Here is a 288,358-nt window from a genome sequence, read left to right on the forward strand (position 1 = left end):
CACACACACACACACACGTATATGTGTGTGTATAAACGTATATATAGTGTATTTTGGTCATCTCTTCCCCCCCTCTTACTTTCTCTCATCACCCCCCTCTCTCACAGGATTCTTTCTTACCAACAAGTCACACACCCACACTTTCTTGTCTTTTTATTTGTTTTGGTGACCTACTGAACTGAATTAAAATTGCTTTCATGAGCATGGGTGGGGGGTTATTTACTAGCACATGGGTGTTTTAACATTGGGTACTGGACTGGTGCAGGTCACCATAGCCCACTGTGGATTCATGGATATGACGGTCATGTCATGTCCAGACGGTGGCATTTCATAGCACTCTTCCTCATCCTCCGGCTCTTACGTTCTTTCTGCCTCCTCTTCCACGGAGATGTTCCCTGAGTCTTGAAGCAGGTGATGTCAGCGTTCGGTTTAGGGCTGAACACTGGCCAGGCACTTATTACCAGTGCTTTGATCAGCTGTGAGTCTGCATTAACTGCCACCCGCTGCCAAGAGAAGCTTGGTGTTTGTCGAGAATCATTTTCCTGCACACATAAATGGATAAACGGATTCCTCTGGAATCCAAAACAGGGCTCCAGGAGAAACGGACATGGAAGAAACGCTTCCCACTTCTTGCACTGACTCTTGCCTCAATCCTTCACCGACTGAGACTTCTTTTTTTTTTTTTTTTTTTTTTTTTGGTTTTTCCAAGACAGGGTTTCTCTGTGTAGCTTTTGCGCCTTTTCCTGGGACTCACGTAGCCCAGGCTGGCCTTGAACTCACAGAGATCCGCCTGGCTCTGCCTCCCGAGTGCTGGGATTAAAGGCGTGCGCCACCACCGCCCGGCGAGACTTCTTTTTTTAAAACAATATTTTATTTTTAAAGGATTTATTTTATTTACGTGTATATGTGAGTGTCCAAGTGTCTGCAGTGTGTGTGTAGTTGTCTACAGAGGCCAGCAGAGGGGGTCAGACCTCCTGGAACTCTAGGTGGTTGAGAGCTACCTGATGTTGGTGTTGAGAACTGAACCTGGGTTCTCTGGAACACCTTACCAGCTCCACCTGAGGCTTCTTATCAGGAGAGAGAAGTATCTCATAACATAATTCTACCTAATTGCTGTCCAGGTTAATGTACACTCACTAGTCCCTCCAAACACACACTGAATGATGGTCACCGTGAACTGAGTGTTCACACCTGGTGGACTGGTACTGCCCAGTACACTCACATAGCCACTTGTGATCTACATGTTGTGTTTACTAAGGGTCAACTGTGTGAGCTCTCGAGCCTTTTTATGCCACTTTGCTTATAGCAGCAGTTAATTAAATCATGTAAGTGTTTCATGATCCATTTTATTCAACAGATGGAATATCTACAGATACCAGGCATAGTCGTCGTGTTCAGAATAAGTCAGTGAACAAAGAACACAGATATTCTTTCTCCATATCACTTATATTTTATCCCAAAATATGCAAACTACCTTTTAGAGAATTAAGTTGAACACTTTGGTGAGACCTAACATATGTAAGTTGCTCAAACTGTTGCTCAGTTTGGTGTGGTTGAGACAACTGTAAGAAGATTGGAAAAAATACTGCATCAGTCTGGAAGGATTCCACTTTCAGAATACTCCACAAGCATCCTTAAATTCTATTTTAGGAAAATCAAAACTAGAAAAGCACGAATACAGTTTAGACAAGAAGAGGAAGAAAAAAAAAACTCTCAAAGACATCCACTCAATAAACCCAAAAGAAGGCCTCATAAAACATTTAAGGTAAATATTTACCTTTTTCTTCTTAAAAATGCGTTTTTACTGTTCAAGGGCTTTAAAAATTGACAGCCACCAGCTAGTTCCAACGGGGTCAGATGATTTCCTCACTTGGGTTTTGAGAACCTCTTGAATAAGAACTGTTAGGGAGCAGAGGTTTTGAATTGGGAACTCTGGAAGTGGGCTCTGGGTGTGTGCAGTTAGACAGGCTTCCTTGGGACTTACTCCAGCAGACAGACAACAGGTTTCCTCGGGACCTACTCCAGCAGTTAGACAGGCTTCCTCAGACCTACTCCAGCAGATAGACAGGCTTCCTCAGGACCCAATCCAGAAGCTAGACAGGCTTCCTCAGACCTACTCCAGCAGATAGACAGGCTTCCTCGGGACCCAATCCAGAAGCTAGACAGGCTTCCTCAGACCTGCTCCAGAAGACTGTCATGGGCTCTTACACTCTGGACCTTGACTTTGAAGACCGGAGCTCCTGATGCAGACAGTGGGGATGACTCCAGCCAACATTCACAGGGCAAAGCCCTTCAGCCATCTTAGGAGAGACCTGGTATTGAAAGGAGTAAAGTGAGCATGTGATGTGTGTGTGTGTGTGTGTGTGTGTGTGTGTGCACATGCATGTGGAAAGCAGTAATCAGTGTTGGATATCTTTCTCAGTTGCTCTTTGCCTGAGACAGGGTTTCTGAGACCGTCTATCTCACTGGATCTGGAGCTCACTGGTTGGGTTAGACTGGCTGGCCAGCACGCATATGCTAAAGCACTTGGCATTTTTTTTTTAAAAAACATGGGTTCTAGAGCATCAAACTCAGGCCTCATGCTTACACAGCTAGCGCTTTACCAACTAAGCTATTTTCCCAGCCCTCAGTGTATAATTTTTGGTACCCAAATTAGGCATCCCAAGAGATTAAAGGTTGGTTAATCTTAAACCCTTTATTACCTTAAGATAAAAATCAGCCTCTGACTCACTGAGTTACACTACTATACAGCGATCCAGGATTATTATAGTTTCATAGTTGTTGCTACGGATTCATTAGGGTGTGAGCGTCCCAGGTTGTCACAGCAGTCTGGGCTGACTGGATACGGGACTTTGAGAGTTAAATCTGAGCCGGTCCTGGGCCAACTGGAAAAGTTGGTCACCATAGAGAATAATCAATTTAGGAGCAAGCGCGGCAGACGGAGGAGAGCTTTGCGGAGGAGGATATCCAAGTGGGCGTTTGGGCTAGAAGAATGGATAGCCACCCAGAGCTGGGGATGGGGAAAGAGAGAGCTCTAAATCAGATGCATGAGCAGCCTCAGAATTCCTAGCACTCTTTGCCGAAATCCAGGTATTTAAAACCCAGTGTGTTTTCAGCGATCACTTGGCTTGTTGCTACAGGAAGTGTGACAGAGCTAAGTGGTTCTGCAAGCTGAAGTGTAACAATTCCGATGTGCGCCCACCTCAGAATACAGGTTAATTAGCTGGTGTTTGCAGAAGCCCTGGAGAGTCAGCAGCACGTCCCCCCAGCCAGATATTATTAGCCGGTTAGCGCCACCTTGAAAGCATAGGACCCTATTTCTGTACTCCCATCAGCCCTTGTTCCTTCAGACTTCTTTCAAACAGTCGGGTTCTTGCAGATTTCAGCAGAAGCTTCTGGCTGGAGCTGAAGGAGCCACAGTGCCTATCACGTGTGTGACTTGGTTCCAAACCAACCCCAGGGCTGGGCTCTAGGATCATCTTCCAAACATAGCTGCTGCCTTGCTGGAAGGTGTCCCATCTTCTCTTTATGACCTAGTCCTCGATACTTTTTACATACATTTCTCATGTATCCTTTTTATACCATCGTACATGTGTAACATCATAGACCATATGATAGTTGGTCACTAGATATCATTTATTTATTTTCTCTCTGTCTCTGTCTCCTCTTTCTCTCTTTTTTTCTCCCTGACTTCTCTTACTACCTTTAATAATAGCAGATTAAATGTTCTCCCCGGGTTGAAGTTCGCTGACAGACAGCAAGGCCATAACTAATGTCCTGTGCATCTCAGGTAGATTAAAATGGGACCACCTCCCATAAACTAGAAAAATCTTGGAGAAGGGTTTGGAGACAAAATTATGAGAGAAGATAAAGCTTAATAAGCGGGGAAAGAAGGGAAGAGAGCCAAACTTTAGTAATTATTGACGCAATCACAAAGAAGGGGTCAAGAAATTGGAAGAAGGAAGACAATGCTGTGGACGGGAAGTGCTTTGAAAGCTGCATTAATTACACAGGGTAGGGAGATAGATAGTTGAGTGGTAGATTTGACGTTCTTACCTTCTGAATTCTCTCTTCAGGAAAACCCTTTCTATCCCGTTTGGACAGCCCTGTCCACTCTCAGTTTTCTCAATAGTGTGTCAACTTGTAAATAACATTCTCTTTAGGAAACAGGGCATTTTAATATGGAACAGCCTTAGCCTGCATCAATCCTGCCTTCTTCCCCAAGCCCATAGGTGCTGTTTATTACATTCAGTTCCATGAGTGCAGCGGAGGAGGGTTGCGTAGTTCTAGATCTTTCTGTTGACTGGATCCCACACCTGGAGCTTTCGGGGAGATGGAAGATGAAGGCACCGAATACCAGTGTCTTTATCCTGAGAGAAACCACTCCACCACAACAAAAGAGAAACTTCTTGAGTTAATTCACATGGAACTGTGCCTCTGCCCCAATGTCAAATGGTGACTTTGATGGCTCTGGAGAAAATGCCTTTTAGATTTTCTAACCGTTGGTAGCCATAGTCTCTAAACACTGATAATTCTGATTGGCAATGTGTCTTTTACCTATGGACAGCCAGTCACCCTCAATATGAGCTGTCCCCAAGGCTTAGTTGGCAGGCAACCGGACTTTGTGAAGTCATTGGCTCCTGGGGGATCTGACCTAATTGAGGAACGATCAATCTGTTGATGGATTTCCAATTTGATGGCATTATTAGGAAGTGGTATAAACTAGGAGGTGGGGCCTGATTGGAGGAACTAGATCACTGAGGCATGCCTTTGAAAAGTGTGTCTTGTTCCTGGTGCCTTCCTATCTCTCTCTTTAGTTTTACAGCCACCATGAGGTGAGCATGTTTGCTCTGCCATGACCTAAAATCAATGGAGCCCCATGCCGGATGGACCACGAAAGAAACCTCTGAAACTGAGCTACATCCCATCCCAGCAGACTGCAGACAACTTGGTCTTTGGCCATTGGTTTCTTTTTGCTTTAGAAGTGATGGGCCCCCTCCTGTAGCCAGGGTCTGCGTTGATATCCAAGGCTCCTGTTACCACCGAAGGCCTTGCAGTCACCTGAGGTCTGGGGTCATGTTGGTGTCCGAGGGCCACACTGTCACTGGAGCCCTGTTGATTTGAGTGGCATGCACTGCCACCTGGGGCAGTGGTGACATCCAGACCCAGCTGCTGCTGAGGACCATGTCTGTGTCTGTGGTCCTACCACAGCTGGGGTCTATGCTGAAATCCAAGCCCCGTATTGCCACCAAAGGTCGCACGGAACCCCAGGTTTGGGGCTGCAACCTGAGGCCTTGGTGATGTTCAGGGCGGGTGGGTCATGCCACTGCCAGAGCCATCCCAATCTGAGTGGCCAGTGATTCCACCCAGAGCCAAGATGTTGTCCAGCTCCAAGCTGCTGCGGAGAGTCATGTCTGGGTCCATGGTCCAGCTGCAGCTGGAGTTGTGTTGATGTCTGTGGTCCATGTCACCTCAGGAAGCCATAGGAACCATGCATGATAACATCAGAGGTCCAGCCTAAGCTGACCTCCTTTACCCCCTCGATGGCCCAGGGAAAGCTGGCCCTGACTCTCTGGACACTGCAGTAAGAGAGCTGACCTGGACCCTCACAGGAGAGCTAATCTCTGCTCTGAGGAGAGGTGGCCCCACCCCTCAACACAAGGGCATAGGGGAGCTGACTACACCCCCTCACCTGAGGCAGGTGGCCCCAGTGGCTCAGAACGACCAGCTCAGCTACCACCCAGTCCTACAGCTGGGCCTTGGGTTGAACCACCCTAATATTCATGACTTGGGATGGCAGCGGGACATCCGAGAGGAGTCTCGGTGAGGATTCAGTGATGATGGTGAACCAGAAACCAGAGGCCTTGAACCAGGCCAGTGACTCATTGCCAGAAACATTTGCTAGTAAAACTGATAAGACAAAAGGGGACACTGTGTGACACACTGAGGCCCCCAATGCTACCAGGACAAATGAAGAGGTGCTGGAGAGGTGGGAAAGGAGGAGAGATGAAGAGGGGATTTTTGTTGTTGTTTGTTTTGTTCTTGTTTTTGTTTGTTTGTTTACTTGCTTTGTTTTGTTTTGATTTTTTTTTTTTTTTTGGTTTTTCGAGACAGGGTTTCTCTGTGTAGCTTTGCGCCTTTCCTGGATCTTGCTCTGTAGAACAGGCTGGCCTCGAACTCACAGAGATCCGCCTGCCTCTGCCTCCCGAGTGCTGGGATTAAAGGCGTGCACCACCACCGCCCGGCTTTTGTTTTGATTTTTAAAAATTTTCTTGGGGGGGGCACTGCAGGGGTGAGGGGAGGATATGGGGAGACCAGGAGGTGAGTGAAATTAGGGGTGCATGATGTGAAACTCCCAAAGAATCAATGATGAAATTAAGTTAAAAAAAAGAAGTGATGGGTCCTCTTGGTTGGAGGTGACAGTCACCTGACTATTCCTGCTTTCTTCTCTGCTCTTTATGGCCTTCTTTCATTTGAGTGGATGGAGACTCTTCTAAAAATAATAATAATTATTTTAAGTATTAAAAGATTATTTTCCTCTCATGCATTCAGCAGGTCAAGTTTGTATTTCCCCAACACTCGTTTGAAGAGCAGAAACACATCTTTATATTCCTTATAATCATTAGTCACATTATGGATCATCCCGGTAGAGGTTTCTGCCATCCTGGAATTGTTCTCTGTTTCCACTGTCTACAGAAGTCACAGGCAGCCTTAGGTGTTTCAGATATGACCAGTGCCAGCAAGAAACCACATTTTAAATTGTATACAAATTAAATTTTACACTGCTCCGTGTAGCCGGTGGCTGCAGCACAGTTACAGAACATGTATGTACTGTCGGTGGTTTCTCCTCCAGTTCCTAGTCGCAATGTCTTTAGTGGTTACCCAGTCCCACTCCTTCACTGTCTCTTGGCTCCTTGACACAGAGGAAGCGAGCATTCAATTCTGTGCCCTCCCATTTCTGCCGATCTCAGACTCTTTTACATGTCCTGTAGAAGGGTGGGCAGGCCAAAACTTACTGAAATGTCAGCAATCCAGGTGAGAAAATTCCGGTTCTTTGCCACCCGCTCTCTTTAGTGACACAATATGTTTACCTGAGGAGGGCAGCAGCTAAATCCCAAAGAGAGACACTCAAGTCACAGGTGGATCACATTCCTATTTCCTTTTTATAGGTGTTTAAACTAATATCAGTCATTAGAATCGTGCACACTTGAAAACAGTATATTATCAACATTTTAGCAGAAAGCGTGTGGAAATGATAGATATGCAACCAGAAAATAATCCGAAGAGTGGAGTTCTGAGTTTGCACAGAAGAAGGCAGCTGGTGCTCCACTCAAGCATCCAGTGAGGCGCCATCTCCTGAGGATGGAAGAAGCTGACCGTGGGGATGAGGGAGGAGATTGGAAAAGGTGGTTTGTACAAAGTTGTTCCTGGGAGAACATAGGGACAAGGAATTTTCTGGGCAGAGAAAAACTTATTTCGTGAGCAATCTTCAAAGTCAAACCAGGAGCCCTGCAAGGAGGAAGTGCCTGGAGATAACGGCATGGGAGATGCTGTGTGTTGGAAAGGATCCAAGGTGGCCCAGTGGCGTTGGGGAGTAAGGTAGAGGGTCTGTCTCAGAGTGGGTCAGACAGAGATTATGTGAGGGACAATTCTCAGGCTTGAAGGAAGGTCAAGAAGCCGGCTTTGGTTGTTAAGGGCTCTTTCCTGGCTTCCTGACATCTTCTCACCACACCCTCATACCACAGAGAGAAGTTTGGTCTCTTCTTCTTCTCATAAAAACACAGTCCCGCCGGGCGGTGGTGGCGCACGCCTTTAATCCCAGTATTCGGGAGGCAGAGGCAGGTGGATCTCTGTGAGTTCAAGGCCAGTTGGTCTCCAAAGCAAGTTCCAGGAAAGGCGCAAAGCTACACAGAGAAACCCTGTCTCGAAAAACAAAAACAAAAAAACAAAAACACAGTCCCACCATGAGGATCCCACCCTCCAGACCTTACGTAAGTCTCAGCATGAACCTGGCCTGCCCATGTCTTTGTATCTCAGGGTTGCAGCATTCAGGACTGAAATACATTTCCGTTAAGCCACCTGCTCTGACACATGGCGACAGCAGCCACAGCGGAAAGATACTACACCTACTGTCCTACATCCATTAGCTTCCCACGTGGCTCTCCATGCTCTCCTTTGTAGAATGTGACAGTCCCAAAGAGGCCTAGGCTGATCCAAAGAGGGGCTTGGTGTCTCTGTGGGCTGGATGCTGTGGATTGGAATCTACTGCACCTAACAGATTTTTATCCAGCAGCAAGGAAGACCCAGGCTCCAAGAACAGGTTCTGTCTCAGGGGAAACAGGACATTGCTTTTCTAATTAGACCCCACTATGCCTTGACTGTATCTCCCCAAAAGGATGTGTTGGAAACTTATCCGATGTGACAATATTGGAAGGGAAGCCTTATAGGAGGTATCAGGTGACCAGGGCTCTGCCCTTGAGAATGAATCTGTTGTGAAATACTTTTTAAAGATGTGTTACATTTGTTTATGGTGTGGAACATTTGTTTAATGGTGCAAAGATGTGTTGCATTCTTTTATGTTGCATTTGTTTAACTCTGTGAAGCTGTGTTACTTTGTCTGTCTAAAACACCTGATGGTCTAATAAAGAGCTGATGGTCAATAGGGAGGCAGGAGAAAGGATAGGTGGGGCTGGCAGGCAAAGAGAATAAATAGAAGGAGAAATCTGGGAGGAAGAGGAAGAAGAGCAAGAGAACAAGGAAAGGAGAACATCAGGGGCCAGCCACCCAGCTACAGAACCAGCAATGGAGAGAGAAAGAAAGGAACAAAGAAAGATAAAACAGAGAAAGATAAAAGCTCAGAGGCAAAAGATAAATGGGATAATTTAAGTTAAGAAAAGCTGGTTAGAAACAAGCCAAGCTAAGGCCAGGCTTTTATAAGTAATAATAAGACTCCATGTGTGATTATTCGGGAGCTGGGTGGTGGGCCTCCAAAAGAGCAAAGAGTAAAAACCAACTAACAATACAGATCATTGCCCGTTACAGAAGGCTGGAGTCTGCCAACGTGTGCTCTGTCTCTGGTGCTCCTTTTCTCTCCTGTTCTGCTGTTTTATGATGGAGGATGCAACCCTTCCATCTTGGACCTTGTAGACTCCAGAACAATACTAAATACGGTTGTGGTTGTTGTAAGTTGCCCAGACTCCAGCATCCTGTCGTAGCAGTACAAATTGCACTAAGACCCGTCTAGCAAATTCCCCTCATTTACATATGGCTGTCTACCTGGGTAACAAAAGTGGGAGAATTGGATAGTCTGTAAATTACAACTCAAAGACGCCTTCAGAAAAGGGAAATGAGCCCTGGAAAAATAAATACAGAGTGGTGCATGCTATAGAAAATTCAGGATCCAGCACCTGTGGGGATAAGCCTGCAGAGATCTCAAAGGAATGAGTGTAGAAAAGCCAGGGTGTGCCAGCACTGTGAAGCTGGAGGGGCAATGGCTGAGGAGGGTGAAGAGAGGCATGAACAGATAACATTGGAACACATGCGTCGTCCTACTGAGCGGCGGCTCCCCACGTGCTTTCTTTGTGACAGTTGACACGGATCTTATGGATACTGTTGAATGTAGGATAGGCTTTAAAATAAGGACATCTGAGAGTAACAGCTCACGCCAGTAACCCCAGAATTCCAAAGGCTGAGGCGAGGGGAGGTTATGAATCCCAAGGCTAGCCTGGCCTACATATCAAGATAGCATTTCAAGAAATTAAAAAAACAAAAACAAAAAAAAACCCCAACTAACTAAAATAAGTAAAATCAAATGAAGGAAAATGTAGACGGGGTAAAGGGCAAATGAGAGACACCGAGGAGAGAGCAAGGTCTAGGGCTCTAGGTACTGCTTGTACCTCATGAACCTGGAGCCGAGAACAGTTGAGAGCAAGCATTTGTACAGCAGCCAGAGGACAGCATCGTGTCTGCAAGGGTACTGGTCATGCATGAAGAATTTTGGGGGCAAGAAGAGGCCCCAGGAGGGCAGAAGCCCCGGAGAGCCACAGTGGGGTCTAGGAGTCCAGCATGGCCCCCGGGGAATAAGTGTGAGAACCATTTTGCAGCATCATTCCTTCAGAGTCCTCAGAAAGTGAGAGTGGAGGATGAAGGATGGAAGGTGGTACCCTGAGGAGAGATGAGATGAGGAGAAGGGGCTGCCGTGAAGACAACAAGCCATACTGCAAGGCGTATGGGAAATGCTTTCCTTCAAAAGGAGGGAAACTCTTGGGAAAATGTAAGTTCCCAGATCATTGGGGGCTTTTCCAAACTCTTTTGGGGTGCTTGTCTGAGGATCCCACTTCCATTTGGCAATCTCATGCAGCTCAATATCCTGGGAGGATCTGCAGCATTGCCTCCTGTAATCCCCCAGAGTCAGGAGGAAAATGTAAATCCTGCTGCCTTTTCAGGGTGATCCTGGGGTCTTTGAGGTGCATGCTTGCAGGGCACTTTCTGCTTCTTTGCTCTGGAAATGCTCCCTCCTTACATTCCTCTTAGGTATTTTACTCTGAACTTCTCTCTGTCTCTCTCTCTCTCTCTCTGGGAACCTTTCTTGGCTCAGCCTGTGAGAAAGGCAGAAGTGAACTCCGAGAGAAGAGACTCCCAGGCTAAGATGGGAAAGATGAATAGATGTCATCCCTTCCAGGTGGAGGAGCAGGTCTTGGTGCCAAGATGGAAGACACCATGATTGGAACAGCAAGAGATAGACACAAGAAGTGTGTGAAGTCCAGGTGGGTTAAGCAGTTTGAACTCCGTCTTTTTCCCTGTGCTATTGAAGGTTTTGAAGTAGGTGGTGATACAACCGGTTTTGACCTGTGTCGAATGACCACTTGCTGTGTGCCAGGCGTTGGATACATCATCTTACGACCCTCCTCTGCGGTTCTGAGTTGGCATGTATGATCTTGCTTGATCCATCCAGCATTTCTTTTAAAATTCTATTTTTTTAAAATTTCATCATTTTATGAGTGTTTTGCTTACATGTATGTGGGTGCACCATGCATATGCCTGGTGCCCACAGAGGCCAGAAGTGGGCATTGAATCTCCCTGGAATTGGAGTTACAGATGGTGGTGAGCCACCACATGAGTGCTGGGAATTGAGGCCAGATCCTCTGGAAGAGCGGTCAGTGATTTTGACCACTGAAGCATCTTCCCAGCCCCATCCATCATTTCTTTAAGACTGAGAGATGCCTTTGGACCAGTCACGATGTTCATCTTTATTAGGCAGATGAGGAAATGAGACTCCTCACCCTCAGAGAGTCAAATCAATTTCTGAAAGGCTAGTCATGACCCTGATCAGCTTGGGAGACCTGGTACCTGTCATTTCTTGCCTCAAGAACTGAATTTTTGAAGAGTATGGAGAAAGACAGTAATGTGTCCAACTTTTAGAGATGAATTGTGATTGGTTGGTTCTAAACCACTCACAGGTAAGCTGATCCCATTTGTCAGATCCTCCTCAGGTTGTTGTCCCTTTTTGAATGCTGGGGGACTGTGTGACCAGGTCTTGGTCAACATTGGTGTTGGTGAAAAATATGTTTGGTCCCCCTGAGAGAAGCAGGAAAAGTAAGGGATCCAGTCAGGGAAGCAGTCGGGATTCCTAGAGCCATGGCAACCCTCTTCTGACCATGAAGCAACAAACACAGCAATAAAAAGCCAAGAAATGGAGGGCGACAAAATGGAAGGAGTGAGTCCAAGTGAATGAGCGAGACTCCGGGGGCAGCAAGGATGCCCTGCCAGGAAGAGTACACCTTCGGGAGTTCATATTCTTTCACGACCCCTGGCTGATCATGGGCCAGCTACTGTGATGAACCAGTTAGGAGGGGGCAGGAAGCAGAGGCATGCCAGTCTAGGGTGCTGGTGATGGGAAGGTAGACGGCTTTGGTTTCTAATTGTTTCCTGCGCTGTCAGTCTCCAGATTTCCATTCCTTCTTTTCCATCTGTCCCTTCCGTTTGTCCCTGACCTCTCCTTCTTAGAACCCACAGGAAGCCCACATGCTCCATCTGGCTTTTGTGAGAAAAGAAATTTCCTTCTCCTGGATTCTCATTGTTCTGTCAAAGTATGAGAAGCATCCCTCAGGGGCAGGTGTCTGAACTCCTCCATTGGGCTCATGAGGACATGGCAGACACTCGTGCCTCTGAAGGAGGGTGGTGACTTAGAAGCTGAGCCATCTAGAGCAGGAAATGCCATGACAGACTCTGGGGCGGGAAGGAGGACACTTGGGATGATAAAATAGTGGAGTCAAAGGGAGGGAAGAAGGGCGGGGTGAAAGGAAGAGTGAGCGCTTCCTGTTGGTGCTGTTCCGCTACAGGACCCATCCTCAGTAGAGCTTCCGTGACTTTCCCACCAGCAGGCTTGCTCTGCTGAATCCCAGAAGCCCTTTCTTCAGCAAAGACAACTTTCAGAAGTATTTAGGCTACTTCCCATGCAAGGGCAGACACTGTGAGTTCCTCTGAAACAGGGCTTGAGAGACGGTTCAGCTGCACAAACATGGCAAGCTGAGTTCAAGCCACAGAAGCCACGTGTGCGAGCGCGTGAAAGCACCCCTGCTCTGGGGAGGCTGATATGAGTGGCTCTCTGATGCTCACTGGGCAGCCAGGTTAGCATAATCAATAAGCCCTGAACCCCAGTGAGAAACCTTAGACCAAAAGGTGGACGGCTCCTGAGGTGCTACTGTTCAGGTTGACCTCTGGCCTTCACATGTACAAGCACATGCGTGCACACACGTATAAGTGTGCTCACGTACACACACACACACACACACACACACACACACACACACACACACACACACACACACACACACCAGTCATTACCTCTCTCATTTCATTTGAACAGAATCCCGTGTTGTTTAATTATCCCCCAGAATATGATCATGCCCTTCAGATTAGGATGAGTTTGAAGTGCCTCCAGACCCAGGATAGGGGCCCTGGTTTTCCTTTTGCTATGAGGCTGCCATGTGGATGTGGGCTGAGTTTGTCTCTCAAAGGTTCCTATGATGAAAACTTGGTTCCAGTGTAGTTGTAATGAGGTGGTGGGGACTTGCAGAAATGATGAGATCCTGGGGTACCACTGTGGAAGGGTAGCGTAGTTCTCGCAGGACCAGGTTAGTGCCTTTAAAAATGAATTGTAAAAGAGCATCCACTATGCTGTGACAGAGTCTAGGGATCCCCACAGAGGCCGCCAGCTGTGGCCACCAGATTTTGGACTTCCAGCCTCCAACTGTGAGCTAAATAACCTTTTTTCTTCCTAAGTCATTCAACCTCATTTATTTCATCTCACAGTTTGTGAGGGGTTCAGTCCCTCATGACACAAAGGGCTGGAGGTGGTGGCGGCTCAGATCTTACACTTGGAAGAAGCTGTTCACATCACAGTGGGTAAAAAAGAGGAGAGAAGCCTGGGGAAGACCTACAAAGGTTTGCTTCTGGTGACCCAGTTCTTCCAGCTAGGCCCCCCACTTCTTGAGGGTTCCACAGCACCCCCCATAGCAACCCCAGCTGGGATACAAGCATTCAGAACATGAACTCGCGGGGTACAATTTAAGAGTCAAACCATAACACGACATAGTCAGCAACACAGCATGCATTAGCGATATCTTTAGAGATTGGTTTATTGGTGCTCACGTGATTCAGTTTTGGCCAATGAGAAAAAGGGACAATGTTTGCCGAAGGGGATGTGAGCTAATGTGGTTGGGGCCCATGGGAACAGAAGTTTTAAACACAGTTATGGAGAGCGACTCGGTCATTTGGGTCCCTGTTGGCTGTGAAGGAGCAGCATGGCACTCAGGGGCTGTTCCTCCAACCTGGATGCCCTCCAAGTGAGAGGACACATGGGGCAGACTTGAAGACATTCTACCCCACTGAGCAAAGCCACAGCAGGGTTGTACCCTTCCTCTGATAAAATGAGAAATAAAGGCTTGATGGTGGAAGGCTCAGGGAGTTGGGGGTTGCTTATCCCCCAGAAAAGGCTGTCCACGTGTTATCTTATGAGATTATGAAATATCATCAGGCACGGCATAGCAGCATGGATCCTACAAAATCCTCAATTATTTAGCAGATAACGAGGGTGGCTCTGTTTTCAGAGGCCTGTGCCCACGCATGGCTGTGCTATCATTTCCCACGTATTTCTCTGTTAACCTTTGTGCTTAAGATCTGCGTTTTAAAAAGGCTTTAGTAAACTTCAACTCCACTGTATAAAAAGGTCATCAGGATCTTGTGTCTTTCTATACCATGGTGTGAAGGAGAGTCAGTGGGTCTTGGGGACCTAGGCCTGGTATTATGAAGTGGTTGGAACTGTCTCTAGAGAAGGCAAAAATGGAACTTTGGAAACGGGTTGACGGAGGTGAGTATGGGAGGGCGCGGGGGGCAGGAGTGCAGGCGTGCACAGAGCCACGGGGGGGGGGGGGGGGGTCCCAGGATGAAGACAAGGGTCAGAGGAGAGCAGGGATGTGTGAGTGCCGAGGAAGCTGATCACCTCAGCGAGATCTCTTCCCTGGTGCTTCTCTCACCTCATTTCCTTGGCCAGGAAGTAGAAAGCATTCCCCCTCCCCACCCCCACCCGTACCCCCCCCCACCCCCCACCCCCCGCCGTGGGTTTTGATGTGAGAGCTGTGGTTCCAGGTGCCCAGGAGACCACACAGCCACTGCTCTTTCTGATCCAAACTCTGTACCTTGGCTCATGTGTGTGGCGTCTTTCCTGAGCACTCTTCTCTGAAGTTTCCTGTTTTCTTGACCTGGAGGTTTCTAGCCTCGGATCTATTCTTTTCTTTTTCGTGTACATAGTTTTCCCAGGGAATACACCAGCATGTTTAGCTTTGTATACAGTCCCTCCCTCCTGCCCTCCCTCCTGCCCTGTGCCCTTCCCTTGTCACTTCCTGACCTCCCTCCTGCCCTCTCCCCTGCCCTGTGCCCTTCCCTTGTCACTTCCTACCCTGGGGATCAGTGATTTGATGTCATCAACCCAAGACATTTCACGAACATTGAAATGTAGGTGGCAAGAATTTAAGTTTATACCTAATAACTACCTCAGCTTTTAAAAAAATATTTTAAGGCTTTTTTTTTTCAAAAGAAAAAAATCTAATTATGCACAGGAGAAAAATCACTCAGAATTAATTCACTAGGAATTAAACTAAAATTAAAAGGTAAGGATGCTAACAATCCTTTAAAAATAATTCAAATTAGAAACGCTAATTATGGAACCTTTTACATAACATGGGAAACAGTTCGCCGAGGCAGGGGGAGAGGGACAGTGATGGGAAGCAGGAAGCTGGCTCACAGAGCACAGAGGTCTGATGTGGTGGCATTTGCATAAGTGAGAAATTAAATATCCTTTGATGGCTGCTGCCGGTTCTGCTTATGGTCTATCTGATTGTCTGAGGAGACTGCAGGGCATGACATGAGCTGCCTTCGGTTCTGGAGTCAGGGCCCGAACGGTCCACCCTCTTGGGTGGAGGAAGTTGGGAAGGAAGGAAGTCAGAAGCCTCCATCAGAGCTGCCAGCTAGTTTTCCACGTGACGTGGCTGAATCAACCCACAGAGCGAGAAGATGCAGTGAGTCACAAAGGGGGGGGTGTCTCTGTGGGCCTGTCCCACCCAGAGCCTTTCCTCTTTCCCGCTCATGAAGTGTCACTGAGGACAGGCAGGTCAGAATTTGAGGGCATCTGCTGGCCCTTTTTCGTGGTGCCAGATGGTGTCATGCAGGCTGCTGGGGGAGAAAAGCCATCAGCGGAGTGGTCTGAGCTCAGAATCCATCTGCCAGGCGGGATGCACCCACAGGTGCAACAATGCCATGACGGTTAGGGTGTAACCAACTGCTTTATGATTGGGTTTGAGGCTCATTCCAGAACAGGAAATTTGTGACTGGTACCATAAACCCGGTCCAAAGCCCGGGGCTTGAAGGTCAGAGGCCCTAGGGGAATCTCCTGTTTTTATTTTGCTAGATGGCTACGGTGTCAACTGCCTACTAAAAATCCCCGCGTGCCTATGAAACCGTGTGCATAGATTAGTGCTGCCCTCAGATGGGTCAGGAAGCTTCTGTTTGCAGTGGGCCGCAGTGACTGCACGGAAGAATAATCAGTTGAAGAGCTGAGGATAAGGGACCGTTGAGTGCTCAGTCATAAATGGGACAGGCATACCACCCTTTCCAAGGCTCAGGGAACATGGTAGAAAAGGAGGAGGAAAGGATTTGGAGAGCTGGAGGATGTCAGGAGCCTGAAACACTGTCTTCCAGACACGCCATGGCCATGGTATTGGTGAACTCACAGCTATCTGCACAAGAGCTGCACAAACTGGGGTCTGGGAATGCTCCACTGTCAGTAGGAGAGGGACTCAGGAAATCCTACCCCTTCCCCAGGAGCTGGCTGTTGGCGGTTAATGGTTGCTAGGGGAAGGGGAGTCATTTTCTTCAGGGACGCAGTCGCTGTGAATTTTCCCACGCTCCGGTCAGTAACCCTCAACTCATGCTCATGCAAGCAAACCCTAAATTAAACTCAGTAGGCCACCAAGACAAGACAAAAGAAATACACAAACAGAAAGTGACATGAAAATGGGAGAGGGACTAGTTGGGGAGAAGAAGGGGGGATGAGAAAGGATAAAAGAGCTAAAAATGACCAAAATGCATTATACACATGCATGACGTTATCAAAGAATAAAAAAGGTAATCTGAGAGTTGTGTTTCTTTGACTCCATATCAAGGTTCTATTTACTAATTACCGGAGGAAGCTAAGTGCTCGGCATACGCTCTTGAAGGGGTTGTTGGGACCCTGGCCCCTTCCTGTCCTCCTCACTGGCTTTCCTCACCACCTTAAGATGAACTGCTTGCTCCACCACGCACTCCTGCACAACGTCCTTGCCCCACAGTGTGACGTTAACAGGACCAAGCGAGTGTGGACTGAAGTTTGAGCCAGAACGAGCTTTTCCTTTTAAAGCTCATTCCCGGAAGGCAGCGCAGTTTGAATCCCAATGTTTGGTTTATGGAATTAAATCAGCACACTCCAAGATGTATATTTAAAAACCAGCGTATACTAAAGCCGTGTGCATGGGTGTGTGTGTGCAAAGGGCACCGAGGGCTGAATGGGGTCTCGTCTCCCACTCCTTGCTTCTCTCTCTCCTCACGCTCCCAGAAGCTGACACTGTTTACAGGCAGGTGTTCTGCTCTTCACTCTAAGTGAGGTGACCTGTGTGGGCCCTAATTCAATGTAACTGGTGTCTTCACAGGTTCGGGCTCAGATAAGCACAAGGGACTAGACCCTGTGAAGTCCAGTGGAGAAAGTAAGTCACCATCTACATGCCAAAGAAAAGCTTTGGAAGAAACCAACTTGGCTGACATAGTCATCATAGGATTTCTGCTCTCCAGAACCGTGAGATAATTAATCTCTATTTGCTTGGCCACCTAGTCTGTGCTGTTCTGTTACAGAGGCCCTGGTAAGCTAACATAAGGGGTGTTAGGTTTTGAAATTAAGTCTTTGATCACACACATTCTCTTATTCCTAAAGATATGTAGTGTGATGAGGAAACATCTGTTAAAATGAGGCCGCAGTGCTCCATACTCTCAGACTGACGGCAGAGCTCACCTGCACTTCTCCAGGTGAGAACGATGAACGCAGGAGATCCTGGCTGTCAAAGGCTGCCGGTTTCTCCTCAGTAGAGAAACAAGACTGTGGCTTGGCGTATGGACATCTATCATGTTTGTGAAATTAAATGTTTCTGTATTGCGGGGGGTGGGGGGGGAGGACGGACAAAAATAAATCAACCAACTAAGCCAAAAAGGAAAAAAAAAAACAACAACCAAGTTTGAGACAACAAAACAGCAATCTTTAAGTACAAATTATTTATATTTTTTAAGGGAGCAACTATATTAATTATATTGTAACTTAGCCATTTGGAATTCACCTAGGAGCCTGGAAGAAAGAAAGACATTTCATAAGTTAGTCAAGACTCTGCACTGGGTAGATTTTTGTCAATTTGACAGAGGTTAGAGTCATCAGAGAGGAAGGAACCTCGACTGAGAAAATGCCTCCATAGAATCGGGCTGCGGGCAGGCCTGTAGAGCATTTTCTGAATTAGTGATCAATGTGGGAGGGCCCAATCCATCGTGGGTATGGACATCCCTGGGCAAGTTGTCCCAAGTTCTATAAGAAAGCAGGCTGAGCAAGCATGGGGAGCAAGTCAGTAAGCAGCACCCCTCTACATCCAAGGCATCAGCTCCCGCCTCCAGGTTCCAGCCCTGCTTGAGTTCCTGTCCTGACTTCCTCCAGTGATGGACTATGATCTGGAAGTGTAAGCCAAACAAACCCTTTCCTCCCCAACTTGCTTTTTGGTCATGGTGTTTTGTCACAGCAACAGAAACCCTAACTGAGACAGCCTCCGTGTCCTAAAATCTGTGTCCTGAAGTCTATTTTCTGTGCTCACAGGAAAGCCTCTTTATCCCTCACACAGTCTCTCTCTTCTCACTCGAGGCTGTAATAGTGCAACATGAAGTATTCTGTGCTGTGGAATATAGTACTTTTGTACACTGGTTTAATAAAATGCTGATTATGCCAGGCGATGGTGGCATGTGCCTTTAATCCCAGCACTTGGGAGGCAGAGGCAGGCGGATCTCTGTGAGTTTGAGGCCAGCCTGGACTACAGAGTGAGTTCCAGGACAGGCTCCAAAGCTACACAGAGAAACCCTGTCTTGAAAAACCAAAATAAATAAATAAATAAATAAATAAATAAAATGCTGATTAGCCAGTAACCAGGCAGGAAGTATAGGTCAGATAAGCAGACAAGGAGAATTCTGGGAAGAGGAAGGCTGAGTCAGGAGACGCCAGCCTGCCGTCCAGGGAGCAGCATGTAACGGCACACAGGTAAAGCCATGGAACACGTGGCAAAATATAGATGAACAGAAATGGGTTAGTTTAAATGTAAGAGCTAGTCAGTGATAGGCCTGAGCTAATGGCTGAGCAGTTTTAATTAATATAAGCCTCTATGTGTTTACTGGGGTTTGAGCAGCTGCAGACTGGGCAGGACACAGGAAAAACTTTCAGCTATAATTCTGTGAATCTTTTTTTTTTTTTTTTATGTATATAGTATTCTGCCTGCATGTGTCCCTGCAGGCCAGAAGAGGGCACCAGATCTCATTACAAGTGTTTGTGAGCCACCATGTGGTTGCTGGGAATTGAACTCAGGACCTCTGGAAGAGCAGTCGGTGCTCTTAACCACTGAGCCAACTCTCCAGCCCTAACTCTGTGAATCTTAGCATGTTGTAAATGTATTTGTTGACCAAAATCAGAAGTGGACTTTCTCCATCAAGCTAATCCCTGCTTAGTGGGAGGTAAATCTCTTGGGACAACCTCAAAAAAGGCATTTTGGTTTTCCCTCTTTTGTCTTTTTAAAAATGACAACCTTTCACATATAATTACTCAGACTTCTGTACTGTTGGTGAAATCACTTACATTTTCATACCTCTAGGCAGATCAGGATCCTGCAGCTTGTGGGGGAGCCTGCGACACGTGTCTGCTCAGGAAGAGGTTGTGTTGGAATTTTTGTGGCCCCTCTTGGCACAGGTGTAATTGACAGTAATGGGATCCAATCATGTCTCTCTGACCTGACCGGGCAGGCTTTATTAGCTTTTCCTTCTAGGAGCAGATTGCTCACAAAGGCTTTGTCAGCAATGACCCACCAAATTTCTTACAGTGGGATGCAATTGATATCACAGAAGCAGGTATATGCAGTATTTGTTTGTTTTTATACTGCTAGGTATTAAATCCAGGGACTTGGGCATGCTAGGGAACCTCTCAGTGGTCTACATCCTCAAATCTTGTTTGTTTTTGTTGTTGTTGTTTGTTTTTCAGTCTCTTAGCATTAGGTTCAAGCTGGCTGACCTCAAGTTCATGACCTTCCCACTTAGGCCTCCTGAGTGCTAGAATTACAGGTGTGTATAATCATGCCCAGCCAACTTTCAGAGGTTTTTTTTTTTTTTTAAACTCATGATATTGTTTTTCTCCCACAAATAAGGAGAAGAGTTATAGATGGTGTGGATGAGTTGGACTAGACATTTAAAGGGAAATTGGCCAAGGTTTTCTAGAACAATGAACCAGGATTAGAGCATCCTCACACTACATTCTAATGTGAGATGCTCATACAGATGCAGTACTTGGAAGGACAGCTTGCTGGCAAGGACAAAGTGATGGCTAGTGGACCAACAAGAGTGACAAGCAAAATATTAGCACCGGACTTGAGAGCCTGGGACGCTGTGTCCAGGCTGCACTACAGACCTCTGTGGCCCTGGAGAGAACACAGCTTTTCAGACCTGAATGGTACAGTTGAGTAGTTGGGAAGGCAAGCCAAAGTATCTTAGAATAATGGCCAAGACTCCCTCCTGACCTCACTTTGGTCAGGCTCCTCTCGGCCCTCTTCTCGATTAGCCTTTGACCTTGGCGCTGGTCTCGTCAGGCCTGCCTTGCTTGGTTCGGACTGAGTTTCCCCCTCTTCACGGTTGATGATCTCGACCTTCCTTTAGAAAGACTCTTGTTAGGTCCGCTGGCCTCCAGTGTCTTCTCTTGGCAAACCCCCTCCTGCTGAGCCCTCCCCTGGCTGTCTGGCTTTAAGCGGTCATCATCTGTCGTATTTGGAGTTGAGCTCCTCTCTTGTGCTAGTCTCGCAATATTCCTAAAGTCTTCCTCACTATTTCAACAAGTGTCAGAACAGTGGTTTTGTTTTGACTGTAACAGCCATCAAGAAGACAGTCTGGTTGCGGCAGCTTGAATGGAGACATGGAGCCGTAAGAGTAAGTGTCAGCCGCCTAATTTCTTCTGGACAGAACAGACCTGAGAGAGGAGCAGTCTGGGGCCTGGTTCACATCAAAGGCAGGGATGCACAAGTCCCTGATCCACAGGAATGCCCAGAGGAGCCCGTTCCCATTCTGTGTGTGTCTCCTTCTGGTGTGGGGCTGCATCCTCAGAGGAAGTGGGTGGGGCTCTTTCTAATCTTCACAGAGGAACGTTCGTCTCATCAGAATGCACCTGTGGCTTATTCCCTGGAAGGCTGTGTGCAAGCACTGTTCCATGTAGCCCTGTTGGTAGTGTGCTTGCCTGGCACGCATAAAGCCTTTGGTTAGTTCCCAGCACCACACCCCTGAATTCCCAGCACTCGGGAGGTAGAGGCAGGAAAATGATTAATTTGAGGGTGGCTAGTTTTGCCCTAACAAACAAACATAAAACCACCACCACCTAAAGATGTGGCTTGGAAATACAGTGTAAATATAAGAAGAAGGGACAGGTGAGATAGAGCAAAAGATAAGTGTATGTAAAGTACACCGAATGTCAAGTCAACTGTAATAGAAAGAGAAACATTTGCAAGTTGAGTCACTTGTCTGTCAGCCAAATGGTTCTCACGGTTTTCTAGAATCATGTGTTGGAGGAGACTCCAAAGATACCCTCAGTTGAGTCCAATAGCATTGGGCTGGGGCCCAGGGGTCTGTGTTTTAAATAAGTACTTACAGTATTCATCTTTTTAGATAACAGTGTTAGGACCCACTGTCTGGAAAGAATACAGAATGTCTGCAAGGAAAAAAAAAAAAAAACAGCTGTTATTTTGATGTATGGAAATACCGCAGCAGGTAAATTTTGGTCGTGAGCAAAGATGGTATTGTGCGTTATGCAAAACCAAGGAGCAGAAATCTTGAAATGGCTGCAAGCTCCTAGAATGGTGGAAGAGGCTTATCTCGTAAGAAAGAAGGGGCCAAGAACTTGGTAGGACGTCGGGGCTCGGGGAGAAGTTGGGTTTAGAAGTGAAAGGGATGCCTGAGGGATTTTCCGAGCAGGGATGGCCGATCTAGTTTAAGCCGCTTCCTGTTTGGGCTATAAGCTCCTTCTGTGAACTGTGAGGCCTCTGTGGGGCTGCTATACACACTGCTCTTGGACCAGTCAGTGAAGTTCTCCATCTGCAGAGAGGCCAGAACAGAAAGGGAACTGGAAGCCTTTGTCACGAGCCAGAAGCAGCAAGGAAGAGGCTGTCTACGGCAGGAAGTAACGGGGGAAGCGGCAGGTCCTCTTCCTCCAAAGCACGGACTGCAGGCTGTCCTACTTTCTTTGAGGAAATGCATCTGTCAGTAAGGGGAAATTTTGTATGTGGGCATCCCCTTCCGTTTTATGGGATCTATTCGTAGACACACAGTTTGGCCGAACATGGGTGTCGCATGCTGTCCTCTCCTTGTCGGCCATTACTTTAGAGAACACTGTTATTTGTTTCTTGAAGGGCTCCTGTAACACAGTGTCTTAGTTTGCTTCTCTGTTGTTGTGATAAAATACCGTGACCAAAAGTAGCTTGGGGAGAAAGCTTACACTTCACAGTTCATCCCTGAGGGAAGTGAGCGCAGGCACTCAAGACAGGAACCTTAAGGCAGGAACTGAAGCAGGGGCTATGGAGGAAGGCTGCTTACTGGCTTGCTCTCCATGTCTTACTCAGCCTGCTTTCTTATGTAATCCATGACCACCAGCTCTAGGGATGGCACTACCCACAGCGGGCTAGGCACTCCCACGTCAGCCACGAGTCGTGAAAAGCCCCTACAGACTTGTGGGCAGGCCAATCCGATAGAGGCATTTTCTTAATTGAGTTCTCTCTTCCTAGAGTCTAGCTTGTGTCAAGTTGACAAATTAAGCAGAAGAGAAAGTGTGTCACACTATGTCAGCAGCCTCATGCATCTTGCATTTCCTGCACTCTTCATTGCAAGGAGGGCCGTGGTGAATGACTGCGCTATTCCATTTGGGCCCATGACGTTTATTTCACTATGTTCCCTGTGTTAAAAAGTATTAATCTCCAGTTTTTAAAATTGTAGCCATCTTACTGCATGTGAAGTGATATTTCACTATGGTTTTAATGCCTATTGCCCAAATAACAATAATACTGCAATCTTTCCGTGGGTTTTTTGTTGTTGTTGTTATTCATATAGCTTCTTTAGAGAGATGCCTGTTCTCACACTTTGCCCATTTAAAAAAGACTGAGCTCTTTGTTGTTGAGTCATAGGTGTTCTTTATATTGTTGTAGGGTATCCACCAGAGAAGACTGTTTGGACATGGGTTTAAGCCAATAGAAAGTCTTTATTAGCCGGCCGGTGACTACAGTAGGTGTTTGGGATCCCAGAGTAGCCCCTTTCTAGGGTGAGCTTTTAAGTACAAAAGCCAAATCCTGGGTTCACATACTTCAGTTAACAAGAACAGTTAGGCAGAAGCAGAACTGCAGAAGCCAAAAGGCAAGGTCAATACATTTAGAGACATTCCCAGAACTACGGACTTGGATGGATTAGGTCTTTGTTTTGGTTTTGGCGGGTGGTGCTGTCTATGTGCTGAGTTATGGCCCTAATGGTACTTCCTCCATGGCGGTCGGTTGTGCTGAGGTCTGGGGGCCTACTAGTTGCAATACGTCCTGAATATTACAGTCACATCAGATGTAGATTTTGGAAATGTTTTTCTCCCATTGTGTAGGTTTCTTTCTACTTTCCTGGCAATGCTCTTTGATGGACAAACATTCTGATTTTGATCAAGCCGGGTTTTTACCCGTATTTTCTCTTGTGGTCTGTGCTTTTGATGTCATATTAAAGAATCTGTTGCCAAATCTAAGACCATAAATTCAGAACATTGATCATTTTGAGTTAATATTTTCTGTGGTGTGAGGTGAAAACTGAGCTTTCTTCTTTGGTTCATGAGACCTGTTGACAGAACACCAGCTGTCAAAGACATTCATATCCCATTGAGTGATCTTGACACTCTGGAAAATGCCAGTTGGCCACGTAGAAGTGGATTTTTTTTTTGTATTTAAAATTATACTTCCCTGGCCTAAATGTTTATTTTTATATTCATTGTTTGGGTTATTTTTATTTTGCTGTAAGTAAATTGGAAAGTGCAAGTGTTCTGTTATTTCTTAAGATACTGTTTGATTACCCAGAATCTCTAACCATTCCATATAACTGTGAGAGCTTGGGTTTTTCCAAAAAATACTAAGAGAATTTCAGTAGGGCTTGTGTGTAAACTGACTCATGTCCAACTCTTTCTTCCCTGGTCTATGCTCTGCCTCTCAATAAGGCTTCTCAGCTGATCCCACAGCTATCAACCCGGAAATTCCTTCCCAGGAGGCTCGGCAACTGCTTAGCACCCCGTTAGTGTTGGGTCGGGAGCCATTAAACCAGTCAGATACTCAGTGTCCACCCTTTCTCCCAGAGCTGGCTGAGGACATCATTAAAACACACTAGCATGTCTCTGTCTTTCATTTGTTCCAGTCCAGAGGCCAAACTCCAGAGCACACTGTCTTAGGTTGATGAATCTGTACCTAACTGAGGAACTGAAATTGGACCAGCTGGGTGTTTTGAGGCTCAGCTAAAAAGCAGGCATGGAGCTAAAGCTTAGCTTTCTAGCAACCCTTCCCCTTTTATGGGTGTATTTTAGTACTTTTGTGGCTAAATACGTTTTGGAATTCATATATATGCGATTTACATATCTATAATATCCTATATTTTATATATATGGAGATGCATCCTGGGAATGCTTTCAATTGCATGTAACAGATTTATTTTTCCTCACACAGTAAAAAAGTCCGAAGGTAGGTGGTGTCTGGAATTAATTCCGTCACTCAATGATTTCAGAACTGGCATCCTTGCAATTCTCTTTGCTACTCACTGTGTCAAGATGGCTTCACTTGAAATTTCACATTTGCATTCACAACAGGGAGGGTGCAAGAGGTACCCCAGAGCTGATACCCAGAAGACATCCTTCCAGGAATTCTGGAAATGTCCAATTATATTTTAGTAGCTAGAATAACATTCCGTGGCTGTCTGTACTCGGGGAATATCTGGGTTGTCATGACTGGATTCAATTGCTCTCGATCTACTGCCTAGAGCTGGGTACACGATCTTCCTTGATAAGGTTGGGACCACGTTGTCAAGACCTAAAGGGGAGCAGCACGCCAGTGCGCTGTCACGTGTGTGACGCACACTTGTGAAGGACGCCATGATATCTCCTAATGTGCCTCCTGCCTCCTGTGAGCCTGTCTCATTCCTGATAATATAAGAGTCTCAGAAGGGAGCTTGTCTTCCGTATTTCTCTGTTGGGCCTGGAGAGTGGTTTGGCACATAGTACCCGGTAAGAACAGAAGGATTTCGCCAGCAGATAAGCATATGCCAGGGAGTACTGCAGGGGAGGGCTAGGACTGTGTCGATTAAAGCCTTGTGTGGTTAGGATAGGAAAGTCAGCTTGAGGCCCTTTGAGCCAGCCACACTCTGTGTCTGCAAGGCTCTGAGTTTACACTTCATGACGGGTCTCCTCATTACATCCCTTGAATGCTGAAAACACTTTCTTTTCTTGCCCTTTAGGGGTGTGTGTGTGTGGGGAAACGTGTTTCCAAAAGCATCTCATCAATGATCCAATCAAAGAAATGCCATTCATGAGAAAAATAAACCGAAAAAAGAAATCCCCCCATGTTGCGTTTGGGCCGATTTCAACAGCTAATTTATATTTTAGAATGTGAATGTAAATTAAAAGGCTAAATACTTGAAAGTCAAAAAATATTCCTGGTTTGACATTAAAGTCAGCGAATTGATCACATTTGCAGAATATAGCGAGTAAAAAGTGCTAATTTATGGCTAAGTAATTAAACAGGGAGACAGATGGAGAATCAAATGAGTTTTCCTCACATCCCAATCTGCATACTGTTCCTGACGGTGCGTGTTTCCACTTCTGTGGACGGTGCCCTCCAGCGCTGAAGTACACAGAGAGACATGTAAGTCGCTTTTGCTTGCACATATTCAAAGATGCCAAGGGGGAAATACACGGAGACTTAGGAAAGCAGGGGCCTCTGCTGGATGGTCTTTCCTGTTCCTCGCTTACTCAACATCTTGGTTTCCCTTTCTCAGAGGAGCAGCAGGCAGCTGTCAATCAGCACAGCTCTCTCTCTTCCACCGGGTGATAGAAAGCACAGTGCTCCAGGAAGTAGACCGCAGTGCTCCAGCTTCTCAACAGCCAACCCAGTGACAGCCAACAGCTCTCCTTCGCTACTTCCTGGTTTCTCCCTCAACTGAGCTTCGCCTTGCCCTAGATTGCCTCAAGGAAACAGGACAAAGTGGTGAGAGCAGGTTCTCCTTTTGATCTTGGATCAAACACCTATTGGCTGAGCGACCTGGGACACGTTAGTTTAACTACCATCTACTACAGTTTCTTATCGGCAAAATGGGGATGCTAGGTAATTACTCCATACGAAGCCTGGTCTATAATAATTACCACTCAAATGCTGGGTGTTTATTATCTCTAAGATTCTCCTCTGCAGTAAGAGCCTCTGAGTCTACATGTTGGAGTATGAAGGAAAGTAGTATAATTACAGTGAATCCAGCCCGTCCTTGCCTGAGCAGACTGGCAATTTCTAGAAATTGCTAGCAGGGATTATTTAACTTTCAAGATGCTATCTGTATTGCCCTTGACTCTCCACAGTACTACCTGAAGGAAGATGTTAGCCTCTTCCAGGCTGTGCTCATACCGGTGAGGGCTGGTACTGGTTAGGGCCCATCGATGACCAGCACTGTGCCCATACCTGTGAGGGCTGGTACTGGCTAGGGCCCATTGATGACCAGCACTGTGCCCATGTTGTCCCCTGTGTGGAACTCACACAGGAAAACAAAGAGTCTTCTCTGTCCCCAATGACTTCAGTCCCTAAAGTTCTGCAGAGAGGACTTGGCCGTATGTGTCGTCCTAGGGGTTAGCAGTAATCTCTGCTAGAGCTGTCACCCCCACCCTCACGGATGAGGTATCACGCTGGGGAGAGAAACCGTTCCTTTTTCATTATACTTAGAGGACTGTCTCTGGCCTTTCACGGGACTTTGAACCCAGCTGGGTGGGGCCCCCCGTGATCAAGCTTCAGTTGGTTATACATGCCACTTCATTTCTATCTCTGCCTTGCAGTCGTTGGGTTGGGGTCACAACAATACTGAAATGAAAAACAAGGCTAAGAGATGTCTCCGGTGTCTACCACCATCTGGCAACCAGGTGCTCTTGTTCCCACAAAATACCCTTACGCACACTCCTTAACGTTGTAATGCGACAAGAATCATGATGCTGTGCCCCTGGCTACTGGAAAGAGAGAATCAGTTCTGCATGAGGCAACTTGGGCTTTCCTCTGGCTGACTGGCTTTATTTATTTATTTATTTAGAGACGGGGTCTCACTAGGTGGACCAGGCTGGCCTCAAACTCACAGAGATCTGACACCTGCTTCTGCCTCCCAAGTGCGAGGATTAAACAGGTGTGTGTCACCACGCCTGGCCCTCCCCTTAAATCTCAGGCAAAATAATGTTAGATGGAATTCTGTTGTCTTGGTCAATGGCCTGTTGCTGTGAAGAGACACCGTGACCAGGAAAACATTTAACTGGGGCTGGTGTATATAGGTCTAGAAGTTTAGTCTATTATCATCATGGTGGGAAGCCTGGTAGACACGGTGCTAGAGAAGAAGTCAAGAGTTCTACATCCAGATCAGCAGGCAGCCGGAGGACAGAGTAACGCTGGGCTTGGCTTGAGCATCTGAAACCTCAAAGCCCCACCTCTCCAATGAAACACTTTCTCCAACATGGCCATTCTTCCTAATGCTATTCCCTAAGCATTCAAATATTAGTCTTTGGGGGCCATTCTTTTCTTTTCTTTTTTTTGAGACAGGGTTTCTCCATGTAGTTTTGGTGCCTGTCCTGGATCTTGCTCTGTAGACCAGGCTGGCCTCGAACTCACAGAGATCCACCTGGCTTTGCCTCCCAAGTGCTGGGATTAAAGGCGTGTACCACCACCGCCCAGCTGGGGGCCATTCTTATTCAAACCGCCATGCTGGTCTTTTTCCACTTGTGTGTCTCCATCCATTCATCCTTTGTGTCCTAAAAGGTCATCCCTCAAAAAAAAAAAAAAAAAAAGGTCATCCCTCAGACAGCAGGAGTGGATGACCTTGACTGCTGCCGTGTGCGTTGGGTTTGGCCAGTGGAAGACACTGCAGCTCAGAGCTGGAAGGTTGAACTTGGGGGAATTCTCATGTTCCTCCCTGATGCTGTGGGTTGAGTCTTTCCCTCTATCAAGGACTCTTTTCCATATGGCTGCCCAAGAAATGAGCAAAACCCTTTTCCACTTAGTGCTACCACAGTATTATTATTGCCTGGTATTACTGCTTTCTGAAAATAAAAAAAAAAATCAGAATTAATGTGAATTGAAAACTATCTAAAAGAAAAAAAAGCTTATAAATCACTTCTAAAGCAGCTGCTGTAAGAAATAAAATTAGGGTATGCAAAGTAGCTGAGTGGATAAGTGTAGATGTATCCAAACTTCCCATCAAACAATAAACACAGAACCAATGCAAAGAAGAAAGCCAAGAGGTCAGAGCCAAGAGCCAAAACCTTACCCTTCCTCCTGCAGTGGTCCTACCTCTCCGAACCAGAGCTACCCCTGTGTTAAAGTCTTTATATAGAGTTCCTGTCCTGCCTTCTCATTGGTTGTAAACCCAACCACATGACCGCCTCCTCACAGCCTGTCTGTATAGGCCTCCAGGTTTTCCATGATTGGTATTAAGATTAAAGGCATGTGTATCCAATAATGGCTGTATCCCTGAACACACAGAGACTTACCCAGCTCTGCCTACTAAGTGCTGGAATTACAAGCATACGCTACCACTGCCCTGCTTTCCTATGGCTTGCTAATAGCTCTGACCCCCGGGCAACTTTATTTATTAACATACAAATAACATTTTAATACAAATAAAATATCACCATAGATAAGGGCACTTGCCTCCAAACCATCTGGGTCTGATCCCTGGGAAGGGTGTGGTGGAAGGAGAGAATAGGCTTCCACAGGTTGCCCTCTGACCTCTACTTGAATGTTATGGCATGCAGGTGCCCATGCACACACGCACATACACATACACGTGCAAATAAAGAAGATGTCATAAAAATGAACAAAAGTAAAATTAATTTATAGCCTTACTTTTTTCTTAACATTTTAGTTTCTCTAAAAAATATTTTCAAGTTTATTGTTCAATTTCTTTTTCTTAATTGATTCTTTAAGAGTACTTCATTTGAGCCGGGCGGTGGTGGCGCACGCCTTTAATCCCAGCACTCGGGAGGCAGAGCCAGGCGGATCTCTGTAAGTTCGAGGCCAGCCTGGTCTCCAAAGCGAGTTCCAGGAAAGGCGCAAAGCTACACAGAGAAACCCTGTCTCGAAAAACCAAAAAAAAAAAAAAAAAAAAAAAAAAAAAAAAGAGTACTTCATTTGATTTTGACATTTTTGTGACTCTGTCACATTTTCTCCTCTAATTGACTTCTGATGTCATTGCACTGTAGTCAGAAAGCAAACCTCTGAACATGGCGTTGATTGGTGGCCTAACTCATGCCTTTCCTGTAGAATTCCCTCATGTATTCCAGAGAATGGTGTCTTGCTCCTCTATGGGGAACGGCGTTCTGCTAATGGTTGGACAGTCTGATTGTGCTACAGTTACAGATTTCTAAGGTTCCTTTTATTTCTAGTTGTTCAAATCTACCAATGATCCGATAGCTGTTTCCACTACCGAACGTGGAATTTGAAGCCTTCAAAATTGTTGATGATTAATTTATTTTCCCTTTATAGTTGTTTATTCCCTTCTTTTTTTGCTTCACGTATGTTAGAGCTCTGTAGTTAGATGTGCATGTGTTTATAATTGTTATGCTTTTTGATAGATTGTAGCAAACCGTGTCCTAATTTCTAGAGTTCTGAAGTAGTGGGTTTTGATCCTTTGTGCTGTGTTCTTGATACTTTTATGGAGGGGTGCCTTCTGGAGGCCCTTATCCTGCCTTTCCTGTTGACCGTTTTTAATGAGACCAAAGTCCCTGGAATTTTCAAAGAATGATATTATATATGCTGTGTGTTCTTAAAAATAGACTCAGTGGTTAAGAGCATTGGTAGCTTTTGCAGAGGATCTGAGTTTGGTTCTCAGCACCAACATGGTGACTCATCAATACACGGGGATGGGGTACGTTTCTCGTTCAAACCACCAAGTAGTTTTACATTGAAAGTGTACTTTGTGGCCAGTTGTCTCAGGCTTATTGGTTTCTTAGCATCATCCCTAGACACTGCGGTTAAATGATTGCTTTAGGACTAATTACCAGTGTGTAAATTATGAGATCTGCCCTTGTTCCTCTTGTCTTTTTATTAGTCTCTCTGCAGTGGCCGAACCACAGAAAAAGAGGTGATAGAAAGCACTTAACAGAACTGGTTAATAGCCATCATTAACGTCTCTGGTAGAACTGTGAGCAAAAGAGCAACAGAAATAACTAGTTGAAAAGGACAAGTTTGCTTCCACCCCCTTGTTTGACACACATGAATGTGACCATCACATCTGAACCCTGTAGGGACCATCCATTCATGAAAGGGAATTTGAAATTCTCCAGAGTTCCTTGGAGAGTCCTCAAAGAATTCCTGGGAATTAATATACCTGCTTATTTATTCAGCAAATAGTCACCGACTGTTGGCCAGATGTCTGGCACTGGGTTGGACGTGATCCTTGGGGAGGGCGGGCTGCCAAGTTTCTGCTGTCACTCTTTCCACCAGAGCATCTCTGTCGGTGTCTGCTTTACGGCTGAGTTCTCTGTAACAGCGCTCTGCTGCTTAAGGAAAGTTTGGAATCTGTGGAGTACAAGGGATGCCCCAATTTCAAAGAAGTCTTTTTTATTAAAGCAGACCTATTTTGAGACTATGATTTAATAGATAGATATAAGTGAATTATACACCAGCACACTGATGGCCATTTAATGACTGTGGGAGTCTGTAATAAATGATCCCCAAATTTCAGTGATGTTCTGATTAATCTCCCACTCATTGCTATGGTTTATAAATGTTTGTTAGTGCTGAAACTCAAGTTTGAATTCAGTTGCCATTGTTAAAAATGTGAGGCATCTTTTGATAAATAGCATGGCTGGCCATCAGTCACTTCCCCGACCTCTTTTAGCTTGGTTAGTGCTTGTTTATATCCTTGTGCTGTAGACAGCATGCATCTCCCTTTCCCAGACAGGCCAGGGATCTCCTGTGATAAGGAGAAAATCATGCTTTACAATTTATAGATCAGTCTGTGGAGCTGAAATGTAGCTCATTTGGGAGAGCATTAGCATGAAGAAGACCATCCTAGGACCAAAAGGTGGGAAGAAATGTGACACACTTAAAGATGAGATAAGAAAATGGGAGGAATAATCACCCCTTAATAAAGTCTGCATTAATGCACCCCCAAAGCCTCTCCCTCCATGCAGCTGCATGTGAACTCACAGCTAAGCCTGTCTGCTTTCTGAGTTCTAACTCAGACACCATAACTTTTTCTGTCTCCATCCTCCCACTCTAACCCCCTCACCAAAACCTCAGCCTGCTTGTGCGGACAATCTGGGCATGTTCACTGTCTCTAAAAAGTGCCTCATCCTACTCGAGAAATGCAGCTGCCTTTAGGGTTTCATTTCTGCCTGCTTCTTGACCCCTAGCTCAGAAAGCAGTGACACTTTTCTCCTCTTTTCCTATCTCCTTCCTCTCAGCAGCTGCTGAAATCTCAATTTGCCTGTTCTGTTATTTCCTCTCTTAAGTGCTAAAAAATTGTCCTCTTGTTAAAAAAAAAAAGGCAGTCTTTAAATAGTGATGATATGTGTGCGTGCATGTGTGTGTGCGTGTGCGTGTGCGTGTGCGCGTGCGCGTGCGTGTGTGTGTGTGTGTGTGTGTGTGTGTGTGTGTGTGTGTTCCTCCTTCATGCCATTATTGGGAAAATAAAAGTAGCTTATTAGAAAGAGAGGGGCCGGTGAGATGGCCTGGTTAAAAGTAAGGACCTGAATTCATGCAAGCATGGAGACTTGAGTTCAGTTTCCAGAGTCCTCATTAAAATGCTGCATGTGGTGGCTGAGTTCTGAAAAGCTGGAGATGGGGAATCCTGTGGCTGAGTGAAGACATCTTAGAGAAGACATCTGAGTGACTGAGGGAGGAAGACACCTAAGGTTGACCTGAGGCCTCAATGCACATATATGCATATGTGCATCTACACACACACACACACACACACACACACACACACTATGCATAAACAGATGAAGAAAGAGGAGGAAGGAGGAGGGAGGAGGAGGCGGGCGTCGTGGTGGCAAGGGCAGTGGCTGGTAAATCTGGCTCCTCATACTTTGCATGTGTTTGCCTATCCTTCCTTCTACTATGAGCTGACACAGCTCAAAGGCTTGCCCCAGTTACAGCTCCGTGATCTTGGAATTCCCATTCTCCAAACCATCTCCAGATAGCTAAAGACATTTATAACTATTATAAATTTGGTTCTAGCAACAGAAATTGGACTCAATGACTCACGTGTCCACCATGCTGCTTCTGTAGCTCCACTTCGTGTGTTGTCAACTCTGGGACTCAGTCAGGAACATCTCCAGTCCTTGGTGGGGGGGGGTGAGGGGGGGTGGGGGGATGGGGGGGGACACCACGACAATGACGACGACACATGGTGAGCCTGACATTGGCTCTTACGGTTTCTGCCCCGAAGTTACAGGTGTCTGCGATTGACTTCTCATTGGATAAACAAGATAAGTGTCCTTCCCTTATGTCACTGGCACATGGACATACCATCTTTCCATCGGGACTGACAGCAAATATTTGAGAATGATAATGTAAAGGCCAAAGTACTTAGTAAATATTTGCTGATTGAATGCTTCTATGCGGAAAGTAATCGCATCCCGATTTATTATCAGGTTGTAACCCCACAAACCACGCTCTCAGAAGCCCATGATCACGAAGAGCTAAAACACACTTGAAATAATTTCAGATTTTTATTGTCACATCTAGTCACAACTACCTGGAATGCTCTCCACCACGGGGTAAGAAGACCCCCAGCCTCCACTTTCCAACCCTATATCCAGTCTGCCTTTTGAAATGCATAACAAAACATTAGAAAGAGAAATGTCTGGATTACAAAGAAATTCACATCAGCAGAAAGTCAGCCTGCAACTCCCCCAGGACTGGAAGAGCGTTAGTTCCAGAGCCAGACTGTAGAAAACAGGGCTTTAAACGTAATCTGGAGCCATCCTATGTAAAACAAATTTGAAGCCAGCAGGAAGCCTCAAAGGGGGCTGCAGAGTAGGAAGGAATGAAATGGATTCCAGACTGCCCCGAGGATTTTCTTGATTGAAACAAGACCAACTTACAGAACCATGCTCTGTGGGAGCCCATAATCCCCCCATTTTCTGAAAAAAAAAAAAGAAAGAAAGCATGAAGGAAAACACAGAATTTTCGGAGTAGCTGGGCTGCACAGTGGAAAGATGCTCTTCAGTTAGAAAAGACATCTAAGCGGTGGACTCTGCAGTGTGAGAGGCAGAAACTCCATGCAAGGCTCGCTGCCATCATCGAAAGCACTCACTCTGGTGCTCAAGGCTGTTTCCGAGAGGCTGTGTACTGTCTCCTGGACTCTCTTGTTCTGCTTCTGTTTGGTTCATTCTACAGACTGGGTTGCAGCCATAGTTTCTCTTCACTAGAGCTGTGACTATTGTTTGATATATCTGCCTTGACTGAACTTCCAAACGTCTCTGGAGCTACCCACAACAGAACCGAGTCCTTGCCCTGTTGCTGGTGTGCGTTGTCTTGTCCCTTTGCAGGGACCGACCTTCTTGTGAGTTCCTCCCAGGTCTCCTGGCTTTGATTCTGTGCCGTGGACAGCCAGTGATGAGCCACAGATGTGTACATCCTTCTGCATCAGGTCACCGGGACAGCAGTACTCTCCTGCACTACTGTCTTTCTAGACTCTGTTACTCCAAGATTTATCAAATGCCAGCATCATCGCACCTGCCATGGAAGTCATCTCCATTGGACATCCTCCAGTCCACCACCGGTGACTGTCAGCAGGCAACAGAGTCATTACTTGTGACAGTGGCTGTCACTGCCCAACCTTCCAATCAGATCTTTTTGCCCACTAGATTGTAGGTGAGAGATAACTGAAGATAAAACATTCTCAGATCTCTCACCCTGTCTCTTCTGGCCTCTCTCAATACCATGTAAGCCTCTGGCTCTCTCCAAGGGGCAGACACTGAGCTGTGCTAGGCACACTGAGATTTTACAATGTCAAGTGACTGTGAGAAAATGGAAAAGGGCCTGAAAAGGTGGGAGAACTGTCAGGCCATAGAAGAGGGAGTGCGGAAATGTTCTTGACTAGTGTGCAGTACGAAGGTTGGTTCTTCCAAGATGCCAGGGCATCCCTGGGCCAACGCTGGCTGCCAGAAGCCTCCTGTTTCTGAGTAGGACCAACCACAGAATTTGCAAGGACCGCAAGAGAGAAACACTTAGGATTTCTTGTTAGAAAATTACTGATATTTTCAAGGCATCAACGTCAGATTGTCACTAAATAAAACTCAAGGGACCTTGTAAGTCCGGAACCTTGTGTGAGTCCTGTCAGACTCTGAGACTGACAGACAGCACGAGCCTCAATGGTACGAAGCTGAGTGTGGGCTGCTGCGTAAGTGTTGGCCTGGGCTGAGTCGTTGCCTGAGGCCACCGCTGGTGGGTAGTGTGACCTCAGTGCCACACACCGATAGAATTCAGAGCCCAGCAGTCGGGCTTGTGGACAATTAGGCTTTCTAAAGTTGGTCTCCAAAGAGCTTTCTCATGGTCCCCAGGCACGGGGGAATATTTCATGTGTGAGGTTTTTGCTGGGGTTACATGGTATTCTCTGTTTCTGGTTCACATTTTTTTTTCTGGTGTGAATGGTGTGTGTGTGTGTGTGTGTGTGTGTGTGTGTGTGTGTGTGTGTGTGTGTGAGAGAGAGAGAGAGAGAGAGAGAGAGAGAGAGAGAGAGAGAAAGAGAAAGACAGAGATAAAGAAGCCCAGAGAGATACAGAGATAGAAACAGAGAGAGAGAAAGAGACAGAGCTAATGAGGCCCAGGGAGAGACATAGAGATAGAGATAGAAACAGAGAGAGAGGGAAAGAGACAGACAGAGATAGAGGGACAGAGACAGATGAGAGTCAGGGTCTTTCTTGTTGTTCACTGCTGTATATGCCAGGCTAGTCAACCCATAACCTAGGGATGCTCTTGTCTCCGTCTCCCATGTCCATGTAGGCACGTACTGGGATTACAGATGTGGCTATGGCATTCCTCATTTGCACATGATCTGGAGAACTCAGGTGGTCAGTCTTGCTCAGAGAGTGCTTCACTTTGAACCATCCCCCAGCCCCGTCCAGTCCATTTTTTTAATGTTTGAGATTTGCCCCTCAAACATGGTAGAACTGATTTATATTAATGGTGTGGTATGGAGACTGACTCAATGTTTAGCTGTTAATTGCGTGTACCACCATCGTGTATGGATGGCTATATTTTCCTCCCAATTTACATGCCCCTTGTGTCAAAGATCCCATGTAAATAGACCCAGCAGGAAGAGATAGTGGGACTGTCCCCTAAAGAGCAGATACTGTACTTGTGTTACAGCTCGGATGGAAAGGTGTCCTGGCAGTCAGGAACCAAGGAATACCACAAAGTCACACCACACAAGAAACCGCACACAAGAGATTTATTGGGAGGGGAAAAAAACTAGGAGGGTGGCTGCCTCTGCCTGGGCAAGAATCGACAGGGAACTGAACAGAAGGAAGGGTTTATATAGAATGTGTGTGTGTGTGTGTGTGTGTGTGTGTGTGTGTGTGTGTGTGTGTGTAACTTTTCAGAGTAAAGCTTTCCAGAGTGGGGATTGCTGGGATTTTGAGTCCAGAGCTTGGGCTTTTTGCTCTGTAGGGCAAGGGCAGACTTCAGCTGTTAGGGCAGTTAGAGTGTTCTGTGGGTGACACCTGGCAGTTGGAGGTCCTCAGGGGAGGGGCCCGGTCACTTGTGTGCCTCAAGTGGTTTTCAGTGCTCACATCCGATCTGAAAGCGTTGTGAAGGATTGGAAGAGGGGTCTCAAGATGGCTTTCATGATGCCTAAACCACAAGTAAAGAAGCATCCTGGAGTCAGGAGATCTTCGGGGAGTTGTGGGTGAAAGCGTCCTGGAGTCAGGAGATCTTCGGGGAGCTGTGGGTGAAAGCGTCCTGGAGTCAGGAGATCTTCGGGGAGTTGTGGGTGAAAGCGTCCTGGAGTCAGGAGATCTTCGGGGAGTTGTGGGTGAACTCTTGATTTTTCCCACCTCACTTCCTCTCCCTCCCAGGTCTGAGGAAGGAAGTTCCACACAGGACAGAGAAGAGCTGCTCCTAGCCCACAGCTGGGGCTGCCTTGGTGTTTATCCGTGCCTGACACGTCTTAGATTTGGGACAGCGCCCCAGTGGGTAAGAGCACTTGGCTGTGCAAGCGTAAGGACCTGAGTCCAGATCCCCAGCACCCACATAAAGCACTGGATGGGCTGTGTGAATGTGCGATTACAGTTCTCGGGGTGGAGGTGGGGGTAGAGACAGGAGGGTCACTGGGGATTACTGGACAGCCAGCCAAGCTGAAACCAGCTCCAGGTTCAACAAGGGACTTCTCTCCTGGGGACTAAGGTAGATAGCAACGGAGGGAGGTACCTGGTATCCTTCTCTGAGTGCAAATACGTGGGGTCTGTGCACCTCTCTCTCTCTCTCTCTCTCTCTCTCTCTCTCTCTCTCTCTCTCTCTCTCTCTCTCACACACACACACACACACACACACACACACACACACACACACGGATCCACATACATGGGGGAACATGTAGTCTTTTCCTTTCAATGTGATACAGTTCTTACATTGGGTAAGATGCAGTGTCGTGTTCAGCTTTTATGTGGGTTCTGGAGATCCTTATTCTTGTATGGCAAGCACTTTACTCACTGAAACCCCACCCCCACCCCAGCAAGCCCTTCAGGTCTCCTCTTAGGATCTTCAAGTGCTTGGTAGTATTTTCATTGTCTATAGTGTGTTGCCTACTGAGACTCAGCAATCACTTCATTATGCCCAAACAGTCTGTGGGTGAGGAATTCAGAGAGGGCACCGTAAGTGCTGGTTGCTTTTTCGGTTGCTGTGATAAAACAGCATGATCAAAAGCAACTTAAGGAAGGACTTATTTTGGCTTAGGGTTCTGGATGGCGAGATGTCCATAATGGTGAGGAAGGCATGATTGCTGGAGCTGGAAGCCGAGAGAGATCATCTCAGCTGCACAAAGGACATACACTGGGACACACACACACACACACACACACACACACACACACACACACACACACGAGAGAGAGAGAGAGAGAGAGAGAGAGAGAGAGAGAGAGAGAGAGAGAGAGAAGAGAACAGGAAATGCAAAAGGCAATGAAGTCTGCCTCCAGCGAGGCTGCATCTCCAAAAGTTTCCACACTCTCCAACTGGGGACCAAGTGTTCAAACACATGGCCTATGGAGGTGGTTTTTCATTCAAACCACAACACTGGGATGGTATTCTCCACTCTGCACTGTCTTGCTCTCAGCTACGGAGGCAGAAGGAGCTGGAGCCGCAGGAACCATTCCTAAGGCGCACCTTGTCTGAGGCACCTGGTCCCTGGGCTGAGCAGGCTGGAGGCAGGCTGGGTGGGAACGGATGCCAGGAGTGCTTACAGGGCACTAGTGGGGCACAGACTCAGCGGGGTGACTGGTGTAGAAAGGATCGTCCTAGGTTGCAGGAGGGATTTCTTCACAGCCTGGTGCAGAGGCTATCTTTCCAGCCTCCTTTCAAAAGTCACATCACACCATCTCTCCACGGTCTACTGATTAAATTGTCACCTATCCATAATCACGAGGATGGGACACGGACTTCTCACACTCCAAACAGTCAGTTCCAGGGGTGTAACGGGACTCCACAAATGGAGTCGAGTTGAGTAGTGAACTTTGTCCAAACCCAGCAGAATAAGCAGCGTAGCTGGAAGTTTTTCCAGGTCCCGCCCGGCCCCACAGTGCCGCTTTCCTCGGGTACCCCACCCCCCAACACCCCCACCCCACTCTCCGCACTGCAGTTATTTTATACTTAACTCTTGACCACTATTTGAATATATTTGTTATATTTTAGTGAGTACAACATGCTATCTTAATTCAACGATTATTTCTAGAAAGTACTATTCACCTGATAACATTATCCACTTAGGATTACAGCTTTCAACATCCACAAAAATATTCTTGTGCTCCACAACATGGCTGTGTGGTTGCACATTCTTTGTGGCACGGTCCTGTGCTGGTCGGATCTCACAGTGGTGACAGCTGGATTCCCTACTGTCATCCCTCACCCACGGGGTCCACCTTCTGAGACGTTCAGCAGATGCCTGAAGCCACACGTAACACCCGACTCTGCATGTGCTGTGCTATTTTAGGGCCTCGGGATGGAATGGGGATGGCTCAGTGGTAGAGCACTTGGGTAACAAGTGTGAACCCAAAGGTTCAATGTCAAACCCCAACAAGATAAAATACACTAGTGTTAAAACAGGGCAATTGTAAAAAATTGCTGTAATATTATTGGAGAGTGGTCTCTATCAAATTATCTTATGCTCATGTACCCTCCTAATGGCATAAGATGACATGATACGGTCACATGCGTGACGCTGGTGACGCACGGTTAGGCTGCCTCTGACCTTTTGACAGCATGAGATGACCTGGAGCCACTTTCCATTTAACTAACATTCTCACACTGCCGTGGGCTGTGGGTGACTGTCTGAGGGTGAGTGGAACCCAGACAACAGGGGACCACTTCTTCCCCAGCCCCAACATTTAAAATCCACCATTGGTAAAATCTGTGCATGTAGAACCCCTGGCCACAGAGGTTTTAGATTAGATGTTTTTATATGTTTTATATATGTTTTAATATTTTGGGATAATTAAGATATATTTAACAAAACAATTTTCCATTTCCTCTTTTTCTTCTTTCCTTCCTCCCTCCCCCTCCTTTCCTTATTTTATTTCTTGACCAGGGTCTCATGCAGCCTAGGCTGACCTTGAACTTACTATGTAGCTCAGGTTGTCCTTGAACTCCTGTAAACGCTGGGATTACATGTGCCACCATGGCTGTCACATATCCTTTTACTTCCTTTGAGAAAAGTCTGTATTGACATATATTAATCATATATAATGATGCATTTCACCATGACATTTTCATACACATACATAACATATTTTGATCGTATCCACCCACCCTGTTACCCCCCTTGTCTCCCCATCTGTTGATCCTCCTCCTCTTCCTCTTCCCAGCCAGCTCCCCTTCTACCTTTATACTTGTTTTTATTTTGTTTTGTTCTGATGACCCAGTGTGTTTCATGGAGGTTTGGCGTTTTTAGAGTGTGGTGAGGGCTTGTTCGCAGAGGTGTGGACACTGCTAAGTGGCTGTATCACCGAAGGAAGCAGCACAGGAACTGCCTTCTGGCATCCAGAGCTTTGCTTGTTGAAAAGGAAAAAAAAAAAAAAAAAACCTATGATGTCTTTTTTATTTTGTTTCACGGTGTTAGGAATCAAACCCTACCACTGAAACCACTCTAGCCTGCTTTTTATATTTTAAAAGGAATTCTTTTGAGTATAAATTCCTAGAACTAAAGTTGCTGGGTTAAAAAAATGAGAACATTTACAAGATTTTATACACACACACACACACATATACACACACAGATGCACACACATACACACAATCATATATATATATATATATATATATATCTCACAATATGGTTTTCTCATTTCTAAAGAACCCAAACTGAACATCCTACAATGTTCTTGTTCTTCTTGTAGATCTTAAATTTAACTTCTCTTTCTTTCTTCCCTTCTTTTTTAAATCAGGCATAACTGTGTTCTTCATTCTAAATATTTACCTCTATGATTTTAGTTTTTTTTATAGTTGGTATTTCGATAAAATCAGTGGGACTGCTGAAAAGAAGTATCAGAAGGATTTCTAAAAATACCACATCATTGTGAAAGTGTTCAGATTTGAAAATGAAGTGTGCCCATAGAAACTGCATCCCGCTGCAAACCAATTCCTCTCAGTTTCGAGGAGCAGAGAACATTGCTTGGCAAGAGTCGTGACAGCAACACCTTACCCCTGACTCGCAAACTCACTTGAACAAAAACCAAGAGCCCAGAGGTCGACAGGGAGAAAATTCAAGTTTTAGTTTCGAGACAGTGATAACAAGTGTACACCTTAAAATGTGACTGTGTTCTGTAAGTTTTAATACTTAATTTTTTTTTCTGAATTCCTAACTTTCAAAAAATAATTTTATTTAAGTGTTTGGGTGTTTCGTCTGCACGTATGTTGGTGTAGCACATGCTTGCCTGGTGCTTCAGGAGGCCAGAAGAGGGTGTTGGCTCCCTGGGACTGAAGTTACAGATGGTTACGAGCCACCATGTGAGTGCTGGGAATTGAACCCATGTCCTCTGGAAGAGCAGCCAGTGCTCTTAACCATGAAGCCATCTCTCTGGTCCTGTAAGTCTTAACCTTGCAAAGGGCTACTCTGTCTGCTGTGGTTTGACTGTGGTCTAGTGAGACTCATGGGATTGAATCTTGGCGTCTACCTTAAAATGTGTGACTTTTGTATGGTCAACCTCTCCCTAAATTTGTGTTTTAAATGTTACATGCTTAAAGTCGCATATTTTGGGGCAGCGAGGTGGCCCAGTGGGTAAAAGTGCTGGTCTCCAAGTCCGACAGTCTGAGATCAACTCCTGGAATCTACGCAGTGGAAGCAGAGAGCCACACTCCAGCCAGTTGGGCGCTGACTTTCCTATGCAGGATGCAACCTGTGTGCATACCCACACTCACACACACAAAATAAATACATACAGTGTAACTAGAGAGTTGCACCTTCTGCGTGTGGTTTCATAACATCAAATATTTAGTTTGTTTGGTGTGATGTCAACAATATGAGGGCAATGACCTATAAAATATCGATTTATCTAAGACTGGCATAGTATTACATACATGTTGTCATAGCCCACAGGATGTTGAGGCAGGATCACCAGTTTGAGGCCGCCCTAGGCTATATATAAGATTCTGTCTCAGAACTCTAACCAGTCAGGGGCTAGAGACATGGCTCAGTGGTTAAGAGCCCGCATTACTCTTGTGTAGGACCCGAGTTCGGTTCCTAGCACAGTACTAGGCAGCTCAAAATTAGTTGGAATTCTAGCTCCGGGTTACAACCCTGGAGTCCAGCTCTTCTGGACTCCAAGGGCATCTGCACTAATGTGCACATACTCACACACAGGGCACACACATCTACACATAGTTACAAACAAGATAAATATAAAAAAATTTAACCAACGAAACAAAACACTCCATATACCTTTATATACCATGTTTATGCATAAGTATATTCATACTTACATATGTGTATATATGTATGTGTGTGTATGTGTGTCTACCCAACTACTCATCTTTCTTAGAGTATGACAGTGAAATAAATACCAGGGGATCCCAGTGACTGGACTGAAAGTAAGTTTATATATATATTATATATATATATATATAATATATATATATATATATTATATATATTTAGGTCCAGCAATAGTAGATTGTCATCCAAGAGCAGAGTTTATCTTCAGTGAAGTGGTCATTGTTAGTGACTAGCACTAATTAGTGAACACCTGTGGAATTCAAGCTCTTGTCCTATCAACATGACACCTTGTCTGTGCCAGTTAAGTGAGCTATCACTGTGAGAGAGCATTATTAATTCTTGGAGCAGCTATTGAGACAGAGTCCAGGCTGGTGTCTCTAGCTTGTGATCCTCCTGCCTCAGCCTCCCAAATGCTGAGATTCCAGGTGCGAGCAGCCATGCCTGGCCATGAGTCGTTCCTAAGCATGGGAGACCAGCTCCCACTTTTTTCCCCAGGTACTCTTAAGGAGTGAGGGATAAGAGATTTAGATAAAAATATAGAGAGGAGAGAGAGAGAGATAGAAACACAGGATAGCCTCGGGAGAGCCTGGATCATTATCCATCGGCCCCTTCTGTCTCTTCTAAAAGGCATTTTTTTTTAATAGAAATGCCAAGGGGTGGAGCAAAGACCTCCCCCTAGCACAGCCAAGTGAAGACCCTTCCAATCACCTGGTAACCACACACGTGGTCAAGCAAATCTCTAACGCAGCCCTGCTGGGTAAAGCAAGCTCAGATCTCACTAGGAACCTTTGTGGCCTCCACACCTGGGACTCCAGGTGTGAACAGCCGTGCCTGGCAATGAGGCATTCTTTGAGAGTCTTTCCCTCGTGCGTCATCTGTAGGACCGTCTGCTTGAGTCTGTGGCTGTGAGTTCAAACCTCGCCTCTTTATTTCCCCCACTGCTGCCTTGGAGACATCAGTATTTCCTGCTATCTGCTTCTCTGGGACCCGAGAAGAAGATGAAAATCCACACAGGAAGAGCTTTAAGATGAGCTTGAAAAGATGAAATAACTAGCAATTCAAGATCCTTTGATTCTTCCTGAATAAACATAAAATTTTTCAGATGTGAAATAGTTTATGTAAGTTCACTGAATAGATATGAGTAACATCTTTTTTTCCCTCAGACCAAACAAATTTCTGTTAGACATGGAATTTGTTGCCACCAACGAGGACTTTGCAGGCTTGAATTTGGATTCAAGGTCTGTACAGTTAGAACATGAGGTCCTGGCTGGGTGGGGTCAGCTGGCCTTCTAGGACAACAGTGGAAGCTTAGAAGTGTCTAAGCTATTTCCTTTGATCTTTTGTGTGCCAGTATCCCTTGAAAGAATCTGCCTCTTGTCACTGATGGGTTGTACTCCTGACGTATGAGGCCAGGAGACACTGTATTCAGTGAGTCTGCCATCACCTGTGATGACTTCCAGATGTCTTTACAGGTGCCACACAAAGGTACAGGTCCACCTCAGTGTTGACGGGTTCCATTTAGGATCCAAAGACACTGAGAGAAATATTTTTAGGATTTCTGAGTTCTTAGTTATAATTTTCAGGAAGTTTAGTAAGTCAGGACAGAGAAGGAAAATGGAAACAGAAGTCTTCCATTGACTCATTTCACAAATAGCCTCATCTTCCCTCCCACATTTTCCTCTTGGGTTGGATTAAACTGGTTCCTCTGAGTCTGTTTCCATGGCGTTGTTTTTATCTTGGCGCTGGGCTTTGCACCTTGGATTCTTCGGCATCACCGTGGAGGTAAATGCACCACTGGTCACCAAAGCCTTTGGTTGTACATATTTTCTGTTGCACTGTACTTCACTAAAAGCTGTCATTTTGAGTTGAATTAAAGCAGACCTCATTCAATTCTTTCATTATAATTTGGTACAAGTCTGGATTCAGCTTCAGTTGCACCGTTTTATACCTGTTTGCTTAATCTTAGATGTATACTCCCTGGCTGATTTTCTTTTCAAGTTGGGTTTGTGTTTTGTATATGATGCTGTTGATCTAGCTGGGTAGGGTTTCTGGTTTGAACATTGCTTGCTGTTCCTGTCCATGTCCTTGGGGGACTCATTATCACTGTTGTAAGCCTAGCTCTCCGCCATGCTTTTCTTTTTTAGGTTAAATTACGATATTTTTATTTTAACTATGTGTACCTGTGTGTGGGCATGTATGTGTATGAGTGCAGGTGCCCATGGAGTCCACAAGAGGGCACTGGATCCCCCTGGAGATGATGTCATAGGAAGTTGACAGCACTATCATAGGTGCTGGGAACCAAACTTGGACCCTCTACAAGATCAGTGTGTGCTCTTAACCACTGAGCTGTATCTCTCCAGCCCTCTGCCATGTCTTTCTCTCATAAATATTTTTTTTAACAATTTCTGTTTTTATAAGAGATTTATCCATGAGGGCAGGGCCTAATAAGGTCTTAATACTGTCTGTTGGAATTAAGCTTTGATGTGAATTTTGGAAGAGACAGAAACACTCAAAATTTAGTAGCAATGGTTTATATTCCACTTGAGAGACTAGAGGGCATTAAGGTTGGAAACTGACCTAATGATCATGATTTGTTCATGGGGCAGCTGCTCTGGTCATCCACCCTTGACTTCCTCAAAGTGTATAAAATGAAATAATATCCTTGTTCACTCGCTGTCTGTCTCATATAGGGATACCATATTCTTTATCAACATAGTTCTTTCTTTCTTTTTCTTTTCTTTTCTTTTTTGAGACAGGGTTTTTCTGTGTAACAGTCCTGGCTGTCCTGGAACTTGCTTTATAGACCAGGCTGGCCCTGAACTCGCAGAGACTCAGCTGCCTCTGCCTCTGCCTCCCTCTGCGGCGGAGCCCTGACTGGCTCAGCCTCTGCTGCCATCACAGTAGTTGCACCCGCCTGGCTTCTGGTGGTTAAGCACTGCCCCCTGGCCTCTGTTAGTTCAAGACCCTACCACACACACAAGTGTCGTATTAGCACCCTCTAGAACAGCAGTTCTCAACCTAGGGATCGTCCGACCCTTTCACAGGGGCCGCATATCAGATATTTATATTACAATTCATAACAGTAACAAAATTACAGTTATGAAGTAGCAATAAAAATAACTTTATGGTTGGGCGTCACCACAACATGAGGAACTGTATCAAAGGTGCGCAGTGTTAGGAAGGTTGAGAACCACTGCTCTGGAGGTGTAGAACTGATATAATGAATGTATATCAAGGGGATTTATTAGAATCCCTTACAGGCTGTGTGTGGTGGTTTGAAAGAAAATGGCCCTGAAAGGCAGTGGCACTACTAGAAGGTGTGACTTTGTTGGAATGGGTGTGGCCTTGTTGGAGGCAGTGTGTGTGTGTGTGTGTGTGTGTGTGTGTGTGTGTGTGTGTCTGTGTAGGAGGGCTTTGAGGTCTCACATATGCTCAAGTCACACCCAGTGTCTGAGTTCACTTCCTGTTGCCTGCTCAAGATGTAGAACTCCCAGCAACCTTACCAGCACCATGTCTGCCTGCATGCCACCATGTCCCACCATGAAGATAATAGATTGAACCTCTGAACTGTAAGCCACCCAATTAAATGTTTTCCTTTATAAGAGTTGCTGTGGTCATGGTGTCTCTTCACAGCAATAGAAACACTAAGATGCAGGCTGTAATCCAGTCAGTCCAACAAAGGCTGTCTACCGATGGAAAGTCCAAGAACCCTGTAGTTGTTCAGTCCATGAGGCTGGATGTCTCAGCTGGTCTTCAATATATGCCAGAATCCTGAAGAAGGGGGCTTATTAGCAAGAGCAAGAGCGAGCAGGCAAAGAGAGAGAGAGAGAAAGCATTCTTCCATGTCCTCTATATAGGTTGCTGGCAGAAGGCACAGCCCAGATTGAAGGTGGATCTTCCCACCTCAGAAGATTAAGATTAAATGTGGGTTTTCCCACTTCAAATGATTTAATTTGAATGAAATGAAATTGAACAAAATGAAAATAAAATCCCTCACAGGTGTGCCTAGCCACTTGGGTTTTAGTTAATTCCAGATGTCGTCAAGTTGACAACCAAGAATAACTCTCACAAGTATCGAGGGACCTGACTCTGCAATGGTGTCTCCTGATGCAGCTCCAGGAAGGTCAGTGCTGAGCTAGTTCAGTGTCAGACAGATAGACAGACAGACAGACATACCACTGGATGGATCCCACTGTCACCACCGTGCTCTTCAGTGTCTGAGCAGGGCCTGGGGGGCCAAGCCCGTGACGTAAGCAGCCACCCAACCTCATAAGTCCACTCTGACTGAACCTGGGGCTCTGCCTCAGCTCACACTGCACTCTGACTGAACCCGGGGCTCTGCCTCAGCTCACACTCCACTCTGACTGAACCCGGGGCTCTGCCTCAGCTCACACTGCACTCTGACTGAACCCGGGGCTCTGCCTCAGCTCACACTCCACTCTGACTGAACCCGGGGCTCTGCCTCAGCTCACACTCCACTCTGACTGAACCCGGGGCTCTGCCTCAGCTCACACTCCACTCTGACTGAACCCGGGGCTCTGCCTCAGCTCACACTCCACTCTGACTGAACCCGGGGCTCTGCCTCAGCTCACACTGCACTCTGACTGAACCCGGGGCTCTGCCTCAGCTCACACTCCACTCTGACTGAACCCGGGGCTCTGCCTCAGCTTACACTCCACTCTGACTGAACCTGGGGTTCTGCCCCAGCTCACACTGTGGCTGTGGGTAGACGAGATTCCTGATGGGAGGAAAAGCATGAACTTGGATCTTGGATGGTGTCCGAAGGTACAAGTCACAGATAGAGAGTGAGTGGATTGTCGCTGCCTTTGGGGAGGCCTTGAGGTCTGCAGGGGAGCCTTAGTGGGCAGTTTCAGTGGGTACCTGCTCATCTCCCTTGTGTGGATAGAGTTCGTCTCCTCACCTTGCCATTTGTCGATGGATCCATCATATGGCTGTTGATGAACTTTTCTACTAAGTATTGATCTAGGTATCATTTGTTTATTTACTGCTATCTACACATCATCTATTTATCTAGAGTTTATTGATCTATTCGTATCTCTGCCTACCATCTATTAGTCATCCTCTAACTACCTATTATCGATCTCTTTTTTTGAGACACAGTCTCACATATGTAGCACAGGCTGGCCAGGTTCTCACTATGTAGTTTAGGCTGGTCTTGAACTACTAGCAGTCTTCCTGCCTTAACCTGAGTACCAGGATTACAGGTGTGTGCTGCAGGCACACCTCATCTAGCTATCTGCCTCTTTCTTTATCTATCCATTGTCTACTTGGTTTTATCCACATATCGTTTGCTATCATCATCATCATCATCATCACCACCATCATTATCAGTGTATCTATTCACCGGCCATCTGTTAATTCTTTTTCAATCATTTACCTATTATTTTTTTTTTGTATACTTTCTGTCTGTCCAGTCTACCTATTGATGGACCTATCTACTGATCTATCACCGTCAATCTTTCTATATAGAGGCTCATTGGCAGCAACAAAGGCTTCAAAAGAGACAGACTGGAAGGTCAGGGTCAAGGGGGCAGGAGTGGAGGCTTGTGGGTAGGCTGCAGCAGTGAGTCCAAGGCACGAAGGTGTCTCTACCCCAGGATGCTCCCCACAGGTTTCCGTTGAAGAGGAGCCGACAGCCATATCTTTTAAACCATTCACTCTTGATTTACGTTATCATTCTCTGACTTACATCCTCAATGACTTTGATATAAAAATGCGGTGCTAAGAACAATAACAACACACAAAAATGTCCTTCCCCTTCCAGATGAAGCAAGCTGATGAGATGAGAAACCACTGTGTGGTCCTTTGGCTGCTGTGGAGGGGAAATCAGTGGTGTCTGCCAGCAGGGGGCGCCCACCTCTTCTGGTCAGCCCACCTGCCTGCTCTAGGCCGTCCTCTGCAGGACGTCCTCTGAGTCAGTCTGGGCTCAGGCCATAGAATCAATGCCACAGTGCTTTTCCTCTAGCCATCTCCACATCTCCATCTGTAACCACACAGGGCCTGCTCATCGTGTTCTCGCTAACTCCCTCACACTCTTGCTAGCGAGGGCTGTGTCCAGAAACCGGCAGGAGGCAGCACCCAGCCAGGCATGGCCAATACGGAGGGTAGCCTTTCACTTCCAGCTATAATCCACACATACAGCTTATCACGGAGGTTTATCTCTGTAGTATGAATATTGATTTTTTTCCCAATGTGCCCTTGGGATGCATACAATCTCCAGCAGGACCCAGTTTTCTTGCAATTTCTCTTTTTTCTGTCTTATTTATTATGGTGGGTTAAAAAATTCATCCAACCACCACAAATTTGTATTTGCTTCCCTCCCAGGAGTCAGGCTCCATGCACAGCACATTTAACCAAAGTCCCAGCCCTCACGGAGCCGTAGTTCCTGAAAGGAATACAAACAATAAGCAAAAATAATAAGGAAACTATGTAATTTCTCAGTCGGCAATAAGTGCTATGAAAAAAAATAGACGAGGGAAAGAATATGGAGGTGGGGCTCAGGGTCTGTTCCTATTGTAGAGAAAAGGTCACAGATTGGTGACATTTGAATAAAGACAAGACGGTGACGGAGAGTCAGCTCTGTGGGTATTTGGGGGAAAGGTACTCTAAGAACAAGGGATGCAAAGAGTCCACTGGGGAGCAGGTTTCATGTGCAATCTACTGTGACTGGAGTGGGGTGATTGTAGGGGGATGAGAAAGGTGACATGGGTATGAAGGTAGGTACCAGGGAGAGAGGCAGATCTCAGGGCCTTGTAGAGGGACAGGGATGACACTGGTGTCGGTGTGAGAGGGACCCCACTTCCACCTGATAAACTCATGCAGGAGGACTGTGCATGGTGGTGTCTTCCCTGCGGAATGTTTTAAATGTCACTCCTCCCCAGTGCCTCCATCTGGGATGCAGAATCCGAGAGTCCTGAGTTCCCTGATGGTGGAGGTGGAGGATACATTGCTCTTCTTGCAACAGCACATCCTTTGGCTTTTGGGGACTGAGGCAGGCACGTAAAAAGCACAGCTTTCCTGGAGGGGCAACCACTGACATCTTGTGTGAAAAATGTATCCCCCCACCCCCGCCCCAGGGTGTCACTGTGGTGGCTGCTAGGAAGTGCTTGTGGGGGTTTGGCTTGGTACCACCATCCACATCCTGCCACATTCGAGTTACCACGTCCATTCAAAGCCCAGAACCACCCTCGTCTCCCACACAGATAAGAGCTGAGATGAAGTTGAGCACCAGCGATGTGCCAGGCACACGGATGTGGGGAGCAATGACCTGGTAGAATCTGAGTCTCATTTTAAAAAAGAGGTTAATTTATTTTATTTACTTTATGTGTGCCTGCTTGTCTGTGGTGTATGCACCACATGTGTGCAGTGCCTAAGGAAGCCAGAAGAGGGCATCAGATACACCTGAAACTGGAGACACCCATATTGATGCTGGGAACTGAACTTGGATTTTTTTTTTTTAGAAGGATTACTGGTACTCTTAACCACTTAGCCATGTCTCTAGCTCCCCACTCCAATTATTAAGTGTAACACGAATTGCTAAATGGTCTTATTAATAAAAAAAAAAAACAGATTATTAGCACCACAATTAAGAGAGAGTTTTGGCTTGGTGTAGAAGCAAAGGGCCCCAGTTAGGAGGGGAGAGATCATGGTGGTTGCAGTAGGGTGACAGAGGTGAGAGTCGTGAGTGGTCACAGGTGGGTCATGGTTTGAGGCAGAGACCAGGATTGTCTGATGGAATAGACACAAGGGTTAAGGAGGAGAGGAAGCAAAGGATGGCTGCTTGATGTTGAACTTGGGTGAAGCCCAAGAAAAGAGAAGGGAGAGGTGTGGGTCATGGTGCCAGATGAAGTCTGAGATCCCATCAAATGAAGTCATCCCATGGGGCTTGGAATGAGGGAAAAGGTCCAATCTGGAGGTCATGTCCGTAGACATGACCTTCATTACATCAAGGAGAGGCATTTGTGGGCTTTGGGACATTCTAGACTGACTTCTCTTGGTGTATTGGTGGTATGAATGAGAACGACCCCCAAAGGCTCATGTATTTGAATGCTTGTTCTGCAGTTGGTGGAACTGTTTGGGAAGGATTAGGAGGTGTGGCCTTGTTGGAGGAAGTGTGTCACTGAGGGTGGACTCTGAGGTTTTAAAAGTCCATGCCATTCCTAGTTAGCCTCTCTCTGCCCTGGGGCTGTTGTCTCAACATGTAAGCTCTCAGCTACTGCCCCAGTGATGCCTGTCTGCTGCATGCTTACCATCACAGTGATCACAGACCCTATTCTCCTCAGGAACAGCAAGCCCCAAAGTAAATGCTTCCTTTTTCTAAGTTGCCTTGGCCATGGTGTCTCTTCACAGCAACAGAAAAGTAGATAAGACAAACGAAAGAGTGAGCAAAAATAGACAGGCTTATAACATGCCAGAGACTGAGCTAAACACTGATTTGCATGTCAATGAAGCTGAGGCAGAGAGGTGAATTGTCCCTGTTGAGAAGTCATTGTTGGGGGGGCGGGGGCGGGGGCGGGTACTGGGAATGCAAGGCTGCCCATGCACACCAGATTTTATGACTGAGGAACCCTTTATTCCTTAGCCTTGGCACTGAGCACAGTCAACAGCTGTGTGGCAGGAATCATGACAGCCATGAACTCTGGGGACACGGTTCAAATCCAGAGTCCGCTAGCTGCCAGTTGCTTTGCCTACAGAGAACGGACACACTGATTTTTCAGGCCGTCTTCCAAACGTCTTTTCTCCATGTCTCCTGCCTCTGCTCTGCTGTTTCTTCTCCAGCTACCATGCCACCCCTGCCAGTCCAGCCCTTCCCAGCCAACTCTCACTTCCTGGCAGTGCCAGGCTGATTATTTCTAATTGTCTTTGACTGCTTCCAGCTGGGTCTTCGTAGCTGGCGTACGTACTGTGGGAGCACACAGACAGTCTCTCAGCCATATGGAAGGAGGAAAAGGAGGAAGGGAAGAGCTAGAAGGAAGCAGCTGGCCCAAGCCAACCGAAACAGCTTCTCCAGGCTCGCCTGGCCACTCGCGAGCGATGACGCTTTGGAAAGGGTCAGCTCCTCCAAGTCTGAGAATGATCAATGATTAAATCTGTTGGTTCCCCAAAGGCAACAATGTAACAATAACTTTAGAAGGTCATTTGTAAAGTCTACCTGAGGGAAGGTGGGAGTCTTGCTGTCCCCAAGCAAGAAAACGTCACTGGACATTCAGTAACTGATAGCTTTCATTCACTTAGTTGACAAATACTCTTTAGACAAGTCTGTAGCTCAAACGCTGTGCAGGGTGCTTGTAGGGCAAAATCCAAACCAAGCAGGCGCAGCCCCTGTCCACTGGTTCTAAAAAAGAAGGACATCCAATAAGCAATATGGAAGACAGAAGGTGGATGTGAAGCTGGATGGTACCCAGTGAGAACAGAGGGTTCAACAGCTTATAGCAGCTCATTGGTTGGGAAGGGCTTCTTACAGAACACCTGTGATGGGTGAAAATGGGTCAGAAGCAGCAGTTCGGATGTAAGTGTGGGATAAGTGAAAGTGTGGAGTTAGAACAGCCCAGCCTGGATGAGGACAGATAACTTCTTTTTAAAAAATACTTTATTTTAAATTATGTATGTATGTATGTATGTATGGGAGCATGTGCCCCTGAGGACAAGTGCCTTTGGAGGCTAGAAGAAGGTACAAGATCCCCTGGAACTGGAGTTACAGGTGGTTGTGAGCAGATCAATTGTATGCTGGGAACCAATCTCCAGTCCTCTGGAAGGGCAATTCAGGTTCTTAACCACTGAGCCACCTCTCCAGTACAAAGGCAGCTAGTCTGTCATAGGAACCCTCCACGTTCAGGGGCTTAGAAGGGGCTCTTCAATGATGTGTGACTGCTCTGACTCAGCCACGTACTTCCAGAGTACCTAGTGTGACTCAGGCATGCACTTCCAGAGTACCTAGTGTGACTCAGGCATGTACTTCCAGAGTACCTAGTGTGACTCTGCCATGTATTTCTAGAGTACCTAGTGTGACTCTGCCATGTATTTCTAGAGTACCTAGTGTGACTCTGCTATGTACTTCCAGAGTACCTAGTGTGACTCAGGCATGCACTTCCAGAGTACCTAGTGTGACTCAGCCACGTACTTCCAGAGTACCTAGTGTGACTCAGGCATGTACTTCCAGAGTACCTAGTGTGACTCAGGCATGCACTTCCAGAGTACCTAGTGTGACTCAGCCACGTACTTCCAGAGTACCTAGTGTGACTCTGCCATGTATTTCTAGAGTACCTAGTGTGACTCTGCCATGTATTTCTAGAGTACCTAGTGTGACTCAGCCATGTATTTCCAGAGTACCTAGTGTGAGGGTGATGCAGTGTTTTGTGGGGTTGTTTGTCTTATGAAATGAACTCCGGAGTCATTCCTTATTGAGGAAAGCCACATCAGACAGCAGGAACTGTAGTTCAAAAACCAGCCACTACCCCCAGGCAGGGGTGGGATTTGAACTTCTCTTTGGCGTCCATCCCAGCCAGTAGAATTAGCAGTGAGCTTGGATCAGATCCAGGCAGCAGGCCTGAAGAAGATTTAATGGGCCCACATTTTCTCTCTTCTTCACCCCTTTCCTGACCTCTACCCTGGGAGGGCATAATCAAAACATTAAAAGGAAAGAAAGTCTTTATTTCACTGTAAGGGACTTCCACCCCTTGTGAAGTGTTTCCCCCAGAAATGACGAGTACTTTCTGGGATTTGCCTTAAATGGCAACAAACAAATCTCTTAAGTTTTCACAAAGAGCTAATTTCCTAAAATTAAATGACACAACACTGGGAAACTTTAAATCCTTTCCTGGTGGAAGATTCTCCCCAAAGTGGGCTTCATCCTCCCCACACAGTAGACCTAGCAAATCCTCTCTCCCCACCTCCAGTCTTCTCAAAATTAAATTACTGAATGGGAAACGTGAAAGCGATTGGATGCGCCCTGCAGAAACTGTAGGAGCTGAGAAGTCCCTTAAGTACAGCAAGAAAGCAGTGGAACGCTTGTCTTTATTGTGGGAAATCCAGAGCAAGGAGAGCCCAGCACTAGACTGGGTCATGAGAGCCAGGGAGGAGACTGACAGCATGTCGTGATTCAAAACAAATGATGCTCAAACTTGAAAACAGGCATTTTTTAGGTTATTTTTCAGATAGGTTAGGGACATCCCCCCCCCCCCCCACACACACACACTGGAAGGGTGACAGCTATGTCCCCTCCCCCATCTCCGAGTATTAATGTGGATCGATGATGTCATACCTGTTTACTGCGGGGTAAACAATGAAATGAACTTTGTTAGGAGGGAATCCTCCCCTTGAGCGCAGATGCTGAGTGACCACAGGTTAAATTAATTTGCATTAGACACGGCCACCTCAACAGGTCGCAATTTGGAAAGGCCTGTCTGCATCCTTTTTTTTTTTTTTTTGTAACCCTCATTTTGGTTCACGAAGATGTTGGGGATCCTGGAGATATCGGGTAGGTGTCTCAGAACAGATGTAATTGTTTATGTGAGATCAGTACAGAGCCCGCAGAACAAAAGCATCCAGGAGCGGCGAAGCTCTGGTCCGGATCACCCTGCAATCACCGACATCATCGCTATGGAAAGCAGAGAGGGTGCAAACGTACCCGCACAGGCAGCAAACGCCCTGGTTCCTATGCTGCCGCCACTACTATTAACTGTGGCGGCTGCTTCTTCAACCCAGTCATCTGGTCTGCGCGCGAATCCCGACACACAGCCTGCTACGTTCCCGGAAATCCATCCATCCATCCATCCATCCATCCATCCATCCATCCATCCATCCATCCATCCATCCATCCATCGTCCAGGGTCCCTACTGTGTGCCACTCTGGGCTGGGGACCCAACCCTCCTACAGTCCAGAGCTCCTCTTTCTCTTTCCCCTGCCCCTGCTGCGTGCTGCTAGTGCGGAAATTCACTCCCTAAAGGTCCAGAGAGCTCAAGCCCAGACAGAACCAGCGCGATCCGCGCCGCCAGAGGCGGCAGGTCTTGGCCAGCCCGGGAGCGCGCGTCTCCGCGGCCGCGCGGGGTCCCCCCTGTCTGGCGCTCAGGTGACTTCGCCGCCCACTCCGCCTCTCCCTTCCCCTCCCCTCTCCAGCAAGGGTCGAGTTCGGCTGTTGCGCGCGGGGAAAGGAAGGAGGGGCTAGGAGGGATTTGAAAGTGCTCGGGCTGCCGAGTGGAGCTCGCGTCTGTCCCCGCCGCCCGCGAGCGGATTAAATTTCTGCAAATTCAAACTGAATGAGGCTTTCTTCTGCTGCCTTCCAGAGGGCGCCTGCAGCCCGCCGCGCGCTCCTCTCCGGCGGGAGCGGCCCCGGGGCGCACCGCTGACGACCCGGCGGGCTAGAGGGCGGCGGCGCCTGGGCTTGGGGGACCCGGCTACCCGACCTCGCTCCTCTCGGACCAGCAGCTGCTCGCTCCAGCACCCGAGCAGGGCACCCGACGGGACGGCGGACGCGATCTGAGCGACCGATCCTCCGAGGAGTAACTTCTCGGGGGCGGGTCCCCGGTCGCCCCGTCGCCAGCTATTGTCTGCGCGCCGCGCTCGCACGGAGGCGCGGGGGGCGTAAGCGCGGAGACCCGGGCCGGGCGGGGCCGGGTCCAGGGCGGCGGCAGGAGGAGCCGGGGCAGCCCCGGGCAGCCGGAGGAGGAGCAGCGGCGAGCGCGGGAGCGGAGCGGGCGCGATGCCGGCAGCGGCGGGAGACGGGCTCCTGGGCGAGCCGGCGGCTCCCGGGGGCGACGGGGGCGCGGAGGACGCAGCCAGGCCGGCGGCGGCCTGCGAGGGAAGTTTCCTGCCCGCCTGGGTGAGCGGCGTGTCCCGCGAGCGGCTCCGGGACTTCCAGCACCACAAGCGCGTGGGCAACTACCTCATCGGCAGCAGGAAGCTGGGCGAGGGCTCCTTCGCCAAGGTGCGCGAGGGGCTGCACGTGCTGACCGGGGAGAAGGTGAGCCGGGGCGCGCGGGCCTGGCGGGAAGGACCTGGGAGCACTGTCCCGCGAGCACTCTGCCTGCTTGTCCAACCTGGTGTAGCTAGACGCACTCTCAGGCTCTCGCAGTGGGCCACCAGGCAGCCACTGATGGGTGATGGGGGTGGGGTGGGGGTCAGGTTCGTGGGGTGGGGGGACCCGGACAGATAGATGAACCCGCGAAACTACCCCGCACTGCCTTTCTGTTTTGTTTTGGAAGGGTGCCGCCTGGCGGACGCCAGAGAAGGGAACGGGGGGACGGGCGTAGAGGTGGCGTTGGGGATGGGGGGGGGGGGGGTCCTGCTGTCTCTGACCGTAGGGGCGGTGGAACTAGATCAAGACGTGTGTGTGTGTGTGTGTGTGTGTGTGTGTGTGTGTGTGTGTGTGTGTGAGAGAGAGAGAGAGAGAGAGAGAGAGAGAGAGAGAGAGAGAGAGAGAGAGCGAGAGAGCGAGCCTTGCGTCGTCTGGAATGTGAGGCGAGAGAACAGGGTAGCCAGGCTCTCAGACTGCTTAGAGTTTCATCCCTCCTGGGCTCTGGAGAGGACATGGAGGAGAGTTGAGGCCGGGGAAGCTACCCTCTCCAGCCGCGTGGGCTGGGCAGCTGTTGAGTCGCAGCGAAGACCCTGCTTTTGGCAGGTGCAGAGTTACGCAGCTAGGCCCCGGACTTTAGAGATTTGGAGATAACCATTCTTTTTTAAATCTTTTCTAGGGGAGGGTAAAGGAAAGGAGCTCCTCCCCAACACCGGGAGTGCCACTACCTCGACCTAATTAGAAGTTAGAGGGTGTGAACTCTTGCCAGGCCAGGTGCGGGCAGATCTCAGGTGTAACTTAGATTTGTGAGAAGAAACCTAAGAGGCTGACTTACTTTTGAGGCCGGCTTGGCCCCACGCAGGGAATTGCTCCGGGCTGCCAAACTGGTATCCTCACATAGAGGTAACACTCCAACGCTTCCCCCAGGCTGGGGGTTCCTGCAGGATAAGGAGGAGAGCTCAGGGGGTCCCAGCAGCAAATAGCCCAAGGGCAAACCCTTATGTCTGCTGCCCTAGGTTCCCCTGCCTGGCCTAAGAGTTTGTGAGAGTGATAAATTGTGAGAAGTCTGGTGACTGGGCCAAGGGGCTGCGCTCACCTTGCGGAAGCCTCCTGATACTTTGTTTCCCTTCTGGTTTCCGTTGTCCGGGAGACTCCTACATCTGAGCACTAGGCTCCATCATCCTGAGGAATTGTCCTCTTTTTCTGTAGCCGTCCCAAGTGGGGTGCCCCTGTATACTGGGTAAGGAGGGCTAGGCTGAGTCATTTTTAAAAGTGCCTCTTGCCTGGATTTCCAAGCAAAAAGCAAGAGTTCAGTATGAACTCACTTTAGCCCTTCTAAGAAGAGCAGACTCTTCAGACCTGGCGCTAGTTGACCGGGGCAAGCAAAAGTTGATTTGCTCTTTGGTATGTGGTGCGCTGCCTGCCTGCCTGCCTGACACGCGGAGGTCCATTCAGGGTGCTGGGTTGCTGGGTTCTCCTGTTTTCTGGTGGGGGGAAGGTGAAGGAGTTTGTTCTCACGCCTAACCTACAGGATTCAGCCTGGCCACCTCTCTGAAGAGGTGAGTCTTGGTGTTAGTCACACGGCATTAAGTACCTCCTTTTCTCCTGTCCTGTTGCTCACAAGTCCTTAGAGGTTCTTGCCGTGTTGGGCTGGACCTCAGCTCCTCAGTGGTGCAGTTTTGCCCCATGGCCTGACACTTTTGGCCTTGACTGAACTGCCTGGGGATGTATTCAAAGTTCAGCCCTCTACCCCTGCCCACCAACCCCCAGTGCCTCACTTTTGGTATCCTATGCTACTCCTGCCCAATGAGGATCCCTTGGAACACAAGGAATTTCTGCCCAACTGGGGTCCAGATGAAGAATCTTTCTTCCTGTCTTTATAACTGCTTCATTCATCTTTGCAATGAGGAACTGCTCGGTGGATGTAAAATTATTTCCCTGAACCAACTGATCTGGTCTAGTTAGAGACTCCAGTCCTGGATGGAGAGATAGAGGCCAGGGAGGGGTGATACTTCAAACCTTGGTCTCTCCTGCTGCGCTTTTCTCTAGCCAGGACCATCCCTGTTCTGAGGACAACAGCATCAGGAGGAACCTGGGTTTTAGCTCCTTCAGTTGTGAACTTTAAAGAAACAGCGGTGTCATACATAGCTTTTATCTCCCTAACCCTACACCATTAGTGCTTAACGAATAGATGTGGGCTTTAGCGGATCCTAGCGATGAGAAAGAGGGGGTGGGGAGGAGAGAGAGAAATATGAGTGAGTTAATGAGTCCTCAGCCCTCCTTTGTTTTGGGTTTTGCCTTATTAAAGCAGAGTTAAAAAGTGAAGGCAACCTCAAGCTCTTTGCAAACTGCAGGCCAAGGAGCTTCACCCGGGGAAAGCAGATGGTGTGGAAGCCTGCTTCAGCATCCCCACCCTCCATTACCCCTTTCTCGGGATGCGTACCTCTAGTTAAAGCCTTTCACCTTTGCATTTCACTTTCGGTGGGTACAGATTTTCTTTTTGAAAATGCAGTGATGAGTACTGCAGCGAGAACCATGTGTGGAAGCCTTCAGAAGTAGCTCGTTCTGAGAAATGGATGCGCGGACCAGGCGAGGAGGGAGACAAGGGCACATGATCTCGAGTTCCATCTGTTTCAGAGCATCTCTTATCAAAGCATGTGTTTTATTTTGGTTCATTTGTGGCCAGATTCAGACTCGTTCTAGTGGAAGGCTTTTGAAGCAGTGTGGGTGGTGGTGGGAGGAGGGTATGTTTTTTGATAAGGTGCATATTTGCAAAATGCTTTGGATAAAATCCTCCAGGGTTTGCTGGGCATTCCTGGCTGAGTCCAGATAATAAACTAGTTCCCTTTCCCCCCACTTTGATTTTGGGCTCAGCTCTATCTCATCAAGAGGCTCCTATTGACCCTGCTTCCTGCAAGGCAGGGAAGTGTTTTTACCTAAAGGGCCTCTTAAGTTGTTTGGAAGTAATCTGAATCTGGATGACCCCTTTACTGCTGGACACAAAGGATGGCTTAGGTCTGAGACCTAAATTTTACTCTCCTTTAGTGAAGACAGTCTCTGTCCGTAGAAATAAATATTCACTTGATCATGTGGGACTCTTAGTTACTATGTTCTCATTCATGGCTGAAGTGATGTTTGGACCAGGAATCATCTGTTAGATTCTGGAAAGCATCACTCATTGCGGCTTTGACCTAGAGAACGGAGTTGCCGGGCAGGAGTGTGGACTAGCACCTCTGACAGACTGGGGGAGGCTGTGCTTGTGGCCTCACAGTGGTTCTCCGTAGGTAAAGAGATGCTTGTGTTAGACCCACCAGAAGTTGCTATCACATTTGAAAACGTGAGTAGACCAAAGCTGAAGGGGCTTAGCAGTGACAGGTGTCTGCTGGCAGGCCGGGTGACCCATGCTTCCTCCCTGGTACTCCCGTGGTGGAAGAAGAGAGACAACTTGTAAGAGCTGTCCCCTGACCCTCAGACTTCCCCAGGTGCCCTTTGCTGTGCGCCACCTCTCCCCAGCAAATGTGATGAAGTTAAAAATACTTAAGAACAGCCGCGCGGTGGTGGCGCACGCCTTTAATCCCAGCACTCGGGAGGCAGAGCCAGGTGGATCTCTGTGAGTTCGAGGCCAGCCTGGGCTACCAAGTGAGTTCCAGGAGAGGCGCAAAGCTACACAGAGAAACCCTGTCTCGAAAAACAAACAACAAAAAAAAAATACTTAAGAACAAAGCAAAGCAGTTCCGTAGGGGAAAGAACAGCGATGTCGCGGGCACAGCCTGTCGCGGGCACAGCCTGTCTCGGGCACAGCCGGCCGGCGGGGTAGGCAAACTTGACTCCAGCAGGGCAAGCGGGGGCGGGGCTCCTTCACCTTCACCGCACCTGTGATTAAGAGGCCAAGGGTACACTGAACTATCTCAGATAACTCATTCTCACCTTCGGTTTTTATTTAAAGAGCCCGTTTACACATTTCATTAGAGCTATTTTGGGGCCCCAAACAAGGACTGCCTGCTTAGTAAGTTACAAGTCATCGCGCACAGAACACCACGGTACCAGATACCTGGAGTGAAGAAGTTACTAAAATTACCCTTTTACTATGTTTTGCGGAGCAGGAAATATGACTAATTTTAGAGGTGGCCTTTTGGCAGATCTGTTTTTAGCAAGTATTTCTGAAACAAACAGGTGCTAAACCCTGTATTTCTTTTGAAGTGCTAGAAATTTCAGGGGCCATGGCTCTGCGGTGCAAGGCCTGCGCGGAGGACTGGAAGTTCCTATTAACCTCCAGCAGGGGCCTGTTGGCAAGAAGAGGAGATTTGCAGAGGCACCTGCCCTGTGAGTCTCCTGTGACGGCAGTGCCTATAATTTCCTGGATTACAAGTGGTGCGGTTGTGGGCACGTTCTTTTGAACTTCCGGCCTTGCCTCATCTTTTTGAAGTACTTGGTGATGATGACGGAGATTGGCATGTAGGGCTTGTTTCTTAGTGCTCATTGATACAGGGCCAAAGGACTTCAAAGGGTGCCGGGAGCCAGCATCACCGTGCAGAATGGTGCCCACGAGGAGGAGCTTGCATTTTCTCTGCAGGTGCTGAGTCCAGACTGCACTTACTAATCTGATTCTGGTCTTTGGGCCCATCAATGTTTGCATGTTGGCGGCTACTCCAGGGAGGTGGCAATTACCCAGAGCAGTGTTTTTCTTCCTAGCAGGGGTGGGGAGTGGCAGCCACATCCATCTGAAGAGATGGGCAGGTTGGGTCGACGGCTTGGGCATGCAGTGACATTTGTACTGGAGTTTTTTGGTTTTTTTTTGCCTCTCTCTATCATTCATGTTAAGTGAGAGACTTTCGTCTTGCTTAATTGCACCCCAGTCAGTGGGCCTTACTTTATTGGTTTTGGTTTGTGTTGTTGAAATAGGGCCTCACAGGCTGGCTTTGAAACTTGCCATGTCATTGGGAAAAGAGACCTTGAGCTGTTTGGTCCGTCTGCCCCCACTTCTAGAGTCCTGGGATTGTGGGTGTCCGCCATCAGTTTATTCAGTGATGGGGTTGTCTTAGTTACTGTTCTATTGCTGTGAAGAGACACCATGACCAAGAGAACTTGTAAAAGAAGGCATTTAGCTGAAGGCTTGTTTGCAGTTTCAGAGTCCGTAACTGTCATGGTGGGGAGCATGGGGGCCAGAAGGCAGGCGTGGTGCTGGGCCAGTAGCTGAGAGCTTGCATCTGATCCATAAGCAGGAGGCAGAGAGGGAGACTGGGCTGGGCATGGACTTTTGAAACCTCAAAGCCCACCCCTAGCAATACACTTCCTCCAAGAAGGCCACACCTCCTAATCCTTCCCAAACAGTTCTACTAGTGGGAACCAAACATTCAAGTACATGACCCTATGAGGGCCATTCTTATTCAGAGCATCACGGTGATCAGCCTCAGACCTTCGTGCATGCTTAGGCCAGCATCTGCTCGTTGAGGCACTTCCGTCTCACCCTTGCTGTGCCCTGGCTCTGGCCACATCCACGGGCTGACCTGACCTCAATTCCCTCCCTGCTTTCTCACGGGAGTGCGGCTGGATGCTGCGATTGTCAGCCGCAGTTGGACACGTCCCGAGGCATTCTTTTCAGGGGCTTCAGCCCAGGTGAAGCTGGCTGGATCCTTGATGTCGACCGAACAGTTTCAGGGTAAGCAAGAAGCGGAGCTGACAGTTATTTAGAGACTTTTGGGCTGGGGAAGTGGTTCAGGAGTGGGTACAGGCACCGGCCACCCAGACTGATGACCTGAGCCCGATCTCCAAGGGTCCACACGATGGAAGAGACCAGCCAGTTCTTGCCATTTGTCCTTATGACTTCCACAGGCATGCCAGGGCACACGCCCCCACCGCCATCCCCGTAAATAAATAGGATAATTTAAAATTGTAAAAAGAGATTTTTAGGGCTGGGTAGATGGCTCAGGGTGGGAAGTACGAGCTGTGTAAATGTGAGTACCAGAGTTCGGGTCCCCGGAACCCACATAAAAGCCAGATGGGCATGGCAGTATAATACTAGTGAGTGGGGGCAGAGACAGAGAACCCACAGAGCAAGCTGGTTAGCTGGACTAGCTGAAGAGATGAGCTTATTTGTAGTGAGAGACTCTGCCTCAGTAAGACAAATGGAGACATGTGACATGGGCAGGCTTCCACATACATGTACACCCACATACATGTACACCCACATACATGTGAATGCACATGCATACACACACACACACACACACACACACACACACACACAAGAAGAAGTTTTAACAGAGATTCTTAACTAGGAGGTTACTAGAGCAGTGATTAAGGAGAGGGCTGTACACATCCAAATGTGAGTGTTGTCTCCGCAAGGGAGAGAGAGCTCTGCCTCAGTGTCTCAGCAATCCGTGCATACGGTTTTGGTGGTTTTCAAGTTATGTCTGAAAAGCTTGCTAAGAAGCCCCCCTCCTTTGTCTCCCGCTCCTTAAAAAAATGAAATTATGATTGCAGGGTGGCCCTGGAGATGCCTTGGGAGGGACTGCTGTCTGGTAGGGAAAAGCCATGCATCATAAGGGCAGTCTTTTACTATAGATGGGGTTTCTTTATGAGATTTCTAGAACATGGCTGGTTTCCAGCTTGGGGTGGGGGTGGGGGTATATGAAGAAGGGCCATCTGGGCTTAGACCTTGAGTACGGTTCATTGTTATTTTAACATTCTCACTTAAAGTATCTCTGTGAAAGGGATATTATCTCTATGCAGACAACCTTCATAGCAAATGTTAACTGTGTGCAGATCCTTGACTCTCAGCTCATAAGAGGGTTCAGTCAGACTCCTGGGTAGGGAGGGCTTCTGTTCCCCCCAGGTTCCTTCGTTTTCCCCTGTTGGTAAGTGTAGAAAATCAGGGCCTGGATATCACACACATTGGATGATGCTGGTAACTTTGAGAGTCCTTGTCTGGAGTGCCAGCATGGTGGCTGATGTTTGCTGATGGACTCAGGATCTTCTATGGATGTTCTCCTTCAGTGCTGGCAACGACCCTGAACAGGTGACCATCACCTTGCCGGCATTTTGACCTGCACCATCTCGGCAGAGGGATGCCTTGAGTAGGTTTTCGCTCTGACTTTCTCTATTAGTTTGCTGGGGTGGCTGTGAGAAATTACCAGATTAGGTGGCTTCAGCAACAGTTATTTATTGTGTTACATTTCTGGAGATCAGAGTCCAGAATGGAGGCCTGGGCAGAGCCATGCACCCTCTGGAGGCGCTTTGCTTCTTCTGATGCTTGGTGCGCATACCGTCCTCTGGATCCCGAGATTGTTGATGTGGCCCACCAACCTCTGTCTCCCTTTACACGGGGCTGTTCCTTTGTCTCCCGGCTGAGCGGCTTCCTTCTTCCGATAAAGGCTCCATCATTGCATTTAGAATCCATTCTAATCTAGTTTTGTCTTCTTTTAACTTGATTACATCTACAAAGACCCTATTTGCAAATAAGACCACATTCACGGGCACTAGAGCAGTGGTTCTCAACTGGCGGGTCTCGGCCCCTTTGGAGGCTGAACAACCCTTTCACGGGGGTCGCATAGCAGTATCCTGCGTCTCCAATATTTACATTACGATTCAAAACTGTAGCAAAATTACAGTTATGAGGTACCAATGGAAAAAGTTTTATGGTTGGGGGGTCACAAACAATGTGAAGAACTGTGTTAAAGGCTCGCAGCATTAGGAAGGTTGAGAACCACTGTGCTGGAGGTTAGGACTTAAAGCTGTCTGTGTGAGCGGGGCATAGTTCTGCTACACCTTAGGTCTTTGTATTGTATCATGAGTGATTTCCTGGCAAGCTGACCCTGAGGAAGAGAGGAATGTGTTCCAAGGCCTGGGAAGGGAGAGAGAGAATTCTGGAGGTCAGGCTTGGTGGGGTTGGTTCCTTCTGAGAGCCGTGGGAAGTCTGAGACCTGTCCCGCTGGCTTGTAGATAGCTGTCTTCCCACTGTCTTTCCATGTTTTCGTCTCTGTATCTCTGCTCACCTTTCCCCCTTGGTGAAGGCAGCAGCCGCGATAGGTCAGCATCCCCTCTAATGACCCCACCTCAACTCCATTACATCTCTAAAGACCTGGTCTCCAAATAAGGTCATACTCAGAGGTGTGGAGAGCTAGGCCTCTGAGCTGTGAGTATGGGAGGGGTGCGATGGAACTCTAATTGATGCGTTCACATCATGCATGATATATGCTTATGAGTTCACCTCTCCATTAGACCGTAAGCCCCACAAGGAGGAGACCACTGCCCTATTCCTGATGCCAGTAGTAACCTCTGGCACACATAGATGCATGCTTTGAACTTCCCGAGTGTTGTATAGCACTTTTTCTTCTGGTTATAACAAGATGCCATCTTGGACTTTGCCTGGTAGCCATGGCAACTAGAACAGAACAAGACAGTGCAAGCCAGGCCTGAGATAATGGCAACAGAATCTTTAACAGACACTCCCCAGTAGATGCAGGAGAGGAGAGAGTCGGGAATCCTCCCCTGGGATTCCAGCTACTATTCCTAGCCCCCTTCCAACAGCGGCAAAGGATCCCAGGAGATTTGGAGTGCATGGAAAAGAAAGGGTTAATTAAAAGCAGGACTCCACGCTTTTCAATCAATGAGGTCGCTATCTATGATGGAATGGGACTTTTCAGTGATGCAGCTGTCTTGGGGAGTCGCCCACATTCCCGTAAGTGGCCCCTCACTCACGCTATGTAAGATAGCCCAATGACTCCTTGGTCTCGCCAAAATGGACTTGGGTGAAATTGCACTTTGGCCTGTCATTGGTGCCCATCTAGGGTGAATGGATGTCCCCTTCTGTCTCCCTAGGGACAGTTATCACAAACCAGGATATGGGGAGGGATTTCTGAGTGGTAATATGCATGTTGTCAGACTGGGTCCACAGCAAGAACGGTCCTTCTCTCTTCCTGATGCTGCTGGGCATGTCTGGGGTTGGCCGGGTTGCTGGGCTGCCGTCCTGAAGAAAAACCCTGGCCCAGCAATAGCTGTGTTTTCTGTAGAGATTCGTTACGGTAGACAGGTAGTTATTAGAGTGACGGGATCAGACGAAGATGCCCATTCTGCAGAGTCTGAGCACCGTTCCTGGACCCTCAGCTCTTCCCAGAGAATGTGAACCAACACTGAAGCAGATGAGAGAGGTTGCTATTTGCAAACATCCATTTTTTTTTTTTTTTGGATGTCTCCCATGGAGATATACGTAGGCTTGGAGTCTGTCTCTTTGACTATAATTTTCTCCATAAGTTTATTAGTCTCCTAACCCAGATTCTTGACAAAACATTCTGTAATCCTGCAGGCTCTGCTCGCCTGTTTCCTGAGCTATTTGATGAGCTTTGGTCTCATTCCCTGTTGTTAACCTTGGCCGTCTTCATCCTCTGCTTGAGTTCTGGTTGTCTTACTGCCTGTCTTGGGGCTCTTTGGTAACTTGTCAGGGGTACATTTCTGCCATGGTTTGGACACTCTTTATTAATAGGTACGCGTGTGTTTGCTTACATGAGTTTAGGCATACCATGTGTGTGCAGGAGCCTGTGGAAGCCAGAAGAGGCCATCAGATCAGTGCTGGGGACCGAACCTTGGGCCTCTGCAGGAACAACATGTGCTTTTAACTGCGGAGCCATCTCTCCAGTTCCCTCTTTGAACTCTTTTTCCATGAGGAATGACCTCTGTTGGTCACCTGCCCTTTGCTTCTAGACTGGGCAGGAAGCGTGAGTGTCCACTGAGCACAGAGGGCCATGGAAGAGGCTGTCTTCAAGCAATGATAGGACAGAGGTCAGAGTCCTGCAACTCACTGTGTGAGACAAAATGGGGTTTCCTGGCCTCCCGGATCCCTAACGTGCTGGGAAGAAACACATGAGGATCAGGATAGTAAAGATAAAAGGGTGAACACTGGTTCATACCAGCTGCAGGCCACGTCTTGCATGTTATGTTGGAGAAGACATTTTCTGCCATGAAGCATTTTGCGGTGGGTACTCATGCCTTAATTTCCCCCTCCAGCTTTGACCACCATCCTAGGAATCTCTTAAGTTTAGCATGTAAAGACCCACATTTTGGGAAACCCATTAGAGAATGACAAAGCTGGATTCACCCAAGAAAACGTTTCGCAAGTGTTGGGGGGCTTGGCTGAGAGTCTCCAAAGGAAAGTGTTGGTAAGTAGGGAGGTAACCAGCTCACGAATCAGTGCAGAACGGAAGCTTAGCGCCCTAGGCAGAGCTGGGGTGCTTGTGGGTACTATAACCTTCCTGTGTGGTCCTGGGGAATGAGAGACACGTTCCCACATCTGTAGTATCCAGCTTCTGCCTTTTACAGGTTCACCATGAGATTAAGAATACGCACACATACACACACCCACAGCGCACACCCACAGCACACACACCCCCACACAAAGACACAAGTATACGTGGACATGTATACTGTTAAATATAAACTATATGATATTACACTGGACGTAGATATAAACAAATACAACTTTTTGGCAACACAGTCTCAGTGAAGGATGGAGGGGGTGGCAGAGACAGGACAGTTAGCAACTTTTGTAAATGCCCTAGGAGAAGAGGAGATATTCCTAAGAGAGACACCATGACTCTCCCTTCCCTTATCATTCTGTTGAAACTGTAGACCCCAAGGAATCCTGCGCTATGGGGAGGGGAAGTCTGATGCCCAGGTGCCAGCAGGAGGAGGAACCGTCTCGCAGAAAGAGCTTTCGCACCGTTCTGATAACTTGGCAGAACATCTTTCAGGAGAGACTGGAGGTGAGATAGTGATGGGTCAGCCACAGTGATGATGGGTGGGCCGCACTTCCCTAGGACTGCTTCCTTATGTATGGAAGGAATGGCCTGTATTTCAGCCTAGACCTAGTACCAGTCCCCCAAGGATGGAGTCGGGGGTTATAACGGGACCTTTTTATGTGTTCCTTTTCCTAGTGTGGCCACTGAAAGATCTTGGATTTGAGTTCAAGGGGTTCAAGGAGGAAGGTTGTCTTTTTGGGTAAGAGAAAAGTTATTAATGCCACCGACAGTTAGCAGATGGCAGGGGCTTGGAGTAGTGTCCAGGTCCATGTGGCAGAGTGGAGTCCCTTATAGATTTCCGTGGACAGCAGCTCGGCGCCACGTGGTTGATGAGTAGTCCAGAGTACAGGCCACTGCCTCTTATTGGTGGGGAGGGAAGCCCTGTATTTTGAGGAAGGAATGTATGATCTTGTGAGGATTTGTAGAGAAGTGTGGAGGAGGGTCCCATTTAGTTAATGTGTGTCCATCCCAGGGGCTAAGAGAATGGAGTCTGGTAGCCTGAGGCCTGTGTGTCTACTCAGCTATGAGAGTGGGGGGACACAGCTGCAAATTGGCATGACCTTAGCAGTGACTGGTCTGGGGTCTAACATCTCCACCCTGTTTGTTTCTATAACAGGAAAGGGAAAGGAAGGGAGGGAGGAAGGGAGGAAGACAGAAGGGGAGCAGGGGCCTTCTGGGGGTATGGGTGTCATAGTCAATTTCTAGCTGCTTCCTGCAGACTCTTGGGGTATCTTGGAGACCTCCCCATCCCCGGGTGATGATTCAGAGGCCAGGATCAGTACTCATACACCGGGAGGGTCTTGTCCATGTAAATACGTATGGCGTACTTTATGGTGATCTGCGTAAACTGGCTTAGCAGAGGGATTATAGAGAGGGCCGATGGACATAAGAATAAAAACTATTATTAAAGGGATAATCACTAAAGGGATGTCAGGATGTCCACGGAGAGTTTTGGGATCGATTTGAGTTGTATTTGTTGTGAAGTGTGGGCAGAAGTAAGGATAGACTTCCTTCCGTAGGGCTGGTGGAGCTCTCCTTAGTGTGGATATCATTACATTGTTTTTGATTTGGTTGCAAGACTGTTCAGTCACATGATACGGCAATAGATCGCCCATTTTTTGTTGTTGTGTGTTTTGTTTTAAAGGCTAAGATAGCCCAAGCTATGATGTTTGGCTTTAGGCCTGTATCATTCCAACTCTCCATACTTGTCGAAGTGCTGGCGACACACAGGCTGCTTGCTGAAGTTGTACAAACACTGGTGTAGCTTTTCCTTGGATCTGATGAAGATGAGGCTGAGTTCTCAGGAGAGAGAAATGGCTACCAGAGCCACTGAGGAAGAAACTTCTGGGTCATGATATTGTTAGCCTTCATGATCCAGCCTGATCGTTTATTGTTAGCATTATATCTAATACTAACGAGATAAAAAAGCACAGTGAGTGTCAAAGGTCTCAGATCAGCGCCCGAATGTAGATGGGGAAAGACCGGTTAAATCTTTAGGTATCCCTAACTGCAGTCAACGGCTTGGACTCTGCTACTACTTTTCTTAATAGTAAAAGGTTTTGGCACTTAGAGTTTGGATATAAAATATAGGAACTGTGCTGGCAAAATGGTGGGTCAAGGTGCTTGCTGCCAAGCCTAACAACCGGAGTTCAATCTACATGACCCACATGAAGGAAAGTGGGAGTGTGTATATATGGTGGGAGTCAGATACACACACACACACACACACACACACACACACACACACACACACACAATGGAATTTCTTTCCAGATATTTAAAATATGTTTGTCTATTTCAAATTAGATTTCTTTGTATACAAATTATACTGTGTAATCATAAAATGCTTTTACAAAGACAGTGACACATTTGAATGCTTTTGAACATGAAAACTGGGTTACAGTACAGTGGAGTCTGGGTACGTGAGCAGTTATATCAAAAACATGGTTAAAGGAAGGCAATGCCATCCTTTTCTGTAGTCTGGTTGAAAATCAAGATTAGCATCATTTTATCACTGAAGAGTAACCCAGCAAAATTGTAAACATCTTTTAAGTGTAACAGGATTGAAGAAATGTTAGAATACAGTGCCTTCCCTCTAGGCTGGCGAAGTCTTCTTCCAGTAAATGAACTCAGTCTATTTGTCTTCTCGTGGAAGGAACTTACTGTGATGAACTCATGATCTGTTAGTAACCATCACTTATTTAACCATCCATCCAGACGACTGAAGGTCCGAGGCATGATGAGGATTTTGTCTATTGGCCAAATTTATAAATAGATTGAATTATTTGTCCAGAAGATTAAGTTTTATGATCACTGTAGTTTAACCAGAATGTCTCAAGTAGGCATAATTCTTTGTAACAGAATTTTTCCCACTGTTAGTGTCTATCCAATGAGAGACAGCTTTCCCCATTGAGAGTGCATGCCAACAGGATTTGGAGAAATCTAATCACAGGTTTTACATGTCTCATTTAGTAAAAGGATAGAACACAACCATTATATTTCTAAGCCCATTTCTGTAAACATCCCTAAGAGGAAATCTGTACTTCAGAAAATTTTATTGCTGTAAACCGAGAATCAGGCATCAATTTAATCTCAGTGTAACAGAATTTTGGCCATAGGAATTATAATTAATTTGGAACTAATAAAACCATCTTTTTGTAAATTTCCCAGATAAAAATCTTTTTTTCCCAAAGCCTTTCCTTTCTTTAAACTTCTTTATCAGAAGTACTTTATATGTGCATGTCTTAATAAACCAGTGAGAACTCAGGAAGTGACAGTTCACTGCAGAAATACATTGTAGAAGAGTTTATATTTAAAATTCATTAATAGTATTGGTAAGTTCCAAGATGTCCCTGTATGTCTTAGAAAACAACAACCCTCTTTGCCCTGTGCATACCCACCCACTCAGACAACGCACACATCTTAAAATCAGGAATAGAGCACTCTATAACCTGGACGGTGGCCACAGGTCTTAGGTCTTTTTTTTTTTTTTTCTCTCAGAACACAGAATGACTCATAAAGACTGTTTACGTACAGGCTGCAAACAGCGGCAGCATGCAGACAAAGTGACAGACAATACATGGAAATGTGGTTACATCTAGCCCGTGAGAGGGGCTGAGCAGAAAATGAAGGTTTATATCTGGGTCCGCTGGGCATTTGGGAGTCCTGCTGTAGAAGGGAGGAGTGGCTAGGAGCCAGTTTGGGCGGTTGGAAACTTTAGGAAGTGTTTGCTACTTGGTATTGAAAGCTTCAGGGCAGAGGAGGGGTGTGGGTGACCTGACCTTTTTCTTTCAGGTGTGTAGCCCCAGGGAGGGGGAGAGGGAGGGAAGGAGCTGTGGCCAAAAGGATTTTGGTAGCCAAAGAAAAGCAACGTGGGGCCTTCTGATTAAGCCCAGACTATCAGGTTGTCCGGGAATCAGAACTCAACTCTGGAGCTGTTTGCAAGAACCAAGGCCCCCAAACTTACTGGGTACTGGGGTAGCATGCTCAGCCCAATTCAAGAGATTTCTTGTGAGGACTACATGTTTTGGCCAACAAGTAGCTTTGACTGCCGGGGATCAAGCTGACTAGCTTTCTCCAGTCCCTTCCATCCCCACGCCCCGCCCCCACCTCTCTTGTAACTCGAGAGTGTTTAGTGTGGGCTCCCGCGCAGGAGGGACCCCCTTGGTGGGTTCTTGTTTGACTTGGAGTTAAATCTGGTTTTACTTTGAGTCGGTGGGAAGGGAGGGGTACACTCACCCTTTGGAGGGGCTGAACAGTTGTAGATGGAGGTCTGGGGAATTTTCACCGGGAGAAACAGTGGCTGTTTCCTGTGGCGTACTGCCCTGGAGATGGATCCAGGCAGGGTGCCCGTGTAGAGGGGGAACAGCCAAGAGAGTTACCAGTGGGGGAGGGGTGAGGCTGGGGGTGGGGAGGAGTGGGGCGCAGAGACAAAAGGGAAGATTTTACCGAGAGGATCTCAGAGGGAAGGAGAGAGGCAGCCAGGAGTCAAGTGTGGGAGACACCTGGGCAGGAGAAGCTGGACGTCACCATTAGGAGAAGCTGGGCATCTTGTCATGTGATCAGAGGAGGAGATTTGGCTAGGCAGGACAGTAGCAGGAGGCAGAAGCCATGTTATCTCCCGAGGAAAGTTGCTGTGGGCCAGCTGGAGGCTCTTTTGAGCAGATTTGTAGTAACAGGATTTGGAAAGCCTCACGCAGTTGGCTGAGGGGAGGGCAGCTTTTAAGACAGAAACGGTTCCAGTGGGAAGTCTGTGCCTTCGCCACTGCGCTCTGGGAAGTCACCTGGGTCTGTATGAATCAAAGTTCCCCCGCTGTGAGGTCAGGCAAGTTAGAGGAACAAGAGGAGCTGGTGTCCTCATGTCCCTTGATTTCCTCCTGGACGTGTGAGCAGTGTTACAGCCACCGTTATCCTGGCTGGCCTGGAACTCACAGTCATCCCCAGCCTCCCCCAAGTGCTGGGATCAGAGTGCACCACCACACCTGGAGAAGTTTGAAAATCAAATTGCAAAGCTCTGAGCTGGTATCTTGGGAATCTCCGGTCAGTACCTCCCCCTGTTACATGCGCGAATAGTAGGTAGAGTCTCCCGGGTGCCACCAGGGTTTCCAGATTGTTGTGTCCTCGGGACAAGAAGCTGGGTAGGGACACTTGGAGAGTGGGAGAAGCAGAAAGAGTTTATTCAACGAGCATTTTTGCTCTCCACAAGAGCGGAGAGCAAAAGTAAAGAGCTCCGTGGTACCCCTTCCAGTGGACTGGGTCCTTCATCGGTCGTTCGGAAAGCATGGGCCTTTTCTGTACATATTCAGTTATGTGTCTCGGTGGCATGCAGGGCTTCTTGTGTGGTTCCTCTCATATGTGCTCTCTTCTCTACTTTCTTGCCACACCCCTAGAATAGTGACTATTCTAGAACGGCCCCCGTTTGCCTACTTGATCGTGTGGACCCTCCGGAGCTAGCACAGCTTTCTCGAGCATTGTGGGGCCTCCCTTAGTGGAGAAGGGACTTCCAGGCCTAAGGAATGAGGAAACGCCCCCCAAAGTGAAACTTTGAGGGAAGGCTGGCTGCAGTGTGTGTGTGTGTGTGTGTGTGTGTGTGTGTGTGTGTGTGTGTGTGTCTGTCTTGGGGTGGGGGTTGGGGTGGCATGGGCAGATGTGCTGTTGTGACAGCATTCATCAGAGCCCCATGCCAGTGAAATCACGTGGCTAAAGGTACGTGTCGTCACTTACGTAATCTGGCTTTCAGCTGGAATCACCCTGCTCCCGTGCAGAAGCGGGCTTTTCTAAGTGCATCCTTTATTCCAGGTTAAAATTTAATTACAGAAGCCAGTCTCTGACTCAGTTCTCAGTCGAACATTTACATTTAATAACACTAATAAAGAAAGCTTGTTTTGAAAACACGGCTGTGGGTTTGTGAAGTGTTGTTCCCATAGGATGACATTTTATTCTATTAAAAAGGAGCATTTGTGAGCACTAGTTGCAATTTCAAGGCCAATTTGAAGTAATAAAAACTCAAATTTCCCTCTGGAGGGCAAGTGCTACGTGGCTGTTGTGTTCCCACCTAATTCATGACTTTCTTTCCCAGCTCAGAAAGGAGTTGTCTTGTTCTCTCTCACTTCCGCCCCCTCCTCCCCTCTCTTTCCTTTCTTCTTTTCTTTCTGATCATAGAGTCATCAAAGCAGCTGATGAAGAACCCCAGAGCATGCGGAATAAAAACAGGCTATTTTTTTTTTCCCAATGAACAGATGAAGCGCAGTGGCTTCCTGCCTTCCAGGGGGTCATTACTCAACAGCATATTGATTTACACGTGGGTCTGTGTGCATGTGCGTGCGTGTGGCACGTGTTCATGTGTATGTGTAAATCACCGAATGCTAACTCTCTTTTTCTTACAATCAACTGTACACATGGTACTAGGGGATCATGCATGTTAATTTACACACTCTACCGGAGAAGTAACCCTCACCTAAATACTGTAAAAATAACATTTGAAAATCATTTTCGCAAACCCTATCCTATTTTAAAATTCAGTTGCAGGAGTGCGTTATGATTTCCGAGGTCTTTAGCACGCTCAGGTAGGTCTTGGGCCAGTGGCTGCCGAGTCTTCTTGCACGGCCTCTTAACAGAACTCTTCATCACGTCTCTCTCATGCTGTGTACTTTAAATCTCACAACCTGTTCCCCTTTCATTTTAGATTAACATTACCCCCCATTTAATTAAACATACCCCCTTTTCTTGTTGAAAATAAATACAAATGTAAGTAAAAATCGCTTTGAGTCATCAGTCCACAAAAAAATCAGTGTGAGCATTTCGTTCACATGTGCTACTTACACATAATAGGTATATGTAGTTACATGTATCACACACACATAATAGTTATGTATAGTTACATGTAGCACTCATATGCAGTAGTTATGTATAGTTACATGTAGCACATGCACCTAATAGTTATATATAGTTACATGTAGTACATGAATGTATGTTATTGCTGACCTTCTTTTCCCCTTTGATTACATAGGTTACAGCATTGATAGCCACTCTTCATACCTTTTTGTAAGTACCCCTTATTTTACTGAAAAATACAGAGAACTTTTTCCCACATTGTAAAATATTCTTTGAAAATTTGATGTTTTGAGCTTATTTCATTACTTGAAGTTATCGTAACATTGATTGTTTCAAGATTCCCCCTGTATAAACACGGCTGCTGTGACTGTCCTTGTGAATGTATTGCCGAGCCTTTCCTTAGGAACAAGGCTTTGAAGAGTTTTCACATGTTATTTATCAAATTGCAATTCAGAAGGATCCTGCTGCAGGACAACACTGTATGAAATTGGCTTTTAAAATATGCATCTTGATTTACTGTTAGTGATTTTCACCATGTTTCACCTACTTATCTTACTGGCTTTTATGAGCTCTTTACATATTAAGGATGCTCACTTTATCTTTGTTGTGTTGCAGATCTTCTGTTTACTCATTCACTTTCTGATTCATCTCATGACCCGTTTTTGGGAGAGGCATATTGAAGTTTTGATCTCTCAAGTCAACCAATTTATAACATTTTTCCTCAGTGTCCCCTCTTTTTCGAGCTTGTATCGCGGGGAGGATCTGTTGTTGGCTTTGCTTCATGCACTGTCAGTGACTAGTGTGGGTTTCTTGTTGCTTTGTGCGGGAGTGCTTGTGCTGGGTAGGGAGAGACTTGACTGCTTCATGGTGACAGGCTGCAGGCTTTGGGGGCTCACCGCTCCTGCCCCCCATCTTTCTGCTTCTCAGCAGTTGTGTGGTCTTGGACAAGGTATTGAAACCTCTTAAACTTCAGTTTCCCCATCTGTAGCATAGCGAAATGTATCTCATGAATATTCAGTGACAGTCATGCACATAGGTATATGTAAATGGTGTGTGTGTGTGTGTGTGTGTGTGTGTGTGTGTGTGGTGTTTAATTAGCTTAAAGTGTATTCATCATTGTGTTGGAGACCTCATGGCAGTCGATTATGCTTTTCATTTAGACCCTCAAACCTGCTTTTAAACTTCAAGGTATGTAGAGGTCAGACTCCTTGAACCAGCAAGGCTTAGACCGCCCACTCAGCTTATCTGGATGATGGAGTTTCCCTCTGAGGACGGAGGCGAGGGGGTGGGGAGCATCGTGGGACACCTCCGCAGCAGTCACCTCCCCAGGGCAGGAATGCTTCTGGACGTGCGTGCGGAGACACACATGTCTGCATTCCTCAGCTTCCACACCCTTCGTATCTGCCTGTGCCATGAGCCTCTTGGCAGCCTCCCTCCTCTGCCTGGGGAAGGGGCTTCTCTGTCTCCTAGCTTTCACTTCTTGCCCTTTTTAGACGTAGCGTGCGTGCGTGCGTGCGTGCGTGCGTGCGTGTGTGTGTGTGCGCGCGATTCCTTACATTTCTAGGATTCATGAGATCATGCTAGGAGTGATCACTGAACCCTTACTGGCCTTACCTCTTTGTCACTGTTGTGGCCCCTGAGACGTCTTTGCAAAATGAGATCTGGAATGAATCTGTAGGCACTTCTCCACCGGTTACCATGGGGAGGTTGGGAAAGCTTCCCTGGAAGTGGTTTTGGTTTGATGGCCTCCTCTTCTCCCAGCAGGCAGCTGAACATTTTCAGTGTGTGCTGCCATTGGCTGACCCGTGGTTAGCAACCCCTGGAGTCTTTGAGGCCTCCGTTGACAACATGGGACTGGGTAGAAGTTCCTGGAGTTCTGTTTCCAATCTCACAATGCCCCCATGTTCCCCTCCTGCGAGGCAAGGCCGTTTGTTCCCGTACCTCTTCGGCTGCATGTGGCTGCCAGTTGTCCCAGAATGGAGACGGGATATTGATCGTTTCCTGTTGCCTGTGGGACAGGAACGCTTCTCGAATTAAAGCTAATTTTGGAGTTTGAAGTATTAAATGTCAAATTTGAAAGAGAACATGTCTAAGACTTCTTTGTTGCGGACGGGAAGGTCATCCAAGGCCTAGGGGTAGGGGGAGGAAGAAAGAAATGGGAGAGAGAAAGGAGCCGACTCCTTCCACCCGGTACAATGGCTCCCCCACACTCCTGGAAAAGTCAGCATTTTTGTAAAGTCCGCTGTAGTATTGCCCCATCAAAAAGTCGTTTACAACAAGGTAGCTGGAACTCTTTCCCTTTTTTGTTTTTTAATGGAAAGTCATTTGGTAGGTAGACTGCTAAGTCAGAATGCTGAGCACCGGGGGAAATGTCCCAGTGGTAATTAGCTGAAAACGAGACCGTGATAAACACTCGACTATGAGGTGAACCCCCTTTCTGCTTTTGTGTTTGTGAGTGAGCATGTGTGTGTGTGTGTGAGTTTGTGCACATGAGTGTGTGTGCCTACAGAGGCCAGAACAAGGTATTGTGTCCCCTGGGGCTGAAGTTACAGGTGGATGTGAGCGCTCCAGCATGGGTGCTAAGAACCGAACTCTGGTCCTCTGTAAGAGCAGCAAGTGTCCTAACTGCTGGGCCATCTCCCTGGCCCCTCTTCTTTCTTTTCCTTTCTTTTTAATTTTTTTTTATTTTTTATTTTTAGGTGCATTGGTGTTTTGCCTGCATGTATGTCTGTGTGAGGGTTACAGACAGTTGTGAGCTGCCATGTGGGTGCTGGGAATTGAACCAGGGTCCTCTGAAAGAGCCACTTACCCACTGAGCCATCTCTCCAGCCACCGCGCCCCCTTTTTCTTTTTTTAATTCAAACATCTATTGGTTCCTTCTGCGTGAAAAGTTTCTGCTAATCACCTGTGTCGGCTTTTATACAAATTAGAGACAGCTCAATTAGAAATGGAGTGACAGACAATATCCCACAAGTCCAGCAACTTGTAAGTAAAAGTCGGCCAGCCGCAGTCCTGGCCCCTCTCGGCCTTGGCAAAGTCTGTTTTGTGGAGGGGAAGAGTCTGGAAGGGACTGTTCAGTGTGTGTTGCTTACTGTCCGCAGACCCCCCCCCATACCCCATCTTACGGAACAGGTAGAACCTAAAGGAAATTGCCCTGGGCCTCAAGACCTCCAGAGTCTTCACTCAGCTGGATACCGGGAGACCTGAGGGCTCAGATTTGTAGTGTGGCAGGAGCCCCAGAAAATGTTCAAGCAAGGTGAGAGAGACACGAGTCTGCACGTTTGACGACGACAAAGGAACATCTCAAAGGGCCGGCTGCTCAGCCCCTCTCACTCCTTCCCACACGGCTTGTCCCATGGATGAGTGAACAGTGTGACACTTTAATAAGAGGCTGTGACAACGGCATCCAAGTGGGGAGAAGGGAGAAGCCAGAGCCTCTGCACTGGGACTGGTTTTTTCTTTTTCTTTCTGAGAAAGGAATTCGGTGGTTTTGGGTTTCTTGGTGTGTAACCTGAGAGGCTCATCCATCTCTTCCTGACAGAACGGTTGAGCGCTGGGAGAGCAACTTCTGATTTATCACACACAGCTGGGTGGGCCGAGCCTCACTGGTGCCTCTCACTGGTGCCTCTCCGTGCCCAGGAGCAAGCCGGGTTGCTCGGCAAGGCCTCACTGCCTGCCTTCCCCAAAGGGCTTGTGAGCTGGGGCTTTGTGTGCAGCAGTGGCCGCTGGGAACTGTCACTCTGAGCACGTGTAGGGAAGCCCAGATGAAGGAGTTGTCACCTGGCCCCTGTCCAGTCCTGCCTGTGTCGAGGCTGAGTTGCCCCCACCCCCAAAATTCCTTTATTAAAGGACCTCTGAATGCGTGTGTGTTCGTCTTTAAGAAGGAAGGGGAACTGAAATCGTACCTATTGGTCCTGATCCAATACAGTGTTATCTCCTCCCCAAAGGAAGCTTGGACAGAGATGTGTGCACATGGGAAAGACCAGAGGAGGAAAAGACACGGGATGGAGATGGCCATCTGCAGGGTCGGGGGAGGACTCACCAGAACTCCACTCTGCCCATGTCTTGGACTTCTGGTCTTTATAACTGGGAGACAATACATTTCTGCCGTATAAGCTGTCCGGCTTGCGGAGCTTTGGGATGGTAGTGGCGGCAAACACGGCGTTTCCACGCTCTGCATGCCAAGGTTGCTGCAGAGTCATGGTGGAAACGGGTTAGTAAGAGCTTCTCCAACCAGACCCTCCCACCTCTTCTGGCTTCTGGAAGGAGCCTTGGCTCTCACACCCTTGGCTTCACTGAACTCTTTGCTTTATAGTGAACTCATCACATCCAGATACCACCGTGGCTGGGCCTAGACACAGCCTCCCCACAGAGTAAGGGACCGAGCTTGCTGACTGGACCCTGGTTTGCTCCTGTAGTAGAGAGAGAGCTCAGGGCTGTCTGCTTGAGTCCTGTGGGGGAGGGGAGGCATTCCTTTCTGGGAACACTTGGTCCTAATACTGGTTTCTTGATGTCCATGGCACATTTCTGTGACCAACTAAAGAATGAAAGGAGACTGAAGCAGGAGGATTGCCAGGAGTGCTAGACCGGCCTGGGTTCCGTGGTGAATCTCGGGCCTGCCTGAGCTATAATGAGACCTTGTCTCAGGGGGAAAAATATCCTCATTAAAAGAATGAAGTGTTTTAAGTTCCAGTTAGAAACTCCTCAAGGGCGTGTATATGAAATTATTAGGGTGCCCATAGAGGTGTTTAGGTTGGTTGTAGGACACTTTCATGTGGCCTGTGAGCATTGGTAATTTACCTATGAGATGTGCGAACCTGAAAGGCTGTTCTGTGTGGCTTCTAAAGTGTTGCCATTAAAACTGTGGTTCTTGCTAGTAGCGTTTCACGCGGAGCCCTTTAAAGAGGCTGTGGTGACAGAGCACCACTGACCTGGCGTCTTAAGCCACAGACATCGTCTCACAGGTGTCATGGGCAGCGAGTGCCCTCTGAGGAAGACTCTGTCAAGACTTCTCTCCCAGCTCTGGCAGTCTCAGGTGATCCCAGGTCTTTAATGGCCGGTCACACTGTTCTCTCCCTGTCTCTCTCCTGCCTAGAGTCTGACTATTGCCACATTGCATTGGCTGAGGGTCCAGCCTTGGGGCCTCATCTTAACTTGAACACCTGCCAAGATCCTACAAGGCCAGATTTACAGACCCTGGGGGGTGTGACTCCAGCTTCTTTTCGGGGAAGACACAATGCGGTCATTAAGATGACGTTCTGATTTTTCTTTTCTTCTCTATGCATGTGACGTCTGAGCTCGTGTGGGCATGTGTATGCCATGGTGCCTGTTGGGGGGTCAGAAGCAAACTCAGGTGTCTGCTCTTACCGTCTACCTTGTTTGAGACGAGATCTTGTGGTGTTTGCTGCTGTGCGCTCCAGGCTAGCTGGCCCACAAGCTTCTGGAAACTCTCCTGCCTTTGCCTCCCATCTCGACGTAGAGGCCTGGGATGACAGGTGTGCCACCGTGCCCATCTTTGTGTGGGGTTCCAGGGATGCAAACACAGGTCCCCAGGTCTGCACAGTACGCAGTTTCCCACTGAGCCATCTTCCCCTGCCCTGTTTTCCTATTGGCCTCCTGTGATGGCTAATATTAGTCAACTTGACTAGATCTGGAATCAATTAAAACCGAAGCAGCTGGGCACACTTGTGAGGGATTTTCTTGACTGGGTCATTTGCGATGAGAGGACTGCCCCAAATCTGAGTCATTTGAGGTCAGAAGACCCACTCTGCATCTGGATCACACCTTGTGGAATCCCCCATAAAAGCACTTGGAAGAAGGAAGCATTTGAGTTTTGCTTGCTTGCCCTCACTCTCACAGGCAAGTCCATCTACTCTGCTGCTGCTGAGGCATTCCTTCGCCGGGTATTACAACCTACTTTTTTTGGGTTCCATTGTGGACTGAAGACCTGCTGAGATATCCAGCCTCGGGGACTGAAAATCTTTGGGATTCTTGGCTTTTCTATCTAAAGATACTCATTGTTAGACTAGCTGGACCACAGCCTGTAATCTGCTCTAATGAGTCATATATATGTGTGTTTGTGTGTGTGTGTGTGTGTGTGTGTGTGTGTGTGTGTGTATTCTTCACATATGCACATATAGACTGTGTGTGTATGTGTGCGTGCGTGCGTGTGTGTGTGTGTGTGTGTGTGTGTGTGTGCCTGTCATTTCTATTCCTCTAAACAAACCCTGACGAATACACCTCCCAAAGGCCTTTGGCCTCACAAAGCAAAGAGCACGATACAGGCAAAGTGAAGGGTGGGGGTGAGGTAGTCGCAGCCAAGAGATACATGGTTGTTCCTAGGGGTCTGCGGAGATTTAATTCCAGGATCCCTCTCAGATACCAACAGCTTCAAGTGCTGAAGTTCCTTATGTGCAGTAAATCAATGCACTGTATCATCCAGTCTGTGTACCTGCGTACTCCCAGTCATCCCTAGATTGTTTAAGAAGATGCAAAGCCTGTATAAACCGTTGCTATACTTGTTAAAGGAACAACGACTGGGAGAAGTCAGACGATGTCCAGTACAGACCCCAGTTTCTTTCCCCAAATTCCTTCCCTCCGAGGTTGAACCGGTGGCTGCAGACCAGGACCTCCATGTTCCTTGCTCCTTAGCCTCGGCTTGGTTGCCTCTACCTGTGCTGTGGCTTTTGAAATGCTCGCATCGTTAGTTTCTTTTCTTGTTGTGAGGGGACATCTGACACAAGCAGTTGGAGGGAGGAAGGATTTAGTGTTCATGGCTGTCGGAAGCCGCCAATCCTGGGGAAGACATGGTGGTAGGAGAGGCTTCGGGCTGTAGCTGTGGGATAATGAGGTGCCTTGTTTACATCTCAGCCAGAGCAGGGATTGGAGACCCAAGATGGAAGTAGGGCTGGGGTATAATCCTCAAGGCCTGCCTCCCAAGCACCCACCTCTTCCAGCTGGGGCCTACCCCCAAAACAGCACCACTGCCTGGGGACCAAGTGTTCAAACCCATGAGCCCATGAGAGAAACCTCACATCACACTCATAGTTCTCACTGAGGCGGGAATCACTGTTGGGCTAACAGTGCGGTGTCAGAGTGTGGAGAGAGGCAGAGCCCATGTGCTGGAGAAATGCATAGTAAGAGACAAGGGTGGTCATGTGATCTGCTAAAGTGGGTCCTGGCAGCAGTCGGGACCCATGATAGCTTCAGCTGGTATGACTTCCCAGGAAAGGCAGAGGTGGGCACCACCACGCCGTATCCTCACCCTTACACTTCACCCATGTGCCCTGTGGTGAGTGAGCTCCCATCCAGCAAAGCTCCCTAGTTACTGTTAGAACGAACTTTACATTTTGTGGTTTTGAAATGAGGGCAACACCCGGTGTATTGAACGTGCTTTTTACAGCTCGTGTTTCTTCGAGATGTTGTGGGTCTTCTCTCGTCCTTGTATTGATCATTGTTCGATGCGGATAGAGCAAGGTGGGCAGGGGTTAGAAGCTTCTGGAAGCATGAAACGGGGTTGTGATGGGATGCCTGATGTCAGGCCAGCTCTTCATGGGTGCATTTGAAAGTCAGAGTGGAAAGCTAGTTTTTATTGAAACGAGGAGCTGATGTTAAGGCCAAGCCTTTGATGCCCAGGAAGACCCGATGGAGCTAATGGAGTAGTTTGGTAAGAGCCCTTTCTTGTGTTTTGTGCTTTAGTGTTGCAAGCATTTGTAACATGTCAGGGAGGTGTGTTTGCCATGGCTCCACAGTAGCCCTCACCCCCACTCTTCCCAACAGGCAGATGAGTGGGAAGGGAGGAAGCTGTCTCAGTCTTGGAACTGCAGAGGAAAGGCTTTGACGAGTTCCTGCTGTGCCAATCTAAGTCTGGGATGGCCATGAGGACACAAACTATGGGCTGAAGGCAATAGAGATTTATTGTCACCACCCTGGAGGCCGGCAGCAGGAGATGGAGAGTGTCAGCGCTTCCTCTGGGGCGGGTGGGGGTGATAGGGGGCAGGTACTTTTTACTTTGTGCTGGCTTTTAGTGGTTGCCCGTTGTTTGTGGCCTTCTTTGGCACTTAACTACATGTGGTAGTGTGAAGAGGTCCCCAGGAATCTGCGTGTTAAAACATCAGTTCAGGGATGTGGTAGGAATGTTGGGAGGTGAAGAGCTTGTGGGGCACCACCTGCTTGAATGGCTTCGTGCTGTCCTTGCAGTTCCTGTGGGTTATGATAAAGAGAGACCGTGCCTGCGTTTTGCCTTTCTGCACATGTCCTCTTGTCTTTCACCTTTTCTGACCGCTTAGGATACATCCATGAGGCCCTCGTCGGAAGCAGATGCCAGCCAGCCTCCTGCTCTTGGACTGCTCAGCTTCCAGACCGGGAATTAGATAAACTTCTTTCCTTTATAAAATTCTTCACTTGCGGTATTTTGTTATGGTGGCAGAAGATGGATTCAGGCCTGTGTTGCTCTTCATTTTGGTCTGATGTTTCATGTGACCCTTCCCCTGTATGCCTGTGTCCCCTCTTCTTGTAAGACCTCCATGACTGAGACACTACAGACTAAGAGTCCACATAAATGGCCTTATCTTAACTGATTAGACCTGTAATGACCCTGTTCCAAAGTGGGTCACATCTGGATGTACCGGGCGGGGGTATGATTTCCTATCTTTCTGGAAAACACGATTCAGACTCTAATGTGTTCCAAAGTGGCTGTCACCATGGAGGACTCTGCCTCCCCTCTGCTCCCTCAGTGTGATTTGATACTTTTCTATCTCAGTGTCTTGGCATTATCTTGGATTTTCTACCCTCTTGCATTCATTGGTTTATTTGAGTGGCTTTCAATTCTCTCTGAATGATCAGTGTCCATCATAGCCTGACTTGGTCCTCCATTACCCTCCCGTCTCCAGTGCCTCCTGGTAGAATCCATCCTGACTGTCTAGATCCGAACTCTAATCAGGCCACAGCCCTGCTAATAAAGCTTGATGATCTCAGAGAAGATTCCAGTTGGTTCTGTGTGTCCAAGACCGTCGAGTCAGTCCCCATAATCCTCAGTTCTGCTGATGAGCACCCTGTCCTCTGTGGGGATCTGCTGGCTCCCTCTGCTCTCCCCTGGTGCCATGGTGAGCAGAAATTTCTAGAGTGCTAACATTCATCCACACAGCTTGTTGTCATTTGTCTGAATCAGGCATTTTCTCCTACCTCTTTGCTGCGATTCCATGTCACTGCTCATACTGCGTGTGACATTTTCAGCATTAATGAATGTGTATTGGCTTCCTCATCAAATTCTAGGATTATTTCTGGTAGAATTGTGCACTTAGAAATTTTGAAAACATGCTCTTCTCTGCCCATCATGATTGTTCCTAAACAGTGACTGCTTAGACAAGCTCAGTGAAGCAAAGCTCTCTGGGAAGCTCTGGCTGTAGTCTAGAGGCTCTGTCAAGGCCAAAGGTTTCCTCTTTGAGCCCCGAGTGCACAGTGACACCCAAGTTCATCAGTATCTATGAGTCAGCCTTTCTCCAAAGGCGCTGGGTATATGGGGGCTTATGTTTTAAGCTCTTGATGGGTTGGGCGCCGAGTGGTTGGAAGGAATTCCCAGTGAGGCTGAAGGCTGGACTCAGTGGAGGGAGCCCCTGAGAAATGTGTTTGATTCCTTGAACTGCCTTAATAGCATGGTACATGGTAGGGGTTAGGGAAGCAGAGATACACTGTTCCATGGTTCTGAAGGCTGGAAGGCCAAGATCAGGGGGCTGAGAGGGCACATACCCTCTGGAGGTGCTAGGGAAGTCGTGTTTCTAGGTCTTACTAGAGGCTTCCCATGGCAGTGTAAAAACAGTTTTTACACAGTATTCTCCCCGTGTGCCAATTATCTTCTTCTCATACGCCCAGCATTCTAAGAAGCTCTTTCATCTATTGTGTTGATGTCCTGGGAGTAAGACTTCAAATGCTTCAGGAGACACATTTCGGAGATAGCCATTGCTAGCCTAGGCTCTCCTGCAGAGCCTGAAGCATGTCTCCTGGGGATTATTGAAGTTGATCTGGTCAGAAGGATAGAAGGGTGCACTCTGTCCCTGTTTAGTCCCTAGGAAGAGAGCTCTAGGTTGGTCCATCCGGCTCATTACTAACAGTTCTCCCCACCCTGGGACATTGGTCTGACAGCCAAGGGCAGGCACCCTGGGCTGGGCATGCTGTCCTCTCAGCCCTGCCTGCTCTGTACAGAGGCTAGGAGGCTGCGTCAGCGTGAGCTTTTGGGATCTGAGTCGAGGACCTGTGTTGGTCCCCTCTGTGTTTAGAGACTGCTTCAAGTTGCCCACCGCCCTTGTCTGGTTAGCCCTGCTCTGCCTGTATGGTCTCTTTTTCTGAGGGTCACTGATTGAGTTCTTATGGCTGACGACTGAGTTCTGACCGGTAACAGGGTTCATGTGAACTCTGACTGAGTTCTGGTGGTCTACAGTCAAGTTCTGATGATCGATGATTGAGTTCTGATGACCCGTGACTGAGTTCCAAGAGTGGGTGAAGGAGTTCTCATTGATGAATTCCGGTGAGTTCTGCTGGTTATCGAAGGAGTTCTAATGGCCAGTCACTGAGGCCTAATGGTTGGCCACTGAGTTCTAATGATCCATGACTGAGTTCTGGGGCTTGGTGAGTGATGGTCAGTGGTCAAATTCTAGTGGTCAGTAAATGAATGCTGATGGCTGGTCACCAAGTTCTGATGATCAGTGGTTGAGTGCTGAGGAGCTGAAGTCTGAATTTCTTTTCTTGTTGCTGCGATAAGATATTCTGACCAAAGCAACTTCAGGCTGAACTTCCAGTTCACTGTTCAAGGTCCGTCCACCATGATGGGGAATGAGGGTAGCGGAGCCTGAAGCAGCTGGTCACGCTGAACCTCCAGTCAAGCCGTAGAGTGATGACTGCCGCCCGCTGCTGCTGCTGCTGGGGTCACCTTCTCCATTTGTACAGACTAGAGCTCAACCAGGGAAGGTGACCACTCACAGTAGGCCGTTCCTTCTCTTTTTGTACGTGTGTATGGTCGGGTGGGTGCACGTGTGTCAGGAGGTCAGCTTTGGGAGCCCTCCACCCTGTTCGTTCGTTTGTTTGTTTGTTTGTTTGTTTTGGTAACAGAGCCTCTCACCACTTAGCCTAGACTGGCTGACCGTTAAACCCAGGGATCCGCACTCACCTCTTCCCCCCAGTGCTGGGATTGTGAACACCGCCCACACCTGAGTGTTTTGGGTTTGGGGGATGGAACTCAGATCTTGAGACTTGTGCTCCAAGCACTTTACCACTGAGCCATCTCCCCAGTCCCCTAACCTTTTCTTCGTGAACGATTAAGAAAAGGTGCATTAGTAAAATGAGGGCCCCCGCGTGACCATTTTTTGAAAATATGATAACAGTCAAAGTATCTCAGCTTTTTAAAAATTCTTACTATTTTTGATGGGTGAGAGGTTAGATTTGTAACCAGTGCGTCTTGTTTCCCCTGAAAGCAACGTTAAGATCTATCCGACCCGATTTTGACCCAGCAAAGCTCCATTAATTGCGATGAAGCAAATAGATAAGTCAGTAGTTAACCCAGATTCTCAGGATGAGGCCCAGTGGGGCGGGCACTTAAGATCTGAAAATGGTAACTCTGATCACAGCGGCCTCCACACTCAAAAAACAAGGCAGCACCTCAGAATTTAAAGTGTATTTTCAGCTAGTGATCACATTCTTTTAAGTGGAAAGCATCCCTTTGAAGTCTATGATGGTCTCCTTTCTTGAAATGGTTCTTTTATTGACTTGATTATATAAATATTCATATCCCTAGATGTTTGCCTTTCACATTTCTCCTTCTTTAATTACAATTTTTTACTTTCGTGTGTTTATTTTGTGTGTAGGGTGTGGCTTGTGTGTCGTGGCACAGTTGTGGAGGTCAGGAACTTTGGGGAGCTGGTTCTTTCAGGCTTTGCGGCAAGAACCTTTACCTGGTGAGCCGTCTCTCTAGCCTAATGGTTCACATTTCTTTATTAGTTTTGTTTTTTGTTTTGTTTTGTTTTGAAGACAGGGTTTCTCTGTGTAGTGTTGGTGCCTGTCCTGGAACTTACTCTGTAGACCCGGCTGGCTTCAAACTCAGAGATCCGCCTGCCTCTGCCTCCCGAGTGTTGGAATTAAAGACCACCACCAGGCTAGTTTTTTTTCAACTATTAGAATAGGGTTTTGTTGTTGTTGTTTGTTTTTGCTTTTTTTCCCCTGTAACTATTATTGAGCTAAAAAGAAAATTCAACATTCAGCAGGCAGAGGCAGAAGGATCTTTTTGAGTTCAAGGCCAGCCTGATCTGCATAATGAATCCCATGTCAGCCAGAGCTATACAGTGAGACCTTGTCTCAAAATGAATGAATGAATGAATGAATGAATGAATAAATAAATAAATAAATAAAATCAGTTATTTATTTCTTATCCATACAGATCAACTTACTCTTGCCAGAAAAGAAAAAAGAAAAGAAATAAATGACTTTTATAACTAAGTAGTTGAGTAAGTGATGTTGGAGGTTTTCAGCTAACATAATTCTGAAGGTTGATGTTGCAGATAGAAGAGGGATGTTCGTGCTTCAGTCTTGGGATGTCCGTCCATCGGTGTGACTCTAATTAGGTCCCCAAGCTCACCCCTCCCGTGGATGGAAGCGAGATGGAAACCCTCAGTCCTTCTCTAAAGGCTACCTTCTCAGGGCAGGTGAGGCACTTCGTATTCCCAAGATGGATCCAGAGATGGTGGAGACTGGAAGAGAAATGCTTCAAGTTAAAAAGGACTCAGGCTGAACAAGACTAGGTTCAGCCCGAGATATATGATTGGTCAAGATGCTTAGAACAAACAACAGAGTGCTCCGCCCTAAATGGGATGCCTTTGTCGTCCTCCCTCTCCCACAAGGCTCAGGGAGGGTCTCAGAAGAGGAGGCAGAGGATGGGGAAGAGAGCTGTGATGCTGTCTTCAGAATATGACGATGTGGCTGTTGGCAGAAACGCAGCAACAGCAGCTGTGCGTGCCTGCACAAGCGTCAGATCTGCACAAGGCCGACAGCAGCCATAGTTCCTGCAGAGGTGGGGCTTCCCTCCAGGCCCCACCCCTTCCCGAGGGGCTGTTGGCAGTTGATAGACTCTGGGGGGAGAAAGAATCATTCTTTTTTGAGGGTGTGGCCACCAAGAAGTTTCCAGCACTGCCTGGTTGGCCCCACACCCATGAACATATGGGCACCATTAATTAGACTCAGTGGGTTATAGAAGAGGGAGGAGGAGGGGATGACGGCATGAAGTTGGGAAGAACGATGTCTTTTGTGTCATGATACCATTCAGAGAATGAGGCAGGGACTGGGGAGATGGCTCAGCTCTTACAGGCTAGGCTCACAACCGAAAACACAAGCAAATGAAAGAGGAGCAGCTAGGAAAGACGCCTGTGGTGGAGGTGGCTGCGCATTCATCACGGGGCGGTCCCCGTTACCGTAACAGCTCAGAGTCGGTTTTCTGGGACGTGGTGTCAGCGACGGTTTCTTCCCAGCATCAGCCTGACCACCCCTGCTCTTGTAAGCTAAGCAATCCGTCGTGGTTCTTCTGTATCCAAACCGGGGCCGTTGACCACAACAGAGGACATGCCCACACATGTCACCTTTGAAGTCCTGGATGGTTTTTGACATGGGCTGACTTTAGGAAATTCTCTTTTGGGCACCGCCTTTATGGTCTCTTTCTCTGTGTTTAATATTTTGCTACCCTTTAATACTTATCTGTGTGTGCATGTGTATACAGGTGCAAATGTGTGATGTGTGTGCACCCACATGGGTGTGGAAGCCAGAGGACCACCTCAGCTGTCAGGAGCCATCCACCTCATGTTTTGAGGCAGGGTCTCCTACTGGCCCACCGCTTACCGATTGATGTTAGACTGCCTGGCCAGCTGAGACCTGTCTCAGCTTTTCCTGGCTGGGCTATTTGCCGCCTCATCCTCTCTCTGTCTGTCTGTCTGTCTGTCTGTCTGTCTCTCTCTCTCTCTCTCCGTCTCCTCTCCCTTCTGAACTTTAGCTTTAAATGATAAAGAGCAGAAAGGATATTCACCTGTTGTCCCCAAAACATCCTCACTAAAAGCTGCTGAGAAGAGAGAACTTGGGGTGATGAATGCAGATAAAGACAAGGCGACTAGCCGGGTGGTAGTGGAGTTAATCCCAGCACTCGGAAGGCAGAGCCAGGTGGATCTCTGTGAGTTCGAGGCCAGCCTGGTCTACAGAGCGAGATCCAGGACAGGCACCAAAACAACACAGAGAAACCCTGTCTCGAAAAACTAAAAAAAAAAAAAAAAAAAAAAAAAAAAAGACACGGTGACTTGGTTTTCAAAGATAAAGATCCAAAGTGAAGGTTACATTTATTTATAAGGAAGTTAATGACTTCATAGGAAGCACACTGAAGTGTCCCAGCTGGGGGAACTTGTCTGGAGATAGGTCGGGTTCAGTTTACTCAGTTGCATCCTTTCTCCTCGGGGCTGGGGCTCCTGTCCTTCAGCTCCTCCTTCCTTAGCGTTAAAGTAAGTGAAATCTGTTGACTCTTTGGACTCTCCAATTTACATGTCAAAGCTCTGACTCCCAGGACCTGGAAGACAGCTGCTGTTACAAACAGTGTTTCTAAAGGAAAATAAGCTTAAGGGTCATCCTCAGCACTGGCCCTGGTCCAGGCTGATTGGTGTCTGTAAGGAGTTTGGATTCTTTGAAGTGGTGGCCTGGCCTATGCAGTGGAAGAGGAAGACACAGAGGAGATGTGGGAGACTGCGTATCACATTCAGATGTCCTTCAAAGAGTCAGTGCATGGTGAGGAGGGGCCAGGTGGGGGGACCCAGGGGGCTGGCCCTAGGAATGCTGAGGAGAGCCGAGAGAGTGAGGCCCTTTCCTGAGCCGAGGAGATAATTCCAGAAAACGTGCAAGGGGCCTGGATGAGATGGCTCAGTGGGTAAAGGTACTTGCCACCAAACCTGATGACCTGAGTTTGACCCCTAGTACTTACATTGTAGTTGGAGAGAATTGACTCTCACAAGTTGTCCTTTGACCTCTCTGTATCCACTGTGGCACTTGCAACCAAACACACATATACATCCCTCAAGGTAAATGTAATTAAAAAAGAACAAAACCAAACCAAACCAAGAGAAGTTTGTATCCAGGCCCGGGCTCATTGAGGATAGAGCATCCGGCCCTACTGTGAGAAGAGGCCATCTGCAAACCACAGAGAAGCCTCACAAGAAACTACCCCATAAGCTCTTTGATCTTGGGCGTCTGACCTTTAGAATTACGAGGCCGCAGACTTCCGTTATTTGAGGCCGCCATTGTGTGGTAGACCTAAGGAATGATTGAATTTGTCGGGAGATCGTTACTGAGAGAGGTCGAAAGAACAACTTGTGTTAAAAAGAAAAGGAAGAGAGACCTCAGTTGAGGATCTCGGCCAGCGGCGCTCCACACAGCGCTGCCCTGTTCACAGAAGCTTGCAAACAGAGGCTGCCTCCCACGGGGTTCCCCTCTCCTCTTACGGATTCTGTGCCCTTCCTGAGCTGTTACTGGCTCCTCTCTCTGTTACTCTTCCATGGAGCGGAAAGGAGGCCAGGAGGATTTATGGAGGCCTGGCAGGAACACAAATTCTGCTTTTTTCAGACTGACACCATAATTGCGCACGGATAAATCAGAGCGGAGTCAGGGAGGGGCCTTCTTGATGACTTAGGCGAGAGACAGGAAGGAAGCCACCTGCCTGGGGTTGTTAAGGCGCTTGTGCAAATGCAGACTGGGAGACCTGCTGGAGCCATGTGTGAACTTCAGCCCTCCTCTCCTGGAGCTATCCTGTCTGTCACTCCCCTCTTGCCATTTCTGCCCCCAGTGTTGACTTCTGTGCCCTCCTGGCAGCTGTTGTCATTGTTATTTACTCGGTAGGTGACAATGGATGATGGTCCCCGAGTGCCAGGAACAGCAGGTTACACCTCAGCTACCTTTATTATGCCCACATCCCTGGAGAGGAAGTTTCCGGCCTGGGATTTCTCAGTTCCGGGACCCTGACTTAGATGTGAGGGCCAGGTATTTTCAGGCACACTTTCCATGTGAGAAGACAGAGCCTCGTCATCCCTTCATGCCTTTGCCAGACTTTTTGACTGATTTCTGGGTCTTCAGCTGGCTTAGAGAACTAATGATTCGTATAAAGCCACATGGCTAGAACTTCCCTACAGTCCACTGTGGCTGCCCCTCACCACGATGGCTTCTGAGTACTAGACATGTGCCCGAGTATAGAAGAAATATAAAATACATGTCACCGTTCCAAGGCATTAAGGATTCTGAATACAGGGGTTGGAAAAAAATGACTCAGCAGTTAAGAGCACTTGTTACTCTTGCAGGAGACCCAGGTTTGGTTCCTAGCACCTGCATAGTGGCTCACAACTCTCTGTAACTGCAATTCCAAGGGATCCCACACCCTCTTCTGCTCTCCTCAGGCACCAGTCATACACACACACACACACACACACACACACACACACACACGCACACGCACACACACACACACACACACACACACACACACACACACACACACACACACCCCATAATAAAATAGAGAATGAACAAAGTAAAGGATTCGATGTTTCACTTTGACTATTACGCAAAGACATTTAAAGAATGAAAACTTTATTTGACCAAAAGTAATGGAGCGAAACAAAAATTGATAGAATGTAAGCAGTCAAAATAAAATTTGTTCCAAGAAAAATAAAATGGAGGGGCAGGGAGCAGGGCTGGTACCAGATCATGAAGAATTTCACATTTCTGATTAAGGAATCTTATTTAAAGGTTTCCTGTCACCAACGGTCAAGGACAACTCTTCAGCCTCAGTGAGTGACGGATGGGGAAGAAGAGAGCTAAGAGTGCATGCTTTGCATTCAGTCTTGGAGGAGGCTAGCCCGGATGGAATGTTCTGGAAGAAGAAACTTGGTCGAGAGGAGGGGAAAGGAGGAAGGGATTTGGGTCACTGAAGCAGTAGATGAGGACAACAGTCTTTTCGAGCCCAGGGGACTTTTCTCAGGGAGTCTCAATTGTGGTTATGATCTCAGGGATGGTGCGTAAGGAATGTGGGGTACAGGATGCCCACCTTGGGGTGTCCTTGGACAGTGGGGTTGCTGCTGATCTCCGTGAGTTCAGTGGCCTGGGAACCTCACTGTTAAACCCACCCATCGCCTTTCGCATTTCTTGCCTCTCTTTGCTCTCAGCTCATATAATTTGAGGCTTCCCCCTGTGTTGCCAGAGTTGACTCTGGATAATATGGGGCTGAGCCAGGGGAAAAAAAAAATGGAGCAGAAATGGCTGGTGGGGAACTGACGGGGATTCGAGACAATCAGAGGGCAGCTTTTTAGCTCCAGTATTTATAGACTGGCTTCAGAAACCAAGGGTGGGAGTACCCACAAGGGTCACATGGCCTCTAGAAACTTCTGTCATGAGAGAGACATGACCTCTGCATGCCTGTCTCATTAGTACTTCATTTTCCCCCAAGAGGCCCCAGTTTTCTCAGTCCTACTTTGTGCATGCTGAGGCTGACTCGGTGTCCTTTTATCATGGCCTCCACAGGCAGCATGATCACAGCGAAGGAAGAGGCAGGCTTTTGGTAAGAATTCCAGGCGCTGCAGGCAACTGTGTCTGCAGTCCAGCCTTTACCACGGTATCTCAGAAAGCTGCGGTTTACGTTTGCTTTTTTTTTTTTTTTCCCCTCCCCAGTCCAGCAGGATCCAGTTTCTTGTTTCCCACCAGCAGGGTGTGTTTCCAGGGTGATTTGCCCAGTGAATTAGAGCCGAGTGGAGTGTGTACAGAGTAACCCCGGGAAGGCAGCTTCCGAGCTCCACAGGGTGGTGGGCGTGGGAGGGCTTCCCGGCCCTGCAGCGGCTGATCATTTTTTTTCCTCTTAAAATAGAGTCGGGGCTTTGGCTTTTGCTCAGTACTAGGCTTGTCGGTTGTCGGGGAGACCCGTTCTAATGAGCTTCGTGGTTCCATCTGGGGAAGGAAGTTTTTCCCCACTCATTTTTAATACTGAGGGAGAAGGCACTTCCTCCCCTCATTTACAAAGAGATAAATTTTAGCTTGCAGCCTGGGTGGTGGTCATGGTGGTGGTGGGAGGCCAGCAGGGAGCCAGGGGTCAGGAGCAGTTGTGTCTGGCTACATAAACAGCCGCAATTAGTGGGTCCCTGTAAAGGACAGTCATGCGTGTTTGCTGTCTGGCATCTCTTTCTCTGTGAATCAGAGCAACACTGAAATTAATTATGAAGATGGCAAAAGATATTTCCTGCTTCCTGTTAAATAAGTCTCATCCACACAGGGGCATGTTCCAGTCGGATGCATATACACACAATTTCTGGGGAAGAAGGCATGAAGCCAATTGATTTTCAGAACTTCCCACTGGGTCATGCTAATCATGCCTGTTCAGTCCTTTTGCACTGAATTCTGGCTGGCGTTGGAGAGGCAGGGCTCTAAGCCTCTTGTCCCTTTTTTTCCTGGCTTCTCTGGAGGCAGGAGCTTCTCTTTCTGCTGATTCCATGCTGCGTGGTCACCCAGATTTTATTGTGTGCAATGAGATTTACAAGTCAGTACTAGTAACTAGTTAGTTTGCTGGTAAGAAAACCCTAGGATGGGCAGGGTAAACAAGAGTCCAGGCCTCGGCAGGCCAGGCGCAGAGGTTTGCCTTCTCCTCAGGTCTCTCTTGGTCCTGCCCTCTGGCCATGTCCTCACATGGCCTTCTCTTCACTGTCCTGATAGGGACAGAGATACTCTGAAGAGACATTGGCACCCCTTCTTTGGGCGATCAAACTATTGAGACATGGTTCCCCTCAAACTAATTTCCCCAGGAGTTTCATGCTGAGAAAAGGAAAAATCTGCCACCAGGTACTGGGAGGGGCACTTGTCTCCCAAAGAGAGTCACATGGTCCTGACTACTTGTCAGACCACCTTGCAGGAGGGACTGGGGGGGTTGGGGTTGGGGATCACTACCTGACCAGGACTGCTTTGTTAAGCATATCCCTTGACTTGTATTTAAACCCAGACCTCATGTCAGGACCCCCAGTGTGGGTTTGGAGGTCACAGGACCTCTTTCTTTCTTCCTCTTGCTAATGTGGCCCAGGCCCTGACCCTAACACGGCTAACATTACCTGTGCTCATGACCCGTGTCTCCCTCTGATGAACTCCTCAGTCCCACTCTTAGGATCTCATTTAACATCGATTTCCTGTGGTAAGGTCCCCCCTTCTCTAAATAGAGTCATGCTGGGGACTTTAGGGACAAATTCAATCTAGACAACTAGTTTCCAGAATCTTCCCCCCTTTAACCGAGTATACTAGGATTCATTCATTCACTCACTCACTCACTCACTCACTCACTCACTCACTCACTCAACACTCAGCTGAGTGCCTCTGTGTATGGCAGGAGTCTAAGAACATGCCAGTAAAGAAGGGGTCCTCTTCTTTCCTAGGCTTGTGTGTCTTAGGCAGAGCCTGTCCTCAGTGACTTCCAATGGATTACAGAAGTGATAAGTGCCTTGGGGGTGGGAGGATAGGACAGAGGTAGGGGATTCTGAGTCTACAGGTGGTCTCTGTAAGAGGAAACACTTGCTCAAAGTCTCCTGAGGTATGGGAGTCAGCCTCTGGAGTAATACTCCCGTGTCACCTGAGAAACAGCAGATGGTGTCAGTCAGCATGGCAGTTGAGGGAGGCAAGGACAGGTAGGAGAGGCATCATCAGGATGGCGGCTCTTCTTGGAGAAATAGGGAGTCTGGGTGTGTTCACACGGACCTGGCTTTTAGGCAGCATTCCTATAGGCCTAAATCAGCTGATCTTGAGATGGTAGCAGATAATGCAGATAAGTCTGGGAGGTAGAAGGGGTACCTGGCTGAGATATAATCCAGACTTAATTGATGGGGAGGGAAGGACTTTGGAAGACACAAGGGGGGTGTAGGTGGAGTTTTCCTGCCCTGGCAGCTGTTCCCAAATAACCACTCAGAAACTTAATATTAATTGTAAATGCTTGGCTAATAACTCAGGCTTGTTACTAACTAACTTTTACATTTAAATTAACTCATATTTCTTATCTACCCTCTGACACAGTGGCTCATGGCTTGTAGCTTCATTTTCTACACATCCTGCTTCTTCTGTATCTCCTGGGATCTCCTCTGACTCTGCCTTTCTTCCTCCCAGCATTCTCTCTGTGTCAGGCTGTCTCGTCCAATTTCTTCTTGCCCAGCTATTGGCCAATCAGCTTTTTATTAACAATGTACCTTCCCCCTTGTACCTCAGCCTCCACTCTTAACTAGACTTTCAGGAAGCAAGACTGGTTTCTGTAGCAGGAAGGCTAGCTGGCTCTACACTGAACTTGGCAGTGGTCCTCAGTGTCTCTGGTAACACTCATCCAGTGCTGATCTGTTCCTTGATGTTCTAGAACACATGTTCTAGAATTAACATTTAGCCCTAAGCAAATTGGCTGCCATCCTTTTGGAAGTAGAGCCATGGAGCACACGCGTGATTGGGGAAGGGATCATTCCTCTCTTCCCCTTTTCCTTCCCATCTTTACTTAAGAGCATGTTTTTTGAGCTCCTTCTCTATCATTGACACAGCTGGGCTCTGGGCACATGGGGAGTGCCGCCAGGTATGGCTTCTGGAAGCATGTTCTAGGAAAAGAGTGAGCCCAGAAGAGTGAGAGGATTCAAGTAGGACTGACCCAGAGCCCGGGAGGGGGTGGAGGTGGGAGAATTGTGCTTTAAACGAGGCATCTTTACTGAAGTCCAGTGACATATGGGGAAAAGTAGACCTGATTAAGTGGACTGTGGGTGCTGGGGTGGGGAGGAAGCTGCCATTAGGCTGTAGGGAACACTCTCAGGATGGGGTGTTTCTTAGAGGGGGCTCTGTGATATCTTTGTCATAGTCATTCACCAGCTGTCCATTTCCACCAGAGTTCATGTCTGCAGGTGGTATCAACTATTCCCGTTTCCACGGATGCAGTAATTCTGCCTCTGTTACAGTTTAGGAAGTTGAGGACTCAAATGTTTAGCTTTCCCCCACATGGGGATGACCGAGAACATACTAGCTCTCTGTGGAGTATTGGTGGAATTTTCCATTCTTCCATCTACCCACCCACTATCCATTTATCCACCCATCCATTCGTCATCCATCTTATCCATCCATCTATGCATCCATCCATCCATGCACCTATCCGTCCATCCATCCATCCATCCATCCATCCATCCATCCATCCATCCATCCATCCAAGCATCCATCCATCCACCCACCCATGCACCTATCCATCCATCCATCCATTTATGCATTCATCCATCCATGCTCCTATCCATCCATGCATCCATCTATTCATCCATCCATGCATCCATGCATCCATCTGTCCATCCATCCATGCATCCATCCATCCATCCCCACCATCCACATCCACCTACCCATCCATCCATCCACCCATCCACTCATCCACTCACCCACCCACCCACCTTCCCACCCACCCATCCATCCGTCTGTCTACACCCACCTTCCATCTACCCACCACATCCATTCACCCATGCCCACCTTCCATTTTTCCCCTCATTCTTGGTTCTTGCTGACCCTAAATGCTTTACTAAGTGCTAGAAGGCCAAACAGTTTCTGTCTCTGTGGGGGCATTTCAGCCCCTCTTCCCTTCTCTCCCTTTCTCTCTCCCACCTCTCTCTGTGTGTGGTGTGACAGCGAGGGAGGAGGAGGAGCAGGGTGCTGGAAGTGGTGGGGTGGAAAGTGTAGCCTGAGTCTGAGAGAGTAGAGGGAGTGGGGTGTGCTGTATGTGGGGGAGGAGTTTCCAGGCCAGGCTGAGCGGAGACCAGAGCAGGAGACCAGGATGTTATCAGGGAAGCATGACCCAGGTCAATGTAGTGGTGAGGGGTGGGGGAAGGGAGAAGAGAGGGGAGACTTGAGGAGGTGGAGCTGACAGGCCTTGATGATTAACTAGGGATGGGGCTAGGGATGGGAGGGGGAGTGGAGGGAGAAGAGGAGGAGGCTGGGACGGCCATGGGTACCTGGAGGATACAGACAGAGGTGACAAGGTTGAGTGGCCTTTGGAAGATCCACATGCAGAGGGCTGCAGGCACGTTACGTTACAGCCCGTGTGGAGCGCTACCGCTCATGTGGAGCGGAGCAGTGCTCTCAGACGTTGCCTATGGACATCATCAGAGTCAGGGCAGGAGAGGAGGGGACATGGACTTCCCTTAGGTGAGGAAAGTGGCCTGGTCCAGAGATTTGGGGCTCCAGAGAAGCAGGAGGTGCTATGCCTGGGAGCAAGGTAACGTGGGGCCAGAGAGAATTGGGATACTGGACTAGGTCCCCCATGGCACCAAGGACTTGAGGGGGACAGTTGCAGGGGATGGGGGAGTCGGGCTGCAGGGGCTTCCTGGCTTCTGTTTTCACCTTCTCCTCTTGGGCAACACACAAAAGCCCTGACAACCACCACTCACAGGCATCTGGCAATTGTTTCACCAAGGGGTCTTCTCTTTCTCCAGCATCCTAGAAGGCAGGCGTTATAATCCCTTCTCCGTTATTCCAACGGGTGAAGAAGGCTTGAGAGGTCCGAGCCACTACCAAGTTGTCCAGTCTGCAGTCTTGTGCCCAGCTTGTGTCCTGAGCGTTGCCAGTGCTGAACTGTGGTGCTAGGTGTCCTGTGTTGCCTGTGGCAAGCAGACTGAGGGCAGGGGAGGGGCTCCGAGAACTGCCTCAGCCTTGTGACTGAGCCCTGGTCTCTTGTTCTTACTGTGAGGAGCCCTGGAGAGCTTTTAAGATGTTCGGGGGCCATTTGTCTGCTCGGGTTCTAGAGTGATATCCCATAGACAGAGTGGCTTAAATAACACACATTTTCCTCACGGCTCTAGAAGGTCAGGGATGGAGGTGCCGACAGTTCCCTCCTCAGGGTTGTCTCCCTCTTTGCAGTGTCCTCCGATGGCCTTTTCTGTAGATAACGAAGAAAGAGACAAAACTTGGCTCTCGATTCTGTTTCCGTATGAACCCAGCAGCATCCATCCCGCCCCGTGACTCCTACCTTACTTTTAATCTCCTCTTTCAAAGCCCTGTCTCCAAATACAGTCACACTGGAGTCAGGGCCTCAACTTACACATTTAAGGAAGGACAATTTGTTTTATAAGAGTCAGTAATTTCAAACCACTACAAATAACCTGAATGGTTCCTACAAATGCGTTTGAAAACTCACAAGTCAGTTATGGCGTATGGTCGTTACCTGGAAGAGTATCCAGTGGGCTGTAATGCTGAATGCCTGTTCATTAAAGTAGGAAAGATTCATTTCAGTTTAGCAGATAATATCCATTAAGAAACCAAAGTGCTCTGAAAAGAAAGCTTTTGGGGGCTCATTTCCACGTAAAGAGACATCTAGCTGTTAGGGCCTCTAGTCCCTGAGCGGGTTTGAGCCTTTAAAACATTACAATACAAAAGTGCTTTGATGAAGGCATGAGCCCCCCAAAACCCAGCATCCAGAGTGAAAAGTGTAAAACATGTGTATGCTTCGGGGATGTTAAAAGGGGTCTATTTTTCTTTCAGCCACGTGGAAGGTTCATTTTATGCCTGAGTTTCCTCTTTAGGGAGTTGGTACATCCTTCTGGATCTGGCTTCAAAATGATGAATTTTAAAGACAATGGAAAATCCAGGAGAAAGGAGTAGATTGAAAATGCTGTTAACTCTGGTCCTGTGTAGACAGTCTCAACCAAGTCAATATTTAAAGACAAGAGACTAGACTGGTAGACCTCTGCCTCGGGACTGAAAATACCATTGCGGAGAGTTTAAACCACTGAAATGCAGGTTTGGCTTCTTGTTTGTGGGCCACAACCGTAGGTCAGGGCGGTGTGTGTTTCTCCATCAGCTGACGGGAGCCAAACGCTTTCTTGCTCCCTGCTGCCTGATCTACTGGAAGTAGAGTGGTGATACTAACGGCCTCGATTTCAGGAGAACTGACGAGGTGCGGGACACAGTACTGAGTGCTCTGCGTTCTCAGGGAATCGTGGACCATTACTGTGTCCACATGTGATGCTCTCCACCATTTTATTACTCATATAATATCTCCCCCCCCCCAAATATATGACAAAGGCTCTGGGCCTCCTTTCTGTGACAGGTCCTTTTCCTCCTGGATGTGGACCCATGAGAGTCCCTTCCTTCTCCCGTCTTGTGCTGGACAGTGACACCACCATTCCATGCAGGACAAAGCATGTTCCTTTTAGGTCTGCTGTTTGATTTTTTTTTTTTTTAAAATTAATCTCAAGGGGTTTCCATTCTCTCTAGTGAGCTTATCTCATTATTTAAAGGTTGATTGGCTGATTTCAGCCATCTCGGGTGGGCTCTGGGTTTGTTTGGACAGGGAAAGAGGAAAGAAGTTGGAGGGTGACAGTCTTGTGAGGCCCACTGTTTCTTATGAGCGCGTAAGTGGATGAGTAAGCTGCTTTCAGCTGTCCACAGCCCTGCCACTTAGCGTGCTGGAAATATGTGCAATCTTTGAAAACAGATTCCTTTTTGTGTTTGGATGTTTTGTTCATGGATGCCTCTGCACCACATGCATGCCTGGAGCCTGTAGAGGCCAGAAGAAGCTGTCAGATCCCCTGGGACTGGAGTTACAGGTGGTTGTGAGCCGCCATGTGGGTGTTGGGAATCGAACCTGGGTCCTCTGGAGAGCGGCCAGTGCTCTTAATCACAGAGACACCTCTCCAGACCTTAAAGAAGACACCTTTGTAAAGTTCTCAGACTTTGCAACTCAGATCCTTGGTTTCATGGACCTCGTCGAGAATTGGTTTTCTTGATTTTCTCAGGGAGATATGTAGACCTATATTGTCCCTTACCATCTCCATACTACCCAACATGGGAAAACTAAAAACTCTACGCGCACTCTGACTGGGAGTTCGTCCACAGCATTGCTATGGCCCTGAGCGTCAGTGGCTCAGCAGCGATGGTCTTAGCCACTGGACTCTTCTCTCCTACCATCTACCCCATGCTAAACCTGCTTATTTTACGACATAGTTTTCCTCTAAAACTCTGCTGCCTGACACCGTTTTTTCTTCCCGGCAGAGACCCATGCCCACATTGGCTTTTCCCTTGATGGAGTGGGTGTTAGACATTTTCCTGCAGATCTCTGATTGCCGTCTTATGAAATCCAGGCCTCCCTGTGTCAATCATTGGTTGTTTCCCCCTTAATTCCCGTTCGGTTTGTTTCCCATTTCGGCTGTGGTCCATACAGTTGATGAAACGGTTTTGTGTAACCCGAATGACATCCCACCTCCAGCATTATCAGGGTGAAGCCTGTCAGGGTTGGGAGAGATGGAAACAAGACTTGTTCTGAAGGTGGGGAGAGCTGAGTGGGCAGCCTTCTGTCTGTGAGGTAGCTTTAACCCTTCCGGATGTTCCCACAGCGCCACTTGGGAAATAAGACATCATATGATGGTGACGTGCGATGTTAGTTTCCTGGGCTGCTGTGACAAATTGCCATCAACTTGGTGGCTTGAAACAACAGGAAATTATTCTTCAGTATCTGATATCCAATGTCCAAAATCAGCTTTATTGGTTCCAAAGCAAGATGACAACAGGGCCGTGTTTCCTCCCTGGACCCTGGGGGTGGGGTGGGGAGGGGAATGGGGAGGGGGGTCTTGACTCTGTTCTGCTTTCTGGTGGCTGTGCTCATCATTGTCTCCTTCATGTAGCCTTCTTCTCTGTGTACCTGTCTCATCGTTTTCTTCCTCCAAGGCCGTCTCAGAAGCTCTCTGGGACTCACTCCATCGGTGCAGGACAATCTCCTCATCTCAAGACCATGTCATTATGTTGACAAAGACCCCTTGCTTAGTTAGACAACATTTACAGGTTCCAAGGCTTGGGATATGAACCTGTCTTTGGGACTCTTAGTTTCCACACTGTTATTACCATGGGCCTCTGTGAGACAGCTCAAGGGCAGGGCGGAGGTGATCATTTGAGGGGAAGGGCTGTGGTGCTCCCTGCTGTGAGTCATCTGAAGTGCTTCCTGCTGTGAGTCATCTGAGGTGCTCCCTACTGAGACATCTGAGGTGCTCCCTGCTGAGTCATCTGAGGTGCTCCCTGCTGAGTTATCTGAGTTGCTCCCTGCTGTGAGTTATCCGAGGTGCTCCCTCCTGGGTCATCTGAAATGCTCCCTGCTGTGAGTCATCTGAGGTGCTCCCTGCTGTGAGTTATCTGAGGTGCTCCCTCCTGGGTCATCTGAGATGCTCCCTGCTGTGAGTCATCAGAGGTGCTCCCTGCTGTGAGTCATCTGAGGTGCTCCCTCTTGGGTCATCTGAGATGCTCCCTGCTGTGAGTCATCTGAGGTGCTCCCTGCTGTGAGTCATCTGAGGTGCTCCCTACTGGGTCATCTGAGATGCTCCCTGCTGTGAGTCATCTGAGGTGCTCCCTGCTGTGAGTCATCTGAGGTGCTCCCTGCTGTGAGTCATCTGAGGTGCTCCCTGCTGGGTCATCTGAGGTGCTCCCTGCTGAGTCATCTGAGTTGCTTCCTGCTGTGAGTCATCTGAGGTGCTCCCTGCTGGGTCATCTGAGGTTCTCCCTGCTGGGTCATCTGAGGTGCTCCCTGCTGTGAGTCATCTGAGGTGCTCCCTGCTGGGTCATCTGAGGTTCTCCCTGCTGGGTCATCTGAGGTGCTCCCTGCTGAGTCATCTGAGTTGCTTCCTGCTGTGAGTCATCTGAGGTGCTCCCTGCTGGGTCATCTGAGGTGCTCCCTGCTGGGTCATCTGAGGTGCTCCCTGCTGTGAGTCATCTGAAGTGCTTCCTGCTGTGAGTCATCTGAGGTGCTCCCTACTGAGACATCTGAGGTGCTCCCTGCTGAGTCATCTGAGGTGCTCCCTGCTGAGTTATCTGAGTTGCTCCCTGCTGTGAGTTATCCGAGGTGCTCCCTCCTGGGTCATCTGAAATGCTCCCTGCTGTGAGTCATCTGAGGTGCTCCCTGCTGTGAGTTATCTGAGGTGCTCCCTCCTGGGTCATCTGAGATGCTCCCTGCTGTGAGTCATCAGAGGTGCTCCCTGCTGTGAGTCATCTGAGGTGCTCCCTCTTGGGTCATCTGAGATGCTCCCTGCTGTGAGTCATCTGAGGTGCTCCCTGCTGTGAGTCATCTGAGGTGCTCCCTACTGGGTCATCTGAGATGCTCCCTGCTGTGAGTCATCTGAGGTGCTCCCTGCTGTGAGTCATCTGAGGTGCTCCCTGCTGTGAGTCATCTGAGGTGCTCCCTGCTGGGTCATCTGAGGTGCTCCCTGCTGAGTCATCTGAGTTGCTTCCTGCTGTGAGTCATCTGAGGTGCTCCCTGCTGGGTCATCTGAGGTTCTCCCTGCTGGGTCATCTGAGGTGCTCCCTGCTGTGAGTCATCTGAGGTGCTCCCTGCTGGGTCATCTGAGGTTCTCCCTGCTGGGTCATCTGAGGTGCTCCCTGCTGAGTCATCTGAGTTGCTTCCTGCTGTGAGTCATCTGAGGTGCTCCCTGCTGGGTCATCTGAGGTGCTCCCTGCTGGGTCATCTGAGGTTCTCCCTGCTGGGTCATCTGAGGTGCTCCCTGCTGGGTCATCTGAGGTGTTCCCTGCTGGGTCATCTGAGGTATTCCCTGCTGGATCATCTGAGGTTCTCCCTGCTGGGTCATCTGAGGTTCTCCCTGATGGGTCATCTGAGGTATTCCCTGCTGGGTCATCTGAGGTGCTCCCTGCTGGGTCATCTGAGGTGTTCCCTGCTGGGTCATCTGAGGTATTCCCTGCTGGGTCATCTGAGGTGCTCCCTGCTGGGTCATCTGAGGTGTTCCCTGCTGGGTCATCTGAGGTATTCCCTGCTGGGTCATCTGAGGTGTTCCCTGCTGGGTCATCTGAGGTATTCCCTGCTGGGTCATCTGAGGTATTCCCTGCTGGGTCATCTGAGGTGCTCCCTGCTGGGTCATCTGAGGTGTTCCCTGCTGGGTCATCTGAGGTATTCCCTGCTGGGTCATACCATTACCTTTTCCCTCTTCCCTTCTCAGGAGTTGGAGAAGGTAGAGATGGTTGGGGAATGCAGACATTCTTTGGTTTACGATGGTTCAATTTAGGATTATTTGACTACAGTAGCACAAAGGTGATCCATATTCAATAAAAGAGTATACTTCACTATTTTACATTTGAGTCATTTCCTGAGCTGGCAATATGTGGTGCAATGCCCTTTCCCGGTCACTGACCATGAGTGTGACAGTCCATTTCCGACATCGCGCTGTACTACTGAGCCAGGAGGGATGGGTGTTAAGGGTATGCTGCGTATTTTCTATGCAGGGATTCGGCTACCTTGAGTTTATCAGGACATTTATGTCATACAGAGGGGCCTGCGCTGGTTAGTGCTAATTGTCAACTTGACGGAATCCAGCGACGCGGTGGAGACTAGTCTCTGGCCACGCCTGTGGGGGATCATACGAACTGTCAGAAGTTGCTGAGATTCCAGAGGAGGCGAGTGAGATGGGTGCTGGTAGAAGGCGGCCTTTGTGTGTGGCTGGCGAGGAGGGTGGTCATGGAGCCTGGAAAATGTGCTCTTAAAAGCTTGTATCCAGGTAAAGATCCCCTGTGCTCCTCGGGGAAGTTATTAGTGCCTTGTGGCTACTATAACACATTTCCCCAAACTTGATTGCTTCAAGCTGTGAGAGATTAATTCTTTTACAGTTCTGGGTACCAGAGGTCTGAAATCTCAGTGCTGACAAGGCTTTCTGCCCCCTCCCCCCTCCCCCCGCCCCCCAGGCTCCTTCTCTCTCCCAGTTTCTAGTAGATGATAGGGTTCTTCGGTTTGGGGCCCCATCCCTCCAATCTCTGCCTCCTTCGCACGGCCTTCTCTCTTGTGCCGCGGTGTACAAAGCTCCTGATGCCGCTGTCGTAACAGAACACTTGGGAGGAGGGAGAGCCCACTCTCTTGATTCAGGTTAGTCTTGTCATGTCCCTTAACCATGTCTACAGAGTCTCTTTTCCAAAATAAAGTCACATAGATATGACCTAGGGGTTAGCACTTAATATCTTTAGATGGCCATTATTCAGCCAAGGACAAGCAATTAATGAGCTAAATAAATTATCTTAGCAGTAACTGGATGCTATGTTTTATAAAAAAAAAAAAAAAAGTCGTATTTCTGCTACCTTTTAGACTACCATCCAATCATTGTGCTTTGAAGGCTCATTGCCAAAGGGTGTCATTTTTAAGACACTCACACAGAGTCAAGCAGAGGCAGAACTCAGTTGTGGCTTTTCAGCATCCTCCCATCCCCCCAAAGGTAGACCTGTCTGTCTATGAAATAGATATACACATTTGTACGTGCGTATATGTGTGTGCATAAAGGTGCACATGTATGTATGGGTGCCCATATGTGTGTGCACATCTGCGTGGAGACCACCAGTCAGCTGTGGCTGTCATTCTTTAGATGCTGTCCCCTTTGTGGGTTCTGGGGATTAACTCAGGTCCTCAATTTGCAAGGCAAGTACTTTACGGATTAAGCCACCTCTCCAGTCCCAGAAATACATATACCTACAGACAGACAGACAAGACAGACAGACAGACACATACATATACAGACACACACACACACACACACACACACACACACACACACACACACACACACACACGGGCCAGGAATAAGTACACTCTATAAAGCTGTGAGGTTAGCATCTGGAATGAGTTTTGGACAAAGCACAGCCAGGGTGTAACTTTAGCTGGACCATAAGCCCTGACCTGGGAGGTTAGGGTGGGATGGAAGGTGACCTGCTCTGAGAGAGAAGCTGAGCATGGCTCCACCAGCCTGTCTGTCCCCTTGCTGACTGCCCTGTGTCCTTGGTTTGCTCTCCATATCTTTGGGTTAAGGGTTTGAAATTCCCTGTTAGGAGGAAGGTGGTTCTCAGGGAGCCATAGTAGACTCAGTGTTCACGCTCTCTTCAGTCATCTCGTTGGCCAGTGGCCTCTTGGCCACCACTGTTTATAATGTACTGTGAGGTGCAGAGGGGACAGGCCCTTCATTAGCAATGAGTATCTTACCATCAGACAGAAGCTCAGTGTGCAGAGATATGGAGGAGGTTCTAGCCATCTTGAGTTGGCCTGTTAGGGTGTAGGGTCACAAGGGGACAAGGAGGATGGCAGATGTACTTAGAATAGCGTAGACATGTCTCAGAGGGTTGAGGGGACCACACGCTGGAGACAGGCTGCACCCTGGGTGGTTCACGGTGGGACTGATGAGAAAATGTGCAGATGCCTCTGCATGCAGCAGTGAATGAGCCCCAAGGCACTTCATCCAGAAGCCAGGGACAGCCCCCTCCATCCAGCTTCTAGCTGAAGTGTAGACTGAATTCAGGGGAGACCTGGGCAAGGGTCATGGAACTGTTAGGATACTGATGCCATAGTCCAGACTGGCTGCTAAATGTCCAGAGTTTTGCTAATTTAAATTTGTCTTTGGCTTGTATTTTTTCTCATTTTCTTTTTATTAATAGTATTTTCATAGCTCAATTGAGGCTTAATTGACAGCCACAATGTGCACATGTTTATTGTGTGCAGTGTGACATTTTGATATGTGTGGATATTGCAAAATGATGCACACCCTCAGGCTTATTCACATTCCTGTCACCCACTGAGCATTTCCTGTGTGTGTGTGTGGTGAGTGTGTGGAAGTCCACAGTGCATTACCATTAACCGTAGTCCCCTTGACCTTGGTGAGATCTCGGGTTTTGATGGTCATGAAGGATGTCCAGGAGGTACTAACTTAGCCTCTTGCTGCAAGCCTATCTGTTGACGTACAGACCTACCTTTCATGTGTGTGTAGAGCTATGCCAGCGTTCGATCGCACTGAGCGGACTGTGCAACAGGTTCAAAATCCAGTTGTTCAAGAGAAAATAGAGAGGAGTGTGAGGCGCGCTGTGCTTCTGCTGCACCCATGGGCTTCAACCTCTATTATTCCAGAGCCTCCTTCAGAGGTGGCAGTTCTGGGCACAAGGGAGGCAGCGTGTGAGTGAACTGAGAGGAAGGACAGATGGACCACTGGCAAGATAAACTGAAGTCCTGTTCACAGCTGGCCACACTGGCAGGGGGACCCAGGGAGCCATGGAGGTGTGTCTTAGGACTTGGAGGTGAAGAGATGACTCCCCCAAAGGAAAAGGGAAAGCTGGAGGTCCTGCTGACTTGGGTGGATAATAGTCTTCCCCTTCCATCCTCCTTTCCATGTTTAGGACAAGGTCATTATGTGGAAATGGCCCAGAAGGAGCCTCTCTGGGTGGGTGATATGTAAGTTTGGATCTTGACAGCAGGGTGAGAGTTCACCTCAAGGTCATTTGCCAAGGACAAAGAGTCTCCACTGAAGATCAGAGACTGTCTGGTCTGGGGGGACTGTGCAAGTCACAGAGTGGGCAGAACTGAGCCCGGGGGAGCTGCGTCTGTGAATGATCCCTCCCCAGGCCCCCTAACTGTGCCCTCCAACTGAAGATGGGGTTATATAGGTGTAGCTGTTTCTGAAGTGGGGCCCTGGGAATCACCAGATCTGAAGGAAGCAGTGAGTCTCAGGAGCAAGTGGCAGAGTCCTTAGTTCCAGAAGAAATCAGTGTCCCACCTCAGCACCTCCCTGTGGAGAGCCAAGTTTGACGTGGACTCTTTCTGAGTTGTCAGGATTCGGGTTTACTTAAGTTACTCCTGTTTTTCTTCTTGAATAAGGAATTTTTTTTTCTGACGTTCTAGTTTTTTTCATTTGATGCTATTTGATGAACTAGCTAGTTGCTTTAATTCATGATACTGGCATGGGACACATGGCCTTGCCTATGCTAGGGAGGAGCTGTGCCGCTGAGATCTTCCCAGCCCCCACTGGGCGGCAGACCCAGGTTTCTCCTAGGCTCCGTCTTCCCTGAGGAATGAATGACCTTTGCCTACAATGTCTGGTAACAAACATGCTTTCCGGTTCACCTTAGGTAGCCATCAAGGTCATCGATAAGAAGAGGGCCAAAAAGGACACCTACGTCACCAAAAACCTGCGGCGAGAGGGCCAGATCCAGCAGATGATCCGCCATCCCAACATCACGCAGCTCCTGGACATCTTAGAGACAGAAAACAGCTACTACCTGGTCATGGAGCTGTGCCCCGGGGGTAACCTCATGCACAAGATCTATGAGAAGAAGCGCCTGGAGGAGGGGGAAGCCCGCCGATACATCCGGCAGCTCATCTCTGCGGTGGAGCACCTGCACCGGGCTGGGGTGGTCCACAGGTGAGAGCCGGGCACGCTCTGATCCCCGAGTCTGTACTGAGTCGACACTCCTGGCGAGGCTTAACAGTTGCAGCCTCTTCCAGTCTCATGGTTTGGTTTTGTGAGTTGGATAAGGGTTCAAACAGTTGAATTTAAAGCCAGAGTTCCCCAGGCCTGGGTCTTCGCTCTGCCCTTCTCTGAACTCAGCCCATCTGTAAAATGGGAGTGATGATATGTGTCTGTCCAGTGAGCCAGTGTTGGGCCGGAGCACTCACCGTGTTTGGTACACAGGAAGCGCCAGGCAAGGCTTACCGCTGTTCTTAGCATTTCCAAAGGCAGCCATCTTGGTTTCACTTCTCATTGCTGTGATAAAAAAAACCCCGACAAAGGCAACTTAAGGGAAAAAGGCCCCAAATTTTATGTTAGGGTCTGTCACTGTGGAGACATCAAAAGTGGCAGGAGCTCGAAGTGCCTAACGGTTACGTTCATGGCGGTGAACAGAGAGTGCTTGCAAACTGGTTGTTAGCTCACCTTCCCCACACTCACATAGCCCAGGGAATGGTGACGTCCACAGTGGACTGGCTCTTCCCACTAGTCAAGACAATCCCCACAGACATGTTCACAAGCAGAAAAGGTACAGAACAAAACAAACCACAAAACGCAAGGACCATCGCGAGGGGCCGGTTGATCAGATGCCTCACAGAACAGTTGGTGAGAAGATGGCGTGGATGCTTTTAGCTCAGTGATTTCGGTGTGTGTGCCGTCTGATGGCAGCAGCTCTGTAAATGCTTTATTGCATTGCATGGAATCACCGTTCAGATTGTGAACTTGCCCTTAAAATGAGGGGCATTCTCTGGAAGCCCACAAACCTTGAGAATAATTAAGAAAATCAAGCTTGCTTATACTGGCTTGTTCTTGCGGGGGAGGTAGAAAGTGAATGGAGATTGTATTCACTGAAGTATCATTGTTGCTGATGGTGTAAGTCTTTGTATGAAAATGAGTTTAAAATAGGTTACAATGCCCCCACAATGCTTAGTGCTCTTGTAGAGTACTGAAGTTTGGTTCCCAGCACCTGTGTTGGCGGGATCTTTAGCTTCAGGGGATCTGATGCCCTCTATGGGCTCTGTAGACACCACTCACATGCACATCCCCCGGACTACCTCTCACATATGCACATATGTACATCATTAAAAATAAAAATAAAATCTTAAGAAAATGCTGGGCATAGTGGCACATGGAAGCAGGTGGATTGCTCTGAGTTCAAGGCCAGCCTGATTTACATATTGAGTTCCAGGACAGCCAGGGCTACATGGTAAGATGTTGTCTTAAAAGAAAAAAACAAACAAACAAAACCCAAACCCCAACCAACCAACAAAAACCAAAAACAAAGAGGGAGGGAGGGAGAGAGGGAGGGAGGGAGGGAGGGAGAGAGAGAAAGAGGGAGGGAGGGAGGGAGGGAGAGAGAGAGAGAGAGAGAGAGAGAGAGCAGTGTGTGTGTGTGTGTGTGTGTGTGTGTGTGTGTGTGTGTGTGTGTGTGTGTGTCTCTCTCTAATAAGTGTCTGGGTATTTTTTTATTTTTATGGAATTTTATGTAATTGGCTACATTGTTGAGAAAAATTGAAAGCCATTTAACTCATTTTAAAAAGCAAAGTCAAGGCATAAAATGTGCATGTGTATATTTTTTACATGCATACATGTGCATTTAAATGCATATTGAAATGTAAAATTGAGATATAATTATAACATTCACAATACAAAGTACACGATTGGATGGTTTTAAGTATGTTCAGAGTTGTGCAACCATCACTACATCCAACTGTAAAGTAGTTCTCACCCTTACCAAGAAGCCCTGTTGCTGTTGACAGTTATTCACCATTCTTCCATCCCACCCCCTTTTGCTAACTATCCATCTGATGCCTGTCTCTGTGGATTTGCCTGTTCTAGAGAGTTCACATAAACGGAACCATAAAATCCATGGTCTCTTGTTGCTGGTGTCTTAGGCAGCATATTGCTGTTCTGATTCTTCCATATTCTATTAGTACTTCTTCCTCTGCACACTTAAGCCGTATTTCGGTGTGTGGCCACACCATGGTTTATCAGTCTCCCTATCTGCTGATGGACATTTAGGTTGCTTCCACCTTGGGCCATTGTGAATAATGCTTTGACAAGTGTTCACAGTGGAGTTTCCATGTGGCCATGTGTTTCCACTTCTGCTGCTTCTGGGCAATTCTTTTCCTACACGGGGAGTTACTGGGTCTTGTGTTACCTCTGCAGAAACACGTTCTTTCCATACAACTTTGAATGCCGCCTCTTAGCTTTCTGAAAGTCTTTTTTTTTTTTTCTGATCTGTGAAGGACTCCACTTAATAAACACCAGCACTTCTTAGTTCTACAGGGCTGTGCCCTCCCTAGTGAGGTTGGAACATGGGATGCTCTGCCCTGTCATGTCTGAACCCAGGGGCAACTTCAAGGACAAGCTGTCCCTTGTGGCTTTTCTGGGCCGGCCTTGGCTTGCCACCATCAACTCCTGTCATTCCCTCCCTGCCGAGGTGAGGACCCACTCCATAAGAGTAGCCTTGGGCACACACTCCCAGTCAGTCACGCTCCGTTAAAACTCTACTCTAGGTCAGTACGAAGGGAACATTCACACATTTGCCGTGTGTGACCCTGCTTTTGGCCTGTGTGCCCTGCCTTGTCACCCCCTGCTCGTTATAGGGGGACGATGATGGAAAGATGCCTGGCTCCATCTCTGTTTGCCAAGATGACAGAGGCAGAAACCGCAGGGCTGAGTCGGCTTGGACTCCGGACTTCATGGGTCACAGCAGAAAACAGAACCAGGGGACAGCAAGTGGCAGAGTGTTCCACGTGACTCGATGTTTTTTCCCAGGGTTCTGTGCTAAATGAGACAAGTGCCGGGCTTCTCAGGACCGGAGGACAACAGAGGAAGCTCAACTGAGTCCTGTGAGGTGCACATGGGTCTCCCCTACAGGAAGTTCTCACCAGCCCCTCTAACGTAATTTTTAACAAAAATCCAATCCCTCAGTGCACTTACTGTCAGAATGTCAAAGGGAGGAATTTAATAATGTTTTGATAGCAGAGACGGGACGCTTTTAAAAAAGCTCTCATCTCCAGCTTTCTCCCTCTTCCTCTCTCTCCTTGGAAATAGCTTTATAATCCAATACTGGCTAGGGCTCGGGCCTTTTAAAGTTGGAAGAGAACAAGCAGGAAGACAGACAAGTATAGCTTGCTTTTCTCTCTGGAAGTCACGGTGCGTGTGTGTACATGTGTGTGTGCCTGTGTGTGTGAGCGTGTATATGGATGTGTGTGTGCCTGTGTGTGTGAGTGTGTGTATGTTTTTCTGTGTGTGTGAGCGTGTATATGTATGTGTGTGCCTGTGTGTGTGAGCGTGTATGTGTATATGTGTGTGTGTGTGCATGTGTGTGAGCATGTGTGCCTGTGTGTGTGAGCATGTATATGTATATGTGTGTGTGTGTGCATGTGTGTGAGCATGTGTGAGTGTGTGTGTGTGTGTGTGTGCATGTGTGTGAGCATGTGTGCCTGTGTGTGTGAGCGTGTGTATGTGTGTGTGCCTGTGAGTGAGTGTGTATATGTGTGTGTGTGCATGCATGTGTGCAGGAGCACGTGCATGTGCAGGCGAGAGGCTCACAGTTGCTTCTCCACCTTATTTTCTGAGACACTCTCACTCAGCCCGAGCTTACTGGTTGGACTCCACTGGCAGCCCTTCTGTGTCTTCCTCCTGTGACTACAGGCATGCCCCTCCGTGCCTGGCTCTTGTGTGGGTGCTGGGGACTGGAACTCAGATTCTCATGAATATACAGTAAAAGCACGTTAGTGCCTAAGCTATCTCCCCAGGCCCCTGGAAGTCATGTTAGTGTGTGTCCCCATACATGGATGTGGGGGATGGGTTGTCACCATATATTCACATTTTATCCAAATGTCTTTCAGAAATTCCGTGCAACTGACTTTTAACGTTGTTGATTTAGGGGATATCAGCATATTTTTGACTGTCACTCTTTTGGTCCCCATTTTAACAGTTTTCTTTTTCATGTGGTCGTGGAGGAGTGAAGTTCATAAATTATTCTGAGGTTAGATTTTTCAATCGAGTAAGACGAGTTAGCATTTCAGAGAAGCCTGGAGTCTCTGGTGGGAAGACTTTTGAGTGAACAGACTGAACCAGGCAAAAGGGTGGGAAGGGATGCCTAAAAGGCTCTTGGGTCTTTTGTTGGAGGATGCTATAAGCTCTCAGGGTTCCGAGGATTCGAACTTGGTCCTCAAACTCTGTGCATCAAGCGCTTTACCCACTGAGCTCTTGCCCAGCCCTTCTGCCCCCCAGGTCGTTTTATTTTCCTTCCTCCAAAATGCTCTCCCACCAGGTTATCACCACACAATTCACCTCTTGTATGTAGAGCTTGACTCTTAACTTGAACCCACAAGAACACCGTGGTGATGAGAAACTAAGTAACAGATTCCAATCAAAGTCTAGAGACACAGCATTCCAGAGTAATATAATACCACCTGTCCCTAAGCAGGAAGAGACAAGCCACAGGCCTGCAGGGCCAGAGAAAAGGGCTCCGTGATCAAAGGGGAACTGAAGCCCGTGCTCAGACAAGTGTTAACACCTCCCTGTCCAGGGCCTTGACCCTCCTCACTCATCAGCATTGGAAGGTGTCCTCTTCCCTGGAAGGGGACAGCAAGTGGGGAAGAGGGCCCTTTGTTCTCAGGCTGACAAGAAACAGGCACTGCCTGGACAGGTTGCATAAATCCTTTTAACTTTTAGGACTTGTTTCTTAGCAAGCAGAGGCGAGGGGAAGGCAGGTGAGGGGGGAATCCTGTCTGCTCACTTCCAGGAACTGCTGGGGATCCCAGGGCCTTCTGTGGGGAGCCAACATGTCTGTAGGTACTGGCTGTAGCCAAGTTGTATGTGTGGTTGGATCTGAAAAAACAGGGTCGCAAATGGTAGATTTTGCCGTGCTGTGGTCCAGGCTCTTTGTGGATTGACATGTACGGTCAGCAACCTGGACTCAGATTAGCCAGATCACCCCTCTCTATTCTGTCTACGCTGCTTACAGGCTACGGTGGGCAAGTGGCTTCCTGTGTCTTTGGCAATCTGTTCCATCAGGATCTTGGATAATGCACTGTGTGTGGTGATGGGGATTCTGTAGGTCGACCTGTGTCAAGGGTTCTGAGTGAGCTGTTCCGTAGGGTTGAGTTTGCAGGGAGTGTCAGAGCGGCCTCGACGAGCTCCGGATGCTCATGGCTGCCACTGTCCTCTGCTCATGCCGCCGTCACCACCTTTCTCTGGTCCCACCTCAAGCTCACCTCCTCTGGGAAGCCCTTCAGGCCGGGCACCCTGGTCGTGTACACATACACCAAGCACCAGCCAGTTCTTTCCCACACTCATGATCCTGGGTGCTTTGTGCCTGCCTCCGTCTTCTGCCCAGACTCTGGGAAGGAAAATGGAATGAATTCAACTAGTGTCAGCCTCACACTGGGATAGCACTTTTCTGGGAGCAGTCCCGGGTTCCTTCTGGAATATTCCATAATCTCCATAAGATTTCAGGGGGGAGTTTCTTGGTTCACTTAGTGTGAATGTATTTATTTTTATTTGTTATTACTTTTTTTTAAACTGAGTATCGATTTGCTTGTAGAACATAATAGAATATAAAAACTTTGTTTTAGATAAGTAGATCAGGCTATGTGTGTTTTACCACCATGCCATCTTGTAAACAATCAGGTCTTAGTGTTGTGCTTTTGAAGGTAAGACTCCAGTTTCGCTACAAAGAGCCTGTTGCCCTGGGGAGCTGGAGGCTTTGCCTCACTCTTAGTCTTGACTTATTACTAAAATCCATCTGTGTCTGTCCCCACAAGAAAATCCTTCTCCCCAAAGTTCATCCTGTCTGAGTGTGGTCTAGCCTGGACTCCATCCCTCTGACCTTTCTTTGGGAGGGTCATGCCTTTAATACTAATTGTTCATTGCCAAACTGTTTATCCCTTGTAAGTCTTTTCTGGAGGTGCCCCTCTTTCCTGGTGTGGTGTGTGTGTGTGTGTGTGTGTGTGTGTGTGTGTGTGTGTGTGTGTGTAGGTGTGTAGGTATGTGCTGGGTATGGAACCCAGTCCATAGTCTCCAAATCTTCAAGATGACCCATGTAACATTAGAATCTTCAGTGTGCTCATCTTCCCCAGCGTCCCCCTTTACAACCTGCCTGTCACTGGTCGGCGCCTGTATTCTCCGAGAGGGCTCTTTCGTGATTGCCGTATTTCCAACCCAGCGAATGGCCCTGACCGAGTCCCTCCTTAGGATGCTATTGTTTTTCTTCTTTGAGATGTATTTTTTTAAACCGTGTGTGTGTGTGTGTGTGTGTGTGTGTGTGTGTGTGTGTGTGTATGTATGTGTGTGTGCCTATGCGTGTGCAGGTGCTCATGGAATCTAAGAGGTATCAGATCCTCTGGAGCTGGAATCACTTGGGTGCAAGCCTCCTCACTTGGGTGCTGGGAACCAATCTAGAGTCCTCCGCAGGAGTAGCAGGTGCTCTTAGCCTCTGAGCCATCTCTGCAGCCCTGAAGGATGCTGTTTGTTTGTAGAATTAGAAGCTCAGGGAGGTTGAATGACTTGCTTGGGGTCATTGCCAGTGGATCAGTGAGAGAGAGAGAGAGAGAGAGAGAGAGAGAGAGAGAGAGAGAGAGAGAGAGGAGGGAGGGAGGGAGGGAGGGAGGGAGGGAGGGAGGGAGGGAGGGAGGGAGGGAGAGAGAGAGAGAGAGAGAGAGAGAGAGAGAGAGAGAGAGAGAGAGAGAAGCCCTCAGTGCCTTTCTCACGAGAGAACATGGAGCCCACACTGGCTCTCATGTTCAGGACCATCATCATGCTTGTTGCCTGCTCAGCCCCCAACTGGGGAGTCACTGCTCCTCTCTGTCCCAGGTTCCCCCCACCTCTCTTAAATCCCGGCTGCCTCAGCACATTGCACTTCCATGTGTTGCTTTCACTTGAAGTGGTTCTCAACCTGTGGGTTGCGACCTCTTTGCCAAACCTTTATCTCCAAAAAATATTTACATCACGATTCACAACAATAGGAAAATTACAGTGATGAAGTAGCAGTGAAATAATTTTGTGGTTGGGGGTCACCACAACTGAGGAATTGTGTTACAGGGCCACAGCTTCAGGAAGGTTGAGAATCCCTGATTTAGGGTCTCATCCCTGAGTGTGTCCCTTTTGCTGTGGGATGTCTTTCTGTGTGCTGTGAATATCTGTTGCTCTCACTGGCTAATAAATAAAGCTGCTTTGGCCTATGGCAGGGCAGCTTAGAGGTAGGTGGGAAATCCAAGCAGAGATACAGGGAGAAGGGCGGAGTCAGGGGAGACACTGGCCCACTGCCCAAGGAGCCACATGTCAGCAGACCGGTAACACCACGGCCACCTGGCAAAACATAGATGAATAGAAATGGGTTAATTTAAGATACAAGAGCTAGCTAGCGAGGAGCCTGAGCCTTAGACCAAACAGTTTGTAATTAATATTAAGCCTCGGTGTGCTTATTTTATAAGCTGCTGTGGGCCGGGTGGGACATAGGAAAACTTTGCCTGCAGCCTTTGGCTTTCTCCTGAATCCCCAGCACTCAGTATAGGCCTCTACTTTGTCACAGGCTCGGTCTTCGAGGGTCAGGACAAAGGTCTTCCTTTCTTACTCTCCCATGATCCTGGAAACATGTGACACACACACACACAGAGTCCTATCTATTCTGTCCACACTGATATGTACACGATCTCATGTATGTGTGTGCATGTGATGCATTCATGGTTTTTGTGCACTAGGACATACATGTATGTGTGTGCATGCACATATGTGAACCCCATGCACGCTTGTTTTCTTCCACATGCATGAACACAAGTACATGTGATGCTCTCGTGTGTGAATGTGTATAGTGTGCACTCACTGATGCACACAAGCACACAGTGAACACATGCGTGCTCACATCTACACCTGCTCCCCCTTCCCAGTACTGCTCCTGTGTACCACTTCGTTCCACAGGGTTTGAGTAATTGTCCCTGCCCCATCAAGACCCAAATGTATATATGACAACAAGTGTCCCCTGGCTTTTCCTCCATCACACTCTTTTGTCTGGGAAGGCAATGGCTGGAGTTCTGTATGGCCAGTCCCCCAAATTCAAGATGCCTATCTTCAAAAACTTCAAGGAAAGTTTGGGTGGGTGAAGAGGAGAGGAGACACACGTGAGCCTTGGGTAAGCTTTTGATGGCTAGAAACGGCCTGTTCTTCGGAAAGGACAAAGGTCCATTGGCAGGCGAGGTTTCCCACGAGTCTGCTGTACCTCTCTGTGAACCCCACTAAACGTACCCACTTCAGTATCATCTGTGGCTCTTTCTCCCTAGAGCTGACCAATTGGCAGAGATGGTCCAGGGCCTTTTGTCTACCTATATCCCATGTCTGTCTAGTGACCTGCCCTTGGCTGGACTCTCTCCCTTCACCTTAACCAAAGGCAGCTCAGGCAGATCTCCTCATTGGTGCTTTGGTGATGTTTTTTGTTCTGGAGACTCCCCTCCCCTCCAGCACTGTCCCAGATCCCATCTCTGGTGCCACCTGGTAGTACAGCCTGCTCCTCACCCCCCAAACCCCTTTTAGTACAAAAAAGTTTCATTTTTCTTTCCTTTTAAACATTTTAAACTAACACATGCTTTTGCACATTTATTGGGTACAGTGTGATGTTTTAATAGGAGTATACAATGTGTGAAGGTCAAGTCAGGGTAATTAGCACATCATTTCAGACATCTTTTCCTTGTGTGAGAAGATTCCAAAGCCTGTTTTCTAGCTGTTTTTCAGTCCACACTAGAGTATTGTTAACTTTAATCACCCTGCCATGCTCTAGAACACCAGATCTGGTTTCTCTGGTTTTGCATTTGTATCCCTAACCTCTCTCTGCCCTCCCTCCCCCACCCTCCCCAGATGCTGGCAACCACTACTCTGCCTCCTATTTAGAGAAAGTCATTTTTTTGCATCCTCAAATGGTTGGGAACATTCAGTATTTATCTTCCCGTGTTCGGCTTATTTCATTTAACACACTACCTTTAGGTTGCATATCTGGAGGAAAGATAATGAGAAGTCAAACAGGCACCTGTATTGCCTAGCTGTCCATCAAAGGTGACGGACAAAATAATGTGGAGCATTTATGCAACAGCACACTATTCAGTCGTAGAGAAGAGTGACAGACTGTCACTTGTGGCAACCTGGGTGAGCCCGCCGGACACAGTATTAAATGGAATAAGCCTCACTCCTCTTTGAAGCCCTGTAGCCCAGAAGAATCGACTTCCATAAACCAACACTGAGCCTCATGTTCACCTTCAATGAGGAGGCATTATTAATATTGTAAGATGGAAGGAGTGTCCCCTCATTTCCCCTCCTGTTCAAAAAGTGATGAATCCGATCCAGGACCACTAACGTGGACCTGAGCCTTCCTTCCCCTGTGCGCCTGTCGGCTGCTGGAGCTTTCCTTCCCACGGGATAAACCTGGCAGAGAATAGAGCCCGGCATTCAAGCCTTGCGAGGAATCTAGACTAAGTGCCACGCTTGCATTTGGGCCGCAGGAGTCTGATGGAGCTGGTTTTCTGGACAACAGCAGTAATTTTTAAAAGGCACATTATAATATGAATGCAAAAACCTTATGAATAAATTTATCCTTTTTTTGCTCAAGAAGGTGCCTTAGTTTTGTGATGATTTTTTTTTTTTAAAGCATCATTTGTGGCCTTTTTGGTTATGGCTGAGTAGCTGGGCAGTATTTGAATGGTCTGTTGTGCAGAGTGGACTTGGATAATGACTTAAGGTAATGAAAGATGTACCTCAGTGAAGGCCCCAGGGAGGCCTGGCATGTTCTTAACACTGGAAGAGAAAAGCATAAAGGCTATATTGAAAAGATAATAGACTTAGTTTGCGGAGAAATTCCAGAAACTCCAGGGTCCCTATTTGCCTTCCTTCCTCTACATATTTTATCTGCTTACATATCTGGGGTAGCCACAGCGTCCTTGTTACAGTTGGTGAACTAGAACATAGACACTAACCTTAACTAAGGACTGTATTTGACATTAATCTGCACCGTACATTTCTGTGGGCCCTGACAGAACTGTGATGTCATGGATACACCAGCAGACATCCACAAAGAGCCATTCACCACCACCCCAACCCCTCACATCCCATCTTTGAGATATGAAATGACCTGTCTCGTGTTTGCATATGACCCTTCGTCTCTAGATCACTTGTAATAGCTAAACCAAGGCAAACACCGTGTTAAGTCACACTGCCGTTCAACGACAAGGAAAGTGCCCGCGTACTCGCCACATAGGAGTTTTTTTCTCCTCCTAATGTATTTTTAATCTAAGCCTGGAGAACTCGTGACTCTGGAGGACTTACCAGGTAAAAGCGACGTTAAAAAACTGGACATTAAGGCAGGGGTGGTGACACATCCTGATCCCCCACTTGGGCAGCTGAGGCAGGAGCGTTTCCACAACTTCAAGGTCAGACTGAGCTACATAACAAGACACCTTCTCATCTCTTCTCAACCCTCACTCCACCTCATCTTAAAGCAAACAAAAAAATGCCATCCCCCCCAAATTTGAACATGGGAGACCACGAGAAGCTCCCTCCTTTCAAAGCAGGAAATGGGAGTAATGTCCGTGAGAGTTATTGCTTCTGCCGCCTCAGCAATCGAGATTATTTATCACCCAAGGACTTCCTGTCTCCACTGCTAGCCATGGGCCATCCCGGTAGTGAAACTGGTTCCTGCCGGAACTGTCCAGGAAGCTGAACCAAGGTATAACCCGGTGGACACCTTGCTAACTAGGTTTGTTCTGTCCATTTCTCCTGATGACTGGAGTTGATCGCTTCAGGAGAGTAGTGCGTGGGAAGACAGAGGCTTTGATTCTTTTCTCCTTTTACCAAATAATTATATTTCATACTTCCTCTTGGTTTCCTAAGCTTTCCCTGGTTTTTGTAGTTATTTTTTTTCTTTTATAGTGTTTCTTTTCTGTGCTCGTTCTAATTATTGCTGTTTTTCTCTAGGCATTCATGGCCTCAGAATTACTCAGCTTCGATTTATTATTCTTATCAATTACTCCCTTTTTGCCTTGACTCTTTAAGCTGTTTTTTTTTTTTTTTGTACAATATTTGTTCTGAACATTTTTCCCCCCTTTAATGCCTGACTGTGACTTCCTTTAGGCAAGGAGGCTTAATTTCACTCGAAGCAAACTGTGCCTTTGCTTTAGATTGAAATAGTGCTGCTGCTGTATAATGAGCTTTCACTGAAGCACACTTTGGGCTCTTCCTGGCATGCTGTTGTGTGTTTGTGTGCGTGTTGGGATTACCGTAAATGACTGAGTAAAAGTCAGACTTTCATAAAGTCTTCATTATCTCCGGGAAAGAAACTGTCCCTCACAGAGTCTCTCCGGAAATCTCCTATCACGGGGGCGCAGTGGGAGCTGTTACGTTCTCACCCACCAAGCTGTAGTTAGAGAAGACACATTACACTTGGTCTGAGTCACGGATGACTCCAGGGCTCTTGCCATCATCCTAGGAATCTGGTAGAAGGGGAGCTGAAGACGGCGGACATGACATTCACCACAACTTCTGGAAGGACGGCTCCCAGTTGGGATGGCCTGAGAGACTACACTGGAAACCACCCTTTGAGTGGTTAGTTTATGGAGATTTTAAATGGGTGCTTATGGTTTAGGGTTTCAAGCAAGTATTAACATACACAGATAAAAATTTATACAGTGTTAGCTAATGATGTAGCTCAGTGGGAGTGTGCAAGGAACCCAGGATAAGACCCCAGCAGTGGAGGCAAGCCAAGTGTTCCATTGTAAATGTCTAGTTCAGGAAGGGTTAACTGCCACAGTGGTGACCCAAGGAACCTTTGGTTCACACTTGACAAATGGTAGTGACGCTGTTTCATGAGATGCAAGGTCGGGGTGTGTGCACATAATTCTAAAGTTAGGGCCGGGTATGATGGCGTACACCTTTACTTCCGGAACTCAGGAAGCAGAGGCAGACAGATCTCTGCAAGTTCCAGGCCAGACTGGTCTATGTAGGGAGTTCTAGGCCAGCTAGAGCTACACAGTGAACTATGTGAACATTTAAGTATATCGTCTTGTTTCTGTGGTGTCGGGGCCCGTGTCCAAGGCTTCGTGTAACTTTATAGTCTGATGTGATATTTTGACTTCAAAGCTAAATATTAGCCAGAGTGACTCGGTTAGTCCCATCACATTCCTGAAAATTGATATTATGTGTTTTCTAAAACCAATTCAAAGGGGTGAGGTCTGCCTGTTGGGAAAGTAGTTGGGGGGAGGGGCTGCCTTATATTTAGGGTGACAGTATATTTGAGTATATGGGATGGCTTTTAAAAACAGTTTCCAAGTAGACCATGCATAGTTTCACTTGAGCTGAAGGTATACTGACTTCTCCCCCAGTTATGTGTGCATCCAGAGGCCATTACATATTTACACGCTCTGACTTGGTGTTAACACATCCCTCATCCGTGTGTCAGGCCCCAAGGCTCCCAGCAGCCTCCTGGTTTTAAACCCACTGGACATTCCCCCCCACTCCCATTTGACTCCTTGAGTCTTCTCGTTCTGAAATCCACCCACGGTTGTTCCAAGGAAGCTGTCTTCCGTCTCCTTCCCGCCCAGCCCTGCCGTGAATGGCTGTACTCCTCCGGGGGCCTGTGCACACATCTGATTGGATTTTTCTTTTCCCTAGTTCTCTACCCTGTCCCCGAACAATCCCACATCTTTCCTGAGCTTCATGTCTTACTCATACTGAGTGGAGAATTGGTTACTGGCAGGCCAGGTCTTGCCTCAAGCTTGGCCTGCACAGTGTTGTTATTTTATACGCAAGTTTCTTGCCAGTGTCTAAAAATTGAGACCAAATGAAGATTTCCGGCTTTTTGCAAAGTGGACAGGCTGGTAGCATGGGGACTGGGCTGTGAGCAACTGTCCCTGTTAAGTGGGACATCACTGCTCTGTCTGGTGGTGCTCATCTTTTCACAGACATTGGTGGAAGGTGTCGGCCGCCATTTTTGTTTCATCATGATTAGACCGTTAAGTTCCCCATAATAGACATAAGAAAAAGAGGATTTATTTTCTGATTTCTCTATTCCAATGTTGGAAAATTAAATCAGGGCCAACCATAGCAGATGGAATATAAATGTGTGTATATGTACATTTATGGAAAAATGTTATTAAAAAAAGATTTTTTATTTTATGTGTATGAGTGTTTTGCCTGTCTGTATGTATGTGCACTACGTGTGTGCGCTCACAGAGCCTTAGGAGGCCAGAAGGTGTCGGATCTCTTGGAACTAGAGTTGTGGACAGTTATGAGCTACCACGTGGGTGTTGGGAACCGAACCTGGGTCCCTTGCAAGAGCAGCAAGTGCTATGAACTACTGGGCCATCTCTCCAGCCCCTAGAAATGTATTCTTAATTAATATTCAGTGTATGTCTGAGTCTGTACATTCAGTAAGCAATGTAAGATTCCAGAATTTATGTGTTGACTGAGATGTGTCTGAGATAGCTCACATATACACATTCGTACCAATACAGAGTTTGGTTCCAAAACCCAGAAGGTTCTCTTTGGTTTAATCTTGTTGTTTTTGTTTGTTTTGTGGTGATGGAGGTTGAATCTAGGGCCTTATGCACATTAGGCAGTTGCCGCAACTCCAGACCCCAAATGATCTTTTGGGTAATCTAGCTTCACTCCACGTTAGCTCCTGATGACCTGGGGTTACCAGGGTTCCATGGCCCAGTGGAGAGAAAGGCAGGCCTGTTTCCTGCCCAGGAGGAGGCTGTAGTCCTCCACCAGGGTGCTGAGGTCTCCCATCCAGAGGGCTCCCCTGGCTTTTTGTCCCTCCCTGTCACCTCCTCGTCAATGACTGGCATCACCTTCTCCTAGAGGAGTGCTCCTCAATCCATCTGCACGCCCGATTCCCTTTCACCATGCCTGATTAACATCCACACAGGCATAACACCGGGGATTCGGAGGCTGACATCTGTGGAATCCATTTTTCCACCTGCGAGAACATCTGTTTGCTAAATAGATTAGAATATTATCATCTGCTTCCGCCGCCGCCGTGCTGGGACACTTCGGCGCTAAGCGTGGAGGCCCGTGGAGCGGATTAATTAAATCAGCTTTCGTATTTATTTATTCTATACTTACTTTATTGACATGAGGCAGGGGAGGCTGGACCGTGCATGGCACAGGCGGAGGTCGAGGACAACTTGCAGGAGTTGGTTCCCTTCTTCCACCATGGCCGCAAGCGCCTTTACCTCCTTAGCCCTCTTGGCCCTGTTTTGTTTAACTGCCTCCCCCGCCCCCAAATCCGTTGGTGACTCTGATTGCTGCCGCTCACAGTGTCACAGACATCCCCCCTGCTCCGAATTCACATTCTTTGACTCCCCGGCAGCATCTGCGTGGAACGTTGTGTCCCTATTTTTATTTTTTATCTTGGTTGTGTTTAACTTTCAGATTTTGGGTCCACTTCCGGAAACTTTTCATCATCTCTCGGGCTCCCGTTCACTCTGCATTCCCTGGAATCCTTTAGCTTTTTATAGTTGATGGCAATTGACTCTATCCCATCTTATAACTATTTACTTAATGACCTGGTTTCAGCAGAGATGGTGAGGGTGGCTTCAAAGGGGCTCTAAAAGCGTTCGCTTCCTTTCAGGAGTGAAATGTCATTCTGTTCTTCCGAATGCTTGTCTGAGATGTATGTTTTTGTTTTATTTCAGAGACTTGAAGATAGAAAATTTGCTGCTAGATGAAGACAATAACATCAAGCTGATTGGTATGACTTCTTGTTTTTTTTTTTTTAAAGCAGGATTACCTCTTAAGCGTTGTGCTGTCGATTATTAACTTTGAAAGATTTCTATATTACTGTTTGTACTTCTAATGTTTAATAATCGCTTTGATGATGAAAATTAATTTGAAAAGTAATTTAATGATTTATTTAAATAATAAATTAAACATATTAGGAAGATAAAAATAGTGTCATTTGATTGTGAAATGACTTTTATAGTTCCAAGTAAACAATTATTGGTCACGTATTTCTTTGGACTTTGTCAGCTTCAACTTCTTGTACATGTCTGTGTCTGTGGTGTATGTTTGATGTGTGTGTGTGCGTGTGCATGTGTACACGGGTATGGGGGCAGAGGGCAGGCATCTTCCTCAGTCTCTTTCCACCTTATGTTTTGAGACAGGGTCTCACAGGACTCAGAACTCACCCAACTGGTTAGGCTGTGGGGTCAGGGGGCATCAGGGACCCTCCTGTCTCTGCCTCCTCAGCTGGAGCTGGAGTTATAGATGGTTGTGAGCTGCCACATAGGTGCTGGGAACTGAACCCGAATCCTCTGCAAGAGCAGCCAGACAGAGTGTTCTTAACCACTGAACCATCGTCAGTGTCTTAAATTCAGACGATCCTCAACTTTTAAAGTGTTTATTTTTAAATGTGAATTAGCAAGAAAATGTATTATTACTAGCAGAAAACAGTTGGGCTCAACAACATTGCCCATAGCTTTTTCATATCTTGTTCCATTTTGCCGTGTATCTGAGGATATCCCAGACAAGGAAGAATGAAATCGACTTTCCCTTTTAAACATAATCTCGTGCAGACTTTACAGCAGCTTTATGAAGAGGGGTGCCTGCAGAGGTATGAAAAGAGCCTGGGTCCACTGGAGGGAAGCTGCAGGGAACCGGAAGTTGTGGCTGGTGAATCCTACGTGAATTCCCCATGACTGTCCTGGAAGAACTGGGTTATTTTGCTGGTGATGCTCTCTGTGTGTAGTTGCTCTTGGCTGTCAAGTTCACACCCAGCTGTGAGGAAGCCAGGACCATCTCCCATTTCTCACTTTTCTTTCTTTTCCTACTTCACATGCAAGTAATTTCTTCTGCCTAGGTGGCTTGAAAAGACCCACTGGCAGCTTGAATCACACTTAGTTCCCAGTGAGAAATACGCTCCGGAGGCTGAGGGACTCCAGCCCACTTCCCTGGGTGATTAGGCATCCTGACAGGTGGTGATGGACTGATTTACCCATTAGTGGAAAATTAACAGTTCTGAGGAAACCAGTCTTCCCCACTCAAAAAAAAAGACCCTTTAAGGACCCTATTTTTAGCAGGTTCTTAGAGCAGACCGATGATTTTCTTTTCGTTATGTTGCTTGACTATTGCTCAGTAGCCACCCTGAGAGACGGGTACAGAAGCAGTGAGCAGAGGCCCTGCTGAAAGGCCTGTGGGATGTCTTCCGGTCCAGCTCTCTGGGATTTCTGGCCTTTAACAAAAGAGCCTCCTGGAGGGTAAGGGGTGGAGGGAAGGCGGTTCCACCATCCATGGTTAATGTGTCATGTATCTTTGGAAGATGGAGAGGTGGCAGAGCTGGAGCTGTCTGAACAGCAAAGTCAGGGAGCAAGCTTGGTAAAGGCTGGGTTGATACCACAGTAAAAGCTCGAAGTTCATTTCCAGCTTGTCAACGAGGCCACCGAATCTAGCAAGCACTGTCTGTGGAGAGTTTCCAGGTCCTGTCAGGTCACAGTTCACACTGTGTCTTTCCCTCACTCCTGCCTCGGTGCCTTTTCTCTCTCTTGTCAAGCGGCAGCCCTGGATGACCACTTACAAATCTGTCCTGTTGTACAAGCAACACTGCAAAAGACAGGCGTCTTTATTGGTGAGGCGTTTCCTCAGAGGAACCGATCATGGTTATGCTAAGCCGGCAGTCTCCCAGCTGCTGCATCCACAGCACTGAGGATTACTACTGAAATAGCAGGTGCTTTTGTAAGTAGCCAGAGACTGGCCGAGTAATAAACTCTCTGAGAGGAAACTCACACAGGCAGTGTCTTGGTTAAGGTTTCTATTGCTGTGAAGAGACCCCATGACCACAGCGCCTCTTAGAAAGGAAAACAATTTAACTGTGGTGGCTTGCTTACAGTTCTGAGGTTCAGTCCATTATCATCATGTCAGGGAGCATGGCAGCATGCAGGCAGACATGGTGCTGGAGAAGGAGCTGAGGGTTCTTACATCTTGACTCACAGGCAGCAGGAAGTGGACTGAGACACTGGGTGGTATCTTGAGCATATATGAGACCTCAAAGCCCGCCTCCACAGTGACACACTTCCTCCAACAAGACCACACCTACTCCAACAAAGCCACACCTCCTAATAGTGCCACTCCCTTTGGGAGGCCATTTTCTTTCAAACCACCACAGTCTGAAGAGATGGCATACTTAAGCTAGAGCCTAGAATTCTCTTCTCACTGAGTATGATGGGTGCTTTTTGGAGATCAGGAACTGCCCTATTCACCTTCTTTGGGTTCTCACCTTTTATCTGTAGCCCTGGGATTAACATCTAGCGAGGTATTTCGAGTCATCAAGACTGTAAAAAGACAAATTACAACTAGTTGTTTCAACCAAATTTGCCTTTGAGGTTCTAGCAGTGGGCAGAGTCCTGACCATAAACAGTTCAGAATATCCTGACCTCCTCCACATGCATGTTGTGGTTATAGCTAAAGGAAAGACGTGAGGAACAGAAAACAACAGGATCGAGGTACAGAGAACCTGATTGTTACAGTTCAGAGCGGCCTTCCGTGAGCATGGCTTCAATAGCTGACCGTCTATGATAAGACTCAGCTCCACAGTCTGCTTACCTGTCACAGTAGGTTATAGTTCTCTATGCATGGGGATGTCTTCAGTCCAAACTTAAAGTATGTAGAGACATCTTTAGTCCAAACTGAATCTGGTAGTGAGAGATGGGCCAAGCCTTCTGAAAAATGACCTGCTGTCAAAAGCCAGGATACACAGAATTGCGAGGAAGGAGGCTCTGGGCGTTGTGTTTCTCTGGGTCTCTTCCTTCTCTCACCTCCCAGTTCTCTCATGGCCTAAATGATACTATAAATGAAAGTCACGTTGTACTAGCCTAGAAGGTAACCAGTTCTTCATTCAGCCTGCTTCCCTCAAGGGGAAGGAGCCCGGTGTCTTGTGGTTCTCTTGCCCCTGGGATGGGCAGTGTGGATCAAAGGTCTTTCCTAAACCTTGTTATTACACTGTTAACTTGAAAGCCCTCCAAACCTCTTTTCTTCAAAGGATTACTTAGGTGTTTTTCAAAGAGGATTATAGCTATTATCATTTCTTCTTAATAGTTTCCCTGTTTTTGAAATCATTTGGTTTAAATAAACGTACGTCAGCCATGTTTCAAATGAGCTAGAATTATCAGGAGTCAGATTCTTGATCCAGTCATATATTTTTCTTCTTACAAGAAGGAAAGAAGAGAAAAGAAGAGGCGGCAGCCTGATGTTTGCGAGGATGCTCCCTCACCACGGGGGATAGCTGTAGCTTAGAGGAACTGTGAATAGTTGCAGGGGCCTTCTTTTGAGATTTCATTTTGCAGCTCTCAGAAAATTGAGTGATAATTAGCTTATGTATTTACCAAATCTAATTGAGGTCGACCTATCTGACATTACTGGGAGGCAAATTTCTCTCTAGTTTCACTGTTCTAATTATAGGCATATGTGTAAAATTTTAATAACCATAATTATGAATGTGAAATATTCTGCCATTTATTTCTCTACAATGTCTTTAAAATCAAGTCTTCTCAGTAGATGAGGACAACTTTAAATGCAGGTTCTGAGCCCCTCCACTTCCCAAATCCCGAGCTAATTTATCTTCTTGGAATGCTCTTGAGATAAGGCCGGGCTCTGTTCCCTAGCTTGCCTGGGACAGTGTGGGGTGATCTGGCCTCTTATCTTGCCTTTCTTGATAGACTGGATGAGGGAGAAGGGAGGAGGTGGCCTGAAAGAGGCTGCCCTTTGCTTTAACAGAGACCCTTTACCTTTAATCTCAGAAATTCGGGGATCCATTTTCCTGGGACTGCTGCAAGATCGGGCCTCTAACACAGCTTTCCTTAAAGGTTTGCCTCCTGGTAACACCGCCGTCTTTCCTCTATGGTACTGTCTCCAGACTCCATAGTAAGTGTTCTTAAGCCAAGAGGCATGGTAGTTTCCTCCTGTTAGTGCTCCCCCACCCCACCCCACCCCACCCAGCTAGTGTGCCGCAGTATATACTGGGCTCTGGGGGCAGGGCCCCTCATCATCTTTGCAACAGATACCTTCTGAGATGGGAGGCTAGCCATCCTCTGTAGTCCGGAAAGGCTTTTCTATGCCCGTCTTGTGGTGGGACAAACTGGACCAAATGGGGAGGAAATGGGCAGGTAGAGGGTAAAGGTAAGGAGACGGGAGGAGGGGGGGGGGGTCACGTGAAAAAAAATACAATCAAAAACAAAAGAGAAAGGTCGGTGTTGAAACAGTCTTCCTGTTGGCTGCTGGGCCAGACCCCTAATGCAGGCTCTTCCTCAGGAGCCTGGGCTGAGGGCTTGATGTCCTTCGGAACCTGAGAGAGTTCTTTCGGTTCTCTTTGGATGAGCTGCTCGGTTAGACGACAGTTCACTGCCGCAGGTGTTCGGGGACTCTCCAGTGTTGTCCTGGCGACCCGTGGTGTCCACGGTGTGCGGGTGGCTTCACGCCCTCCCAGGCCCCCTGTGCTGGTTGTCATTTCCTGAGCTCCTTCCTACGGCTTTTGGGGTGGGTGTGCACTTGCAGGTGGAGACAGGCTAGAGCCGAGAGGCAGGCCGTAGTGAGAGGAGACTCAAGTGGTGCCAGTGGTGCCCATGCAAACGGAGCCAATCTCTGCCTTGCCCTGCAGCTTGGGCGTCTCAGGTCTGTGGGCCCAGAGCTCAGTGTTTGCAGTGGAGTTCAAAGGAGGACCCAGGATCTCAGATCTTAATTCTGAGATCCACAAAGATTGAAGGAAGATATTAGAGGCGGGAAGAACATTAACAGCTCTCTAATTACCCTGCAGTATCTTTAAGATCAAAAGTAAATAGTTCACAAAACTCATAATAGACCCAAAGTAGCTGTGAGCACGCTGGGGCCTTCCTGCAGGCGTCCCAGATGCCTTCCTCCCCTCAGAACAAAGCAACGCCATGAGATCGCTTAGTCTAGCTGGCATCACCAGCCTGCTGGCTGTTCTTTTTCCAGCCAACATGCAGGGCTATTTGAACTGTCCTCCACCCCCACCCCCACATTACAGTCTACCTCTGGAAGGAGTCTCTTAAAGACTTGAATGAAAGAAACTGAGGTGTAGAAGTCAGCTGTAAGTGGCCAGGGATGCAGACGGCCAGCCGGAGAGCATCAGTCTCCATTCCGCTTCTCCCAGCCTGGCCACCAGGCAGCCAGGATCTCAGCACGCCAGTTCTCCGTTCTTGCCTCAGTCCTAGAAAGCTAACAGTCTCTCTTTACCCTGGATGACTCATTTACAAGGCTCGATAGAAATATGTTTTGGCTCATCACACACTGTTAGGTCTAGCTGGCTTGTGCGGTGAGGGCTGATGTAAAATGTTCCACTGAAACAAGGGAGCCGCCACCCGGCACGCCTTTGTCTTGAGGAGTCTATCAGGGGTTATGGTTTGCAGCTGGCGGGTTTCCTGTTGGATGCTAAATTATGTGTTAGCCTGAGAGAATGTTTCCTTTTCTGCTGTTTTTTTTCCCCTTCTTCTTCTTTTTTTCCCTCCTCATTTTTTTTGCAGTGTTCTAATTCAGAGTTCATGTTTGTCTTCTCTCTGCAGACTTTGGTTTGAGCAACTGTGCAGGGATCCTGGGTTACTCGGACCCATTCAGCACACAGTGTGGCAGCCCTGCCTATGCTGCCCCGGAGCTGCTTGCCAGGAAGAAATACGGCCCCAAAATTGATGTCTGGTCAATGTGAGTTATCCAGCTTGTAAAACTCGGTGTTCCCTCCTGAGGTCTCCATGTCTCCTTTTTGTGAAGTAGTCTGCCACTAACTGATGAGAATATAACCTAGTGTATGCTGTGGAGTATATCATTCATGATTCTCAGAGCCCAGCTTTCCTCTTTTCTTTCCAGACTTTTCTTCATAAACTTTCAAAATGGCATTTACAGACATTTCATTGGGGAGCTGGGTAAAGCAGAAAGCCAGCTCTGGCCTTCACAGACTTGCAAGGATGTGCCGTGAGCCACCCATGCTCTATGAAAAACCTTTTCATAAAGCCAGGCCTGGTGGTACAGGTCTAAAATCACAGCTGCCTGAGAGGCCGAGGGAAGAGGATCATGAGTTCAAGGCTTGTCTGGACTACAGGCTGAGTTTAAGGCCCCCTGGGCAACTGAGTGAGACTCTATCTCAAAATGAAAAGGAGAAAATGGGTGGAAATACAGCTAGTGGTGAAATCCTGGCTTAGTATGTGCTAGGTTCTAGGTTCAGTCACCTGTGCCACATAAACAAACCCAACAAACACATGTGCACATGTACACACACACACACACACACACACACACACATACACACACACACACACACACATACACATGCCACTACACACACACCCTAAACTGAACAAACACACAGGCATGTGTGTGTGCATACACACACACACACACACACACACACACACACACACACACACTCTACAAACCCTCAGCACACCACATACACACACACCAAACCAAACAAACACATGTGCACATGCACCCCCCCCTACACACAGACAAACAGCAAAGACCCACACACGTCACATACAGCCCTCCCTCCCCATATACACATCCTTACTAAAATAAAAATCAAACAACCAGATGTTACCATAGTTTCCTAAGCAGGAGCTTTAAATCCACTGCTGCCCACCTCTCCCGCCTCTTTGCACCTGCCTGGTCCCCCGCCCACAGCTTGGCTTCTCCCCCACCTTCCCCCCCTGTCTTTCCTTTGCTGGAATGCTGTTCCAGCTCTTCATCCAATCTCACACTCCGGCTTTGCTCCAACAGCCCGTTGTGGACGCTCCGAGTTCCCTGCTGAGGACCCCTGTGTCCCCTCACCTCCCTCACTTCCCTTTCCACCTGCCATGTGTCATCCCTCACTGTCTCCTCCTCCATCAGAAAGGACAGTCTGGGGACAGCTGGGGAATTCATCAACACTACATGGAAGCCATGAGAGGGCCGTGGAAGCCCCCGATACCAAGAGACCTTTCAAGGGTCTTGTGTCCTGTGGTGACGGGGAGATGACCAAAGGGAAGGTGGAGCTGGTAGGTTGGGGAGCGGAGATCAGTTTGCTCCTTGAGGTCAGGCTCTTGAGGGGACAGACGATGTCGTGTTGCTTCCGGTGTCCACAGATCTCCTGGGTGTGGAAGGTGTGTGGTGGAGGGCAGCAGGCTCAGGCTCTTCTGTCGCCTCCTGCTAACCCCGACACAGAAGCCAGTCGGCTGTCCCTGTGGAGATGAAAGCCCGGGCTGGGAAAGGTCGGGTTTTGTTCTTGCCCTTTCCGCCACGTTGCTCGGCCAGGGAAAGGGATTCATATTTAGCAACCGCCGACATTCCATCTCTCTGTTCTGTGACTGAGAGAAAGGGTCCTGCTCCTCAGAGAAGCCTCTTTGCCTTCCCATGGCCACCAGCTCTCTGTCTGTCTAGAAGTGATGGTGGCACTAGAGAAGGAGAAAGGAGATGATGTCCGGCCACGATGCCTGGATCCCTCAGGAGCAATTGTCTGCAGCCAGTGAACAGTTTGTGTCTGTCACTCATCCCGGCGTGGACAGGTCCCTCCACACGTCTGTGTTAGTGTTCACTTGGTGAAATTATTCTCTCCAAGAAGATAATGCACAGCTGTAGGTGCTCAGATAATCTATGGATGCCGCGTGACCCTCCTCGGGGTCTTACTGGCCAGGAGACGTGGAAGCAGGGCATGGAATGTGTAGAATTTCACGCATGCCCCAAGAGTCCCCGGGAGCAGAATGGCAAGCTGTAGCTTCCTCGACCCGAGGAGTACTTTGTTGCATGGCCCAACCCTCAGCCGGGAGAGAGCTCTTCTCCTGCTTGACGGGTGTGTAGCCAGCTCCTGTGACTCCTTTACCTACTTCTCAGAATTGTATCACCTAGTCCCCACTTAATCTTTTGAAGCCCTAGACCCCCCATGTCAAGGTGTTTGGTGATGGGACCTTTGGGAGGTATTAGTTTTAGATGAAATAAGGAAGGTGGGGCCCGTGATGCTCTTGGTGTCCTTGTAAGAGGCACAGTGAGTTTATATTGTCTGTGTGCCATGTGAGGTCTCAGGACAAGGGTGGCCCTCCCCCAGCTGGGAAGGAGGGAGGCTCTCACCAGAACCTGGCTGGTGCTTGGTCTTAGACTTTCAGCCTCAGAACTGTGAGACAATGTCTGTTGTCTGAGTTGCCCGTTCTGTGGTATTTTGTTACGATAGCCTGTGCTGGCCAGCTTTTCATTGCTGTAGCCGAATACCCGAGAGGGTGAGCTCATGAAGAATAAAGGTTTATTTTGGCGGATACCTCTGAAGGTTCCAGTCTGTGGCTGACTGGCCTCATTGACTGGGGCCTGTGGTGAGGCCCAGCACTGGGGATGGGGTATGTGGCGGGGCAGAACTGCTGAAGTTACAAACCAGGAACACAGAGAAAGAGGACGGAGTCCAAGTCCTTTCCAGAGCGTGCACCAGCTGCTTAAGGATTTCCACCAGACCCCGCTCTAAAGATCCCACATCTTCTAATAATGCCTTCCTGGGAATCAGGCCTTTAAAAACACATGAACCCAAACCACGGCATAGACCAGGCTGACTAAGACACATACCTGCCTCCAAGTCCCCTGTAAACAATGTCAGGTGGCATGGAAGCAGATAGACAGCTGGATGAAACTGAGAAGGCTGTGTGTGTGTATGGGGTGTGTGTGTGTGTGTGTTTGTGTGGTGTGTGTATGGTGTGTGTGTGTGTGTGTGTGTGTGTGTGTGTGTGTGTGTGTGTGTGTGGTGTGTGTGTGTATGGTGTGTGTGTGTGTTTGTGTGGTGTGTGTATGGTGTGTGTGTGTGTGTGTGTTTGTGTGGTGTGTGTATGGTGTGTGTGTGTGTGTGTGTTTGTGTGGTGTGTGTATGGTGTGTGTGTGTGTGTGTGTGTGTGTGTGTGTGTGTGTGTGTGTGTGTCTAACCTGCTCTTGAGAGCTGATAAAGCTGGCCAGATGGGAAAGAGGTGGGTTAAGGTTCCAGATGGGAAAGAGGTGGGTTAAGGTTCCAGATGGGAAGAGTGTATGGCGCAGGCAGTACCGACATCTGACCACTGCCGACTCTGAAGGTCTTGGCGAGAGCATGAAGCCTTAGAGCCTTCGTTAGAAGATGGATTTTCCACTACTGTGGAGTCCTCTGTCTGAGGGAGGGATTAGGTTTCTGTGTGGTACCCGGGGCTTTGTTGACAGAATTGGGAAATAGAAAACCCAAAGAGAATTTAATTCAACGCTGCTTAAGATGAGAACGGAAATGGAGACCACTGTCTCCCTGCTCCAAAACCATTATTACAAAGTGCCTTCTCTTCTTAAATTGCTGTGAAACAGCATAGTGAAGAACCAACTTCTAAAATCAAAAGCAAATGCCCCTCTCCAGAGGTTTTCAAGCCTGCTGTATGGCAGGGACTAACTCTAAGGCTTCTGAGATTGGTGAAGAGGAAGACTTGGAGAACTCTTGAGACAGCCTGGAGTGCTGGAGAATCCCTCTGGTAACGTGAGCATCAGCTATGGAAAAAGAATGGGGTCCTGTGGTGGTCATCCTTGTCAATGGTGTCGTTTTTCAGGACCACATAAATAATCCCTAAAACCATGTTCACCTCTTCCTTTCACCTCACTCAGAGGTCTTATACGCTCATTCTTTCTCTCTCTCTCTCTCTCTCTCTCTCTCTCTCTCTCTCTCTCTCTCTCTCTCTCACACACACACACACACACACACACTCATTCATTCTCTCCCTCCCTCTCCACCCTTCCCCCATTTCCCTCCAGTGAACTTTTGAGATTTTAGACACAAAACTGTAATGTTCACTCTGGTACATCAAACATTTATTATTGCTTCTCAACTTTTCCTCAGAGTGGCATATGTTCTAATTTGAAAATAACTTTAATGCGGATGTGCTTTTTAATTGAAGAGAATTTAATTCCAAGACTATTACAGCGCTTGCTTGAGAAGCTCAGTGAGCCTTTCAGGGTAAGAAAAATGGACACCAGGAGTCTTGTTCCCCAAGAGATGGTGGAAGCGACATTCTCACAGCACAGTGCTTTGCCCTTGTGGCTGTGCAGACTGGGGACCTACTGCAGAGTCATGCACATGGGTTCCCCCTCCTCCCTCAGCCTCCTGAACCCTTCTTTTACTGACTTCCCGGGAGGGACTCTGCCTTTCCCCAGGTGTCTTTGGGTAGTTAAGTTGGACAAGAGGTACCATGTTGTTTCCAGTGCTCCTGTCTCTGCAGAACAGGGTGTTCAGGAAGAGAAGGACAACATTTGGGCCAGGTCCCAGGCTCTGTGTTTACAGAATGATACCAGATGTTATTCCCTGCAGGCAGGGGTCACAGACAGAAGGATTTTCTCTGTATTCATGATAAAAGATGGCGAGGCAGGCACAGGGAGAAGAACCGTGTTCATCTGGGGAAACTGAAGGCTTTTGACCTTTAAAAGAGAAGTTCCATGCTGGCGGGGTACGGCAGTACATGCCTCTAATCTCAGTATTCAGGAGTCTGGGGCCGGAGGACGAGGCATCTGAGGCTGTCATGGGCTCCATAGAGAAACCCTGACTCAAAGGCGAAGCTTTCTTCAGCTTTGGTAGCTGAAGAAAGCTACTTTTCTTCTGCTTTTGTAGCTGGTACATTTATTGAAATAGAGCAGGTCAGGGAAAGGGACAGACACCTTGAAATCCACCAGAAAACCTTTTCCCGCCCAACGCGGACCATCTCATGGAGGAGGGTGGGGACGGAGACTTTTTTAGATGGTTGCTGGACTCTCCTTTCCTTCCGGGCCTTACATTGGTGTTGTTACTGGACATTGATGCAGAAAGGAAGACAGAACTTTGTGGTGGGGGGTTAATTTTAAGTTTTTCGAGGTAATTCCTTTCCTGTAGAACAACACAGAACCAGGTGTGCATGCGATCCCCTCACCTGCTCTCTGTGTGAGCCAGGTGGTTGCCAAGGCTCCTGGCCACATGCCCCCAGGACAAGTACCTCACTCTCCGCCTGCTGGCAGAGTTGACACTCACGTTGTTCCTTGTCCCTGGGTAAAGTTTCTGGTCCCTTCTCCAGGGAGGAGGGACTCAGTGTCTTTCTTCTCAGAGATGGCAGCTTTTCCTCCAGGGAGTATTTGAATGTGTCAGACTATCAGGACCAGCATTTGCCTTCTGACTCAGTACCGAAGATTCCACACTCTTCTCCACGGGGCCCTTTCCTTCTTCCAGCTGCCCGTCACTGTCACCGGTTCCTTCTCTTTCAACATCAGACTGTTGTGCGACATCCATTATCCCTTAGGCTTTTCCACCCTGCCGTGGCCCCCTGTGTTCCTTGTTGGTTGTGAAAACAGCACCATTGGAGTGCTGCCCTCCCTGTCCCTGTCCCTGTCATCGCTGGCTTTTCTCAAAGCTATCTTGGAGTCACAGAAGTTCCATGTCTGCCGCAGAGAACCCAGGAAACCCCTGGGCCATATTTCAAAAGGCTTTTCAGGAAATTCTGCGCATGTTTTGAAACTCTGCCTGATTCTATGGGATTACAGGGGTTTATAAACTGCATTCCACACATCTCCCTTGGTATTCTCGCATACTTGTGAAATGTCAGAGGGGCTGTGTCTCTCTTTAACCACATATTAAACATGGATGAAAACTCTAGGAGAGAGGAATTAAGGTGTTCAATCTGATTTCTCTTTTAAACTCTCCTGAGGCTATCCGACTATTAATGTGGGTTTCCATTATCATTTGCAATAGTGCCCAAATACAATTGTAATTCTTCTTGTTGTTTTGTTTTATTTAAAAAGGTGGCATTTTTGTTTGTTTGTTTGTTTTTAATGTAACGACAGAGAAGATTTATTTGGTGTTTAATTTACTTCCAACACAGAATTCCACTCCTCCTATGGTTTCAGTTATTCGGCCTTTGTATTATCTACATTGTAAAGGTAAATGTCCTGGGGATGAAGTGAGAGGGATCTCTTAGCATTTGTGAGTTTGTAATTGATCACTCCATAATAACTGGAAGCCTTTGGGTAAGGCAGTCAAGATCTTCCTGGCTGGTTGGAGTTACCTGGTGCCGTCTTGAGCACAGCATCCTTCATCCTTATCTGTGGTCGGAAATAGGTAAGAGAGAGAGAGAGAGAGAGAGAGAGAGAGAGAGACCAGTGTGCTGTGCAGGGACATGTGGTGTTTTGTTTTGTTTTGTTTGTTTTTGTCCTTTGAAGCTAACTGGTGATAAGGAGCCAGGTGATTTTCTGTCTCAGAAAACTGTCTCCCGGAAGAAACTTTCGTAGTGGTTTTAGAGTTGTTCTTCTTGGTTCAGACATTCAACCAACCCCTTCAGCCGGTTCCTTCCCCACCACACAGCATTCTGCTCCTGGAGGCTTTCTGTAGCATGCAGAGCACTCCACCTGTGACAAAGAAGCCACATGTTCCCAAAAGATAAGACCTGACGTGAAAGGTGACAGGGTTGTGTCTTAAAAGGCTTGAGTATTATATGCTGCCCTCTGAGAGGGAGAACGGTCTTGACATCCTCCCATGTTGACCTAGGTGGTTTTTTGCTTTGTTTGTTTAAGTGTTATGAGCACATAAATTCAAAATTAGGCTCAATAAATGTATGACCTTGTATAATGAAAATACCCAAACTAATTTACATACTAATATTACAAAGACTAAGGAGCCCCAGCATATTCTGATGAGGACATTGGCATAAGCAATGGAGCCAGTGCCGAAGAGGAGCCGGATTGCCATCTGTCCTCTGTATAGTCCTCCCTGCTAGTCCTCCCGTCAGGCCCACTATGATGACTGGACTCACCCACCACTTAGAATTTATCCTCCCATTAGCTTTTAAACCAGAGTGCATCCAGAGAGACGTTTTTAAAAAGTTATTATTGCACATGAGTGCATTTGTGTATGTGATGTGTGTGTGTGTGTGTGTGTGTGTGTGTGTGTGTGCGCGTGTGCGTGTGCGTGTGCGTGTGTGTGTGTGTGTGAGAGAGAGAGAGAGAGAGAGAGAGAGAGAGAGAGAGAGGGAGGGAGGTTCACATCTCAGCGGGCACACGGTAATCAGAGGACGTTGTGGAGTCATTTCTTTAACTTTTATATGCATTTCGGCACTCAAACCCAGATCACCAGGCTTGCCTGGCAAGCACCATTACCAATTGGACCATCTCACTGACCCCAGAGGGGTTGTTAAACTACGTATTACAAGGTCTGGTCTGGGAGTTTCTGACTCCAGTCTGGAGCTAGGCCTGGGAATTCGCACTTTCAAGTGTTCGGGTGGTGCTGATGCGCTAGGGTGAGGACCACAGTCGGGGAAGTGTGCACCATTGTGATTAGCAGGAGACTCTTGCAGGTGCATCACTGACGTATTAAGTCCGTGTTGGTCTCTTCCTCATGGGATGGTAATAACAATAGAGCTGGTCTTGTTCAGAAGCCATGTACAGAAGACAAAGACTCTGGCTTAGTATTTGACCGCGCTCCTCATTCAGCCCTGCACGGGACAGGCTGCCTCCAGGCTGCCGGGATCAGTTTATCTCGGAGATGACTGTTCAGTGGTCCTCAGTCACTGTGGAAGAGGCCAGAGGTCTTCCATTCATTAGAGCCCGTGTCTGAGGCCTCTCTGTAGATACAGATTGTATAGTTTTGAGACTTCTTAGTTTTCTATCAGTGCCGAAGGCTCCCCCAAAGCCAGGTGTTTGGCTCTACCTAAGACACATGAAAGATGCAACCCTGCACAATGGGTCTTTAAGGCAAGTCCCAGCTCCGGCTCTCCTGCCCTCCCCGTCCAAACTGCCTCCCTCCGCTTACTCAGGTCCATCTGTCACCATGGCTGATCTGGCTTTTTTTTTTTTCTGAGTTTTACCTTGGTGTACCCCTTCCTATGTCTCCGTCGCCCACTCGATTTCTTTGTGAAGTCTCTCATCTCATTCCAACTTAGAGCAGTACTGTGTGCTGGCACCACGGTCTCCAGCTCTCCACTCTGACCCCCTTTTGTTCACTTACATGTGAGGGTGAGTCACCGTGTAAGTAACTTGTTTGGCTGTGGAACTCTTTGTTCCTATCTATTTGTGCCCTGTGGAATGTGTTGCTGCACTGAACACACACCAGGAATCACTGCTGTCTGCGACCAAGCACCTGCCTTGTCTGTTCTTGTCCCTTGTTTCTTGGTTTATGTAATTTGTCACATGGCCATGTCCAGCCAACTGAAGATGCATAACCTCATCCATAAAACACTTCCCCGAGAGGCTTCCCAGTCTTAAAAGTCCTCGGTCTCCTTAACTGAACTCTTGTGTCCAAAGCAGTGCAGTCCAGCATTGTCTTGCTCTCCCTAATCTCATTTCACTCAGAAGGGTGGTGTTTATTTATTTTGTGTGTTTGCCCACTGCCTGTGGCTCTCTAGTTCCGAATCCAAAATGGCAGCATCGTGGTCTGGCTGACAGTACTGTCAGTCAGAGAGAGGCATCCAGCAAGAATCTGTGGAATGAATGTGTGTCCGTCTCCCTGGCTCCATTCTGAGTTCAGAGAGAGAACCGGGCCTCAGCTTACGTTTGAAATCTGAGAGTGCTTAAGACTGGAGCTGTGGACTCCAGTACCTGCCATTACATGAAATGCATAATTCAGAGGCGCTTCTGTGGAATTAGGCTTGAAGGGTCTTAATTTCAGTCAGTCTCATTGACTCTGTTTTGACTGGAAATCCTGTTGCCTGTTTTTAAAAACACATCCGCCCTGGGTGCCTTTGAACAGCAGAGACCTCTTGGCAAGCAGGCATTTCTTCCCCGTCAGGAAATCTCATCAACATGATAGTAGGTTTATACATCAAGAGAATAAAATCCTCCCAGAAAATTCGCTGTCCTCTGGGTTGGCTTTGGTTATAAGCGGTTAAGTCCACCCAGCAATAGCTCAACCATACCTGATATATTGGGCCAGGGCCTGGTGACAGATTGCACAACAAATAATCAAATGACAAATGAGCCTGGGAAGGACTTCCCTTAGTGACAATCCAGAGCAAAATTCAAGAGATGGATAAAAGACTGGCTTTGGGTGTGGAGTTTTGGTTTCAAAGGGCTGCGTGGTAAGTGGAAGCCCTCATTAACCCTGAAGGGGTGGATCTTGCCTTGTATCATTTAATCTGGCTCCTTCTAAATTCTACCTTGTATGGAGTATCTGGAAAGATTACAGGCTGGTGGGATCACTCTTGATGATCCTAACAGTGTGTTCCACATACTTCCATCTGGAATTCTCTGGTGTTGATGTCTTCTTACTACAACTGGAGTGTCCCATGTCCAAACTGCTTAGGACCAGAACTAATTTTGGTTTTGGAATCTTTGCATATATGAGTGAACTATTCTGGGTATGGGACACAGGTCAGTGTTTCACCTACGCGTTATAGACACAGCCCGAAGGTGATTTGACACAGTACCCTTGGTGCATTACAACCGGCCCCAGGAAGCCACAGGTGGAATTTTCTGCTTGTGGCTTCATTGTGGGCGTCAAGGGGTTTTGAATTTCCAGCCGATGCTCAGCCTGAATTCAGAGTGAAGGCAGTGTGGTTTCTCCTCCAGCACCAGCCCGTCCTGTTCCTGCTCATCTCCGAGCCCTCCGTTACACAGTGCTCTCACCCCAGCCTTTCCGGTATCCACACTTCAACTGTGACATGACGAGAGGGTTCTCGAAAGGTGACTCAGCCAGGGGCAGAGGCCAGGAAGCGGGCTCTGTCTGGGTGCTCTTAGTCTTCTGCACCCCGGGACCGCTTCTGACCTCACACTTTGGTGTGTCTCTTTTCAGAGGCGTGAACATGTACGCTATGTTGACCGGGACCCTGCCTTTCACAGTGGAGCCTTTCAGCCTGAGGGCTCTGTACCAGAAGATGGTGGACAAAGAAATGAACCCTCTCCCCACCCAGCTCTCCACAGGTAATGTACCTGCTGCTCTGGGTTCAGGCTTGGGGCACCTGTGCTTTGACAGGTTTGGACCGTTTTGGAAGTGGTTGTTTGAGGTGATTTCCTTCCCCATGTCTGAACGACAGAGATTGCTGGGCTTCCCACCCCTAAGGAGCTGGCCCATCTGATGCAAGTGCATTCTCCTCTGCCCTGGTAATCTGGAAGCTCTAATTCCCTCCTTCTGTCTTCGGTACAAAACGCGTATTTTAAGAGGGCCTTGCAGTCTTTGCTGGAGAAGTAGCTGCAGGCTCGCCACTTTGCAGTGTTGTCTTGGAAAGGAACATTTTCTTTAGTCAGTTTACTGTAAAGAAATATTGGTGTCATTCAAGTATTGGGTCTGTGATGTGTTTTTATCATGTGAATTTTTGAGGCTGTTCGAAAGCTTTCAGGTATATGTAGATTCGATTACTTCATTACAATAAAGCAGAGCTGTGTTTGAGAACTTCTCTCAGACATTAGCAGCTTTATATTGCAGGAAAAGGCTCAAATAAGGATTTGTCTTCAGACCCAGTAAATTAATAGGATCTGATCTTTTATTTGGTTCACAATTCACACCAAGTTCCTGGCCTAGTCCCAGCTCAGAGGGGCCATTTAAGTGTTCTGTTAGAATAAATCTAGGGTCACTGAAATAAGGCTTTTGACAAAGAAAGGATAATTATTTAATTTTTCCCTTCCTGAGACATGGATAAAATAGAGCATTTTATTTTGCTGCTAAGTATTTTTCCCTTGGGTTTCTAAGCGTCTGGAAAATTGACCTGAGGTATACTCTTGTCAGTGGATCCAACTTGAAATGAGTTCTTGGGCATAGTGATCCAATCTAGCTACACTTTGACCTTTCAAGTAATGTATAATCCCTGGAGGTTGAGTGCTAGGGAGGCACTGTGTCCTTGGAAGAGAGGTTACAGTACTGACTTCTGGGAGAAATATTTCTGCACTGGGAGCCCTCCCTCATGGAGTTAGGAAACTCACAATGTGTTGAAGGAATTGCCACACTGAGGCTTCTGGGCATTCTGAAGTGTTGGGAGGTGCCATAAATCACCGTGGGAAGCGTTCATTCATCCATCCATTTATTCATCATTTCATAGCCATTCTCTTAGCCCATGACAACCAAGCACATGGCCAGGTATGTTCCAGATACCAGAAAGAGAGTGGATGAACCACATTTAGCCTCTACTCCTGTAGAGGGTATACATCTGCGGGAGAGGCAAATATATACATAGACATAGATCTGTATATGTGTATACACACACACATATGTGGATAAGTAAACAAGTCAGATAGTTGGTGGTAGTGTTGGTGGCTTAAGCAAAGTATCATCAAGACATGCAGTTGCAGTACAGGGACCTCTCTCCTTCCCAGTGCAGCCATTGTCACCTCCCTCCCTTCCCCTCTGTGGACCCCTGCTGGCCACTGTCCTTTCTTCATCCCTCTTCATTTTTGGAAATGAAGGAATTATAGAGATGGAGACTGTGTACAAATCCCCTGACTCGCTCCAATTGTGTTAAGATCCATTGTAGCGGTTAGATACATCAGAATTCTTTTTTCATTGCTGAGTTGTATTCCCAGGTATGGACATACCACAGTTTGTTTAACCATTCACCCGTTGAAGGACCACTGGACCATTTCAAGTTTAGGACTGCTATTGAATAAAGCTGCTAGGAGCACTCACCTCCAGACGTTTGTGTGAATGTGGTTTCTGTAAGACAATGGCTAAGAGCAAAATTGTTGGGTCAAAATATTAACAGTCATTCCCAGTTCTCAGTGGCTTACTACCACAAGGGCTTGCTTCCTGTGCTTTATATTAATTGGAAGTTGGATCAAGGATAGAAGAGTTCTGAGCCCGAGTGGGATCTCAAACCCATTGCTGGTCCATGCAGGGAAGGTGAAGATGGAGGTCCCCGCCCAGCCAAAAAAAACCCCATGCCTTCTGTATTTAAGCATGGCACATGGCCTCAGTCAGGCAATAGGGGTGGAGCAATTCTCCCCCACCACCACGGGTATATGTGGACAGCACTAGTGTGAGCCGCACACAGGCTGTAGGAGAAGCAGGCCATGGCAACAAGCCAGGTCCACCTTTGCTCGTCTACGATATCATCTGTTATATCCAGAAATACTAGTTTACCAGTAACAGGAGAAGCTACCCTTTCACGGAACAGAAGAATGAAGTTCTTTTTCTTGTTACTACCTTTTCACTCAGTCAGGCAAGGTAAATGCCATTGTTCCCAATTTACCAATGGGGAAACAGAGTCTCAGAGTGACTAAGTTAGCTTGATTGAAAACCTGGATTTTCCTTGGTACTACGCTATTTTTTTCCCTTTCCTTATTTTTAAAACATGCCTGTCCATCCCCTATCTTCCCCGCTCCCCACACGTGCTCATATGTGTGCAGCACCCGCAGCGGCCAGAGAGGGTGTCTGATCCCCTGGAGCTGGAGTAATGAGCTGCCTAACATTGGTGCTGGGAACTGAACTTGGGTCCTCTGCAAGAGCATCACTCCCTCTTAACTGTTGAGCCATCCCTCTGGCCCCCTTTCCTTATTTAACTCACGGTCTATCCCCTCCATCGCCCATGAACTTGCAAGTCTTATCTCTTGTCTTCAGGTCTTGTGTTCTGAGTGATGTCATTGCAAATTGAAAATGCACCAATGTTAGAAAATGCTATATGTATATTTCTAACTGTATTACATTTAACAATGTAATACTGTAGATGTAACCAACCGTCTTATTAAATAAGAAACACAGAACCAATGCAAAGAAGAAAGCCAAGAGGTCAGAGCTAAGAGCTAAAACCTTTCCCTTCCTCCTGCGGTGGTTCTACCTCTCCACAAGAGAGCTACTTCCTGTGTTAAAGTCTATATAGACTTTCTGTTCTGCCTTCTCATTGGTTGTAAACCCAACCACATGACCTCCTCGTCACTGCCTGTCTGTACAGACCTCCAGGTCTTCTATGGTTGGTATTGAGATTAAAGGCATGTGTATCCAATGCTGACTGTATCCCTGAACACACAGAGACTTACCTAGCTCTGCCTACCAAGTGCTGGAATTAAAGGCGTGCGCCACCACTGCCCAGCTTTCCTATGGCTTGCTAATAGCTCTGACCCTTGGGCAACTTTATTAACATACAAATAACATTTTAGTACAAATAAAATATCACCATACACCAATGTTACCATCTATCAGGAGCACATATCTTCATTAATTTGATATTCTGTCAATCCTATGTGCAATGATTACATCAATTAAATCTTATTCCATTTAGATTAAATTCCAAGTTTTATTTATTTATTTTTACTTTTAGCAAATTTCAGTTGGAAAAAGTTACAGCACTCCTGCCCTTATGAACCTGGGAAATGTGCAGAGAACGCCTCCTTGTTCCCATCATAGAGTTGGAAACCTTCGGCTTTGGGGCCTTTCCAGCTCTCTTCTAGTTGGTTTCCGCCTTCTGCAAGTTGGCTCTTGCATATCACAGAGTTAGCGAATGCCTTTCGCGGCTGAGAGGTTTTTCCAACAGTTTACTCTTTCATCATGGTGCCATAGGAATAGCATTTATAATACATTCCAAACAGACACTTCCAATTAAGAGGATTTTGTCCCACGGTTACACCAAGAGAGAAGCTGAGGAAGAAACGTTGGCATTGCTGAAGGTGTTGGGACCCGTTAAGATTTCCAAGAAGGCTTAACCATCCCTCGTCAAGGGATTCTTCGCTGAGAGGTGATGAGAAGGCGGCCTCCCTCGAGGACAGGCCTCTGCTTGCATCTGGCTGTGTGCTGGAACGTCAGGTGGCTTTGTCTGTTGCCTGCAGCCCTTGCTTTTGGCAATGTCCAGTGCTCCCATAGGCCGGTTCAGACTTGAGACGTCTGAGTGCTGCTGAAAGAAAGGGTGTTGGCCCCGCAGCAGTGCCTACCCCCCATCACGTGCAGGTGACGAGTCCCCATTCAGCTGACTTCAGCTCTCTCAGCTCGAGTAGAGAGCCCAAGAGTCAGCTTGCAGCAGGGGAGGGTGGCCAGTGACCATGCTAGATTCCACTTTCTGGTTTGATGGGGAATGTGTAGTCCTCTCCTGGCCCCGGAGCCACAGATATTTCAAGATCCAAGGACAGACCTGGAAACACTCTGAGGATGTTCATAAAGTCTTTTTGGGATAGTGATGTGATGTCTGTGACGTCCAGAGGTGTATGGCTGTCAGCAGAGACTTGAACTAAAATCATGTGTGTTTATCAGCAGTTGGTGAAGGTTTAGAGCACTTGATGGGGACCATAGAGAGAAACACACATCCGGGTATCCTTAGCTCTTCTGGTTAATCATCCTTCACAGCCCAGCTCTGGCTGTGAATGGATGCCTGACTTTTAGGGGTGGGCATCAGAGATCTCAGAAGGCACCCTGACTCAGTACCTCCTCCCACCCCTTGGCCCTTGAACAATGGATGCCCCTGGTTCAGGTCCAAGTGGTGGGTTGGAGACATGGCTCAGTGAGTAAGAGAGGCTTGCTGTTCAGGCAGGAGTATCGGAGTTCAAATCCCCAGATCCCACATTAGAAAGCCCGACTTAGTTGTGCAGGTGTCTGTAAGCCCACTGTGTGGAGGGCAGAGACAGGATTTGTTGGGTCTCGATGGCCTCCAAGTTCAGTGAAGAGACATGGCCTCCAAGTTCAGTGAAGAGACCCTGCTGTGAAGGATGATAGAGCGGGACACCTGGCGCCATCTTCTGACATCTGTGCCCGCCCTCCTGTGGGTGCACACATCGTACAACAACAACAAAACCCAACTCCCCCCAAAAAATCCTCAAGTGACTCCTGTAGTTTTGGGGTGCAGAGAAGAGGGAAATACTCCTTCAAAAACTAGGAACTTCTTTTTTGGGAGATTTTAGGAAAAATTTATTTGGAGACTTAGCTATAAAACTAACAATGTTGAGGATGAAGAGATGTCTCAGCACTGTCTGTGTGTGGACTCTCACTCTGTGTGTGTGTGAGTGGACTCTCATTCTGTATGTGTATGTGTGGACTCTCTCTCTCTCTCTCTCTCTCTCTCTCTCTCTCTCTCTCTCTCTCTCTCTCTCTACTCTTACTCTGTGTGTCTATGTATGGACTCTCATTCTGTCCATGTGTGGACTCCTACTCTGTCTGTGTGTAGACTCTCACTGTGTGTGTGCGTGCGTGCGTGTGTGTGTGTGTGTGTGTGTGTGTGTGTGTGTGTGTGTGGACTCTCACTCTCTGTCCTCTCTGTGTATGTTTGGGCTCTCTGTCTGTGTGCAGACTCTCTCACTGAACAGTTCTGTACCTGAGACCTTCCAAAATACAGTTTTGCATGTTGTACAGTTGTCTCTCCTGTTGTGATCTTAAAGGATGCAGACATCCAGCTTCCTGTCTCTAGTGTTGGGGTAGATCACAGGTGTTCTGAAAGTGCTTGTTTAATGAAAGGAGACCCAGGGTATTAAAACAAATTACTTGTGCCTGGGATAGAAGTAAGAGGGGCCATGAGGCTTTTACAGTTTTGTCAATGGTTTTTACATCCTTCCTTACACTTGTGGTTCGGTGTGGCTGGCGTTACTATACCAGGTCTTTAGGCTGAAAATGAGAGCAAATGCTATTGGCATACATTCTGCTCAGGCATCCCCTTCTTTTTAAGGGATAGTATCAGATGGGCGTGGTTTTGCTATGTTCTGCTTGCTAGAAACTTGTGATAGAAGCATGCAGATTTCTTGATGTGATGTCAGCCTGATACACTTGGCTAGCTGAGCATGGGTTCAGGTAGCCTGGGCACTGTCTAATAATCTCACACAGTTTGGGGGAAGTGTGAGAGGCAGTAGAGACTAGCTTTGAAAAAACAAGAATGAACTGCTGGTTATGTACATGTGTAATCCAAGCTACTAGGGAAGCCGAGATGGGGCCTGGACTACAGAGGGAGTTTAGGGCTACCCTGGGCTACTTTGTGAGAGACTATCTCAAAATAAAAAGTCAGGTAGGGCTGAAAATGTAGCTAAGTGATGTTCCCTTGGCATGTATGATGCCTCAGGCTTAATCCCTGGGACATTAAACAAAGCAATCAATTAAGCATTCAGTCATAAAGCACCTCATTGACCTTATGAGACCTGGTGCCTATGGTAAGGATCAAACTCAAGGGTCTGATTCAGACTCATTCATTTCTTCCTTCCGATTATTCAGTCACCACCATGATATTGGACTTATTTTCCATTTCTACTCTTTTATCCTCTGCGTATAAATAGTTTTTCTCTGTGGCTGATCTCTGAGTGACTACAAGATCCCACAAATTGTTCCAGAAAGGCATGGTCCGGGGAGAGCAAACTGCTTCTTGCTGTCTCGGGTACCTGGTGTGGACCGATCCCTTAAGCTCTTTGGATATATAGCAGCTCTTTAAAAGATAAGTGTGGAGGAAATGGAATTTAAAATTCCAGGTATCCGAAGGTGGGGACTGAACTCATGATCTGTGAATTATCAGAACAACACCCTGCCGGAGACCCCACAAGCGGAGGCTCAGAGGGGCTAAGGAAGTGGAAGACTGGGGTCTGCAGCCACAGTGTCTGCCATGTTCTGTCTCTAACGCGGGCTCTTCGCTGCCTGTCTCACAGGGGCCATCAACTTCCTGCGCTCTCTCCTGGAACCAGATCCCGTGAAGAGGCCAAATATTCAGCAAGCCCTGGCGAATCGCTGGCTGAATGAGAATTACACCGGGAAAGTGCCCTGCAATGTCACCTATCCCAACAGGTAAACCAGTGCTGCCGGATGGACCACCTTCTCCAGTGAGATGGGCCCTGCCCCGTGAGCCCTCCGGACCCACCTCGGCGGCCACTCACCTGCAGACAGGCCCATCTCACTGGGCGAGAAGATGCAACCAGGGCTACCCTATGCGCTCATGCCAAGTGGGTCCTGTGGAGCCTGGTTGGAGGAATGGAAGCTGAGCTACAGGACACACCCCCTCACCAAGCCTTGCTCTGATGGGTTACATATTCCCTAAGGGACACTTCTAGTTCATTTAAAGGGTCCTTTTAAATGAACGATGTCGTGTGTGTGTGTGTGTGTGTGTGTGTGTGTGTGTGTGTGTGTGTGTGTGAGAGAGAGAGAGAGAGAGAGAGAGAGAGAGAGAGAGAGAGAGAGAATCTACCCATGAGGTCCTCTGCCAACATTAAACTTCTCGTATCCCATGGAACCGAATCTTTCAAATCACCCTTTAGACATATCTTCTGCTGCTTGAGTCTCGATGTGTCTTTCAGCTCCAAGTCCCTCGCTTGAAAGTCATGGGAATGGGCGCACACAAGGTCAGATCATTTACTTCAGCGGCCATATTGTGGGCTTGCTGTGGAGGCTTTACCTCCCAGTTTCCGTGAGAAGGGACCCCGAGGGAGGGTCACAGACGGGTGCACTGAGAGTCAGTCCCCCTGGCCCGTCTCCGCTAGGGTGCAGACTACAGATTGGAAGGCCAGCACAAGCAGCATTTCCCTGTGCTCTTGGACTCATTTCTCATACTCTTAACCCTCTGAGTGAGGGACAAGGACCCTCCCTTTGGTACATATGGAGACCGCCTGACTCCAGCCTTCTGAGATAACCCATTTCCCTTCTTCTTTTTTTTTTTTTTAAACTCTTGAGAGCCCTACAAATTCTTCCAAACTTGGATGAGGATCAGAGTACTACAGACAAAGAGACAGGGAAGGGATATTCTCTGTGGCCGTATTTTTGAAAATCCCTAAGTCTTGGGCCAAGAAGGTCTAGAAATATCCACCAAGTCCCTTAAACAAGATGGGCAACAGGACTGTCACTTTGGAGGGACTTGCTCAAAGCGCCTGGGTGGACATTCTCGGGATCTGCATCCAGGCTACTTGACCAAATTTACTCTTGCCCTGGGCGTAGAGGAGGTGACTTTATCAGTCACCATCTCTAGCATTTGGCTCATGGATGGTAATTTAGACCAAGTCTGGGTTACCAAGGTTGTCAAGGGAACCTGGAAATAGACACTGTTTTCCAATACCTGCTCCGTTTGGGCCAGGCACGGAAACAGACACCCGAAAAATTATCCCCCTGTGAGCCTGCAGACAAGCTGGGGGCCATGCAGAACAGCGTGCAGGCTGCTTTCTGGTGCAGAAGTGGCTTCGGTGATGACCCACGTCATTAGCTAATGTAGTCACTGTCTACATGAGCATAACGCATCCACACATCATCCACACATCGACACAGGGGCTGTCGAAGGCCCTGGAGCTGGCACTGGAAACAGAGAGAGCCTCTCCCTTTAACTGCCTCTTCAGTGACTTTAGAAGACTTAGAATGTGGCTTATAGTTTTGCAGCCTCTCCACAGGGGACAGGAGGCAGGCTTGGGTGAGGTAAACAGATTCAATTCCTTATCCTGGTTTAGCCAGCTTGGGTAGTGTGTGTGTGTGTGTGTGTGTGTGTGTGTGTGTGTGTGTGTGTGGTGTGTGTGTGTGTGTGTAAATGTATTGTATGTGAGTGTGTGAATGTGTAAATGTGTGTGTGGTGTGTGTGTATTATGAGGGTGCAAATGTGAGGGTGTGTGTGTATTATGAGGGTGCAAATGTGAGGGTGTGTGTGTGTGTGAATTGTGAAGGTGTGTGTGTGTGTGTGTGTGTGTGTGTGTGTGTGTGTGTGAGGAGAGAGAGAGAGAGAGCAACTAGCTAATAAATGGTAAAAGCGGTAAAGGTCTTGTTTAAAGAAAATAGAAGCTTGGTGTATTCCGTTATCTAAGGCCTGTGACTTATTGTAGACAAAAGACAAAACAGGATTCTGTTTCTAAGATAGGAGACCAGAATTCTAAATTTAGTCTAAATAAATTCTAAAATTGGGATGAGATATGTGTTATTTACAGTTTTCATTTGAAAAAGTGTTAATCTTTGAGGCAATATATATTATATATATAAATATAAATAAATATATATATATATATATATTTCTGGTAACTGTTTTTCTGGTTTTACCATCCCTTAAATAAAAGGAGAAGAAACATACAGCCAAAGACACATTTATATATAGGTTATAAACTGTCTTTTTCTAGTTTCCCAGTACTGCTGTCCTTGGGTTAATTAGTTTGAATGTTGCCAGGGTTTCTTTCCCTTTGGGAAAGTAAAGAAAATAAAGCCCCCTAGTTTCACACCATTCTTCTGCACAACTTTCTCCTGTGAAGTCATTTGGCTTCCAAGCTGATCTCCAAAGGGTAGGACGGAATAATGTTGTAAGAAATATTTTACAGTAAATACTTATCCCAGCCGGTCAACAGGTGTTGGCTGGGTGCCTAGCCAGTCTTCCTGGTGTAGACACAGACATTCTGATAGAGAAGGCCTTGCTTCCTCTTCCTGTCTCCCTGTGGGACCTGGACAGCCCACACCCACAGTCAATTCTGTAGATGGGCCGGAATGAAACCAAAATGGTATCAAAGCAATTTAATATGAATTTACTTAGCTCAATCATAATTTGCATTCTAGAACATTTGCTTTCCTCCTTCCTGTTCCTTTCTTTCCTCTCTGCTCTCTGTTACAGGGTCTTGTTATATGATCCAGGGTAGCCTGATGCTCACTATGCAACCCAGGCAAGCTAGAAGCTTATAGCTTATTGCAGGTGTTCCAGTCTCTATATCAGCCATTAATATAAAGATTCAATAACAGATATATCAGAACCAAATATATACATTACCAGAAAAGGTTCAAGACATATATGACTCTCAGTCAAAAGCCTACATTCTGGGGGGAGTCTCCTGGCTTTCAAGACAACAGATATAAAGGGCTGAGATGAAGTGTCTGCCCCTGTTCATGCCCTTCCGCTTACCTCCATCCCTCCCTCTGTTCCTGCTAGGGTGGCACACTGTACCTTCCCACACAGTCTGAGGCAGCATACAGGGAGTGGGGTCATACCAACGTGGCCATGATTTGACTGGACATGAGTGAGGGTCTCACCTGGGTTTGCTCTCATTGGAGACACCAAGAGTTCTCATACAACTGTGCCTCACGTATTCATTTTTAGTTTGGTTTTGGTTTGTGACAAGTTTGTGTAACCCAGCTTGGAATCCTCCTGCTCGAGTCTCTCCAATAGCTGGAATGACAAGCCTGTGCTACCAGGTTTGGCTGTCATTTGGTTTTAAGGGTACACACTGAAGTGTTTAGAAATGACATAGCACGCTGCCTACAATTTGAAATATTTAACAACCCAAAATGAAGCAAGCATGGCGAAGTACACCCAGGTGATGGTGCACCCATGCTAATCACAGGCGTCCCTCTGTATCAGTGGGGTAATTCTTATGATTGCACCCGGAAAAGACTAAAATTATGTAGACACTGGGTGTAGTGGCACACGCCTTTAATTCCAGTACTTAGGCAGAGGCAGAGGCAGGCAATCTCTGTCTGTTTGAGGCCAGCCTGGTCTACATAGTGAGTTCTAGGATAGCCTGGTCCTACATAGTGAGTTCTAGAATAGCCTGGTCTACATGGTGAGTTCTAGGACAGCCTGGTCTGCACAGTGAGTTCTAGGACAGTCAGGGATACATGGTGAGCTGCTTTCAAACACCCGCCCCACCCCAAAATCTACAGACACTAAAGTCTCCTGTATAAAAGGCATAGTTTGCACATGAACCATACGCATTCTTCCATACACTTTAAATCACCTCTGGGTGATTTATAATAGTTGTTATACTGTATTGCTTAGGGAATAGTGGCAATTAAAGCCTTTACGTTTAGTATCAATATGGTATTTTTCCCCTGATTAATTGAATCCTATGGGGAACCCACAGGTATATAAGATACATTATATAGTAAACCCACCACCTTTATATATACATGAAAATTTTCAAAATAAAAAGTCCAGTGGGATTGGAGATGTAGCTCAGTTTGAGACCGTGGCTGCCTGGTGTGAACAAAGCCCTGGGTTCTGTCTCAGCACCAAATAAAGCAGACATGGCAGTGTGTTACGTCCAATCAGAGAACTCAGGACGTAATCACTGGAGGCTCTGGTACCCAGGGTCATTCTTTCAGCTACTCAGCCTGGGCTGCATGTGACCCTGACTTAAAAAAAATAAAAATAAAAAAAATCAAGTGAATGAGTGACTGAGCAAACAGTCATGTCTGCCACATTTGTGAGCCACTCTGTGTAGGTGGAGAGGTGACTGGGGTCTCTGTGTCTACCCCTCACAGGATTTCTCTAGAAGACCTGAGCCCCAGTGTGGTGCTGCACATGACTGAAAAGCTGGGCTACAAGAACAGCGACGTCATCAACACGGTGCTCTCCAATCGCGCCTGCCACATCTTGGCCATCTACTTCCTGTTAAACAAGAAACTCGAGCGCTATTTGTCAGGGGTAAGTGGGACCTTGGAGGAGTTTCTTCTGTCTAGTGTGGCGCAGACATTGACACTTGATCCATGCTGTTATTTTAGCCTAAAACATGAGGCCGAGTCTCTGGAATGTGGTGTATAAAGTACTCGCAAAACCCGGTTTTGTAGACGGTGCTCCTGACCTGAGATGTGTTCCAGATTCTCCTAACATTTAGCCCTAGCTGACTCCTGAGGGGCTTGAGCTTTGTCTGTATTCCGTTCTCAGTTGTCTGTCCGTACCCTGTCAACCTGTTAGCTCTTCGGGTTCTCAGCTTTAGAGGAACTGGAGCCTTCCCTGCTATTAAAAGTTGTGGAGCCGTGCCTGCATCTATAAAGTATGGGGTGTGGAAAAGCCACTGGGCGGCCCTCTCTGATGACTTGTGTCTGCAGGATTCAACCAACCACAGATCCAAAATATTTAGAATATTGTGTTAGTGCTGAACATGTGCAGACTTCTTTCTTATTATCCCCTAAACAATAGTTGCATAGCACGGGCATTGTATTAGGTATTGTAAGTAATTCAGAGATTTAAAGTGTGTGGAAGATGTGCATAGTTATAAGCAAATATTGTATGATTTCCTGTAAATGACTTACACAAAACTGGGATTTGCAGGAGGCCCCAGAACCAGGTACTAAGAGAATATATATATATATATATATTAGGTTTACTTCTCCCGAAAATAAGAACACAATGGGCTTCACTGGGTTGACTCTGACAACTTCACAAGGCCAGATGTTAAAAAGTCCAAGTGAAAAGGTGGCTTAACAGTTAAGAGCACGGTTGCTCTTGCAGAGGCCCTGGGTTCGATTTCCAGCACCTACAAAATGGCTCATAACCATATGACACTCTAGTCCCAGGGGATCCAACACCCTCTTCTGGCCTTCTCTGACACAAGGCACACACGTGATGCACACACATATAGGCAAAACACTCATACACATTTAAAAAAAAATCTAAAAGTAAATAAATAAAAGAAAGACCTGGTGTGCCTTGTGCTGCATGTGAAGTACAGTTTGGATACCCACTTTATGGGTAGATGGTGGTACGCCAGTGTTAGCTACCTTTATCATCTTGGCCACAGTAGTTCATGTGTCAGTAATCTCCAAATGGACAGTCTCTTGAAAAGAATTCTGTAAGACAATGTATGGAGTCTATGCAAAACTGTTCCACATTAATGCAGAAGGGTAGGTATAGTACCAACCAGTTCTAACAGGAAGTCAACCAGAGAAGCTCAAGGTTGACAGAAGCCCACCTGAGATTTGATTGAACCCTCTCTCCTAAAGACGACCTCAGTCCTATGTATATAGCACCTTGAGATCTGGTGGTGTGTCTCTGTTAGGAAGACAGACCCTTGATGGTAAGATCAGAGACTTCCAGAGATAGTTCGGTGCTGTTTAAAGTCACGCAATAGCCTAATGGGTCACAAAATCCCACCAAGCAATAGGTTTAAAAACATTTTAAAGTTTCTATCTTAGAGCAAAAGATGAAAATTCGTCTGCAGCTGGAGAAATGCATCCCCTTGACAGAGCAGAAATGACCAAAATAATGTCCATGAGGCATGATGGTCCTGTGGAAGCTCTTGTTAGCAGATAAGCCGAGAGGTCGTTAGATAACATGTATATGAGGAAGCTTGACTGGAGGTCAGCCAAACATCTGGATGGAAGTGCAGGTGTTCCCAAGCTGATTCAGCTTATATTTTGCTTCCAAGAAAATACACCCAGAGCTTTCTTGGTATGTATGTGTGTGTACGTGTGTATGTATGTGTGTGTGTGTGTGTGTGTGTGTGTGTGTGTGTGTGTGTGTGTGTATGTACGTGTGATGAACGTGAAAAGAAACACTAAAATGCTTTCCCAAACAAGAAGAATGATCATGAGGAAATAAATGTTTTGTACTTCTGGTGGGGACCCGTCTTGAGCCCTGAGGCTATGAGATGGTACCTCTGTGGTGGCCGTCAGTCACAGGACAATGGCATCGGGTGACATGTTATCTTAGTCTTATTCTGGTGCTGAGATAAAATACTCTGACAGAAAGCAACTGGGGGAGAAAAAGGTTTATTTAGTTTATACTTCCACATCGCAGTCCATCATCAAGGGCAGTCAGTGTGAGAACTGGAGCCGGAAACCAATGGAGGACTGTTACTAGTGGCTTGTAATTTAGCTTGTTAGCTTTATTACACAGCCTAGAACCACCTGCCCAGGGGAGGTACTGCCCACAGTGTGCTGGGCCCTCTGCATCCACTAATAATCAAGACAGTCCTTCACAGACATGCCCACAGAGCAGCCTGGCACACAGCTGAAACTGTTTTCCAAGTGCTTCTAGGCTGTGCCAAGTTGACAGTTAACACTGACATAGAAATACAGGATCTGCAACCACAATGAAGTTTTAATATGTAATATATATTATGCAATATGTAATATATATTGTAACATATATTACTGTGTGTGTGTGTGTGTGTGTGTGTGTGTGTGTGTGTGTGTGTGTGTACACGTTTGTGTGTCTTCTGTTACTATAACAAAATACCCAAGGGGCTGGATACTCTTTTAAAAAAAGGCTTGTTTGAGCCTATGGCTTTGGAAAGTGACAGTTGAGATCACGCCCTAGCCTCTGAGGATCGTCCCCATTCTCTGTCACAACTTGCCAGAGAAGGGAAATAACTTCAGGCAGAGTGGCCAAGTGAGGATGGTGCCTCACTTTCTAACCATCACTTTTTCGGTAACTGACATACTACTGTATGAGACAGTACCGGTCCCTTCCATGAACGATGCCCCCGATGACTTGATTATCTTGTGCCAGGCCCCTTTGTGGGAGAGTGGGAAGTTAAGGCTCTCCCACTTCTTAACACTGCCACATGAGGAACCAAGCTCCAGAAGGTGAGCTTCCGGGAGCCCCACGCAAACCACAGTGGTATGTTCTCTTATTTCAGAGTGGGAAGGGAGGGGTAAGATGATCTCCATCCCACACAGTGGCTCTCTGCTCTCATCAGAAGACCCTAAGAGACAGGCAGGATTTGAGGCTGTTTTTCAATTCTCTTCTGTAAGAGACCGCATCTCCAAATCTCTTTCTCATTGTATCCTTTTAAATTCCTACTTGGTTGTATATTTTATGATGTAGATGATGTATTAGTGCAGTGATACATGATAAATTATCAATATGAGTATTCTTATAGATGCCTCTGTACAACTTTTTCATTCAGGCTCCAGGTAATATCATTTGGAGACCATGCCAGAAGCTAAAAATTAATTTTTCAAATGGTTCCCAAATAAGAGGAGGGTGCGCACACACTGATTTTGTTTTTTAAATGACAAATGCTATTCAGGATTTGAGAGTGTCTTGATGAGGCTGATGTATAGGGAAGTTCTTAGTTTTGTATGTTACTGAATAATGTTGCTCCAGGCTCAGGTGTTCTAGGTCTTTGTGTTTCTCAAAGTTAGATGGAGGGGTGCTTGTTCCAGAAGCTGTATCTCATGGCTACTTCCACATTTACATGGAGCAAGTTTGGTCATTCACGCTCTTGATTCTGTGGCATAGCTCATGTCACGCAGGAGGGACACTGTGTCGGGAACTCTTAGGCTGTGTCTTGTTTGGCGCAGGCTCCTTGCCTTCTGCTGTCTTTTCTTCTCTTCAACTTTCTCTAGCATCAGTTTTGAGTGTTGCAAAGCTGAATGTGGTTCTGTCCCCTGGGAAGCATTCCTTGGAAACCCAGACCTTGCAGCTCTGACTGGAGAAGCATTTGGATTTATTGAGTAATGACACTTAACTCTTCAATCGTAAGACGGACCCGGACTGAGAATCCAAGCTGTAGGCAAGTGGAGTGGACTGATCTCTCCGCCTACGACTGCAGCTGGTCCACTCTGTAACATCCAGATGTGGCTCCGTTAATGGCCCTGCGGGCACTGTCACAGTTAATCTTGGCCAATCACTAACGACCCGTGTGTGATTTTGAAATCCAGTGAGCTCGGATGCCCATCTCCCCCGTTTGTCTGTCTTCCCTTCTCTTCCACTTAGACTCAAGAGATGAGCAGTGTAAGCCTCCTCCTCCACTAGCTTCCTCTGTGGCTTGCCATGGCCTTCCTTTGTGTGCTGTGGTTTCACGCTGGTTTTCTTTGTTTGAGACTGGGTCTCCTGTCCCAGGCTAGCCTCACACTTTCTATATAGTCAAAGGTGACTTTGACCCCCGATCCTTCAGCACCCGCTCCCCTGGGATTGCAGGTGTATGCCCCCGTGTCTGGTTTCGCTTGGTGCTGTAGACAGAACTCAGAGCTCGTGAGTGCTAGGCAAGCACTCTCCCAGCTGAGCTACGTTCCCGCCCCTGTTTACAGTGAGCAAGGGAGCATGCCGCTTCCCACTCAGTGTGGCAAGTAGGTTGTTCTTCCAGCTTAATTATTTGGTTTCCGCTTTCTCCTCCCGCAGTAAACACTGGGCAGATGAAAGGCCCGAGTGGAGAGCGGAGACAGGCCCGGGGCTGCCTGACTCCGGGCCCGGGCTCTCCTCATGCTCAGTGCTGGGATGAGGCCTTGCACTGAAGCTTGCTGGTGTGCTGGCCTTTGACTTTTTCTTAGCTGAGCACTGGTTGAAAAATCCACGACGGTGTCGTGGATGTTTCCGTGTCCCAAGACTTAAGCTGTGCTTTTTATTTCTTCCCCCGGTAGAAATCTGACATCCAAGATAGCATCTGCTACAAGACCCAGCTCTACCAGATAGAGAAGTGCAGAGCCACCAAGGAGCCCTACGAGGTGAGTGGTCCTGAAGCAAATGCAGGGGCTCTTAGGAAAGAAAGCCAGATACCGCAGGACGCAGAAGCACCGAAGGACACACACCCTCACAGCCGAGCCCCGGAGAACTGGTTTACAGAGGAGCCAATGTTGCTCGGCCTCCAAACCACAGGCCTTATGTGCCACACGTCACCAGGAACATTTGAACACCTGTGTGCTCAGTCCGTACCCCAGACCATTGACATTCAATCTTGGGAGACTAGATGCTGTTTTTGTTTTGTTTTGTTTTATCCTAGTCTGCTCAATGAAATTTGTTAAATGTCTTTTATCTTTAAATTTCCATTCTATATATTAATTATATATAGTGTTGCTTTACATAAGGACATTTTATGCAAGTACATAAGCTACTTTAAATATATGCCCTTCCCTCTCCCTCCTTCCTCCCTCCCTCCCCCTCCTTCCTTCCTCCTTCCTCCCTCCCCCTCCTTCCTCCCTCCCTCCCCCTCCTTCCTTCCTCCCCCCTCCCTCCCTCCCCCTCCCCCTCCCTCCCTCCTCTTCCGTCCTTTCTTCCCTCCCCCTACTTCCTCCCTCCCTCCCCCTCCTTCTTCTCTCCCTCCCCCTCCTTCCTCCCTCCCTCTCCTTCCTCCCTCCCCCTCCTTCCTCTCTCCCTTTCCTTCCTCCCTCCCTCCCCCTCCTTCCTCCCTCCCCCTCCTTCCTCCCTCCCTGCTCCAGAATTAGTCCTCTGTTCCCCTAGACAGCTTTGCTTCTGTGTTCATGGCGTATACATATGTGGTTTTTGTTTCTATAAGATCTGGGGACCACACACGAGAGAAAAATGGTATTTGTCTTCTGGGGCTGGTTTGAGTCACTTAATATGATTTTTCCCAGTTTCATCCATTTTCCTGCAAAGGACATGACTTGGTTATTCTTTCTTGCTGAAAAGACACAAAACCAAGCCAAACAAACCCTTTGTGTATGTAGGATGTAGACCATACCTTCCTTACCCATCCCTCAGCGGCTGGACACCAGGGTTTGTTCCCTGGCTTGGCTATTGTGAGTAAAGCTGCAGTAACTATGATGCATGAGCATCTCTGTGATGTGCTGACTTGTTCTGAAAGCCCCGTCTGGGTGAGTCCCCTGAGCACTCACAGTTGGAAACAAAAACTGGGGTACACAAAAAGGGCTGAGAAGGAAGAAGCAAGGTAAAGGGCAGGGAAAATTCTGGATGGGAGTGAGTTTTTCCAGTCAGCTGTCCCCAGGGTCTTGAGGTGACCTGCATTGTACCTCAGAGCAAAACACTACAGTTCATGGATGCAGTCGAAACTAGTGTCCTGGGGCCGCTCAGATCGTTGCAAACTTGGACCCAAAGCGCACGTTGTACTTCCAGACCCCGCACCAGGAGTACAGGGCTTCCTGCCCACCAGGGTTGCTCTTTTAACTCAGTTCTGTTCCAAGGAGCCATACCCTTCCCTGTAGAGAATTTGTCAGAACTCCTGGGGCCCTGTCGCTGGAACTTCGTGGAGAACCCCGGAATTCATTTACTGAAGGAGACAGATCAGGAAGGGTTCCCCTTCAGACTGAGGTCAGGCCTTCTTTTCCTACATCGAGTTTTCATCCCCACCATGTGAGAAGCTCACCGGCTGCTAGCGAGGCCTCCCGTTGGGGTTCACTTGACCCAGCTCTGTCTAGGGATTTGATCACATTTGAGGGCTGAGCGGGAATGTTATGGGAGCTCAACAATGGAGCCGAGGCTGGGCTTGCTGGCTGCCTGTTTTCGACAGAGCCTGAGGGCAGGGGAGAAAAAAGCCAGAGGAACTGGGAGATCCAGGAGGGAGGGATGCTTGGTAGGCCTTGGGATCAGGGAAGATGATATGGGCACAACTCAGCAGAGCCAGCTGGGTAGTTGTCTAGGTGACTGGGACATCTCCAGTCACATCATGTCACTTCCCTTCTTGAAGCCTTCGGAGGCTCCACGCCATGTGACCACCTATGCAGAAGTTGGGTGCTATTTGCTTGGGCCCCATGTCTTGGCCTCACACCCAACTGAAGCCCAGCCTTCTTCTTGCTTTGTGCCCACTCTCCTGGGCCTTGGGGTTTGTTTATCATGCTGCCCGCCAGAGTTGTGCCTACTCTGTTACTCCTTCCTGGATCTTTTCCCTCAGTGCCCATGTATCTTCAGATCTGGAGGCTTGGCCAGCTCCTCATGGACCCTAGGCATTTCCTGACATCTGCCACTAGGTCCCCATTCTCTCTAAGGCAGCTCCCGTATAGTGGCCTACGTACAGGGCTGGTCTCAACACTTTCTCATTTGTTTAAGGGGATCAGCCAGTAAACAAATGACTCTCCCAATGTGGTCCATGAGTTCCACCAGAGCAAGGACCATGTTAACCTCCAAGGAGCCTGCATGGTCCTTGGCATGGTGGAAGTACCGTGTAATATCAGTAAATATTTGCTAAGTGAACAAATGAAAGAATGAAATGGTCCTTGTCCTAGGCCAGAAAACGGATTGAACTGAGGCAGCTGAAGAGGGTAGAGCGTTCCAAGTTCCAGCTCTTAGTTCAGTGCCCACAGCATCACGGGCAAGAGGCCTTGTTGCCAGATAGTTGGAAAAGGCCTCTCACTACCACGTGCACTGAGACTTGCCACCCTGCTGGAGTCTGGAACATGCAGAATTCACTTCTCGGTTTGCATTCGATAAAAAAAAAAAAAAAAAAAAGATGCCTGGTGCCCCGAGCGTCCTCTGTGCCTCGTTGCCTGGGCTCTGTCTTCTTGTCCTCTCTCTCACACCCCGCCTTCTGCCACTATGTCTCTAAGTGCCAGAACCCTGATGGGAAAGAGCCCCATCTCTCATTCCGATTCCCTTTCTCTGACGGTTATTTCCACTTGGCCCGAAAGCCCACGGCGGACGTTTTAAACATTTGCTGAAATATTGAACAGTTAGGATTTAAATAGGAGCACTAATGGGCAAGCTGCAGTTCAGTTTCCTATGATCCATTTGTTTCTCCAGCGTGCGGTGTTACTTCTGCTAATTGAATTACAGGCTGTGACGAGATTGCTCAACTTGTCTCGGTGGGAACCTAGGGAGTGGGGTGGGGCTGGGTAGAAAGAATTCTGGAAGGTCTCAGATGGCCCAGGCTTCCCTGGTGCGGCCACTTGGAGGTCCACTAGCTGGCATGAGAAGAGAGGGGACACAATGCAGGGGTGAAGGGGAGAGCATGGAATGGAGTGTAGGGTTGCATTTCATCAAGGATTTGTCTGGAGGGCCACAAGCTCCAAGGATGTCATGAAGTTGTGTCCTGTGCCCCAAGTGTGTGGGTGGCCTCCTTTACTTCCTCATTTCTCTTCTTTTCTGTACTAGAGGAGAAATAAGCTTAATTGAGTTTTCAAAACTTCCCTTTGGGGATTACAGTGCTAGAATATTAAGAATTATTCTGCCTCTTCCTGTGAAAAGAAAGAGACTATTTTGTAAATTTGGAACGTATAACCAACTGGGTGTGGTGGCACATACCTTTAATCCCAGCACTCGGGAGGCAGAGGCAGGGGGATCTCTGTGAGTTGGAGACCAGCCTGCTCTACATGTGAGTTTCAGGACAGTCAGGACGACTATGTAGAAGGACCCAGTCTCAAAAAAGGGGGAGAAGGGAACATCTCAGTTAGAAACACCAATGTGTGGTGTCCAGAGAACCTGAGGCCCACTGGGGTGGAGACAGGCTGGTCATCATTTTTAAAATGGCTATTGAAGATGACTTCAGATGGGCTAGATGTAATGGAGCATGCTTTTAATTACAGCACTCAGGAGGTAGTGGCCTGTAGAGCTCTGTGAGTTCAAGGCTCACAGTGAGAACCTATCTTGAAAAAATGTGGTGCAGTGCCATTTTTGTTGAAATCTCCTAAAAAATAATGTTGATTTGTAAAATGTAGGCTAGAAGCAAGAGATCTTTCCAGACAAGACCTTGGTCACGGAGCAAAGGGAACTGGCTTCTTCTGACCTGGCTGTTGTAACAAATATCACTCAGGGCCGAAATCTACTGTCTCTCAGTTCTAGAGGTCCAGGTGACTTAGGCTGGTTCTTCCCGAGGGACAGCAGAGGGAACCTGTTCCAAGCCTTCGTCTAGGCTTCTGATGGCTGCTGCTGAGCGTCCCTTTTTGGCTTCCTTCTCATGCCATCTTAGGTGCATTCCTGTGTCCAGACTCCCCTCTTGTAATGACACCAGTCACATTGCAGAAGGGTCGTCCTGATCACCTCATTTTAATTCAACTATCACTATGAAGACCTGACTCCAAACAGGGTTATATTCCATGGTTCCAGAGGTTTAAACTCCAACATAGAGAGTTTGAGATATTGCTAACCTATTGGGACTGTAAGTTTAAAGGTGAATATTCAGACGTGCAGCGTATGACTTACTTAAACATCTATATGACTTGGGCTGGAGAGATGGCTCAGCAGTTACTGTTCTGGCCAAGGACCCTGGTGCTGTTTCCCGCACCGGTGTGGAGCCACACAACAGCCTGTAACCCCAGTTTCAGAGTATCTGAAGCTATCTTCTGTCCTCTATGAGCACTTGCATATATATGGTGCACGCACGCACGCACGCACGCACGCACGCACGCACGCACACACAAAGTATGGCCAAGGAGCTATTTGCAATTGATACCTGCTGTCAAAGGGAAAATCCATTTTCTCCAATGGAGTATTACTGGGTATATTTGTCACATTCTAGGGCAGGGTTGGCCAACACAAAATAAACAGCATGTTTTTTTGTAAGCTGCTATTATTATTATTATTATTATTATTATTATTATTGTTTCGTTTGGGCCTTTTTTGTCTTATGGTTTTGTTTTAGATTTTTGTTTTTGTTGTTTGCTGTTTTTGTTTTGTTGTTTTTGCGAGAAAGATGGAAAGAACATAAAGTCAGGAGGATCTGGGAGAAACTGGGAGAGAGGGAAGCAGGATCAGACTATATCACATAGATTTTTTTTTTTAAATAAAAAGTAAAACATGGAGTCGGGTCAAGTGGTTTGCGCTGTAGGAAATTAGAACAGTAGCTACACTGGGTACAGAGAGGTTGGGAGGAGAGCCTGAGCATGGCTCACAGGTAAAGGCACTTGCTACCCGAGGACTGGGGTTTGCTCCCCAGAACCCACATGGCGAAAGGGGAGATCCAGCCCCTACAGGATGCCCTCTGACCTCCATATGCACACCGTGGTGGGCCCTCGTACACATAATTTGTTGATTAATTAATTAAAATTAAAAGTTTTATAGAGTTTGGGTTGGGAAAAAAAATCTGCGGAGAAACTCTCAGGTGCTGATGGGGTCTAGTTCCTGATGTGGGTGCTATTTCCATGGGCGTCTTCACTGTTGGAGAAACGTGTTGAGTTGCTCGTTTGTCAGGAGCCCACACCTTCCTTCTGAATCTTAGCATTTAATAACTTCGCCTAGAAGATCTGCCCTACGTGTGGATTAGGACATCTGCTCCCTCCTTACACTGCAATTCAGGGTGGTTGTTGTTCTGTGTGTGTACACACACACACACACACACACACACACACACACACACACACACACACACACGAATATATAATTATTATATAATAGAATATATAATAATATAATATATATTGAAATAATTAATTTTCCATCAGAGGTGTAGGGGGAGGCCTGGGAGTGGGGTTTTGGGATGTAGCTTCTTGAATTGATGAAAATTGGTTTCTTCCCAGGCCTCCCTGGACACCTGGACAAAAGACTTTGAATTCCATGCTGTGCAGGTAAGAGCTTGGGGGTTTCTGATGGATTAGCCAGACTCTCCAGAGAGATACATGCTCTCTCACTTGCATACACATATGAAAACAGAAATATGGTAGAAAGATAGATTGATTATAGACAGACAGATAACCATCTTTTAAATTCTTGCGTGTGTGGTTTATGTGCATGTGTGTGTGAAACTAACTATAGAGACAGGAGAGTGCATTGGGTGTACCTCTTCTATCACTTTGTACTTCATTCTTTTGAGGCAGGGTGTCTCCCTGAGCCTATAACTGTTTTTTCAGCTAGGCTGAAAAGCCTCAGAAATCCTCTTTTTCTCAGCCCCTCAAAGTGCCAGGGTTACAGATGTGCCCAAGACCACGCCAGCTTTTCATATGAGTGCTAACATCCAAACGCAGGTCCTCGTGGTTGGGTAGCAAGCACTCTGCGGCAGCTCTCCAATTCTACCTGTTCTTCTCAGCTCACTGGGTGAGACACAGCACACTGAGGAAGGTCGCCCGCACCCGCTGATGGGGCGGTTAAAGATGCCAAACGCCCTCTACATAGTAGCATATACACTGGAGTTAACCGCACACCAGATCACGTGACCTAGCCATGCTGACCCGTGGAATGAACTGCCATGTGATCCCGAGTACCAGCCAGTGTCTGTCCTGGACCAAGCCCCGCAGCCCTCTTTTCTTACCCTGAATTGAGGTGCACAGAATCCTGTCAAGAGTTGATCAGATCCTCCTCAGATGGGTTGGTGCTTGCTGTGTGGAACTGGCTCTTTTCACTGTCTTGCATTCCTGTTTCTTCTGCATGAGACACAGCGTTTGCAGCAGCCCAGGGGTCCTGGCTCTGTGGTCTGATTTATAAATTAACTCTTTTTTTAAACTCACTCATAGATTTTGTTGTTTTGTTTTCTGCGTTTTGCCAAATCTGGCTTTCTCTAATATGAGAAGCATAAAGGAACCAATGCCAGCTGTCTAATGACATCTGGGAACACTGGCCATCCAGGGTGGGAGAGGTGGCTGGCTCTGATTCTCTAAGCAGCTGGATGAAGCTCCTTAGTTATCAGTCAAGCTCCCAGTGAGCTGAACTTGATGGAATTCACCCACCGATGGAAGATCTCCAAGTGCCCTGAGCCTCCAGGGCTCTTCCTGTGCCATAGTCACCCTCTATGTGGGAGAGAAGTCAGCTTCCCAAGGGGCAGTTCTTCCAGCCTGGGATGACAGGAGGCGCTGAGTCCCTGTCCTTGTTAAATCGGAGTGTCTGCCATTCTGAATACCACGCAGATGCAGGATGGATTTTTGCTTGTGCTGCAGAGCTGGGAAGGACCACACTTGTAGTTACAGATGGGGATGCACTTCCCTGGAGGTGACAGGAGTTGCCTGTGGTCACAGCAAGTTGCAGAGAGCCAGGGATGGAGTTCACTGCCAAGCTGCTACCATGGTGGTTGTTCTTTGGTGACTGCCTTGCCTCTAGAGAGTCAGGAAGGGAGACTCTGAAAGGGACCAGCTCTCTGGAGCTCAGGGCTTAGAAGCCGAGGACTGGGCCTTCCCCTCAGGTTGGCTGCTGGAGCAGACACACACTGTCTCTAAACGTTCAGTGGATCTGTTTCTTCCATAGAATGGTACAGGATATTAAGGAGCTTAATGCAAATCATCCTTTCTGGGCCCACGTTAAAAAAATTTGTAACTGTTTGTACGTGTCTCTAGTGGGTAGAATTGGTGGCTAGAGGTCAGGTTTCTGCTTGTGGGACTGGAACAGTGGTTCAGTGGACAAGGTGCTTTTGCTCTGTGTTGAGATCTTGGGTTCAGATCCCCTGTACCCATATCAAAGCTGGATGGGTATAGTGGTCCACCTGTAACCTCAGTACTCAGGAGACAGGGGATCCCCAAGGCTAACTAGTTAGACTAGCCAAATCATCTGTGCTCTCCAAGCTCAACAAAAGACCCTGATTCTGTAAATAAGGTAGAGCAGGATTGAGAACAACAGCTAATATCAACTGATATCTGTCTGTCTGTCTGTCTCTCTCTCTGGCTGTTTCTCTCTTTCTTTCTCTCTGTCACACACGTTCTTGACCCACCTCATGTGGCCCTCTCTGGTCTGACTTGTTATAAACTGTCCTGTGGGTTATAAGGAAAAAGTGCTAAGGGTCAAGATTGTGAATTTCCTCACTAGTCCCCTAGGCCTCATGGATGCTAGTGAACCTTGACTGAGGAGAATCAGGGAACCGGGACCCTGCCAGCTCCAGAACTGGTAGGTGGGACACATGCCCTCGGAAGGAAAAGTGTAGTCTGTCTCTCTGAAGATTATTTTCTGTTATATAAGGCATTGTTAGCATCCAGCTCCTTAGGGGATTTCCTTTAGAGAAAATAGGTTAAACAAATGAAAAGGTCTAACTGGGTGATCATCGGCACGTGTTTGAGGCAGTGGGATCAGCTGGTTAAATAAACATCTCTCCTTTAGACATCTGCACTTATACATGAACTAGCCCAAGGTTCATCCCGTTCAAGGAGTGTTCAGGGGCGACTTCTTGACAGCTCCCTGGAAATAGTTTCAATGAAATCTCTGTGGAGATGCACGTTCTGATGGTTTTCATGCTGCGGCCCAAGTCCAGCAAAGATGGCCTTAGCAGGGATTCCTGGCAGGTGCAGGCCAGCAAGCAATTCCCCCTTCTCCTCGCATATCCCTCCCTTGGTCAAGGGGAAACTTGGTCTTCCAGGCCAGCCGTGGACTCCTCTGCAGCAGACTCCCACAGCTCACACACTTCTTGCTACTAAGTTCAGTCTGCCTGGGGAGACTGGCCCCAGAGCTTTTATAACCTGATTCTTAAACTATCAAGAACCCCCAAAGGGGCTGGAAAGGAGCTACAGTAGACCCCCTCCAGCTGCAGGCAGACCTCTATGCATGGGGCTGCATAGCAGCCTGAAGGAGCCTTTGCTGGTCTTTTTATTATTATTATTCTAAAATGGGGTGAATGCAATTTGATCTTTTCTATGGAGTTTTGTTTTAAAGTGCATCTTGTGTGTGTTTCTTCCTGCTGTGGTATTAACACAGATAGAAATGGTAACTTTGCATAAGAACAGAGATTATAAAAGAAAATGAACAAAAGAAGTTCTTCCAGACTTTTCAGGAAAGACCCATCATATCCTCCTTCATGCTACTCAGAAGTGTGTGTGTGTGTGTGTGTGTGTGTGTGTGTGTGTGTGTGTGTGTGCATCTGTATGTGCTTCTCTGTGTTTGTCTGTCTGTCTGTCTCTGTGTACGTGTTTATCTGCCTGCCTGTCTGTCTCTGTGTGTGGGTTTATCTGTCTATCTCTCTGTGTGTCTGTATATGTATGTATCTGTGTGTCTGTGTCTATGTGTACATCTGTGGTGTGAGTGTGTATGCTGATGCACACGCTTGTTTCTGTGTATATCTGTCTGTCTCCGTGTGTGTTTGCTATAAAAGCTTGTTTTCTTTTGAAAAAGTAGAAAGTGGACTGTTTGTGTTTCGTGAAACAGAGGAGCAGAGAACAGTGGAAACTGGTTTTTCTCCTGCTGACCTTCCCATGGTCACCTAGAACATACCTCATAGTATCCTGGATATCTTAGTGCATTTTCTGTTGTTATAACAGAATGCCTGAGACCAGATCATTTATGAACAACAGAAGTTTATTTCGTACATTTCCAAGGACTTGAGGTCAGCATCTGGGGAGGGAGGGCCTTCTTGCTGCCTCACAACGTGATGGAAGGTTCCATGTGTTGGGTAGCACAGCTGAGAGGCAGAAGTGCAGCTGAGGTCATCCTTTTATTAGGAGTCGCCTCCTGCGTGTCACCCCAGCTGCCACCTCCTGACCCTACCCCCGGCCATGTGGAGTCAACAGTCCACAGGACTGACTTGAAGGCTTGGAGATCTGTTTTCAGCCTGTTCCTGGGGTAAATCACTGGGCCGGCCCAGGCTGTTTCCTCATCACGGCTCCCTGTGCCCTTTAATGGCAGTGGCAGCTGTGGAAGGAGCCTGTAGGAGCTGGGCAGGCCTCTCCATCTATCTCACGTCCCCTCACTGGCTAAGGGTTAGATCTTCCAGAAGCTACAGCCCGTGGCAGTGGCCCTGGAGACCAGCACCCCACTTCCCGTTTCTCCACTATTGTTCTTTCCCGTCAGTGACCCTGGCATAATGAGCTCTCTACGACGGTGCTGGGCATCCTTGGTGGGTAGGGTACTTTGTAGAAGTGCAAAGCGATGCTTCCTCACAAAGCCTTTCAGCACATAAATGAAAAATTGATGAGCTCCCTCGAACTGCAAGTCCTCTTCAACTTGAAGGCAAAAAAACGTGGAAAGCTGCCTTTTCCCCTCAGCCGGGCGAGGTCAGGGATGCCTCGCCTGTGTTTAGCGGTAAACATCAGTACAGTCGTCAGGGCCAGAGAAATGATTCCTCCCTCTGCAGCTGCTTTGTGGCCTCACTGTTCCCAGAAACTTGAACTCAATTAATTTTAATTCAGTTCAGTTTCCACTGACCCTTTCTCCCTCCAAATAGCTGCTTATAATGCTGCTTCTACGGACCTGGCTTGACGCCAGAGGCTGTGGGGTTGAAGACACATCAAACAGTCATGTCCACGCCCATTAGCAGGATTATGATCTGATTCTATAAAGAGGAAATCTACAGCTAAAAAAAAATGGCAGCATACCTACGAGGTTTAGATCCATGTGCAGATGCTCCCATGCTTAGACGAGAGAAAAGGTTACAGACCTAATATGACTTCTCAGGGCTCTATGGAGTTTAGACTAAACACACTGGGTCTGAGGTTAACGAAAGCAGTTCTCTCTCTGTTGGCAAAGAGTTCATTACAGTTGGGATCTGAGGGTACCACTTGATGATGGATGGATGAGTGGGTGGATGGATGGGTGGATGGGTGGATGGGTGGATGGATGGATGGGTTTGGTGTTTTTAGACAGGGTCTGTGTTGGGCTTTTCCATTGTTGTGCTATCTGCCTGAGAAAAACAACTTATAGGACAAATTATTTTGCTTCTGATTTCAGCGGTTTCAGGCCGTAGGGGTAAGGGCATAGCAGAGCTGTTTATATCATGGCAGATGGGGAACAAATGGAGCGATAGGAAGAGGCCAAGACAAAATGTAGCTGCCAATCACACACTGTCAGTGATCTCTGTCTTCATCAAGGCCCGCCTCCCTAAGTGTCACCTCTTTCCTAACATTCTGTTCAAATTTTGAAGCCATCAACAGATGCGTAGATAGGGTCAGTGCCCTCATGAGCTAAGGGCCCCAGAAATTGCCCTCATAGACACCTCCAGGAGCAGCCTTTTTAAAGCCCCTACATGTTGCTCAATCCATTCAAGTTGAAGGTCAAGATTAACTACAGCCAGGTCTCACTGTGTAGGTCAGGCTGGCCTTGAACTTGAAATCCTCCTAGATTAATCTCAGAATAATGAAATCACAGGTCTGCACCTGCATGCCCAACTAGGGCAGTACTTCAGATGCACACAGTAGTTCTTTAGAATTCTGGGTTGTTTGCGCCTTAGTTCCTTCAGATTCTTCCAGGATACCTGGTCACGTAGGGTGGCCTTGACCACTCTGGAACATGTCGACACAGGGCAGTGCAAGCGAGCTAGAGAGAATCCACATTTATTTGCTCCCAGGCAGAGGGAGCTGGCCCCCTGGAGCATGGGCTAGACCTCAGTCCCTATCCCCTCCCCTTAATCCACACGCTGCAAAGTATACAACATGTAAAAGCTGGGGTTCCCCTCTTCTATTTGGGTTACTTTTCAGAGAAGAATCCTAAAGTATATTCTTGTGGGTGTCTGAATATGTGTGTTCACTTTCGATTCGAAGGATAAAAAGCCCAAAGAACAAGAAAAGAGGGGTGATTTTCTCCATCGTCCGTTTTCCAAGAAGTTGGACAAGAGCCTGCCCTCCCACAAACAGCCCTCAGCCTCACTCATCACACAGATCCAGAACACCAAAGCCCTGCTCAAAGACCGGAAGACTTCCAAAGCAGGCTTTCCCGACAAAGGTGGGTCAGCTCATTGTGGGTGGCTGTGTAGACTCAGGACAGAGGTGATTGTGCCTTTTGGAAGGTACCATTCACACATCTAAGGCAATGGGACTTGGGAGCCAAACGGTAGGGTGTTGACCACCTGTGCAGGATTTGAGAAGACAGAGGGGGCACATAGTATAATGGAAACAGAGACTAGGGTACATAGTGTTGCAGGAGAGGGCATTAAGATGTGGCAGCAAGTCGTCAAAGTGTGCAGGACTGTGGAAGAAGAGTTGGGGTGCATAGAACAGTAGAGGCAGAAATTAGGGTAGAAAGTGTTGTTGGAGCAGAGGCTGGGGTATGTGGTACTGAGGGAGCAGAGGCTGGGGTATGTGGTACTGAGGGAACAGAGGCTGGGGTATGTGGTACTGAGGGAACAGAGGCTGGGGTGTGTGGTACTGAGGGAACAGAGGCTGGAGTGTGTGGTACTGAGGGAACAGAGGCTGGGGTGTGTGGTACTGAGGGAACAGAGGCTGGGGTGTGTGGTACTGAGGGAACAGAGGCTAGGGTGTGTGGTACTGAGGGAACAGAGGCTGGGGTATGTGGTACTGAGGGAGCAGAGGCTGGGGTATGTGGTACTGAGGGAACAGAGGCTGGGGTATGTGGTACTGAGGGAACAGAGATCAGGTAGATAATTGTGGTATAAAGAGTCTGGGGATTCATGGCATGTAAGGCAGAGATTTGGTGGCATGGTACTGTGGGACCAGATGCAAGTATATGAGGTATCACAGAAGGAGATGAGGGCACAGGACTAGATGAAGATGTGCAGGATGAGAGGTTGGTACACACCATGTTCTGGGGCCACAGTGAGTCCATGAGATTACAGGGGTCAGTGGGATAGGTAGAGAGGAGCAGGAGCAGGAGGTGGGGGGGGGGGGCAAAAGCAAGTGCTGGGCGTGGTCTTATTGGAGCTTTTCTTAGAAACGTGGCCCCATGAGGCATTCAAGCGTGACTGCTGTGTCTGGGTTCTAGAGCGATGGTAGGGTTCTCAGACCCAAGTTCAAGTCCCAGCTCTACTGTTTGCTGGGAGCCAAAGGTCTTCACTGAGTCCCTCGGTGTCATAGGCCCTGGCTGTTAGACCTACACATTGGGTCCAACGTGTCCTGGTTCAGAATCCGGGCCGTCATTGATCACTGACACCTGTGAGGCCCCTTCCAGGAGAAACACCCCCCGCGAGGGAGGCACGGAAGCTGGGGGTGTCCTAACATGGAATCCTGAGGCAGGAGCTCCCTTTAGTGTAGTCTGGTCGCAGAGGTTTTATTATTTATTTACAGAGGTTGCTGCATCTGAGGCTCGGGGAGGGGTGTGGCCGTCTGAGGTCCACTCAGGCTTGTTGCTTTGCTTAGAGAGCCTCTGGGGCAACAGCTACTATCCCTTCATTGCCCGGTGCAGCCTGTCTCGGTGCGCTAACGCCGCAGACCTCGGAGAGGAAGCCGTGCTCCTGAGCCAGCCGGAGCACTGACAATATTAGCCACTAATGAAATCTTACTTCTTTCTGCTGTCACATCTCAGGCATCTGCTGCCCGAGGAGATTTACTTCCATGTCTGAGTATTTATTTATGTGGGCAAGGGAGATTCTCAGTGCCCTGAGCTGCTCCTGAAATCACCCCCACTGGGCAGCAGCTTGCTCCTGCAGCTGGGCCATGATGAAGCCCATAAAATGTTACACAGTGAGAAGAGCCCGAGACAGAGCTTATTCTGCATGAATTTGGCTTTCTTCTGCCCACGTGTCAAGCCTCTCGGGAGGTTTTCTCTCTCTTTCCTGGTACAGTTCACAAACCTGGATTCTGGTCTGTGCCAACTCAGGATGGAAAGTCTGGGCATTGGCTGGTTGCCTTTGCCTCATATTTCTGTTTGAAGTTGACTCGGCTGTGTTGAGTTCAAAGCCACAAGGGAGGCTTGAAATAGGAGAGACATCCACAGCCCGGGTGAACCTGTAAGCTCTTGCACTAAGGGAATGAGCCAGGCTTCAAAGTCTGGATACTGTATGAGGCTGTTTACATTCCTAGAGTGGCCAAGTTCAAGGATCTGCAGGTAGGGTGGGAATTGCCCGAGTGTAGGGGACAAGTGCACCAGCATGTAAAGGCAGCATTATTTCTATAGGGTGAAATAACTGTAAAGGCAGCATTGTTTCTATAGGGTGAAATAACTGTGTAAGAGCAGCATTGTTTCTATAGGATGAAATAACTGTGTAAAGGCAGCATTGTTTCTATAGGATGAAATAACTGTAAGGCAGCATTATTTTTATAGGATGAAATAACTGTAAGGGCAGCATTGTTTCTATAGGATGAAATAACTGTAAGGCAGCATTGTTTCTGTAGGATGAAATAACTGTAAAGGCAGCATTGTTTCTATAGGGTGAAATAACTGTGTAAGAGCAGCATTATTTCTATAGGGTGAAATAACTGTAAGGGCAGCATTATTTCTATAGGATGAAATAGCTGTGTAATGGCAGCATTGTTTCTATAGGATAAAATAACTGTAAGGCAGCATTGTTTCTGTAGGATGAAATAACTGTGTAAGGCAGCATTGTTTCTGTAGGATGAAATAACTGTAAGGCAGCATTGTTTCTATAGGATGAAATAGCTGTGTAATGGCAGCATTGTTTCTATAGGATGAAATAACTAAGGCAGCATTATTTCTATAGGGTGAAATAACTGTGTAAGGCAGCATTGTTTCTATAGGATGAAATAACTGTGTAAGGCAGCATTGTTTCTATAGGATGAAATAACTGTAAGGCAGCATTGTTTCTATAGGATGAAATAGCTGTGTAATGGCAGCATTGTTTCTATAGGATGAAATAACTAAGGCAGCATTATTTCTATAGGGTGAAATAACTGTGTAATGGCAGCATTGTTTCTATAGGATGAAATAACTGTGTAAGGCAGCATTGTTTCTATAGGATGAAATAACTGTGTAAGGCAGCATTGTTTCTATAGGATGAAATAACTGTAAGGCAGCATTGTTTCTATAGGATGAAATAACTGTGTAAGGCAGCACTATTTCTATAGGATGAAATAGCTGTATAAGGCAGCATTATTTCTATAGGATGAAATAACTGTAAGGGCAGCATTGTTTCTATAGGATGAAATAACTAGGGCAGCATTGTTTCTGTAGGATGAAATAACTGTGTAAGAGCAGCATTATTTCTATGGGATGAAATAACTGTGTAAGGCAGCATTGTTTCTATAGGATGAAATAGCTGTGTATACTTTGCCAAACTATACGCAGAAAGACACTAAATTGATCAACTTTCTGTCACTTTTTTTTTTTTACCATGATGAACTTAACAAGAAAGTTGAGGGACACAAGTCCTTCTGGGGTCAGCAGTCAAGAGACCAGATGTGTGTGGGTTCAGTAAGTCAGATTCTGTGGACCTCCAAGCTTTAAAGGATGTTCTGTTGAGCAGGTAAACCTCTTTGTTCAAAGGCCTCTTGGTAGAGTCAGGAATTTTCAGTTATCAATGGTGGATGTTAGGGCTTCTGGTCCAGCCTCTTGTCTCCTATAGCCTAGAAGGACTTCTGGAGCTCCTGCTGGGACCTCGGGAGCTTTGGTTGACGCTTCCTCTAACTATCCCGGGTCATTGGTCTCATGCTTCCTCCTGCCCTGTACCAGGTTGCTATCTCAGTTAAGCTGGGGGACAGCACAGGCAGGATGGCCATGTGAGGCTCTTTCCGAATCCCTTTTCACGGTCTTGCTTTCTTGGTGTGTAGATTCCTTCGGCTGCCGCAATCTTTTCCGCAAAACCTCTGATTCCAGTTGTGTGGCTTCTTCTTCCATGGAGTTCATCCCTGTCCCACCTCCCAGGACGCCCAGGATTGTAAAGAAACTAGAGCCACACCAGCCAGGGCCAGGAAGTGCCAGCATCCTCCCCAAGGAAGAGCCGCTGCTGCTGGACATGGTACGCTCCTTTGAGTCTGTGGATCGCGAGGACCACGTAGAACTGCTGTCCCCTTCCCACCACTATAGGATCCTGAACTCACCTGTGAGCTTGGCTCGGAGGAATTCTAGTGAGAGGACACTCTCTCCGGGGCTGCTGTCTGGAAGCACCTCACCTCTCCAAACTCCACTGCATTCCACGCTGGTCTCTTTCGGTCATGAAGATAAGAGCAGCTCCCCGAAAGAGGAGGGTGTGTGTTCCCCTCCTCCGGTTCCCAGCAATGGCCTCACACAGCCTCTGGGGAGCCCCAACTGTGTGAAAAGCAGGGGAAGGTTCCCCATGATGGGCATTGGACAGATGCTGAGGAAGCGGCACCAGAGCCTGCAGCCTTCCTCCGAGAGGTCCCTGGAGGCCAGCATATCCCCGCTGCAGCCCACGGCCCCCTCCAGCCTCTCCTTTGACCTGGCTGATGGTGTAAAGGGCCAGTGTTAACACGGGATGGCAAGATTCTGGGTCTCCGTGAGGACAGCAATGGAACAGTGCTCCTCACATACATCAGGGCATGAGCAGTCAACCTCACAAGAGCATCCTTTATTCCTTCCGCACAATGTTCCAAGCTCAGATCAGCTGCAATCCACAGACTCAAAGCCCACACGCCAAGCCTCACTTAGGAACCCTATGAGATGCTGAGAACCAGGGGGGCTGGTTATAGGAGCCATCCATTCCAGTCTGAGACCCTCTTTCCTACAACCCCTCATCCAGTCCTCTCCAGTATCCCCCGGCTGGGCTCAGAGCTGAAAACCACACCCCCATCTGCGGGACCACTCGGATTTCCAGATCGGTACCTGGCCTTCCTTCCCTCCTCCGCTCCATGTGTGCCTCTCACAGACTGTTCTGTTCAGTGGCCAGTCACAGTCTCACAGGGACCATGCCACTGCAAGGACGTTCACCCAGCCTAGGGATTCCTCCCGAGGAAAGCAACCTTTTATACCCTACCTGTGAGCCCCTGTGGGAGAGCAGAATTGGTGAGGCACAGTGCCAGACCCCAGGAACCCCAGAGGAAGATGGGATAGAGCCTCAGACAAAGATGGAACCCAACTGTGAGAGCCCAGATGGAAGATGAAGACTGAAAACACTCATTCCCATGCAATGTTTTCACAAATGGTCTTTTCTGCCTTTATTTTTCCTTTTTTTTTTTGATTGAAACTTGCTAAGATTGAATGAACTTGTCCAAAGAAATCTTTCTTTATATGATGCTATTAAATTGAAGTAACTCCCTTTTTCTTTCTTTTCTTTTTTCTTTTTTTCTTTTTTCTTTGAGTCAGGGTCTCATTGAGTAGCCCAGGTTGACTTCAAACTCATCATCCTCCTGCCTCAGCTTCCAGAGTGCTGGGATTGCAAGTGTATACCCCTTTGTCTGGCTCAAAATAACAATTTTTAAGAGCCTAGGTGGCCAGATGGGAAGTACTTCGACCAAATTCATGTTTTTCTGCGAGGCTGTAGCCCAGACGGCCAGAAAGCTGGTCTGGGTGCCGATGGTAGCAGCATTAGACCCTGGTGGCCTGCATGAGGGACAGCAGCCTAGCCATCCTGTGTTTACATTGTGGCAGCAGCTGAAGACATAGAACATAGCTCCGGAAGGTTCTGGAGAAAGAGAGAAGGGATTCTTAAGGCAGAATTGAGATGCAAGAAGGAGGCATTTGCTGTATGTTCTTCTGCTGCGGTTGGAGCTTAGCTGTGCTGGGGGCTGGGAAAAGGCTTGCCCACTGGGAGCATGTTCGTGGACAATTTCGTCCCCAAAGAAAGCAGTGTCCTCCACGTTACAGTCTGCGCCTTCCCCCTCCAGGATTGAACCAAAGATGCATTTCTGGTTTTGTGACTGTGACGCCCCTTGTGTCTTTTGTGGAATCTGGTGTTGTCTGATCATGTCCAGCTGGCACTTGATGGGGGACTGGCTCTGTGTGGATCCTGGACCCTGGTACTCAGCAGGGGACTGCTCAGTCATGAGCAGCATTGTAAGGAGAGGAAGAATCGGTACAAGTTGGGTCACAGTTGGTTTAGGAGATGAGTTATGGAAGAGCCCAGAATCTTTGATCTTTGGCTATTTCAGATGTAATCAGAGACCACACCTGTAGCCGTGAAGCCAGGTTCATTGTCTTGGTCCACTGATTCTGAAGTGGGCTAATTTCATTAAAATCACGAAGCCAGCCTTTGCCAGTGGGGGATGAGACAGCGTCACCGTCTCTCATTTACCAATGGTGGCATCCTTCGGCCTCTCACCCCTCTGACTGGGCAAGAAGAGAACACACATTTGGCCAACCCTGGAAGCAAGATGTTCTAGTCTTGGCTGAACTTGGAAAGACCTGGGCTGCTTAGTCCTAGGGAGGGACTCACCCCTCCCTAGGGCCTGTTAGGAGGAGGCCAGGCTTCAGCTCAGCTTCCAGGACTTAACATTGAAAACAGACCTCTCTAAGCAGAGGGAAGAGAAGAATCATCTACAGACGCTGTATTGGCGCAATGTGTTTGAGTTTTGATGGGTGAAGAATCCCTTTTGAAAGATGACTGCCAACTGTAACCCTCTGGCTCTGCAAGTTGGTAGGATGTATACCTGTGTGCCCTGCCCCCTTTTTTGTAGCCCCTTATGTCTTTTTCTGGCTGTCTGCTCTCCTCACGTGTGTGTGTGTGTGTATGTGTGTGTGTGTGTGTGTGTGTGTTGGTGTTCACTTATGGAGAAAGTGTTTCCCATTCTTCGAACGCTTCGAGAATGGTGTCAGATGCACCCCCAGCTGCCCGTGTTGCCACTGGTAACCGACTCGGAACTCAGGTGTGTAGTGAACCCAGCGGGAGGCAAAGGGGAGCAGGAGGGGAGACGAGCTGTGTTTGGGGGTGTGCATGCACCTGACAGACAACTCTGTGAAACCAAGGGGAAGAAGAAATGTTAAATTCTTGTTTTATTATATTTATATGGAAAACTTGACTATCCTTTTGTTAGGTATGGAGTGTCGTCTGTTGGACCCATGACCATCCTTCATGAGTCTTTGCCTGTGATTTATTTCAGTCAGCCTGTGGCTACTGATGGGAAGGGCCGAACTGTCATTGTGTGAAGTCCAGGAGGAAGAGTCCATTTTAGTTGTACGGTTTGGTCATAAGTAAGGACTATATTTATGTCACCATTATTGAATATATGTACTTTTATAATGGCTGTGAAATACACTTTTTCCTCACTATGGCTGCTTCTTTATTTATTGATACATCTTAAAACATGGAGTGTGTGCTACAGAGTACCAGTGTTTACTTAAAGCTCTTGGCACAGATACCAATGGGTATGGAGAGGTGGGGGACTTGGGGGCATTTTCTATTCTAGCAGCCCCTGGTTAATTTCACCTGCAGTGAGTGTTTCCAAAGGTTGATATGACTGATGGGCTGAATGGCAGCTCAAGACGCCTCAGCATGTTTTTCACATGATGGGTCAGGATTTCCCAGGGAGAATCACAGAAGGATGGCCATGCATCTTGCTTCTGTTCTGGTCTCTGTCCTTTATTTAGGTCCCCAGTCAGGGAAAGAGGCGGATATGTGATGGGATAGGTGTACATTAGCTGTTTGGATTGTCCTGGTTGCGACACCGTTCATATAGAATGTTTTTCAGTAGGTGCCACCGTCCTTAAGTCCGTGTGTCCCTCTCCCACAGGAACTACAGGCTCGGAGGGTGGCATGGCTACAAAGCTGGCAGGACTTGTGTTCCTGCTGCACAGCTCACCCGGAAGTTAGAGATAAAGGAGCAGTTGTGTGGTTTGGGCATTTTATTGTAAGAATCGCAGCATTTCAGAGCAGGAAGGAACCTAAGATTCTCAGGTCCAACCTTAGCCTCCTCCTCTCTCCTTCTGCTTCTACTGCCTCTTCTTTTTTCTTTTCTTCTTCTTCAAGGTCTCATGTAGTCCAGGCTTGCCATGAAGTCATAATCCTCCTGCCTCAGCCTTCTGAGAACACATACATGCACTGCCACCATACCCAACTATCTCCTTCTGTGTTTTTTTTTTAGATTAAGTTCTTATCATATACAACCTAGACTGCCCTTGAAGTCACAGTCCTCCTGCCTCAACCTTCTGAGTGCTCAGATTACAGATATGCACCACCATACTCAGTTACCCCAATCTTGTTCAAAAGGATACCCCAGAGTTCCCAGGTGAACTGGCTGCCATGTGCTTAGAGGAACATTGAGGGCAAATCAGGCTTTCACTGTGGCAGGCACTTCCGAGGTTCCTGGGAGGAACTGTCTGAGCATTCTTAAGTCATTCTCAAAACGGTGCGTTGTCTCAAGAACCTGCAGATCGTTCAGCATCGGACCTTTTCTGCTGCCCTCCACTGATTAGTGAAGCTGGACAGACCACTTCCTTTTTGGACTCTCTTGTTTTCTTCTGAATCTGATGTAGATAGAAGCCCCTTGTTCTCTACTGGGGTTTGTGAGACTAAACCAATAGAACACTTACACAGAGACCTATCACAAAGTGAGACAGATTCGGAAAGAATGCAAGATGGACTGTTTTTTCTAGCAGGACCTGGAAAGCCTCTTGGTTACTGCATTTGTTGTCTGTGTATGGTCCTCTGTGTGCCACAGACACACTGAGAATAATTCAGAGCAGTGCTGGGAGCTGGTTCAACTTAATGTCATCACTTTTCAATGAAAGGATTGTGTTTCCTGAGTGGTAAATGAGTGTATTATCTGTGGCAGCCCTTTGCTCAAGGGAGCGTCTCGGACATCTGGTTCCACAGACAAACGGGGTACATGTTTGTACTTCTTTGCTACAGACGTGTTCTCAGGGCACTGTGTTCTGGGATTGATATCTGTAGGTACGCAGGGATGGTGGGGGAATGTGGCCCGGAGGCTTGGATCTGCCACCCGCCTTCCGCAGACACCCGCATCCGAGTTGGTGTACATTCAGTGAGATATCTGAGGGAATCCCATCCGGGAATGTGGACCAGCTAGATGCGGAGCAAACTGGGACCAACTGGAGTTAATCAGCTTATGATGAAAGGTGGCACATGACTGAGAAAACACCACCAGGAAACAGATTTACCAGTGAAGACATAAATAGGGCTGGCTTCCAGACCAGAGCTACGTGCATTCCCTGCTTACAAGATGGCCTATGTTGAATGCAAAGGCCCTAACTTATATTGAAGTCTGTCACATATATTTAAGCTTCATACAATAACAACACTATTTTTGTAGATATCACACCACAGACAGCTGATATGGGGGAAGAGGGCAGTCTTGTATTGGAAACAAAGTTGTCTACCAGAATTGAGCAGAAGTTTACCGGGGTCCTCCCCTCTAGCAGCCCATGTGTGGGAGCCTTTGGATTTCGCTTGCATAACTTAGCACACCCCAAATCCTAATGGTCTCTTCAGTAAAGATTTGTCTCCCCCACAGATTTTAGCGAAACTCACAGATCACCACAGAAGATGGATGAATTATTTTAAGAGGCAGAGGTTGGGGAGGATGGCCCAAATCGATGTCTTCTCAGCATGACAGGACCACTTACTGGGGGAACATGGGTGACTCATACCACCAAAAAGTCCCCTAAGTGACTTTGGACAGCTATCCCATGGGGAATTCCTACCACGGTTGTTTACCTCTCATAGTGCAGTGATTGGGACCTTGGGGAGGGTCCTCATGAGGATTTGCAAAAGTCTTGGGAGTCTCATGACCCTACCTTCTCCTTCTAGGAGGGAATGTTGACAGGCTTGATCTCATGAGGGTCCTAGGCAGATCAGCACAGCCGATCTGCTCCAAGATGGCAGTGGTCATGTCCAACCTGGAAGAAACAGTTACCTCATGGTCCCTATGCTGAATTTGGTGGTATATGCCTGTAATCCCAGCACAGAGAGATGAAAGCAGGGAGAACTGCAAGCGTGAGGCCAGCCTGGGCTCCAGAGTGAGGAGGCTCCATCGATAAATAAATATCACTGAAATCAGACAGGCCTCACTCCACCGTTAGACAATAATGCCAGCTACCAGTAAGCGAGGGATTTTTCTTCTCTTTGTGTCCGTATGTGCAGGAGCACACGTGTGTGCCTGGAGGCCGGAGGGCGACCTAGACTGTCACTCTTACGCTGCTAGCCACCCTGTATTTTGAGACGGGATTGCTCACTGACCTGGAACTTTCCTAGTAGCTAGGCTGACTTGAGTGCCCCAGGAGCTCCCTGTTAGTGCGCCCCCAGTACTGAGATTGCAAGCGTGTGCCGTCAAGGCCAGGCTTTGTTTGTTTGTTGTTCCTGTTGTTTTCAACATGGGTTCTGGGGCATTGAACTGAGGTCTTTGTGCTTACAAGGTAGGCAGTCTACCAAAGGAGCTGTCAGGCCAGCTCAACAGTTACTTTTTCTGAAGAAAGGGACCACATTGGTAAATTCTAATCTCATTTGTGAAGAGCATGTTAGGGTGATTTGCGTCCTCTTCAAATTCCTGTGTTGAAGCCTCTAGTACCTCCGAATGTGACACCTTTAGAGACAAATTAAAATGAGGTCGTTAGGGTGAGACCTGATCTACTCCCAGCAGGGACAGCAGATGGGAAAGGTCATGTGAGGACAGGGGAGAAGAAAGCAGCTGTCTGTGGCGAGGAGCCTGGCCTTGGAGCACCTCAGACCGGGCCTGTGGGACAATAGATGCTGTTGTGGAAACCACCGAGTCCAGGGTGGGGTGTGCGTTTGTTGGTTTGTTTTTAATGGGTGTCCTACAGACCAGCATGGAGAGAGGGCCAAAGAGGAATGCTTAAAAAATAATTTTCTACAAATCTTGTGACTTTCGCCCCATCTGCTGGACTCATTTACTCTTTCCCTTACCGTGAAATGACTTCCAGAAAGTTCCCTGGTTTGGGAATAAAACTTCTACCTTTTCCATGTGTTCCCTGTGTACTCAGCTAATTAAAAAAAAAAAAAAAATCCCCCTTAAACAGCGATCTGCCAACTTTTTCTACAAAGGACCACACGGGCAATATTTTCAGTTTATTTTGTTTGTTTTGGTCTGACTTTTAAACAACAACAGCAACAAACTAACTAACAAAAATGTCATTTAATTGTTGTTTTCACAAGGATCTAAAACATTCAATCCATTTTATCTGGTAGATATACAAAACAGACCACAGCTGACTTCAGCCCTCAAGGTGTGGTTGGCTGAGCCCTGATTTTATTCCATGAGGTATATTTTCCTTTTTCTTTCTTTTTATTTTTTAAAACAGGGTTTCTCTGTGTAGCTCTGGCTATCTTGGGACTCCCTTTGTAGACAGGCTGGCCTCAAACTCACAGAGATCCACCTGCCTCTGCCTTCCAAGTGCTGGGATTAAAGGCGTGGGCCACCACCGCCCGGCAAGGTGTCACGTTTTCTGTTTCATAGATATGTTCAAGGTCCAGAGAAAGAAGGAAGGAGAGAGGAAAGAAAAGAGGGGGGCAGGGAGAGAGGAGGGAGACAGACAGGCACAGAGAGACAGGCAGACAGAGTCAGACAAAGAGACAGAGAGAGAGGGTGAGTGTTCCATTTGTGATGCTTGGGCCAGTGGGTTGTGAATTCTCAGAAAGGTCAGTGTATGCTAACTTGTCAAGTGTTTGGAAAATGATTTAACCTAAAGGGAAGCAAAGGTCAGGAGAGACCCTGACTTTGCAAACTTTATCATCCTTTCTTGTTTTGATTTTGATATTAATCTACTTTTCACGACTATCACCAAGTGCCTATGGCTGGGTAACCTAATAAAAAAAGTTTATTTAGCTCAGGGTTCTGGTCCTAGATTGAGACGACCTTACTGGCAGCTGCAAAACATCACCTGCTGAGAGATGTGGAACAGATGTGTCTGCCCATCCTCCAGCCTCTCTTTCCTATGGAGCCACTAGTATTCCATGGTTGGGCTCCGTCTTCATGACCTGGTGGAACCTCCATCAGCTCCCAGAGATGCCTCCTCTAAACATAGTGGGATTACATTCTCCTACCCTTAACACCTCACAATGGGGACCAAACGTCAATGCGTGAATCACTTAGGACACATACCCAAGCCGTATGCAAACCACAGCAGATGGGCAGGGTCCTTTGCCATCATGAATGCAGCGATGCTTGGGTGCAGCCATGCACGAATGCAGCGATGCTTGGGTGGACTGCTGCCACTGAGTACCCCACACTGGGATCCCTTCCTGGCTCCTCTGTGGACAGGGGAGCACTCCCCAGTCGTCAAGCTACTTTCCATGTCAAGCCATTTCCCATTTCCCCTTTGCAAAGGGCCCCCAGATACGGGCTCTTGTTTGCATGTCAAAAGGGGGTGCTTACTCAAAATCTAAGTGGAGGGCTGATGTGGAGCTGAATGATACTCCCTGACTAGTCACGACCGTTATTCACAACTGGATGACGCGGAGCCACGAGCTGGATAAGTATCCCTGCCACTGAAAGACAAATTGTGTCATCTGAGTCAGAGTTCCCCAATAGCCCATTCAAGTGTCCTTCCCACCCACAGCCACTTCAATTACGTGAGCCATCCTCTCTCTCTCTCTCTCTCTCTCTCTCTCTCTCTCTCTCTCTCTCTCTCTCTCGTCTTGGCCATCTCGGAGATTCACAACAACCTTGGAACTGACCCGGCTCCCAGGCTCCAATCCTTGGAAGTCTGAAGCGACACCAGGAAACACAGATTCTCAGGATGAACACAAAGCAGCTGCTTGGAGTGTAGTTTTTGTAACTCACTGCTGATTCCTCAGCAAGCTTTAATGTGTCCTGTATTCAGACTCAAAAAAATCGGAGTGAATGTTCTCGTGTGACTGTCCTTGTCCTGTCTGTTTTGAGACGCTTCAGCAAATCATGGCCGGAAGCGGAAGTCAAGCTGCGCTTCTCTCTAAGGCCAGGATGGAGAAATGATGCCTCAAAGAACACCTGGCTGGGTGGCAGCATCTGTCTCAAGCCCAGTTCTGAAACCACTAACCCAGAAAAGGAGTCTAGAATTAAAAGGTACCCAGGGGCTTCTTTGGGAGACCATGGCTTCTGGAGTCTACTCATTCCCTTTTGCAAAACTTTAGGCTTCAGAAACAATGGACATGAGGATGAGCATGATAGGAAACTGACTTCTGGGGAGGGCTTAAAGGAAAAGAGTCTGTGTGGGCTGGATTTGCCCTGTCTTCCTCTTGGTAAGTTTACATTGCAGCCTTGATATACTGAATGACAGTCATTAAGTTATGAAGAGCTTGGAATAACCTCTTACTTATTCTTGTACCTACATGCAGGGTCCAAACATGTGATTATAGGTAGGTAGGTGGGCAGATGGAGGATGTACTGGTCACCTTTATCATCACCATAGCCAAATACCTGACCCAAAACGAATATTTAAAGACTTAACGAAGTTTTGGTTCAGTTTTCATCATGGCAGAGAGGGTGTCATGGAACAGAACAGAGCTGTTCACACCCCGGCAGAGGGGACATAGAGAGAAAAGAGAACATCCACACTAGGCTGGCTTCCTCCTTCCTTTCCATCCATTCTTTCTGAGCCCCCAGCCCACAGGGTGATACTGCCCACATTCAGGGTAGGTCCTCCTTGCTCAGTTAACCCTCTTCAGGTATGTTGTCATAGACACACCCAGACATGTGCCTCACCAGTTCCCTAGATGTTTCTAAATGCAGTCAGGTTGACAGTAAGTTTAACCATCACAGATGGCGAGGTTAGTGAATGGATATTTGGATGGATGGGTGTGAATACATTTAGAGGTAGGACCTTCAAAGGGGTGATTAAGATGAGTCCTTAGGACGGGCCCTTGTCTGGTCTCACTGTTGTCCTAGTAAGAGGAAGAAATGTGGGCAGTCAGTCGCTGGGAATTCAAGGACACTGTGTGAAGGCAGCCATCTGAGAACCAAGTCCTCAGAAGAAACCCAAGCAGCGATACTTTGCTCTTGGACCTCAGTCTCCAGAACTCTAGGATGTAGGCCTGTAACGGATCTTTCTTGGACCACCAGCTCCCAAATAATGACATGGAGACTTTTTATTAAGTAGGAAAGCTTAGCCTTAGCTTAAGCTTCCTCCCAACTAGCTCTTAAAACTTAAATCAACCCATTTAATCTACATCCTGCCATGTGGCCCATTACCTCTCCTTCATACTGTACGTCCATCTTCCTCTGCATCTTGCTGGCGAATCCCTGCCCCAGAGTTTCTATCTCTGCCCAGAAGTCCTGCCTATCCTCTCCTGCCTAGCTATTGACTGTTTGGCTTTTTATTAAATTAATCAGAAGGTGCCTTAGGCGGGTGAGGAAGAGATACATCTTCACACAGTGTGTGATCAATTATCCTGTAACACAGGCTTGTTGTTTAAACCACCCAGTGTGTGGTATTTCATGATGCCTGCTCTACACCAGTCAACTACTCACAAATACCAGACACAGGGCAGTGAAGCTCACCCAAGGAAAACAGCCTGCTTATTCAAACCTGCCATAGCAAGGTAGGTGAACACCAGGCCTTATTTGTGCTTGACAGATTCACAGGCAGGCAGAGGGTGGGGAAGCTGTGAGAGAAAAGTGGAAGCTTGTGAGTGCTCTCTGGTTGGCAGTTGCTGACATGTGGAATGTGGAGGTGGCCTATCTAGATGTGCTGGCTAGTTTTATGTCAACTTGACACAAGCTAGAGTTATCTGAAGGAAAGGAGCCTCAGTTGAGAAAATGCTCCCATGAGATCCAGTTGTAAGGCATTTTCTGGATTAGTGATTATTGTGAGAGGGCCCAGCCTATTGTGGGTCCCTGGGCTGGTGGTCCTGGGTTCTATAAGAAAACAGGCTGAGCAAGCCATGAGGAGCAAGCAGCACCCCTTCATGGCCTCTGCATCAGTTCCTACCTCCAGGTTCCTGCCTGTTTGAGTTCCTGTCCTGGCTTCCTTCAGTGATGAATGAAAATGTAGAAGTAAAAATCCAATAATCCCTTTCCTCCCCAACTTGCGTTTTGGTTATGGTGTTTTGTCATAGCAAGAACAACCCTAACTAAGACATGAGATGTAGGACATCTTTTGTGTGGATTAAGGAGCTTATCTGGCTTCCTTCTGATTGGTTTGGAGTTGGAAGCAAAGTTAATACTTAGGGGAAGTATGAAGTCATTCAAAAAACCATGGCCACGTGGATCCATTGCTATAAAAGTGTGGCTTCGTGGGCCATTTACCCTAGAAGCTGAGGGTCTGAATTCCATTGTCATCTATAACCTAACCATTGCTTCATTGTATAATCAGTCTGTCATAGGTGGATAGATGCCTCCTTACCCATGTTTCCCTGGCTGTACTAATTTCCTAGGTCTTTCATAGAAAGTTGCCATGAACTCTATGGCTTGAAAGAGAAACATGTTCATCTACAAGTGTACGGAGGATGAAGCTGAGGTTCTAGCAAGGCCATGCTCTGAGCCTCCGAGCCTTGGCTCTCCCCTCCTCTCCATGCTTTGGGTTGTTATCAGTAACCTTGGGTTTGTTTGGTCCATTCTCTACCTCTAGCTTCACATGACATCTTTCTATGTGTACAGGTCTCCACACAACTTTCTAGTGAGGTTATCAGTAACTGGATTTAAGGCCCGCCTTACTCCAGTATCCCCTCAACTATTCCTGCATTGACGCTATTCCAGGGAAGATTTCTTTCTGAGGGATATGAATACTACCTAGCTGATTCTATGGGTTAAGGGCCCTTCTATTGTTACTGTGGCTTAAAGGCTCCCTGGGTCTGGATCTTGCATGTGACTTTAGTCATGGTAGGATATTTAACTGTAAAGCAATGGTTATCAAACTGTGGGTCTTGACCCCTTTAGGGGTCAAACTACCCTTTCCACAGGGGTCACCTAAGACCATTGGAAAGCACAGATATTTACATTGCAAGTCATAACAGAAGCAAAATTACAGTTATGAAGTATAACAAAAATCATTTTATGGTTGGGGTTCACCACAACATGAGGACCGCATTAAAGGGGCTCAGCATTAGAAAGGTTGAGGATCACTTCTCTAAAATCTTAATATGTCCAGATCAATGACCATTAAGAGGTAACCTTTTGGATAGAAACTGTGAGGCCTTTATAAATCGGGGGAGAGAGACCTGCATCTAACTAAGTAGAGTGATAGGCCGGCTGTCTCCAAGGCAGGTAGACCCTGGGGCCAGGCTGACTTCCACACAGACTTTTTCAAACAAACCAGAGAGACAGTTGGGACACCCAGAGGCATGAGAGCTGTGTGGAAGACTTATGGAATCTTGATATAATTTGTTATTATATTCCATCTCTGAGGCACACAGATCAGCATATCTCTGACCCCACACTCTTAGAGTTTAAACAGAGAATACTCTGTTGTATCAGCTGTGCTTGTTAAATCCCAGGCAAAGTCTACACGCCAGTCAGGATGCCCCAAATTAGCGATCTCACAGCCCCCACTCCCAGCCCAGATCCTTCTGGGTTCCCTCTTATGATGAAGGGTGTCACAGATTCCATCTTGTCTGAATCCCAAACTGAGCACTAGCCTATCTCCCACATCCAGTCCATACATAATCCCCAACATGTCTGTCTCCTTCGCTAGCTCAAATGCTCCAAAGATGAAGGACTAACAAGGGCCACACAAACCCAAGATGTGGGGATGTGATACCTACTTTCTTTACAGTCGTGGCATTTGGCATAGTGCAAGAGTTGGCACATCAAATTGGGGCCCTCTGCAAAATAGGGGCTGAAGGTAACAGCCTAAGAGTGAGGATTAAATAGTATATGTAGGTCAGTTAAACCAGGGGCAGGGCGAGTGCTCCAGAAACACAAGCAATCGTACTGTGGCTGTGTGGTTGTGTTATTGTAGAGTTCCCAGGTCTGAGTGCTCAATCTTGATCTTCATTGAAGAGCTGGAAGCAAGCTGTCTCCTTCTTAGGGAATACTTTCCACATCAAAACAACTTATAAACAAACAAAAAGAAGAAGAGGAGGAGGACGAGGAAGAAAATTACATTGAGTTCATCTTGGAAGACTGGGCACCTATTTTACTGTTACCAGTATTTTTCAAATGCTTTTGTGAGATTTCATTTTGCCCCAGCATCCACTCTACCTGAGATCTTGAGTATCCTGTTTAAAGGCTTGGTGTTCAGCCTGTGACTTTGCAAGGTGGTGGAACCTGTAAGGGGCGGTGGGAGCTAGTGAGAGCTTCAGGTCACTGGAGGATTGCCTCAGAAGGAGCCTGAGGGTCCCGGAGTCTTCCTTCTTTCTCTTTCACTTCCTGGCCATGAGAAGAGTAGTTTTGTTGTGCCACATACTCCCAAATGTGACCGGCCTCCACAGGCTCCAAACAACAGGGCCAGCTGGTCGTAGACTGAAACCTCTCCAAACTGTGAGCCAAAATAAACCTTTGCTGTTCATAGGTTGACCGTCCCAAGTGTGTGTGACAGGAACATAACACTAACGCAGAAGTCTTCTTCTTTCTTTTGGATAAAAAAAAAATCAAGTTTTTATTTTTGAATAATTTTAGATTTATAGAAAAGTTGCAAAGATGATACAAACAATTCTTCAATGCCCCTCATTCTGTATTCTCATCTGCTTCACATCTCTTTACTGGTGTACATTTGTCCAAACCCAGGCACTGGCATTGAGGCCTGTCTGTGAACAAAACTCCAAGCGTTTCTTCCTTCCAGGACTCTCTCCACTGCAGTTAGCTGTTGTGTTTTCCCCACATGCTGTGGTCTGTGACAACTGTTTCATCTTGTGCTGTTTTCGTGACCTGGAGAGTGTCGGGTGGGTGGGAGACTGGCTGGGGTCCTGCTGGGTATCCCTCACCTGAGAGTGTCTGTTTTCATCACGGTCAGATGGAGTTACAGGGTTCTCTAAAGAATGTCCTAGATGACGCCTGCCTCTCAGCACATCCTATCAGGCTGTGCGTGATCACAGACCATCCGAAGAGGTCCCTCTTCCTGAAGTACAGTTCAGCTTTCTCTATGGCGAAGTCTTGCTTCCCACCTTCTCTACTCACTAAGTCTAGTCCACTCTCAGAGTAAAAATGGACAGGATGGAGCCCACTTCCTAGAGAGGGAGTTTTTACACACATTGCATGACGTCCTCCTCTACGGAAGATGGTTTCCTTCCCCTCATTATGTTATTCGCATAATCATGTACCGTCTGTCCACATGGAGTCACAGGTATGTATTTTATACTCTGGGTTATAATGTAATACTGCATCATCTGTTTTGTTGCCCAGCTTGTCCCAGCGTTGGCTTTTGGAACCCTTCTGACTGACTCTGGATCTCTTTGCCATGCTTTTAGAGCACTGCCTTGCCTCCTGGCGCTGCCAGATGCACCAGGATCATCTAGAATATTCCTTGCCCGAAACCTAGAATCAGCGCATTTCTCAAGGAGCCCTGGCTCAGTTTATGCTCTTTTGACTGTTAGCAATGGTGGCAAACCTGACTCTCTTGTGAGTGGACTTGAAAAGCAGATTAACAGTCAAAAGTCATTTAGACGCATATGTGCTGGAGCAGACCAGTAATCAAGCGCAACACACAACCTCTTTCATCAGAAATTTCTTACAGAAAGTAAACTGCCAGACAAAGCTTTTTTCAAAGGAAAACCTGGCCAGCACTTACCTACCACCATAGTATTTGTGCATAAAAAAATCTGATCAACTCAGCCTTTCTGTGGAGAACAATGTCATTGATATTAAGGGCCCAATGCTCTTGTCTTTCTGTTTTGAATGGGTTTCCCCCTAAGTCTTGGGATAAGGTTGAAGTGTTGCTTCAGGATTATAATAGAAACACCATGTTCCACGATCAGTTACTATTTTTCTCAAAAACATGTGTGTTCCAAATCCCCCACCCCCCACCCCCCACCCCGCCTGCCTCTCAAACCTCCCTTGAAAAATCAGAGCAAATGCCAAGACTTCATAGTTTAAGTTCATGATTCAGAGTCCTTGGCAAAATTTCATAGCCGTTCCCCCTGGGTGGACAAAGTTTTCTTCCATCTGCACACAGCACGTCAGCCACTGTGCTCACGGTGCATGTCCAGCAGAAGGACTCTGTCAACGTTTGTCGGTGACAAAGCAGCCCCTTTGTGGTCCACGGCTGACTTTCGTCTTTGCCATCTGCTCTTAGCCTTTTCTCCAACTGTTCCCTGTCACACGGCAAGCGTCCCGCTTGTCTAGCGTTCTGCTTTGCACGGAATTTGGGACTCTTGATCCTGACACGCCTATCTTTCTCATGAAGTGTGAAGCTATGTGCTGTTCCAGTCTCCAGCACACGTTCCTGTTGAATTGAGTTTTTGATTTCCACAAGTCTCATAGGACAGCCTTTTAGGGCACATCGAAATCCACCTCGATGGATGGACAGAAAGTCACGGCACCAAGAGTTAGAAATGTTCATTCTGTCCATAAAGGGGCCACAAATCCCTAGGCAAAGGAGACATATCAAGAAATTCCACGTGAAGCTTTCATCCACCGTGCTCCCCCAAGTGAGGCGAGCACTCCAGCTCTGCCCTCACCTGACCCAACAGAACTGAGACTTGTATCACGCCTCGTTCTTCTCCTTCTCGTCCAACTTATAAAACCTTACTGAAAATATCAAAGCGAAACATCTTGAATCAAAAGCACTGCCTGTGTTTCTGAACATTGTTCAGTTTGTCTTGGACTGGATCCTTCTCTCTTGTACGTCAAGTCCCAAGGTGGGAGAACAAGCGCTGAGAAGTGTGTCGGCTTGTGGTTCCGGAGGCTGGAAGTCCAGCAAGCTATGGGTAGGGTTGGCTCTTCCTGGATGCTGGAGGGAGGCTCTCCCATTTCTGATGGCCCTGGACATCCCTTTGGCTTGTAGATGGCATTCTCCCTGCAGCTTCCCTTCTCCTGGGCTCTGGGTGTGTCTGTCTCTGGGTCTACCTTTCCCTGTTTCCAAGGATATCAGTTATATTGGGTCAGGTTACACTTTAAACATCTTCATCTCAACTTGGAGATGTCTGTAACAGGACACTGTTTGGGTCAGCTTGGCTTCCCGGACAAAATGTCCTCAATACAATGTAAATGTAAATAATGTAAAGAGTGCGACATTTATGATCAGGGTTCTGGCATGGTGAGCTCTGGTGAGCGGCCTCCTTGTTGACTCCTCATATGGTAAGTAGAGTGAGATTCGGCACCTTCCTCTTCTTATGAGAGCACTAATCCCACCATAAGGGGCCCCATCCTTCTCACATCTTTGGAACCTATTTCCTCCTGTATTAACCTTTTGATCACTGACAAATACCTAGTAACAAGTACCTCAGAGACCTAGTAACAAGTACCCAAGAGAAAGAATTTGAAAGGAAGAGAGATTCACGTTGGCTTATGGTTTGGGAGGTGTTAGATCCTGGCTCCGTTGCTTTTGGTTTGAGGTAAAGGAGAGATCCTGTGATAGTAGGAGCCCGGCAGAGCAAGGTAGCTCATCGCATCACAGACAGGAAGCAGAGAGAATCAGAGAGATGCTGGGACAGATTGAGTCCCCTGAAGACAACCCTCCCACCCAGTGACCTCAATAGCTCGTTCAGTTTTGAATTCATCTATGGCTTAAGTTCATCGATGTAATTAGTGTCCTCATCATCCAATCACTCCTTGATAGGGTACCACCTGGAGACAAGTCCCCAACACATAACCTTCCAGGGGAAATACTTCCATCCTAAGCATACCACCCCATAAAGGCCCCACTTCCTAATATAGTCACTTTGAGTTTGAAAATATGAATTTTGGCAGGGAGAGACACGAGGCATTCGGTCTCTAGCTCCCACGAGGTAAGGTTTCATTCTAAGGTATTGGGGGTTGGTATTCCAATATATATATTATAGTGAAGGCACAATCCAACCACAGACCACCAGGTAGCTGGGTAACGAACTTTGTGTTCAAAATACGCCATAGACACTTTTACTCTAGAGAAACCGTCTCTGCAGTTTGCGGGCAGGCTGTGGGAGAGCATGGATAGGGTGCAGGAGTCTGAGGAAAGGTACCAGAGCCCCAGTGTCGCCCAGGCTCTACGTCCTCTGCCGGCAGTTGACGGGGCTGGATTCCATCTCTGCTGACAGTATAGATGCTGATAATAATTGTTTGCATCTATAATTTTCTAGGTCCTGGGGAAGTTGTTGGAAATCTTAAGATGGTTTTGATCTTCTAATGTGCAATGGAGAGTCATAGCTCTACATCACGAGAAACGTAGCAGATGATGTCAGCAAAGCTAAGTTTTTCCCACAGTTGTTATAATAAAGCTGCATTTTGCAAACCCAGCAGAGTAGAAAAAAGAGAGAAAATCATTTACCCCTGAACTCGTGACCTAACATATTTAGAGCATCTTCATGTAATTTTTCTTATGTATTTATAAATATCTTTGTTGCCTTTTATATGATTTGTTCAGATACTTTTAATTATTTTATTTAAAATATTTACTTACACTTTCATTTATTTGTATGTGTGCATATGCACCTGTGTGTGTGTGTGTGTGTGTATGTGTGTGTGTGTACACGCACGTGCGTGCACACCGACACCTATGTATGTGTAGGGGGGTGCGTGCCACAGCACACAAATGTTGGAAACCAACGTGCAGCAGTCAGTTCTCTCCTTCCACCGTGTGGGTTCCAGGGCTGTAATTCAGGTCATCAGGCGTGGCAGCAAGTGCCATGACCCACTGAGCCGTCTCGTTGGCCCAGATATTACTTACTTTTCAATTTCCGTTTGAAATAACACTAGATGCACATATAAGTTGTAAAATGTGTATAAAACACCCCACGCCCTTCTTCCCACTTCTTCAGTGATGCTTCCTTTTGAAGTTGTTAAAATATGCATAACGTTTTTATGCGTGCAGAATTCACATTGTCCAGAGCGGCTATCACCATGCAGCAGCTTCCGCATGGGGTGTGCCAGCGATGGCCTCTTCTGAAACTAGAGTGCTTGAGAATATGTGCTTTTTACTTGATCTTTTTTTTAAATTGAGACAGGAATTCACATAACCCAGGCTGGCCTCGAACTCACAATATAGCCAAGGATAACCCTGAACTTCCAAACTTCATGCTTCTGTCTCCTGAGTGCTGAGATTGTTGGTGTGTGCTACTCTACCTAGTTTACACAGTGCTGAGGATCACCCCTGGGGCCCTGAGAATGCTAGGCAAGTGGTCTTCAGGGTGAGTCATGGTCCCAGCTCAAGAATACGCTCATTCAAAATAACATTTATCTTTAAATAATGTATTTTTATTCTGTGAGAATTTCATACGTTTTTTATTTTTTTTATCATATTCACTCTCTACTCTTCCCAACTCCTCCCAGATCCACCCCTTAAGAGATTTATTTTTTGTTTTGTATATGTATCTGCATGGCTATGTGGGAGTTGGAGTTACGGGCCGTTATGCGCTGCCTGACATGGGTGCTGGGATTCAAACTCTGCTCCTCTACAAATCACTCTTAACCACTGAGCCGTCTCCTAAGCTCCGGATGTGTGCATTTTGAATATTGTGTTTTCTTTTCTCTTTTTATGGCAATGCATCGCTGTTGGTGCCAGCTTTACTGACTTAACAAAAGCCATACACACAGGAAAAAACATCTGGCACCAGGCACCAGACTCCACGAATATCATTTTATCTGGCATCCTCCTGTTCCCTGAAGGTACCATGGCTTCCCTGCAGGAGTGGCGGACCTACAAGGAGCAGGGAGGAGGTCTGATATCAGTGGCACTCACTGTTCCTGGGCTGTCCAACGTATTACTGGGTTTGATGTGCATTCAGAGACTCTCTGAGTCCAGTGACAGGAATGGGACGCCATCTTGGGGTCATTGACTTCCTGGAATGTGCTTGGCATCCAGGTCTCCTTTTCAGCTTCTTGGAACAAGTTTTGAGACTTGAAAGTGCCAAGAAGTGAGGCCAGCAGGGAGGCTCAGAAGAGAAAGCAGCAATTAGCGGATGAGGTTGGCTCTAACAAGGCTTGATTGCAGAGTGACTCTCAGAGGACTTGGCTTGGCCTTGGCATCAGAGAACCAAGATGGGTGGACCTCAGGACCTCATCAGCTGCCCTCACTGTCCCAACTGTCCAAATCTCCAAATAGTGGCCCAGTCATCCCCACCCCAACCCCAACCTGAAGTCCATAATCACAGGTGCCTCCAGCTAGTTTCCTGTGGCTCTCACATCAAAACTCCCCACACTGAGTGGTTTAGAACATCACATGCTTTCTCTCCCATAGTCAGAGGCTAGAAACTTGGCCCCAAGGTGTTCAAACCCGAACCTCTTGAACACTGTGTGAGAGGTCTCAAATCATTTGGCACGGGTTCTCTGTGTGCCCTCAGCAACACTGGCTGGTAAGAGCCTATGGGGGTACTTGGTGCTTAGTCCAGACCTGCTGGAGTCTGTTTTCCATTCTGCAGCCCTTTTCAGAAGCCCCTGGCGGGTCTGCTTCACCTGCACGAACACGGAGGGAAACATGCTGGTGGTTCAAACATGCAGGGTGAGCCATAGCAGGAGTGACCTGAGTGACGGCCTTCCTATGGTGGTAAAGGGTCTATTTGACACGTTGGGCACTGTATGTAGTGTGCTAGAGGGCATGAGGCCTTCTGGGTAAGATAACCTCTTGGTCCCAGTGCAACCAGGACTACCCTACTTTTAGCACTGAAAGTCCGTAAGACCGTTGGTCACAGACACCTCAGCAGGACTCTGCTGCCGAGGAGGGAGCCTTCCTGGGCACCCATCCTGCCTCTGGTACTTGGGTTAGTCTCATTGTACTTGCAGGGAGAATGGGGGAAGCAGGATGCTTGGAGTGGCTGCTACCAATGATCCTGGCACTGCTGTGGAAGTGCTCTGGGGTCTCCAGGGTCCCCAGGCTTTGCAGCCAGCCCCTCTTCGATACCATAGACTGCTGATTGCAGTGAGTGTTTTGCCAGGAGTGTGGGTGGCAGGGCATCTCAGGCTTTGCCCCCCCCTCTTCAGTGTGCTGGTGTGTGTGGGGATTCCTGGAGGGCTTCACATGGGCACCACTCAGGAAGCCGTGATGAAAGGCAGCCACGGAGACATCACAACCTGCAGCTGGGAACAGGCATCTGGAGCTGGCATCCTGCCTGTCCCCATCCGTGTGGTGCCAAATAGCTCCTGGATGTACACAAAACGGCCTGTGTCTGGGGTCCTCCTTGTAGTCCATAAACCCTAGTGTTTATGTCTCAAAGGCTTGAAGCAATATATGCTTCCGCAGTCAGGCGGTTTGGTGGTGTTTCTTTTTCACAGGGTCCTGCAGTCTGGTTTAGAAGTTTTGGTGAACTTTCCCACAGGTACCGGATTGGAGGGGGGGGCAGTTAAAATCTACAGACCCTCCTGAACTCACCCCATCTAGAAAGTGATCAGAGAATGCCTGAATACAGACTACGAAACAAGATGTCCCCCCTTGACACTTGCTGCAGAGTGGCCGTGGGAACTGTCTGAGTCCCGGGGGGTGGGGGGGGCAGGGAGGGTGACCCATCCTTCAGCCTGTGCCTGACCTGTGAAGAGTTGTCATTTTCAGAGGTAGGACATGCATGGACTAGACACTAAAGTAATGTCTTAGTCTAGTTCTACAGTGCAGGAGGTTCAGGTCTCAACAAATACATGCTTCCTAACGGAATCAAAGAAGTCCAGACAGGAAGGGAAAAAGGGAAATCCCGCCTGACATGTGGGATAAAATCCGTCCTTCGACAAGCACGGGGTAAGGGGTCGCGTGAACATTCCATCTGTCATTTCCGTTCTGAGACGATGTGATGCTATTTCAGCTTCATTTCAGAGGGGTCCAGCCTTTCGGCTGCACCTCCAAATCACTGCTTTTTTTTTCTGGTGAGGGGCGAAGAGCTGCCAGTGATGAAAATACCTGGATGTGAATTTAGAGAAGTCATCATTGGTCTGGTTCAGTTGTGGGGGGCATGCTCATGGCAGGGCTGCGTGGGACCCGGGGTTTGGAGCAGGTGTCTGAGAGTGACATGGGAGTCTGGGTGACATGGGGACTGGCTAACCCCTGACGGAACTCAATGCCGTAAGAGAAGCATGTGACACGCACGTGTGGAAATGTCACGGTGAAGCCCATCGCTTTGTACAAAGAAGATGCCAATTTCACTTATAGTAAAAGGCAAATGATTTACACCGAAGGGAAACTAGAGGAGGTCTAATGTAGGATTGTAAGAGGTAATCTGGTAAGGAGATGAGGACAGAAACCTCAGTGCTGGTTGTCAGTTATGATTCTCTGAATGAAGCCTGAGGGGAAGGGAAGGCCGGCAGCCTCACGGATGGCCCTGAGTTGGGCTGTCATACGCTTCCACAGTCACTTGTCAGTGTGGAGACCAGAACCTTGGCATCTGTTCTCAGAGAGGAATAGGACTAAGTTCCCCTCTTTCTTCTTTCCCCCAAGACAGGGTTTCTCTGTGTAAGCGCCTGGATATCCTGGAACTCATGCCGTAGATCAGGTTGGCCTCGAACTCACAGAGATTCACCTGCTTCTGCCTCCTGAGTGCTGGGATTACAGGCGTGCGCCACCACCACCTGGCAAGGTCTCCTCACTTGGTGGTCCTTGAGGTCGTAACCCCCAGCCATTTAACCCCCTTTGAGGAATGACTCTGTTTCTGACTCTCATTTCTGGGGTAACTAGTGACTTTGAATATCTGATACTTACTGGTTATTGGAAAGTTTCCAAAGCCTTTAGCCCACATGGGGAATTACTAATGAAGAAAGGAGGGGTCTGTCCTAAAGAAAGGAGATTGTTTTCAAGAGCTCCCCACCCCCACCCCAGGAAGCACCCTTTGTCCCAGGGCTGGGATTCCTTCACCCCACTCCCAGCTTTCCCTCAAGGCTGTGGTGGTTTAAGTAGGAATGCCCCCCCCCCATAGACTCATGTGTGTGAGGGCTTAGCCCACAGGGATTGGCACCATTAGGAGGTGTGGCCTTGTTGGAGGAAGTGTGTCACCGTGGGGGTGGGCTTTGAGGTCTCACATGCTCAAGCCACACCCAGTGGTGCAGTCTCCTTCTGGTACCTGCAAATCAAGATGCAGAACTCTCAGCTCCTCCAGCACCATGTCTATCTACATGCTGTCATGCTTCTTGCCATGATGACAGTGGACTAAACCTCTGAACTGTAAGTGAGCCCCAATTAAATGTTTTCTTTATAAGAGTTGCGGTGGTCATGGTGTCCCTTCACAGCAATAAACCCTTAACTAAGACAAAGGCTGTGTCTTCATAGCCTCTTAGCCTTTCCCCAAGGTCCTTCTTGCTCACCCACACAGAGAGAACTCAGTCCTTATCCCACACCCCTTTCAGCTGGAATTACCCCTGAAGAAAAGGATAAATTGCTACCGTGGCCTTTGGCCACCATTTGTATTCTTATTTAATTATTTTCTTTCATTTGAAATGAAGCTAATGGAATTTTCCAGTTGCGGCATTTTGGTCTTTTCTCCTGCATGGGAATCCCGGAAGGCCGTGGTTGTGGGCAGAGCAACACTCCTGTGAGTTTTCTCTGGAGGCTGCGAGGGAGAACCCTGCTCTGGCTGGAAGGGAAGTGTCACTTGCAGCAGCTGTGTCATAGGCTAAGTTTTCGTTCTTTTTAAAAATCACGACGTGTATGTGTGTATGTGTGTATGTATGTATGTATGTATGTATGTATGCATGTATGGGAGGGGCCTGCATGCCACTGCGTGAATGTGGAGATCAGAAGACAGCTCTCGGGAGTCAGCTCTCTCCTTCCACCATGTAGGTTCCAGGGACTAAACTCAGATCTTCAGGCTCGGCAGCGAGTGCCTTCACCGGCTGAACCGTCTCCCCAGCCCTCCAGTTTTTCTTTATACCCCTTTGTGACACTCAGTCTTTGCTAGCATGTGGGAGATAGCTTGGTCCAGCCATAACCTCCAAGTTCATCCTGAAGACAATTCCAATGGTCCTGGAGCAGAAGGATGGAAGAGCAAATGAAGCTGCTCAAGTCTGGTGGCTTACGAAAGCCACTTAAAACACACAGTAAGAAGCATGTGGTGAGGAGTGGAGAAGGTAGCCGTACTCCCATAGCACCCGGGCTACGTGGAAAGACCATCCATCCACGGAGACCGAGGTGACATGACGCTCTCTCGTGCTCTCTCCACAGTGTCCCATTAGGTTAAACAGAAGCTTAGTCAGTCATGTTTCCTGACGACTCCTCCTGGTGAGGCTTTGAGCCTCAGACTAGGGCCTCTGCCCCCTGAACTTTGCCCTTAGAGTCAGAAGTCGGGTCAGCCTGTGGGTGCGTTCCAGACCTCGCGTCTTCCCAAGCCAAAAAGGAACAATCGAGGAAAATTCGGGGTTGGCAAGGCGGCTTAGCCAGAGAAAGTGCTTGCCACCCAGTCTGGTGAGGTGAGTTCCCTCGCCGGGCCCCACGTGGTGGAAGGAGAGAACCGACTCCTGTGACTTGTCACCTGGTTTCCACGGGCACATATGTACCCTCAAAATAACGATGTAACGTGAGAAAGGGTGCGCAGGACATGCAGGCTACTGCATGTGGAGGCGAGAAGCAGGGGCGAGGGTAGGGGAGAAGGTTATGCTTTGGCTCAAACTGGACAGCCAGATTCTCAGAGCCTCCCTGGGACCACCGCTTTCTGGAGGCAGGCTTTCCTCGCCTGCCTGAGCTGGACCGACTCATCATCTCCGCACATCTCGTTCAGCATGGAAACCCACCCAGCTCGGAACACCTGCACCGGGACCCGTGCCTGTGAGCGACCACGTGGTGCGGATGGGCTCGGCGAACCGGTGCTCAGGCCTCTCATCGGCTACTTTTTCTCACTGTTGCAACAAAACATCCCACAAAAGCCGTTTAAGGAAGGGCTTATTTCTGCTCATAGTTTAGACGCAGTGGCGCCCAGCCTTCCCAATGCTGTGACCCTGTAATACAGTTCCTCATGGTGTGGTGACCCCCAACCATAACATTATTTTGTTGCTACTTCATAACTGCAGTTTTGCTACTGTTACGAATCGTAATGTAAATGTCTGTATTTTCCCATAGTCTTTGGGGGTCGCAACCCACAGGTTGAGAACCACTGGTTTAGAGAGCCTGGGGAGGTAGGAATATGATGCTGTCTCCACTGTCAGGAAGCAGAGAGAGATGGGTGTTGTCAGTTCACCTTTTTTCCCTTTCACACAATCCAGGACCGCAGCCATGGGATGGTGCGGTCCGTTTAGGGTGAGTCTTCCCACTTCTGCAGGACAGCCTAGAACCTTCCTCACAAACAAGCTGAGAGGCCTGTCTCCTAGGTGGTTTGAGACCCTGTGGAGTTGACAATCAGTATTAATCATCACACCCTTTTCCAGCTATTCTTCTGAATAGCTTTTCCTCAGGGGAGCTCACTGTAGGTCCTTCTTACAGCTCACCGCAATGTCCCACTTCTTCTGTGGCCCCACTTACAAGTAGTCTCTGCTGACTTCAGGGGTGTATTTTCAAGGCCTGGGCCAAGGAGCTCCGGAGCCACATGTGGATGTTTACTTAAGTGTGGGATCCAGTCTCCACTCCCCTCTCCCCAACTCAGACTCTCTGCAAGGTAGATCCTTGGGAATCCCCATTGTAAACAAGGCTCCCTCCCCCGCACAGGTGACTAGAGATCTCAGAGCTTAAGGACTGGCTGAGATGCTCTACCAGACAGCCTGGCCACAGGGTCAGGGACTTCCCATTTCCCGAAAGTCCTGTGGTTACTCTCTGCTCAGACAGGACACACAGAGGAGACTGGGCCCAGCTCTCAGGCCGTCTTAGTGAGAGGTGAGGCCCAAACACCTCTGTTCTTGCTTTGTTCTCAGGGCATGTTTTCCAAGACCTCTAGTGGATTGCTGAGATTTTCGACAGTGCTGGAGCCTACACGGACTGTCTTTGTGTCTGTGACAAAGGTTAGTGTTTATAAATCAGGCACAGCGAGAGGGCAGAGCGGGAACTTCATGAATCGGCATCTGTCATGGAAAAAGTCAAGAAAAACTTCGACATTTTCATAGTGTGGTTGATTTGGGGTAGCTGAAATAGACAAGGGGAGCTTGACTGTATTGTCAGTTCACTCTGTCTGTCTGTCTGTCTTCCTCTTCCGTTCTTGCCCTGCCTCCAGCCATTCTCCTTCTTTCTCTCCTCCTTCCTGCTTTTTTCCTCCCTCCTTTCTCTTCCCTCCCCCCTTCCCTCTATACTGTCCCCCCTCCCCTCCCTCCCTCCTTGCTCACTAAAGCTTCTACACAATGCTGGCACTCTTCTAAACAATCAGGATGTGCAAATGAACAGCACAGCCGAACATCTTTGCCTTTGTGCACATTCCGTCCAATGAAGGAAGAAAGTATTTTTTTCCGGAAGCGATGGCATTAAGAATTGATAGGCAGATACGCTCCCTAAGAATGAAACAGATGTCTATGTGAGCATTGCCATCCTTTGTTTAAAAATCTTTCCCCTTTCTCTACAGTTGGGGAGCTGGCACAGAGGCTCCTTGCTACCCATGTGACAAGTTGGTCTCAGTCTTTTGGAGGGGACAGGGTAGGTGCTGCTGCTGTTTCTGAAATGAGTGTGGCCTGTTAGTTTTTTGAGGTCAAAATAGAACTAGTGAGAAGAGGCTTCTGGACCATTCAGTATCAGGAGAGTGGTTTCTTGAGGAGCAGAAGGTGACATTCAACCTTTAATCACAGTAATGGTTCACACCAGCCTCCACGGGCCCAGCCTGTGTCCTATGGCTTACTTGCTCTCTATACCCTGTCTAGGTTCTGGCAGGAAGCAGACAACATCACACTGGGTTGTTCAGGGGCCAATCTTTGCTGTGGATATCATTCTGTATAAATAAAACACTGATTGGACAGTGGCCAGGCAGGAAGTATAGGTGGGACAAGGAGAGAGGAGAATTCTGGGAAGTGGAAGGCTGAGTCAGGGAGACACTGCCAGCTTCTGCTATGACAAGCCGCATGTGAAGATGCTGGTAAGCTACGAGCCACGTGGCAAGGTATAGATTTATAGAAATGGATTAATTTAAGCTGTAAGAACAGTTAGCAAGAAGCCTGCCACGGCCATACAATTTGTAAGCAATATAAGTCTCTGTGTTTACTTGGTTGGGTCTGAGCTGCTGTGGGACTGGCGGGTGACAGAGATTTGTCCTGACTGTGGGCCAGGCAGGACCAGAAAAACTCTAGCTACAAATCTTTGCTAAAAGGACTACTTACAAAGGTGTGACTAAAGCTTGGAGTTAACAAGATAAAGGAGCTTTTCTCTATTACCACCTTACCTGAGAGGTAAGAGAGAGACTGACCCCAAGCCAAAGAGCGCAGTGCACGTCAAGTTCCCTCTACTGGGACCCGTGACATCTGTCTGATGGACACAGTCAACCCAAGCAACTCATCAAAATAGGAAGTGAGGAAATAAATACCCAGAAAAGCAAGCGCGCCCCTCCCCCGCTAAGAACACCAGTGCTTCCCACTGAGGTCAGACTGAGGGAGGCCGGCTTTCACTGCACAGCTGGTCTCCCCGGGTGCAGAGCCCACAGGAGGAGGACACAGACCAGATGGAAAGCATTCAGCTTGTCCTTCTATCCTGGAATATTCCAGAGGACCACATGTCCAGTGGAAGGGTTCTGAAAGCCCAAGTGTTCAGGTGCTGCCCAGGGTTTTGTGTGCATCCTCCTGCAGCTCAGGAGGATGGCAGACATCTCCTCCCAAAAATGTTCCATCTAGAGTGCCCTTAAGAGAGGGCAGCCTATGGAGCTGCACTGGCTCTTTTGAATTGTTCATGCAGGCAGCCCCTCCCCCAATCCCCTCATGGACTGTAAGCATGTGCTGTGTATTTTTGGTCCACAGTGAGTGGACAACAGCCACACAGGTCTTGCTCTCCCACCCTCTGGAGCTGATAGACCTGGGACACAGCCAGAGCTTCAGTGGCAGCAACTGGTGGCCCCTGAGTCCCACCGAGGGAATAAAGTAATTATTTTGAATTACAGAAGTGAGGCCCACTCAGGACCATGTCTAGTCAGACATCTCTTCAGAGATGTAAAAGTGAGACCTCTGTCCACCTCCCATGCAGTCTGCTGCAGATCTGACAAACAGGCACTCAGGGAAGGGAAAAGGTAAGGAAAAGACATTCCCAGGAGTGAAAACAGGCAGGCCTCCCATCTTGAGAGCATGGTCTAGAATTTCACATTCAGTCCCGTGAGAAGGAAGCTCGACATCACTAATGCTGTAGTTTGGCTGGGTTTATTAGGTGCCTTGTCTCTCAGGGGGCGGGACTTGCAGCCTGAAAGCCATAAAGCCTGAACAAAAGAGGCCTCCTCTCCTCTGGATCCCAGCTGTGGTTCCTGGAATCTTGAACTAAAGTAAGAAGTCACCACAGGGCCCAAAAGCCCCTCAAGAGTGTGGGTGATTCTTCCCAGGGGAAATTTTTGGGTTGCTGTGACTGGCCAGGGAGTGTGACCTAGCTACCTTGGGCTGGGCTTCATCACTTGGAGACTCCATCACCCTACAAGGAGCATGCTTCTGACATGGAACTTTGTGGGAAACACTCAACGCCCAACCCAGACTATGCTGCAAATGTGTGTGACAACCAACCAATCATATCCTGGAATCTGGTGGGCCGTGACTAAGGAAATCGCAAACATTCCAGAATGTAATAGACGGACCAAGAAACTGGAGAAAAGAAATACGGCTGAAATGTTGTCTTGTCCTTCAGAAGCTTGCAGCCTATGGATGGAAATGTCCTCCATGTGGCCACATAGAAGAGGGAGCCATGGTGCCTGACGGAGGCTCTTACCAAGCCCTGCTTTTGGTCTGAAATGGAATCATGTCCTCGGAAAGTCTCATGCAGGTTCTTAAGTCTCCTTGTGGCACTGGGTCACACACATTTCCGGAATAATCACTAGCTAAAGGGAAAGGGGCCAACTGTGACTCGTCTTAAGGTTTTTTTTTTTTGTTTTTTTTTTTTTAATACATGCTCACTCACACACCTGCAAAATCAACTGTTACTACTATTTTTTTACAGAAGGAAATGGAATGACTACTTATGATTCAGCCAACATTGTCTGTCACACTGTGTCTCGGGATTGGGTCCTCCCGGCTCTCATCTCTTTATTGCAGCCTACAGGATATGCCCTGTTCTTTGTAGTCACAGAAACAACCTTTTTTTTCTTCACTTTTTATGAATAAGCGAAGTCTGAGTTTCCTTTAATAATGTCATGGTAGAGTTTGGTGTATTGTGTTAAGAACAGAGTGATCAAGGGTTGAGTTGGTTCCACCTCAGGCTGTGAACAATTCATCGTGACTGCTAAGGGTTGATTCATCCCCTGACCAAAAGGCTTTACCAAAGTTTTACATCAGCCACATCTGCATTACTGTGAAAAGACACACACATACACACACGTACACACAAACACACATATACAGATACATACAGACACATACATACAGATACATGCACACACACACACACACAGACACATACACAAACACACACAGATACACACATGTACACACACAGACACAGGCACACATAAACACACACACAGACACACATGCACACAGACACCTATGCACACACACAGACTGTAGGTGGACTTTTTTGTCCAGTCAGCCAGCTCCCAAATAACCACATGGAGACTGCTTATTAATTACAAAAGCTCGGCCAATAACTTAGACTTGTTTCTAACTAGCTCTTATAACTTTAATTAACCCATTTCTATTAATTTACTTTCTGCCTCATGGCTTTATTACCTCTATCCCATTTTGTGTGTTCACCTCTTTCCAAGTCTAGCTGGCTTCTCCCTGTGTCTCCCGGTGACTCTGCCTTTCTTCATCCCCTCACTCTCTTCCTGTCTCCAAGTCCTGCCTAACCTCTTCCTGCCTAGCTATTGGCCACTTAGCTCTTTATTAAACCAGTGAGAGCAACACATATTCATATGTACAAAAGGATTATTGCACAACAACACCCCCCCCCCCCACACACACACACACACACACACACGCTGTAGAGACCCATAGAGGTTTCCTAGTGAGAACTTACTCAGGGTCCAAGAATCGGAATTTGTTTTACCCAGCAGGGCTGCATAATGGATGATTTGACCATGGGCGTGGTTACCAGGTGTTTGGAAGGGTCTACATTTGACTGTGCGGTGTGCTTTGATCTAGCAAGGGGGAGGTCTTTTGCCTCGCCCCTTTGCATTGTTATAAAGCAAGCCCTTTTGCATAAACAGAAAAGGCTGTTGGGTATTGACCCAGATTCTCCTGGAGCTATCCTGTGTTTCTGTCTTTCTCCTCTTCACTATGTTTCTATCTAATATTTTCTTATCCCCCTCTCCTCCTCATAATAACCCTTGAAAAGGTGGGAGCTGGCCTCCTACAACACACAGATACACATTCACATAGACACACACATGCACACACAGAGAGACATTAAATTTTCTATTAGTCCGTTTCTCTGTTGCTGTAACAAAATACCCAAGACTAGGAACTTTATTTTGAAAGGTTTATTTCACTCATGCTTTGAGTTTGAGAATATAGACACCAGATTCTGCTCAGCTCTGCTGAGGGCCTTTCGACTCTATTGTAACAGGGCAGATGGCATTATGGTGGAAATTCATGTAAGAGGAAGAGGTCACATGGTAAGACAAGAAGCTGGAGAGATTCAGGGTCCAGGCTGGCTCTCTTTTTTTGTAACGTACTTTCAAGGGAATAAACTGGGGTCCACTGAGATCTGCATCAATAATGTCACGGTAGAGTTTAGTGTGCTGTGTTAAGAACAGAAGAATCAAGGGTTGAGTTGGTTCCACCTCAGGCTGGAACCTGAGGTTGACACATCCTTTTGTCACCTCCCGGAGTGACAATCTTGGGCTGGGCTCTAACACTTGGAGACTCCACCACCAGACAAGGAGCACGCTTCTGACACGTGAAACTTTGTGGGACACACTCAACACCCAACCCAGACCATGCTGCCAATGTAAGAGACAAGCAGCCATGACACTCATATTAGGAGAACCACCCAGTGACAGCCACTGTCTGGGCGGCTGTGCGTTCGGCTGTTCTGCTCAGAGCTGCTGCAAGTCCAGCCATACGCACTCACAGCCACCATTTATTGTACAGTTACCATTAACCCTCACTACAGTCATATGAGGATTTGTGAATTCGGACTATCTCGTGAGGAAAGAGAGAGGGGTGTGTGTGTGTGTGTGTGTGTGTGTGTGTGTGTGTGTGTGTGTGTGTGGCGGGGGTCATTCTCAAAGGCACCTGGCCAGTATGGACAGAGCCAGGATGCCCACAGGCTGTCTAGTGCTCAGCCTGCACATCAAGCCATCACTCCAGATGTGGAATAGCCTGCACATCAAGCCATCACTCCAGATGTGGAATAGCCTGTACATCAAGCCATCGCTCCAGATGTGGAATGGCTTCTGAAGACATGGGAAAACCCTCTGGTTTTTCTGGTTCAGGAAAACCATGGGCACGGAAGAAGATGGAGGTTGTTAGGTCTGCATCGGAGAGTGGAGGACCAGTGTTCTCGTTCATCTTCTCCTGTGTCCACATGATACACAAGAATTACTGGGCTGCTTGGACCCATCCTTTTTTCCTGCTCCCATTGCCTGACAAGTCTTCTCTTTTGTTCTCTCCCCATAGACAGCTGACCCTGAGTTCCCAGCCTTGGTGGCAGAGCCTGCATCAGCATAGGTCCGCCTTTGCAGGTGGTCCCCGCCCCGCTGTCTGCCACCTTACCCTACCTGTGCGTGTTCTCACTCCCTTCAAAGGCAGAGCGTAAGAGGTCCGCCTGGACCCTCTTTTGGCTTCTAGACATTTTAAATGACATCCTTTTGTTGTTTGACTCTGTCTCACATGAGAGCTAACTGTGGCTTACTGTCTTCCTTTCCAGATTGTGAGTCACCACAGTGGAGCATCATGGGCTGCTGCTGTGGCTGACTGAGTAGGCTGAGTGAGAATCCTATCAAAGGCAGCATGATGGACTTGGAAGGAGAGAGAGAGGCATAGCCTTCACTTCTGGAGGGCAAAGAGGGCTCACAAGTCTTGTTTGTTTCCAGGTGGGTGGGCAAGCTTCATACTACATGGTCTAGTCTGGCCTAGCCTGCACGCTAGGAACTGCAAGGCAGATAAACGTAGATAAAAGTGAAGTTACTAGATAAAAGTAAAGTTGTGATTTAAGATGCTCCTTGGTTTAGGGTTCTAGGGAACAGTGCTTGGCCATGTTCACAGCTGCAAATAGGAGGTAGGGAACTTCTGTCCGAGCTGTGAGTCCTAGAACGTTCGTATTCATATTCTCTCTTTCTCCCCCTCCCTCCATCCCTCCGTGTGTGTGTGTGTGTGTGTGTGTGTGTGTGTGTGTGTGTGTAGGTTAAAGAACAGTCTTTAGGTGAGGCATCCTTCTCAACTTTCCACCATGTTTGAGAAAGGATCCCTTCAAGCCGCTGCATAACGCAGGCTGGCTGGCTCCGGAGCTTTCCAGAGTCACCCATTGTTATCCTGTGGCCCCATAGGGATCACTCTGTGATGCATCCAGCTTCTACAAGGGATCTGGGGACCTGGGGTCCGAACTCAGGCGTCGGGCTTGCATGGCAACCGCTTTACCCACTGAACCACCTTTCCAGCCGCTCACGGCACATTTTCTCCTCAGCTGTCTGGGGATGGACTGCATGGGGATCCCGTCCGGTTCCTGAGAGACAGAGAAAGGCAGCTACAGGGTCCATAACCTGAAACAAAGTGTCCTTTTTGTTTTTCCTTCTGGAGGAAAAGACCGTAAGGGGTTGGGGGGTTGTATGCAGGGGTGGGGGAATGGGGGAGCTTCCTGATAGCCAGATGAGGACAAACAAGGCTGTGCTGACGGTGACATCTGTGGTGGTGGTGGTGGTGGTGGTGGTGACATCTTCTCTTCCCTGGTCTCCTTGCACCAGAAGGTGTGTGACTTAAACTGAGGGGCCACTGTTGTGAGGGCTCTCTCTGCCCCCCCCCCCAGTTCCATCTAGTCTTTACATATTATTCTCAAATAAGACCCTTTACTTGTTGACTCCTCTCTTCATATATAATATTGACAGTAGGAGAGCAAGGCCTTCCCAGCCTGCTTCTGAGAGATGTTGTCTTGACACTCACTTCATACATGAGCTCACTTGGTCTCCAGCCTCTTCTCTGTCCCAAAGGATGAGCTCACACCGAGTGGCACTCGTTCTTTGCCCCACACAAAGGCTTCACAGGCTGGCCTTTCTCTCTGGACTCTCCACTCTTCTCCTCACATGGACCCGAGAAGGTTGTGTGCATGCACATATTTCATTTCAAGGTGCTGTTGAAACCCAAGGCATCACACAATTCAGGGGTCTGTTTGTGAGTCTGGGGATTGACAGGATGGCTATGTGGTATTTGTGCTTGTGTTTCCAGGATCACCTAAAAATTGGTCTGGGACTCATTCCCACAGAGGGGAAGATCTGTAGAGGCCAAAGGGGGCTTTGATTTTTCTGGTTTGGGGTTCTCTGACGTGGCTTGGGGGTGGGTTTTGGGAGAGGAAATTCCCACTTGGTTTCTGTAGGATCATTGTGAGAGTAAAGTCATGTGTGCGGGACTGTGGCTCTACATGCGGGCTTGCCTTCCCACCACGGAAAGCCAAAGACATAGAGGAAGTCTTGAAAGAACCTGGGGGGAGGGGGAGTGGCGTCTCAGCTGTAAAGGAAGAGGGATCAGGATTACATCTTCAGAAACCAAATGGTTTTAATCCATCCCCCAAATAGGAGACATTGACCCTCAAATTTACATAGTGATAGAATTTTGGAGGTGAGTGGGTTGATCTACTCAAGGGCTATGGGCTTAGTGGGATTATGGGATTGCTATAAAAGTGAGAACTCTGACAATCTTGGGTTTTTGTTTTGTTTCATTTTTTTTTTCATAAGATGACCTTGAACTTCTAGCCTCTAAAACTCTAAGTGTAGGAAACCTCTAATTAGGATTTGGATGTGAACTGTCTTCCTCAGGTTCATGTGTTTGCACATCTGTTCCCCAGGTGGTGATGCTGTTTGGAGAGGCTGTGGAACCTTGCTGGAGGAGGTGTGCTGTTGGGGCATGATCCTTCTGGGGTAGAGCGTATGTTTTCTCCTTCATGGTTGGCCTATAAGATGTGAACAAGCTGTGTGTCAAGTTCCTGATGCCGTGGACAGGAGTCCCTGCTACTATCATGCTTTCTCTGCCTTGAATTATGAGCCACAATGAATCCTTTCTACTTTAAGTTACTTCTTGTCTTATATTTAACTACAGAGAGGAGAAAAGTAACTCATTCCTCTGTTCTCTATAACTTACACAGTCTGTGGTATTCTGTGATAGCAACAGGAAGATATAGAGTGAGCAGGAAGAGAGAGAGGGCAGTGAAATATTTAACCTAGAATTCTCTACACAATAAAATTCTTCAAAAGTGAAGGAGAAGGCAAGACTTTCTCAGATAAACAAAAATAGAAGAAATTTGTCACCAGGAGACCTGCCTTGCAGAAATTGTTAAAAGAATGCCTTCCACATGAAGGAAAATGATGTGCGTCAGAAGCTCAGACCTGTGACCCTGAGAGCAACCTTAGGTGGAAATGACAGGTGGTTTGTAAGAACACATTCATCTCCATCAAAGTCCAGAGCTGCTGGAGCAAGAAGCTGGAGGGAAGCAGACAAGTCAAGACAAGGAGGGAAACAGAATGCTAAAACAGTTGAGCACATGGGTGACATCAGCTGGGAATGGCTTACACTATGTAAGGACCATGTATATGTGTGAGCACTATAGAGATCACTTGGATGGTGGGGACTTGGAATAAGGAAAAGGACCACCTGGTCTTTTGATCTGAAGAACCATGCTGATGGTGTCAACTTAAATGTGCCCCTATCAAAGGCCTGAAGGAAAAATAGAATTGTACAGGAAATGGGGTGAACAAAAATCAAAGGAATGAAGAGATCACAAGAACAAAAACTCTCCAAACTACACAGTGTTTTTGCAATAGAAACACTCCCAGCCGAAGCCTAAGATCTAGAACCTTCTCCTGAGGCTGATCCTTCCTCAGTTGCATCAGGAACTTGGACCATGCCTTCAGAAAGCTCAGAGCCACTGTAAGGAGGCCCAGATTGATCGATGTCCATTCTTGAGTGTGGGGTCCAGTTCCCTTCCAAGAGAACAATACTGGCTGGTTTTGTGTGTCAACTTGACACAAGCTAGAGTCATCAAAGAGGAAGGAGTCTCAGTTGAGAAAAATGCTTTATGAGATCCAGCTGTAAGGCATTTTCTCAATTAGTGATTGATGGAGTGGGTCCAGCCGACTGTGAGTGATGCCATACCTGGACTGGTGGTCCTAGGTTCTGTAAGAAAGCTGGCTGAGCAAGCATGGGAAGCACGCCAGTGAGCAGCTCCCCTCCATGGCCTCTGCATCAGCTCCTGCCTACAGGTTCCAGCCCTGCTTGAGTTCCTGTCCTGACGTTCTCCAGTGTTGGATTATGATGTGGAAGTGTAAGCCAAATAAACCCTTTCCTCCCCAACTTGCTTTTGGTCATGGGTTTTTGTCACAGCAATAGAACCCTAACAAGACAAATTGGTACCAGCATAGCTGGGTATTCCTGTGACAGACCTGACTATGCTTTGGGGAGGATTGTGGAAAGACTTTAAAACTCAGGACTACAAGGGCCATTGAGTATTGAGTTCTGTGAGACACTCTCCACCCTCAGGTTTCCATGCCTCTCCTTTACTCTCTTGTTGATATTTTTTGGTGACTGCAAGTTCTTCATTTGGTAAAAATCAGTAAGTCGAAGTTTTCCACAATGTTTATTGACTCACATGTCTTCTTTAAGAAATCTTCATTCTTAGGTCAGGAAAACATGTCCCTGCTTTTGTCTAGACGGCTGTTTTACTAATCCCATTTAGATTACAACGGGTAGGGAGCTGGTTTCTGAGTATGTCCTCGGGTGCTGGCAAGAGAAACACTTTTCAGTATGAAGAGTTCATTGGCCCAGACTCTGTCTTAATCTGTATTTCTATTACTATAACAGGATACTCCCAAAGAGTCCTTTACCATGAGGAGAGGTTTGCTTTGGCTCGTGGTTCCGGAGGCCAGGAGATTCATCATCAGGCTGCTGTGTCTGGTAAAGGTCTTGTGCTGGGTCATCTCACAAAATAGAGAGACACATGGGCTGATCTGCAAGAGGCAAAACCCGGAGAGCAACATTGCTTTGTAAAACAGCACAGCCCCATGCTATCTGTCCAGCCCCATGAGAATTTACCCAGTCCTGCAAGAAACATCACAAATCCATCTTCAAACTGTAATCATTTCTGAAAGGCCCCGCCTCCCAGCTCTGTCACCATGGCAATCAACTTCAACATGTCAGAGAGGCCCAACCACTCTCAAACAATAGCTGAATGGTTTCTTACAAATGTTGCCGTCTCTCCTCTGCTCTGTGGTGGAAGTCTTTCATACAAATCAAAACCACGTGTCAGTATGTGACTCCATGCTTGGACCCGTAATTCTGTTCCACTGGGGGGTGATTCTGTTCCACTGGCCGGTCTGTGGTTGTGTTGGTCTCACACTGTCTTGGCTGCTGGGGCTTTCTAAGTCTCAATAGCCAGCAGGGTGGGCCCCTGTCTACAGAGCTCTTCAGGTGCCTCAGCTGTACTTGAACTTGGGAATCGCCGTGCACACTTCAGGACTTCCCTGTCTTCTCAAACAGCACCTAGCTTTTTACTGTAATCACATCTACTCTATGACACAACTGCACTGATCTATTAATGGGAATAGACACCTTCACACCCTAGACCAGCACTTCTCAACCTTCCTAATGCTATGACCCTTTAATACAGTTCCTCATGCTGTGGTGACCCCAAACCATAACATTATTTTCTTGCTACTTCATAACTGTGGTTTTTTAAGTTATGAATTGTAATGTGAATATGTGATATGGAACCCCTGTGAAAAGGCCATTTGACCCTCAAAGGGGTTGTGACCCACAGGTTGAGAACCGCTGACCTAGAAGCCTCTACTTTATAAACCAATGAAAATTTCATTTTGTAATAATATTTTCTATCTTTCCATATAGAGGTCTTATGCATTTTTTTTTAACATTCATTTCTAAGATTTAGGATTCTCAGTGCTGTGAAGGTCTGACCTTCTTTCTGATTTGATCCTCTGATGAAGAATGAAGTCTGAATCCTTAAGCAAGTGCAGCCATACATGAATACTTTTGATTGTTGGTTTTAAACATATCTTGAGCTTGTCCAGAAGCCACCAAACTAAATATTGGCTCAGTTGCATCCCTCTGTAGGTTCAGGGAAGGAACCTTCTTTTATTCTTCCAGGTTCTGGAACCTCCAGGAGTCCCTCAGCCTGTGACATCACACCCACAATCTCTACATATTTGTGTAATGCCTTCCATGTGTCTGCATCTCAAATGCTCCCTCTTTTTCCTATAAAGGTACTTGTAACTGGACTTTGCCCGCCCCCTCCATCCAGGATGATCTTATTTCAAGATCCTGAATTTGCTTACATCTACAAAGACCTTATTTCTGAGTGAGGTCACATTCTCAGGTATTGGGAATTAGGAATTGGACATTAATTTTGTGAATGCTGACAGTAGCATTCAAACACATACATAGATATGTGTACATATGTTTATGTACATATTCCATTATTCACTGCTATAACTTGGATCTGGATTACTCCCAAAGGCTTAGTCCTCGGGGTGATGTTGTGAAGAGGTAGTGAAGCCTTGTGGGAAGTTCTTGGCCACCAGGGCCATGCCTTTAAAGAGGATTGTGTGACCCTAGTCTTTTTATCTACTTCTCCATTTCAAAAGATTTCTTTATTTATGCCCGTGTTACTTACTTTTCTATTGCTATGATAAAACCCCACAACTGAGGCAGACAATGAGGGTTTATTTGGGCTTACGGTTCCAGAGGGATAAGTGTCCATCACATCAACAAGCAGCAGGCATGGTTGCTAGAACAGAACCACACGAAGCAGAGACAGTGAACTGGAGGTGGCTCCAGGATTTAAGCTCTCAAATCCCATCCCAAGTGATTCACTTCCTCCCGCAAGGCCACAGTTCCTAAACCTTCCCAGTCAGTGCCACCAACTGTGAATCAAGTATTCAAAAGCCTGGGGCAATGGGGGCCATTTTTCATCCAAATCACCACAATGTGTGTGTGAGAGTGTGCATCAGTGTATACATGTGTGTATATGTGCATGTGCATGTGTTTGTGCATCTGTGTGTGTGTATATGTGTGTGTGTGTGTGTGTGTGTTGTGTGTGTGCCTGTATGTGCATGCCAAAGCAAGAAGAGAATACTGATTATTCTCTGTCTTTTTCTACCCTTCCCCTTTGAGGCAGGATCTCTCCCTGAACCTGGAGCTTATATCTGTCCAACCAGGCTAGAAACCAGTGAGTCCCAGGGATCCTGCTATTTCTGCCTCCTCAGGCTTATAGCTGGGGTTATAGACATGCATGGACGCTGGGCTCTCTCACTGGCCCCCTCCCTTCTGTTTTCTGGTTGTGTTGGTCAATGTTGTCAACTTAAGAGGATCTAGAATCTAGAAGACAAGCTTCTGGGCATGTCCGTGAAGGATTATCTTGATAAGTTAAAGACCTTTAACTGTGGTCTGCACCATTCTACAGGCTGGGATCCTGGAGTGAATAAAAAAGGAGACAATAATGGGACTTGAGAGATCAATCTTTCAGAATACCCAGGTTCCCTACCCAGAACCCACATTTCAGCTCATAATCTCCTGTAAGTCCAGTTCCAGGGAACCCAGTGCCCTCTTCTGGCTTCTGCAAACATGTGCAATGAATGCACGTGGTGCATGCACACACACTCAGGTGCACACACACATATACATATAAAGTGATTTTAAAAAAGAGAAAACTAAATGGTCACAAGCAGTCATCATTCTCTGATTCATAAATGTAGATTCAACGTGACCAGTTCCTCAAGTGTAGTGATTTCTCTTACCATTTATTATAATATAAAAGTCGGGGACAAATATAACAATAAGAACCTGAGACAATCACCACAGCTGCCACGCCACACCCGCCACACCACCGTTTGCTTCCCTGCTTAAAAAAGGGCCCATGCAACTTCCTGCCCACCTCCCCTTCTGGTGGGGGGGGGGGACACTCTTTCTTCCATCCCAACCAGCTGAATGTAAACTCTTCCCCTGAACCAACACCTGACTCTAATTGGACATCAAGCCACAGCATAGATAAGATTCCGGTAACACTCAAGCTCCTGCCTCATGACTTCCCTCCCATGATGTGAACCAGACTGTAAACCCTCCAACCCTGTACCCCCCTTAAGTTGTCTTCATCAGAGTATTTTTATCACAGCAACAGAAAAGTAGCTTCACCACACGCTCCCACCATGATGTGCCGCTACGGCTCCCCAAACAATGGGACCGGTCCTATACTGGAACCTCCTGAACTATGAGACACATCAACCTCTTTCTCTGTATAAGTGGATTGTTTCAAGTGTTCTGGTACAGTGGTGGAAAGCTGACTCCCACGTTCACCTGTAAGGTTCTGCACCTTGCTCTTATTCACTTAGCAAAATGTCTGAAATGTTTCCCTCTCAGCCCTTCAGGAGTCCCTGCACTCTGAGTGAGTGTGAAATATTGTCTAGTGGGGGAAATGCCACTGCAGAGGGTCTACCTATTGCTAGGCATTTGAGAGCCTGCTGAGTCCTGTTGAGGCAGGTGGCCCTTCTGGGTAGGCTATGTCAATGCTGGCCTTCAGCTTCTCCTCTGTAAAGTGGGTGGTAAAGAGATGATCGCAGGCCGCCTTCGGGACCTGCTGTTCTTCCATCCTTCCTGTCTGCTCTCTGAGTTCTGTGGCCATGGTGTCCCTGATTTGCTTTGCTCCTTGACCGGGTTGTAGATCAACAGTGAGATTTATGGGGGAGGAAGAGGGAAGTGATGGGAGTGACAAAGGATCCAGATTCACTTTATTGAAGCCAGAGAAGAGGGCAGAGGAAGGTTCCGGAATGAAGTCCAGATGATTGGATGCTCCTGTGAACGCCGGGGCTGTCAGAGGAGCGAGACTGCCAGATGCCCTCCGCCTGCAGCACCGAGTCCCCGTGGAAGCGAAGCAAGGCCATCCCCAGCCTTCATTGGGCCCCATTTACTTTCCCACATCTTGCTTTTGTTTTCACAATCCTCTCAGTGACCTCCACGCTTCAAATAAAAACCAGATGTTCCCCGGCTCAGTCCTGTGAGTGCTTTTCTGCAACTCCTCCGAGCCTCTCAAACCTCAGGTGGCTGGGGCGATCAGGTGGCTGCCAGCAGGGTGAAGGTGCTCAAACCCCACTGCAAAATCAAGTGTCACAATATTATGGTCCAGCATGAAGTAATCACAGTAATTTCCCTTTCCTCGAGGCAGCCGGATCATCCTCTGGCATTTTGGTATCCAGGTTGTTGGGGATCTGGGTGCATCTTCCATTCCATGCTTTGCCCTTGGTTTGGTCTTCTGGTGAGAACCTGTCTTTATTCCCTTAGGTCACTGGGCATGGATTTGTTGTGCTCTGTAAGCCAGCCAGTCCCCATCTGCTGCCCAGCTAACACATTCTGGAGCTTTAATAGGTGTCTTAGAGTTCCTATTGCTATGCTGGAACACCATGTCCAAAAGCAAGTTGGGGAGAAAAGGATTTATTTGGCTTACACTTCTACATCATAGTTCATCACTGAAGGAAGTCAGGGTAGAAAGGAACTCAAACAGGGTGGGAACCTAGAGGTAGGAGCTGATGCAGAGGCCATGGAGAGGTGCTGCTTACCGGCTTGCTCCCTATGGCTTGCTCAGCCAGCTTTCTTATAGAACCCAGGACCACCTGCCCAGGGATGGCACCACCCACAATGAGCTGGGCCCTCCCCTACCAATCACTAATTAAGAAAATGCCTTACAACCTTGTCTACAGCCCTATTTTTTTTTTGTTTGTTTGTTTGAGACAGGGTTTCTCCGTGTAGTTTTGGTGCCTGTCCTGGATCTTGCTCTGTAGACCAGGCTGGCCTTGAACCCACAGAGATCCACCTGGCTCTGCCTCTCTAGTGCTGGGATTAAAGGCATGCACCACCGCCGCCCGGTATCTACAGCCCTATCTTATGGAGGCATTTCCTTAACTGAGGTTCCCTCCTCTCAGATGACTTTAGCTTGTGTCAAGTTGACCTAAAACTATCGAGCAGAATAAGAGAACAGTGTACCTAGGACGGGGCAATGCATATCAAAACTGTGTCTCCCCCCCTGCTCACCTTCCTCTCCAGAAATGCTATTTTGTTTGTAAACTTTTTAGACAGCAGAGCAAAAATCAGGGCCAGGTACAGGTGTCAAAGGGATAACGGAGGTTTGGAGTCAGGAGACTTCCTGCTAGCTCTAGCATCTCCATCTCGAGCTGTACCTTCATAGACATTGACTTTCTGGGTCTCAGTTTGATTGCTCAGGCTATGGAAGGCATTGGGAGTAGCCTGAGTTCCCCAGAGGCTTATGGACTAACATGGACGCAGGCATGGAAGCAGTTGCAAAGGAACTTTAGGTGTTTGGATAGATCTGTAGGGGTGGTTGGGAGGGTGCCTTGGGGGAAGCTCAATTCTCCGATCACTGCGGAGACAGAGTGGGATGCACCGAGTGCTGAGAGGTGTGTGCCTATTTACTCGGTGGACAGAATGGAAGGGTGTTCTTGGAGGAAGCAAAGGACATGGAAGTCTGTCAATCTTGGTGTGCTGGGAAATGGCCAGTAATGTAATGTGACTTGAAGATGAGGAGCAGGAGGCAAGGGGAGGAGACGGGGCGGGGAGAGTGTGCTGTTTGAGCTTGGATTCTACTCCTAAGATGTTGGTTGTCCACGGACATTTTTTAAAACTGTAACCACCCAGAAGACAGAGTTATTAGTGGTACCTTTCAGGCAGAGGCCAGGCACACTGCTGAACACTGTAAGTCCACAAGATATCCTGTGTCAACGAAGAATCATCCGGTCTCGAATATCAGTAGTGCCCATTTGAGATCCCTAATTCTAAGAAAACAAGGACTGCTGGAGCGTTCTAAGTGATGGAGGGAGCAGCCACAGCTTCCTTCTGAGGAAAAGCGTGAAATGGTGCATTGAAGAGGAAGGAGGAGCTGGGGTGACGAAGGCTGCCCATTGCCCCAGGGCCTCCCACCCGAGTCCAGCTTGTCACATGCTTTCTGATGGCCTACAGGCTAAAACTATGTTTTATGTTCTTCAATAGTTGAAAAAACAAAAGAAGAACAATATCCTGTGAAGTACACAAATAACCAATAGGTAAGACTGAAATGTCAACATCCACAAATAGTCCAGTTGGAACACAGTCACATTTATTTGCAGTCTATCTAGGGCTGTTTTGAGCTATTACAGTGAAGCTGTAATTGCTACTAAGACCATATGGTTTGTAAAAATCCTAAATATTTTTTCTATTTCACCCTTTATAAAAATATTTTGCCAAACCCTAACTTAACACAAGACAATAGAAGAAGGGGTAGAAGAAAGCCATGGGCCTGTGAACTATATACAAGAATAGGATTAATTAGTCTACCAATTAATTAATTGTCTACTATCTGGGTATGGGTGAAAGGAAGAAAGTAATTCTCTAGTTCGAGGAAACTGGTGAGAGAAAAAAGAGGTGGAGTTAATGATTTGGGATCTGGACATGTATGAGTTTAAGTAGTTGAGGTGTTTAGGCCGGATTCACAGGACAGGCTGAGGATAAATATTCACACATCAGCCTGGAAAGATGAATAAAGTCAGTCCCATGATGAAATGGTCCAAGACAATGGCTTGTCATCCATTATGTGTGGCGGTATTCTGAGGGGATTCAGTAAAAGCTCTGGCGGTCCCTTTGGGAAGGCAATCTTCACATGGAGAGCAAGAGAGAAGGCTCAGGGAGTGAGAACATTTGGGCTCCTGCAGAGGATGGGGTTGGGTTTTCAGTCCTCATGCTGAGTGGCTCACAGCTCCCTATAACTCCAGATCCAGGGGCTTTGCCGCCCTCTCTGGCCTGTTTGCACACCTGCGCACACGTGTACATACACATACACACACAAACATCTTTAAAACAAACAAAAAAACCTTTATATGAGGCTGGGTGTGGTGGTGCACACCTTTAATCCCAGGACTCGGGAGGCAGCGGCAGGTGGCACTCCACAAGTGTGAGGCCAGCTTGGTCTGCACAGTGAGCTCCAGGCCAGCCAGAGCTACACAGTGAGAACCTGTCTCAAAAACAAAATTTCTCGTGGCTTCTGGGCTCCTATGCATTCCTAGAGACAGAAAAAAGCACATGACCTAGAATGGAACTCAAGAGCAAAAGCGGGACTCCGCATAGCATTGGGGCACCTCAGCCTGCCAGCATGGTTAGAAACGCGGGATCCTGTGCTCTGCAGCCAGAGAGCTGGGGTGCTTGGTGAACTGAGACCAGGTGGAGAATGCGCACGAATGGACGGGAGGTCCGACAGCACTCTGTGCTACAGGGAAGATGGCCACAGAGGTGGAAGGGGCTTCCTGGGGGTGTTGGTGGTCATTGTGAGTGAGATTTCCTGGACTTCAGGGGTGCTATGGTTTGGATAAATATCTCAAAGCCGGTGTGTGAAGGCCTTGGGTTCCAGACCATGGCATTATTGGGAGGTGGTGGAAGCTTCAGGAGGTAATGCCCAGTGGGAGAGGTTAGGGCACAGCAGACACACCCTTGAAGGGCATATTGGGACCCCAGCACCTTCCTCTTTCACGTCCTCACACTTGGCCATGGGTTGAGTGTAGCATGAATCTTAAAAGGTCTTATTAATTAAATCAAACCTAAGGCCAGTTATTGGGGTGAATGCTGAAAGATCAGAGAAGCAGAACAAGCCACAGCTACCTCGCCTCGCCAGTTCCTCAGCTGATCCTGTTTCCTCAGACTGGAAACCTCCGAGTCCTCATATCCGAATGGATCTCAGCTGAACTGCTGCTAGAAGCCTAAAAGCTTAACCAGCCAAATGTTTCTAGTTTCTGGTCTTCACGCCTTATATACCTTTCTGCTTTCTACCATCATTCCCTGGGATTAAAGGCTCACTTTCTGGGATTAAAGGTGTGTGTCACCATGCTTGGCTGTATCCTTGAACACACAGAGATCCAGGTAGATCTCTGCCTCTGGAAAGCTAGGATTAAAGGCGTGTGTCACCATGCTTGGCTGTATCCTTGAACACACAGAGATCCAGGTAGATCTCTGCCTCTGGAAAGCTAGGATTAAAGGCGTATGCTACCACTGCCTAACCTCTATGTTTAATATTGTGGCTGTTCTGTCTCTGACCCCAGATAAGTTTATTAGCATGCACAATATTTCGGGGAACACACTACCACCACAGGTGAGCAAGCTGCTTCTACCACACCTCCTACCATGCTGTCCTGTGCTGACACAGGCCAAAGCCAAAGGAAGTTATCAGTCAAGGCCTGAAATGTCCAAAACTGTGAGTCAAGTCCAACCTTCCTTCCTGTCTTAGGGTTTCTATTGCTGTGAAGAGACACCATGACCACAGCAATTCTTAGGAAGGAAAAACATTTAATTTGGGTAGCTTACAGTTTCAGAGGTTGAGTTCATTATCATCATGTTGGGATGTGTAGGCAGCATGTAGACAGACATGGGGCTGGAAAAGGATCTGAGAGTTCTACATCTTGATCCACAGGCCAGAGGAAGTGAACCGTCTACCACACTGAGTATAGCTTGAGCAAAGGAAACCTCAAAACCCACCTCCCCACCCCGTGACACACTTCCTCCAACAAGGCCACACCTATTCCAAAAAAGGCACACCTCCTAATAGTGCCTCTCCCTTTGGGGGCCATTTTCTTTCAAACCACCATACTTCCCTTAAAGCTGATAGAACTGAGGTATTTGATACAGAAAGCTGATCTACAGAAGGGGAAGGAAAAGACAGAGATACGCTGATGACTACACCCGAGTGGGAATGAGGAAGAGCAGACAGCAAGCACAGGACCTTCTTTGGAGGCATTTGGGTGCAGGAAAAAGGAAATCTCTGGCCACAGCTGTGGGGTGAGTAAACGGAGTAAGGACAGTCAGTGTGCATTGCTGGGATTGTCTCTCAGGGACAGACGAGTTCTGCAGTATGCTGGAGACACTGAAAAGAGAGAGGAGGGGAGAGGGAAAGAGCGACCAGATTCGGTACCAGGAACAACAGTGCAGAGCAGCAGGGGGCATGTGAGCAGGGCAATGGGGAGATCTGGAGCTTCCATGCCCATCCTCAACTTTCTACACCCCCTTCTCCTTAACGAACAATGCCTCATGCACTCACTACAACCCACGCCACTTCTGCCCAGTATCTATGGTTCCTCTAGCAATTCCTGCAAAGCTGTGCTAGACACTGATCCGCCTGGAAAGTGTTTTGAACTGCAGTCAAAATACTTTCACATAACTCTAGTCTCATCAGAGAAGCTTGAAGCCCGAGCAGTCTTGGAGCTGACACAGAATGATGTTACCAGCTGCGCTTAAGGGAATGGTTAGTTCAGTGTTGATATTTTAATTGGGGTCTTCTCATTGAGTGTCAGGTAGTAAAATTTTAAGGTATTTGGACAGATTGTCTATGCACTGTGTCAACTGAGAAGTATAAATTATGAACTATCCTTTCATAGGTATTGCTGAATTTAATTACTCTATAGCAGAGAAATACAAAGGTCTGTGATGACTATACAAGTTGTCAGTCTGCCTACATTTCCAGATAATTTGCTAAAATCCTCCTGCAAGTTCTGGGTATAAGAATTTTTTTTTAGTCCCCAATCAATGCACCTCCCAGCTTTCTCACCCTTTGAACCTGGGCAGTCTGTGCCTCCCTGTCAATCAAGTGTGGCTGAACCAATACTATCCCTGTTCTGAACTTGTATTGTTAAAAGGCCCAACAGTTTATGCTCTTGAGATCTTGGAGAAATCAACTGATATATTTGAAGGCCAAGTTCCCTGAAATGAACTCACTGGGAGGAAACCCAGGCTAATCATGAAAAGAAGAAGGCACAAGGACAAGAACCAAGGGCCTGCCTCATCCCTCCAACAGTGCCAGCCACAGGCCCAGGCCCATGACCCAAGTTGAACTATGCCAGCCACTCCAGCTGTTCAAGTTAGCCAAGATGACTCCTGGTGGAGGGCAGGCAGGCTGTCCCCACAGCACACATTGATGCAAACACTAACGCTGCAGCTGCTTAAAGACACTGGGCTTGGAGAGCATCGTTTTGCAGCAACAGACTGCAAAGGATGGGAATGGAGGGAACTCGCACAGAGGGAATGCTTGGGTCAGCTGGTTCACTATGGGTGGGAGACAGAGGGCAAACTTAGAGCCTTGGCTTTAATACAAAGGAAGATTAATTCTGAAGATTATTCATAGAACATTTCTGTTTGATGCAAGATGCACCATTCAAACTCTTCCATCATCGGATTTGGATCTACTGGACTGTAACAAAAGATGGAGTAGGACATAAATATTGCATTTAAATGTACATTTTACATATAGTATACATTTTAATATATAAATACTATACAATACAAAAAGAGAAAACAAAAGTTACCCACAGTCCCACCATATGGGTTACCATTTTTATTCAGATTCTTCTCGGGTGTCTGCGATATCCTATGTCTGCTGATAATCATAAAATGGGCTGATATTGTTTGATTTCTTTACAATTTTGCTTTACTCAACACTTTATGATGACTGTTTTTCATGTCTATCAAAACGCATGGATTGTGGCTGCTCAAGCTGACATGAACTGATGCATTATTATTTGTCCAACAAATTCATTATTATTAGGTACTGAGGCTGTTTCCAACATGTCAGCTCCATAATGAATGCTTCAGTGAACATCTTTGTAGCCAAATCATCATGCACATATTTAAAAAGTAGAATGTACTTATTTGAAAAGAACTGCTTGGTAAGTAAGTTCACATGTAGGCAGACTTTTTGATATGAAATTTCAAATTACTCTCAAGAAAGGAAATGAAATTCTCCTCCTCCTCAGAGGCATGAGAACATCTTCACTGTTTGTGGCTCTCTGTGACTATAGATTCTGGTTTTTGTTTTCAAAGAAGGCCCTGTTTTGTGCAGATTATTTTAAAGAACAGCTTGACTGGAGGGATGGCTTGGCAGTTAAGAACACTGGCTGCTGTTCCAGAGGACCTGGGTTCAATTCTCAGCACTCACGTGGTGTCTCACAGTCATCTGTAACTCCAGTTCCAGGGAACCGATTGCCTTCTTCTGGCCCCCATGGATGCTACACTTATACTGTGCATAAACATACATGCAGGCAAGGCACCCGTGCACATGAAACTTAAACACTGAAGGAGTGAGAGAGAAAGGGGTGGGGAAGGGAGAACATTAAGTTGGGGGGACACAGGGAAGGGCAGCTAGTAAATGTTTTAGGCTTTGGTGTACAACAGTCAAAGTCAAAAATATTGAGCACAAATGAATACAGACCTATAAGAATGTGAAAACTATTTGTAGGGGCAGGACTTGGCGCGTTAGCAGTAGGGACAGGACTTGGCACAGTAGCTGTAGGGACAGGACTTGGCACAGTAGCTATAGAGTCAGGACTTGGTACATTAGCTGTAGGGTCAGGACTTGGCACATTAGCTGTAGTTTGCTGACTCTCTGTTCTGAATCCTGGTCTGTCTGTGGGCACTTCATGGGGTCATCTCTGAGAATCCAACACGGTGAGGTCATTCTTATGGAGGAACTTTGAAAAAAAGTCCCCAGTGGGAGAATTTACTCAGATCCTAGGTTACTGTCAGTCTGTGTGATCTACTGAAAAACACTTCAATCAGAAATCATTGTGGAGAGTCTCCAAAAAGCTGGAAATAGTCTTATGGTCTACCTTATGACCCATCTAAACCATTCTGGGCATAAACCCTAAGGACTCTATATTCTGTTATAGAGAAACCTGTTTATCCATGTTAATTGCTGTTGTATTCATAATATACAGGAAATGGAAACAACCTAGATATCCATCAACTGATGAATGAATAATGAAAATGTGGTACATTTACACAATGGAATATTATACACCTGTTAAGAAAAACAAAATTATGAAAACTTCTGGTAAATGGATGGAGCTGGAAACCATCATTCTGAGTGAGGTAACACAGACCAATAAAGACAAACATCTCTGTTTTTTTTTTTTTATTTGTGGATGTTAACATTGAATCTTCAGATAGGTGTATCCCATTTGGAATGCTCATGGAGGTCAGGGAATCAGTAAGAGGCCATGGTGGGGCACAGGACTTAAAGGAAGGAAGACAGAATACAGCAATATAAGGAGAGAAAAGAGTATAATGGGACAGGAAGGGTTAAGCTGGTTGAGGGGTTGGGAGGACAGGGTAAAGGGAGGAAATAGGAGGAGGAATAAATAACACTAAAGTGCTGTGGGATGTTCTGTATGTCAAATGTGTTGCTGATTAGTCCAATAATTAAAACACTGATTGGCCATTGGCTAGGCAGGAAGTGTAGGCGGGACAAGGAGGAGAATAAAGCTGGGAAGTGGAAGGCTGAGTCAGAGAGACACTGCCAGCCACCACGATGACAAACAGCATGTGAAGATGCCGGTAAGCCACGAGCCATGTGGCAAGGTATAGATTAACGGAAATGGATTAATTTAAGCTGTAAGAACAGTTAGCAAAAAGCCTGCCACGGCCATACAGTTTGTAAGCAAAATAAGCCTCTGTGTTTACTTGGTCGGGTCTGAGCGACTGTGGGACTGGCAGGTGATAGAGATTTGTCCTGACTGTGGGCCAGGCAGGAAAACTCTAGCTAGAAATGGCGTCCAACGTGGGTGGCAAGAGTTTCCACCTAAAACCTGAGAAAAGATTCTAAAACGGAGCTAAAAACAGTTCCTAATTGTCTCTCTCAAATGAGCAGCAGCTGCTGGTTTGAGCTACTGGTGGGTTCCTAGCGTGCGTGCTCGACCTGCCTATGGCGGGAATGAGGCCTTTGCAAGTGGCACTTTGAGCTGCATGGTGGATTTAGCCTTTGCTGGTGCAGAGCAAAAGGGGAGGTTTCTGGGCTACACGCTGCTTGGCTAAAAGCATAGACCCCCAATAGCTCCCAGAGCTGGCGGTAAGCCATGGCCATGTTGGGAAGCTGAGGTGGGTGGATCCAGCAGCCACAGCTGCTGCAGTTGAAGGCAATAGATTCACAATAAGACAGATTCAGATGTAATAGTTTACAATGTGTGTAAAAGATACGTAGGCTTGAAAGAGACAAAAAAGATGATATATAGAGTTATAGAAACAAATACATAGTTTTAAAAAATAAAGTCTTTAAAGAGACAGTAAAGGTAGTATAAAAAATAAGCCACGTAAAAATGGATATTACACAAAGAATCTGCATTGTGTTGTTTTTGGGACTTTTAACTGCAGAAAAACATTTGATTGTAAAAGCTGTTGAGTTATGCCAAAATGTATATTTTAAAGGTACCTTGACTTCAAAATTTGGATATAAGGATATGTTACTTTGGAAAGGAGGCTCTGCTTTTGTTTCCACAGAAAGCCAGAGGCTATGGATTTGTTCCAGATTAAGACACATCAGGTTTGACCAGCCAAGACCCCCCTGAAAGGTCTCCGATGACACCATGGCCCAGATGATCCAACCTCCAGAATGGTTTGAAGGCAACTGGCTCAGACGATACACCCTCATGGACTATTCCATAATCCAAAAATTTTCTTTGTATCCCCATAAGCTGCAGCGCCCCCCTCCAGCAGGAAGTAGTAAGAGAAGCTACGCCCAAATTCCCAAATTATATGTAATTTTAATTTGTTAAGGTTAAAACCTTCCTTTTTGAAAAAAAAAAAAAAAGGGGAAGTGCTGTGGGATGTTCTGTATGTCAAATGTGTTGCTGATTAGTCAATAATTAAAACACTGATTGGCCATTGGCTAGGCAGGAAGTGTAGGTGGGACAAGGAGGAGAATAAAGCTGGGACGTGGAAGGCTGAGTCAGAGAGACACTGCCAGCTGCCACGATGAGAAACAGCATGTGAAGATACCGGTAAGCCACGAGCCACGTGGCAAGGTACAGATTAATAGAAATGGATTAATTTAAGCTGTAAGAACAGTTAGCAAGAAGCCTGCCACGGCCATACAGTTTGTAAGCAAAATAAGCCTCTGTGTTTACTTGGTTGGGTCTGAGCGACTGTGGGACTGGCAGGTGATAGAGATTTGTCCTGACTGTGGGCCAGGCAGGAAAACTCTAGCTAGACTAAAGACCTTTCCAAAATGTCATGTGAAAACCTACTACTGTAGAGACTTCCTAATATATATACATACACACATATAAAAAGAATTTAAATGGAGTCACCCTAGAAAGGCATGACAGTGATAACAGTGTCCCAACTAGACACCACAGACCAACACATGTCAAGAAAGGGTTACCCCTTTTGTAGTTGCTGGCCTGTGAGTCCTCATACACCCCTAAACATTACAGGCCATTGCCAATGCTTTTGGTTACCTTCCAGAACTCGACATTAAGACTGTTGAAGACACCACATTCTTGAGTCATAGAACATGGAGAAATCAAGCGGGTACTCACTTGGAAGCTTCCTGCCTACTGGATAGCTTTCACAGTGCAGGAAGGTGCTGCACATACTACCAGAGGAGGAAAGTGATCAATTTTAACCAGCTGTGAACCCTGCAAGATACAATAACAGCTGGCCTGACAACACATACCCACTGGGGCAAGAGTGGCATGGATGTCATGGGAGTAACCAACCACTTTCTGCTTGACTTTAGGGCCAACTCCACAAGATGAAACTTTTGGTTGACACAGTTATTTGGGCTGAGAATGTGTGGCTAGACAGGTCATGGGTCCCAGAGGAGAATCTCCTACTATTGTTCTTCTAACTGGGCATAGTATTAAACCACAAGTACCGATGACTTATCATTACATCCTGTCTTAGTTAGGTTTGTTTTGTTGTTGTTTTTAAAGAGACATTATGACCAAAGAAACTTATAAAAGAAAGCATTTAGTTGAGGGCTTACACTTTAAGAGGGTGAATCCATAACCATTATGGTATGGCAACAGGCAAGCATGTTATTGGAGTAGTATCTGAAAGATCCACAAGCAGGAGGTGCACACACACACACACACACACACACACACACACACACACACACAGAGAGAGAGAGAGAGAGAGAGAGAGAGAGAGAGAGAGAGAGAGAGAGAGTAGCTAGAGTTTTCCTGCCTGGCCCACAGTCAGGACAAATCTCTCTCACCCACCAGTCCCACAGCCGTCAGACCCAACCAAGTAAACACAGAGACTTATATTGGTTACAAACTGTATGGCCATGGCAGGCTTCTTGCTAACTGTTCTTACAGCTTAAATTAATCCATTTCCACTAATCTATACCTTGCCACATGGCTCGTGGCTTACCGGCATCTTCACATGCTGTTTGTCATCATGGCGGCTGGCAGTGTCTCTCTGACTCAGCCTTCCACTTCCCAGCTTTATTCTCCTCCTTGTCCCGCCTACACTTCCTGCCTAGCCAATGGCCAATCAGTGTTTTATTTATTGACCAATCAGCAACACATTTGCCATACAGAACATCCCACAGCAAGAGAGAGAGAGAGAGAGACAGAGAGAGAGAGAGAGAGAGAGAGAGAGAGAGAGAGAGAGAGAGAGAGAGAGAGAGAGAGAGAGAGAGAGAGAAACCGGGCCTGGTGTTGCATTTTGAAACCTGAAAGCTGACCCGCATTGAAGCACCTCCTCCAACAAGGCCATGCCTCCAAATCCTTCCTAAACAGTTCACCAACTGTTCCAATATGAACCAAACATTCAAGTGTGAGCCTACAGAGTTCATTCTCATTCAAACCACCACACACCCATAGATTAGTGAATGAATGCCTCAGCCCTCAGCAGAGACGATCCCTTTTGCAGTAGATGGCAATAAAACACCGAGATCCACAACTAGTCAAGGTGCAGTGAACAAGAAATTGCAGATCACTCAGCCCTAAATGGGACATCTACATCACATCCCCTCCTTCAAGGCTCACGGCTCACTGAGGGAAAGGGGGCAGAAAGATTGAGTCAGAAGTGGTGGATGGCCACACTGCAAGGTGTTTTTCTGCACCCAACAGAGTAGTTACATGTTTGAACTAACAGCAATTGTGACAAGAACAGTATGAGCCCAAGCAAAACAAAATCCCAGCATGGAGAGAGGAGGCGCGCTTAGAGTCCCACACCTAGCTGAGGAACTATGGGCAGTTGATAGACACTGAGGGAAGAAGCATGCGTCCGTGCTCCAGTGTAAGCCACACATCCAAGAGTTATGAGCCACACAAAGCAGACTTCAAGGGTTTAAAAGAAAAAGAGTTCATGAAGTGGGGTGGGTTGCGAAGCAGGAGCGGCATTGCAAGGCCTGGGCGGGGGAGGGGATGAACATGATCAAAACCCATTGTATGAGATCCTCAAAGACCTAATTAGAAAACACAACCCTGGCTCAGACTGAAGCTGGCTGTTTGCAGGAGTGTTATGTAAATTTGTTCTCAGGGCTCAGGAGAATTTTGTCAGTGGGAGCCCTGCACATGTCACCGGTCATGTTACCGGGGCTCATTCTCAGTTTATTTTATAAGACGAAGGATTTTTTTTCTCTTTCCACGTAAGTATTACATAGTCATAAAAATAATTAGAGGCACTAATATGTTCACCCAGAAGAACCACCTGTATTAATATTTTGGTTAAATTTCTTGTAGAACTTGGGGTTGGGGGAGAAGGAAGGGGAAGAAAGACCCTCCCAAACTGGGAGAAGCTGTGTATAACGGGGCGGGGCTTTCTCTCATCGTTAGTTCCAAGCGTGATTGCTGACTCTCTGGCACAAGGATGGGTGCTTTTTCAAGTCAAGTCCAGGGAATGGACATTTGAGCCTTTCTCAATTCCCCAGTGTTATAAATAACAATACGAGTGTCTGTTGGACTTTATCGATGTTTTCACATCTTTTATTACTTCCTTTCTAAGGCTCCAAGGGTGGGAGCCGCTGTTGAAAGGGCATTTCCTATCTCCCAGAGGCGTGTCTGTGTGTTTCCAGAAAGCCTGTGTCCGCTCACTGCACTGTGCTGGTGTGATTACGATCACAGCCCTAAGAAAACCCTGTTATCTAAACGTATTAGCTCATTTTGATAAGTAAAATGATATTGTTGCTTGACGCACTATGGATTTAATTTCCAGCTGTTTCCATCTTTGTATATGTGCACTTTCCACTTGATTTACTTCATGAGACACACATTTGCCCTCCCGGCTCATTTTGTTGTTAGCTCCATTTCCTTCTAAGGATTCTTTAAACATTAACAGTGTGAACTACTGCACGGATACGTACTGCCTCTGGTGCCAACCTTTGTGATCCACCTCTTAGGTGTGTCTTTCCGGCATGAAGAAGTTCTTAGTTTTATCTCTCCAGTCCCAGGAGGCTTTTCTCTGTGGCTCCTTCCCTGGCTTTCAGGTTTGGGAAGCTCGTCGGGGGGATCATCCCCTAACCCACAGCACCTTTGAAGTTTCCTTTTGAATGGCTTCCTGTTTTATGTTTAATTCTTTAAGTCATCTGGAATTAATTTTGGTCTAGGTTGAAGTCAAAGATCTGACTTGATCCCCCTGCCCCGCAAAGCCAACCATTTGATCTGGTTCTACTCACTAATTCTCCCCACACGCTTAATGTGTGTGACTTTCTCTTACTCCGAAAGCTGGAATGGAGGAGGGAGGGAGGAGGAGGGGGTTGGGGAAAGTAGGGGGAGATTGGCCAGCCACACAGCAAAGCGATACAGCAGTAGACGTTGCACAGATTGTTGCCCTTGCTGATGTTACCTACACACATGATCTCCCATGAGGCACCAAAACTCTCCATCCACACTGCCAGTCCCAGAACTGCAGTTCTCAACTAAGAACTGAAGAATTGGCCAGAGCCATTTCTGGCTCCAACTCTGAGACTTTTGACTCTGCTGACAGTAATGACCAGCTTGGAGGTGAGTGGCATGCCTCATTCTCAGGCGTTCACACAGGCTCTGAAGACTTCACTGGTGAAGAGTGCCCTCTAGCCCCCTGCCGTGGGCATGAAACACACCCACACTGGGGATGATCATGTATAGGCTTCATCATTCACGTTTCTTGTCATCTGGAGTTCAGACCCTTGGCCACCACATTAATGCAGGCTCTGACCTCTCTCAGTGGTTTTTGCTCAACTATGTTATTCATTTGTGTATCTACAGTGTGGACAGAGGAAAATCCCAGTCAGGACATGCAATAACCCTCCTAGCTGTGCAGGAATGCATAGTCAAAAACTTCTGTATAGATCCAGATGCCGCTATTGTGGTTTGCCTTTGCCGCTGTGATAAAATACGCTACCAAAAGCAACTTAGGAGAGAAAAGGGCTTGTCTTACCATGGATCCAGAGGGATAGGGTCCATCATGGCAAGGGAGGCATGGCAACTGTGAAGCATGGTGTCAAAAGCAGGGAACTAGCAGGTCATATTTTCACCCACACACAGGAAGTAGAGATAGGAAACAGGAAGTGAGGTGAGACTAAAAACTCTCAAAGCCCACACCCTAGTAATGTACTTCCTCCAGCAAGGCTCTACCCCCTAAAGGTTCCATAACCTACCCAAACAGTAACACCAACTGGGGCCCAAGCGTTCAGTACATGAGCTGATGAGCAAACATGTCTCATTCAAACCAAAACTGGCTTCCAAAGCTTGTGTTAGAGGCTTGCTTCCCAGCATGGTGCCCTTGGAAGGCTGGGGGAACTTTTCAGAGGCGGGAACTAGCAGGAGGTCTTTAGGTCATGGGGCATGCCCTCAAAGGGGACAGAGGGACCCCAGTGCCTTCCTTTCTCTTTCTAGCCATAAGGTGAGTGGCTCTGTTCTGTCACAGCCTCCTTGATCTGACTGTCAGCACCTTCCACAGAGGCCCAAAGCAGCATGGCCATAAGTGGCGAACAGAAGCTTCTAGAACTGTTAACCCTCGGAAGCCTTTTCTTCTGGTGCACTGATTACTTTATTTACTTTAGTTATTTGTTATAGTAACAGAAAGATGACAGGCCCATATGTTTCACTGTTATTCTAAACCACAAGGACCATTAGAGGGTCTGTGCTTGAGACTATGGCCTTGAACTCATTCATTTAGCCTGTGAACATTTACTAAACTAGATTTCTTTTTTTTAGGTTCCATAATATAAGTGAACATGAGGCATTGAGGTGAGGGGAATAGTTCAGACACTTTATAAATATGTGAATTTTAAATATGTTAATTTATAAAATTTGCTATAATTACACTTGTTTTTATTTTATTATAGGCAAACAGAAAAAAAATTACAAAATGTGTCTTGGCTAGGTTTCTGGTTAAACTGATAACCTGTTCTAAGTCTTACCCAAGGATGGCAGCCCTGAGAGTTCTGTCAGGCCATTGTGCCTCAGTTTCCTACCCATGTTCACAGCCCTTCACGGTCATTGCATTCTGCCCCCTTTGGTCCCATTCTCCAATGCATTGATCCATGCATCGCGAATTGACATTTCTTGTGCATGCTACTGGCATTGCCTCAGTTCATTTTGTGTGACTACAGCAGAAAGCCAGGGGCTTGTGAATTTAGAGGGGAAAGAACTTTATTCCTTACAGATTTGAAAATTGAGGAATCTGATGTCAAGGGGTTGACAGCTAATGAGGGTCTTCTTGCATCGTACTGTGGTAGTTGTGGTTTACGTGAGAGTGGCCCCATAAGCATGTGTTTGAATGCTTGATCCCCGTTGGTGGCACTGTTTGGGAAGGATTAGGAGGTGTGGCCTTGTTGGAGGAGAGGTGTCACTGTGCAGGGGTGGGGGTTGGGTGGGAGGGATTGAGCTTTCAGAAGACATTTCAGAAGCCATTCCCGGGGTGCTTCTGCCTCTTTCTTGTAGTTTGGCACACCCTCCCTCCACCATCATAGACTCCAACCCTCTGAACTTGTAAGCCCGATTAAATGCTTTCTTTCATGAGTTTCCTTGACCATGGTGTTTTATCACAGCAATAGAAAAGTAACTAAGAGGGGTAGAGGATGCTACATGATGAGGAAGAATACACAGGGGGGAAAATTAAGCCAAAATGATCCTTTTATCAAGAGCCAACACACTCCCCAGAAACCAGCTGAGGAAGACCGGCAGGGAGCTAAAGATAACCACTTAATTGGTTCACGAAGGTGGCGCATCGAGGCCGAGTCACCTCTTGATACTGTTCCAGTGCCTGATGTCAACAGGAGTTTTGGCAGAGACCATATTCAGGGGTCTCACCCTTTCAGTCACTCTCCACCTGCTCCTTCCACACTTACAGTTGCACAGTTATGAAATTGGCACAAGATGCTCTTTGCCCTCATCCCCGAGGGGCACGAGCATGCGGCGTGTATAACTGGGAGTAGGGGATATTTACCTGAAAGCAGCCTTTGATAAAGAGGCCACATCTGCAGAGAGATGACATTAGAATCATAATAAGCCATCAGAGCTCACCTGGCCCCACAGGGAAAGGCAGAGAGTCAGAGAGGGAGACAGTAGATCAGATCAGTGGGACCCAAGCCCACTAACAAGAAAACACTTTCTGAGACGTCTCGTGTTTCCCTCTGCCAACTGCCTTCCCCATAACCTTAGAGATGCAGATAGACCTTCTGGTGGTAGACATCCAGGACCCTCCTTGCACAGTCTTGAGGAAAAAATGTCTGTAGAAAGCATGGGCTTTTGGGTGGGGTTGGGTGGGGTGGTTAGGAAATAAATCTTTTGTTCAGAACATCAATAATTGTACTGAGTCTGTGGGGAGATGAGGGGAAACACAAATGGAGTCGCAAGGCTAATCTATTATACCCCCAGGCTAATCCATTACACCCCCAGGCTAATAAATCCATGACACCCCAAATCTGAGGACTCCCAACTTTGCGCTGAAGGTTGCAGGCGTTCTTCCCATGTGTTAACTCATTGAGATCTCCAAGTCCTAAGGGGCAGACACCACTATCATCCTCACTTTACAGAAATGAAAACCAGCAGAGAGGGGGTAACGGCTCTCAAGCTGCGGAGCCAGGATTTGAACCCAGGTTGAGTCGCCCCAGAATGCTCTGTCATGCCAGTGAGAGCACCTATTGTCTCAGACAGGGAAGCCTGGCCATTCTCAGGAATGGCTTTTCCACTCAGCAGGCAAAGGCATAGGTGTAAAGGAAATATCACTGCTCTCTCAGACTTGTATCACAGGGGTTCCTGGTCAGTGACCACACTGTTTTCCAAAATCCTATAAAGCAGCTTGTGTGTTGTAGGGTGGAAGGTGCTGCATGCCTGTGTGTGTCAGCACGTATGCACACGTGTGTGTACATGTGCAACTGAAGGTCAGAGGTTGACATAGAATGTCTTCCTCAATTGCGCTCCACTGTTTTCTTTTTTTGAGACAGGGTTTCCCACTGGAGAGCTCTGATTTGTCAGGATTAACTAGCCAGCACACCAGTTACTTTCCTATCTTCCCCCCATCCCAGCGCCCCACGTGTTAGGAATACAAATCTGCGCTATCACGTGTGTGGATGCTGGGGATCTGAATTCAGATCCTCATGTTGCTCTACAAGCACTTTCCTGGCTGAACCCTTCACCAAGCCCCTGAAAGAAGGTTTCTTAACCTACCTACTAGTCAGCAGTGCCTTTGAAGACCTGGTGGAGGTTACGGACTCTGTGCACAGAGCAAAATGCACTCGACATTTTACATGTAACAGCAGGAGCTCCCAGGAACCCTGTGGACGTTGAGTCAAGAATCCCAACCTACAGAACACATTCTGTCCTTAACCACACACCACCTTCTGCTTGCTTCTTTTTAAAATTCTCAGTAAGAAAGTGTACCTGGGAAAATTACTTGATTGGAGTCAGCCATTAAGGCGCAGATTTCCTGTACTTTGATAAACATCGTCTTAATTAGCGGGCTCACTGTGGAACTGGGACTCAGGGCTGCCAGGAAACAGGGGAGACAGAAAACCCTCAGGATTAGGCAAGGGCATTCATTTTTGAACCAAGGATACTTACTGATTGAGTGACCCTCTGCCTTGAGTAGCTGAAAGAATATTCCAACCAGCAGCAGATCCGAGCTTCACGGTTTTCAATGTTTCTTTGAAGTTTTGCTGTTACCTGCACAATTGACTCACTGTGAAATATTTCTCTCCCCATGATTCCGCCCTGGGAATAAGGACATTAAGTAGTTAAGAGATGGCGTGTGATGGTTAGTGTTATATGCAAACGTGGCAAGCCTAAATACTCAGTTATTTAATCAAACACAAATTTGGGGCTCCTGTGATGGCATTTTTTGGATGTCACTGACATCTATAATCAGTAGATTTAAAGCAAAGGAAACTATCTTTGATAATACGAGTAGTAGCCCTGATCCAGTCCTTTGAAGGCCTTGAGCAAATAGGTTTTCTGAACAAGAGGCAGTTCCGCCTCAAAATTGTGTCGTATTTTTGGCCGAATCCCAAGCCTCCTGGGTGGATCTACAGATTTTGGAGCTGGCATGCCCCACTATTGTACAATGATAGGTATAAACACATGATTTATATACTTAGATTGATAACTGCTAAATAAATGATTGCTGAATAGAAGAAACATGTAAAGTATAGATCTATCATTTATCTGTCATCTATCTGTCTACCTACCCATCAATCATTTGTCTATCTATCTATCTATCTATCTATCTATCTATCTATCTATCTATCTATCTATCTATCTATCTTTTGTTTATCTATTTGTGATCTATCTATCATCTATCTATCTATCTATCTATCATCTACCATCTATCTATCTATCTACCTATCTATCTATCATCTTCCTATCTATCCATCCATCTTAGTTACTTTTTCACATTGCTATGACAACATGTCTGGCAGAAGCAGCTGAAGTGGAGAGAGGCTTGCTCTAGCTCCTGGTTCATGGGACATAGTCCATCATGGTGAGCAAGGCCTGGTGGTTGGGGTGACAGAATCCATGGGAGTGGGAGCTGCAGCATGGCTTACTAAATATTGACAGGTCAGGGAGATGAGTAGGACCAGAAGCAGGACTCAAGATCCAGTGGACTGTGTCTTCCAACATGGTCATGTGTCCCAAACCAGCATCGCCAGCTGAGACCAAGTATTCAAAGACACAAGCCTATGGTGACATTTCAGAGCTAAACCACAACACTAAATCATCTTGCTGTGGTGATCTCTCTGCCTGTAGAGCTTTCCATCAAAGAGGCTCCCTTATCTTCTTACACTTTCTAGCTTGCCCTCTTTTCTCACTCCTGGCTTTCCCTGGACCTGGAAACAGACACCTGGCCTCTCAAACGAGGCTTTGCAGAGTCTGTTTAGTTTTAAAGTTCTGATCTTGCTTATAAAAGGCCATATGGAGAGAGAAGGAAAGGGGAAATGCTGGGAGCAGAGAACCTCAGGTACCACAGGTTCATTTTTTCCCCAGGTGGCATCTCTTCTGGGTCTGGGGTTTTGCTCTCAGTGGTCCTTCAGTCATAACTGCTCAGGGTCAACCTGTCTGCTTGTTTGTGAGTAAGGAATAGGCAGTGGGTAGAGGAGGAAGTTGAAACCCAGGATCGAACATCAATATTGATATTACCTCTGATTTCCTTCCCCAGCTCAGCTTCTCCCATCAATCAAAGAGAGGTCATACCTAGCCTGGACGAGGGCTTGGGAGACCTGTCGTAGCGCTGTTCCCACCGCCGCTGTGTGGCCTTGCGACACAAGGAGTCCCAGCCTTCCCTTCTGGCAAGGAGCAGCAATGCCTGCAGCAAGGCTTGTGAGGGCCAGGCAAAGAGCAAGAGCACAAAAGACCTTCGATGCCTGGTGACTCTGCACAAACGGCTTCATCTCAGAAGTCCCAGGCTTTCTTCTCCAGCGCCGATCTTACGGAGTTGCTGAAGAATTCATCGCAGTTAGGTTGTGAACACACACTGCCAGTGTGATCCACATTCCACATTAGTGCCAGGGCCACTATAATAAGGGCTTGTCTGCCCTACACTGTGCTTCTGTTCATCCCTGCTTCTTTGCCTAGAATACCCTTTCTCATAGTTTCTACTTATTTTTTTTTTTTATTCAAGTAAAAGTCACAGCCTCCAGAAGCTGTCCCCAACTTCTCAGAGCTTTGGAGATTTCCATTACAGAGTGTAGGGAGTTGTGGATACAGGTTGCCATTCTGATTTTATCTGAATGATCTGAATCTGAGTTCTTCTATGAGAGGATTTGTCATACACATTCCAGAGTTTAGGAAAATACTGTGTAGTGGTGGCCAGTGAATGAAGGCTGCCTGGCTAGATAGAGAGTAGATGGGTGGGAAATTAGTTTTAATGTGCAGTCATAGTAGCATTAGCCAATAATAATTGATGGAGAAGAGGCTGAGTGAGTGCAAGAATTTTGTAGACATGTCTTAAGAATGATTGACAGTTGATGTTTGTTTTCTCAACGTCTCAAAACACTGCCAAGATGATACCCTCGCTTTCATCTACGTGTGTCCGCGGCTGGTACAATAAGCAGAGGAAAGTGGATGGCTTCTTGGCAATAGATTAGTTCCCTTAACAGCACACCTAACACGTGTGAGATTTCAGCCTGCATTTAGTCAGCCTCAGAGGACTGGCCTGCAGCAGTTGCAAGTTCTCCTTGGTTGGAAGTCACAATATCCAGGCTACTTTGTACACTCCTAGGGAAAATGGCTGTGGTTAAAGACAGGCAACTGTACCACAGCCTCAGTGATAACAAAAGACCTCCTGGCGTCTGTGGGGAATCTCCGGAGATGCGGGAGGACTCAGTCCCTCTTGTCAGTATAGACCATGGCATTTAGCAAGGATGGCTGGGTTAGAAGGTAGGCCATCTGCTCCTGGCTTAGTTATGCTGCTAACTTGCTCTGGGGCTTGGGTAACCCTCATCACTTGACCAGATCTCACCTTCCTTGTGAGAGAAAGGGAGACGTGTGTGAAGATCAATGCCCCAGTTAGCTCTGCACGGCCAGCAGGCTCCCAGCCCTTGACTGTGTCCATTACGACTTCAGAGGCATCTCTCTTCTAGGCCTCTTGCTCTGCCTCGCTGTCTTCCCAGGGACTTCCCATGGGGAGGAGAACCCATTCTGGTGGGAGCTGTCTAGCATGGTGGTCAGCAGTAAAGAGCTTGGCTCTGGGCCAACGAGATGGCTCAGTGAGAAAAACACTTGTCACCAAGCCTGATGACCTGAGCTCCATCCCTGGGACCTACACAGTGGAATCAGAATGAAGTGACTCCTACAAGTTGTCCTCTGAACTCCATGTATGCACTATGGCGTGAACACATACACACACACACACACACACACACACACACACACACACACACACACACACAGTATATACATCTTGAACACTGATGGTTAATCCTGATTGTCACCTTGGTCGGATCGAGGTACACCAAGACATTAGTGAGGTGTACCTCTGTGTACACTGTGAATGCATTTGGAAAGATCAGCTGAGGGATGAAGACGAGCCCTGAATTCTAGTAGCACCATCTTGTAGACTGGGGACTCTGTTGGAATAAAAGGGGAAGAAGAAGCCCAGTGGTCATGAGCGTTCTCTCTCTGTTTCCTGGCTGCTGCATTGTGAGCTGCCTTGCTCTGCCACACTGTCCTTGACATGATGGACCGACAACTTTGAAACCATGATCCAAAATAAATCGTCCCTCCTTTAAGTTGTTCTCTTGGATATTTTCCTACACAGCAAAAGACACGGAACAAGAGCCTTAGCCTCCCTGGGTGTCACGTCTCTCCTGTGGGACAATGGGACAACCAAAGGACTGACTCGTTGGTCAATTAGATAAGGAAGGTGCCTCATCAGCATAAAGTGCCCGTCATGGAGTCTACTGCAGAGCAGGAGGTGGAGTCAGGACCATGGTGCTCCTGACAGGACTGCTGAGGGTGGAGGCCACTCCTTAGCTTGGCCCCTCATCCTTTATTGTCTTCCAGAGTCATTTCAGCACCAGGGACTCTTCTACCAAAGGTTCTAGATTTTAAAGGCACCTCCAGCCTCTGTGCTCCTGGCAAGTGCTCGGGGCCAGGACAGAGAGCCCAGCGTTCTGAAGTCAGCCATTGTCTGGGTGAGAGTGGACTTGTTCTCAAAGCCCACAAGAGGCTGTGGAGCAGTGGCCTTCCCAGCTTTCTGCTGGCTCATGCCTCTTCCTCTGTTTCTCCTCTTTGTCCTTAGAGTTCTGCGGACTTCTATCTGAGCAGAGGGCTCTAAGCACTCCATCACTGAAAATGATAGACGGTAGTCTAAGATCTCGGTAGAGGCTGAGCTTCCAGAGACCAGGGGTGCTGTCGGGCACAAGGAGACATGGAGTAGGTAGGTGGTGGCTCCCCATCTGAACATTCTGAAACAGCTTAGTCTCCAGCAAGCAAACCTCAGGGCGCCAAACTCCCATCTTGACTCCACCAGAAAGGCAGCGAGCGAAGTGGGCTGTCCACCCCCAGAGGAAGACAAGCAGCTGTCGTCCTGCCGTGAGCAGAGGCACTGTGAATGCCATTTCACTCTGCCGGAGCTGCCGGAGCAAAGCGCCCATGGGAGCCTCAAGCTCTGGAAGCGCGTTGCCTCAGCTCAGGAGGGTGCCTACAGGGCTGAGAGGAGAGCCTGCTCCTAATCTTGCCTGTGGCTCTGGTGATGGCCTGTGGCTTAAAGAAACATCCTCATGATCTCTGCATCCTCATCGTCACATTTGCATATCTGCATCCGTAGACATCTCCCTTTGAGAGGACACTGGTCCTGTCAGATGAGACTCATCCAACTCCGGTATGACTTTCTGCTAACTACTTACATCTACAGTAGTCGTATTGCCATGTAAGGTTGTACCATGAGGTGCTGGGGATTAGAATGTTTTATTGGGAAGGTACACAGTTTAACCCACAACAGTCAGTCCATAAGGGACTGGGCAGAAATGAGTCCACCCATGCCTGTTTTAACCCTCATGGGAGATCATCACCAAATGCCTCCAAGCCTCTGGATAACGCCTCGGAGAAGCTGATCTATTTTCTGTGGATGGTGGCATCTCCAGGATCCATGCTGGTGATTACCCACCACAAGTTTAATGTTAGCAGCAAGAGGAAACCTCTGGCTTCCTTCCACTTCTTTGGCCAGCTTATCCACAGAGCCCACGTCTTTTGGAAATCATCTCCAAGCAGGTTATTCCCACTCTTTGAGTCACAGAGAGAAAATGCAAGGCCTTTAGTCATAATCAGTGTTTTCCGGGAGCTTACCATGTGTGAGCTGCAGTTACAAACAGTTCACATGCACTTTTGCAGTGAATCCTTGTGACCCTCTGACAAAGACAGTATTATTATTATTCCCATTACACAGGCATGGAAGCTGAGTCACAGCAAGGGCCTGCCATTGGTTCTCAGTGGCACAGCTCTCAGAGAGCTGTACAAATCTAGAGATGACATTCTTACTCAACACCAGGCTGCTGTCTAAGCCCCAGGGCTGGACAGGCCCGCTCACTTTCCAGCAGGCAGGAGCAGCGACTGGCCACGTTCAGAGGGTCGCTCTGCCCAGAGGACCTTCTCCACTGTCTGTGACAATCATCAAGAGCCCCTTAGACTTCAGGAAGTTCTATGGGCAGCACATCTCACTGCACATATTCCCAGAGCATGGGCACTTCTCCTCCAGCAGGCTACAGCTGGGTACTCCTCTGCCAGGAGACGGTAGAAGGCCAGAGCTCTGCTGAGACGAAGAAAAGCAACATCAGAAAGGCGGTTGAATCAGAAGTGGGGAGGAGAGGAACAGATAAAAGAAACTGTAGAGACGAACATCTCTAGAGTGTGTTCTTCCTCGAGTTCTAATGGCCTCACCGTGTAGCATGAACCGGAGGCCAGGAGGTCTGAGCGTGGTCCACAGGGGAGGAAGATGCGTGACCTGAGTCTGTTTTTCTTTTGTTTCAGAGCTGCCCAGAGGCTTGCAAATTCTGCTACACAGCATCATGCTCTCCAGTTTTACTATAGGCTCAGAAGCAATGGGGCAAACCAGCCTGTAGATGATAACCTCCAAAACTGTGAGCCAAAATAGACCTTGTTTCTTTTTAAGCTGATTGTCTTGGGCATTTTGTTACAGCAATGGAAAGCTGACAAATGTAGTGTTCTCCATCCTCTTTTCTTTCAGTTCGCCTGTGATCATTTCAACAACAGGTACTGGAGGAATCTGCGAGATTAACCAAAGACTAAAGATATTATCAGACTTGGGAGACAAACTTGCAACCCAGCCACCTGTCCTCAATAAGTCAGTTAAAAGAGCCAAATTAAAAGTGGAAAATAGAAAGGAGGATTTATTCAATAGTCACATTGGGAAGAGGGACAAAGAGACCAGCAAACCCTCAAGTCCATCCTTGGGGTCTCGAAGTGAGATTAAAGTTTACATACAGGGGCCAAGGACATTCACATCTAAGCAACCCCACTCAGGATGTGGCCCCGCCCACCACTGACCCACCATTGTCTGGGCTTCAGTCTCATCCTGTAAGGTGGTCAGACAAGTTGTTAGAACTATTTGAAGTCTTTTTCCAGGAGACAAGTCCCCTCCACACAGACACACACACAGACACAGACACACACACACACAGAAACACACACACACACATACACACACACACACACACACACACACACACACACACACACACACACACGCTGGTGCTCTTTCCTTCTCCCAGAATGAGATTCCTGGGGGAAATTCCCATTTCTTTCGGGTTCATTGTTCTGATAGGTTGAGAGATACAAATGTCTCTTTAGAGTATCTTCATTTCTTCCGGTCCAGTTACAAAGAGACCTCTAACTCCTCCATCCATTCCCTTTTGGATAACCCCAGAGAGCTGATTTTAGTTTTCTAGCTACTTCTAAAACTTGAGTGTTTCTTCCACCTGGGTAGTCTGTGAGGCTCCAAACATGGGAGATGGTGGGGAGGTGTGTCCCCACAGTTGATGTCATCTCAGTACACACAAGGTACAAGGGACAGAATCAGGAACATGAGCACTGCACTAGGGTCAGAAGGTCGGGGTAGGATCTTATAATCCACAGCAGTATCCTGTGAGTAGAGGCCACCAAGAAGCTTGGGGACAGGGCTGTGAGAACTCCCAAGAGGCTGAAAAGACCCCTGGAAACACCTTCATGGTCCAAAGGAGCCTGCGGTCCTATTTGATCTCCAGGTCTTCCTCTCTTCCCACGTGGCTTCCTCCTTCCATCACCTTGAGGGAACCCTGGGAAACTCTCAAGGGCAATGGTCACACCCAAGGGTCTGTATTTCAGGCTGCCAGCATCTCTTTCTTAGGCATCATGACTTGTTTACCTCACCCCGTTCATGGGACTGGGCTCCTGAGGGTGGGAGTGTGTTTTCCATGACCCTCGCCACCTCGGATCAGCTATCTGTCTTACATAGATACCCCACTCCCAGCATCTATGGGTTAAAGGTTTGGTCTCCAAGGTTGTGCTACGGTGACGTGGTAAAGTTTAGCAGGCAGTCTTATGGGAAGTCCCTGGGCCCCTGGAACAACATCTTGAAGCACTGTGCAACCACAGCATCTCTGTCTTTCTCTTCATTTGTTTTTCAGTGAAGAGATGGATGGTTTTGCTCCACTAGGTGCTCCTGCTATGATATGCTGCCTCATCACAGACTCAAAGTAGCAGGGTCAACCAACTGCACTCAGGAACTCCCCCAAACTGAGCAAAAACAAACACTCTTTTCTTTATAAGTTAGCTCATGTATCTGTTAAAGCAACAGAAACCTAACACAAGGGTATTGTGAGCAGTTCAGAAAATGTGCATATGAAAAATAGGCAAGCCCTAGCCAACACTCAGAAGAGCAAGGCAAACAGAAGCAGAGCTAAGGCAGGTGGGGTACGGGGTTCCCATTAACTAGCTATGTAGTGTAAGCAGCTAGTTCATGTGAGTATGAGACTAGCGCCCACCAGAGGGATTCTGTATCAATGGTGCCTGAACTGCATGGTGGCCAGTGCTTGGAGGTGTGGGCAGTTAAGGGATGCCTACATGGGCCCTGTCCAGACTCTGCTACCTGGGAAGGTCCTCACCTCCTTCCCAGCCTCTCTTCTTCCTTGAAGTGGAGGTAAACCGAGTTGGTTCTGGTGAGGGATGTGATATGGAAGCTTTGGGAAACTGATTTCCTCCCTTTCTCTGTCAACAGTGACCGGCCTTCTCACTCTACTTCTGGGTTGTCTATAAGGAGTCAGGCATCACTGGAAGAAGCCAAGAGTCAGAGGTGGGAGGAGGTACCTTGACTGTCTCTGCTCTGACTCCTGACTCCAGTTGTGAGTTTCTGTTCTGGTTTGTCCCTCTCTGCCTGCATACTTCAAGCTCAGAGCATCACAGGGAGCCTCACCTCCTGCGTAGGGGACCTTCCTTCCTTCCCTATCCTCTGACATAGAGAATGCCTCCTGACAGCTTGCTGGCCAGCCACTAAGAGACTTCAGTGTCCAACCTTGATTTCACCCTTGAGGTTTCTGTAGTCCAACAGAGTTAAGTCAAAACAAGATGCTCCCAGGCTAGCTGAAAGGCCAAAGAGGAAAAAACAAAGGTAATATTAGCTTTACAGCCATCTCGTTGCACTAAATTTGCTTTAAACTGGATAATAAATCATTTGCAAGGTCCTTCAATAATGACATATCCTTTATTTCACTATGGAAGGTCAACAGTTGGAATGATTTTCTTTCAATCAAGAATAAAAGAACAATATCATGTGCCAGAATACAATACTATTTTTTCTATAAAGACAAAAGATAGCAGTCTATTTATAGTGTATAATGGATATGAAAATCCTCTCAGGAAAATTAATGACAATGCATCTTCCTTTGGGGTACTTGGTGCGTTCTGTAGGGGATGGAGGCTGTCACGCTTTGACTCACAGAGAGCTCCACTGGCTGACACCACCAATGCTTTCCCATAAACCTTGGAATTTTCCACAAGAGACTGTGTTTTCAGTGGTGACTGGCAATTGCTGAGCGCCTCCTGCCTTCTGGGTCTTTGATGTGATTGAGTTCATTTAGTTCTTGAAGGTTCTGCCAACAGGTGTTCGTCTCCCTGCTGTAGAGACAGAAGACAGCAAATAGTGAGGAGCCGGGGCCACGGAGCCTCGCCCTGTGTGTCTCAGCAGTTTACACATGCCAGTTAGGGCTCTAGGTGGCCACCGTCCCCTCATGGGCTGCTTGCTCCAGGAACCATGGATTCAGCCTGCCACCACCCTGTAAGACACATGCCCTGTTGAAGAGCAAGGAGCACAAATAGGCACATGAGAGAAGGGGAGAATTGGGGGTTGGGATCAGCCCCCTGGGGTATTCCAACTTCCCTGCCGTGGTCAGGAGGCTTGGGGACAATCTGTGAGTCTCCCTGGAGGAGCCGATGAGGCCACACAAAGCACTGGGCTTTGTGGTTCAAAGAATCCTCTAGATTTCCACCTCACCTGTAGCCTGCTTCCTCCATCACTTCACGCTCCCGGGGACAACCATTCCCAAATCTAAGATCTCCTCAGGCAGCGTTAAGGGTTGGTCACCTCTCCCTGGGGCACTGTGGATCCCTAGTCACCCCTCTGTTGCTTGTCGCCAGGGGTGACCTCAAATTCCCCGTGTAGCCAAGGACAACTCCTGATTCTCCCGCCTCTACCTCCCGAGTGCTGAGATTACAGGCATGCACCACCACACCCTGTTTATGAGGTTCAGGGGCTCAGTCTCAGGGTCTCGTGCATACTGGGCAAGCATTCTACCAATTGAGCTGCCCTCCCCAGCCCTGGAAACTGTTACTTCTTAGGAGAACTCCCACAGAAGGGGTTGGCTGGATTCAAGGATATGCATCTTTGCAGTCTTGTAAAGATTGATTGCCAGACTGTTGCAGAAATGACCCATCAGTTTATACTGTTGGAGGCAAACTGGTTTCCCGATTCACTCATGTGTTAAGTGAAAATCTGGCTTCTTTTTGTTTCGTGTGTTTTCTGTGAACTGGAGAGGCTGGAGACTTTTCCTCATGCATTGGTTGGCTGTTTGCACACATTAGAAGAATACCTGATTCTTACTCTGTCCCATTTGTTTTACGCTGGGCCATTTGTCTTCTAACTGCTTTTCCAATTTCTTCGTATTTTACGGAGAATGCTTGTGTTTAGAAGACATGTCACAGCCATTTCCCAGATGCAATCTACCTTTCATGTTTTTATTCACATTTTTAAAATTTACGAGTAAAACATTTTTATCATCTTAGATTCCCATATGTCACTTTATTGATTTTTCCTTTGGGGTTATACTTAGCGAATTTTTCCTTCTACAAGTTTATATAAAAATTTACCTCTCTTTCCTCTCAATGCTTTTATGTTTTTGACTATATCTAAACCATATGCACATTATTGCCATGGCTGTGATGGGAGAGACCTCAACTTCTTTTTTTCTGAACATTTTTCCAAATGTTTAGACAGTTATCTCAAAACCATAGATGGAGATAATGCTTCCCCACATCAGCACCACCATGTGAGCGTGTCTGATCGCTGAGATGCGGCTGTGGCTGGAGCTGGGCGTCTTACGCTGCACCTTCTCTCTGAGCTGGCCTTTCTTTTGTCGGAGTTTGATCCATTGAAAATGTATTTTAATACAGAGAAAAACACAGATGTCCCTCTTCTCTTAAAAAGAAAAACGCCGGGCGGTGGTGGCGCACGCCTTTAATCCCAGCACTCGGGAGGCAGAGCCAGGCGGATCTCTGTGAGTTCAAGGCCAGCCTGGTCTCCAAAGCAAGTTCCAGGAAAGGCGCAAAGCTACACAGAGAAACCCTGTCTCGAAAAACCTAAAAAAAAAAAAAAGAAAAAGAAAAACAACAAACAAAACTGACCAGTAGTTCACATTCTATGGAGCCAATTCTAAAACCATCACCCTGTTCCAAAAATAACTTCATTGGAATAAAGACTGAAAACGGACTGGGCACACATGGTCAGCTCGGGATGAGTACACGTACTTGTGGTCTTAAACTCTCTCAGCTCGGTTCTTCTGGCTTTGTAAAACAAGTTTTAAAACATTTGTTCAGTAGTGTTTGAAGGTTCTGGTTGCAGACTCCATACACATTGTTCCTCCTTTATACCTTAGTATTTTATACTTTTGTTGTCAATGTGAGAGGAATCTCTCCCAACCCACCCCCTCCACCTCCACCCCTGTCTGACACCAGCATTGTCAGTCCATCTGTCCTCTTCCATCCATCTGTCCTCCTCCGGGAGAGCAGAGATACCTGACCTGTAGGCCTCTTGGGATCACTGTCAAGTGAGGATTTTGCTAGGTTCTTCATAGACTCAACTTGGTTGGAAACTTCTGAGAATTCTGCTAACTCTTCAGACCTCTCAACATCTCTAGAAATGATGAAACCCAAGCCAGCCCTCTTGGATGTCCTTGGTGACGTTAGACACTTCCTGCCCATCGTTCCCACCGGCTCTTCCTTAGAGGAAAACATGGCCATCCCTGTCCCAGTCCACAGTGCTCAGACCTTTCAGTGGATGCTCATGGAGGGAGAGTGACACATGGAACAGACACTGAGGCTAAGACTTTCTGAATTAGAGTCAAGAAAGCGAAGGAGAATTGCATTCATTCTCGCTACAGGGTCAACCGCAGAATGTCCCCCCAGAGGTGGGGAAATAATGAACATCTCTCTCCTCGGCCTTCGACATTTCTCAGGTGGGGGTATCCTGGTTACCTGACCAAGAATGGGTTTGTGGTTTAAGATTTCTGCTCAGACAATGAGCTTCCTGTGAACACGACTACTCTAGAGAGTTTAAAAACAACAAGCAAAGCCGCCACCCCCTACTCCCCCCCCCCCCCGCATTGCATTATGGGGCACTACTTGGGGCTTCCAAATTGCAATTCCTGGTTTTCTAAATGAGTGCCATTTCTTCAGATCTTCGTGTCAGTCTGCTTCTGCATAAAGAATGGGAGCAAACGTGGAGCGTCATAAACTTACCGTCTACGTGGATTGTGTACTAACTTTCTATTACTGTGACAAAACTATCTGAGATGGTCAGCTTCACAGAGGAAATCTTACTCCGGCTAAAGGCTTTGGAGGTGTCTGGGGTCTGCTGATTTGGGGCCATGGAGGAATTTTATGGAGGGACATGGTCTTCACATTTCACAGCATCTGGGAAGTGAAAGAGAGAGGGGAAGGGGTTAGGATCCCAGCATCGTAGCAGGATCCCCCTCTAAGAATACCTCAGTAAACCCCGCTTTCTCCAAGTCGCTCTCATCTCTTTAAGATTTTGCTGCTTCCCAGTAACACTATTGGCTGGGGACTGAGCATAAAGGCCTTTGGGAGCACTGGAGATCCAAACGATAGCAGATCACCTGTGAATCAGACTCTCCAGTGACTCTTAGCCCAGTCTGAATATTAGAATTACCTGGGGATTAGATAATTGTTAGATACAAATGATGCCTAAGTCCTACCCTTGGAGATATTGGTCTTCGCTGTTTGGGATTGGATGTCAGAATATTTCAACCCTCTACCTCCTCCACTTCCTCAAGTGCACAGCTTAAATAATATTTAAGGTCTTCATCAAATTCTTGCTAATAAGCAGTAGCAGCAAACTAGGAATGATTTAAGAAGGTTAATTATAATGATATTCAAAGACATGTCTTTGGCCATTGAGGGGGCCAGCCAGCCAGGTTTGATGGCTTTGTGCCAATATCAATGGGCAGTAGACGTGGCTTCAGGATGTTACTGGCTACTCTTGGGCACTGACACTTAGAGACAGGTCTGGGTCGAAGGGGCCATTTTAAAGAAAAATAAAGAAAAATCATGGACAGAAGATTAGTAAAATTTTGAACCAGGGTGAAAAACCACAATAATTTGAGTCCTTTACAAGCTGGTAAATACCAAAAAAACACTATAAAACTTAGAAATACTCAATGCTTTACCTGACTCACTTGGGTTTTTTGTTTTTTCATTTCATTTTTGTCTCTGTCAGTCACCTTGAGCTGTGGTATTAAAAGACAACAAGCCGGGTTGCTTAAACAACAAATATTTATAGCTCACATTTCTGGAAGCTGGGCACTGAGATCAGGGTGTCAGCTTGGTTGGTCTTTATTGAAGGGTGCCCCAGATAGCTTTAATTATTGACTTGACATGGCCTAGAGTCACATGGGAAAAAGCCTCAATTGAGGAATTGCCTAGGTAAGATTGGTCTGTGGGAATGTCTGTTTCGGGGTGGGGGGAGGTTGACTATATTGATAATTCGATGTAAGAGGGCCCAGTGCATTATGGGGAGCTCCCTTTTTTCTTTTTTCCAAGACAGGGTCTCTGTGTAGCGTTGCCTGTCCTGGAATTCACTCTGTAGAGCAGGCTGGCCTCGAACTCACAGAGACCCACCTGCCTCTGCCTCCTGAGTGCAGAGATTAAAGACATGCACCCTGACTGCCTGGCAGAGTGCACCATTCTTGAGCAGGTGGACATGGTTTGTATACAAAAGCTGACTAAACAGGAACCTGTGAGGTAGGTGAGCCAGCAAACAGTGTCCACCTGTTTCCTTGCCTCAAAGTGCCTTCTTTGAATTCCTGCCCTGATTTGTCTCGTTGGGAATGGTGGGCTGGAAGTGTAAAATGAGGTAAGCCCTCCTTCTCCTCAGTTCCTTTAGGGCAGACTGGTTTATCACAGCACAGACTGGAACTAGAACAAGGGACTATTCTTGGCTTCAGGTGGCTACTTTCTGGCTATGTCCGCATACAGTAGAGAGTGTGTGTCCGCACACGATAGAGAACGTGTGTCCACACACAGTAGAGACACACAGTAGAGAGACACACAGTAGAGAGCATGTGTCTGCACACAGTAGAGAGCGTGTGTACTCTGGACTTCTTCTAAGTACACTAATCACCTTGTGGAGAACCTGGAATTGAAGTGAGGTTTGTTTCACATGGGGTGCAGGCTCCTCAGTGTCTCTGTCACCTGCCTGACCCTGGACACAGGATGTCTCAGCTTGAACCACCTCACCATGGTGTTTGGGATCAGAGGGAGGAAAGGTACTTCCCTGTTCACTCCTGAGTTTCAGCACCTTTCCACCCAAAGCCTGCAGGGGCGTTGATGGCTGAACCTATGACAGGTCTCTGCCCCCTTGGAGTGTCAGGATTATAGAAATATTTCTCTTCTTTTGAGCTTGTAGAATAGGGAGCTGTTCTTCACTGTGGTGTGGGACCCCTCAAACCAAAGAGGGGAGTTTGTTGCTTGTACTTAAATAAGGAAGAAAGAGAGGGAAGGAGGGAGGAGAGAAAAGAGAGAGAAGAAGAAAGGGCAAGGGAGAGAGATCAGAGTTCCCCATGTGAATGTTTTCTGACCATTTTTAGTTATAAATGTGTTCATGAATTATCAAACCAAAACTAAAATTTTCAAGAGAACTATAATCATATTATTGTCAAAAATACAGATAAAGTCCCTCTTTAATGAGCCTTCCCAGCAAGGATTACTAAATGTGACACCAGGGAGGGCATCATATTTAAAACTGTCATTTGATGCCGCCCCATCCATAGGCCACTCTGATTCCCCCTTTGTTGGCCTGTGTTGGCACCCTCCCAAATGACTCATATACACAATAGCGCCCTGAATGGGCAGTGATTGCGTCCTGTCCCGAGGCAGGGAAGGAGTGGTGTGGATTTCCCATACAATGCTATGCAATACAGCTGGGGTTCTGGTTGGGAGGTTTCAGAATAGTTTTCACTCACGAAGGAACCCTTTCAGGACCAAATGCCACACTGGGTCCTGGGGGCCAGAAAAACCAGAGACCTGTTCTAGAAGAGATTTACTTATTGCCCTAAGTGGACTCTTGATGCTTTTGAAGCCCCGAAGGGCTGAGGGAGGCGACTCTCCGCCAAAGAAGAGGCATGGAAGGTTCTGTTGAGTATCTTCTGAAATCATTCTCCCTCACGGGGGCAGCCAAAGGTTTCTCTTGAGAGGAAACAGCCCTCCATGGGGAAAACAAGAAACTTCCCAGGGGTGACGGTCAAAAGTTTTAACAACCTGAATGGATGGACTCGAACAACCAGCGCAGACCTCAATAGCTCCCTTAGTGTCGCAAGTGCGTCTGACTCTCTCAGCTCTGTCCCAATCACTTTTCCTGGTCACCCAGACTGCTATGGCTTCTCCAAAGTTCTGAAGGTCATGGTGTCCAAGAAGAGGAGATGGATCCCATTGCCTGCTTTTCATGGCATGACTAGACGCCACCATCACGTGATCCATATAGATCTGCATGTACAAGAGAACACGCACTTGGTGCTTGGTGGGTGTTTAATTGGAACTGGGGTCTGAATCATCACCCCCAAACTCATATGATCAAATCCTGCCATTGCAGGTGACAATGAGAAGTAGGGCTTTGGGCTGTGAGTTTTTCAGGATTAAAAACAAACTCCCTAGAAATATCTATTTTGCTATAGTGAAAGCCATCTAGGAAGTGGGCTCTCGTGAGACTCTGAATTTACTAGAACCTTGATCTTGGATGTCTCATCCCCTAGAACTGTATCTCTCTTACATCAACCTTAATGGACAATGAATACATTTTACTGGGAGTAGAATGCATGATTCTTGAGAGTGTTACAATGCTGTCTCTAGAACTTTCTCTATCATCAAGAACACATAAAGTGGAGATTAAATAAGGTCTTGGCTACAAGCATTCTCAAAACCTATGTGTAAGGGTCTTCCACCTTATTTTTCCTTAAAGACCCTCAGTATGCAGCAGCCCTACAGCTATCCTAATGTAATACGGCTCAGCTGGAGGAATGAGAGGGAGAGCAGCTTTGAATGCAGCCCTTCTCCAGGCCAGGCAGGAATGGGAACAGACCCTGTTACTCATGAACATGTGAGACATCTTCATGAGCAACATTGACTTCACCCTTGGCTGCTCCCATTTCCCACCTCAAGGAGAAGGAGAGCTTGTCCTCTCGGGATGTTATCTGCTCAAGCACCCAGCCCCTGTGAATTTCCGTCACCACAGGAAGAATATCAGTTATTCTAGATGTGATTAGCTTCTCTACAACCAGGCCAAACTATATATAACCTGGCAACTTTCAGGTGTCCCTGTTGCTCATCATAACCAATGTGACTCAAATACCAATTTTGGCTGAGTTTTTTTTTAAGTGTTTTTAGTTGGATCACGCAGACCTAGATTTGCTGTTGTTGTTGTTGTTAACCTAAGAGGAAAAGCACAGACTAAAACAAGCTCCTGGAGTCACAGGTCCTGGTCACGACATCTTTCTTCATTTGTTGCCCAACTGCTGCCCGGATTTTGGGCCCTTGTCTGTTTTTATGGTTTTAAGCCTGTTACTTGGATGTAAGAAGAGCCTCATTTCTGTGTGATCTTCCACCAAGGATTCAAACCTCTGATCTACCCTAGAGTGAGATGCCTGTGATGCAGCAGGACCCCTACGCCGGAAATGACTGACTCAGTGAAGAGTTTCGACCATTGCCCTTGGCTCATGAGAAGTTACCTCTAAGATACATGAGATAACACTGTACTTGGTTCCACAGGGGCCTTGGACTGTCTGTGCCAAAGAGTCCATGCTAGCAATGTGACTTAGGGAGGGAGCATATTGTGTAGCAGTTTCCTTCAAGATTGAAATACTCCATCCCACAGGGAAACTTCTTAAACCAGAAGATAAACACTCAAAGTAGCTTCAGGAAGTCCCTGAAACTGGCCAGATTCCCTAGGCCCCTCCCTCCCAGGAGTGAACAGTAAAAACTGCTGAGAGTCCCTCTCAGACAAGCCAAGCAACAAAGACTCTGAGAGCAGACCAATGCCCAGAAGAAGCAGACACCAGCCGAGCTGCCTGGAAGAGATTTAGATCAACTGAGTCACTTGAGAAGGACACTCTCCAATCTGTTGAGCTGCCTGCAGTCTGTGCAGGCTCCAGGTTCCCAGCTTTATGTGTTGTTGCCCATGCTGGGGTGGGCTTTGGTGATGTGGCTATTTTTGAGTCATTTCTGCTCCTATGAGTAACCCCTCACCCATATTCCTGTAAGTAACCCCCAGCAAAATGCATAGGTTCACCAAGTTGGACTTCAGTGGTAATTATACTTTGGACTGCCATGGGACCCCTATCTGGACCCCTATCACACACACACGTACGTATGTGTCTGTGTGTGAGTGTACATGTATGTGTGTGTCTGTGTGTGAGTGTACATGTATGTGTGTGTGTGTGTGTGTGTGTGTGTGTGTGTGTGTGTGTGTATTGCATCTCCTCCCTGGGAAAATTCTTGTCACACAACAGAGCCCTAGATAGCTCAAGATCAGCCTGGCCTCTGGGGACAAGGCATTCTTTCCCTTTCACAGATCATGTGGATAAGACATGTCTACATGACTGGAAAGCGTCAAGATGGCAGTGAGTTTCCTGGTTAACCACACTCTGGGACACACAATGTACCGGGGGAGAAACAGGTGTTTTCCCATCTCACACTTGAGGACATTGCGTCCCTTGCTTGATCTGTATCCTTTTGCTGTAAAAACTCTGTGACCACATTGACTTTCCTGAGCTCCATGAATCTTCTGACAAACTATGGAACCTGAGGATGATCTTGGGGATGTCTGAATTGTTTTCAGTATCAGAAGTGAAGATGGTCATGAGGATGCTGAACTTGGCCAGCTTCTAAGCAGAACCTCGACATTGACTCAGCTGATCAGTACTCCCATGAGAAACAAAAAGGAATCTCATCCCAGCCTTTTCAGGCATTTTGTTCCTGATCCTTTCCTGGTTGATGGATCTCTTCATGACCTCTGAGGCTTCAGACAACCTCTTTCACACTTTCCCTCCTGGATGCCCTGGGTAATCTTGCCTGCCTTGCTGTGGGCCGGGTGAATGTGTGCCCCTACTTTCCTATTTATCTTCTTATAGAAATGTCCACCTCGTATGTCCTCTTCTCGGGTACCTACCACAGCTCATCCCTATTCCAGGGAGCTCCTCCTTCTGCCTGTTTCTGAATCCTCAGAAATCACACCCTCCGGGCTAGCATTACCATGCCATTCCAGCCTACTGAAGCTAAGTTCTTTTACATAAACACAAGAGAATTCAGGAAACAGACCCAGAGAAACTCACTATTTACCGGAGGAGTTCAAGGGGCGTTGGGGGGTCCTGGTAGAGGCTAAGAAAGGCAGGAAGCCCTTCTACACAGGAAGAAATGATATGAGAACCAGAAAGGACAGTTCTGCAGCCTCCATGAGAATAACCAATGGAGCACAAGAAAGAAAATTAGATCCAGTTGTCATTGTGATCTACTGCTGCTTGAACTGAATACCATCTAGAATAGCATCATGTTTCTTTAAATTCCAAGTTAAATGTTAGAGAAATGCAGGGAAGGACAGCAATTTGAATCAATTGGTAAAAGGCTAAATATGGGTTAATAAAATTAGACTTGCAGAATATACTGGAAGAAATACAATTATCTGACTTTCAAATATTTATGCAGGTTTAAAAGATAAAAGAAACAAATGCAAGTCTTGTGGGCCAGTGGAAATCAGTAGACAATTTAGTACTATTTTAATCCAAATTGGTGCTACTCGATCACTTTAACAAAGAGCAAAAGAATCTCCATTATTTTTTTTAACGCCCCCACCCCAGAATCTCCATTATTAACCAGGCTAAGTGTTTTCCTTCTGAGATATCTAAGATTGTTTAATAAAATTTGTGAAAGAGTAGAGTTTGATGCTAATGAAGTCAAGATTCAGGAGAAGAAAGTTGGAAGAGAGACCTAAACTCTAATAAATTGCTCTGTTTGAGAATTACTCCATAGCATGAGTTGACATGCTGAGATCTGGAGGTTCATGATGTGACTTGTTTTCTATGCCTAAAAGTAGATAGATAATGAGAAGTACTCGGTCTAAAGAGTACTATTAATTCTAACCATTTCTTTGTGTATTTGCTCATTCGCCCATTAATTAATTAATTCATTCATTCATTCAGCAAATCTTCCTTTAAGACATTTCATTTCAGAGCTCATATTTTGTTTCAACAGTTCAAAGATTTGTAAAATGCTCCTACTGGCTACAAGAACTTTAGGATCACTGAGGGCATCCAGATTTCATGAGGTAGATGGTGTTCCAATATGTTTGGGACAAAGGTGGAGGACACTCTTGCTAATTCTGAGCATGAGGTTACTTTTTCCTCAGCTTCCCTTGAGGTCACATGTGATGCCATGACTTAGCTCCTCCAATAAAATAGAGAACATAGACATATGCCCTATGTGTTGCTGGGTCTGGATCTTGAGAGATTTGCATCTCTCTTGCCTCCTTCCAAAATCACCACACCTTCTGGGGTTAGTATTTCTGTATCATTCCAGCCTACTGAAAGTAAGTTCTCATATACAGATGCAGGAAAAGCCAGCTAAAAACCACAGGAAAACTTACTCCGTACTGCAGGACTTCAAGTGGAGGGCTGATGTAGAGTCAGAGAACCAGGAAGCCCTGGGATTACATGGGAAGAATTGTGTGACAATCGGGAAGGACAGTTTTACAGTCTTCAGGAGACCCATCTGTCAATCACAAGACAGTGGTCCAACTTTGGTTCTAGACAAAAACAAGGCCATTGAGCCTTGGGAATGATGGAGCGATGATCTCACAACCTGGAAGCAGCAGAGTCCTTGCCCACAGGCCTGGCATCCTTGAATGGACAGATGGGACAGAACTGCCCACAGGCCTGGCACAATCCCTTTGAGTTGTTTTTTCTGAGGTTAAAAAAAAACCAACTATAATTTTAAAGCCACTTTATGATGAGATCTTTTTATTCATATTTACTGTGAAAATTTTGAACATACAGTAAAGCTAAAAGAATTATACGGTGCATATCCACATATCCACAGGCGGAGTTACACTGTTCATGGTACTTCCTTTTCAAAATCACATACCCATCCATCTTTGTGCTCATCTATCCACCCATCAGTTCTTCTTCCATTTTAGGGAGAATTCCAAGAGGATGGCAGGTGTCCCTGCATCTTATCCCGAACACTTCATCATGGAATCTATTAAATGGACTCAATAATTATTTCTCATTGGGTTCATGATGCAATACACAAATCCAGGTGCGTGTTTGTTGAGTTTTGACCAATATTGTGTCCATATAACACACACGTCTATCCAAGCAGAGCTCACTCCATGTCTCCAGATCGATTAGGCTGCTTCTACTATAGAAACTTACCTTTACCCTAATTTGTATACAGAGAAATAATTTTAAGATTAGTTTTAGGAGATAAACACTTTTTTGTTTGTTTGAAACAGGGTTTCGCTATGTATGCCAATCTGGCCTCAAACTTTCTACATAGCCCAGGCCAGCCCTGAACTTAGGAACTTCCTGATTACATATATATTTACTATGGTTTGGTTATGGTCTGCCTCTAAGCAGGTCACATGCTTCTGGCTGGGCATCACTGAGGTCATGGAACCTTTAAAAAGTGGGGCCTACGTAGGGAAGGTAATTAGGTCATGGAGCAGCCACACTCGTGAAAGCATTCATATTGTCTCATGGGAGAGTGTAAGTACTGTAGGATTGGGTTGGTTCCTGAGAGAATAGATTGTGTAAGCCAGCCTGGCCCCTCCCCTGAATCTGTCTTCATCTGCTCCCCCGCGTTCTCTCGTGAGTTCTCACTGCGGCAATGACATGCTCTGGCAACCTCACCATACATGAGTTCTCATTGCTGCAGTATTGTCCACCACACAACCCTAACCAAAGCTAAGCAAATGCAGGTCCTGTGCTTTGCTTCAGAACTGCACAAACTGTGCATTAAATTATCATCCTTTCTTTTTTTGTTGTTGTTTGGTAAAACTGAGGGGAATATATTTGGTACAGCTCATATGAAAATAAAATTACTTTTATAGATTTGAGCTAAAGATATAAATTTCTATAGAGCAATCCCACTCTGAGGAGGTGTCCTAGAATACAGAAAGCATGCTTATATATAACAAATTCAAATGGAAAAGATTGCAGTATATTGTTATGATAGCGATAGAAAGATACCAGAAATGTCAGTGCTATATAGAGTAGGCATTACATAAACACTGCTTTATATCTGTATATAAGATGTGTGGTACACTGGGAAGGTGAAATGTTTGGTTTATTTATTTTTAAATTAGCATAGAAAGTAATGGGTTTCATAATGGCATTTTCATAAATATATGTAACTTTATTTTGTTCTTATCTATCACAGCTGAGTAAAATTACATTATCTGCAGTATCATAAATCCTTTATCCATTCATCTGTTGATACCTGCCTAGAGTGGTTCCAAAACTTGGATATAGTGAATGGTGTTGCAATAAACATGAATATGCAGGTATATCTGATATGTGGATTTGGAGTCCTTTGAGTTTATAGCCAGGATTGTTATAGATGGGTCATGTGGTAGCTCTGAGCTTGATTTGTCTGTCTTTGTGTGTGTGTGTGTGTGTGTGTGTGTGTGTGTGTGTGTGTGTGTGTGTGTGTGTGTGGTGTTCAAATGAACTTATCCAGGAAGAAAAAAAATGTTTTAGCTATGCCTTGAGCCTCAGTCTTTGAAGATTGAGCTATATCTACTCATAAAAGGCAAAGCCTCCCACCTCCTAAAACCATTGCTCACAAAGTCAGAGAAGTGTGATGTAGCATTTGGAGGAGCTAAGTCTTTAGAGTAGTGATGCAACAGTATGGAAGGAGTTAAATATTTCCCAAGGTTCTAAGGATTTGATAAACAGAGTAGATTTGGCTCTATAGACAATGAATCACCAACAAAGGAATGTAAGCAGGGAAGTGACATAATTAGATTTATTTTTATAATACAACTCTAAATGTTACTGTTGATATAGAAAATGGCATGAAGGAGCAATGGTTACTATAGAGGTCATTAAGTGAAATCTGGAAGAGAGTTCTCACTGTGTTTTTCACATTCCCCAGACTTCCAGCTTATGCTGTAAGTAGATCTCTATTTATTTCATGGTGGGAACTGCTATCATCTCTCACAACATCTTTCACTCTTTGCCATGGTAATAGAAAATTCGGTATCGGAGGGATTCTATGAGCAAGAGATGTTGAGACCATGATTGCAAAAAGTACAGAGACAACTAGCCAAACTAATGGAAACACATGAACTGTGAACCAATAACTGAGGAGCCCACATGGTACTGGACCAGGCCCTCTGGATAAGCGAGACAGTTGTTTAGCTTGAACTATTTAGGAGGCCCCCAGGCAGTGGGACTGGGATCTGTCCTTAGTGCATGAGCTGTCTTTTTGGAGCCTAGGGCCTATGCAGGGACACTTTGGTGAAGGGAGGAGGGGCTTGGACCTGCCTTAACTGAATGTACCAGGCTCTGCTGACTCCCCAAGGGAGACCTTGCCTTGGAGGAGGTAGGAATGGGGGGTGGGTTGGTGCGGAAGGCTGGGGAGGTGGGAGGAGGGAGGACAGGGGAATCTGTGGTTGTTATGTAAAAATGAATAGAAAATCTCTTAATAAAAAAAAAAAAGAAAATTCAGTATCATCAATTCAGTTCAAGAGTATAGCATTCAGCTTCCCTTGCAGCTATGCGTGACCACTGTCAGGTTCAGGTCACTGGGGTGTTAGCAGAAATAGTGTGTGACTCTTCTGTGGATATTTTCTTCCTTTTCCCTTTCTCATGGTCTGGAATGTAGAGGTGTCAGAGAGCTATCCTTAGCCAATCAGTTAGGAAAACTCTACAGTGGCAAAATGACAAGAAAAATATCCTTGCTCCACACACAGTTAAGCTATGACCTGGATCACTGGCCTGGACTGTGCCATGACAAAGAAAAAAGTCTTTTGTCTCATTTAAGCCATTGTATTTTGGGAAATCTTGTTATGGAAGCCCAGTGGATGATAATGAAATGTTCTAGAGAGGACTAAGGTTGATTCTCCCATGTACCCCCTGACATGTAAAACTCAAGAATGTTATCCTTAATAGTAGAAGGTTTGGGGTTTGAACATGAGCATGCCGTCTGTTACATGGACTCCAGTAAGCTTTTTGTCTTCCTTGGACCTACATTTTCATTGTCATTCTTGTTTTCTTTGTTTCCCTCCGTAGAAAAGGGGATATGGTAGTGATAGTGTGGAGGACAGGGATGGAGGCAGGAGGATCAGGAGTTCAAGGCCTCTTGTGTAACTCTATGGTTATATAGAGTTTGAGGCCGACCTATCTCAAAAGGTGGAGGCTGGATATTTGTAAATGTCTGCACTCAGTTTATCTGGCACGCGGTGGGCCTCTGTGACAGTGGTTAATGTCATCCTGAAGGACCTAGGATGAAGAAAGCTGGAGCTCCCAGCCCACTCATGTTTCCTGGAAACTGGAGCCGGCTGTATCTCTCCAGTTTGCATTATACTGTTGGATTTTTCAATGTCATTTCCCCCTCTTGAGAAACCTGGAAGAAAGGAATTCCTCCCTCCCCTCACTCTTGCCCCCCCCCCCCATCTGTCTGTCTCCTCAGGCGGCTCCTACTGAGCTGCAGATGAGGACTGTCAGACTTTCCGGATGGTACCATCAGGATGGCTGCTTGCCCACAGCTCCTGGGCCCTAGAGAGGGGGAGGAGATGGCCTGCTCCATCCGAATGTTCTTCTGCTTTGCAGGGCCTGTCTCCACTGCTGCTTTTAGCAGTGGCTGAGCTGGCAGGGACACCACCTTGGCCCTCCCGGTGTCCTCCAGACTGCAGGTGATGCTGAGGCTCTCCCTCCCCGCCACCACAGGACACTCTCTGCCCTGCTTTCCTGACATTGTAAGGAGTCTCGTTGGACTGCTAAGGACAGTGCTGCAGTTTTTTCGGAAACCTGAGTGTCTATGGGGGCCCTAAAGCAGATGCTGATTCCAATGGATAGGCCCTGCCGAGGTGTCAGGAGGGGACAGTAATCAGCCTTCTAGGATGGGTCTTGTCTGTGGCCTGAGGGACATCACTCACTCACTTCCTGGGTCTCCATCGGCTTCCCTAGCCTAGCACCGTTCTGAAATGGAGATAAGTGCACACATGAGGGCCACAAACAGCTGAACTTGGAATGGATTGTCTTACCAACTCTATGGGGGCTTTTACCACTGTGGGATATGAGAACTGGGGTGATGGAAGGCTCATGGAGGGAACAGTGCCTGCTTGAGTCCTCCACAGACAGAGGTACAGAGGGGGAGCAGAATGCTCAGTTTGGATGAGATGTATTTTAAGGTGCCCCAAGTGGCATCATGATACCACCCAGAACTAAAATAATGCAATGGATGGGAGCCTGCCTAGCTCCCACTTCCCCTTAATTCTGCCCTGGGCCACAGCACATCTCAGGACCTCTGTAGACTTTGACTTCAGAGGACTTTAGAAGCGGGCAGCATGGACAATGGGCAAGTTCTCTCTCCTTGCTGGGCTGAGTGAGTAGTTACAAACCCCTTAGAGATGTTGCACAGAGATCCCAGGACTGTGAAAAATGATTGCAATTGCAGCTATTAGCTATCCCATTTGGTTTAGAGATCTTGACCTGAGCTCTGTTTATTGATTTTGGGGAATGAAGACCACTACTGTTTGCTGAATATAGTTCCCTGATATCCTTGCTCCCTTTCCACTTCCTCCTGCTGATTATAGATCTGGTCAACCAGATACTGCATTTCCCAGTGCCCTCTGCACCCAGCCATAGACATGCTACTAAGCTAAGAAAATGGAGGAGCTATGTGAGCAGATGCCAGGGAAGCTGCTGCCCTGTACACCCCTTACCACAACTACAATAGTTGAAGTGTCTATTGCTGTGAAGAGACGCCATGACCACAGCAACTCTGATAAAGGAAAGCATTTCATTGGGGCTGGCTTACACTTCAGAGGTTTACTCCATTATCCTTCTAGTAAGAAGCATGGTGGCATGCAGGCAGACATGATGCTAGAGAGGTAGCTGGATTGGCAGGCAGTAGGAAGAGACATTGACAATAGGCTTGGCTTGAGCATCTGAGACCCCAAAGCCTGCCCCCAATGACACATCTCCTAATAGTGCCACTCCCTATGAGCCTATGGGGGCCATCTGCTTAGGTGTGAGCAAACGGTCTCTTGCTGCAACAGGACAGGAGCTCCTTCCACCCCATCCCACCCTCCTGAGAGCCAAGGAAACATTTCTTTCCTCTAGTTGCTTATTGTCCTGCATTTGGCTACATCAATGAGAAAGGTGATCAGTATAGGAATTTGGTACCAGACATGTTGTGGTTAATACGACCACATGGCTCACAGGCCCTTAGAGTTGGTTTATGGAAGAAATGTGGAAGAGTTTGACCTGTAGGCTAGAAAAGGCCTATTATGCCATAGCAGAGCTTGATATGGGCCGTTCTGGTGGGAAATGAGAAAAGCAGGAGACCAAGGGAAACGCAGACACAGTTGGGGCTCAGCTTATGATGTTTCAGAGAGGAATGAAGACCTGTTAGAAACTGGACTAGGGGCCAGGCATGCTACATTCTAGCAAAGACTGAGGCTGCGTTCTGTCCATGTCCTGAAAACCTAAATGAGGTTGAATGCAAAGGAAATGGACTAACTTGTTCTCCAGAAGTAGTTCCAAGGTAGTCAATATCCATGCAATGGTGTGATTGCTACTTCCTGTTCTTAGTCAGATCTACAGGAAGAGAGTATGAATGTACAGCATGGCAGGGAAAGGAATGAAAACAAGTTTAAAATTGCAAAGGGGGTACAAAGAGAGCAGCTACAATGGCTAGAGTGTAAACACCATCCAACAGAAACCTAGTGTTCTACCCTGGGACAATAAGAAAAGCACCCCAAGGGCAAGACACCATTCCTGGTACCCAAGTCTACATTAGACAAGGTTCTCTAATGGACTAGAACCAATAGACTATGTATATATTTGTAATAAAAGTGAGTTTATTAGATTTGCCTACACAATAGAGAATGGGTAGTCCAACAGTAGCTGTGTGCACCCTAGAAATACAGGGAACCCAGCAGCTGCTCAATTCAAGAAGAGGAACAACTCATTCAATGCTAAAGGCCTGGAAGCTTCCTGGAGAGTCACTGGTCCACACTGGAAGGCAGAAGAAGTAGGAGACTGATATCACAGAGGAGCTCAGGAGCAGTGATAGACACACCCATTCTGGAAGTAGAAGTGCAGACAAGTGTGTACATGTTGCTTTCCCCCTTGATCTCTATATCATGGCTACCTTTTGGAAGATGCCGCAGACATTGAGGGTGTGTCTTCCCATCCTTTCTAGGGGGAAATTCCCTCATAGCCATACCCAAAGGTACATCTCCCAGGTGATTTTAAACCCAACCATCATAAGGGGAATGGACTGGCTGCATGAAGGATGAAACAGCAAGGAACCACGGAACAGTGAGGAACCAAAGAACCATGGAAAGGAGCTGGATCCTTTCATGACCTGGTGGATCAGACCTGCTGAAAACCATTCCTTTCTTAAAACTGTCCTAGGTAACTCGAAGTTTAAATGACAGAAGAAAAGAAAAAGCTTTGGTTTTTGCTTAAGTCACTCACATCTTTAGCTATGTTAAAGCAACTGAACAAATATATCCAAGGCAGTCAATAACTAATCTGTGCCATGGCCTGGCTTTTTGTCATACCTGTATATCAGTATCCAAATTAAATAAATAAATAAACTCAAGACACTGAAACTTACTCTTGGCTATTCTCACAGGTTACCTGTTCCATGTCCTACCCCCCACTGCTAATTGTACTACCACCTATCACTTCTACCCCAAATATTTCTTATATTCCAACAAGTGAGTTGTGATAGTTTGCATGAAAATGGCCCCCAGAGGCTCAAAGGGAGTGGCATTATTTGAAAAGATTAGGACATGTGGCCTTATTGGAGGAAGTGTGGCCTTGTTGGAGGAAGTGTGTTATTGTGGATGAGCTTTGAGGTTTCATAAATTCAAGTCAGGCCCAATGGCTCACTCTCTCTTCCTGCTGCTTGCCAATCCAGATGTAGAACTCTTGGCTCCTTCTCCAGCACCATGTCTGCCTTCATAATGCCATGCTTCCCATCACGGCAATAATAGACTAAACTTCCAAACTTGTAAGCCAGCCTCAATGAAATGTTTTCCTTTATAAGAGTTGTCATGGCCATGGTGTCTCCTCACTGCAATAGGAACCCTAACTAAGACAGCAGTTGGTACCAGGAGTGGGACATTGCTGTGATAGGCTGGACCATGGTTTTGTTTGGAGGAATGTGGTCTTTGGGACTTTGTATTAGAAAAGCAATTGAATGCTTTAAGTAGGACTTCATGGGCCATATCGGTAGGAGTTTGGAAGACTGTGTTACTGAGGATGAGTTGAAGTGTGGAGGCCTGGCTCTAGAGGGTTCAGAGGAGAAGAATATTAGTATATAGTCTAGAGACCATTCTTATGATATTTTGGCACAAAGAGCTTTTTGGCCTTGTCCAAAAAGTCTGCCTCTGCCTGAAGCTAAGTTGAAGAGTTTTAGATTAACAACATTGGTAAAGAAGATTTTAAAATAGCCTAGTATTGACTGTGTTGTGTGGTTATTAGTGGCCAGTCTTATGCAGTTCTATAAAAAGGAGCAAACTGAGAAAGGAAAAAAACAAAATGTACAATTTGAGGAGAAAAGGGACACCAGGAAGTAGAATGGAACTAAGTCCCATGTTCAAGGAGATAAACAGATTAAAGAAAAGCCTGATCCTAAATGGAATAAAGGGAGAGGTGACCTCAGGGCAAGATCCACCCAGCTAAGCTTTCAACTTGTGAAAGGGAATTAAAGAAAAGCTTAACGCCTGGTATGGTGGTGCACACTTTTAATCCCAGCACTTGGGAGGCAGAAGCAGGCAGATTTCTGAGTTTAAGGCCAGCCTGGTTTACAGAGTAACTTCCATGACAGCCAAACTTAGGCAGTGAAGGAAACCATTGACAACAGAAAGTTGGTGAAGATGTAATTGAACGCGAGGGTCCAGCAAGAAGCAGAACTTGTCAGTTTTAGCCATGTAGGTCTGGCCATAGAGCCAAGAACACAAGAAAGGGGTTATGGAGTCTCTGAGGTTAGGCGTGTGTCAGGGGCTCCTTGCATGCAGGCCTAGAAAGGCCATTGCATGAAGCTGTGAAGGTGAAGCCTGGATTGCCTTGGAGACTCCAGAGCCATGGGATACCTGCTGAGGAGAGCTGCTGACAGGGAGTGGAACCAGCCCAAGAAAGAGAAGTACGTTGCAGTCAACAAAGCTGAAAAGAGTTGGAGATCTGAAGAGCGTTTTGATATCAGACATGGAGATGCAAAGTTTGGGGTTTGCCCAGCTGGCTTTTGGTCTTGCTTTGCTCCAGTATTTTCTCACTATGCTCCCTTTTGGAATGGTGGTGTACATTCTGTGCCATTGTATGTTGGAAGTATGTGATCTGTTTTTTTATTTTGATTTCTAGGAAGTTACAGTTAAGAGATCACCTTAAGTCTCAGAAGAGACTTGGAACTTTGGACTTTTAAACAGTTTTGAGACTGTGATAGATTATGGAGATGTTTGAAGTTTTGGACTAAATGTGTTTTGCATCATGCTATGGCCACAAGCCTAGGGAACCAGGGAATGGAATGCAGTGGTTTGAATAGGAATGGCCCCCTTAGGCTCATACACTTGAAAGCTTGGTCATCAGGGAGTGGCACTCTTAGGAGGTGTGTCTTTGTTGGAGGAAGTGTGTCACTGGGGTAGGCTTTGGGGTGGTTTGATAAGTTCAAGGCAGGCCCAGTGACTCATTCTCTCTTCTGCCTATACAGATGTAGAACTTTTAGCTACATTCCAATACCATGTCTGCCTGTATGCCACCATGCTTCCTGCCAAGATGACAATGGAGAACCCTTTAAATTTTTCTGGTTTTAAAACAGCTAATAGGAAGGTCCACTCAGGGTGAGTCATCTCCAGAGAGAGACTCTACTCAGAGAGAACTTTGGTTTAGGCAGTTGAAAGAATCCCTGTAGACTCTTTGATGTTATATCTCAGATTTTTAGTGCCAATTTACTTTAAAATATTCTGGCCCAGGTCCTGTATATATATGCCATGATTTTTGTTGAGAAATGTACTTATGACCCCATTGGACCCCTAAGCTGTATGTCATCACTGCCAGTTCCAAGTATCAACCCGGACAGGTCTAAACTCAGAGGGACCACTTCCTCTGAGCCCCTCTCTGTGGTCCGCTCACTGACTTGCTGTTTCTGGTCTGGGACATGCTCTGAACTGCATTCATCCACAGTGATGCCTCTTCATCTCCTTTTCTAAAAAAGAAATTAAGCTCCTTTGCAGATTAGAGTTTGGTTCCCCCAGCTTCCTGACAAATGTGCAGAATTAAAACTAGGTCACGGAGACATGACTGCTCCGTCTTCTAACCAGACAATAGCTTCAGGCAGTGCCAGAGTTCTGCTCATCTCTGCTCCCTCCTGGAGTCTGGGGAACTGCTGATCCAGGTGACCCTGGTGGACCTTGCATCCCCTTCCTCCCTGGGCCAAGGGCACTGGCCCTTGTCACTTTCCAGCTGGAGCTTTGCTATCCCCCTTTCCTTTCCTGGCTAATTTATGCTATCGGCCTCCAAGGGTTTCCTCTCTGCTCCCACTTCCCCCCTGCTCCTACTTCCTCCCTCCTCCCCTTAGGATGCTTCAGGATCAAGGGCAAGGACGTTTTATTAGGTCATCATGCTAGAGTCAGAACTCCTGGTCCATCCTCCAGGGCTTAGTGCTTCCAGACTGCTGGGGATGGAATTATTTGCTCAAGTATTTACTGACCCCTCCTGAAGGGAATGATAATCCCTCACTTGTCTTTACCCATAGGCACTAGATTTGACTTTGTGGCTTGCTCTGGTCAACAAATGCAAGGAAAAGTCACGTGACATGTACCACTCTCAAGTAAAGCTTTAAAAGCCAGTGTAGGGTCCTCAGCAGTTCAGCATCATACAGGGAGACGTGTTGGAACCCAAAAGCTCAGGTTCACATGCTAGCTCAGCCACTTCTCTGTCTTTTAAAAGTCAATTCAGTGCTGAGTTCTCTCTGTAAATGGACGACGACACTTTCTGTTTATTGAAGTAGTCGTTGCTGGCCTCTGAAAAGCATGAGTTGGATGCCAGGTGGCCTCTCCTTGGTGAACATCTGCTCATCTCATATCCTTTTTCTCCTGCATGGAATGAGGAGGAGTAGGAACAGAAAATCTGACTCGGACATCTCAGAGGTCATCACCATTCTTCTTGTTAGTGGAAGTCTTCATCAGATAAGCTCATGTCCCAGGTCCTGTCCCCACCAAGCTGTCACGGAGGAGGCTTTCCTTGGACCTTCCCTTGCACAGTGTCATTTTTACTATTACTTTACTTTAAAATACATGGCTCTCACAGTCCAAGAGCTTGTTTGTATACTTTGCATCCTGCCCACCCTTCTCTGGAGCCTGCCGCGATGGTCCCCCGCAATGGGAAGAGTTGGTTTCCAGGGATTACATCATGAGGGCTCCAATCTGCTATGCAGCTGCTGCTTTCCTCCCTTGCTCTGCAAGTGGCCAGATACTGGTGTGGATGAGTTCCCTCCCAGGAGAGATGTGACAATAAGTTCTCAGCATCAGTGAGCTCAAGTCAGGGCACCATCCAGACCAGGGGTATTCTCACGGCAAGGCTGTTTCTCTAAAAGGGAACTCTGATTGATGTTCTTCTAGGACAAATGGAAATTTCAGTTAACCCGGGGCAACAAAGCTTTATTTGTTAGAGCACAAAGTATCACTACAGTGTACTTCATGGTTTGGGAGACTGGGACATCCAAGAGCATGGTGCCGGCCTCTGCCTGGTACCTGCTGAAGGTTTTATGGTCCATCCTGACATGGAGGAGGGCATTACACAGTGAGAGACATCAAGTGTGCCAGTTCAGTTCACTTTTTTCCTTATAAAACCACTAATGGCATCATCAGGACCCCCCTACCTCATTTAATCCCTGACAACCTTCCAAAGGTCGCACCTCCAAACACAAGCAGGCAGAAGACCAAGCTTATAACATATTAACTTTAGGGGGTACATTCAAGCTACACCAACTTTCTAGACCAGCAGCCAACAGCATCCAAACAAATCACACCAGGCTATGCCAGGCAACCCCTCTGTTTAGCACTGTGAAACTCAGCTCCCAATAGACTGCATCCAGGAGCACTCCCCATACCCCTTAGCAAAATCCCACGGGTGTGTGAGAAGAGGAGGCTTGGCTCAACTCTGTCCTTCACTGGTCCCCAGGAGCATGTGGAGGGATGCACTCACCAGCCAAGAAACAGGCCCACCCTACACCCTGACCTACCATCCAGAGGCTGCACTCTGGATACAGGACCGAAAAGGACTGTAATCAGCTTGTTGGATCTCTCTAGTTTCTACAGATGTCTAGGGACTCCTAAAAGACCAGTGAAAATGGTCTTCTAACATCTTATGGAACAGTGCATCCAGAAAGAGGAGGGTCACTCCTCTTTCATCATTGTGTCTCTTGAGAAGTGTCCTCTCACCCTGAGTCAAATCTCCCCTCAGAAGTTGCTCTCACCCTCCTGGTCCATCCACTGGGGTCGAGGAGCAAGAGCGCACCTCCATCTTTGCGATGCCCTTTACTATCTGAGGGCGGCTGTTTGGTTCTCTTTGTTGCCGGTTCCCCTTGGGCTGAAGGCATCTTGTTCTCCCCAGCCTTTCCTTCTGGATGGTCTGAAATGCCTTGCCCTTCAAAGAACCTTGACTGCAGAACTACTGAGATGGCCCATGCCCCTCTTTAAATGTGTGCCCAGCGACTGAAGCCCCAGTTGGGGGATGGAGCGGGTCCTTCCATGGTCAGGCTCATCCAGGCGTGGGATGGTGATACTTTCTTGGGATCTGAGAAGCCGTTGGCTCCGTTGGATCTTGTCTTCCTCACACGAGCTGCTGCCGTGTATCTTCTCTCACATCCTAAACTTAGACAAGAGCTCTCTTCTCACCTAAATGTAGACTCTCACGTTGAATACTGTCCAAACCCATCGTAATCCTTTCAAAAGAAAACGTGTTCCCCCATCAATAGCAATCATAGTCATTTCAAAATATCTTCAAATCTGAAAAAGAAAAAACCTTACATGTGTACCCAAGAGAAATGCTGAAAAGAAATCCCAAGGAGGAGGAGGAGAAGGGAGGGAGGGGGAGGAGGACCTACCCTGAGAGCTTAAAAAGAATTCTCCAGAAAAACACTCACTAAAGAGATATCCTACCAAGCTGGTCAGCAATAAATTCTAAGCGGATGGTCTGAAAGCAGTTACAATAAAATAAAATGAGAGACAGCGATCATTAGTCAACAAGCTGGTTAACAGCCAGCTATAAAATGCACTAAGACTCTATCTCATTCACAAAGACTATCATGGTGGACTTTGCCAAATACTTTGTAGAAAAGAGATCAACGATTAATCTCCCGGTTTTTAAAATTAAAACTCTTAAAAGATAACAATAAATGAAGTGAGTTTGTTTTTAAGAATGTACACTGCTTCCTAGTTATCACTAAATCAAAATGTTCTTCAAAGCACAGTTTTGAAAATTAGTATTTGTGTTTGTGTGTGCTCCCATGACTGTGGCCTACATGCCAAGGTGCACATGTGGAGGTCGGAGAACAACTTTTTGAAGTCAGTTCTCTCCTTCTATCTTTACATAGGATCAAACTCAGGTCCTCAGGCTTGTGTCTTTATTCCCTGAGCCAATGACACTGGTCCCATAAACTTTATCTAGGTCAATTGAAAGAATCTCTTCCCTAAATCCATTCATTAATTCAGTGGTGGGTATGAGACCCAAGCTGGCAGAATAGGTTCAGAAAGCTTCACTGGAACACTTTAGGAAGAATTCTCTTTGCTCTGAAGTGAGTGATTGGAGGAGAGAATCCTAGAAGCTTCAGAAAGTTTCCTTGTGAGGGGACCTGCCTGAGAGTGAAGACCATAGAGAGCTTAGCAGAGAAATAGCATGGGTGACTACTCAGTCCTCTGACATTGTTTCAAAACAAAACCTCACTTGGAACTTTTAGTTATAAGAGCCAAAAATTCTCCCAGTTCTTAAGCCTCTAATTTTTGAAATTTGTCTGTATTAATTAGCTCTCTGTCACCATACAAAGTACTTAAGGCAACTAACTTACCAAGAGAAAACATTTGTCTCATGATTCTGGGGGCTCCAATGCAAGGTCAAATAGGACTATTGCTTTGGGCTTCTGTTGAGGGCAGCACATTAGGAGTCAGGAATTGAGAGAGAGGAAGACACAGTGGTCCCAGAATTCCCTTCAAAGGTAAGCTCTCCACGACTTAAGAACCCACAACAGTCAATACCCTAAAGGTCCTACTTTCCAACAGTGTCACCCTGGGAACCAAGCCTTTAAAACAAGGTCCTTTAGGGGACATTCAGTATCTAAAGTTGTCTTAGTTAGGATTTCTATTGCTGTGAAGAGACACCATGACCATGGCAACTCTTATAAAGAAAAACATTTCACTGGGGCTGGCTTACACATCAGTGGTTTAGTCCATTATTGTCATGGTGGGAAGCATGGTGGCACACAGGCAGACATGATGTTGGAGAAGGGCTGAGAGTTCTACATCTGGATCAGCAGGCAGCAGGAAGTGACTGAAACACACTTCCTCCAACAAGGTCACACCTTCTCCAACAAGGCCACACCTCCTAACAGTGCCACTCCTGTTAGCCTATGGTGGCCATTTTTATTCAAACCAACCACATCCACTCCCTGGTTCCCATAGGCTTGTAGCCATATCACAATACAAAATGCATTTAGTCCAACTTTAAAAGTCCCCACAGTCTATCACAGTCTCAAACTTGTTTCAAAGTCCAAAATTCAAAGTCTCATCTGAGACTCAAGGCAACCTCTTAACTATAACTCCTTAGAAATCAAAACAAAAAAAAACCCCACTTATTCCAATAAATAATGGCACAGGATATACATTTCTGTTCCAAAACATAAAGAAGGGAGCATAGTGAGGAAATACTGGACCAGAGCTAGACTGGAAACCAGCTGGGTAATCTCCAAACTCTGCATCTCCATGCCTGATGTCAAAACACCCTCCATAACTCCAACTTCTTTCAGCTTTGTTGAATGCAACACACTTCTTTCTCTTGGGCTGGCTCCACTCCCTGTTAGCAGCTTTCCTCTGCAGGTATCCCATGACTCTGACATCTCCAATATTCTGGAGTCTCCAAGGCAATCTAGGATTTGCCTTCACAGCTTCATGCAATTGCCTCTCTAGGCCTCCATACAGGGACACCCCTGACACATACCTAGCCTCAGCAGCTTTCCTTAGTCATGGAGGAAGATTCTATAACCCCTTTCTTCTATCCTTGGCTCTAAAGACAAAACTACCACGTGACTGAAGCTACATGGCCCACTCATTCAATTACGTCTTCATTAGCTTTCTGTTTTCAATAGTTTCCTTCACTGCCTAAGCTTGCTGTCCTTTCATAGCTTGCTGCTTTTTATTACAGATATGCGTAAGACTGGCCACTAACAACTACACAGTACAGTCAATACTAGGCTATTTTGAAATCTCCTTTGCCAATGCTGTTAATCCAAAACTATTCAATTTAGCCTCAGGCAGACTTTTTAGACAAGGCCAAAAAGCTCTTTGCCAAAATATTGTAAGAACAGTCTCTAGGCCACATACTAATATTCTTCTCCTCTGAACCCTCTAGAGCCAGGCCTCCACAGCACTACTGTCTTCCATATCCCTACTGGCATGGCCCACAAAACCCCACTTACTTAAAGCATTCATCTGATTTTTTAGTACAAAGTCCCAAAGTTCACATTCCTCCTAACAACAGTCTGGCTTATCACAGCAATGTCCCACTCCTGGTACCAACTGCTGTCTTAGTTAGGGTTCCTATTGCAGTGAGGAGACACCATGACCATGGCAACTCTTACAAAGGAAAACATTTCATTGAGGCTGGCTTACAAGTTCAGAGTTTTAGGCTATTATTGTCATGACGGGAATCATGGCAGCACGCAGGCAGACAGGGTACTGGAGAAGGAACTGAGAGTTCTACATCTAGACCAGCAGGAAATGACTGAAAAATACCTCCTCCAGCAAGGCCACACCTCCTCCAACAAGGCCACACCTCCTAACAGTGCCACTCCCTATGGAGGCCATTTTATTCAAACCATCACAAAATATAGTCATTTCTATGCCATTTTCAGCTCTTCCACCTGGTCTATGTAATTCAGGTTCTAAATGCCCCTTTAAGCATGGCTTCAGCTGCATCCTCACAAGCTTCAATACGCACCAATTTATTCAGCCTTCAGTTTAAAGTATTTTCTAACGTCTATTAATTGCTTGTTGAATTAATATATTATTTAGAAGTATGCTGCTTTGTTTTTAAGTACTTGAGGCACTTCTGGACTTTTTTTTGCCACCATCTCTGGGTCTTACTAGCAGGTAAATATGCATGAAGGATCTGGTCTCTCACAAGGTCTTTCTCAACAGATATTTTGGGAACTCTTTATAGGTGTCTCCCTAGCATGTGGTTGCTAGTTAGCTCTTCCTTTTCACCTCATGCAGTTCAAAGCATATCCCAGTGTAAAGTTTCAGTGTGGTGTGTCCTCTGCTCAGTATCTCTGATAGAGTCAGGGGTGCTGGAGTCCTCTAGACAGAAGGCTGTGTATCCTTAGCAATGGGGAGACAAGAACGTATTTCAGTAGCATATTTAGTTTGTCCCCCTGGGATCTCATGCTTCTTCTCCTCCCTCTTATGGGGCCATCAGTCACTGTCAAGTCTTCCCACAGAAATCTGTAGAAATGGACATGTGACCCAGGTTGGCCAATCTGAGACTTCCTTGGGAATTTACTATGGAGCTCTGAAAGAGGAATACCTCTTTCAACAATAAAGTTAGTGTGTGAGATTTCCTAGAACTATTTCACAGGAAAAGTAAGAATTCAGAAAAAGCAAAAAATAAAACTGAAACCAGCAAAGGTGAGAAAAAGAATAAAAGAAGACCCCTGCCAACAACATAAGCTCTTAGATCTTTGGATGTAAACTTCCTCACTAAGCATGATGGCATAGGCCTGTAATAGCACTTAGGAGACAGATGCAGGAAGATTATGAGTTTGGAGACCAATTTGAGCTACATGTGAGCTCCAGACCAGCCTAGACTACATAGTGAAACTCTGTTGAGATAGATAGATAGATAGATGATAGATAGATAGATAGATAGATAGATAGATAGATAGATTATAGATAGATGATAGGTATATTATAGATAGATGATAGGTAGATAATAGAGACATGATTGATGAATAGATAGATAGATAGATAGATAGATAGATAGATAGATAGATAGATAGATAGATAGATAGATAGGTGTTAAACTTTATTTTGCTTTTTTTTTCTATTTCAATTTGGATACTAGTCTGAGATCTGTGGCTCTGAACAGTGAGTTGAACTGTGGCCAAGCTGTGCACCTCTGACTTGACCTCCGGGTAAAGGGTCTTTTTAAACATACTCAACTTAGGACCTTGGGATGAAATCATGGGTTACTGGGTTAGCCCTAGCCTCAAGGTGACTGCCCTTGTCAAGCCACTTGGAAGAAAAGGAGAGGGTGGCCATACAAAGGAAGCCACAGAAGTTAGATCCATGCTACACAGCCCAGGGATGCCACCATCCAGCAGAAGCTGGAATGGGCAGGACTAGACCCTTCCCTGAACTCTGCAGCTCTAGCCACACCTTAACCTTTGGCCACAAGAGCTGCAAGAGGACAGATTTCCATTGTTTGGAAGTTCTGGGCTTGTGGAGGTTTGTTATGGCAGCCTTGGGGAGTGAGTACATTGCTCTGTTTTTGAGTCAATAGAACCGAGGAGTGGCATGTGGGTCCTCATGCCTTATATTATTTCAGGCAGTTGGGACTGTGCCAAGAGATGCCACCATCACAAGATGTTCCAGGTTGACTGTCCCCTCAGACAAGCATGGTTTCTAACTGGCCTAGTCCAATCATGCCTGCCTCATACTTCACTTAGAATAAATCATCTGTGTAACTTTAAAAATAGCCTTGTAAGTTCATTGTTCCTGCCACCCTCACATACAAACAAAATACGTATTTCACACACATTGTCGTAGGATAGTGCCAATAGTTCAAACACTAGTCAGTTAGACCAAGATTTTACTTCAATGTTAGCTACTTTCTGTATTCAAGTCTCAGTCTTTCTATCTTCAAATGAGGGGTTTCCAGCTCACGGTCTCTAAAGACAGAAAAACTACTTCAGCACTACTCAGTGGCAGAGTCCATAGCCTGTTTTCTCAAAAATATAAACCATGGCATGTTGCCAGAGAGGTCTAAAGTCTGACTTTGGACTTGAGTGGGATATTGAACTGTAAGACAGTGAGGGCAGGAAAGTATTAGCTACTTCTGATGTCCCTGTGACCAAATAACTGACTGCAGCTTAGTGTTCCATCAACTTGACGTGAGCTAGAGTCATCTGGGAAGAGAGAATCTCAACTGAGAAAATGCTTCCATTGGATCGGCCTTTAGGCAAGCCTGTGAGACATTTTCTTGATTTATGACCAGTGTGAGAAGGTCCAGCCCACTGTGGATGATGCCACTCCTCGAATGGTGGTCCTGGAGTCTAATAAGAAAGCAGGTTGAACAAGCCATGGAAAACAAGCCGCTAAGCAGCATTCTTCCCTGGCTTCTGCTTCAGTTCCTACCTCCAGATTCCCGCCTTGAGTTCCTGCCTTGATTTCCCTTTGTGATGGATTGTGACTGGGACATGCAGGCAGGTGAACCCTCTCCTTCCCACGTTGTTTTTGGTCATAGGGTTTCATCACAGCAAAGGAAGAAGGATTTGCTTTGCTCATGGTTTAGTAGACACTGTTCCTCATGGCAGGGAGGATACAGTGGCTGGGCTGGATTTCATCTGTGGTGACAATAGTCTTCAACTCATCAATGTAGCTTGTTACATCTATGAAAATTAGGAAGCAGAGGAAGGGGTGGCCTGAACTCTCCAGGTTTGCCCATAGCCCTACGTCCATGAGTTAGGACCCATGCCCTAAAGATGTCACAACCTCCCTAAACAAATGCCACCAACTAGAGACCAAGTGTTCAAACAAATGAACATGCAGCGAACATCTCACGCCCAAACCACAAGATCCCAGCGTAAATGTCAATGTTCAAAGAATGGCTTAGGATTAAGCATAAAACCTAATTTTGGGCCGGGCGGTGGTGGCGCACGCCTTTAATCCCAGCACTCAGGAGGCAGAGGCAGGCGGATCTTTGTGAGTTCAAGGCCAGCCTGGGCTACAGAGCAAGATCCAGGAAAGGCGCAAAGCTACACAGAGAAACCCTGTCTCGAAAAACCAAAAAAAAAAAACAAACAAACAAACAAACAAACAAACAAAAAAACCTTAATTTTGGCCAAAGGGGTGAAAGCCAAACTTACTAGTTCTTTAAGAAAGAAACCTGATAAAACTAGGCATTCAGACTCTGCTTTGGGGCTGTGTGGTGTGCCGACACAATAGAGTACTGACTACCATTATGCAACCAGCCAGCCACTGAATAGGGATGACTCCCTGATGTCAACAAGTCGCTGGAGGGACCAACTCATCAATTGCCAACCCGAGGTGACCAGTTCCAATTGTCTCTGCCACTCTTGTAGTTGGAAACATCCTTAAATGTTATCCAAACACTGTTGACTTGTCTACGGTTGTCCCTGTCAGCGATGCTGGGACTTTAAAGGTTATAAACAACATCTTAAAGTGGTTCCGAGTTAGGGAGCACCATTCACCACTCTCTTCACAAGGGCCTAAACTCAGTCAAGTTTCCACTCGAGGGTCCTGTCGTCTAGCGCGACATTCTTATGTACCTTAGGGAAAATCATTTTAACCAAATCATTCTCCCCACAAATCTCCATGCACGGGGGATCATTTTCCACCGTGGAAATAGTTTTCACATTAAATTCCAAGCACAACATATGTTCCATCTGGGGACTCAGTGAACGAGGGAGAGATTTTCTCAACTGTGTGCTGAGTCAGACACAGTTAGGGTCCTGGTTATCTGGCCCTGGAACCCTGTTCAGCTCTGGAGGGGAGCTTGTTTCTTTCCTTTTTATCCTCCCCCATATCAGTTCTTTTGAACAGGGGCCAAATTCCCCCATCTTTCTCTCTCGGCAGCCAGACAGGCCTCCCCGAAAGGAAGTCCGTGCTACAGGATGATGAATAGTCTTCAATTTAAAGTGGGCTGAGGAGAAAGCCCTGTTCTTTGGTGTATAAATACACTCTACTGTCTAATGCCATCACTACAGTATCCCTCTCTGAGATGAAGGCCAGCCCAAGAGAATATATTCTACCAGACCAGGTAGGCTATAAAGAAGGTGTGGATTACACAGATGTTCAGTTCTCATCTTTGTCCTCTGATTTCCCATCTCTCTGGCTGGTCCCTCCTCCATCCTTATCTATGGGTCTGTTGCCATGGCCTTCTAACTGGTCTCTGTATTTCCACTCTTGTCCCCCTCCAGGCCATTCTCCACACAGAAAACAGAGAAAAATCTTTAAAAATCAGAAATTATCCCAAACCAACCCTATCATTCCCTTATTCATTGTATTCTCATGGTCCTTCTCTTATCTTGAATAAAAACAAAGATAAAGTGCACGAGTCTGGCCTCTTGGAGATTCTTCAAACCCTCCAAACCCACAAGCCACGTGCAGGGCACTTGCTGTCCCAGGTAGACAGTTGGTTCTTCTGCCTCATCAGTTTGTGTAAACTGCTGACGAGCTAATTGAAGATGTACCCTTGGTCCTTTTTCTGGATCCGTCTCTTCAATTAAAAAAAAAAAAAAGACTTATTTATATTTATATGTGTCTCTGTGTGTGGATGCCACTCATGTTCAGCTGAGAACTGAGGCCAGAAGAAAGTACTGGGCACCCTCTGTCCTCCAGCTCCGGGCACCCTCCATCCTCCAGCTCCGGGCACCCTCTGTCCTCCAGCTCCGGGTACCCTCTGTCCTCCAGCTCCGGGCACCCTCTGTCCTCCAGCTCCGGGCACCCTCTGTCCTCCAGCTCCGGGCACCCTCTGTCCTCCAGCTCTGGGTACCCTCTGTCCTCCAGCTCCGGGTACCCTCTGTCCTCCAGCTCTGGGCACCCTCTGTCCTCCAGCTCCAGGTGCTTGTGAGCCTCCTGAACGGGTGTTAGGAGCTTGGGTCCTCTCTAAGAGAAGCCAGTGCTCTTACCCACTGAACCAGCTTCTTTCATGTGGCTTCACGCTTTTGAGACTTGTGGGGCTGTGCCTTTCATTAAGTCTGGCTAGTGGTCCACAGAGGGAGGTCGCACCACGGGGCTCGCCACTCCCTTATTCAAAAATGTCTCAGGGTTTTGAAATTAGGGTTTTGTTTCCAATAAACCTGTTAATGAAAAACACAGGTTTTGTGTGGTCATGCATTTTTCATTTCTTTGGCAGTCATGCCCAAACGTGCAAATGGCAGCTAACAGGGTACATCAGCTTAATTCTTTTAAAAAGAAAAAAGCCAAGTTATATTCCAGATAGTTGTACCATCTGATATGTTAATTTTGATGAAGGCAGATTTATTCATATTTTCAATAGACCATGCTTTTGACATTCTGTCTATGAGCTATACCTCACCCCAGGTTATGAGGTTTTCTTCTACATCTTCTAAAGGCTTTCCAAGTTTGAGTTTTCCACTGAAGTCTCTGATCCAGTTGGTGTTGTTTATTGTGTATGATATTATGTTCTTTTCATTCCTTCTGGTTTATTGATGTCCAGTAGCTACAACACCGTTTGTTCTCAGTTCTCCATTGAATTGTCTGTGCGTCTTTGTCAAAAATCAATTGGCCCTCCCAGCAGGCTATTCTGAGGCTATTGATAAATTGTTTCTAAAGCTTACATGGGGAGACAAAAGATGCAGAGTATCCAACCCAACACTGGAGGACAAAAAGAGAGCTGGAAGACAGAGCCAACCAACTCCTGACTTCCCATAAAGCCATGAGAATCCAGATAGTGTGGAGCTGGTGAGAAGACAGAGAAGTAGATGAATAGAACAGGACAGGGGCCCAGAAGGAAACTGTGTAGTCAACTGATCCTCCACAAAGGAGTGAAGACTTCTCAGTGAATGTACTGGAAAGTCTGGGCTTTCTTGTGCAGGGAAATTAATCTGGACACAGACTTTACACCCTCCAAAAACATTAAGTCAGTGAAGTCACAGAACTAAATATAAAATGCAGAACTGTAAGATGCTGGAGGGTGGCTACTGGATGGATCCTCCCTCTGCCACTTAGTGGTTGCATCACCTGTAACTGTTCAGCCTCTTGGGGGTGTCATTGCCTCAGCATCAGAGTGAAGGAGACAGAAGGCCTACAGGGTAGGGTAGACACAGGGGATGATGTATGCAAGGCCCTGGGAGGCGGAAGGCACATATGAGCAATGGCAGCAGGTTCTTGTCTAAATGGCTGGTAGGAGTTTCTGCAGCCATAAATGAGTTCACGTTGACGATAAAGCACAGGCTACTACAGGAAACTGGGACAAACTGCTCAGACTGCATACCTTAAAAACAAGATGCCATTCTTCAGTTGACCCCATGTAAGAGATGACACAACCTCTGTAGCAGGAATCTTAGCTGGTTAAGCATTTAGCTGGTTAAGCATTTGGCTGGTTAAGCATTTGGCTGGTTAAGCATTTGGCTGGTTAAGCTTTCAAGCTTTGGAGCAACACGGTTCAGCTGAGATTCATTCTGGATGACGACTCTGAGGTTTCCAGTCTGAGGAAACAGGACCAGCTGAGGAATTGGCAAGGTGAGATAGCTGTGGCTTGTTCTGTCTCTCTGATCTTCCAGTTCACCCCAATACCTGGCTCAGGTTTGATTTTATTAATATGACTCTTTAAGATTCAAGCCACTAGATACTTAGGCTAGAAAATGTTGGCACTCACGCCTTTAATCCTAGGATTCCAGAGGCAGAAATTCATCTGGGATCTGTGAGTTCAAGGGCACATTGGAAACAGCTAGGCATGGTGACTCACACCTTTAATCCCAGAAAGCAAGCCTTTAATCTCAGGAAGTGGTGGTAGAAAGCAGAAAGGTATATAAGGCGTGAGGACCAGAAACTAGAAGCATTTGGCTGGTTAAGCATTTGGCTGGTTAAGCATTTGGCTGGTTAAGCTTTTAGCTGGTTAAGCTTCAGGCTTTTGAGCAGCAGTTCAGCTGAGAGCCATTGGGATGAGGATACAGAAGCTTCCAGTCTGAGGAAACAGGATCAGCTGAGAAGTTGGCCAGGTGAGGTGGCTGTGGCTTGTTCTGTCTCTCTGATCTACCAGCATTGACCCCAATAACTGGCCTCAGGTTTGATTTTATTAAAAAGACTCTCTAAGATTCCTGCTACAAACCTCATCTTCTGTCAGGACCCCTCTGTGTTTGCTGAGCCGTATTCTAGCATCTTGGTCCTCTCCCAGATTTGCCTCTACACAGAGATTCAGGCAACTGCCAGATGCTCTCTGCTGCCTTCCTTCAGAAGCAGGGACTTTTAGATCTGGAGATAGGGTGCTAATTCCCATGCCCAGAGACTGTCATAATGGAGGAATGTTTCTCTCAGGGGAGACATGGAAGAAGAATTTGAAAACTGGGAAGCATGAGCCAAATACTCAATCATATGCAGCTTTGGGATTGACAGAACTACAGCGTCTGTGAGAAAAGACCAGAATATTCCAAACAGAGTGAAGGCAAGAACATTCTTCTACCCTAAGGCCTGAAATGAATGTAAATGAGAGAAGACTGTTGTCTTGGTTCCTCTCCTGTTGCTGTGATAAAAACAACTTTAGAGAGGAAGGATTTATTGGGGTTCACAGTTCAAGGGTATAGTCCATCCTGGAAGACAGGAGGGGTTTAAAACAGTCGGTCACAATGTATCCACAGCCAGAAAACAGAGATGGAGTTACTACTCAACTCCCTTTCTTCATTCACACAGGACAGGATCCCAGCTAGGAGATGGTGCCACCCACAGTGGGCAGATCTTTCCACCTCAATTAATGCTAACAAGATCATCTCCCCACAGATACATCCAAAGGTTCATCTCCCAAGTGATTCTAGATTCTGTCAAGCTGACAATCCAGACTAACCATCACTGTATTGTAGCTAGAGTTTCTCTCTCCGGGTCCCACCAAGCACCAGCAGTCCTGTAGCCCACTTATAAAATAAACATACAGACGCTTATATTATTTAAACTGCTTGGCCATTAGCTCAGGCCTACCATTGTCTAGCTCTTACTCTTATACTCAGCCCATTTCTGTTCATCTATATGTCGCCACGTGTTCTGTGGGGTTCCAATTCAATTATAAACCAAGCTGGCTTTTGAGATGGAATTGGCTCACTCCTTCTCTAAACCCAAACATATTGCTTAAAAAAAAAAGGTTAAAAAATTCTTTTGTCCCATATCAAAAGAGCCTTCTGGTGTAGGACAGGGAAAAACCAATATTTTTATTTAAATCAGGTTGATTATAAATGTTATCTCTTTCTAAATAAGAGAAGGGGATATGATAGAGATATGATAGAATGAAAGGGTAGATTATTGAATCTACTTTTAAAGAGCAACTTGTTTAAAATGTTTTACATTGCTATGGATTTTAGTTTATTGATACAAGTTTAAACTTAATTTTGTTATACTGTATATACATTTCTATTCTCGTTTGAGGTATTATGTTTATGTAACTCATTTAAATTGTAATGGATAATTGGGAAATACAGATTAATAATTAGTCTTCTATGACAATCAAACTTATAGTCACGTTGTTTTCTAGGTATACATAGATATAATTCAATTAGGTAGGTAATCTTCAAAAACTTCAAAGACATACAGAATATGGCATTTAAAATGTTTTAAAAAATTAGAGTTTCTGGACAGTGAGACATGTCTGCTCCTGGCAGCACAGATTTACTTCAGAGAGGAGGATGGGCATATGGAGTTTATCTTCACCTTGGCAAAAATAGCCATTTGGGCAAGAAACTGTTCTTGCCTGGACTGCTTGATCAACTGGACATACAGGACCCATAGGAAGGTGACCACTGAACTTTCCTTGGCAAACTGGTCCTTCAGGTTCCTGCTTCACAGAGGAAACTGCCAGACATTCTACAGGACACAGAGAGAAATGACTGAGAGACTCTAGGCATGTGGACTAAAGACAGATGCCCCAACTTTATAAAGGAACATTAGGTGACTGTCCTGGCTGCCAGCTGTCTCTGTCTACCCTGCAAGACTCCCAAAAGTTGCCTGCATCCTTCTCCTGTTTCTCAGGTAATAGTATATCCTTCTGGGGTCTTTGATGTAGTTGAAGACTAGAGTTATAATTTTCCTCAGTTATGATAAAAAATAAGTTAGATATAAAACCTTAGACTCACAAATATAAGATAGATAGGATATCTTCTTTAATATTGTAACTGTAATTCTTGCTTGATAATGGTTTTGTTATATGTAATTTTACTATGTTAAAGTTAAAACCTTCCTTTTAAAAAAAAGGGGGAAGTGCTGTGGATATTGCTCTGTATAAATAAAATGCAGATTGGCCAGTAGCCAGGCAGGAAGTATAGGCGTGACAAGCAGAGGAGAGAATTCTGGGAAGTGGAAGGCTGAGTCAGAGAGACGCTGCCAGCTGCCGTGATGAGAAGCAACATGTTAAGATACCGGTAAGCCACGAGCCACGTGGCAACTTATAGGTTAATAGAAATGAGTCGGTTTAAGATATAAGAACAGTTAGCAAGAAGCCTGCCACGGCCATACAGTTTGTGTTTACTCGGTTGGTCTGAGCGGCTGTGGGACTGGCGGGTGAGAGAGATTTGTCCTCACTGTGAGCCAGGCAGGACTGGAGAAAACTCCAGCTACACTGTGTCCTAGAGGAAGAATGTAGAGGACAAAACTCACAAATTCACCTCTTGTATAAACTTTTAAGTATGGCTGCACCTCAGTGCTGCTGCTGCTCACGGAATCCCCAGAGGCCACGCTGAGCCTTTTAACCATGCCTGCTGCCACCAGCTCTCATGGGGGGACATCTTCTTGACCCAGGTTCCCTTGGGTCTTCCTCCCAGTCTGTGGTATCAACTGTACTTGCACTTACTTGTCCTTGTCCCATCAGTATAAACAAAACCAGCTCTGGAGGAAAATGTCAGCTGGTCACCATACCTTTTGGTTGGGCAGAAACACCAAAACGACCTCTCACAATAAACTTGACCTCAGTGTGATAAACCACTCTTTCCCACACACAAAAACACACGGAAAAGTCAACCTCACGCCAGGCTCCTGTAATTTCAGAGGGTGTTTATTTTCCCTCTGAGGCTGTGCTGTACCTTTTAATTTTGTTTAATTACATATGCAGAGGAAAAAATGAGGAGCTGGAGGTAGCTAGAGACTTGGATGAGAAACAGGAGTTCTCCCATCTAAACTGCGGGTTGCATTCTGGGCTTGACATTTTGCTCTGTGAGTGTGAAACTAGCATCTTGGGAAATTACCATCCATTTGATGAAAAGCCAGGCGGCCAGGGGTTGGATGCCCTGACTGGGGCAGGCTGATTCTCTACTCACTTTCTGGAAACAGATGAGCCTACAGTTGATCTGGTTTTTTTGACAAGAATGACTCTCCTCTTTGGGCATCTCTCTTCTGACGTTTTCATGTTAGAAGGGGCTCCAGGGGCCCATCCTAACTTCTTCCTAGATGTGGCTTGCCCGTGTCACATTCTCCTTCCCTCTGTCAATACTTTGAGTGTGAGCAGGAACATCGGATTCACAGCAGGGACTGACAATAAAAGTGCTGGAAAGAATGGTTTCAGAAGACTTTGTGAGTAGAAATGTTCAGAATCCGAGTGGAGTAGCTTGTGTCAGGTCCAAACAAAAACTAAATCAGGGATGGGGAGATGGCTTGATGGTTACAGAGCCTGCTGTACAAGTATGAGGACTGGCTTTCAGACACCCAGAACCCACGTAGACGCCTGATGGGTGTGGGGGCCCCTTGTAATTCAGCCTCCTTCCCCAGAGCAAGCTGGCAGGGGAGATGGGCCATATTTGCAAGCTCTGGGCTTGTCTGAGAAACCCTGCATCAATGAATAAGGAGAGTGCTACTCTACTTATCAACCTCTGTCCTGTGCACACATGTGAGCACTCACGTGTATATACACAAATACACACCAAACCCACACACAAGAAAGAGAAAAACAAATAAGATTGGGAGCTGGAAAAGAAAGGAAGTTCAGTTACTCATGCTCAGTAGCAAGAACCGTCACAGGGGACTCTGCCATGGCCACAGCCTTGCGCGCACACACACACACACACACACACACACACACACACACACACACACACACACACACACTGTAAGGCGTGTGTCAAAAGCCATTCACTTCCACTGGAGCCGCCTTCACTACTGGCCCTCGATCATTGTTGCCTTTGATCCTTGTGGCCAAGAATTACAAGAAGCAGACTCCCCGTCATGTGGCTTCTGAAGGAGTCCCTTTACCCCGCCCCCTTGAGCGAGCTGTGCCTGGATTATTCAGTGCTCTGTTTACTTCCGACTAAATGGTTCTGTCAGAGTCTCTCTGAGGAGGACGGAATACATGTGATATAAAGGCAAAGAGGGAGACCATTTGCAGGGAAAGGGGGACCAGTAAGAGGGCAAATATGACCAAGGAATTAAGTGTACATGTATGAAATGTCACCCTGAAATCCATTTCTTTGTGTGCTAACCACAAAATTAATTACAAAGAAAGACATGGTGGCATATGTCTGTAACCCCAACATTCGAGAGATGGCTGAGGCAGGGGGATCAGGAAAGAGTTCAATATTATCCGCAGTTACCTAGCAAGTTTGAGGCCATATTGGGTTACATACTACTGTAAAATAAACAACGTGGAGCCTTCCTCTGTTATGTAGAGGTTGACGGACATGGTTTGTGTGCTTGCTTTTGTCATGGTACCATACTCCATCACATCTAAGTCTGTCATCCTCCTTCTGCCTCAGCAATAATTTTCAGACTGTTTTAAGCCATGCGACGTTTTCTCCAGTAAAGTGACAAGTACATCTCCAATGTAGAAATCACAAGAATGACACAGAGCCCCTCATAGGCCGCAGAGGAGAGGCAGAGCCTTGTATAGCTCAAACTTTGCTTCTGCTCCACTAGAGCAGGAAATGCCCATGCAAAGACAGAAGCCTTTCACTGAGCTTACTCATCACCACAATTAGATGGTTAGAAGACCAGCAAGTGAGGAGCAAAGAGGGCCGGGCAAAAGGCATTCAGTGTGTGCACAGCCACAGAACTCCCTCCATCCTTCACTGCAGAAAGCAGGCTCCCGACAGGAAGCCACATCCCACTTCCAGGCTTTGATCACCCTGCAGAGAGGTGGAGAGTCCCAGACACACATGTACATCTGGTTATGTTGACTGAAAACTCATTCAAGATGAGAGAGTGTTGAGTTTCTGTAACTGCTGCCCTTGCCTCCCCTCGAGAAGTCCTTCCCAAGGGAAAAGGCAGCAGGCCTGTGCTTTGTAGGGCATGTGTTCTCTTTTAAAGTCTGCCTGTCAGATGAAAACATCACTGGCCCCTTGGAAAGAGAGTAAGAACCATTCAGAGTGGAGCTGAGATTCTGTTAAACACGGTATTTCCTTCCCCATTTGCAGTTTGTGACCCTGGACTCACTAAGAGTAACAAGCTGTCTCATTCAGAGTCAGGGCCTCCCCCAAGTTCATGGCAGGCCTACAGCATCACATGGCTTCTCTAAGCCTAGTTCCTCAGGGCTTAGCTAGAACTTCCCAGAATTCTTCCAGGAGCAGAGCACAGGGTTCTGCAATCCAGAATGCAGCATGTCCAGGAACCATGGAACTGAGAAGAACCTGAGCTACTCCCGGGCCACACCACACACACGGTGGAGGTCTCTCTCTGGAGTCTGTTTGGCTGGGCCATCATCTGCAACATCTCAGGGTTGCTGTGAAGGTATTTTGTAGATATGGTTAACGCCCACAATCCGTTGACTTGTAAAGAAGATTATTCTTGGCTGCGTGGGTGGTCCCTCATCAAGTCTGTTGGAAAAAGTCTTCGGAGAAAAACTGAGATTTCCTAGGGAAGAAAAAATTCTGCATCAAGACTGAAACATAAGTAAGGTTCCTGCACGGTGTCCCATCCCACAGATTTCAGGCTCGGCAACACAACTGCATGGGCCAGTTTCTTAAAATCTTTTGTTTATACTTTATTTATTCATTGTATGCACACATGTATATATGTACTCACACATGTGCATGCCCAAACATACCATGGAACACATGTCAAGATGAGAAGACAAGCTGTGGAGTCAGTTTTCTCCTCTTACCATGTGAGTCCTTGAGATGGAATTCAGGCTGTCCAGCTTAAAGGCAGGTGCTCCCACCCAGTGAGCTGTCTTCCAGCAATTCCTTCAAATCTATGTATCTATGTATCTATCTATGTATCTATCGATGTATCTATGTATCTATCTATGTATCTATGTATCTATCTATGTATCTATCTATGTATCTATGTATCTATGTATCTATGTATCTATCTATCTATCTATCTATCTATCTATCTATGAGTGATGCTTTCTGTCATCTATAATCCTAGCTGTCTGATTATTTGTCTATTTATCCATCCACACATCTATTCATCATTTATCCTCTATTTATCTACCTACATACATACCTAAGTGTGTATACACATTGAAAACATATTCAATCACCCTTTACTATCTATTACTCCAGGACCACACTAAAATACAAGAATCTGAAGATGCTTGAGTTTCTTATATAAATTCATGTGCCCAGGCCACTTGGGAGGCTGCAGCAGGAGGATTACCATGATTCCTAGATCAGGCTAGAATACATGAGACTTTGTCTCAAAAACACATCCATACACACATATGTATACAAAAAGAATTTCCATGTAACCTAAGTACATTATCCTGTATAATATCAAATGTCATAGAAATGCCATCCAAATAGTCTATGTTTTGGAGGAAAAATTACAAGGGGAAAAAAGACTAAATATTATATTCAGTATAGGTATTTCTTTTTAATATTTTTGATCCATATTTAGTTGAATCCATATACATGAAACCCATGGACATGAAGGGATATCTATTTGCCTATCTTATCTTTATCTGTCTGTCTACGTTTTACCTACTTACACTTACCTGCCTATCCATCTCATTGGTTCTATTTCCACTGAGACCTTGACCAACTGCTGGGCTCTTAAAGGCACAAAGTCCTAGATCACATTATTCCTACGAAACAGAGACAAGAGTCCAGCTCCCCTTTGACTCACATTTTCTTTCCCTTGGAACGCACAGCTCTTCCTTTTACTCAGCTCCAATCTGAAAACATCTTGCAATGTACCTCCCTGTCTGAAAGAGTCAAGCAATTGCTCCAGCCAAGCATCACTCTTCACTCTGGACCATGGGAATGAACACAGCTTAGTTTCTCACCCACTGTTTACATGTGCACAGAGATAATTTAGCAAGCAACAAAACAAAACCTGTCTGAGTTGTGCTTTTCAAATGTAAAGCATTGGAAAAGTTTTATTTTGCTATACTTTATTTCAATTTAAAGCGTTATTCATCGTCATTCAATTGTCCATTTGAGCCAAAATTGCTCTTGGTACCTATAATATAACTGTATGATGTGAGCCCAAGATCACTTCATGGCTTCCTCTTCATGGCTTTGAGCTTCAAGCCCTGGGCTGTGGAGTGTCCTCATAGCTCATGTAAAAGTGTAACCTGGAAATATTGGAAAGCTAATACCTAAGGAGTAGTTCCCAACCAACAGGAGAGAAATTGATGGACAGATAGATGTGCTACTGTGATAGAATGCCTGAGCCTGGATGCCTCATAAGGAAAGAGTTCCATCTACTTCACAGCTCTGAGAGCCTGGTGCTGGTGTCTGCTCAGCTCTAGTGAGGACCTCATGTCTGCAGCATCACATGGTGGGAGCACCTGTGAAAGAGGTGAGCGGGTGGGAGAGATTTCGTGGCAAGAAGAGATGGAAAAGGAGTGACGTTGGACCAGGCTTACTCTTTATCACAGTTTGCTCTACCACTCTCCAAGATCAGATAATCCCTTCATGCCAGCCATTGCTACCCAGTCACTCCCCATGAATCCTACCTCTTAAGTCCCACCACATCTCAGTGTCATTACATTGGGGACCAAGTTTCTATAAGAGTTTTGATAGAGCAGACCACATCTATACCTCCCACTCTTTCGCTGACCATCTTGGAGAGCATTCTGTGTACTTCTCAGGGGACCTGGAGAGTCAAGCCACTTTCTTGTGGTGATGGCATTGGCAATGCACCTGTTTCCCCACAGTTGGCTGCTGGGATTGACTTCCAAATCAGTGGCCTGTCTCAAGATTATGCCTCTAGATCTACTTTGAAGAAAATCCAAACTAAGACCAATTATCCCTGTTGAGACCTTACTACAGTCCCCTCCAGATGGCTAGCCAGTGTTTTCTGGAATCTCCACAATGATAAGAGCTCTTTCTTGTGGCTTTAGATACACACTCCCATTGTTGGACAAAGCATGGCAACCGATAGAGAGTCAGTGAGATATCCAGAACCTTCTATGGGCCAAGCACTTTACTAGGTTTTCATTCTGACTAAGAATATTTCTGTTTTAAAAACTTAAAAATAGGCAAATTATCTTTATTAATGCTTTATTGAAATATTTCCATACCATACAATTTGCCCATGTAAATAAACACAATGTGTTTTTTTTAATTCAGAGCTGTACAGCCATTATCTTAGTTTATTTTAGAATATTTTCATCACCCTAAAGAGAAAATATGTTGCTATCAACAATAGCTCCTCATTTCTTTGCATACTTCCTACAAATAAAATGGACATTCAATACATTTGGAGAAGATATAACTAGGGATGGCTAGATACATATATGGTTATGTGAGTGACTAGCTAGATGGATGGATGGATGGATAGGCGTGTGTGTGTGTGTGTGTGTGTGTGTGTGTGTGTGTGTGTGTGTGTGTGTGAATGGATGGATGGGTGAGTATGTGGATGGCCATCTAGATAGGTAAAAAGCAGTTAAAAAGTGGTGTTGCTAAAAGAGTGAGTGGGTAGAGAGAGCATGCAATCCCAGGCAAGCCCTGCTCCAATTTCTGTCTCTTTAGATTTTCCTACTCCAGACACCTCATACAGATGAAAGTGTACAGTGTGTGACCTACAACTTCACAGGATGTATTTGACGGTCATCTGTATCACAGCACATATAACATTCTCTTCCTTTTTGTTGCTAAGTAACATTCCATTCCATGTTTTGTTGTCTACTTATTATTTAATAGCTGCTTCAAAAAGTAGTATCTTACGTTGAACTGAAATCTTTTTTAGAATTATCTCCCAGTTTTGACCTTTGAGGTTAGTGTGTGAAAATCTCCCTCCCTCTTCGTATGACAGCTCCTAGGGTGTGTGGAAGTTCTTTCCCTGGCTAACCATCTATAATTGTTGCCATGCTGGTCTAATAATGTCCACATGCTGTGCTGATCATTTCCCCTTCCAAACTCTAGGTCACCACAGTCACCCTGGAAGTGACAGGGCCAGAGTGAAACAGCCCAGTGACTGCCATCCCTTTAATTACAAGCTTATATAATTAATAAAAAGTAACAATGACTCTGAATAGAAACCATATTGTCAGACTACATCCAAAAGAAGGCACACCCAATTTTCATTATTTTGGTATGAATATGCTCTGGAAATGAGGGGCTATTTACCACAATGATACTCCCTGGCTGAGTAGGAAGCCTGGTTGTATAATAATAATGCCGTTCATTCTGGGAGCCTTCCTAGAGTGGCTACACAGTGTTCTTTCCCCTAGCTGTGTAGGTGTGACCACATAATTCATTTCATCTCAGGCATACAGTTCACACAGATAGACTGGTACCCAGGTGTCTAGGAAAATGAGTTGGGTAAGGAGGGGTTTAGAGGACCCCATGGCCCACTTTCACGCCTCAGCTCCAGTCACTCTAGCTTTTCTACCTTTGCTTGTTATATTTCTCTTCCCCTCCCCCCCCCATGACAAATGTTCTTCTTCAGTAGGTCTTTGTTTCTCACACGGGGCTTGCCACTGTCACCATAAATAAAGTTAAATGTAGTTTTTGAGAAAAATAAATACGGTTGGCTGGAAGCATGTGTGCATAGATAAGTGGCTGAGTGGATGGATGGATAAGTAGATGACATGTGGGCTGGGCAGAAGAATGGATGGATTGATGGATGGATGGCTATCTAGATAGGTGGGCAGATGGATGGGTAGGTGGTATGGGTAAGTGAGTGAGTGGTGAGTGAGTGGGTTCATGTATAGTTAATTGGATTGCTAGATGGGTAAGAAGGTGGCTGGCTGGCTGGCTGGATGGATGGCTGGATGGATGGATGGATGGATGGATGGATGATGGGTGGATGGGTGGATGGGTAAGAAGGTGGATGAATGGGTGGATGGATGGATGGATGGGTCGATGGGTAAGAAGGTGGATCGATGGATGATGGATGGGTGGATGGTGGATGGATGGATGATAGATGGGTGGGTGGATGGATGGATGGATGATGGATGGATGGACGGGTGGATGGATGGATGGATGGATGGATGGATGGATGGATGGATGGGTGGATGGGTAAGAAGGTGGATGGATGGGTGGATGGATGGATGGATGGGTGGATGATGGATGGATGGGTGGATGATGGATGGATGGATGATGGATGGATGGATGATGGATGGATGGATGATGGATGGATGGATGGATGGATGGATGGATGGATGGATGGGTGGATGGGTAAGAAGGTGGATGGATGGGTGGATGGATGGATGGATGGGTGGATGATGGATGAATGATAGATGGGTGGATGGGGTGGATGGATGATGGATGGATGGATGGTGGATGATGGATGGATGGATGATGGATGGATGGGTGGGTGGATGGATGGATGGATGGGTGGATGGATGGATGGATGGAAGGATGGATGGGTGGATGGGCAGGTGAATGGGTGGATTGTTATATGGGTAGGAAGATGGACATATGAGCAAGTGAGTGGATAGATGGATAGAGAGGAGAGAGAGGCTCCTGACTGCAAACAGAATCTTTTCCTTCTGGGTTCATCAGTAGTCTGAACCTAGAAGAATCTAATCTGGTCCTGAGTATGGGAAGCTTCTGGGGTTCACACCCCTCCCAGTGGGCCCCCCTTCTACACACTCGTGAACCAAACACTTATGAACCTCATGAACCAGACACATCCCAAAGTCCTTATCTCTTACTCCCATTATGTCAAGGTTGGGATTTCAGGATATGAATTTGGAGTGAGGAACACAAACATAAGTCTACAGTCTACTATGTGTAGAGGGCTCTACACTTGGATGGAAATTATGTGGAGCAGCAAAATGATTGTTTCCCTGGTGAGTTTGGGTGTGGAGAGGCAGCAAACATCCCCTGCTCAGTAGCATTAGGATTAAACATGCAAGATGGTCAGATTTCAGATACTTTAAAAAAATGAGCTTACCTTGCCAAACTAATCAAGACTAATCAAACAGGGAAACCGAGGACAAGAACAGGGAGGTAGTATCTTCAAAATCACATGAGTAGATAGAATAGATTTATAATTAGAGCCCATTCTCTTCTTATTCCAACATGTTCGCACGATCATTTCTTAAAGGGCCAGCTAGTGTCAGGCACTGCCATTGCCCTTTGCTGACATCTCTCCGATAAACTCCAGCAGAGAACAGCAGAATCTGTTTTCAGGGGCTTGGGAGATGCTCAGTGGTCAAAAGCAGTTGTTGCTCTTGCAGAGAGCCTGAGTTCTATTTTGAGCAACCACACAGTGGTTCACAGTCATGCCTGAGTCCAGTTCCAGGGAATCCAGTACCCTCTCCTAACCCCTAAGGGTACCAGGAATGGACATAATACACATGCACACACTCACTCACTTATAAAATACACACATACACAAAATAAATAAAATCTGAAAAAAATAAATTAAAAAATCTCTTTTTTGCTAAAAAATTTACTTAGCTAATATTGTCATTTTCATATTGAACATCAAGATTTTCCCCCATAACCCCTGCCTCTGTTCTCTGCCCCCCTCTGCTCCCAACGGTCTCCTTTGTCCCCCAGGCAGTTTCATTTGCACTTTCATATTCACACACCTGATTTTATGTAACTGTATAAAACCTAGGACCACAAACAAGGAAAAAGACACAGTATTTGTCTTTCTGAGTCTGGCTTAACTCATGTAGCGGGATTAGCTGCAGTTGTGTCCACTGTTCTCCTAAATGCCAAACTCTTGTTCTTCGTGGCTGAAAAGAAATTCTACAGTGTATGTATGATATATACCACATTTTCTTTACCAATTCCCCTTTTGTTGGATGCCTAGTTTGGTTCTATAATTTAGAAAAAATGATCTTTTTCTTTTCACTTCAATTCACACAAAAAAAAATCATAAAAACTTCTCATTAGTGGAGTTCCAAATCATGTTCAATGCACATAAACATTACATAATGCTCAAGTCCAACTACATATATATATATATATAATATATATATATTATATATATATACTCACATTTGTCATTTCTTCATGATGAAAACTTCTAAAAACCTTCTAGCCTTTTGAAATGTAGGGTACACAATTGTTAAAATGTAGATTTAAAGTATCCCCCTCAAGGGGCTTGTATTTTTTAAAATTATTTTATTATTTATGTGTATGGGGTGTGTACTTGTGAGTGTGAGTGCCTGCAGAGGCCAAATGAGGGTGCTGGGTCTCCAGGAGCTGGAGTTATAGGTGTTGGGGACTAAACTCTGGTCCTCTGTAAGAGGAACAAGCCCTCTCAACAACTGAGCTCTCTCTACAGCCTTGGGCTCATGTTCTCAAGGTTTGGTCCCTAGCTGATGACACTGTTGGATCGTGACACACTAACCACATTGGTGGATTCATTTGTTGTGAATTCACAGTTGTGTGGGCTATTAAGAGCTGAGACCTAACTGAAGAGGTAAATCACTGGTGAATACCTTTATCCTGGGATTGACTTCTCCCCTCCTTCCCTCCCTCCATCCCTCCCTGCCTCCCCTCGCTGTCCACTATGAGGTCAAGCTCCACCTCATGGTTCCCACCATAATCTTCCCCCTCACCGAAGCCCAGAAGCAACAGAGCTGAGTGACCATGGCCTGGGCTTACTGAGACTGAGCCAAAATAAACCTTTACTTCTTTTAAGTTAACGTGCTCAGGTAGTTTGTCATGGCAAGGAAAAACGACCTGCACAAAGGCTGATCTCTGTAGCCACCACGCCTTGCCCTGGTGGCCCCAGAGGTTCCCGCTCCTGTCCATGCTCTCCTCTGCCTCTTTTCCTCCTTTGGGGCATTTAGACCTAATGGTAGAAGCGATTGGCTCCTTCTAAATTTATCTGATACATCCAATGGCTCCTTTAAGCTGCTGGTTTGGCCTGGTAGCTGACAGGCTTGAGATGTGCTGGTGTGATGGGAGCCATAGAGGGCCATCTCCAAGAAGCAAGTGATGTCTCTGATGACGCACAGACTCACCACAGTGCCTAGTGGACTTAAAAAAGCTCATTCAAATTACTCTGATTATTTCCCCTGGTATAGATCTGGCCCAAAATATTCAGCAGAGCAGCCCGTTCCCCGTGCACTTTTCAGAGCCCAGACGCTGAAAGGATAGTGATTTTCCAGGGAAACTCAGCAGCTGTTACATAACAAGGGTTGGAAACTTCTCCCCTTAGCAGATGAAACAGCCTACCCCCACTCCAGAGTGGGACAGGGACTCAGACATTATCGAAATGACTCTTCCCCTGAGGCCCCTGACACTAAATGGTTTTGCTCTAAGAACTATTAAAAGCAGACCTGTGTCTTGCTTTTGTCCCAGGAGAAAAGCAAGATATAGTTTGGGACTCAGGAGACCTGGGTGGTGGGGACATAGTGTCATATCCAACCAGATGACTGAGCTTAATTGGGCATTCACTTCTTGATGTGGGAAACAATCATGTGATAGCGGCAATGGCAGCTGTGCCACAGTTTGATATTATAAACAGCCGAGGAATCATTCAGACATAACACAGATCTTCAATGTCTTCCAAATTGGTTTTGAGTAGAGGTTGATAGCAAAGGTGATCGAATGGAATCCATGCGCAATAGTTCATGCCTATAATATTATCACTCTAGAGGCTGAGGCAGGAGGACTGCTGTAAGTTCAAGGCAGTCAGGGAAGCGTAATAATACCCTAATTCCAAAAACAAATGTGAACAAGTGGACAAAAACTGAGGTACCCAAACCATTGTAACCAGTGTAACAACTGACTTTCCAGACAATTCCAGCTTGTTCCAGTATACACTATAGATACCATTTCTTTAAACCTCAAATACCGTGAAAATTCTCTTCAAGATGCATTCTACTCCTTCATATTTTACACAAAGGAAGTAGTAGAGCAGAGAGGAATGACTCAAAATTGCACATTAAATTAGCCAGGAAACACCTACCAGTCCTCCAGTCTCCAAGGTGCTTCCACATCTGATCCCAGGGGTTGCAGGAAGCCACAAGTCCTTTCTCAGAAGACCCCAGCTGAGTCCTCATTTCTTCCTGGGCTCAGGATCGTGTATCACTTGTGACAGACATGTCAGGGTCCTTCTGAGGGCAAGTTTGTTCAAAACTTTGCTTCTTTGAACAAGCAAGCTCCCGAACCATGGGCTTACCATGGCAGTAAGCTGAGTCCACTTGACAGATCAAAGGAACCAGGTTCCCCTTCCACCCTCAGAGCACCTGAAACATCAGACCCAAACCACAGGTCTTGCTGGGATGTGGGGAACAAGGCAATTTCACCTCATGAACTTCCTTCTCCGCATCTGTGCCTCCCCTCGAGCCCTTTTCATTTAAAACTGATGTGTGGGACTTGAGACATCACCCCAAAGAGAGGAACAGAGACAAGCAAATACAGACAAGTGGAAACTAGATTTTCAGAGGACAAATGGACAGACCGGGAAGAGCTTCACACAGGCAGAGTTGGTTCTGGACACGTGCTGGTTAATCTCACAACCTTACATGTTCAATCCTGAGTCGCTGGCTCCTCAGTGGAGAGTGAACAATGTCCTGTGGGTCTGATGGGATCTGAAGAACTCCCAATGTGTAGCCTCTACAGCCTCACTCTGGGAACAGCTAAACCTTTCAGCCTAGGAGACGCACGGTGGATTTATGGTTTGACTATGTCACCCTCAAAGGCATTGGTATAGAAATTTAATCCCCAATGTCCTATATTAATGGCATTTGGATGTGGGGGCCTTTGAAAGAGAGTTAGTGTTAGATGAGTTCAGGAGGTCATCTCTATAACAAGATGGCCTTAGTGTTTTTATAAAAGGAAGAGACCTTAGCTGCCATGCTTGTTCTGTCTGCCCTTGTGAGGTCCTCCTCTGTGTTATGATGTAACATAAAAAGCAGCAGAGCAGACCCAGTTCCATGGTCTTGGACTTTCTGGACCCGAGAACTGTGAGCTAAATAAACCTTTACTTTATATAAACTACTCAGTCTGTGGTGCTCAGAAACAAGTTAAGACTGTTGAGTCTCAAAGGAATTGATTCCAAGGCCTTGGAGAGCTAGCCCAGAGGTTGACTTGGTAGTGGGCAGTAATCTGTGGTTCAGAGGGCATTACAGGGTGAAGACCCCAAGGCTTCAGAGGATTCTCAACGATGTGGAAAGAGAGGGAAGTGAGATAAAGAGACAAGAAAGGAAGGAATAAGAAGAGAAGGAAGTGTGAAGGGTGGTGGTGGGAAGAAGTCACCTTGAGAAGTGTAAGGGAGTTGCTTTCAAGAGCCATGAAACCAAAACGACACCAACTCGCCTCCAGTTTTTATGTTCTAAAATTAACAGCATGCGCAGAAGCTGCCGCCTGGATTCCACGTGCAGCTTTAGAGGAATCTTTATTGTTTTTAACGTTTGAAAGGAATTCACACAACGGCTAACTCCCTGTCTCTCTCTGGACCCAAAGCCCCTTTCCTACTCTCCGTCTCCGTGAAGTAGGGGCTGTTTACAAATTAGGATACCTTTCCTTCTTTTTAAATCTTCAATAGCTGCTTTGGCTTCCTTGGCTTGTTTGGATTTCTCTACAGGCTCACTGGTGGATTTCTGCAGCTGCTCTAGTTTCTACTCTGGTCTGGAGTACTCCTGCAAAGTCATGGAGAGTGCTCCTGTGAAGCCATGGAGAGTGCTCCTGAGAAGCTATGGGGAGTCACAGGCTAACCCTGGGAAGGCAAAGGGTCACTGAACCAATGGTGAAGGATGAACTCCTCGCCATCCTGTGAGCATGAAAAAATAAAGCATATCCATTTCAGCCAACAGTCTAAATTCTAGTCACCGGTTCAGCAGTCCTCCCTGCTAGGATTATCTTGTATTTCAAGTATTCACTACTTTGAATGAGCTTTATGTCTTTGTCTGCAAAAGTTCTTCCAAAGGTGTAACCAGGATTAAAGGGCCACAGAAGGGCTCAAAAAGACTCTCAGTAATTCTCCACCCCCAAAGGGGCTGACATCTGATCTTTGAACAGCTTCTGCCTAAGTGCTGGGTTTAAAGACTGTGGTGAATCCTTGTAGCTGAAGGTTTCCTGTGTCCACCCAGCTCCTGCAGCCACTCAGACACAAGTAAACACACAGAGACTTATATTACTTATAAACTGTATGACCGTGGCAGGCTTCTTGCTATCTAGTTCTTATATTTTAAATTAACCCATTTCTATAAATCTATAAGTTGTCACGTGGCTTGTGGCTTACCCGTACTTTTACATCTTGCTTCCTCTGTCTCTGGCTGATGACTCCTGACTCAGCCTTCCTGTTCCCAGAATTCTCCTCTCTCTTTGTCCCGCCTATACTTCCTGCCTGGCTACTGACCAATCAGAACTTTATTTATTAACCAATCAGAGCAACACATTCACAGCATTCAGAGTGATATCTACAGCACTTCCCCTTTTCTTTTCTTTTTTTTAAAAAGGAAGGTTTTAACTTTAACATAGTAAAATTACATATAACAAAACAATTATCAAGCAAGAATTACAGTTACAATAACTAGTCTATTTATAATATCTAGTCTATTTGTATTTGGCAAAATTAAAGAAGATATCCTATCTACCCTATATTTGTGAGTCTAAGGTTTCATATCTAACTTATCTTTTATCATAACTAAGGAAATTATAACTATCTAGTTTTCAACTACATCAAAGACCCCAGAAGGATATAATATTACCTGCAAAATGGGAGAAGGATGCAAGCAACTTTCGGGAGTCTTGCAAGAGTAGACAGAGACAGCTGACAGCCTGGACAGTCATCCAAAGTTACTCTGTAAGGTTGGGGCATCTGTCTTCAGCCCACAGGCCTAGAGTCTCTCAGTCACTTCTCTCTGTGTCCTGTAGAATGTCTGGCAGTTTCTTCTGCGAAGCAGGTACCCGAAGGACCATTTCGCCAAGCAAAGTTCAGTGGTCAACTTCCTATGGGTCCTGCATGTCCAGTTGATCAAGCAGTCCAGGCAAGAACAATTTCTTGCCCAAATGGCTATTTTTGCCAAGAAGATAAACTCCATGTGGAGTGTCTTTGATGCCCATCCTCCTCTCTGAAGTAAATCAGTGCTGCCAGGAGCAGATATGTCTCACTGTCCAGAAAGTCTAAATTTTTAAAACATTTTAAATGCCATATTCTATATGTCTTTGAAGTGTTTTAAGATTACCTACCTAATTGAATTATATCTATGAATACCTAGAAAACTTAACATGACTATAAGTTTGACTATCATAGAAGACTAATTATTAATCTGTATTTTTAATTATCCATTGCAATCTAAATGAGTTACATAAACATAATACCTCACACAAGAGTAGAAATATATATACAGTATAACAAAATTAAGTTTAAACTTGTATCAATAAACTAAAATCCATAGCAATGTAAAACATTTCTAAACAAGTTGTTACTCTTTAAAAGTAGGTTCATTAATCTACCCTTTTATCCTATGTACCGCTCTGTATGCTATGAATGTGTTGCTCTGATTGGTTAATAAATAAAGTACTGATTGTCCAGCAGGAAATATAGGTGGGACAAAGAGAGAGGAGAATTCTGGGAAGTAGAAGGCTGAGTCAGGAGACTCTGCCAGCTGCCGCTGCCATGAGAAGCAAGATGTAAAGATACCGGTAAGCCATGAGCCACGTGGCAAGGTATAGATTTATAAAAATGAGTTAATTTTAGATGTAAGAGCTAGTCAATAGTTAGCCTGAGCTAATGAATAAACAATTTTAATTAATATGAGCTTCTGAGTGATTATTTTATAAGTGGGCTGCCGAACTGTGGGGGCTTGGTGGACCCAGAGAGAAACTTTCCAGCTACAAATGCTCTCCTTCAACTCACCACTTCTCAGGTCAAGACATAGTTATGAATCAGTAACACAGAGAGATTCTGAAATCTAGGGACACATAAAGAGTCAGTGAGGGTCATAGCTAAGATTAGAACATGAAGGCTCTCCTGACATCATTCCTTCATGCATCTCACAACATCTCCCTCTCTTGGTGCCTGAAGATAAACCTAAGGGTAAAGATATTGACTCTCAAGAAGGAAGTAGAAAGTTGAGCACCCCATATCAGGAGACAGGATCAGCACCAGAAAGAACTCCATCTCAATCTCCTCACATCTGTGCATCTGGGGGTCACTTTGCTCTTTACCCTGGACCCCTGGATCCATGCAGTCAAAAGACTGACACCTTCCTAGCACAGGAGGGCTGCCACAGGGCCTCTTAAGACATTGAATACAAGCACCTTTGGCTTCAGGGGTACTCCAGGCTGAAATGCCACACCAAGAATATTTTAATGTGTTATGAATGTCTTGTGTACATGTATGTATATGTGCCATGTGTGTGCAGCATCCACAGAGGACAGGAGAGGGTGTCATATTCTCTGGAACTGGAGTCACTGATGGTTGTTAGCCACAAAGTAGATGCTAGAAACCGAACCCGAGTCCTCTGCAAGAGCAGTGACATGATCTAAACCCCAGAGCCAGCTCTTCAGTCCCAGTTCACATGTTTTTTACTCATCTTGACCTCTAAGACTGAGCCCCAGGCTTACACGCCCTGAGCTAGTCATGAGCTAGACCATTCCTCACTAGAACTGAACTGTCTAGTTACTAGACTCTCTTAGGGCTGGCCTGCAGATTCTGGCATGTGATACATCAGGGAAACAGCTGGTTTCCAGGACAGTTTCCTGGCTCCTGGTCTACCTGTTCAACAGCAACTATTCTGTGTCCAACAGAGATTCTAATCTCAATACAGATTTGTGCTTTGCTCCTTTTTTTTATTGAGATGGAATTCAAATGACATGAAAGTAACCATTAAAAATAAATAATTCATCTATGTTTCACACATTTGCAATGTTGTGCAGCCAACACCTCTATTTACTTTAAAAAACATTTCATTGCTCATGTGTTTCACTTTCGATGAAAATAGACAGCCAAGGGTCACCAGACAGCCAAGTAAAAGTGTCTGATATGAATGACAGACATAAAAACAAATCAAAGAGGCAAAAAACATAACAAGAGGAATCAAAGACAACAGAGAGTGACAGGAATAAGGGAAAACAAAGCATATTTTGTATTTCAAGAGCATGTGGAAACTATACATGATAATGGGCTTCACTGTGACTCTTTCATACATGTACATAGAATATTTTGGTCATATCTTGTCCTGCTCTTATTGATCCCCTTTCTCTTCCTAAGTAACTATTCTTCTGCGGTATTCTTCTAAGTAACTATCCTTCATGCCTTTTAAAAATATTTTCACTTGTTTATCTTCTGCATGTGATTATGTGTGTATATATGTTGGGGGTAGGGGCACACAGTGTGTAAGTACAGGTTACAGGACAACATGAGGGAGTCTGTTCTCACCTTTCAACATGTCCTGAAAATCAAACTCAAGTCATTAGACTTGGTGACAGGCACCTTTACCAACAGAGCCACCTAGCCAGCTCTGTGTGTGTGTGTGTGTGTGTGTGTGTGTGTGTGTGTGTGTGTGTGTGTGTGTGTGTGTGTGTTTCTGTCTGTCTGTCTGTCTGTGTGTGATGAATTTAATGAAGTTTTCTTGCAAGATCATGAGTCTTCTCAGTGGCTACACCACTAAAGAAAATCTCTCTCTCTCTCTCTCCCACAGCGACCATTAACTGTCTATAGGTCTTCAGTGAGGATTGAGACATTGTGAACTCCTCCCCTCATAGCTACAGTTAATTGCCTGTAAGTCCCCAAGGAGGTGCATGATGTGTGTTCAAGATGGCAACTGCCATGTTAAGTCTAAAACACAATGCCCTAAAAACCTCCACCTCTTTCTTTCTCTTTCTTTCTTTCTTTCTTTCTTTCTTTCTTTCTTTCTCTCTCTCTCTCTCTCTCTCTCTCTCTCTCTCTCTCTCTCTTTCTTCTTCTTCTTCTTCTTCTTCTTCTTCTTCTTCTTCTTCTTCTTCTTCTTCTTCTTCTTCTTCTTTTTGGTTTTTTTCGAGACAGGGTTTCTCTGTGTAGCTTTGGTGCCTGTCCTGGATCTCACTCTGTAGACCAGGCTGGCCTTGAACTCACAGAGATCCGCCTGTTTCTGCCTCCCAAGTGCTGGAATTAAAGGCGTGCACCACCACCACCCAGCATTTCTTTCTTCCTATATTCTTTGTGTCACTCCTTCTGTGCTGGTCCCTGAGCCTTGGAGGGGTGGCGTAGATCTACTGTTTATGGTAGAACATCAAACAATGACTTATTCTCAGCACTTTGACCAGCGATGAGTGTCTGTAATTACCACTGCTTCTTACAAAAGGAAGCTTCTTGGACCAAAACTGATATCATTAAAAATCTATGGGCATAAACATGATACTTAGACGACAATTTAATAGGTACAAATCATGTCTACTTACTAAAACAACAGCTATAGCTTCTCTGTTGGTACCTATGATCTCTCCAGCCATGGGCTTTTGACCAGTTTACAGTATCACCCATGAATTTTCTCCTGTGGGGCAGGCCTCGTTCAGCATAAAGTAGTTGGTTACTCCAAAACATCCATGCCACTACTGCAGCATTTCCCCTGCTCAGTGAGCCGAGCTGACTTTTCTTCCCTAGCAGTCTGCCTAGTACCTTATCTATCATACTATGAGGGCTATCTCTAGCCAGCTTTCAGCTCAGTTCCAGTTTGATTTCTCTACAGCCTGTGACAAGATTGCATGGTGCTTCCAGCGGCAGGGTCCTACCATTTACAGCAGTGACAATTGCCTTGTTGGAACCTCAGAGGTCTCCCCAACCAACAATGCATCGGGAGGTAGGTCACTGCTAACACTGGGATTTTTATTTAATAACTTATGGCTTCTGGAAACAGCTCTATCAACCCAAACAAAGTATACTTATTTGTTTTATTTTATCTTTAATTATTTTACTAATATTAGATTTCCCTATGACTTTTTCATACACCATTAGCTTGGGTTGACCCCTCTTCCCCTTTCTTGTCTATGGTCTCTCCTACCCCTGTCTAAATTTCCCAGGATCCCTCCTTAAACTTTTTATATCACATTTTTTCTCCTACCAAAACATAGCTTTTACATGTATAAAAATACCATAATGAAACTTGATATTTTATATATTCTAACCTATTTTATATATTCTAACCTAAACATTAATTTAAAAATAAGATTTGAACACTTTTTTTAGAAATATAAAAAGTGATCATGTATCTGAAACAAAAAACTGATGCTTAAGAATGGGATGGTGTATTTGGTAAATGCACAAAATGGGAACAAGCTCTTGGAAATTCACAGTTTAACACTGGAAAGTTTTAAAAATTTTATAGAAAAGCATGAAAGAAGCAGATATTTAAAAAATCATCCAAAGACTAAACAAAGAATATAAACAAGGAAAGACAAAATAATTGCCATCTATGTGTTCCTCTGGACATTTCAACATTGAATAATAGGAATTATTATTAAAAGAGAGTATAGAGAAAACATATATTAATCAAGAACAACACACAAAAAAAATCTGAAGAAATTCATCTCCAGATTGGAGATGAACTCTGACTTTTCTGAACAAATAATGAAGAACAGATTCACAGCAAGGAAAGCCATGATAAGAGCTGGCATAGGAAAATATTCTAATTTTGGAGGGATAGAGAATGGGTGGGGACAGGGGAAGACCACAAATAGAGGATTTGGAACCAGAAAGTATTTGTTTCTTAGCAGCAATAACAAAGTCAGAAAAGCAACAAAAGAATACTTTTGAAACTATGACAAAATGCCTTATGCATGGAATTTTTATACCTAGCCATCAAGTGTAGATGAAAAATAAAGTTATTTGCAGATATTTTGGGCCTTCGTTTATTAATATTTTCCACCCAAACGAGGAAATATTTTTAAAGAAGTAAAGAATCTACAATGATAAAAATTAAAGGTAATCCTAGGGGAACACAGGAAGGTGGCAGGTTTAAGTCCAGAAATAAGCCAGGAGAGGCATGTCTGAGGCAAAAAATGGAATTTACATGCTGGTATTCAAAGGAATTTACATTGTGGCAGAGGCAATGATTCATGGTTAAGTACACAGAAAATTAAGCACATAGAACAAATAAAGCTATTATTAAGTCTAGGAAAGTGAAAACCGAGAAGAAAAAAGTAATTGTGGTCATCTGTGTGGTTCAGATGCAATTGGCATTTACATGGTCAAATAAAACAACTTCTGAACAGTGATCTGACCAAGTGTTTTTGCATAACTACATTAGAAAGCTGAGAAGGCAGAGGAAGTATGGGAGAGAATCTTGAGGGAGAGAATATAGTATAAAAGCATCCAAAGTTAAGCAATCAAGAAATTCATGCTATTTAAAAATGCAGGTGCAAATACCAAAAGAAGCATCTAAAAAAATTTAGAAGTTGCTTTGGTATCTTCAGCTGTGATGGAATATTATAGTCTGGGTAATTTATACACAAATGTATTTCTCATAGTTCCTTAGTGCTGGAAGCACCAGTGTTAAGAGGCCAGCCTCTGGTGAGGCTCTTCTCTAAGTGTTAAACATGGCAGAGGACATTTCATGGTCAGGGCTGGGAGCATGAGAGACCAGAGGAGGCTGAGAAGGCTGCACTTGCTCTATAGAACCCATCATGATGACCCACTCCCTTCCATGGCAATGTCCTTAATGTGTTGTATTAT

General features: G+C 46.8%; 1 protein-coding gene across 1 annotated transcript; it reads left to right on the forward strand.

The window, feature by feature from the left end:
- The first annotated feature begins 52,535 nt into the window (after positions 1 to 52,535).
- Hunk (hormonally up-regulated Neu-associated kinase) lies at positions 52,536 to 169,604 on the forward strand. Its single transcript, XM_052741111.1, has 11 exons — positions 52,536 to 54,290; positions 103,406 to 103,698; positions 118,473 to 118,528; positions 124,347 to 124,482; positions 134,531 to 134,658; positions 141,268 to 141,403; positions 145,823 to 145,985; positions 150,650 to 150,733; positions 156,431 to 156,478; positions 162,293 to 162,473; positions 166,211 to 169,604. The coding sequence occupies exons 1-11, from the start codon at positions 54,030 to 54,032 to the stop codon at positions 166,867 to 166,869; spliced, it is 2,145 nt and encodes a 714-aa protein (XP_052597071.1). The 5' UTR covers positions 52,536 to 54,029; the 3' UTR covers positions 166,870 to 169,604.
- Positions 169,605 to 288,358: the final 118,754 nt, after the last annotated feature.

This window comes from Peromyscus californicus, unplaced genomic scaffold, assembly GCF_007827085.1.
Source record: "Peromyscus californicus insignis strain IS unplaced genomic scaffold, ASM782708v3 Scaffold_16__1_contigs__length_79575227, whole genome shotgun sequence".
Taxonomy (NCBI): domain Eukaryota; kingdom Metazoa; phylum Chordata; class Mammalia; order Rodentia; family Cricetidae; genus Peromyscus; species Peromyscus californicus.

Coding starts and splice junctions, on each gene's coding strand:
- Hunk (XM_052741111.1), top strand. CDS start 54,030: ATGCCGGCAGCGGCGGGAGACGGGCTCCTGGGCGAGCCGGCGGCTCCC. Junction 118,529..124,346: donor CAATAACATCAAGCTGATTG/GTATGACTTCTT, acceptor TTCTCTCTGCAG/ACTTTGGTTTGAGCAACTGT. Junction 162,474..166,210: donor AGCAGGCTTTCCCGACAAAG/GTGGGTCAGCTC, acceptor CTTGGTGTGTAG/ATTCCTTCGGCTGCCGCAAT.